This window comes from Columba livia, chromosome 6, assembly GCF_036013475.1.
Source record: "Columba livia isolate bColLiv1 breed racing homer chromosome 6, bColLiv1.pat.W.v2, whole genome shotgun sequence".
NCBI lineage: Eukaryota > Metazoa > Chordata > Aves > Columbiformes > Columbidae > Columba > Columba livia.
This window is the reverse complement of record NC_088607.1, coordinates 18610061-18818369: the sequence shown is the minus strand read 5'-3', so window position 1 is coordinate 18818369 and position 208309 is coordinate 18610061. Positions and strand designations below refer to the sequence as shown.

The following is a 208309-nucleotide window of genomic DNA, read 5'->3' as shown; positions in this document are numbered from 1 at the left end:
CTGGTACACCTGAGGAAAACACACCCTGAAAAACTAACTGTGGGAGGGAAAGGGGTTGAGAGGCTTAGGGGAGAATTAAGGTAAATATAGTTGTTCTGCTCTGTTTAAGTAGTTTAGTACACAAATTTTAGGGATTAAACATTCCCATCAGGTCTGGTTCCTTCTAGACACTGTAGGCTACCTTTCTATTGGACCTGTTCTCTCTATTGTCAAAGCAAAGCACTGCAGCCATCATGGAACCACTTGCTGGAGGTGATTGCTTTTTTTTTCTCTCTCAGCTGGCATTTTTTTATAGCTTTTTTTCCCCCCTGGTAAATAGTTTATTTGCCCCAAATGGTACATCTGAGAAATTCAGGTCTGAATTTGAGTTTAACATGGGCTAAAAAAAAAAAAAAAAAAAAAAAAGGAAATTTCCCACTTTAAAAAACATCTATTTTGAAAATTGCTTTAAGAAGGGCTGAAAATGTTTAAGTCAAGGAAAAACATTTCAAAGAGGATCAATTGAATATTTCTGTTTGCACAAAGTAGTTTCTTATTTAATCAAAAAACCTGCAAAGTTAGCATTTAGTATTGAGGTTGGCTGTTATTTTTTGAATGTTTTCATTTTACCTGTGGGCATGATAATCTATTCTTTATATAGGTCCCTACATAATGTCTTTCCTCAGAGAGGAAGTCAAGCTTTCATGGGAAGTGATTTGGCAGGATGAAGTGTCCCATGTTTCCCATGTGGTTAAAAGTTAAATTAACTTTATCTCTTGTCATGTTTTACTGCACACAGCTTTTGGCTTCCTGCTCAAACTGCAAAATGATGTGTATGAACAGCATCAAGGCAGACAAAAAAAAAAAAAAAAGCTAAAAATATGGAGACAGAAAGAGTTATGTTAAATGGTCATTAGGAATGACTTTTCGATTCAGGGACTGAGGCTGGGCAGAAAGGCAGAAGCATTACTTCCCTCTGCCAATGCTCTTGCTGGTTATCCACAGTACCAGGACACTTGCTAACCTCCTTGGCCAAGGTTCCACCAGTCAGCTACTCTTCACTGTGCTGAAGCCCAGCTAATACAAATGGTCAGCAGGGAGATAATTGGAGAAACGCATATATTCCAGAAACAACAGCTCAGATTCCACTTCTAGCCTCATTTAAAAGAGTATAAATCTGAGACTGCCACCACAAATTCAAAAGACTTACTATCACTTCTAACCAGCTGGTTCCACCAGCACCCAAAGCAGCTAAAGGTCCAAACCAATTCAGCTATTGTTGCAGCCTGCACATTGAGAAGTACAGTCTCTGTAAAGGGCCGGGGAAGCTCTTCCACTATTGGAGATATGACCTGATGGCCAGTATTCAGTATCCAAGATATGATGGATCTTCTCAGCAGAGGAGGAAGCTGCCAATTTCAGATGCTTTTTGTCAATGCAACTCAGCAATACAAACCTGCAGGATTATACTGCAGGGCATTTGTTTTGCCAGGGAAATATTTACCCACTTTTCTACACTGCAGAAACACCTGTTAGGCAGATTGGGATGGTGGGGAAGGAGGTTGTGCTAAAATCAGCTCATGGAAAGGATACATCAATTACTCAGATTCAGTTTTCATCCAGTTATCTATTTATAGTTTATATATGCTATTTAATAGTATCTAACTATTTCATCAAATGCTTGTCCTTTCCTCCCCCCATTACTTACTGCAGACTTTGCCTCCCCTCACCAGGTAGGGGTGAGAGAGAGCTTAGCAAGGAATACAAATAAAAATGATGGGTGCTAAGATGGAGTTATGGCATTCTCCTGTGCCCATCCTGCCAGGCTGCCAGTGCAGGCGAGAGAGATTTTTCTTCCTTGCAGGGAGCAGTGGGTCGTTTCTCTCTGAGCTCCCCGGCTGTCGCCGGAATAGCTCCCCAGGAGGAACGCAGCCCTTGGGCGCTCCCGGCTCGCAGCGCTGAGCAGCAGCCCAGCACGGCGCTGCCCTCTGGACCAGCGCACCTGGTGTTCCTCCTAACGCACGCCCGAGCGTGTGCTTTGTGCCCTTTCCCTCCCCGGCTTGGGCTTGCAGACATTCAGCTCCTGATCTGATCCTTGTCGAGTCAAAGCGTCTGTTGAGCACGACCGGAGGAAGGATGCAGAGGCGGAGTGCGGGATCAGCGCTGCTCCCTGAAAGAGGCATATTAATAATACTGATGCGTGGCCAATTAGCAGAAGGAGTCAGGTCCAGCCCTCGTGTCTGCGTGTTAGTGATTTATCGACAGTAATTACCGAGGCACTTAATGCCTAGTTTGGATGAGAATTAATTCGAGGCCGGATAAATAATGCATTAGGGTTTATTTAGCCCCATGTGAAGCTTCGCCCATGAGCCAGAGCTGAAGTGGCTTTTGCGCGGAGCGCGGCGATGCGCGGGGCGGCGGCTGGGGCCGGGACCGGCCGCTAAGGCTGCCGGCAGTGGCGCGCCCAGCCGGGAGCATGCTGAGCCCCAGGATCCGGCAGGCCAGGAGAGGTGAGTGTGCCTTCCCCTGCGGCTCGCGTTGTGCGGAGGGGACCGTCTGCCGGCACGGGGAAAAGTGCCGGCCGTGGCGGAGACCCTCCACCCCTGCCCGCTGGTCCCCCGAGCTGCGGCCGCCCCCCGGCAGAACGAGGCTGCTGCCCCCCTGGCCCAAGCCGGCCCTGGGGAGGGCAGCAGGAGTGAGCGGCGCTTGCGAAGGCTCGGAAAGAATGAAGCAGGGAGGAGACCTGTGCTTGTGTTCACCAACGTCGTCTGCAGTGTCAGGTCAGAGCAGCAGGGATAATTCAAAAACTGTACTCCATTCTGGACTCGATGGAGCATTTGCAACCCTGGGGTGGCTGCTAATGCTGTGCTTCTGATGCCGAAATTCACTATAGCAGCCGGTGACAGTTGTGGCAAGTTTACCTGCAGCACCTTGGAGAGGTGGTTTGCTGTAGCACGGTATCCCTCCAGGGATGGAAGCAGGAAGTGGGGAAATCGTTCAGTATGAGCTGTGGGCAAGACAAAGGAAGGAAGGAAAATCTGCCCTGAGTTTACAACAGCTGCTTGGAGCAGTCGTTCAGACCTGTGAGGTGTAGCATGCAGTGTTTGTAAAGTGATCAGCTAGGGCTGAACACAGCCGGTGTCCCCACTACTGCTCGCCTGGAGGAGATGCTTTGGCAGGGTGTGATCTCCTGCTGCAGCACCAGTTCCTCATCTGACATGGCATTTGTTGAGCATCGTTACCATTTGCAGCCTAATGACAGTCTCAGAGGGCTATCCTCCCGCCCATCAGACATAGGCTAGGTTAATGTCATTTAAGAGCAGAGGCAGTCAGAAAAGTATGTAAAGAATAGTTCTTTCTTCTGCCATGCCCATATTATGTAATAGGAAAGTGTCACTGGTCCTGGCTGCTGTGATTCTGAGGCAGATACTTCCAGCCGAATGTCACTTAGCATCATAAATGCAAAAGCAGTATTACACGCTGAACAGTCTTTAAAATACCAACATCCCATTAAATAGCTGTTAGTATCTTGGAAGAAGCTTCCTGCCATTTGCAGGTGTCAGGATCAGATATGTACAGCCTCACCCACAGTAAAGTCGTAAGTACTTATTTTTTAGTTACACAGTTTTGTAGAAGTTCAGGATGACTTTCACAGGTGCTGTCTCTTTGCCATCTCCCTTTTAAGGGGTGTCTAATCTCCTTCTAGTCTTTAATGATGAGCTATAAGTTAAATGATGTGACCAGAGCAGTACAGGTAGTCTGTGTCAGAGCAAGGAGCATAGGCTCTCACAACTGCATGCCTGCCATTCTTCCACTTTCTTCAATTAATCTGGAAGAGACTAAGTTTTATATCAATATATATTGAAGTCTAGTTATGGGACAGATATTATTCTAATCCCTGTGGGGTACTGATGCTTGGGGAACAAACCATAGTGTACATTTGTGATTCAATTTCTATTTACAGCAGTATATGTCATCCTCTCAAGGTTTAGCTGTGCAGTGGTACATTTATTTCTGAGTGAAATTAGAACTCCTGAAAAGAGCTGGCTCAATGGCTTGAAGTTTCAAACTTCAGAACTTTTCTGTTTTTGCAATGCAGTGCAAAGCATTGGTAACCTCTTACAAAGGTTACCAAGTAGGGCCAAATCCTGCAAGGTTCTTCTATAGCTCTTGTTCACAGGAGCTCTAAACAGGCAGTGCCGAAGATACTAGATGCTTCTTGAAGGTAAGCATCCCACCTTGCGACACTGAGCTGGATGTGAAATGGTAGTTATGCTCCCTGGACTCTCAATTGAGATTGCTAATGAAGATTCACATGGTAAATGGTGGGCAAGCAAACTACTGAGAGGGCTAGAGAATCTCTTGCTGATGGTTAGCATCAACTAAGGCAGAAGATCTGCTGTAAGCTGCTGCATGAGTTTGGGGTGACTTCTCAGGGTAGTGGCTGTTAGCTCTGCCATTAAGGACTTGTTTGTGTAAGGAAGGCAGCATGACTCCTCTGAGCAGACAGAATGAAGAGAAAGGGCAAGGAAAGATACTCCGGGTACAGCCTGTGATTTCACTTGAGTATGATGGGAGGCGGCAATAAAGTGGAAGCTAGGAATGTTCATATATTTGGCATAGAATTCTTGTGGTTGAATTACTCAAACTACCTTGCACATGTGTCCAGCTCTTTGCTTCAGGCTCCATGCATCTGAGTAAATTGGAATGCTTTACCATCTCCTCTTGTATTTCCAAATGTCTACTGAGAATGTACCTTTAAACCTTCACTTGAGATGTCTGATGCTGCCATTTCTATTTTTCTTGTGGATGGTCCTTAAGAAAGCTCCTGGATTTAAAAACATTCAGGCTTTTGATAATGCTTAGTCTGGACTTCAGCCTGACATCTGGGGTGTAGTTCTTAGTATCTCTGAAAGGTATGGTAGAGAACAAAGATAATTTGCCTTAATGGAGGTAACTGTCAAGTATAATGCAATCCTTGCTGTTCCATCAGCAAACTTGTATCTGTAACTCAGAAACATGAATTCAGAGGTACATTATGTTTTTGTAAGACATAAAAAGGTGTAAAATCTCACAAACTGAAAATCTTCATGTGCATAAAGGTGTCTTCTGGAAAATCATTCATCCTGGCTAGGTCTGAATGGATCTTGCATTATTTTTTCATCTACAATGTCTGGTGTACAGCATTTGGCAGAGTACAGGATTCTGAAATAAGTGGCTGCATGGAAAATATATATTTTCACATTCTATGTGATGGAACATAAAAATGCTGCCTTCCAGAGCAGAGGCAAGAGAATTTTCAGCATGGAGAGCTCAGAAAGCAGTTTTCAGACTACATCCTTCAGTCTCAAGGAATATATTTTTGTTTCATTGTTTTTTAATAGATGAAAAAAATGAAAAAAAAAAAATTCTCTTTGGTTTGAAAAGTCTCAAACAGGCTATACCTGTTCAGTTGCATGGAAGCTGGACTGACTACAAGTTTATGCATTTGTTTTTAATAAGTGGTGTGCTGGGATTGCCCTCTATAGCAAGAAAATTAGCCTGCTGTGACTTGGTAGATTTGTTACAGTACTCCTGTCTTCAGTACAGTCTGTCTCAGTTTTATAGGTGTCAAGAAGACACCTTCGCTCCATACTAGAACTTTGTACTAATGGGTGTTTGACATTACAGAATTGTCTGCACTTTTCTGACCTATTATTTCTGTTTGACATCATGCTCAAACATACGATAGAGTATGTGGAAAACTTTCTTCACAGTCATAATAATTAAAATTTTGTTTCTTTCTTTGATTAAAACTTAGAGCCTGGAAAAAGTTACAGGAGACATTTTGGCTACCTGGTTTGCTGCACACAAACTGGTTTTACCTCAGGTATCTTTCAGCGTGGCTGTAGTATAACATAGTTATTTCTCCCTCTCTTTTTTTCTTTCTCTGAAATTTGTCATAATTCAACTTTAATGAAAAGTGGGCTTTAACATACTTAAAACTTTTCTAAGGATAGTGTATAGTAATGCTTCCAGAAGGGACTTTAGAGGGTAAAGCACTATTATAGCCCTCTGGGATTATACACATTCACAATGTAAGCTTCATGTGCTTGCAGTGAGGACAGCTAGGTTTTAATATTCAATGTCTTTGCAATGGTGTCGTTGTATCGTCTTTGATTACAGGAGCATGAATGCCCTATATTTAAACTGCTTACTTATGGCAGTAAGCATATGTCATTGCATCTCTATCAATCTGTCCCAACAATTTTTCAGCTGCTTGGCTAAATCCAACCAGATTTGAAAGTAGAAAAGGAGTGTCAATATATATTTGACTCCTGTAAACTCAAAGAAAATCAGTGGCAGTGATTTCCCTATATCTGTACATATAGGGAAAACTGTCACATAGTACTCAACAGAAAAATGTTCTGAAAGATAACGCCCAACTGAACATCCAAAAGACACATTCTGGCTGTCCTATAAGAGCACACATATATTCAAGCCAGCTAAGGGATGTAGGAATGTATTGGGTCATCAGAGATGTGGAAGGAACTAGGTATTTGAGGAAGATCAAGAGATAGTATTATGCAAGTTTGGGAAATACATAGGAGAACTGTGGTTTGTCTGGTAGAAAAATGTGAGGCAGTAATCAGTGGAAATCCAGGCTTCCTTAATTCTGCAGAGTAAAAGCATATTATCTAATAAAAAAGCAAATGACAGTTGTGAGAATTACAGTAATACACTTTGGAATCTACATGAGCATTTTAGGGCTAGAAGTGACTTTTGAGATAAATCCAGTTCTCACTTACTGTACTTGGTTATGTCATGAAGTACCTCAAAATAAACAAACCAGTATTCCTTTGGGATTAAAGTAGGTGGGAAGATATTTTCAGTTCACGTAATGCTCTCCAGTCACTAATGGGTTTTCAGTTCATAGGACCAGAATAGAACTAGTTCAAATCAGAGCCCCTTGAAATACATATGTAGCATAGCTATTAGTGCCCTGCCATTAACTAGCATTCCTAGTGATATGCACTGTTGTTAATCTAGACACCCCTGAAGTTGCCAAAGTCACAACACATTGTTATTCAGAACCGATAATTTTATGTTAATCCATTACTTAGAAGACAAATAATTCACTAACATAGTATCTCAGAACTTAATTCAAAATGTATTTGCCTTTACAGACGCCACGTTTCACAGGCAACATTTACATTCTGTGGATTAGGGAAATACTCTAGGCCACATATGAAGTCCATGGCAGAGCCAGGACTTGAAATGAGTTTCCCAAAGTTTAGTGTACATAAAAAAAAAAAAAATTGGATTATCCTTCTGTCCTATTCAATAGCTTCTCATTGGCCATTTTCTGTCATCAGAATACACCTGACTCTATAAAAACTCACTAGTTAAGAACAGCTTAGAGATATAAATGTAATGCTGCAACTTTATTTCTCGAGTAAATGGAAGGCATCAGCATAACAGGATGAACCTACTGGCATGAAATTGTGGGAGATGCCTCCAGGAACTCTTTTTTCTACTAGAAACATAGAGTGATTTGGATCATTCATCTAGAGATTTCTTGTCTAAAGGAAATGCCATTATTAATCACTTATTCAAGACAATCTTAATCACAGCACAAGGCTATCAACCAGTCTTGGCTTTCAGGAGTTCTCATCTATCCTGAGTTTGTCAGACTCAGGAATAATCTCTGATTATGATAAATTACATATAAGGAAACATCAATTAGGCGTTTTTAGACCAGTGAAGGTGACCTCTGACTCTGTTAGGAGATGCTGCTTGTTCGGACTCATGTTTGGCCTGGCCAGTTAATAATTCTTCAGTATCACTGATGCATTTCACTTTCCAGGAATTGGACTTAATCTAAAAGGCAACCACACAACCCCAGTAGCCAGCACAGGTAGCAGAACAGCCTGTACAACAGTCAGAGCTGAGAAAAGGCCCAGCAAGGGAACAAAAAACAGTGGTTAAAGGAGATCTCAACAAAAAGAAAAAAAAGAAACAATGTGCAACTCAGTTTGTGAAAAAGGACATGGCAGAGACCATGAATTAGGAATGGTGAAATAAACACATTCGATAGAGATCTAGAGGCAGCTCAACAGTCCTAAGTGCACACAGACTTCTCTGTTTACCAAGGCATCAACCCTCCAGCGTCTGGCTGTTTTCTGGGTCCTCTGCAGTGAGGAGGTAATCCTGCTGTGCCGTGCACTGTGGGAGTTCACTGACATGTTTCTATTTTCTTCTGGCATTAGGGAGAACCAGTGACACCCATCTCCTCAGCTCCTGCCATATTAACTCTGTTAGCAGGAGCCAGCACCATGCTGCTGGAACAAGTCCTGGACCTCAGAGACTGCTCAGTGCAGGAAGCTCCTCAGGCTGTGTTCCCTTCAAAATCATGCTGTGTGAAGCATCATCTCTTCACTAGTCAGTGAAAGGCAGAAAATGTGAACTCTCCCATGTGTCTAATCCCTCTCATCAAACCACAGCTTAGCACCTGCAGCCTCTTAGCTCTGCAGAGGAACACCAAAGCCACGAGAGCCCCACACTGCATCTGTGGTTTGAGGGTCTGATGTTGCACACAGCTATCCCAGAGCACATGGGAAGCCAGCCCCTTGGCACCTCCACTTACCAGACAAATAATAACATCCAGCTTGTTATTCTTAGAACTAAAGAAAACAGCCCTGGAGCTGTGAACTCCTCCAACCTCTTTCTTCAGCCCCCAGAGCCCACCAACATCGCTGGGAGCACACCTGCACCTGGGGCAGCGAACAATCAGTCTAACTCACTGCAGCTGGCATGGTAGAGCCACCATTCACAGGGATCTCACCTGTGGGGAAGAGTCACTACTCCCTTATTTAAATGAGTGATCCTTTAAGGTGGAAGAGTTGATTTTAGTAACTATTTAAAGCATGATGTGCAGGAGTTGAGCTTTAGAAAGGTATGTGGGTAAAAGTCTAGGATCAAGTGCTGGTAACTATGATTTGGTTCATAGCCCACAGTTTGTGAGCGTGTGGAGGAAAGGGTCTGTGAGACCCTGGGGAGAAGGAAGTAGGGGCTTTGCCTGTGGTGTGGCTCTGGGTTTCATCTCTTTTGCTTTGGAGGAATGTGAGATAATGCTGCTGAGTTTAAAATTCTAAGATAATGGTACAGGGGCTGAAGAGGGAGCCATTGGGGCTGGAGTTTCTGCACTGCTGGATTAACTGCCCTGAAGGCAGCAGGAAGAAATGTGCCCAGACTACAGGATAAAGCATGTGGAACAAGTGACCTGGCTGTCCTTTCATACTGTGTGCAGTCTCAGGGAGGTGAATGAAGCATGGAATTACTTGTGCTCCTTGGCACCAGGTCAGTCTCCTGGCACTATGTTGTTTTAGTGTAGGAGTGTGTGGCAGTGAGCTGTGTTATCAGCTGTGTGCTGTGATTACTTTGTTCTGTTGTCCTGGTTCAGTGTTTCTGTGCATATAAAAAAAGGTCAAGGAAGTTATATTTGTGGGATTCTTCCAGAGACGGGTTCCAATTCCCAGTTGTGCTTTTAGGTCTGTCCTGTGAAGAAGAACTGAGGCTGTTCAAAGGTGTAATAATATCATCTCTGTAGAGATGTTCCTTTTTTTCCACGTGGAATTTGTGGTGCGCTGAAGTGCTGTTCTTGAGAACAGTAGCTTTTTGTCCCTGTTTGAAGGCTCACGTGGGAAATCATTCTCCTTAGGAAAAGCCCTGAAAAGTTTGCTTATCAAACATATGCAATCTGAAATTGAAATAATGAGCCATGGCCTCACCTCCTGAGGAAGGGGGAAGGGAAGGGGCCTTGAGAAAGAATAGTAATTCAGGTCGAAGGGTAGCAGGACTGCTGGGAAGAGAACGTGTGGGGAAGGAATTATATATTAAAAAATGAAAAAGCCATAGGGTCTCTAATTACTTGTAAAACACCCACTGAGTGAGGGTGAAACTGGCAGGGTTGTGAAGAGCACAGTGGAAACATTACAAATGCTAACACCTCTCTCCCGAGAGGCCAGCTGCCAGCTACTTTTAGTGCCTGTCTAAATGTATGCCTCTTCATTGCAAAGTTACTACCAGAATTAGGTGTTGTTTTTTTTTTCCTTGCTGGCTTTCCCTTTACCTTCATGTTAGCTAATAGGCAAGCAAAGCAGTATAAATAGCTTAATTTCTTTTCTCTAGCTTTCTCCATTATGGGCAGAGGTAGTTTGAGGCAATGAGAAAGGTACTTGTACCCTGCTGTGGGGAGGGAAGACCCTCAGCTTTTGACCTTAGTAGTTCTGAGAGGACATGGACCTGTGTCCTGGAGACAGGATGCTCCTTCATGAACAACTCTAGTGTCCCAGTCTATCTGGGCTCCTTTCTGGGGATATTGGTGCATCTTCTGCTACAGTGTACAGCTTATGTCTTGTCAGAGTCCTTCAGGCTGCCTCAAACTCTTTGGCTGTAGCTGAAGTGTGTTTTTTAGTAATTCTCTTGTGATTCAGATTTTCTTTCATTTCTCTGCTCTTTCTACTCAAAGGCTGTCTGTGTGGTTGATGTGGGTTTTTTTGTTTGGTTGGTTTTGAGTTTTGTTTTTAAACAGAATGTGTCTTACCTAGGTGTAAATATCTGACTGAAACTTCTGCCTTTCAGGTAAAGGCCAAAAGATATTTTACCCTGTATATATAGCTAGTTTCTAACAGCAGTCATCCTTAGTTTGAGAGTGAAATTGTACTAGATTCTGTTAGATTTCAGATTTATGATTTTGCCTTCAGGAATGCAGTTGTTCTCACAGGAGCTTAATAATATCAAGCAAATATTTGTACTAACAGATCCTTCAGACTGTCAGAATCTTTTCTTGACAAGCCTACTGGCTTTGGTGCATGCAGTCTGGTATCCCAAGCGCTACAGAAAATACAGGTTACTAGACAAACATATGTGAAGCTAATCATCTCCTTGCTTTCCCTTTAGTTGGACAGTAAGGTTACAGAACTGCTTCCAGTGAAATGCATGTATGGTTTCTCTTGGGGAAAAAATTATGGGTCTCAAGACCCCTTTAATTTTCTTCAGCAAAATCTGATGGGTGGCTGTGAAAAATTATTTTCCAGAGCAAAAAATGCTTTCATATTTTAATTTTGTCTAAAATAAAAACAAATCAAAGACAGGAAGTAGAACACAACACATGGTTTTGCTCCATAAAATGTTCTGAATAGACAGGCGTAGCTTTATGGAATAGAATAGAGCATGGCCTGCTCTTTTGATGGTTTTTCTGAATGTGGTGAGTGCCATGCAGGTCACAAAATGTAAGCAGGCATGTGGTTGTGTAGCACCCTTTTGTTTCTGTGGAGATTGTTGCTCTCTTTGGCATGAGGGAGCTAAAAGCCATTGTAAATCTCTTTTAACTGATATCCTTCTAGTTGTTTAAATACATGTTATCACCAATCACTTCAAACATTCTGGCTTTAATTTCTTTGCTTATTATGTTTCAGGATGATAGATTCTCAGATCGTGTTGAGGAAGTGTCTTGGTTTCATTTGTGCTCCCTGGCTGTGGTATCTTAGCAATCAAATCCAAACACAAATACAGATGTGTAATGGACATACAAACAAAATCTAAACCAAGTATTTTATTTCCTACAATTTGGTGAAAGAAAATGCAGTATCTCTTTTGAAGGCATATGACTCTTGTGTTTTCAGTGCATCCATTTTTGAGACAAAGTTTGAATTACATAAAACCACTGAGAATATTGTTTATAGTATGTGAAACCACTTCACTTTGTGGCTAGCACTTTAAACAATGACTATATCAGAAATAATATGTAGTGTCACTATGTCATTAGACTGAAGAAACACTAGAGCAAAGTGCCTTCACTGTAGGACAGTTTGTCAGCTAGAATCAATTATAATGACTATTGATTTAAGCTAACTGCCTATGAAATTTCAAAAGATTGCAACTTTAATTGATATTGAATTACATTGAGTTGATTGATTTCCACATCCTTGATTTAAGTAGGCTTTTACTGATTGCTCAAATCTGTGGTGGTGTTCAGAATTATGAGCAGGAGAAGGAGAGCAGAAGAGATTGCATAATATTACCAGGCAGGATTGAGCTAAGGGAGAGAGGATGGTATGGAAGGGAAGAAGTTGTCTCTTGTGTGCATGCTTAGGGTAGAAAATAGATGTGATGAGAAAACAGGAATGTGCATATTGCTTGGAGACAGAACTGAGTGCAGAGGAACTGTTGTAGAAGTGTATGATGCTCTGTCAATGGGACAAGGAAGAGAAATAGAGAAAAAGTAGCTTTAGGCAGGACTGAGTTGGAAACAGGGATTGCTATCTCTGTAAGGAATGACAGTGTGGCACTATCTGATTTGGTTCATCCACTTCTTAGGATAATCTTTGAGTTTACTATTAAGGAGATGAAAACCAAGTGTGGGACTTCAGATGGGGAGCTTATTTTGCTAGGCCCAGGTGTTTGCACAATGAGTGCTGATTGTCTCTCCACTGCCTTTGCCTGTGTTCCTCCCCCATCTTCATCTAGATATGAGAACTTGATTTGCCAGTGTCACTCACAGTCTAAGGAGCATTTTGAATATCTGCAATTCTGATTTCTTTCCCTCTAATGATTTGTCATCCAAAAAACAGGCTTGGCTCTTTGTTAGTGCCACCTATGGGGAAGCAAGCATGTGGGTCTGCCTGGTCTATTGTAATCTTGCTGTTCTGTAATTGCCTTGTTTCCCTGCTTTTGAGTGGATATGTCCTGCAGTTGAAATTTCAGTACTGCTGTGCTGTGGAAATGAATCCTAAACCTTTTTCCAAGCAGAGCTTGGATCATTTCTACTTTGATTTCTGTTCAGAACATAGGCATTTAGCTGAGTCAATCAATTAATGAAAATGCGAAGAGCAAAACCAAACTATGCAGTATTATTGAACAGGCATCACTAGATCAGAACTCTAGAGCGTGTATTTGCTGAGTTGTTGTGAGTCTGATTTATTGATTTGTTTTCTTCCTTATGCTCTGCTGATTCCATAATTCTGTTAAATAGATGAGCACTGAGAGTATATATCTACCATTAAGAGTCAGAGGCTTGATGTACTAAAGCAGGTATTTTGATTTCAGTAGAATGCCACATCTGGTGCTTTAAAGGCACACTGTGCTCATCCGTGAAAGTCTTCTTCTGACCTCTATACAATTATTGTATTCTGTGAAGCATGCAATATAAACGTCAATGCCATTAATAGCCATAAATAATTCCTCCTTCTAAAAATTTCTATCTGATCCATGCTGTTGACTTACAGATGAGGTTGCTAAGTATCTCCCTAATGAAATTAACTATTACAGTCACAACTAGAAACTCTAAGGAAATGGAAAGCTAAGACAGCATGAAGAATTAACAACCATAGCAATCAACTAAGACATGGTGCTGCTTAAAATAAAAATATGAAGATATACATTCTCTAGCGACCAGTCATGAAAGGCTTAACTTTCACCATAATAAATTATCATTAGGTAGGGCTGTACAAATAACACCAAAGGGTGTGCAAGGGGAAAATATGAAAACATACCTCGGGTTATTCCAAGGCTACATGTTCGATGTCTCTTGTGAAGTCTGTGTCAACATAGAAGTTAAAACAAAGGTAGCTGGTTTACAGTTAAATAAATCTAGTTTCTTTTTAGGAGGAGGGGTGAAGTAGGAGAAGGTTTACATAATATATGCAAGTCAGGAAAACTGGAAACTGCTGGGACTTGCACAATTTATCTGGAGGGTGATGAGGTGCTCCAGTGTGGAGATGACTGAGTTTCTTACTGAAGTATGGATATTGGTGTTATTAGAATAACAGATTTGGTTAATAGCCAAGATGTTGCCTAAGAAACATTGTAGTTCTATTTGGAAAAGCAAATTCTTGGGATATTTGTTCTCATAATGTTGTAACATGAATTTGGAAAGGGATCTGGTTTAGATTACAGTTTGGTCCTTGTTGTAAAATGGCCTGGGACAAGGCAGAGGCGGTTCCTTCAACTAAATCCTTATGGGCATCTGCAATAGAGATTTAAATGCAAAAAGTCTGTTTTCTTACTACATACCTATGAAATAGGATCATCAGTTTCTTGGCAGTGGCTGGGGAGTGGGGGACTAGCAGGAGATGAAGCTGTCCTAGTATTTTTGCAATCATCTGCTAGAGGGCACTGTGTTGCCAGAAAGGGATGTACTAAGGCCTAAGGATCTTAGCTTCATGATGTATTCTGCTAGAATGAAAATGCCTGTCTGTCAGAGCGCAGGCGACCGTGGGTAAACCTGGATACATCAAAGCCTGATTTTAAGTGAATATTTTTCTGAACTGTTTTGAATATGTAAAAACAATCAGGATTGAGGAGTGCTGAGTTACTTTAAGCAAATCTGAAGTTTGCTGGTAAATTTCACTAAAGTAGGACTAATGTTGTATATGAGCTCAGGTTAAGTTCAGCAAGGTATTTTAGCCAAAAAATAAGGGAAGTGTGATTCTGAAAAAGCTATGTAACGGCATTAGCACTTAAAATATTTCAACTTTATTTTTTTTTTAAGTGGAACTAAAAAAATAAAATTATTGCAGCAGAAAATAGTTATAGATTGAAACCTAATTGCTCTTGGTTGAGGCATAAGACAAAATCTGTTATTCACAGTTCTGTTGAGAACAGAGAACTTACCTTAGCTGTTCAGAGAAACGGGGAAAAATAAAAATCCCGTCTGCCTATCAGATTGGGCTTTCACTGAGAAGTCAAAGACTAGCAAAGTCTGCCTATGAAACTGGGAAGTTGTCAGATGCCAGAGCGAGTGCCTACTGGATAGTTACAGGAGAGGTGAGAGGATTTTTAAATCAGTGTGAGAGGTGGGGAGTATACAATACTATACCAGTGGAGATTGCTGTCACTGAACCATTTTGGGAATGGACTATGTGGTACCATGCAGGTATGCCCTCTGCTGATGGAAGTCTTTGCTGTGTAAAAATGCTAGTTTTGTATTTCTTTAAGAAGTTAAACATGATGGCCTGACTGCAAGGTCATTGAGAAGGTCAAAGTAGATTTTATCACAGACACCAATGTGATTTCCCTCACTGGATTAAACTGAGGAAGCTCTCCAAAGATCTGACCTCAGTCCCTTATCTGCCTCTCCTCCTATCAGAGTTTGCTTCATGGAAGAGAAGAAATAGGGTCAAGTTTAATGTTGCTATTGTAACTTTTAAAATTATTTTATTATTTTATTACCCAGCCACTACCTTCACTCTACTTTGCCTTATTTTGCTTTCATTGGCATATGTTGTGAGTTCCACCACTGTATGGTGAGGCACCAGGGGCAGAAACCAGTCAGGTGGTAACACTGAGGTGACATGTTTTAATTACATGAACCCAAAAGATGCAAAGCTGCACAGTACTTTGAGAGCAGAGTGTTGGTCTTTTTTGTGATGAGCCAATTTATATGTAGTGTAGCAGGGATGCCTGAAGAAGCTTGTCTGGTTTTTAGCTGCAGCAGTTTACAGTGTTATTGTAAGACAATAATTTAGATTACTGGTACTGGTCTGTAAACTGTAGCCCTGTTTCAAGTGGGCAATTACAAATTGTGCCTTAAGTTAGCTGAATGTAGAAAACGAGAAGGAACAAGATCATGTTAGCAGTAATGAAGGAAAATGGCATGAAATATTAAATAACTGTTCTTATAAGACATTTCATAAATCAAAAGGAAGTAGAGGTGGAAAAGACCTATGAGGTCATTTAAGCTATCTATTCTAGATGACTGACTTGCTGCCTGCAATGTATAATCATTATCTGCTACTCCAGACAAGCTTTAAATGCCACATGCTTCAGTCCTTTTACTGCAGGCATCTTGGAAGAGAGGAGGAAGGAAAGGGCAATAGACTTCTTTCCTTCTTCTGAAGCCTTTCCTAAGACTTATTCTTTTTCTTCTATTTTGTCTCTCTCTTTTTTTAAAAAATTTCCATTGTGTTTTTCTGCTTCAGTGTCAGAAAGCCCTGAAGACAGGGCTGACTAATCATCCTGGATAGCTACATTATTTGTGCCTATTGTCTTTTCAAATTTTTCTCTAGTTCTGAATCTCTTTCTCTTTTTCTGTGGCAGCTGTTTTCACTGGCTAATCACCCCAGTAATGCTAGTGTGTGGAGTAAGAATATTTTCTTACACTCTCTCCTTCCTCCTCTTCTGTCCCACATCACCCACACTTAAGCATCTTCACTGGGTAAATACCCCTTTAGGAGAGAGCAATATAATTATTTCCATGTAGAGCTGGAAAGCAGTAATGACTTGCCGCAAAGAAAGCTGGCATGAGCAGTGGAGCCTTACAGGAGGTATCCTGAGCCAACAGTGTGCCCAGGTGGCCAAGAAGGCCAACGGTATCCTGTCCTGTATCAAAAATAGCATGGTCAGCAGGACAAGGGAAGTGATCCTTCCCCTGTACTCTGCATTGGTGAGGCCACACCTGGAGTATTGTGTTCAGTTCTGGGCTCCTCAGTTCAGGAAAGACATTGAAGTGCTGGAGCGGGTCCAGAGAAGAGCAACACGACTGGTGAAGGGACTTGAACATAAGACCTATGAGGAGAGGCTGAGGGAGCTGGGGTTGTTTAGTCTAGAGAAGAGGAGGCTTAGAGGTGACCTCATCCCTCTCTATAACTACCTGAAGGGAAGTTATAGCCAGGTGGGGATTGGTCTCTTCTCCCAGGCAGTTAGCAATAGGACCAGGGGGCATGGGCTTAAACTCTACCAGGGGAAATTTAGGCTGGATATTAGAAAGAAATTCTTTACAGAGAGAGTGGTCAGGCATTGGAATGGCCTGCCCAGGGTGGTAGTGGGCTCACCGTCCCTGGAGGTTTTTAAACTGAGATTGGACATGGCACTTAGTGCCATGATCTAGTAAACGGACTAGAGTTGGACCAAGGGTTGGACTCGATGATCTCTGAGGTCTTTTCCAACCCAATCGATTCTGTGATTCTGTCACCTAGGAGGTTGCTAGAGTGAGCAGCACCAAAAGGTTGATGTTTGTCTTGTGTTTGACTGTCATGAACTTGAATGTATATGCTGAAAAACAAGTACCTACTTGAACAGGAAGCATGCATGTAAAGGTCTGTCCATCTTGCTGAAGAAAGCATGGAACAGTTATTTAGCCTCTTTGTGGTTCTTATCCTTATTTCTTTGTAATTGTTTTTTCAGCCCGGTCAAAGAGTTTGGTAATGGGTGAACAGATTGGGCCTCCCTCCAGACCTTCTTCTCCAAATCCTCAAGAACGTGTGTTGAAGTCTGGCTGGCTGAAGAAACAAAGGAGCATCATGAAGAACTGGCAGCAGCGGTGGTTTGTGCTGCGTGGGGACCAGCTTTTCTATTATAAGGATGAAGAGGAAACTAAACCTCAGGTATAGAATCATAGAATGGTTTATATAGGAAGGGACCTTAAAGATCATCTAGTCCCAACCCCCCTGCCATGGGCAGGGACACCTTCCACTAGACCAAGTTGCCCAAAGCCCCATCAAACCTGGCCTTGAACACTTCCAGGGATGGGGCATCCACAGCTTCTCTGGACAGCCTCTTCCAGTGTCTCACCACCCTCTTAGTGAAGAATTTCATCCTTATATCTAACCTAGTCTCAGTTTAAAGCTGTTACTTCTAGTTCGATCACTACACACCCTTGTAAAAAGTCTGCAGCTTTTGTAGGTCCAGTTTAGGTACTGGAAGGCTGCTATAAGGTCTCCTCAGATGTATGACTACTTTGAGAACTGTAGGATGTATTGGTTGTGTCTTCTACATGGGTCACAATCACTGCTTCGACAGCTCACTTCAGTTGCTTTCTATCCTAGCAAAAACCATACCTGCTTAAGGAGGTTCAAAGGCAAGAGGCATTGCAGGCTGACTTAGCTACTCCCCAGGCAAGTAGAAGAGCTTGGAAGGAGGTTGAAAGGTGTTTATTTACTTACTAGGGCATGCTGACCTCCAAATCTTAGTATGGTCATCTGTGAGACTGGAGTTTGACAGAAAGAGCTATGGAGTTCCAGATTGTTGAGGCAGGAGTGAAAAACCTGTCTTAGTCAACTGTGACTCATTATCTCCCAAATAATCCATCGTTAAGCTGAGAGGTGAGCCAGCTGCTTAGGGCTAGTTTGAGCATGGAGGTTTTGCTACAAGCCAGCATGCAGGACTTCAGAATGGGCTGTAATACAGGTTTTAGTGTGTTTTGTATACACCTGGGAGTTATTGCTTTTCTATGCAAATTTTGTGGAGAAAGGACTTATGCAGGACTTTGTGTGTCTGGCAGCAAAAACTGATTTGGCAGACTGGGAAGCAATGTGACCTTCTACAATGGGGAAAAAATCAAACTATCTGGTTTGTCTTTATCAAAACTTACTTTATGGAGTATGAATGAAAGAGAACACGTTTCTTCATGGAAATGACTGGTTAAGTCCCACTGTGCAATATGTATCGGTCAGCATCATACAACTGTCCCAAAGCAGACCATGGAAAGAAAACAGCCAGGAGAAAGGAATAGGATCAGAACATTTGGGAACTAGCAGAGAGAAGAGGTCATCTATTGCTTAGATAATTTTATAACAACCTATATATGATAATTAAATAAATCAAACTACAGTAGGGCTACTTAAAATGGTAAGTTTAGATCACCTGTATCAGTTTGTCCATGGGACAACAAATATGTGAAAGACAGCTTTCCAAAGCACATTCAGTCTTGTGAAAGATTTAGGAGAGTCTAATTACCTATGTGCTGAGTGGTTGTAGGGCAGTTTGCTGGTGATAAAGGATAATAGAGAGTCACCATGCAACATTCTTATGAACACATGACATGTTTAACTTGCAACTTTTTGGAAGTGAATATTTTAAACAGTTTTAAATGAAACAAGCATGACACAAGTTTGTCTCTCTTAAGCCAAGTATTAATTGAGTTTTTTTACTAACTTTTTTTTTCCTCATATACCTTTTGTGAACGTGGTGCTGGTCTAGCACCAATTTCTCACAATTAGGTGTAGTTCTGTAAAACAATTAATGAGAGAACAGTGCTCCTGCACCTAGGGTAAATGGAGAGCTGAGGACATTGCAATTGTTAGTCTGAACTCAGCATGATTTCAGGATGATTTTTCTGCTTTTCTGACCTTTCTATATCTACAGCACTTGGCGGGGGTGCTGTGCTACAGGATGTGATAAAGATTAGAGCTGAGATGAAGAATTTCTTCTTCAAGTTCTTCAATATACTTGTAAAATATTATTTAAACATTTGAGCTCTAAGGGCTTTCCTAGTTGATGGAGTATAGTGTGCAGTATATTTCATGTGCTCATTGTTTTGACCGTCAGGCCTCTAACCAGAGTAATTGAACAGAGAGAACATAATTGAATGAGCCAGACAATGTCCCTGTGTTGCTGCCTCCTGATGAGTCAGTACAGGCATTACAGATTGACAGACAGCCTGTATGATATCATCACCATCCACACACTCATTATGGTCTGTTACTAAACTGTTTGATACAGGTGCATGCTTAACTATTGCACATAAATTGTGTTGCGGAGTGAGAACAGAAATACATTTTCCCTTGTGAGCCTGACACAGGTGTGGTAGATCCACAAGGTTGTTGGCTGCATCTCACTTACCTAATCAGGAATTTGATCCATCATTATGGAGAGCCTGCCTGTGAAAGAGAGACTTGAGCCTGAGGATGTATCTATTGTTGCTCAGGGCTCTGCAAACAACAGCTGGACTTAACACTGCTATGACAAGCACCTTATTTTCCCATACAATGCATGGCAAGAGCTGGGCACTTCTAAACTGTATTGGTGAATGTGATGAGGAAGAAGCTACCTCAGGTAATCATGAGGAATGCTGGGAAGGTGAAGATGATACAGGACCATGTCCTGACTATTTTTGTGACAGTTGCAAACTAGGATTAACATCTGACTTCAGCTGGAACTGTATGCATCCCATAGGTGAGATCTACTTTTGGAACCTGTAGATAGCTATTGCTTGGGCTTCTCTTGAAAGACCAGACAAGGTTACAGGCTTAGGAGGACAGTTGTGACCATGGGAGATATTTCAATTGATTGATATTAATTCCTAATTTCCTTTGGCGCTCTAAAGATACTCAAGTTTCTTTTAAATCTTTCTGCTTTAAATATTAAGTATGGCCTGCAAGCTCGTGTGCAAAACCAAAATCAATAGCTTTACTGAAATTCCTGTTGATTTTCTGCCTATTTTATTATTTATATATACTGTGGAAAAAGGTCATGTTCTTATTGTTTATCTGACAATGTCACCTGAGATTTACGCCATAATGTTTCCAGAGAGAAACCTTAAACATCTTTTTGTTTATGGATGTTGCATTTTCTGTTTTTATGAAACCCCGTGCTTCCTGGTCCTTAGAGTGAATTGTAGATGTTCTTCTCTGAAAACAATACTGAAAAGATGGAGCTGTAATCTAATGACAGGAGAATGGCATAGGCTTACTGGAGTGAAGAGGGAGGTATTCTGTGGCGTTAATGGATTGAGTACTGTAACAGGTGTGTATGTTTGTGTGCCAGATGACATAGTTGCAGTGACAGAGTTCACTCCATCAGACTGACTTCTGTGCTAGAAATCAGAAGGTAAACAGCTCTTGCTTTTCTTGAGTATTTGGGGAAAAGGAAGGGAAGGAAAGGCAAGGAGGAAGGGAGTACTGACCTGCAAAGAGCTTTTGATGCTCCTACTGACTCTGTCAATATATATGTGGGTTTTTAAAGTAGCTTTGGGTTTGTTTCTATTCCCAGGATAGGAGGTAGCATGTGCCCCCCCTCCACTTCTAGCAGAACAGAAGCCACTCTGCATCTAATTCATTAACCTTTCAATATTGACTTGTATGATAAAAGGCTTTAGTGCATCTGCAGTGAGCTTAAATTTTGCACTCTAGAAAGCAGTAATATTTTCTACAATGTGTTCTGGCCACTGGACTCTAAGAGTGTTGTTGTGTATTATATTTTTCTGTACCATTTTGGGATAATCTGTGATGCATCTGCAATATTGTCATATTGCCTTTCCAGTGTTTCCTGCTACCTTTGGAGTACCTTCAGTGTGTCTTATTTCAGTGAACCTCAAAGTCAAAATATAGTCTTGTCTTTTCCTAGTTAAGCTCTTTGTTTTCATCTAGGTCCAGTTTCAGGCAAGGGAAGCCAATCTGTAGTTGAAACTGCAGCCTCTATCAATCCAGAAACCACAGTCAAACTTGCTAGGTAGAATTATTTGCAAAAACACAGCTGCCCAAAAGTTGCATGCCAAATACTTCTGCATATTGGTGTGTGTACTTCTCACTAGCAGTGTCCTATTGTAGAGAGTTTATCTATGCTGTGGAACTAGTTTTTAAAAGAAGTGGGTTATAGATAGTTTGATACATGTACTCTTTCACAAGCGCTCTTTTCTACAGAAATATTTTGCCTATCTATACCCAGGGAACAAATGACTTGCAGTAAAATAAAAACTGTATGTGTGTGAACTTCATTCTAAACTCTTGCAAAACCACACCACTGAAGGGTGGAAATGTTGTCACATAGACTAGTCTACAATCTCTAGTTCTAAGCCTAAATTGGAATGGATTTACATAAAACTAGGTTGTAGTATTGGGTTAGCTTGGGCTATTTGATCCTTAGAATTCGTGCCAGAGAATTCATTGTTATAAAGCTGCTGTCGAAATTTTGTTCCATGTTCAGCTAAAATCAAGGTGCTCATGTAGTCCATAATCTTTGGCTGGGGATGCAGAAACACATAGCTGAGAGCAGATTTGAGCCCCACTATTCCCTCACTTCCGTCTTGTATGCATTTGTAACAGCTACTGAAGTGCTATATTAAAGGTAATGGTATGAGACCTAGGATGATCAGTGTTCTGGCATCAGCTTTGTTTGTTGAGGGACTCAGTCATGAAAAGGAAGCTTACCATTCATGTTTCCTATGTCACAGATTTTTTTCTTTACCAAATCCTGGCTCTACAGATGCTGGCAAAGGGCAGAACTTCTCAATGGGTCATGTTAGCGAGGACCACAGTAACACCCTTAAGGTATGAACGCTTGTCCTCTTGAGATTCTCCCTCAAAGTACCAAGGCCCTGAAAGGGTGCAAGGTGATACTATCATCAAAAATTGGATTTGAACATCCAGCTTACTTAGAAGGTCTGTAACCTATTGTCTGTCCATGAGTTGTTCAGCCACCTCAGGCTCCCAAAGCCTGAGGGAGGGAGGAATAACTTTGTCATGAATTGAGGTTTATTTCTGGGGCATGCTTTGGCATATATCAAGTTAGACCTTGGGGGATTCAAACTGATTTAATCCAGCATTAATCCACTTCCCAAGCAAGATTGCTAATGCAGTCTGAGTGGCTGCTGGACAAGGACACATCAATCTGTTTACATTTAGGAATTTATTTCTACCAGTGACAGCAACTGCAGTAACTGTCAGAATTGATACACTCTTCCTACTAACATGAATTGTTTTGTTTTTTTCCTACTGTTTCATCTCTGTTTAGAGTTCTCTGTTGTGTGCCAGGCAGATTAGACAGTTGTGAGCAAGGTACTCTGTTACCCTCTGGAGAAGAATGTTGTCCTCTAAAAGGACTAGTTATATAAGACGGAAGAGCTAAGAGCAACTTGCTGATGTGTGTGGAGAGAAATGCACAAAAACCTCATCTGAATATCTTGGCTAAATAAACATCTATGTCCTGAAAGTATTTTCTAGAGATGGGCCTAGGTTGCAGGCTTTTTTTGTTTTTCGTAGGTAGAGTGAGCCTTCCTCAATTTTTCTTCTTGAAAAAGAGTAGGGGAATAAGAGAACTAGAAGAAAGACACTGTGGCTGCAGCAAGTCCTGCATTCCTCCTGCTGTCTCCTGTCTGTGGTTGATTTCCTGTTTGTTTTTTAAATGAGCTCTGCTACATAGTGATCTTCTACTCCATTTTATCAAAACTGGTTAAAATAAGAAATGAGTCACTTCCATGAGAGCTTTCTATAGAATGTATGAAATCAATCATGTTCTGAAAAGGGCCAAAAAGAAGGTAGATTTTGACTAGGAAATGCTTTGGTCTAGAATGTTAGTTCAACCAGTTTATGCAGACCTAATCTCTTCTAGAGTAAACATTACTTTCAGCTGTCAAAGGTGTGTCTCATTGAAGGAGACAGGTGACACCACACCATATGGTGCATCAAGCATGCAGGAAGTCCATTTGCTTAACTTTATTGCAGGAGAAGGGTGACCTGAGGCAAGCAAGGAACTGCAGTGTGAGATTTTTGGGTTAACCCTTTGAACTCATCACTGATCTCAGTTTCCTGCAGAAAGATGGGTTTTCTGAAACTTTTTAGTTTGGCACTGTTCTGTGAACTGCTCCTGCTCTTCGCTGTAAATACACTCTGAATCTCATGGTCTGTATATATGGCTGTATGTCTTAACTATTCTATGGTATGAACCAGCAAAGTCTGGCATATATGTCATTGGGTTTTGTCTCAGGTACATGTAACCTGGATATATCTATTTGCCAAGGTTACTAATTCAGGGTGAGAAAAACCCTCCACACAAAAGTGTGGTGTGTTTTTCTGAAGCAACACAGGGATTGATTCAAAGTCCTGAGTTCTGCTTGGTTATAAATGTGAGGTTTTAGGTGATTGTTTCAAATGGGGATTTATGCTTGCTTTTTACTGTTCAGTAAGGAAGGCTTAACTTTTGTGTTTGCTTACAGGCACTAGCCATTTTGCAACTGGCTAGTTTTGCTAAGAGGGGACTGTACCTTAAAGGGAGAATGCTACTGCCTCTCTAACATCTTTTATTTCCACAAAATGTATATTGGTCCTCAAAGGAAAGCAGCTGCTAATGTTTAAGACCATTACATCTTCTGACAGAAAACAACTATTGCCAGCTTTCAAATGATAGCTGAAACTCTGAAAGTCTGATCAGCTGGAATCAACTGATATTGTATTTGCACTTATTGCTGTGTGTATGTTTCTACCTTGTGTCAATAAAATAATGACCTGAAACTGTAAATTTACATCTGAGAATGCATAAACACCAAATTTAAGCTAAACCAAATAAAGGACTGTAAGTCCCTTTTCACAGTTTGGGTTTTTTGGGGGTGGTGGTTGATTTTGTTTGTGGGTATGTTTTGGGATTTTGTTTGTTTTTGTGATGCATATGCAATTTTGTCATGTTGCCTGGTTTTGTGGTGTTTTCCTTTGTTCTGGTTTTGGCTTTTTAATTTTTTTTTTAGCTGACTTTGATTTTTTTGGGGGGTCCTTTCTTGTGGCAATCCCTTCTGATTTCAATTGTACAACTTAGATTTTTTTTTTTCTTCTGTTTGTGCTGCCATTTTCACCATTTCCATAAAGCTGTTCCATATACTCCTAGAAGTGGGAAGTGTTGGAATTTGTGTGTAGCATTACAACTTCAGGTTCTATTCTTCATGAAGCTTTTTTAAAAGACAAAACAAAGAATCATGACCCTCTCACCTATTCATGTGCCCTTGCCTATGTGCTTCAAACTCAGGTTGACATAGGAGCTACTTCTTTTTCTCCCCTCACTTCAGGGAACTTGATTCCTATGGTAAGGCAAGCAGATACTTGCATTTAACACTTTTGTTCATTTTACTTCTTGAATATGATGTCCCTCAGAGCGTGCTATGAAACTACTTTAAAAATTGTGCATTTAGTATGATGAAGAGATGGGGAGGAAGTAGGGATCTCAGTATATCAAATTAAAACATTTTTGTTTCAGAGAAGTACCTGGTAGAAACCAGACTGAGAAATACAATCTTCCTGCTCAAGCCAAAATTTGAGATTGCTCCTTGTCAAAACATCCTAAGCTTTGGGTACAAGCAGAATTTAAGGTCCTGTCTTTGAAAATCATGCTATGTTCACTTAATTGCTGTTTGATCCTTGTTCCTGGCTGATGTAATATTCTATGATACTGCCTCTACTTTGTGTGAATCTTGTGAGTTGCAGAGGAAGCTGACAAAGATTGTAACCAGGATGTGTTGTGATTACTGATGTTGTTATGCTCCAAGGTGTCTTGGATTTGACTGTTGTTATATTGGTTGAAGAGAATGTAATGCTGCATGTTTACTAGAGATATACGTGAAAACAGCGACTGAAACAACTTCTTAATTTTCAAAAAGGTTTGAACCCAACTTCCATTTCAGGGCAGTTCTGGGCAAGAATAGGAACTGCTGATCATACTCTTCATGGTTTAACAATTCCCAGTTCTTACTGCCTTTTGTCTGTCTTACTGCATGTATGTCCTAAAGAATTTTTGCTGGAAACTCTTTAAAATGTCAAAGATTAAAGTAAAAAAAAAAAAAAAAAATGAAGAAACAATGAGACCCAAATAGCATGTGTGTTCTTGTTCAACCCATGTTACTGGACAAGAGTTTCCTGTGATCCCTTTTTCAGCTTTTCCATAGATTACAATTTTGTTTGCTTTGAAGACACTATGCCAACAACTATGCAGAATTCCCAAACTGAAATACATTGTGTTAATTATGCTTGGGCTCGAGGTGAAAATTAATCAGAATTCTGAGAGCATTTGAACTTGAGAACTGAAGGGGCCCAGATTTCTTGCTAGGGAAACTATAGTTGTATTAAAAGACAGTCCTATTGTCTTGCAAACTTGAATCAGCTTCTGTCCTCCAGTATGTCCCTGAGAACTTCTGTATACTGAGAAAACAGGCTGTTTTCTTCAGTAGCAAAAATAGGAATTTAAAAATAGAACTTCAGCCACCTTATGGTTTGCAGACTGCAATCAGAAACTAAAAGGTGAAGGAAGAGTAGATGTAAAGCTACATGAAAATTTGCAGGGAACAATCAGTTATGGAAACCAAGGAGAATAACCTACGCATGCTCTGAATATTGCTATTCCAGAGGAAAGATCATTTGACCAGAAGTGTGCAGCATGAGAGAAAGTACAGGTGAGGCAGCTGCTTGACCAACTGAATATTTTCTTGCTCAGAAGGGTGGGTTTGGAAAGGAGGAAGGTTTAGTTGAAGGGTTGGAATTAAATTGCCTATGTCTGTTATGTTTCTCTTCTTTTCCTTTACCTTCTTTGTGGCCTTTCCCTTTTCAAACTGATGTTTGTGTCCCTTACAGGGTTTGATATTCCTACAAGGCAATCAGGTGAATGAGCTGCCACCTAATCCTGATGAACCAGGGAAACATCTCTTTGAGATTGTCCCAGGTAGGCCATTGTTTCCTTGTACTTTCAGTGTAACATCACCTTATTTCAACCAGTTGTCGTTAATGATAATTGAACTGTATTTTCTTGTAAGCATTCTGATACACCAGCTAGATTACCTAGAGAGGCTGGGAAATGGGACTTGACAGACTACTCAGTATTCTTTATTTTGGATATAACTGCTGCTGTGGTACCTCATGAAAATAGTAGTTGAGATGCATTGTGCTCCTTGAATTTTTTTTTTTTTTTTTTTTTTTTTTTTTTTCCTGTTTGGATAGGGATCCTTGCCTGGAGTGTTGTGTTGTCTCCCAAACTGACGTGATTTTCTGGTTGTTATAAGAGGAGCCAACAGAGCTGAAACTGGCAGCACTGAACTTATGGAAAAGGTGTATGGAGTATCTGAATACAATTTCTTTAACAGATACTAGTACCCATGTAATTCAGGGCAGGGGGTAATTTGAAAATGCTTCACTTTTGGATAGAAAGTTTGAGAATAGGTGAGCTGCCATGGAAGAGAGGTTGAAATTTATTTAGGTTAACGATCTGTCAGCATAGTCCTATTGTAAAACTTTTGAAATCAGTTTAGTTTCCTGTGGACCAACTTGGTATCTCCAGGGTATATTTGGAATTAAGTTCCCTGTTGTAGCATAGGAGCAATTATATTTAATTCGGTTCTGGTTGGAGTTGGGAGATGACTGTCCCTGTGCATAGATTTGAATATAGTATATTTTGGAGGTAGTTTCAGGTGGCAGGATCTACAGAGGAGAAAACTGTTGCACCACTAACCATGTTAGATCACAGGAGTGAGAAAGATGAACTAAGCTACTCCTTCCACAGTTATCTTCCAATTCCTGGAAACAAGGAGAGAGACAAATGTGACCCTGGTAAAAATCGTGTGAGTGCACTCACTTGGTCATGCTTTACCTCATGGCCAGCTTTTCCTGAAAGACAACCTGTCCAGGCTTCTTAGTATTGTCTGTTTCCCGAAGTGTTGATACTGTTGATAGGGTAGATAGCAGCTTAATGTAATTGCTGGTTTTTTTGTTTTGTTTTGTTTTGTGTTTTTTTTCTTCTTTAATGGAATGGACAACACAGGGAACACTTGTCCATGTAGTTGAATGTTACTGTTGTGGAGGAAGGTGTGCTTTTGCCTGTGTCTTTGGAGTCTTTTTCTTGCTTTTTAATCAGGCTGCCTTAAAATGCCTGTGTTGCACACCCCTCTTGACACTGTATCAGGCAATTCAAGACCAGACAGTGCTGCAAGGTTTTCAATTACACCAGCAGGCAGGGTTTTGTTATAACTCGAGCAGAGAAATCTGTTTGACATGCAGGAAGCTACTTGGGTAGAGGAGGTTTTGTTTATTTTCCCTTCCTTGTCACTGCATACTGCCAGTTAATGCCTTCTTTTTCTTATACTGCACCATGCCCTCATAGGCGAGGCCTCACAAACAGCAGGACATTGGGCTCAGTGTTGCTTCCATGGAAGTGGCATTTGCTGTCTGAATGTGACATGTCTTACCGTTGTAGAACTGCAGACCTGAGATGTGAAAGCACTTGGGTTGTTGTGATTGTGAATGATCCCGTGTGTTCTGGCAATGATCTGAAGTAATTAACTGGTGCGCAAGATGGGCTCAGTTGAATTTCCTCTAGATCTGAGAATGCCTACTGTTTTCAGATGTGAAAATAGTCATCCTGTATTTCTTACCCAAGAAAGGTTATATTACTGTAGGCTGCAAAAGAATTGTCCTAACCTGTAGATGGCTGTTGCTTCATCGGAGTTGGTAAAGCAGTGCCATATGGATACTTGAAAAAGGCTATCCGGAGGGGTGTAAAAAGGTGATGCTGCTCACAGCATAGTTGCAAATCCCAGGACATCTGTGTTTAGCTTGTGATTTTGATGCTGCTCTTCTCTGTGTTCCCTGGAAAAATGATTCAGCCTTATTGCCTCACTGTCCTGCCTGCAAAATTGAAATGTCTTCCCTACCTTGTGGAGCAAAATGCATTCACATTTGTAGCAAGCTTAGTTGCTACGTGAATAGCAAGTATTGAAAATTTCTATAAATAGCCAGTCAATACAGAATGTGACTCGGCACAGACGTCACTGGAGAATGTGGCCTGAAGAGTTCCCCATTCTGTTCACAGTACATTGATTCTGTGCTGGTTTTGGCATAAATGCCTTTTCTTTTTTGCATGTCTTCTGAAATAACTGTGTTATGTGTGGTTGCCAGCCTGCAGAACACCCACATAGCAAGCAGCTCTTAAATGGATGCCAGATAGGAAGGGGAGCACGAAATCACCCAGATCATTGTTTTCTATCACTTCCCGTCTTTGCTTGTGTTGGATGTATAGCCATGATCATATCTCTGCCTAATTGTGCCTCACTTCTCCCACTGTAAACTAGGACTATATAGTTTCTATGGGGATGAGGGGACTTTTTAGTCATCTAAACTAAGTTGGGAATCTTGTGAATACAAGTACATATTCCATAGCTGTAACTGTAGATACAGGATTTTACTGTGCTTGTAAGCAGCAGAGCTTTAAGTAATAAAATTAAGAACAGAGTGTAGCATTTCTAAAACGTTCCCCTAGTGTCCTGTTTCCAGCTAACCTGGCAAAGAGGCTGAGATCTCCCAGCAAGGAAATGTCCAAAGCTTTCTAAAGTCTGTGGTACCAGGTCGCTCCAAAAACCTGTTTTGTGATCAATAGCTAAGGCTTTTGGAATCCTCACTGCTGGAACTGTTGCTGGGATCTTCCCACCTTTCCTCTCTTGCAGTCTGTGTAAAGCTTGGCTGTGGGAGCTGCTTCCACAGTGCAGGAACTAGAGTCCTGTGTTGTAACAGAGCATGTATTGATTTTCTGCTGAGTAACAAAAACTAATGATGGGCATTGTGTATTATTCATGTTTCATCAAGTTCATTTCTAAGCTGTACAGTGCAGCTGGGAGAAGGGTTAACTAGGGACATGAGACTGCAGAACAGTTGTATTTTTAACCCGGTGTTAGATCTGGTGACAGGACTTCATGAAACACCTCCTTTGGCAGAGATGTTCTCTATTCTCTTTTCTGTGGAATCTCTGTAAATTTTTGGACCTTTTTTAATCCATTAATGCTTTCCTACCTTATAGCTACTGAAGTTTAGAGTGGAATAGCAGGGTAAACTGTGGGCTCAAGTTACTCTCATGTTCCAGTGCATGTTAGCAGGTGAGGGGGAAGTTTTTATAAAATTATCAGGGTGACATGAGGTCAGGTGCAAAGCTTTAATGGTTTAGGGCAATCATCACATAGCAGCTAGTGTTTCTGGGTGGAAATAACCACTGTATGTTGCTTGGGAGAGGAGTACAAATCTGGTAACAGAAACAGCAGCTGATTACTAGGGACAATAAAGAAACCATGGGTTAGCCTGGGGTGACAGTGTGTTTTAGACTGATGTAATGCAGTGTATAAGAAGCACAGGGATTGATCTCTAAGAAGGTCTTAAGGAATATTGATGGATTAAATGCTCCTGAGGTCTCACCTTGTAGGAAGCTTTTGCTTTTAATGCCCTGTGGAAAATAATCTGCCTGGTTTTATTCTGTGGTCTTTGCAGCACTATGAGATGCTCGTTTTGCTGCAGAGTCAGAGATAATTCTCAGATATAGTATGACTTACAGAGTCAAGGAAGGGAGTGGTTAAAAGGATCAGAAGTTAGGAGATGAAAAGTGTTGTCTTGATAGGTATGGCAAGGTTTATTATCAACTCATTGGAGAATAGCTTTTCTTTGTGGAAAACTTCATGACTTATAAGAAGATATTTCCATTGTGCTTCAGAATGGGGTTCAATTGATCTATTGATGGTGAGTAGGAGCAGGAAGGTAGAAATATTAGCAATTATTTTTTTTTGTGGATTGCCTGATGCCTCTTCCTTTCCTCCAATGCAAAAGACCCAAATTTCTGTTCCACTGGGTTTAGACCAGGAACCTGAATCTGCCATCTGCATAGTGGGCAAGTATCCTCATTGACTACTGGTTTTTATTCTTTTGGTTTTTCTCAGAAGGATGTTTTTGCCTCTGAAGAAAATGTGCCCTTTCATATTTCAACAAACGGGTATGTTATGGTTAAAAGCAGCCTTACTGAAAAATTCCAGAACAAACCTCATGGTGCACATCCTGGTGTCTCCTTATCACTGATGATAGCTGGTTCCTGTTTCTTGCCACAATGCTTTCTGCTAAGGTCAACAGCAGCAGCTCTTAGCTGGGTCTTTCTGTACAAACAAGAATGTCATTTTCTGGTAAGTTTGCTTTGACTTCACTAGAAACTACTGCTGAAGGGGTTGATCTTGTTTCTCACTTTGCTCTTGGCTTCTTCCCCAATATATCATCACATCTCTCACTTCAACTCTTATGACTGAAAAAGCAGTTTCCAAAACGGTTGGACTTCAGGTTGATCCATTTAAGCTTGATGAAAACTGCACCCTTCAGGTTGCTTTTTGTGTTCCAGCTGAGCTGAGTAACTTCATCAGCCCTTTCCTTAGAGAGGCAGTTCAGTCCTCTTCAGAACTGAGTCTCAGGCTTTTTTGTGCACTTGACCAAAGATAACTGCCTGCACTTGATTCATGTGTAGAAGGTTACTATCAAACCTTCAGAAGTCAGACCTCTGTGGCATGCTCTTTAATTATAAAGACTGAACTTGCTATAGTCAGACTGAATGCAGGTCTCTTTTGTAGAGGCAATAGTGACTCCTTTAAAATTGGGCTAGCGGTTGTATTCTGCCAGAAGGCAGGCTGAGGTGGAGTAAAATGGCTCATCCAGGAACTTTAGTGCAGGGTTTATGTAGACGGTATTTAACCACCTTGTTTGTGCTGTATAACAAGTAGAACAGAACTAGAAGGTGGGAGCCCTGACTCTTACAGGCACAGTAATTGTTGACTCCTTGTTCTGTAGGGAGTCTGTCATAGGTGCTGGCAGTGTTGTACAGAAGAGCAGTTGGAGTGGCAGCTTGTTGGTCTTGTCCCAGTAGGATGAATGGTGCCTACAAAGCAACTGCTCTGTGGTTTGCTTCTGTGTCACAGGTGATCAACACCAACCAAGTTATTTTTTGTGGCCTTTTTATCATGGTTCCCGTTGAGATGATGTGTAATTAAAATACCTGGAATGGAAATTAGAAATTCAGATGTTAAAAACCATTCAATGTTTTCTATTATTCAATGCAAATTGCAGTTCTGACTAACAGCAGGAAACCGAGTTTGCTGGTAATTAAATTTTCTCCCGAAGTTCACAGCTGATAACCAATGGTGCATATCTGGACACGTGATGTTGATATTTAAAGGTTTTATTTAGATATCTGTGTTTTGTCACTCAGCGTATTGACTAGGGAAATCCTTGTAAATAAAGGAGTTCTGGGGCCTACTTGAAAGAATGAGGCAATGTAGCCTCAGTGGTGAGCTGCGGAAGCACTTAAGTGAGAGCTGTGGACATCAGAGTGTCAATAACATTGTGTTGACCTGCAGGAGAAGATTAATGGTCTTGGTTTTGCAGTGGATACCACTGTCTCATCTGTGTTTAACACTTCTAGATGTCTGGAGTACAGTTGAAGGCATGTAAATATTTGTATGTCACTAAAAGTAGTAACTGTCTTTTGGAACTTCAGATAGACTTTCCATTTGTTAAGGAGAGAAACCTAAAATGTTTTATCTGAATTGCCTTTTCAAAGGGGTGCTCAGAATGATAAAAATGCGTGCCACCTTTGCAGTCTGAGAGTCTGGAAACTGCTCCCTGTTGTTACATTATCACTTCAGTTAAAGACCTTCAAGTTAATAAAGTCTTAGCACTAAGATAGTGACAGGTACATCTATTTTACTTTTGCCATCTGCAGAGTCTCTTTTTACATGCAAATGAGTGCAGCCTGAGTCACCTTGGAAATGTGTATTCCTGCACTAAAAATTGATGCATTCTTCATGTGCTGCGTGCTCTGTCGGCTCGTGAGCACTAGATGGTGCTGATTCTTTCCACCTTGGGCTTGGACACTTGCTGTCAGCTACGGCATGTGTCTCCAATCACTTGAGTTTCAAGTTCATCCCTTAAGAGGAAATTAACCTCTCTTTGTTGTTCGTTGGTGTCTTCTCAGAGGTAAATCAACAAGCAAGAGCTCTATTGCCCAGCCTGTGGAGCTAATACTGTGTTCTATAGACAGAATATACCATGAGCATCTTTGAATCCTCAAGATACAAGGAACTGAATGCTTTCAGCTCTTATCACTTCTGCCAAAATCAACAGTCTTTAAAAACATTGAATTTCAAGTTGTTTGCCCATTAAATCTTAAGATGAAAACAAGACTTGTTTATTGTGGAAGAGCAAAGCATGTTCTGTATAGACATGAACAATAATGTTTGTGTGAGAAAGCCACTCCAACCTAGACCTCTACCTTTTCAGGTTAACACACTGACCCCCAGGGATTACTGGCTATTCTGTGGTACCTGTCTGACTGTTTCTCCCCTTCCCTTATTCTGAGCCTGGTAAATTTATTTTCCAAAATATATATCTTCAGGTTTTTCCAGTTTCAATGAATTTGCATTTGCCTCTTCCGTCTGGGTGTGGGAGTGAGAGAGTTTTGATCACATCTCTGACTTGCTATTTAGGGATATGCCAGGGTCACTCCTTTCCAAATTCTACTGAAATTCTTTTATCTAACTGAAAAAAAAAAAAAAATTGTGGCCTGTCCAGACCTTTACAACTTCATTTAGCATAAACAGACGTACCCATCAGATGCCAGTATTTCTAGGCTTGTTATACAAATGGATTTGATTTGAGTTGAACAACTATTATTTGAGTAAGTTAATGGAGGCTCTGCTTTCCCCCATGCAGAAATTAGACACTAACTGCAAGCAAGGTATCTCTGCTTACTGGTCTCCTGATCGGTAGTTTCCTTGAATACTTGATTGTACCATGTCAACAAATACTTCTGAAAAGAGAATGTGAAAAAAGGGACTGAACTTTGCACTCAAATCACATAACCTTACTGATTTCAACAGTATTGTGTTCGGTCCAGTGGTGTATCCTTACAATTTGACCAGTACACCATTGCCTAATTAAGGTAATGACTCATTGCTGGTCAAGGTCATCTGACTACATCCAAACTTTTGTACAGAAACATTATTGGGCTTCTCTTTCTCCCTGAGGGCTATGAGGCTCTGCGATACATTCTTATGTTTTGGCTCATCTTATGTTATCTACTAAGAACATCTTGAAGGGCATCAGGAGGCACCTTCAAACTGTAAATTGCTTTTTGCCTCTTTTTTTTTTTTTTTTTTCCTCCCTAGCATATCCAATGCCCAAGGCTTATGTTTGCATTTGGCAAAGTTCCTACTTCATGAAATAAACAAGACACTGCCTTTGTTTCATTAGGAGTGTTTGATCTTCTCTGAGTTATACTGTCTACATCTCTCAGTGCTCTGCAGCCCTGGGCAATCAAACGTAGGCCTGGAATTGGGCTGTGACAACATATGTGTTCTGCTATTTTGGAATTTGCATCTCCAGGAGAAGATCTGCAGTTGATCTCTGAACAGTAGCATCTAGTTGTGTTTAATGCATGCATTGGCTTTCAGTAATAATGCTGGTTTTTTTACAACTTCAATTGCAACAGCATGAGACCTGTAAGGAAAGAAGCATGAGGCTTAAGGAGTCTGAACAGCTTTTTCTGCTAGTGCAGATTGTTAAGACACAATCTCTGACTGTTTCTGAGCAGTTTTCCTTAACAGGGTGCTTCAAAAAGATGGACCAAGTTTTAAATCACTATATTTTTGAAACTGGGTCTGTCTTTCAAAAGACCCTGTATTCCTCAAAGTCAAATATATCTGCATGGCATTTTGTGTAGGCTGCCCTTTGGGTATGGAAACATGACTTTGTAAGATGATGGCTTGTTGTTGCTGGAATGTAAAGACATCAGTTGATCCCATCAGGTTGGCTTTTTAGTGCAAATTAGGTAAGATTTTGAACTCTTCCTCCTGAGATGTTCCAAAGTGAGCTCTGCTATTGATTATTCTGCCTTAAGTATATTCTGCCTTAAATATATGTTAAGCCCTAAAGCACGTGTGGTTGGTAGAGGTTTGCTTTTGTGTGTGTTTCTCTGTGCAAGAACAGCTTTGTTCCTTAAAGATATGCTTATCAAACTGTCAACATGATCAGTTATATAGTACCTTCCCTTTATTTCTTGCTAATTTGTCAAAAATTGTGTCTTCAGTGCTGTCTTGCAGCTTGTGTGCTCTGGTACTGCTGTTGCAGGTTAAGATTTGTTGAGCCCCAGAAGCAACTGTGTTCCCACTTGCAGTAAGGATGGCTGGATTCTCCAAGATTTTGTGCAATCTCTGGGATGTCTGAGGCTAAAAATGTAGTCTAGTTTAGTAGGTTAGCATGATGAAGTAAAATAAAATTATACACGGGTTATATAGCAATGCAGTTCATAGCACACAGCAAATTCTATCATAGTAAAAAAAAGTATTAGAAGTCAATGTAAGCATGAAGAAAGAAAACATCAAGCTGAAAGGAAGTATACTGCTTAATCACCTGCTCCACATTTGTTTTACCAGCTCAATAGTCATACTGAGGTGAGCTGATCTCTAAGATGTGTGTGATTGAGCCATTTATTTGAAGTTCACCTGATCTGCCTTGTGTGATTCAGTGTGTTAATTCTTGTCCTTAGCTGGTCTTGGACAGTCATGTTTAACTACAAATGATATTATACTTCAGGTGAATTGCAGGATCGTATTGGTTGTGTGAGCTGGAAATGCAGTCAGGTTTGCTCACTCTTTTCCTTTACTGTTCCCAGGGACTATTTTCCTCTTTATTTTCTGTACTTCAGCTTTTTTAAAGATCAGCATGTCTGCTGAGTGCATTTTATTTACCTCTGACTCTAGTAGAAGTAAACTGCTGAATTTTGGATGAGTGGATAGATGATGATGGTTCTTTGTTTGTTGAGGTGATTAATTTTTTTTAATACTCTGTGGATCCTGAACCTTGCAGTGGATATCTGTATCTGCTTGCAGAGTTCATGCTTTATAATAGCAAGAATAAAGAAAACATCTTTGTTTCTAAATGTAGAGTTCTGTGAGTAGGGAACAGTAACTGAAATTTGTGTATACCTGCTATGCTCCTCCTGCTGTCTGTTACAGAACTGCTGTAACATCTGCAGCATTTAATGACTTGTCAATTTATTCTGAATTCCTACCTGCTTTGAGATGCTGTGGATTTGATTTCTGTGGTGTGTGTAGCAGTTGCAGACTATGCAGAATATAGAGAAATACACACATACTCTGAAACTGTGTCAGTCACATTGCATTCACTGAAAAGAGCAAGAAGCAGAATTGGTTTCTAAACGAATGCAGGATGGCACATAAGTGAAAGAAACTTAAATATTTACTCCCCAGACTGCTCTAGAAGGGAATTCTGACACAATTTTAAAAACCTCTTAACTAAAGGGCAGGCAGGGGGAACCATAATCCAAAACCACATTATATATTGAGGCAACAGTGCTGATGCCATTGAGGTACCTGTTAGTGCTGGTAGCTTAACTGTTCAGTATAATATGCTGACTTGAAAATACCAGCTGGAAGTCATTCAAGGGAGCAGAGGTAAGAAAAATAAAACACTTTTCACATAGCCTACACAAGTGTGTGTGGGAAGAGACAGCAAAGTTGATAATCTGCTGCTCCAGCATCCAAAAGGAATGATAATTGGGAAACTGCTATCTGGGATGTTTATGAAACCATGTCTTTGAATGATGTACTAATGCCAGTTCGAAGGAGCAGCTGGCACACTGTCAAACAGCTGTGAGTGTTCCCAGGCAAAACCCACTCTGTGTTTGTCTGAAATGCTTTAGGGGGGATAACTAGCATGCTATCAGTGAGAACCAGCTTGCGCTGGGCTTTCTGAATGAATTTCACTGTGAGGAGGGAGGAGGAAATATGGCAAAGATGTATTGCCTAGGGCACAGCACTTATAAATTTATACTCTGTTAAATAAGCTGTCATGCTATAAAGCAACAGCAATTTCATGTTACATTGTAAAAATTTTCATTAGCCTTCTTATGCTGCTTTAAGTATTTTCAAAGTACTGATTATATGTGATGAGTGGGGGAGGAAGGCTACAATGAAGTGACATATATGCTGCTTTTTAATGATTTTTCACATTCTTATAGTACACACGTGCCTGTACTTACATTGACCCCTAGGTAGGGTCCTATCAACTCAGTTGCTCACGAAATATATGCCTGACTGTGAACTTGTACATGAGATTCTCTTGTGTTATGCAAGAACTTAGACAAGGTAATCACACAAGTCCCTCTTGGGCTTGATGATTATGAATAAACTTTTTTTAAAAATGCAAGTTATTACAGGGAAACAAATTGGTCTGACACATACATTGTTGAAAGTGAAGGACTATTGCTACATGAAAAATGGTAAAATATGATGTGAGCGGAACAGTTGAGTTTCCCTGGTGTACAGCCAAAAGAAGTACTGACACCAATCACATAAAAAATGAAGCGCAAGCAATTTTATTACTTCAGAGTGTCCCTGTACAGTGGCAAACTAAAGAATTAATTTTTTGTGTTTTAAAATTAATATATTATAAGAATATCAATTTTTTCTATCAGTTCCTGTTACTCCAAGAAATTTATTAAGCAAATGATGGGTGTGGAATCTTCAGCATGTCCAGAGTGTGGCATTTTTTTTGTGATACAGACCCTTCTAACAGATAAGTTTCTGTAGATGTTTGGTTAGTGCATTTACATGCAATTTAAGACACTGGGAGCAGTTCTTCCTCCTTGATAGCTTTATGCTCTGTAGAAAATTTAGTTGCACTTAATTTGAGTTACTTGAACACAGCCTGTTAAAATTTTTTTGGCTTAAAGGGGGAGTATGATGACAGTTTTGACTGAGACCCACTATTGTTTAATTTTTCTGTTAATTTTCTTTTTCTGGAAATAGTTTTAATTCCCTGTGCTAGTTACTTAGGTATAGCTTCCCTATAAGGAATGCATGGCTCTGCCTAGATAAAGCCTCTGTTAGGCAGAGAATGTTATACCATTTTAAATTTTACATTGCACTGCATTAACAGACCTGAGCTATGCCAGTAAAGAACTCAAGTTCTGTGTTTATATTAAAAATAATAGGAATGATATTGGTTTTATTATTTTAGCAGTCTGTTTCTAAATAGGTGTAAAATACCAGATCTTGAGACATACACCTTATGACTACAAGCACCTGGAAACACTGTATTCTGCACTAACGTCTTCCATCTGAGAAGATTTTAGGAGGAGCTCAACATAGTGAGCACTGAGAACACATACTGTAGTGTGGCTGATCTGTGGTGAATTTAGTGATGTTACAAAAACTTTATTCTCATAAGTTTAATATAAGCTTCACAGTGTATCTACAGGATCTTTCACAGGGGCTCTGCTCAAGGCACTGTTGTACAAAAGCAGTGAGGCAGCTGGGACTGTGTTCTGTTTAGTGTAGAACACTCTGATAAGCTTAATATTCCTAATTTTCTTCAAGCACTCTAACTGAAATGGATGTGATTTCTTCCATTAGGAAGACAAAGTTCAGGTCATTCATAATTATAGTACTGTTCCTGTTAACAGACTCTGTGTTTACTTTCTCCAAGTTTGTCTTCTATCTTGGCTCTGGCAGGTGCACAGCCCAGTGCATACAAATTCTTTTGAAGTCTGGCTTTGAACCTCAGCCAGTGGAGACAGATTATTTGTAACTGCAGGATTACACCACATATTCTACATCATAAACCATTGCTCATCTAGTTGAAGTCCAGTTAAGATGTTGATATTCATGCCTCCATGTGGTACCAAAGATGCCATACATCATGCTGAACTCAGGAAGCATTGTTGTCAGTTTTGGGGTTTGCTTTTGATCACCAGCTGTCTGACACTCTTTAAAACCTGGGGGAGGGGGCAGGAGGAATTTGAGATAATAAAGAGCTATGAAATCAAAAGCATACAGTGTTAAAAGAGAGTGTATGTGAGGCCTCGAGGAAAGACTGTTATTGTCAACTGTGTAGTCTTTGCATTGAAGGACAACTGTACAAACTGTGTTGCTTTCCTGGCTTTGGAGTAGTGGATTTTACTAGGAGGATTTATGAGCACACTGGCAGCTGCTGACTTGAGATATGAAGAGCCTTGCCTACATTACGAATGCTATACTGGTATAATTATGCCAAAAGAAAGCCTGTACTGGCATACTGGTGTAATGTGGAGAAAGATTACTTAACACAAATGTAAGCGTCTGCAAAGATTAGCAGCATTCTAGCTATGCCGGTGTGAGAATCCTCCACTCTACAGAGGCCATAAAGGCTTTGAGACCATGTGGTTTATATAAGAATCAGAGAATCAAACTGATGCCTTCTGGGAGGGTTCAGCAGAAGATCTTTTCCAGACTAAATTTCCTGTGGTCCATTTTGAGTGGACAGACCAGGTTTCAGCACAACCTATTTCTGTTCCTATGTCCTTATAGGTCTTGAACAAGGATCATTGCTGTCACGTGTTGCTGACACTGCAGAACATTAAAGGACATATTCTACCTTTAGTTAGCTCTGGCGCAAACGCATCACAGCAGCAAATAGAGAAAGTTGCTATAAATATTGTGCCTGTGATCATGTTTTGTAAGAGAAATATTCCCTCCTGAGCCTCTGTTCTGAAACTGGTAGGGGTCTGTGGAAGGTTTCATAAATATGGCTGCAGATCTCTAGGGTCGCCATCTTGCTGAAAGGAATACATGAGGACTGGGGAGGAGCAGTGAGAGGGAATTTAGTGTCTTCCCCAGCAGTGCTTTAAGGTCACAGCTGTTTCCTCTTGAAAAGCACAGTTCTGCCTTCAGCTGTGCTGCTAACAATGTCACAGGGCTCTGCTTTGGCCTCAGTAACTTTGAAAATATGATTAAGCTACACACAAGGAGTTGTTTCTTAGCCACCTCTGCCAAGACATCTCAGGCTGTAGGACTCTATGTATTTTCTATCAATCTCAGACCTTCTTGCTATTATCTTAAGATCTTGCAATCAGTCAAGAGTTGTGTCTCTCCATGAGGCAAAGCAAGTTCTCCTTCTAGAAGCAATGGTTCTTTGAAGTTAGTAAGTGTGAAATCTTGTATACGTTGATAGTAGGTTGTTGGCTCTGTGTACACTGGGATTTGTAGAAAAGGGCTATTGTTTCTACAACCATTTAAAGTGCTGTTGGGGAGCAGGGTGCTTTCAGATATTTGCAATAAAACTGTGCTTCTTATCAATCTATGTGCTTAGTTGATCTTCTCCTTCAGGCTGTAAGTTGGTGTGAACTGTGTAAGAGCAGCTATGAATGCATGGCCACCAATGAGAAACTGTGTGCCACGAGGTAAGAGTTGCTGATGTCGGCCAGTGTGCTCACCTGCTGCTGAAAGAGGTGAAAGCTCAGCTGTAAGAGCTGTCCTTTAGTCATGGTACACATTGCCTTTCTAACAACAAAAATGGAACAGTAAGGACATCAGCTTTGCCAGGACCAGGTGCAAGAGACTCATTATAAATGGTCCTTGCCCATGGGTAAGGCTAACTACTGTTGATTTGGTGGTTTATTGGGTTTTTTTGTTTGTTTGTTTGGGCTTTTTTAATGCTTTCTTGGGACTTCAATGACAGAACCCCAAGAGCTTGCTAATGCCTCCAAAACAAAGACCTGGGCATTTATTCTCTAGCACAGTGTGGCTAAAGGTATATTGTCACTTGCAACCAGTCTTTCTTTTTGTGGATGCTTGCACCTAGCTCTGTTTTGAGCTTTTTACATTCAGCAGATGGTCCACCAGAATTTGTGGGACTTCTTTTTCATTTCAAGAAGTACCTTAGGTTGCAGAGTCACTATTGGAATAGTAGGAATAAAGAAGGTTGACAGGTGGGAATATCTTTTAAAAGATGGTCACTGCTATGGAAAAAAAAAGAGCAAATTATTGTCAGATGACTGTCAGATGATATGACTTCAGATGCTGAAATCCTCTTGGAATTACGTTGATTGGAGAGAAAAGAGGAGGGAATAGACCTAGTCAAATCAGAATAACTTTTCATAAATTCAGTATCTTGTGACTCTTTCTGGTCTATAAACTGTTTAATAGGACAAAGTCATATGTTCTGAAATATTGTACTTGAACAAACATACGTGAATTTTGATCTTTGTTTTAAAATGCCTTTTTTTTTTATTTTTTTTTGAGCCCAAAAAACCTTTCTTAACAGAACTCTGTCCTATTATAAGCCTAGCCTGGCTAATGGGAATTTGTTGTTATATCACTTGGGAAAAGGCAATATACAAATACAAAATGTGTACATCCATATAGTACCTACCTCTCATACAGTTGTCATAAAATCATAGAACAGTTTAAGATGTCAGGGACCTTTAAAGGTCCTGCAATGAGCAGGGCCATCTTCAACTACATCAGGTTGCTCAGAACCCTGTCAAGCCTGACCTTGAATGCTTCCAGGGATGGGGTATGGGGTATCTACCACCTCTCTGGCCAATCTGTTCTGGTGTTCCACCACCTTCATTGTGTAAAAAAAAAAAAAAAAAAAAAAAAAAAAAAAAAAAAAAAAAAAAAAATTCTTCCTTGTATCTAGCCTAAATCTACCCTCTTCTACTTTAAAACAATTATATCTTGTCCTGTCACAAGAGATTCTACAGAAAACTTTGTCCTCACTTTCTTATAAGCCACCTCTAATTATTGAAAGGCTACAATAAGGTCTCTGCAGAATCTTTTCTTCTGCAGGCTGAATAACCCCTAGTTGAGGTATCTACATACAACTCATTTTCTTCTGTACCAATGTCTTCCATGAAGAATAGACAAACAATAAATTGTTCCTGTAAACTGTGAAGATCTAATTCTTCTCTCAGCAGGTTATTTTTCAGAGTTTTATTAGCCTGGAGAACTGGAGTTTGCAAAAACATTTCCTTCATAGTTTGATTAAAGACATTACAAGTGCATATTTGGAAGCTGGGCTCTTGGAAGCAAAGGATGATGGGGACAGACGCTTGGAAAGGAAGGGTGGTTTAGACTTCTCTGATCTTATAGGAAAGAAGCCTTGGGTGAGGTAGCGTGTGATGTTAGACCGAGCAAGATTTCTGGGCTATTATTTATTACTAGTTTTAAGCTCTTATAAGAGATGAAGTTGGTTTTTAAGGGAGCTACAGCATTTTTGAGGCATATGAGCTAAGACTGACTGTAATGTATTCTTCTACCTGTGTTATTACGTTGCCAAAATAAACTCTTTATTCCTGAGATCCAATGGCTACTAGGAATTCTGTGGAGAGTCGCAGGGTGTTCCCAGTGTGGGTCTGACAAGTCCCTTCTACTTGACCTTCACCATCTATTTTGGTAATCAAGTAAGGGAATAATACAGGCTGAATTTGACTTCTCACAAAAAGCAAACTTCCCATTTTAGAAAGCCTCTAACTTTTGAAAAGGAAGTCTATAGTTTACCAGCTCCTTGACTTGTAGATCTTTGAACAATATGGGGAAGTTCATAGTATACATAACTTTGCAGATCAGACAAATCAAGCTTTTATTGGCTAAACTTGAACATTTTAGCACCTCTCCTGGATTTTTAACATATCTATAAGTTAAATTGTCAGCCCTTTGCAAGTGCATCTGATTTCTGCTGGCTGGCTCAGATCCATTCTGTATGAAGCATGGTCATCTGTTTTCATATTAGTGATTCAAGACATTGCCAACATTTGTGTTCTTCAGATGAGTTTGTGTGTTTTAGGGGGAGATGAGGGGGTAGAAAATAACAACTTTGTAGTCCTTGCCCTGTGCCTAAAAGTTTGAAAAGCAACATGTGCCCAGCTCTAGAATTGCATCTCTGACACATTTGGGAATTTGGGGAAGAGGAGGAAGAAAAAAAAAGTCACAACTATCTCCTAGTAAAGGAGTGAAAAAGAAATATCTTCAGCCATCAGTGAGCTGTCACATCTGGAATGAATTGTTGAAACAGAACAGCATATTCCTTTACTTAGGTGTTTTTTTTGTTTGTTTGTTGTTTTGTTTTGGTTTTGTGGGTGTTTTGTTTTTTTTTTTTTTTTGGGGGTGGGGAATGCAATGCAATAAAAACTGAAATCTTCTGGTTTCCAGATCTTCAACCAAATCTTTAAATAGGAAAGACTGTTATTTGCATAGGTGTTCAGCAGCCAGATTTCCTTTTCAGTGGCAGCCAATATACTATCGTATTTCTTGGGAAGTGGGAGGGACTGTAAACTTTATTTCAAGAATTTCAGATGGTGAAGCTAAAAGCTAGGACTGGAGAAAACACATGCGTAGTACAGGGTGTTTCAAAAAGATAGACATGCTGCCTCAAAGTTAGGTTGCACAGGACCCCAAGGCTTGGCCCTACACTCTTGGCCCGCAAGGTCCCCAGACATTACACCCTATGACTTTTTTGGGGGGTTACATCAAAGACCGTGTTTTTGTGCCACCATTAGCACATTGTGCTGCTATCATGAAATATGCTAATTCGTGTCCTCCTTTTTGAAGCATCCTGTATATTGGTTATTCAGAAAAACTTGAGGCACTTGGTCTACACTAGTTCATTTCACAGGGACCTGTTAAGTACTTGATTTTTGAAACATCAGCCTAATTGCTTAGTACTTGAAATCAAGATTTAGACATTGAATTCTGGGCTCCTTAAACCTTAGTCTAAAGTTGGTATGTGCAGTTTAAGGAAATGACATGCATGGTTAGCCATAGATCTGAAAGGTCAAATTGCTAAGAACTACAGATATTCCACTTTGAACAGCTCCTGCTGTACAGAATGAGTTATGTATTCTAACAAAAATGAGTCTCAAATGAATCTGCAGATTAAATGGGTTTTGTTGCTGTAAAAGTGCAAGCATATCCACTATATTGTAAGAATAGGCTAATACCTACCTGAAAATTTATAAGCACCTTTTATATCATATGAATATATATATAAATTATGAGTTAGTTTGACCCAAACAAGTTTGGTTATTTCTGATATTGGCTTGTGTTGAGCCTTCAAACCCATTAGTAGCACAGTTTCTTTCTGTAGCAGAGAACTAGCATGTTAGAGTCTAGGATGAAGGTTTCTAGAGTTGCCCTTATATTTAGGCAAAACATCTGGGTGGTAGTTCAGCACTCTTACCTTCATCAGCTGACTTCTGCATTCTGGAGACAAATTAATGAGGTTTAGCCATTGAAGAATCTTAAATTTTGCATGGGATGACAGACGTGGCTTCTGCACCTCCCAAACATTGCCCAGCTGTCTCAAAATGGATTGCTTTTTTTTTCCCCACTCCCTCCTTCCTCCATCTTGCCAAAGGTGTCTGGTTTCTATGGATGCACTCTGCTAGCTGCTCCTGCCTGGCAGTATTTGGACTGGCAGTGTGTTTGACAACAGCCACCTGTTGGTTTAAGTATTAAGAAACAAAATGTGTACCCTCTAAAGCTAAAATGACAGATGATCTGCAAAGTGCACTGAAGGTATATACAGCATGTATGTCCTGATTTATGATGTTTATATGGATTTTTCAGATCATGAAAATGATTGTGACTATAATGTTTTAGTTTACTAGATATTACATGTCTGTACTTAATCCTACACAACTAGTTAATGAATTATTCCTATATTCCCATTTTCACTTGTTTGGTGGAATTATCAATGAATAACTCTTTAGCTACAGAGAGAGAACTTTTTTCCCTGGAGCTTTATGTTTCCTGAGTATATTACAAAGTCTTTCACTCTCAAAACTCCTACACAAACATATATCGAAGTCACCAATACAGTGAAGATTTTATATTGAATGAATCATCCAATTGCTTTTAAATGAACCAGTATTGAAGAACTGCTTTGTTTTGGATGAAACTTATATTTTTCTGTGAAATTGAAAGCCTGTATGGTTCATGCCTATGCAAATTTTGGATGGTTTTCTGAAAACTGACAATTTTGGCTTGTGTTATTGCTGAACTTCATTGTAATTATTATTGCCATCCGGGGGGGGGGGGGGGGGGGGGGGAAGTGAGGACAAGGCTAAGTGCTCTTTAATTTAATTTTATTTAGTGATGCTCCCAGGTAAGGTCATATTATGTCCATGTGGTAAGGACATCAGAGGCTCTACCTGCCTCTTGCAATGAATGCATCTGAAAATTCTCTTAAATACACCGTGGTTCTTTCATTAAATGAATTTCAGCTGTTTTCATTTGGGACCATTTAATTTATTCGTGAAACAATCAAAAAGGAAGACAAACTTTTTGTCAGTTTTCTGAATATTTTGTGAAAATAGAGTTTAGAAATGTAACATTTTGGTAATAGAACTGTAAAAATTCGTTACATGCTTTACTGGGGCTGTCAGCTTGATTGTATAAGAAAGAAGCATGGGTGTTTAACCCTACAGCAGCCTCTATCAATGTGAGGTGATGTATGTAGCAGTCCTAAGACTTTTTTAAATGCTCAAATTCCAGCAACCTTTAGGTAATGTGGGGGTTTACTCTGCAGTGTAGCATCTAGTAACAATCCTCACGGAGCTGATATGGCTGCTGGGTAGAACAGCTGGAGAGCGGAGTGCTCTCTTCTCACATTTTATCTACCACTGATCTGACAGCATCATTAGTAAACACTTTGTGAGAGTTTTCCAGAACTTGGATATCTGATCCCTGCCAGGGGGCTCTCTGGAGTTTGCTTTGTATGAAATGCAGAAGTGTTGCCAGGAGAGTGTCCAGCTACTCAAGCAGGTGGTTTATGTGTCTCTTCTCTGAGATCACGTCACCCTCTAGCCAAGAAGTAACAGAAGTATCTACTGTTTTACAAGGGGAAGGTAGCACTTTGCACCAGAGATGGATTTTTAAGCAGCTATCAACTATTGGCATTGTCTGACCTGTTTAGAGGCTCAACAAAACAACTGAGAAGAGTTGTACACCTCTCTCCAAAATCAACAAGTTCATACCTGCAAACCCAGCAAGACTATGTTGAGTTTCCTCTATCATGTTTGGTGGTTTTTCTGCCCTGTCCATTTTCCATCCTATGTGGGGACTTTTTTTTTTTTAATTTTATTTTGAGCTAACTGATGAATGCTCACAATCCAGGATGGCTCAAGTTTACAGTAAAAGCTGAATACTCTGTAGGAGAACCTCTTTGTAGCGTGTTATCATAGGCTTATTTTTTATATTGAAACTCCTAGTAGACATCTATCCTTTATTTGGTGTCTGTGTGGAAGTCCAGTCTGAAGAACTGGTTTGATCTCAAGTGGCTGGGATACAAATGGGAGGAAGAGCTGTCCATTCTCATCAGGCTGTTTCTGGTATTTGAACTATATTTAAACATATAGCTTCTTGTTACCATTCTCACCCAAAAAACTTCTCTTTGTGTATCTGTCTCCTCTCCTATCTACACTCTTTGTTTTACGCATTGCACACTGCTTGTCAAAAAGCATTTTCTTCTGTAGTGCCCAACCTGAAAAAGAATTTATGATTGTCTCTCGCTTGCAACATCTATACTCATAACACTTAATCCAAGTTCTGCAGAGGTACCCAGTTTGCCTGTGAGTTGCTATATAAAACAAAGCTATGCAACTATGTTGCAAAGCTTAGGCTGCTGCAGCTTCTGGGCAGTGAGTCTTCAGTAAGCAGTGTCCCTGCTGGTTTAAGTGTTGTGTAGTCTAGAAAGCAAACACTGAATGATCACGGAACCAGCAAACATCTGTTCCAGGGATGTTTTTCTTTCCTCATCCCAAAACAAAACTCTTATCTTGCCTTTGGTGCTAGTGATTTAGTTAGGTTAATACAATTAAAAGTAGGTGATTAGCAATATTCAGAAGACTTTTTTAGAGGGGTTCTGACCTTTGCAAGAATGCAAAGTCCCTGTAATTCTCAGTACTCCCAGAGATAGACGGTTGAGTGTTTACTCTTGTGGGGGTAGAGCATATGCTATGACCCTGTTCTGTGCTTACATAATTTTGCAAGAGGTGAAATGGCCTTTCTAGTATCTTTTTATGCACACTGAAGGTTTACACTTGGTGTCTGCTGCCCTCCGGCCATCTGAGCGCAAGCATCTGCCACTTGCATGCAACAGCCTCTGGCAGCTCTCACCCCTTCAAAGGGGGTGAGTATAATTAATAAGCCTGTGTAGTTTAACGGGCAAAGAGAGCCGTGAAGCGCTGAGGTCTGCCCCAAGGCCGGCTAGAACTACGGGCGACAAAGGCGGGGAGCCCCGGGGCACCGACCTGCCCTTGCCCCCCAGCGTAGCCTGTCGGAAGCCCGGGCCCCGCTGCCCGGGGTGCTGGAGGCGGCCCCGGCTGGCGGGGAGCGGGCTGGCCAGGCTGCGAGGGACGCTGGCACCTACCATGGGGCTATGCTGCTGCAGAGGCTGCGGTGAGGAGCCTAGAGGTAATGAACTGCCCCCTCAAAAGGTGACGGAGAAACTGAGGCGGCGGCCCCTCTCCTTCCCCTCTCGCCTCCACCCCCGCGGCGCGGCTCTGTCCCGCTGGAGCCGGGGCGAGCGGCTGCCGGAGGTGCCCGCTCGCAGCCCCGGGTGAGCGCGGCTCGGGAACCGCTAGTCCGGCGGCTTCTGCAGCCTGTGCATCGGCGGCGGAGGTCGGAACTGCCTCCTGCTAGAACAGGACAAAGTGGAATGGGAAACGAGGCCATTTTCCCTGGTGTTCGGTGTGTAATCCTTCGGTTGGTGCTATCGCTTTTTTTGTGGTTCATTTAAAAACCAGAAACAAGCCCTAAAAACTATCTCTGGATGTGATCTTATGCTAGAACACAAGTTGTTTTTTTCTTTTTCTCCACTAACAAGTGAAGATGGTGGGAGGGGGGAGTGGTTGTTTCTTTTATTTTTCAGAAAGGCTGCTAATGTTGCAGTAGGATTAGCTGACAGTCTTTTTTCATCTGTTTTATGTCCTAACGGACTTTGAATACTTTCAAGCTTCCAGGAGTCTAGAAGAGGCTGGTATAGGAGGCAGAGAGACAGTGTCTCTGACCCAGGTAAGGTTACTGTAACTCTCCTGTTTCCATGTGGATTGTCACTTACTGCCAAGGTGGCTGTGCACGGATTTACTCATTGGGACCAGCCCCCGACATCCTGCTACCTTTGGTGAAAGTTTGTAGTTTGGGTTCAGGAGCTCTAAGGACAGGTAATGTGTAAGCAGCGTTAGCAGTGTTTGCGTGGAATAGCACTGAGGGAACAGTGGGGCAGCTGTTTTTCACTGTACCTACTATCACAGAGAAACAGGTAGGAAGCGACCTCCAGGGAGCACCAATCCCAAAGAGAAGTGTAGGTTTTCTTGCTAGGAAGTGATTTCCTTTTAAGAATAGTGTTAAAAAACACTAACCTGCTTCAAGTTTGTAAAATGGATTCTTAAACGTTTTGACTTTTTGACAGCTGAAAATTATTTTCTTTCAGTCATCAAAAATCATCTGAGTTGGCATCCTGAGAACACAGGGAAAATAAATTATTTCTTGTGCAAAACTTCGGAAAAAGCAAAGTCAGCCCTTCTAATCACTGCACTGGAAGTAGCAAGTTAGCACAAATATTTTGGTTTTGAGACAAAGGCAAAATAAACACACTGGTGGAAATCCGATGAATATTAGTCTGCTGTCTTCATCACAATTGTATCAGGGTAAAGCTTATCAATATAAGTACGTTTCAAGAAGTTGAAGAATGCAATGTAAAAATAAAGTTAAATGAAAAGCACACTGATCTGACATAGTATTATACCAGTTATGTTAGAAAGAAGGATAAACACTTAAATTAATTTTCCCTTTCAGGAGGGATGTCAGGAGTAGCAAAGGTCAGGTAAAAGTGTATCTAGTATTTCAGTCTCTTCTTGAGTTGATTATGGCCAGATTCTCAGACTGACACTATATGAAGGTGTCTTATTTTTCCTTCCACAGACTGGCTTGGGAAAACAAACAAACAAACAAACTTTGAGCAAAATACCCCTGAACTTTGGATTGGATTTTTTTTTTTTTCCCCTATTTGCTTTTGTTTTTAATCCATTGATGAAGGGGGGTTTATAATGGGGATTATAAAAAATTATTTTTCCTAGTTCCTGGCATAAATCCAGTCACCTCATTCACTTGAGTGAAATTGTGTTTATCTTCTTTGAGAGAACTTCTACAAACAGTGGATATTTCAGGTAGCATGTTGCATTCAGGCTTGAGATAACAAAGTATGATTGTACCAGCTTTGCGCATTTGGGTAAACTGGCCAGTGTTGTTGAAGCGACACCCTTCTCTGAGAATTCATATGGTTGAGATGGATGTTTGTTAAACTATACTTTGTACGTGGAGCCATGTGGCCATTAAATATCCTGAAATCTGAGTATGTAACAGTAACAAACATTTTAAGGACTTCTTTCAACGGTAGCACATTAAAGGTCCCGCCACGATTTTTGTTTCTTTTTTGAAAGTACATTTTAAAGTCAGTTCTGTGTAATGATAGAAATCTTTCTTCTGGTTGACCCTCAACTCATGTAAAAGACTGAAGTTTGTTTCATGAAGAACATGTGCCTCCATCTAGATGAAACTTAATGAATTTCAAGTTTAATACAGCTTTTCTGTTGGTACTAATATTATAATATTAAGGAGACAAAAAGTCTGTGCCCTGTCTTGCTGGTCAGTTACTGAGGGTGAAGGCCTGAAGTGCCAAGCCGTGATTTGTATTCTTAACTGGGACCAAACTTGGCTTTGTATGATCTTGCTGAAACTCATTGTTCTTGTTGGTGTTTGACATAGGCCCCTTTTTATAGCAGTAAGTTTATTTTCTAGTGCTTTTCAGATACTTCTAGATTTATAAAATATGCAGAGAAGCCACTGATTGGAATTTTCTGTGCTGCTTTTGCACTGTTTCATTTCTGTGGCCTTCAGGGAACTTTCTTTGCTCATTTTGCTCTTGTGGCATGACTTCGCTAAAGTCTTTGTACATGTCTTTAGAGAATGGTTTAAGCTACTGTTGCACTGGCCTTGTGCCCATGAGCTTCAACTGCTCCTGCTCTGCTGTGAAAATAATTTTGGCAGATGTGGGATGAGAGGTGTGGCTGAGGACCAAGGCACTGATAACAATATGTTTTGGGTAATTGCATTTGTCTTATCAGCTTTTTGTCTTGATAGGCTTTTGGCACATCAGGCACAGATAGGCTAACTGATGAGTAGATTCTGATTTCTTAGAACTGGCAGGCTGAAGTGTTAGTCTCCCTGAATGCAGCTGGTTATCTGCAGCTAGCAGAGACAAGCTTAGCAAGGGTGGGAGTTTAGGAATATTTACTTTTGTTCAAGGCTAGAATGGAGTTGGAGTGTTGTCATCCCCACCTACTTCTGTCCCTATAGTGGAATTATCCTGCTGGCTAGAAAGTATCAGAATCCTAGGCAGGAATACTGAATTGTCCCTTGATCCTCTCTTCTAGAGTCAGTGACTTTCTGTGTGTTGAAATCAGAAGGTAGGAGGAGGACACAGTTGCTGGTAGGAATTGGAATGGAACTAGAAATAAAGTCCTTCCACTTCACTCACTAGTACTATCAGCTTCTATTAGCCTGGACCAGACTGGAACCTGAAGCTGGTGGGAAAGTGTTTTTCATGTGCTACCACTGATGATGCATTCCTGTTTCCTGAGCTTGCTTGTTTCAGTGTGATTGCCTTTCTTTTCTTGGATTTTCTTACACAGGCAGCTGTTTCAAATCAGGTGATCCTAAAAAATGTTGCACTATAGAGTTGCAAACATTTCTGGTTATTTTCCAGTGATGCAATGTGATCATGATTGTAAGTGAATACTACCTTTACTTTCTTTACCCTTATCATCAATTGAGCTGCTCAATTTAGCTGTCCTAGGAAGACTCGCATTGTGTTCACTGTGGTTAAAAGCAACTCAAATACTGGTAGATTTCAAATTAGGGCAAACATTAAAGACGAAGGACTCAGGTTTTCAGCCAGACAATATTTGCCCTTTCAATCTTGTCTGATGCCAGCTGCTAAGGCATGCTTTCTGTTATGATTTTGTACTTAAAAATTGTGTAGGGTTTGTTAGACAGTGAACACTGGGAAAATGGGGTTTATCTGAGATACAAAAGCTAGCTATGTTTTTTTGGTGATGGTTGTGCTTTTTGTAAAAGGAAAAGAAAGGGAAGTCTTGAAAAAGTCAGTTGCATCTGTTGGATGACCTTAGTACCTTCCACTGTAAGAACAAAAATGCTAAGACTTTAGGAGAAGACCATACTTCAGAAGTCTATAATTTATAATGTGTATAAAATTTATCTTCTAGTCTGTGATATTGAAACACTTTAGAAAGGTGTTCTTAGTGTTCATGATACCACCTCAGAGTGAAGCAATTAATTTTCTTGCTTAGAAAAAAAAAAAAGATTAAATTACTTCTTCTAGCTACTTATTTTTCTGGATTATTTTTCAGCCTCCATAGTAACTATAAAGATATGTTCTAACAGAAGACCAGCATGGGTTCTCAGTAGGAATATTGAGAAGGTTTTGACCATGTTGAGAGCCACTTGGTTCTCCCATGGACAGTTTTCTCGGCTGTGCAGTCATGTGAAGCACACCGTAGCACAATTACAGTATTTTAAAGTTATGAAGTCCCCAGATGAAAAAGTATGTGTACAAACTTGTGCAATTATGATTTTGCACACTTTCCTTCTTATGAGAAACAGTTCTTTACTGTGTGGAATGGGGCATAAGAACTGTGAGAAGAGCCTGTGTTGGGGGGAATGTACAAAGTTAGTATATTAACCCAGTCCTCACTTCAGTGAGTCAATAACCATAGCAGCAAAAAGGACTTGGGAGTCTTATGAGAATTCTGCATCCATTTTGAACACCTAAGATGTAAAAAAAGAGGTAAAGGAGGAATTCACATTCTATTCCAGAATGTGGGAAAAAGTGAATTGGGATCTCTGTGAGCAGAGCAGAGAATGTGACCTGCTTGGGTCTCCATCTGGTGTTCCCCGGTGTGACTGACCCAAATGTGCTTCCTCTTCCTTTTTCTATGTATCAATAGCTAATAAGGATAACATTTGAAGGGTATGTATTGGGGTGAGGGGAAGACTTTTTTTTGGTTATTTTTGCTGAAATACAAAAAGTAACTAGAAACTTGAAAAGCTGCAAGATTTGATTTAAGAAAAAATATTATCATGAAATTATCTGGTCAATTATTACTCATCTAGAAATTTTTTCAATGACTGCTTCTGTCAGTAGGAGCAAACACTAACTTTTAATAATGCAGCTAATCAATGGAAAAGTACTGTTAACCTTTATGGTCCTTACTACTTATGCTCCAAAGAGCAAAAAGATAGCTGGTAGTGCTTCAAAGGTTTTATCATATCATTGGCCTTTTGTCTGATTCACAGTCTTATTTTTTGACTGATCATGGAAGATATTGGCTGATTGCAAAGCAGAACTAGTTGCAATTCTTTTGTTGAAACAGTTCCTTAAAAAGACTTTTAAATCAACAGTTGTATAATATTTCTGCAGCTTTCAATTGCTCTAATTTTGAAACGTAAGTTTCTATTAAAAAAAAAAAGTTTATTTCTTCCCATAAAATTAATACTTTGCACCTAAAAGGGCTGAGTACTTTTTGTTGTCATTGTTACCTAAAGAAGTAAATTTCGCTTTGTGCAATATTGGACCTTGTCTTCCACAAATGAGCACATGGTGTTTTAACTGGAATGGGCTACAACCTTGTAAGACAAGAAATGTGGGGCCAAAAGCAGAAATGGGGCTGCTGAGATTCAGCTGAAGCAGTGGATCACTGCTTTTATGTAGAAGGTAGCTGTACAGAAGCTTTTAATGTATAACAACCACCTCAGCTGAGAAGCTTAAGCAATTCTTCCCTTTGTGGACAGCCTCCATGCCCCTTCAATGAACTGCCTTTTGTAGGTTAAACTGCCTGCTGTGTTTAATCTGTGCATAACTGAAGATTTGATAACATCTGCTGCATATACAACCTCTGGCTTGTATTTACTGTCAACAGAGTCTTGTTACTTGTTGATCTGATTTCAGGCTCTCATAGTGAGAAAGCTCATAAAGGCAGTATGGACCCCTGCAGTGACATTTCTGCTGCTCTGTTATCACATTGCTTCTAACAGGAAAGCTTCCTAAGCTGCATGAAATGGGATATGGTCTCTCTTCTCCAACCTGTTTTATATTCTCTGTTCTTTTTTTTCTCCTAAATACAGTGTCCATCTATATCTAAAAGCCTGTCATCCTAGCACAGGTACAACTTGCACTAATGGTTTTGGGGACTTGATGAAGTGTGCAAACTAGCTATTTTTTAATTAAATATGCAGCAGGAAAGGCTTCTTGAAGCCAACATTGCTAATTCTTTTCTTTTCCAAGGGGTTAATTTAATAAAAATGCTGACTTAAAAAAAAAGCCACAAAAAGTTCTTATAGAGGACTGTACCTAGTGAATACTTTCTGACCTACTCTAGCTTTCATCTCGAATATCTCTTACAGAGGTCTCCTTGAGTGGCTTTGTAAGAGAGTTAAATTCTTATGTATTTATACCTTGTAGATATTTTTGCAGTGCCAACAAGCAACAGCAGAGGCCAGAGCCCAAGTGAAAGGTAGTGGTTGATGTTTGTTGGTGTGAAATATGGAGCCATAATAATTGTTTCAAGAGGTCATCTTGTACATCTCCAATGTTCAGACCAAATTACATGCATGTAGACCATCTCAGAGAGCAGGATCTTAAACTTCTAATGAAAGATTTCACAGCACAAATAAGATTTCTATTCAGCTTTTTCAGGCAGAAGTACTAGCAGAAACTGTTTCCTAAAGCCTATATGAATCTCTTGTTAAGGTTTATTTCTCAGTAACGTACCACGAGACTATCAGAAATCCCCACTTCCGTCACTTTAGACTAAAAACAACAAACCGTGAGATTTATTCCAAATCTGTCACTCTTACCTGATCCTCTGAGGTATGTCTGTCCATGCCTTTGGTGTCCAAACCTGGCTTGCCATGCTGGTTCTGTTAATCAGTTTCAGAATGAGTTACCTTTCTGCAACAGTTACATTATTTGGTTTGTGGTTCACCTTACTGAAAAGTTAGACAGGGCAAGCTTTATTTTGTTTTTCCCCATTGTCTTCATTTTATGATGCAAGGAAGGAAAATGACTTGGCATATACTACCCACCAAATACTTGGGACAATGATAAAATGAATTCTTGTTTCCTGAAAAAAAGTACTGAGAATAATTTGTTTGTTTACACTATTTCATTCCTGTATTCTTTTAAAAGCCGGTTTGAGACAGCCTGATATGACAGTGTGGTATAATTTTCAGTGACTCAAAAATACATGCTTTAATAGGAGATATGGAATTAATGATTTAATCTGTGTAGAAACAATTTACTTCAGATTAGAGACAGTTAACTTTTTTAAAAGAAAAATTCAAAATCAGTAACTAGTCTAAAGATTTTTTAAAAAACTTAGTTATTTCCTTTATGTTTGAAGATTCAATGATTAAGTATCCTGTCTTAATCTCACTTAACACAAAGCACTTAATTTAAAAACTTCTGAAATTGAATATTTAGTTCCATCATTTGTAATTTTGTCCTGGATCTGAAGAAGTCAGTGAAACAGAAAAGTTGAGAAAATATTTGTCATGCAGCATCTGTGTTTTGGGTTTGGTGTGTAGTTGTGGGATTTTTAAAATTATTTTTACTTTTTTTTTTTTTTTTAATTAGAAGAAAGATCCACCAGACTGTACTCTTGAGGCCTAAAATGACATTTTAAACAATGGTGAGATGCTTATGTTATGTTGTCTGGTAAGCACAGCAATTCCTCTATCTTTCCTGCCACAGTAGTACATGGTACCCTGCACACTCTCTTATAAATAACTGAGCAATTAGAGATCAAAGCAGGTTAAATATTTTATGTCCATTCTCTTCTCCAGTCTATACATCCAATTTGGTCTGGAGTATTTATGTTGCTGTGTTAATAAGTAATGGTATTCTTGAAAGCCACCTATTGCTGATTTAGGTGATGCAGACCTTGTTCAGTTCATATAGACGAAGCAAATGAGGTGTCTGAGCTGTGGTGGGGGTGGTTTCGTTTGTTTGATTGTTTTTGCTTTTTTAATTGCTATGTGATGTGGAGAAGAACCTTCTGCAGCAGTATGTGAAAACTGAGCAAAGAGGTGTTATTTGGAGAAGCATGGTCAAAAGCTGGCATAGCAGGCTTTCTCTTTTTTTCTTTTTTCTTGTTTTCTTTTATTTTTTTTTTCTTCTCCAAATAACAATTTCATAACAAAAAATGAAACCATAATCTGTGTGACAGGCGGAATTCTCAGACTGAAATGACAGCAATGGAACCTGTGGTTGGGTACCTGAACCTGTTCATGGAGCAGCTGTAGGCTTTGCTGAGCAAAGTTCAGCACCGCTGGGACCCCTTGTCGCCTTCTGGGGAGGGTGATCTTTCTTCCCCAAACAAGTAAGCCATGAATGACTTTGGAAGCAGGGGGGATCTTGCCTGTGCACGTCAAAATGTTGCTGAGGGTATGTTGGTGATATCTCACCTGCTGCTTCTATCAAGACATCCTGGGAAGTGGTTGTAGTCGCTGACTCCTGCAGGTATCGGTCAATAGAGGGGAGTGTACGGAACAGCCGTGTTGGTGTTGCAGCCTGTGAATGACACTCTTGTTGAAACTTCTTGGACATGTTTGCTGACTTGAAGGTGTTAATGCTTGTTTCATATTTTCAGAACAGCTGTGTTTGTTGTTATCAGTTGGTTTTACTGTAATTAATATTTGATACATCGTTCAAATGTTAACACTGGTTGCCTTGCATCTGTTGTAAGGGATCACATTGCTGTCAGCAGCTGCTGGTCTTTCAGATCAGTTATGACAGTGTTTAGGGACGTAACTAATTTAACAAAACAAAAACAAATCCTCTGTTTGAATGCTTATTGGAATAATAAATATAGCTGTTTTGTTGATTTTTGTTTATTCTCAGGAAGTATAGTGTTAGCAGTATTAACAAGTGTAAATCTAGCAATCAAGCAGGCTACAACATTTTTAAGGAATAATATCTAAGGTTTTGGGCATCTTGTTTTGAGTTTTAGAAAGCTGTTTCATGGTATATTCTAAGTGTTTATATGGCAGTTCATTCTGTATAAGAAAGAATGTTGCTTTAAAATGGGGACACAGCCACTACCATCAAATCATTTCTATAAGAAAGGCTTTTCCAGCATTTGAATAGAATAGGACTTAAGTCAGTGCTTTTTTCCTTCTTTAATGTTTGGGTTATCCAAGAAGTTGGAATGAAATGCAAATAAATGCAGTGAGATTCTAGAGATTTTTGGGTCTGTGACATCAGTGAATCAGCATTTTGAAACAAGAAGGTAGTCCATGTTCCTACACATCTGTTTTAAAACATAAAACTATTAAAGGGAGCACAAGATGAGAATGGGAGAACAATAGGAGGTTCTATAAGTCTAATAATTATTTTGCCTTTTTTAAAGTATCATGGAAAGAAAATTCAGGAACTGTTCTGATCGTTGGGGTACTTTGTAGTAGTACATAGGCTCTTCGTTTTACTACTTTAAAACAATAAAAAAGGTAACTGTTACTAGTGGCTTTGATTTCAGCAATTGCCTCAGTCCACTTTAACCTTTGGACTCCCTTAGATTTTTCTTGACTTCTGTATTCTAGTCTTTATCCACAGCATCTCAATGGCAAGTACATAGCTAAGTTTTGTAGCTCTGATGTAATTAGTGTGCTTCTCGAAGGAATAAGTCATTAAACTTGTTTTTAATCAAGAAGAGGATGTGCCTTATAAAACATCACCCCAGCTGTGTACTGTGTGGATGACCCCGTGGCTGCATTTTCTGTTCTACAGTTGGTGGATGCCACAGGAGAAAATGGACTGGAGTTTGCCATAGCTTGACCCCACAGACAGGACTGTCCTCTTGCTTTTACAGGAATTTCTTGTCTTGAAAAGCTGGTAGTGAAGAGAGAGGGTTCACAGTGTGCTCTCCTGGGCAGAGGCTTTGACAATAACTGTGATTTGAGTAAGCTTTTGGGAGGACCAGGTCCTGTAAGAGCAAAGCTGATGAATTTCAGTACTGCTTTGGGAGCCGTTGGGCTTGCAGGAGAGGGTCTCTGCCCTCCTACAGCCTTTGCAGCAAAAATGTTCTCTCTAAACTTTCAAAGTGTTATCATCTCTGGGTAGAGATGGATATTCAGTCATGCTATGTTGGCAGGTTTAATGAACTGAGCAAGTGAATCTGGCAGGGAGTTGAGAAACAAAGGAGATAAAATATTTGAACACTTCCTTTTAAACTAACTCAGTTCTAACAAATCTATTAAAAGGCCATTACACTTCTGCTGGGAATTCTAATGTATGTGTCAGCTCATTAATAACCTATGATACTGAACTAGCAACTGATGCCCATGCGGTGTATGCCCTGTATAAGATACAACCATTGCTTCCTGGTAATTTCAGATATGGCTTCTCTAGCGATGTGTCCTTGTAGTAGGACTAACTGAATTGGCCATTACCAACCAAGTGGATTGAGCTGTGCTACTGGTATCATGAAGACAAGAGAAAAAAACATACCTGTATGGAGGATTATTTTTTTTCCCATAACCTTGTTTAATGGTTTGTTGTTGGATGAGCAGCACTCTTCTCCAGTTTGACTGGCTACAGTGGTATCCTAGCAGTACCTATAATGGGATAGCCTTGTTTCCCAGCACCTTTTGTTTATCAAAGTATAAATCAGAAGTGCAGTTGGTAGGGGAAGTCATTAAGTTATTTCCGTAGGCTGTAAAGTCTTTTTACTTAGCATCCTATTTTTATGAGGTTGCTGGGATATTCAATGACTCCTTATTGAACTGCTGCCATTGGAATAAAAAATTAAGAAAACCAGGTATCATCATGGCCTTTTCACCTTTATTCTTGCCATTGAGATGCTGTGGATAAAGACTATATTATAGAGATAAAGAGAATATAAGGGAGTCCAAAGGTTAGAGCACTGGTTTAGGAGACCTAAATTTAGTACCCTGACCTCAGTCATCATTCTGACCCCAAGACAGTTGCTTAGTTCTGTAAGGCCTTAGCTATCTTTCACAGATAAAGAACTAATAATGCCTGGAATTGAGATTGAACACTAGGGTTTGTGATATGCTCCGATACTGTCATAATGGGAACCATATTATTGTGATAAGTCTATGAGACTGTATGTTGTATGAGTAAATGCGTTATGGCTTGGCAGTTAAATAACACGTGAAGAAATATAATAACATACCAGTAACTGCTCATTTTAGAATAACTTGCTGCAAAGTATTGTGGTTATAAATATAATCTTGCCATTTTTTTCACCATCTTCAACCATTTATAATTCTTTTAAAATTCACTGTAGAGATTAACGCTTTCTATGTTTATGACTTATTAAAGGGAAATTTGTACTAAATATTTAAAGGTTTTGAAAAAAGTCTGTCTAAACACTTGGTAGCAGCATAAGAATAAAACTTGCGTTGTTACCAATATTCTTGTGAACTTTTTTGAATATCTGATTATGACAATAAATTATTCCTTGTTTTAGAGAATTTTCTTTAACGTTTCTGATTAAGCATTGGTAAGATTTGATAATTATGACTTGTGAAAAAGGTTTATAAAGTTAGCCCTTCCCTGACTCCTGCCTCTCCTTCCCCATGTGCCAACATAATGATTCTATTTATTCACTTTCGGGAAGACATCCTCTACGTATGCTTAAATGTAGCAAGCACTGAGAACATGGGTAAAAAAAGCCAGGTTCAGGGATCTGCTCATACAAAATGTACTGAAGTTTCATTCTTAGATGTTAAACATTTGAAAATGAGTTGGTTATAGCTGACTATCCACCAAGTCCTTAGAGAGTATTCCAATGAGTTTGAGACAATGGTATAAATGTAGGTAACTGGAAATTGAACAAAAATTATGAGGGGCTACAAACCTGCTTCTAAGTTATAGAAAAAGGATTTGAAAAATAAAATAAGTATGTTTTTACTCATTGTTTTGAGTGATCCACAAAAATTCAAGACTTAAGAGAGTAGTTTTAATTACATTAATTGGGTGTGTTGTTTAAGTACCCATGTTCACGTGCTTTAAAAACAAACTCCTGAAGTACTTTCCTTAAATGCAGTGAAAGTGGACAACAGCAAGGCTGTTTTCTGCTCTGAAATGTTCTACATCTCACATCCTAGAGCGTTACATGTTCAAGAAGCTGTGTCTGTGATAATCCCCATTCCTTTTGCTGATTCTCTGCATTCAGCGTATGCAACTGGCAGCCAACAACCAGCACCCTGCCTGTGTAACTGGTGAAAACCCTGATGCCACACTGCCAAATTCAGGTCTATTTTGCTTGGTATTGTGCCCTCACAGTTTCTAACTGTATTTTTTTTTTAGGGTGGGGTTATTTAAATCTTACCATTGGACTCTCTAATGCTTGTCCCCTGACTTTCAGGACAGTGGTCCTTTTCTGAATGCTGAACCTTATATCTGTCAGTGGTACTGTCAGCACCGACCGCACTTGCTTCTTGCTTTTGGGATGAAGCCTTCCTTGTCTTGTGGCAGCTGCTGTCCCATGTAGCCCAGACTGCCCCAGTGGCACTCAGCAAGGTACTCCAGGGCTCCAGTAGGAACTAAGTAGGGAGAAGAGTTATGTCCAGTTTGCTTCCCCTCACAGTCTGCTGCCTAAGGTTCTTTCACCTAGAGCTGCTCTGGGTACTCAGGGAGGTGTTAGGATGAGAGATGGGAAGGCCTGGTTGAACCTTCCACTTTACCACTGTCTCCTTGTGCTCTGTGAAGACTGATTTCTTTCTCATATGGAGGGTGGCATCTTCCTTGAAGTTAAACAACTTAAGCACATATAGAAAGGTGGAATCAGGGGCTTCTTTCCCATTGCCCAAAGCATATAGGCCTTTTGTGTCTAGTGCTTGAAGTAAAGCTTTGAAAAATCAGTGTTTTGCCTTCCCGTGTGGGAAAATTTGTGTGTGCCTTGTTGATTAGCCCACTGGGTCAGACAGCCCTCTGGAGCAAAGAGGTGGACTGAAGGGCGGTGGGAGGGAGGGTTTTGGCTCCATCAATCCCTTTCTGTCTGCAGCTCTCAGGAATGCTGAGAAATCATATGCGGCATTGTTCCCCTGGCATATTCTCATGTTCTTTGTCCAGCCTGGCTGTAAGCAATTCAAGTGACAGGCATCCAGCTCTCCCTTGGGAGGGAAAAAATAGTTCAGCCATCACTGTAGGGAAGACAATGAGATTCCAAGGAAATGCGGGGAATCTGCTTGAAAACAGCACCAATGTGAAAGGACTCTTAAATGTTACACTCAGGGGTTTACTAGTCTGAGCTAGAGACAGACTTGGGCAGTTTTATGCTTACTGACAGTGGCACTGAATTAGAGCCTTACTATATGTTTCTATTTTATGTTGTAATTTGCTTCCATTTTTATTCCGGTCTTTGCATGTGCATGGTGGAGAGACTTCAGTATAGGAGAAACACACAAGGGAAGTGGCACTTGAATTCTTCTCTTGAAGCAAGGGGACTAGGCTACTTGAGAATCTTCTTAGGCAGCTGTTCAGGGGGCTTGAAAGGCTCCCTGAGCACACTGCTGGTGAGATGCTTTGTGAATTACTGTTTTTAAGCATCCTGGTTCCATGCTTATTAACAATAGATGTGTGTTGCTAGATCACCTGGCAGTATATATGTGATCCTGATTCATAGGGCCGATTAATCAGTGTTTATATCAGATTAGGTAGAGCACATAGTAGGGTTTTATGCAGACACTTTATGCCTTTTATTGCCTGTGGGAGCAGACTGTGCCTGATCCAACATAAAATCTCCAAGAGAAGTTTACCATCTGCACTGTGCAGATGGGGTGTTTTTTGATATAATGGAAAATACCTTGAGTTGTTTGGTGTCACCCACTCCAGCCTCCCACAACACTGTATCTTCTTGACTACATAGTACTGAGCCACCCATATGAATTCCTGGTTATCTTAATTAATCAGGTCATTCCTCTCACAGCATCCCAATAATTTATCCATACTGAGTTGCTCAGCCTGTCAAAGACCCAAGCCAGTGGCAAACTCGGCTAGTCCAGGGAAGGCTTAAAAATTGTTCTCTTTTGTTTCCTAAAGCTGTAGGTGAGCAGTTGGTAGTGCAGAGTTAAGCAATGAACATTTGAATTGAGGAATACAAGTAAACCTTTGGAATCTTGTGGTTTCTGCTGAACAAAAGTGAAGTGTACTTTAAGGACTCTTTGGCTGATTTATGCACCTCTCATCTCTTGCTCTTGACACACCTTTCTGAATAATCTAAAACAGGAAGAATATTGTACTTGAAGAAATCTCTGCAGCAGTAGCTGTTTTCTGACAATGACTAAAACAAAGCATGATCAAGGCCTGTTTTCACTGACAGTTCAGTTTCCCTGGACAGAACCCTTGCTGAGCCATTAATTATCAAATTATCTAAGTCTGTTGTTTTCTTTTTCTGAGAATGCAGCAGTTGCTAGACTGGATCTGACCCAAGGTCTGGTATTCTGTCTCTGACAATGGCTACCACCAGATGTCTCTGAAGTGACCGGGCTCTGCAGCAGCAGGTGGGAGCTCATCTACCCCTACACTAGGTTTTATCGTGTCTTTAACAGCTAGAGATAACTTAAGCTCTGGAAAATATGTTTAAATACTTTTGCCAAATGTCTGTTGTTACAATGAAAAGATCATTCTGGGTTGTCTTGATAGCGCTAGGAATGTAGAATACCGTTGAATCATACATTTGGTGAAGAATTCTTTAGTATTTATTTTTAATTTTCCTTTTAGTTTGCTGCCTCAAAAGATCTGTTGCCATTATGTGTGGCATTAAGGCAACACTGCTCCTGTTCTCTGAACTGTCAGTTCTTCCGTTGAGCCTTCCTAGCTCCTCAGGGAAGTTGACTTTTTTTTCTTTTGAAAGAACAGTTTTCTTTACAGAAGCCAGCTCTGTTGCAGTAATAGTGAAAGTGATGCTTGCTGTCTGCTACTCTTGGAGGCTGCTCTGCTAAACAGTGTTAACCTGTTGTTGCCTAGATGCACCCTGGCCACTGCCTTGCTCAATTTCTGTAAATGTATTGTCTGTATTTTACAGAAAGGAAAACTGAAGCAGAGACCAAGAATGTATTTTGGTCAACTGGGTTTTAAGCCAGGGAGTGTTGTATCTCGGGTCAACTAATGTTCAGAAAAAAGTCTGGTTTTGAGACATTCATCTGCTAGTCCAGCTAAATACAAAGTATTGGATGATTTGAGAATGAAGAGGTCTAAGAATGGAGCAGCATCACTAACTCTGAGCACCACCCAAATGTTATTTCCTAGTGTAGTTCAGATTCAGGTCCCAACAGGACTAATTTTGTTACAAATTGTAACTAGGGTGATGACCCTACAACTGCTAGTGAATATCCTGGCACAGGCAGCTAGGACAGTAACTTGGATTTCCAGAGTTTTCCAGATTGCTTGCAGAGTCCTCTTGCAGCAGCTGTAAACCTGCAGTTTTTGAGTGTTGCATTGATTCAGAGCAACATGAAGGTAGAAATTAAATGGTGCTGCACATTACTATAGTATTCAGGAATAATTCAGCTGGACTACAGGTCTAATCTTTTCCTATTTGACAGGTGAGGTTGCTGAGACACTGAGCGATTAAGGGACTGACCTTCAGAAATGCAATTCAGAACACCCACTGAAGTCAGTGGGGAAAAAAAGGTTATGGCAGCTCTGAAAAGCAAGATGTAAATGACGCACTCAAAGTTGTGTGATGTGCCCTTGCCAGACTGTGGGAGAAAACTTGGGATTCCTGTCTCCCAGCATAGATCAACATTCAGTAGTCTGTTCAGAAAAATATGTGCTTAAATGCAATGCTTAACATTATGCTTTGCTGGGTGACAGTGCAGGTTTTTTTCTGTCTGTTCACTTGTGGAAGGAATTCAGAGACCCCAGAGGAGACAGGAATCAATGAAGACTTATGTAGACTAATCTAAACAAGTCTCCTTACTGTCTTCGAGAATCGAATGGTGCAGAGACTGTTCATTCACAGGGTGAATGTGTGGGTAAGTTTTGATTAAATTAAATGTACTGAGACAATTCTCCTTAAATAGGAGCAGTGTTCCAGGAGTCTTGGTGTCCTTTTGTCTTGAAACACTGGGAAAGTTTTGCATTGAAGTTAAAACCTCCTGAAATAATATACCTTTGTCTGGATTTGAATTTCCTTCATACTGTGCATAAAAATAATTTGTGGATTAAGGTGTAACATGGCTCTGAGAAGTAGGTAGGTGGCTGTCTCTGAAGCTAGTGCCACTAAAATGAGGTCAATAAAGCATTTAATTATAGCTGAAGAACAGATCCAGAGGCTTGTAGTACAGCAGTTTTTACTCCACCTCTTTCCTTTTAGCTTCTTTCATTGTAATTGCTTCAGTCTCAGTTTGGAACCGAGCAGAAACAGTGTACAGGGCATGAAATGATCTGTGCATGTGGCTTCTTGACAAAACCTCTGCTGTTGTTAGTTTTCTAGTGAAGCCATAGAACATTGGGATGTCATATTCATCACCCCAGGAGGTAGAGTTTACTGTCCAAACCTCTGTCATTTAGTGTCACAATGGATGAGATCTATCCTCCATTAAAGCCATCATTAAGGCAGCAGTTGCCAGTTATTACTGCTTGGTTCCCAGTAAGATAGTGTGGTTTGATGATGGGTTGGGGGGGCATGCCAATCTCAGCAGCCAGTGTGTGTTCTGCAGAGAAAGGTTTGATATTTTAGTGGTGAGTTCCTAAAAGATACACCCTTTCAGTTCTGGTGTGGCTAGTGTTCAATACTGATCCTATAGTGAATGCTCTTCATGTGAATAAATGTCATGGGCATCATCAAAGTCAGGCATATGCGGCCTGGTAATCTAGATCAAAAATAATCATAGAAAGAAAAATCTCCCTTAATGTGTGATTTGGTGTCAGGGGCAAGGGGAGGGATGATTTTATTGTATAGGTTTCTCCTGAGGGGAAGTCAATCAGTTTTGACGTCCTCATCTGGTGTCAGGATGTTGTGTCCAGTCAGATCTCTAAGACTAATAGTCCCAGTAGTTTTCTGTTCTGGCAGACCTGTCATTCTGTTCCAAAACCTAATTGCTAGTTGAAATCAATAGGAGCTAGATAATAGCTTTCGACTGAAGCATCCATCAAGGTCTACTCCTCCGGGAGTTTCATAATTACTACCACATGAGTGGACCTGATGTTTTTTGAGGTGTGTGCAGAGATAGTCCTGATTACTGTACAGAATTCAGCAGACATGAGAACTTTCAGAAGTAGCTAAATAATGCATTAAAATGTTTTTGCTTTGTGTGCATTTCAATACTTTCTGAATCACTAGAAGAAGATAAGCCTCAGAAAATGCAAAGGAGAATATCTTCAGAAAAAGCAGGGGATGCAACTTCTGTTTGTGGATCTAGAAAAGGTTGTTTATACAGGTTTGAACTGGAATGGAATTTTAATCTATGCAAATGAACTGGAAGGCCCGATACACACAGTATTTGAGGTCCAGCTTAGAATGCATTACGGGGGGGCATGCAATTTCATATCATAACTTTACCCATTGCAACCCTCAAATATAACCATATTTATGAAACTCCCCTGAGATACTCATAGCTATTTAGTCTAAACTGAGCATTAGACATTAACACCACATCATCAGCAGCGTCAGGTTTGTCTTTGCAAGGCAAATACTTTGGTTTATTTTGTGTGGCATGTAAAAAATGGCTTGGAATGAGTTCATACCCTAAATAAGCCATGCAAATGGATTGTCCTCTCACTACTACTGGCATTTCTCTATCTACTGCAATATATGGATGGCAACTTCAAAGCAGCCATTCTGTTTCTATGGGTGGATATGCCTGCTTAATATTAGAGAGCATCTCTATTTTTATCCTTTGGTTTGTCCAAAACAAAGGAAAAAGCTTGCTCATGTAATCTCTGCAAGCACAAACAGAGGATGTGTAAAAGAATATGCGAAGTCTATGATGCTCTCCTCTTATGGAGGCGGGTCTTCTCTGCAGGATGGTGTAGCAAGAAAGATTTTGTGTTTGGGAGGGTGGAATCCAAATCTTGCCTCTCCGGTCCTTGCTCATGGCAGAAGGTCAGATCTGATTATCTTTCGAGCAAAGAAATCTTCATTGCCTTGCATGGATTTGGAAGAATAGTTAAAAAAAGTGCTGGAAACTGGCAGCTGCTCAAGGGACCTGTGTCTTCTGCTGCTTTGTCACTTCTGTTCTCCCCTTTGCATTTTTTCTCAAGTGCACATTTGAATGCAACTTTCTACTTCTTTATTCTGAATGCATAATTCAAGCTCTTTTGTCAAAACTTTTAGCATCTCAGTTTTCTTATCTTTACATTATGAGCTCTCTTAAAAATAAGAGGAAAGTGAGATGAATGAATATAACCTCTCCTCGGTACTATTCTGTTTTAGTCATCACAAAAACCATTACCTTTTCAGGTGAACCTTTTGTTCTGCTCTTAGTATTAGACAGAGCTAATAGGTATGATAACTTATGGATGTACCTCTATCTGGTCAAAATGGAAAGCAAAATGTGTTAGATGAAGAATATGCAATGGTCTGTTAATGTATCTCCCTTAGAAACTGAGATTTCTAGATAAGGGTTGGTAACTCTTGAAGATTCTCTGAGTAGATGTTCTGACCATAACTTCAGTGTTTTCACTTAGTCGTTGATGTGTATTGCAAGAGCTGCCTCTGTTCTTGCCTGTTGCTTTGAGGCAAAGACCTTAACTTTGGTTTTATAGTAATTGATCAGTTTTATGAAGGTGCAGAGGCACTACCTCAATACAGATGAAAGTAAACATATCCATCTTTTCAGATTCATCTAAACATGCAAGAGGCTTTCCTAAAAAGCAGACACTGCTTTTGAATGGGGTCACTATCCTTAGTGCTAATCTGTATGATTCTCCTTTGTCTGAAAGTCACGATTAAGTAGGGAGCCTGTTTGGATTCTTTGACAAGGGATAACCTGGTGGGTTGGTTGTTTGGTGTGTGGGTTTTTTGTTGTTTTGGTTTGGGTTTTCATTGTTGTTGGGGTTTTTTGTTTGTTTGGGGTTTTTCGGTGTGTTTGTTTTGTTGTTGTTGTTATTGTTGTTTGGTTTTTTTTTGTTCATTTGTGGGTTTTTGTGGTTGTTGTTTTTTGTTTGTTTGTTTTATCCTTTTAATGCTTTTTCTCCAGGGAAGCCAAGGTCAATAACCACGATGCTTCTCTAGAATTGCTGCTTATTGAAATAAGGCACTGTTTAAGGACAGTATGTAAATTCTGTCATGAAAGTGTTCCCCTAGTTGAAGGGGCAGCACAAGTTGTTTTGCACACAAAGCATCCTCAGCCCTTGACAACACTGACAGTGTTGTAAAGGACTTTCAGGGCAAAATAAAACTGGTGCTGTGAGGTTGTACTTGGTGTTGTATGTCAGCCTGCTCACAGTGTGTTAATTTAGATATATTTTCTGATCTTTCATTAAGGAAGAGGTGTGCTCCCTTCAGCTGTCAACTGCTAATCCACTTTGACTTCACAGCTGGATTTGTGGAGGGGGTTGAAAAAAAACCAGCAAATTCTCGGTTCCTAAAAAACTCTGGCCACCTAAAATGCATGGACTGCTCTCACTTTATAGTTTCTCTAACTTCTTAATCAGTCATTGCATCTGGGTAATTTAAGATGCCATGTGAGTGATGTCATTTTATTGACATTTTATTTACTGACCAAATTGTGTATATGCAAATAGCTGTTGTCATCATTAATTGGACAGAACTGGTAGTGCTTCATGATCAGAGGGATAAGACTACTGAATTCTGGCAGTGTCGTTTGTTTCGTTTTTTTCCTTTAGCGTCCCTGGTAAGGAAATGAAATTTTGGTGTTGAAACCCCAGTTCTTAGCTTGTTATTTTCTTGAAAAAGTTAAAACAATTGGATCCTATCATAGTGTTATGATTAAGATGTGTTGAATAGAATTTATTTAAAGTCTTAGTTGTTGAACTACAAGTTGAAGCTCTGTAGCCATTCTAAGAAGCAGACTTTCTTAGCAATACTTGTCAATGGATGTGCATCCTTCTCCTGCTGTGTAGTTGTTTGTGGGTTTGAAAGTAGACAGGACCAGCAGAGCGTGCACCATTTGAAAAGGTTGACTTTCCAGGTTTGCTGCAAATCCAGTGAGCCTTCACCAAAAGGACTTTATGAGAAAGTTAATGTAGCATTACTTAAGGGCCCTAGTCATTGCTTCAGCCCCATTATGCTTAATAGATGCCAAGGAAACATGCAGTTATAAAGTAAGAGATGACTGTGTAAATAAAAATAGAAAAAAAAAAAAAATTAAATGCTGGAGAAAAATGGACGAATACTTCTGCAGGCTCTAGAATACTTTATAAACTCTGCTTAGAAGCTAAGGATTTTAGCTCAAGTTAAGCTAAAAAGAAGTCTTGAAGAAAAGACATGTGGGAAAAGATAAGTATGTCGCATATAGCACTGAATTCTTCACCTCATTATCCAAAACAGACTACAAGCTCTTGATCAAAATGGTTAACCTAATCAGAGAATATAAAAATTATGCTAAAGGCTAGATCTAGTAAATCCAGAGTGACAACTTTTAGGAAGTCCTTATTGACAATGAAAGAAGGGATCTGCCCTGGTTCCCTCCTGCACTGGTCTAAAATCTTCCTAGGTTCCAACTGTTATTTCAGACAAACTGGCCACCTCTTAGTTTATACATATATTAGACAGGACATATGCGAATGTTTCTTGCACACTACGTTGGAAGTCAGCAGTTGCATCAGTACAGGTCATACTAGCATTGTGCTGGGCTTGTTTTCTGCATCCTTAAGGACAGTTCTTACCTTTCTGTAGGACCTAGGTCTTCCTAGATATCTCACGTGACTGCCTGAGCTCGCAATTTCTCACCTTAAAGTAGAGTAGCATCAAAGTGTTTGATTTGCACATGATTCTCATGCTGTTTGGTTGTACTGAATATTTCCTACACACTGTGTAAGAATATGAGGTCTACTACTGTAATGACAGTCTAGTATTATGAGGACACCTCTAGATTAAGAATGTGACTATTTAGTGCTGAAATATTAAAAAAGGGAAGGAAAGCATGGAGTAGTTATGCCTGTGGTACTCTATTTTTGTCTGCTTTATTTAATTATTTCAGTGAACCTTCATGGTTAAATCAAAATTCTGTACCCAGCTAATGGTCCTTATTGGGTTATTTACATTGGATTGCTTGCTTTCACCTTGATACTCATCTGAAAAACATTTTAAGAAAATTGAATGTTATAGCTTTTTAGAAGAAATAGTTCACACTTGCATGAAGCCTGTGGACAGTAGAAAAAAATGAAATTAGAAATAACATATTATTAGTTTGTTCTTGAGCATAAAAATGTGATATACACTAAGACTAGACTGTATGTGGGATCTAGGGGATAAATTTTATTGTCAGTCTTTTGACCTGCCTCAACCATCTGTTGTTTAAAGCTGCAGTCATTTAAAGATACGTGCAGTGCTATCCTTATTTCCTAATCCCAGTTCTCAAGGATGTGTTGCATTATCTTGAATAATTAATGTGTCTAATTGAGGGGACCTGATATTAGATATATAGATAATACAAACTAGTGTTGGAAATAAGGCAGGTGTAACATAACCTTTGAGAGGACATACTAAATTTTCTTTTGAAATGTGTGTCATGAAAGACCATTATTACAGTTGTTGGCATGCCATGTTTCTTAAAATTCCATTCTCTGAGACTTCGTGGATGCTGAGGCTGGATTCAGTTCATGGATCCTCATTTTCAATTGCTTGGCAACAATTTGAGAAGAAACTTTTTCTCAGTGAGGGTGACAGAGCACTGGAACAGGCTGCCCAGGGAGGTTGTGGAGTCTCCTTCCCTGGAGACATTCAAAACCCACCTGGACAAGTTCCTGTGTGACCTCATCTAGGCGTTCCTGCTCCAGCAGGGGGATTGGACTAGAAGATCTTCTGAGGTCCCTTCCAATCCCAAACATACTGTGTGATACTGTGAAGAATGAGCAGGACTGATGGTTGTACTTTGGTCTGTTCTCTGTAGCTGTGTGCAGAGAATGGCCTTTGATCCCTCTGCTTCCCACCATCCTAACGTGTTTACTCAGCTGCTGCTCTTTTTTTCCGTATAGGTAAATCTCACTCCTGCTAAAGAGACAAAAGCTTAAAGAGGTGAGCTTTACATGATAGTGAGTACTGTTTACAATACAGTCATGATGGGGCAAACATGAGTAACAAAGGAAGTCAGTTTTAAACCATAGCTATAGAGAAAGGAGGTGATGTGGTATGATCTCAGATTTCTGGTATCAACACTTCAGCTGATGCAAGTGTTACTATTGCAAATGAAAAGAAGTAGCAGAGAGCCTCTGGTCTGTTCCATAGTAACTTGTTTGTTTTCTCCCTTTCTGTGCTGACTCAGCAATTTGTGTCTTCTCATGCAGGAAGTTGTTTATTTAATGTATTGAAAGTTTTGCTTTTTTTTTTAAAGGAAAAAGTGAGTCTCTTTTGCCACAAGAGGGAGAGCATGAGAAACACCAGAGAGAGGAAACTGCACCGTGACAGTTCTGCTTATGTCTTCATCTTAGTTCCCACAATAGGACAGGGAGATTTTTGTAGCTGAACTCCTCCTATAATTATGCCCATACTTAGTGGAAAGCACAGATTCTAGAAAGCATCAAAGTCTAGCTAAACTAGCCTAACAGTATTGTCTAGTGGTTTTTGCATCAATTGTGATTATATCTCAACCTGAAATGTACTTCAGTAAGATTTTTGTGTATCAAGCTTGCAGACAGATTTATTCAGCAAGTCAGTCGTAGTGCTGGAGACGAGGCTTGGAGCCTAGGGAAGAAATAACATCAATTGTTAGAATCCATCATTGCTTGTGTCTGGTTTGCACTCTTACTAAACCCATTTAACTAAATGGATATTGATTTTTAGTTAATTCACTCTCCAACCAAGTAATGCTGATATATTTTTAATGTACTCTGACTTTAGTTATGCTGGAGGGCTACATCTATTTAACTGCATTGGTTTTTATGTCAATTTAGTTGAATCTGTGTAAAAGTGAGTATTGACAAGCTCTAAGTGTTTCATAATGGGATTTTGCATTGTAAGCTCATTCTCCTATCAGTTCAGGTTTTATCCCATCTTCAGCTTTTCACTTGTTCTTCAGTAATAATGTTATCTAGGTTTATTTTTTTATTTTATAAAATCCACAACAAGAGTGATTTGGATATTAACACTACAAGAATCAGCACTTCCAAATCAAGAAATAGCTAGCCTAAAGCTGCCTCTTGTTTTGCTTTATTCTTGCTGTAGATGTGCTGTTATAATTGACATCTCAATCAGTTGTCTCATAGCATTCTTTTTATCTTTTTACTTTGATAGTAAGTTTAACAGAGATACTTTCCAGTCCCCTAGTTTCGTCATTAACTTGCAGAGTCCATAAAAGGCATCTGCAAAAGTTAATTACACACGCTGCTCATCTTGTCAGAGGTGGGTGGAATGTAAAGCAGCACGTAGTAGTTCTGCTGGGAATGTGTATATTTGTGTGCGGCAGGATCACTTTGTGGTTAGCGGATGGTGCATGACACAGAAGAGAGCAATAAGAGTTCCTACTCCTCGATCTATTGATACCTGTTGTGTGGCTGGGAACACACTGGTCCCTTTGCCTGTGATTCCCTGCCTGCCTGTTCTCTAGTCTGTCATGATGATAAACTCTGCAGGGCATGAACCATCTCTTGTTGTAGTCTAAAAAAGCCATGCACATCCTCAATAGCTACCACTCCCTCCTTAGACTATTTTTAGTTGTTGTTTATTTCAACCAGTTGTTTTATATCATGCAGACAGCGGAGACTGCCAGCTGCATGTTTAGACAGAACCTAGCACTTTGCAGCCCAGATGTAGTGAACATCTCTAGTCACTACTGTGGCTCTATTTCCACCACAGCTCTATATTTTATAGTATGACACAGTGAAGCTCTGATATGGCCAAAATTTTAGCTGTGGCACCTGTGTCACCTATTTCAGCGTTATTGTTTTCAGCCATACCTCAGTGCATCTCAGGCACTGAGTTGATAAACATAATTGAGAGGCAAAGTTTGAGGTATAATCTGAGAGGGCCAACTGCACAGTAGTAGTCGTATGTAAATGAACAAGTTGAATTCAGTTGTTTCCTGAAAACTGAGGGAGAAAACTCCACTGTCTTTGGCCAAAGTAAAATCTTCACAGTTTAGGCAGGCATATTGATTCAGGACATTTCATGCTGTATTTACAGCTTTTTAAAACTTTCAGAACAGCCTGAGGTTTCAAAAAGATTAATCTGGGGATGCCAAACAAACACCACACAGGCCAGAACATTCCCCTCCCACCCTGCTTGTTGGTGGTTCTTTAGATGTGGGCAGGAAATGGGTCAAGGACTGGAGGGATTATTCTGGTAGTCCTGTCCTTGCTGTGCTCCATATATTTTTCCCAGAGGCTCCATAGATTTCTGCCAGAGTGTGAACAGGGTAAATCTTTCAGGTGAACAAAATTCTAACAACTCCTACACTTGCAATAAGGACACACCTGGTGATGTGTTGGAAAGTGCAGGAAACAGCTGGATTTGACTCTATATGTGCACATCCCATCACAAGGTGTCACCTGTCCCTGTTGTGTGACACCTACTTGTCATCTCTAATGATATGATGTGGGGTTACAGTGTTTAAGGGCCTCTATGGGAGGTGATTTGTCCCATACCAGGTGAATGCTTTAGCACCACTGAGTTACTGTGTTTGTGGTTTGGTTATACGTCAGCCAGAGGGACACTATGAACCTCAGGTAGTTTCCATGCTAAACTGCTGGGCAGAATAGACCACTGTGACTCCTGGCTGCTGCCCTTGCCTCTCCAAGAGCTCATCACATGCTCAGCAACTCTAGGGCCACAAACTGAACTTCACAGTAGAGTTACTTTTGTGAGGTAAGTGGCATGGGAAAAAAGAAAATGGTATCATGACCTCAAGATGGTTGGGATGCAGCCTATGCTTCACAAGCTGAAGTCTGCAATATTCATCTGTTCAAATTATGAACCTCTACTCCAAATAGACTTCTTTTTTTTTTTTTTTCTTTTTTCTTTTCTATTTTTTCTTTTTTTTCTTTTATTTTTCTTTATTTTTCTTTTTTTTTTTCTTCTTCTTTTTTTTTTTTTTTTTTTTTCTTAATGTGGAAACAGCTGCCCATTTTCATGTGAGCTTATCGGAAAATCCAGTATTTGTCCAGTTAGAAATAATTCTGAAACTGTTCAGATAGCTGTGCCCATTCAAAGGGCAGCCCAGCAGCTGAGGCAGTAGAAGAGATTGTGCCAAAGACCATGAAGAATTCCAGCTGTGAGTAAATGTGAGCGAGCAGCCTCTGGGTACCCAAGCACTGCCCCTTCCCAGCTATCATTTCTTTCACAGCTGTGGGAATGCTTAAAAATTATGGATGACTAAGGAGGAGGGGAACAAAGATCATAGTGACTTTCAAATCTTTGGCTGAAAGCCAGATACGTTGCTGTCTGAAGAGATTCAGCATTTCAGCTGCAGCCGTGAGAGAGAGATTCAGAAATGGCTGGATTTATTTTTGAAGTGTACTTAATTCCAACTTTCTTTTTTGGAATGCAGAGCTTTTGTTGGCATGCTGAGGCCCAGCCTGCCCTTTCTCACTCTCTCAGCCCTGACCTGGTCTGTCTTATTCATTCCTCTCAGCTGTTATTAATAGAGATCATTTAGTTTATTTTTCTTTTTTTTTTTTTCTTTCCGCTATTCCCCCTCCACTTCCAGTGCTTGAGGAACTTGAGACAGCAGAGATGGAAGCAAGGAAGCTGGGGTGTATAGAGGGGTTAGGTTGCTGTTTCCAGGAGATGTTTACTTGCCAGGTTCTAACCTCATTGCTGCCACCACACCATTGGGGAGCTTTTAGGGACTTGCTTGCAACAGCTGTGGTTAGTGTATGAGATAACTTAGGCTGTACTTCTGTATTGACTAGATGTGTTCGGACAATGTAACTGCTGTTCTTTTCAGTGCAGGTATCCCTTTGGGTGTTGGAATCGGGAACAGGGCATATCCAAGGCATGTGAAGTGCCAGTACTAGGATTTCCCTCTGTGCATCTAGAGAACGTCTAGGTTTAGCTTGTAATCAAAAAGAACATTATCATCAGAGTTGGATTAAGGGAAAGAATTGTAAGGACTGAAATTACTCAGCAGACTGCTGCAATTTCAGAGAATTGTGTTAAAAGAATACGGAGGAAATTTTAACTTTACTTTTAAATGTTATTTTCCATATCTCTTTGAATGGGTGAGGATTTTGAGTGATTTTTTTTTTTATTTTTATTTTTATTTTTTACCTGGAAGGGACAAATTTCAGATTAATGGACAGGCTTTTTTGTTGACCTGGAATTGGCTATGGGATCGGAGAGGACTATTCTGATGAAAAATACAAAACTGTTAATTTTTTAGTATATCCTAGATCTGCTATTGTGACCCTGTCTATCTGCAAAACTCTGAAAAGCCCTGTCTTTAGTACTCAGACGAATGACATCTATGGATGTGGTTGCCTACATCATTCAGAGCAGTTGTATTGTTATCCTTAGACTGATGCTGGTGAGGCTCTATAAATAGCATTAAAAGTCTAGCCCAAGGAGGAGGGAAAGGCCTGAGACCCATGGTGTGGACTATTTGTGACTTGTGTGTTCATGCTTCCTGCTGAAAGGCATCTTGACACCCTGAATTGCAAGGTCCTAAAGCAGACCATACAGCTTAGCAGAGGCAGCCTTGTTGCTTCTTGGCTGTCCACAGTTTCTTGTGCTGCACTGCTCAAGTTGAGAGAGAAACTTTGCTGATTTAGGACTGCCATACCTATGGGAATGGAAAGTTTAGTTACGTTTGCAAGCTACCCTGGAAAGTGTCTGAGCACTAAAGAAACATTAGGATAAAAGAAGGTATTAACTTCTCAACAAATATGAACATTCATCCACCTATGTTTTAAATAGTTTCTAAGAAGATCCTGAGACTTCCTGCTATTTGTAACTTAATGAGGATTTTAGTTTTAGCGCTATCTGGGCAGAAACTTTAGCTTCCTCATTAGCTTCTGTGATGGTAATATCCTGTGGGCCACTGTTCATCCAGATAGTAGGGAGTATGTGTTTGCCACTTTATAAACGTGGTATAAACGTGATAACGTGATAACTCGAGTCTCTTGGAAGGACCACTGCTTCCTGGTTCCATGGAATACTGTGTTCAACACAGCTCTTAAAACTGAAATAGATTTCTATATAGAGTTAAAAATAGACATCTGTATTTTATTGAATGTAAGAGTATTTGACTGAGATTAGACATAATGGTAGCCAAATAAATTGGGTGGCAGACACTATTACAGGAAATTTTGAGCGACAGAGAAGTTAAAAAACCCTGATTAACTACACCAGTACTTAATTATTATATTTACATTGTGTTCTTTACTGTACAAGGACATTGGGAAACTGGAAGTCCATTCACGAGCAATCAGATGTGTAGATGGAATAAGGCTGCTAGAATACCAGACCAGAGTAGATTTAATCTTAAACCAGCAGTGAGAAGGCAAGTCAGTCTTTTTAACTGTGACTCAAGAGACAATCTTGCTTTTACTAGGAAAAAAACATATTTGTTTGTTATACCACATCAATTTGTTAATATTATAGGAACTGAGCCTTTGAGGTTCATTTTTGTCATAAACACGCAAGTGGTGCATATATGTTGTTATAAATGGTTTTAATACAGTTGATTAGGAAGTATGTGTGCCTCACTGCTAATAACACCAACCCAACTGGGGAGGTTACAGAGATAAGCAACTGTAGTGGCTTCTAGCAAGGGTTCCCTGCAGGCAGGGAGCAGATGGGAGGTGAGGGAGGCATTTGAAAATGGGAAAAGGAAGCATGGAGTTGGGAGAGAAGATGGATTCCACACTGAATATTGTTCTGTTCTGTTGTTTTCTCACACAAGCCCAAAGTGCCACCCCAGCTTATGGTGAGAGAGATCTTGCAGGAACTAAAGGTTCTCATGAACAGGCCAGCCAGCCCCGTCTCCTTACAGCTTTTATACCACTTAGTTTAATTTTGTTTCTTATTTTTTTCTTTTATTTTTTTTTTCCTTTGACTTGCTGTTAGCAGCATGGCCCTGTGATATTTTCACATCCTTTCTAATAAGTTCTGCATCATCTGTTTTTCTGTTTGTTTTGTTTTTTTTCTGCTTACTTTCTTGTCTTGAAGCCACAGAGTACTGTGTGGAAAACACTTCAGAGAGACAAGATACACTCTTCAGAATAAGTGTCAACCAGAATTGTTCCTATTGTATATTCTCCATAGTTTGAGGTTTGCATAATGTTCTCTGAGTTAATTCTGAATAGTGTTGTAGATGTGAATGCTGAGGTTCAGTTATCAGATTCAATTTCAGAAGGTGCCATCTTAAAATGGATGAATTTACAGGAAATCTCAGAGAAATGTGAAATGGCATTAAGAAATGTGTGCTAGTACAGGACAGTAAGGTTTATTAGAACTCTGTCTGACTAAATAGCAACTCAGCACACTCTAAAGCAGTTGTTTATTTAAAAAAAAAATAAATCACCACCACACACCTATATGGTATATGTGCAGAAGAAGGAAGAATTGGTTCTGAGTCATGTATGTAGTTGTGATAGCCTTGCCCAACTGTTTATGTTAGCCTGTGTATAGGCTGTATACTAACAGAACAACCAGTAACAATTTTACTGTAACCCTGCTTTTTCATAGATAGATCTCCATCCCTAGTAACCTAGTAATTCAGTTGAAAACTAAAACCGTGACAGAAACCTGCTTTTCACAAAAATTAGGCTTTTAACAGTTCTAGTAAAAACAGTTCATTCAAACGAGGGTGGCAGGGAGAGTCCCGGCCATGAGGCTGGGAAGGTGTTCAGCTGGGCATGCAGCAGGTAACTGTATGACAACATGTAATTTCACAGCCCCATGTTATGCGTTGGAAGAGGATCGATGATGCAAGGTCTCTTATTTTGCAGCCCAAACCGTGCTTTCTTGGCTGCTTTTATCGCATAGAAATTCCTTCATAATTAGCCGTTCCCTGTCATCTCTCATTGTTGCCAGGATTCATTTTTCCATAACGTACACATTGTTTTCACATAATGCATTGATTTTAATCTCCTGTTGTTATTTCTGTCTTTGTAACCTATCTAGGATTCTTCGTTCTACTTCTGTTCCTGCAGTTTGCAACACTTTTACTATCTTCATATGCTCTCACACTTTTCTACTCACAGATCTTTATGAAGATATTATCTGAACACTAAATAAAACATTACAAGATGTGTACTCTAGGGAGAAAGAAATGTCGGATGTCTCTGAATAGAGTAGATGTTAATACAAAGAAATGTAGATACAAGACCTGAAGCATAGCTGAGACTAGAGTCTCATACTGTGTGTATTTTGATGAGAGATTTAACATGTACTCAAGAGCTGACAGTCTGAGGCTGCTTCAAGAATTTAACATGATTTTAGAGCTGTTAGTACCAAATATGTAGTCAAGTAGTGCAAAGCACTTTCTAAATTCATTCTGATGTTTCAAATTTATGAAAAAAAAAAAGACACTCCCCTCTCCCCTTCCACCCCCAGCTGTACACCAGCAAGATTTATTACGAGTAAGATATGTTCTGCTTGTATCATTTCAGTTTTATGTTGTATTCTGTATCTCTTCTTCTGTAGCTGTCATAAAGCTGATGTAAACTCTATTGTGTGCTTTCGCTAACTTGACAGAAATGCGATTGTGTCCATGCCTGATCTAGCTCAGTCATGCCTTACTAAGTGATTCGGTAGCTTAGAGCCAGCATTAATTGTTGTGGAATCTCTGCCATATTAGGCAAGACAGAAGCGAGAAGTTGTTATCTTCACTATTTTACATACGGGGAGCTACAGCAAAGGGAACCAAACTATGTTCCAGTTTGGACCAGAACTGGCCTTCTCTCTCTGAGCTTCCTACTCTGCTGCTGGCAATTGCATAACCCTTCTCAAGCTCAGTACCTTGCATGTCATCATAATGCTGTTTTGAGAAGCCCTTCTGAGTTTTGAGACCTTCTGGTAGTGTTTGTGTTCGGGACAACTTGAGTTACTGCACTAAGGAATTCAGGAGCGTGGGATATCATACTGTAATGCTGGTGATTTGTGGAGAGACTACATTTTATTCCCTAGGGACAAATGAGTAAAGCGAAGTAATGCAAACTCAGAGTAGTCATATCTATGGGCCTGTGCACAGCAGAAAAATGATGGTGATGCTGACAGTCCTTATCAATGAGGCCAGTGGTGTGAAATGTTTAACTGGTGGGTGTTGATGGATCAAAGCCATTCAGAGCACAGAGTGTGCATCTTGTGGTCTACTGGGAAGGGAGCTATCAGAGCCCCCGTAACAGTCAGCTGCAGGGCTTTTTCTGAACAATGAGAAACTCTTAAGGCTTAATCTAGATACCACTGAAAAAAAGTAAACAGTTGATTTTTCTTGTTGTTTGCATGTTTTCTATTTATGTATATATATTTTAAATTACTATTACTTGCCTACATTTTTTTTTCTAGGAAAATAATGATCTCGGGGGAGGAAATCTAGGGAAAGGTAGTGGTTTAGTCTTCTTGGGGAAAATCAGACAGAGAAGTTCAAATTAGTTTTCAGCAAAGCAACAACATAACATTCATTTTGGGTCATCCCAAGACAGTTTGACTTCCAAACAAAATGCTTTTAGTTTGTTATTTCCACTTATTGCTTTTGCCTAAGCTTTTCTTTTGCTGTAGCTTAGCTTTTAGATGTGAAACATATTTACTAGGAAAAACACTGAAATACTTTATGCAAAATGTAATCTTTTGAGAGGTTTAAATTTAGGCCAAACCCACTTGCACTGAATTAAAAAAAAAATCTAATCTTGAAACACAGATTCCATTTCTTCTGGGTCTCTTCTGTTGTGGAGATGCTTCTGTGGGTAGCCATGTAGTTAAATTAATCTAGTTGCACCTGTCTGAACCTGAATGTATGTTACGTACACCTTTCTGGTCAAGGGTGAACACAGATGTGCTCTCTGGTCAAGGTAGCTGCCTTACCTCACTGCACTGGGAGTGTCAGCTATCAGTTACCTGTCTTCATGTGAGGTTTTTGTTCAGTGTGAACTGCAGGATGCATTCTGGTAGCAGATTTGCAGCTTTGTTAGTCTAAGCTGAAGGTGTACTAGAATGATGCTTCAGTCTGTCTGCTGATATCCCTCTAGCATCACTGGAAAACCTGTTAGTATAAATCTAGCCCTGGAGCTCAGTTAACAAGTCTCAAGTTCTGAGCTGTGGTTGTGCACAGGAAAGAAATGGGGCCAAATCCTCAGCTGAGGATAAATTAGGCTTTGCCGAAATACTTACAACTGATTGACTCACTACCATGACTGCATTTCTTTTTCTCCTGCTGCACCTTGAAATACAGGCAACTTTTATTTGAATGAATAGGCCTGTATTCTATTTGGGACAGTTACTGTTGTAAGTGCCAGTTCTGAAGAGGTGTTTAGCTGCTGTCAGCTCTGGTAGAGAGAAAGGGAAACAGAAAGTTAAATGTTGAGTCGCTGCTCTGAGAAGGCATCATCCAAACAGAAGGGATCCTGGCCAGAAGAGGCATAAGAGGGTGCAGGTCACAGACAAGGAGCTATGTAGCCCTTAAAGGCTGCATGTCCTTGGTTTAGGAATCTTATGGAAACTTGCACTGTTTCTGTTTCGTCACACTTTTACAAGAAAGAGAAGTTCTCTCTCAGTCTGTGCCCAGTGGAGGGATGTGAAAACAGAAATACTAAAGTATATGTAGTATCTTCATACTTAACCTGATTGTAGCCTAAAATTCAGATTCTGTTCAAAACCAGTGAATTGCCAAGGCAGATGTAGTGTGCTTGAATCAGCTTAACAAGATGATCAGAACTCTGTTTACCAGTGTGGCTTGCTTGGAGCAGTGCTCCCAACACCCAGGGAAACAGGAAGAAATTGTAATTAAAGGCAGCTTTAAATTTCAGTATGTGTCTGATTTGCATTTTACCATTTTGTTCCTCTTTCCCCTTGCCCCTGTAAAAGCCTGGGAGGTTTGCATCGCTGTGTTGCATTATGCACGCTTGAGGGACTGTGGAGTGGCAATTGTGTAATGAGGATGAAAATCAGAGCTTACTCTGGAGATGAAAAAAAACAAAAACAAACACTTTTCCCTTAACTGGAGCCTGGGGGCTTTTATCCTATTGATTGCACACGTGGGGCAAGGTTGTGACTCTCGGTTACTAACAGTGCTGGAGGATGCAGTGAGAGGCTGCACAGGGCTGGAGGCAATTCTTGGGGGATTGTACCCAGTGGCTCTGGAGCTGCAGGATAAGGATATCCACAGAAGCTGTGCTGCTAGCTTATATTGTACATGCAGTCTTTTTGTTTAGCTCCCATCTCTCTGTCCTTGTCTTCACTTTAATTATCCTGTTTGGGATGTATAGTACAGGTGTCTGTAAATAAACTTTTTTGCTAATAGGAGTAGGAGCAAAATTGCACCTATTTCCTGTGCTGAGTATGTAAGCAAAGGCTCCTTCCCTACTCTCATAACACTTGCAGGTTTACAGTGATTTATTCTGTTCCATTTTACTTAATGTGTCACTCAGTCACAATTTGAACTCAGTTCCAGCAGTAAAAATGTGTTACTGAATCAGTTTTTTGTATCCATGTCTTTTAACTAAGCACTGTAGGCTTACCACTTTGTCCTGTTCTGCCATGTTAGTGCTGTAGATATATTTCTGTCCTCATTTTGATTCAGGTACCTACATAATTTCATTTAGTTAATTCCCAAAGTGAGTTAAGAAAAATGCAATAAGGCTGTGGGGTTTCCCATTCAGAAATATGCAGGCCTGAATTCATATGCTGTACCTCATTATGTATGTGTTTTCTCTTAAAAGCCCTAATTCTGAGTACTATGATTATGTAAAACCTGCAGCTTTCATTAATAAAAAGCAAGTCTCTTACTCTTTATGGATATAAAATGAAGCTACCAAATAGGATCTGTAAAGGCTCAGAAACCAGAAGATAACTATAATGAAAAATTCCCATTGGTTGGAAACCAGACTCATGATTTTGGTGGGCTGACCTGAAATTTGTGAATGTTGGGAGATACAACGATTCAGAAGCCAGATTTTGTGCCGGCTGGTTGACAAACAAGGCACTGTTACTGCAGAAACACGTCACTTAAAAATTAATTAAGATAAAAATGCCTTCTGGAAGCTATCAGTGAACTTAGTGCTATGTTGTAATCTTCTGTATCAAGTGATTTTTTTCAACACATCACCTCCTTCAGGTTTGGGAGTTCAGAAAGCCCTGTAAAGCAGAAAAAACAAATACAGAAATCTACTAGGGAAATAGCTTCTCTTCCCCTCCAACCCTGTGCCCTGTTGAACTAGAAAAGTAGGGCAAATTCTGTAGCCTTTTTGCAGGGAAAGTCCCATCAACTTCAGTAGGAGATTTGGCTCAGGGAGAAGTATGGGAGCCAAGCCAAAGCTTGCATTCTGTTTTTTAGGAAGTTCATATCACATATTCACAGACTAATGCCACAGACTTTTGCAATAGTAGCCAGTGGAACGGTGAAATGCCTCTAACTCAGTGGACTTTTGGTATTTAACTCCTGCAAATGCCAGTCTTTATGTTTTGACAATCTTTTCTTCATTAGAACATGATTGCTTGAACATAACATCAGGAATACAGCCAGTAGTGCTCAAATATACCCATACCATAAGCATAAATTAAACCCCATTCTTGCTATGGGACAGATAAACATGAAGGGTCTTAGTGTTCTGCAGATGAATCATACTTAGCTCATCAGTGAGTGCCTTGATTTAATGAAGCCATAGTATGTTAATTTTAACACTGCAAAAAAAGCTGTAAAGTTACAGGCAGCCATGCTAACTAGCTACAAGCATTTAAAAGCCTGGGCACGAGCTCCTACTTGGCGATTCTGGTCATAATTAATGATGACAAGTATGTTGGGAAAATAATTATTTTGCATGCTTTTAAAGACAATTACTTACTCGAGGCAAGTGAGGGGGTGGGATTTATGTGGCTGTAATAAGCATATGTAGATGGCATCTTCCCAGAAGCGTATTGTAGCCACAGGATCTTTTTAATTGACCTGAGATTCCTTTGTTCTGCAGATACAATTTATGTTTGTGGTCACAGACTAAAATGACCCTACTTGTTTTGGGGTAGGCTGAGTTCTAAACTGCTGAAAGGAAAAAAGGCTGTTTTTATCACCCCAGTCAACAACAGATAGGAATCTCTCCTGGTCACTTTGTGGGGGTGGGAGAAATCTTTTTAAGTGAGTACCCTTAGTGCATGTTCTTTCTATCTGATAAACTAGAAGTTGATGGTATGGCAGTAGGCTCAGGTGTGAGTTACTGCAATTATCTGGTACCCCTCTCATGTCAGGGCTCACATAGCACAGCAGCTGTTGCCAGATATGTGGCCATGTCATCCTCTGATGGCCACCTGCCTGCTTATTTACCACGTTAGGCTGCAAACCCTTGGTCCCCTTCCAGCTCAGACCTGGTCATGGAGTCAGGGAGGGAGCACCTGCTCCTCTATCGCCTGCCTCTCCAGAGCATCATCTTGCTGGGTGGTGGAGGGCAACTGCTCCACATCCGCTCCTTGTCCTTCCCCACCAGTCACTGTCATCCCCTGTATTCAAGGCCTGGCTATGACAGCCATGCAGTCTTACCACACAGGCTATGATGAGGTGCTTTAACAAAACGGTAGAGTCTCACTGCCTTTCTATCTGAGTTTTCATGCTAACTTTGCTCAGGTGGGAAATAACATCAGAAAGTCCCCTAAGGCTTTAATTCAGTGGAAAATTCCAACATGTGGCCACAACTAATGGCCTGTAATAGAAAGCAGCAGTTTTCATATCTGCTGTCAGTCACTCCACTCTTCCTCCAAGGTGGTGAATTCCTTTTGGGCCACAGGAGACAGAAGGGGAACCAAAAGCCTATATGCTGACCACTTTACGTACATTCAGGAAAATTTCCCTCTTATTCCCATTTGTAATCTCATGATGAAGTCACAGAAGTGCACAGAAGTTGTGATCTGTTTCCCCAGTTCTCATCTGCAAGATGGGGAAGATGATACTGACTTTCTCAGTAAAGCATTTTGAAACCTGATACTGAAACTTGTTACAGAAAATACAGTATTTTTAAGAGTCATAGGTGCTTTTCTCTGCGCTAGCTGCCCTGCTGATAATGGCAAAGATCGTGCTCTGTGCACTCCATAGTCCATTTCTGTGAACTAGGACCTGAAGCTGTGGGAAGGAGGAGGATCAAAAGAGGAGAGACCCAATAACTACGTATTAATGTATTTTTGGAGTGATGACACGTAACAGAAAAAATATTTAGCTTTCTTGCAGTCCCAGTTGTATCTAGTTCTTTCTAAAAGCATTACTAAAGGAAGCAGATTGGAAGCTGGGTGAATTATGACATTTAATGGTATGGGTCCAATTCAGTCTGTTCTTGGAATCTGCAGATTTCTGTCAGGATCAAAGTTTTCACTTGATCTATTCAGAGAGCTGATAAGGAAAACTATATGCATGAGCAACAGAAAAATAATAGAAGATAAAGAATAAATAGATTCCCCATCACTAAGTTAAAAGGTCATGGGGTTCCCCAAAGCAGGTTGTGGCAGTATGAGGTGGGGAGAGGAAGAAAAAGACGCAGCTCTGGATGAGAGACACAAGTGTTTGTTTGCAGAAGTTCAAAGTTCTCCCTGGAAGTTGCAAGTCTAACAGGAGGGCAACCTCTGCTTTTAGCTCCAAGGGCAGATTGAGTTGGAAATGAGGCAGAATGTACAGGTACCAGAGTTAAAAGCAGTAGGGTTTTGTGCAAGGTCATTAAAGGGCCAGATTCTTAGGCATCTGGGAAGAATTAATGCATTAATCTAAATTTGACCCTGTGTTAAACTGGTAGAGGGGGGAATTCCCTTGTGGTGCTGTGGGTTTTACTGAGTATGCATTTTCTTCTTTTTTTTTTTTTCTTTTATTTTTAATTTACTGAGAGAAGAAAGGGGAGACTTAATTAAGAAGAAGCTTCAGGCTTGTGTGTCACTGTATGGGGGGCATGCCTGCTGGCAAAGAGGAAGCTGAAGGATAAAGAGGATGTTCCAAAGACTGCTTGGGCATGACGTCTTTTCCCATGTACCACACAGTGACAGCAAGAGGAAGTGCCTTGAGGTTCAGGGATGAACTCAGAGAGTTTCTCCTTCAAAATAAGCAGATTCTAGTATAAATCTTTGTTTGGAGTCTTCAGGAAGGAATTAGCAGTGATGGAAAGCACACATACGCACACCCACTCCACCCTCAAACATTTCCAGATATCCATGGGAAGATTTGTGAGGCCATAAATTGTGTTAGAAATGGGAGAAAAAGTCTTGAGCCATCAAAGACAACTGGAGATTAGGATCAGGTACTGTTTCCAGTTTTAATATGATGTAGATGGCTTTACTAGTTCAGTTCCTTCCACACCCACACGAACTGAAGTCCCCCAATATTTGAGGGAGATATGTGTTCTAGTCTGATCCTGGATGGAAGAGATGTAGTAGGTACATGCACATTAATGGGTGCAAGATTCTTCCCGCTTCTGAACAGGTGGTATTGGACCATCTCCAAGGGCAGGATAGTAATTAATTTGTGCCACTCCACACCTTCCAAGATAATGTAAATTCCCCAAGTCCAACTGACAGCAGTGGTTCACAGGTGGCAATTGCCTATGTCACTGACTCATGGGGACTCTTCTCTCACCTCTTTCCTTTCTGCTGTTCCTCTCTGCACCACGCATGCTTAAGCACCCTTTTGCTCAAATACGTTAATGTAATCAAGTTAACCTAAGCTTAGCCTGAAGTTTGTTATGGAATAACTGTTTATGTGTCTGAAAGTTTGTCAGCTGATTTCTGAACTGTCTAATGAAATAGCAGAGGCTTTTTTGATATGGTGGTACAGATACATCACACCATTTGAGCACTGCAGGTTTTATGAGTACTAAAGTATGGTGAAGTTTTTCAGATGGTATGCTGAATGGATTTTCCTTGAGCATGGAACTTGGCTCTCCTAAAAAAAAAAAAAAAATAAAATAAAATATTAATAATAATCTGTATATAGACAACAAATAGTTCAAGAAAAGGCCCTGCTATTAGTGCTCTACTTTGTGGGGTGCACAGTTTATACAGTCTTCATTATACAATCGTATATTCTTTATAAGAGTAGTACTAGTTTCATTCAGTTTGCCTATTTTGCTAGTCTAGAAAACTGACTTCAAATCCAGCCAGTCAATAGTTTATTGGTTATAGGTAATAAATGTTCTCCCTTTCAGGTAACTGCTTAGTTGCTTTTCAGTTGGCAGTATCCCAAAGGCTGGAAGCAGTAAAAGCAAGAGTTGAAGCACCCATGGAAGTGTAGATCTTTTTCTTTTACATGTTTTCCAGGACAAGTCCATGAGCTTTTAAAGGAGTAAGTTCCATCTTCTAGTCATTGCACATAGGAAGACTTGAGGCATAGAGACACCGATGTGCTCAAGACTGCATAGGTAAATTTCTGGCTTTACCCTTTATATTCCAAGGAGTGAGGGTAGAAGTGTTGCCTGCCCAAGCAATATGCTGCGGCTGAGTGAATTAAGAGTTAGATCACTAGGAGGAAGCAGACATGGATAAATGTCATTGCCATTAAATGTACTGTCCCGACTTTATGGAATTAGAAAGGAAATAAAGTCATTACTAAACTGCCTTAAGTTCTCCAGAGAGGCAGCAGAAAAAACAAGAATAAGACTGAATTTCCAGATTTGATCATCTTGGCTGGATAGCAGCTAGAGATTTTCAGGTGACCTTTCGTCCTAAATGCAGCATGGCAGAGTGAGGGAAAATAAACAGCCATAATCATGGAGGGTAAAACAGTGGGTTAAGCACTTGTTCTCTTAGTACTCACTGCCCAAGAACCTCAAAGATTTTACAAGTATAAGCATGGCCATATTGTCACTCCATTTGAAAGACAGGGAAACTGAGGCATAGAGCAGTAGTGAGGTAACTGTCTAGAATCAAAACCTCCTGATGATTTCTTTAACTGCTTAGCAAGGCTTCATTTTTTTTCCAGAAGTGCCTAAGAAGAAAATGAGGGATAAACCAGTGACATGACATGAGAAGTTTATAGTGATACATTTTTCACTTTAGACAAGAACTGGTTAATAGAATCAGGTTTTTTTACATTATCCAGGCCTGATGTGTTGTTTTTTCTTTCATTTTCAACATATTGCTGGTTGCTTTAGCAGCTGACTAATGCAGAAGTTCTGCTTGAAAAAAAATGCTTCCTTCTTATATGATACTGTACATATTGTCATGGAAATCGTCCTCATTTCCCCCGAGCACACTTTAAATAACTCGAACAGCAGTGCTAATGAGCAGAAAGATATCTGCAATCCCCACCGTGCAACTTGACATACTTTATCCCACTCCGAATTCCCTTTGCTCGTCATTGAACATTTTAAATATCTGGTATAATAATTTGCTTTCTCTCTTTGGTCCAGTCATTTTGCTCTTAGCACTTGGTAATAAAAGGTCAGCTTTGGCTGAAACCTTAGTGTTGCAGCCATGCCGTTTTTCACTGCTAAATATCTTAAGAAAAGCAAGTGCCTCCGGAAGGGTAAGTCATGATATTTTTGGTGTGTTTAGTGTTGTCTGTTTTGCTTTAAATCACAGTGAAGGATTTATTTTGCATTAACAAGCAGCGGGAATGGATCTATTCATGCTGCCGGTCGGTTAGCACAGGGGGTTTTATTGTGCTGTGTGCATTTTTCATTCAAGATAGAGTGTATGTTATTATCTTGTATTTTACATTCAGTAAAGCAGTCTAAGCAAGAGAATATTTAACCCTTTAAACATGGACCATATGTTTTTCACAGAGATGGAATCCCTAATGCAGAACAAAACAGCAAGAGAATGTCTGTGTATATTTGTTTTTCCAGATAAGTTGAAGTAGGCAGCTGAATAATGCTGTAGTATTTTTGTTTCTGTTGTCCAAAAGGAGCAATTTTTAAAAAATCTCCCCTGAAATAACTTAAATAATACCAAGAAAAGGAAAAGCATTTTTTCTCTTAGCATCTTTTCTATGTAGGGCTGCCTCAGTGCATGATTCTACATAGATTTTCAGCTTAGTGTAGTAAGGTTTGCTTTGAGAATGGCTGTGTGGGCTTTTTCAGGTAGACATAAAACTCTCAGAGAGAGCAGTTTGCCTCTAGCATGATAAGAATTGACAAGATAATAAACTCTGAATAGAGAAACACCTTGCTTGTGTTTTTCTTATTTCATCGCATCAGTCTTTATTGTGACATTTGTAATCTTGTCAGTGGTCCAGATCTGGGTTTTGCATAAAGGTAAACAGCAGTGATTTCTTGTACTTGGGACATGCATCAGGTCCAGGGGATCTGGGGAATCTGACTTGCTTACCTGGCTAAGCATTTTTACACATATGCATTTATTTATTATATGCATTTCCCCAATTCTTTGTTTGAATACAATAGTTTCTAGGGCATACCTAGGAGGTGGAATTGTATAGGTTTTCATAACAGGCTTAAAGTTGAAGAAAAGGTTTTAAAGAAATGCACATTTGTCATCTTTAACCTACCTTTGTGTTTTCTACTGGGTTCGTATATTAAAAGGGGATTGCACAAAAGAACTAGAAACTGGGGTGTAAGAATTGAGTTAAGCTGACCTGTAGCCACTGGTACTATTGTTTTGTTATTTTGTTGAGTAAAATGTGTATGCATGTACACAAATTTACACAGTCAGTAATTCCTGAGGATAGAACCATGTCAGCATAGTTTTCGTAAGGAAGAAGGATAAAATCTTATAAATGAATTCTTAATATGCTTTTGCCAAGTTATTTTTTATAGTTTTGCTGCATGTGTTTACCTTACAAGGGGGCATAGGATAATTTTTGCTCCCTCTTTTTGTTTGTCTGCTGGGGGCACTCAGTTGACTTGTGCTTCTTTCCCTTGTAACACATGCCTTAGTAGGAATGTCTCTCTAGACAGATGTTGAGTAAAGGTGCCTCCCTTACCAGCGTCTGTGGCAGGCATTGCAGGAAGGGGCTGATGGTACAATCAGAAAAGGTAAGGCTATTATGGCAAGTGCACCTGAAGATAAATTTGCCCAGCCCTGCAAGAGCAGAGTGTGTGCTGAATGCCTGCCTGTTTGCTGTGAGATGTCCCCTGCCCCTTTGTGGTAAAAATCTGTGATTTATTAGATGCACACCAGTGGTTTTAGTCTTAGAGCCCAGCTTTAGACATCCAACACAATTCAACGTGACTCTCTGAAGGTTACAGTTTGAAGCTGGGGAGCAGTCACCCATTGCTCAATCCTTTTTCTAGCCAGCTGATCCTTGTCACTGCCTTGTTATGATTTGGTGTTCCTACCCACAGGGGCAGACGCTCTGCTGGTGTGAGAGAGGGCTAAGCCTTCAGAAGCAGCAGGCAGGGATAGGAGCTGTCACTCTAGGACTAGATTCAGTGGTGCTGTATTTGCTGGCAGCCACCACTGGTGACACAGTGCAGTGGCTGTGATTTGCCTAGCCCTAGAGCTCAGCCTTGTGATAAAGTCTTGACTGCATAGGAAGGTCATGAGGAACGGAGAGCAGTAGCTCGGTGCACAGCTTATGCAAACAAGACAGGCCCATGAAGTGACCATTTTAAAACCCAAATCAACATGGGCATAATCTAGGCCTTTATGAAATGACTGAGGGAAGCTCAGCCAGCAGCAGTCATATTCTTAGTAAGTCACAACCAGTGTGAAAATTTTCTGCGAACTGAACACCTCAAATAGCTTTTCCCTAGAAACATCTTGGTGCACCAGAGAGGGTAGCAGGTGTTGCCTCTCTGAGCTTGCTTCTGCCAAAACCTATCTGATGTGTGAAATCCATCTAACTGTCCAGAATACCTCTTGGTCCAGGCATGCTGTCAGGATAGGGATCCTCCTTCCTTCTGATGCCTGTTCTGCTCTGTCCTAACCTTTATCCTCTTGCTTCCAGGACAGTCTGAGAAGGCAAGTGCCAAAGCATGAAGGGAGAAACTATCTGTCTCTGTGGGAAATTCTGAGGTAGCTGGGTATCTCTGTGAGCTGTTTAACATCAGTCTATCACTAATCTTGCTTTGAAGAGACTGGACTCCTGCCATTTTTTGAGCCATCTTCCATCCAGTTACTTGACGCAATCCCTTCTAGCTCTTGTCTAGAAAGCACTTCATTTGCTGTGGCCTGAGTAAGGAGGTCCTTCCCAGTAAGTAAATGTGGTCGTTAAAAGGCATTGAATGATTACAGAGTGCCCTAGGCATAGCATCAAAAGCTCAGTTGCATCAAAGCTATAGTAGCCACAGGCTCCAATGCGTCTGTCCTTGCTGTTCTCTGTGTCTCTGAACAGGGAAGAAGCAAGCCAGCAAGAGCAGTGAGGTTTGTGTATGAGTTCTTTCCCACAGGTTTAGATGGCCTAGGGACAGGAGCTGGGCTGTGGACAAGTTCATATTGGTCACATGGGAGAGAAAAGTCCCAGATAAACATTCCCGATTCTGTCTTAAGAGAAAACTTGCCCAGATTAATATAGGAATTGGCTAAAAGATCTGGGAACTGGGACCTGATTCTCCAAAGTCTTTTTAGCCTGAAATCCCAGGCAGTGCAGGGTTTTGCCTCCTAGATCTTTCAACAATGTACCAAGTTGTAGCTGAAGCCTGTTTCTCCCCAAGCGAGCTTTATTCTCACCATGCTCCATTTTCTCTTCTTACTAGCATTCCATGCCAGGCTACACTGTGTTTTTGATTAAATCTCTATTTATTTTTGTGAGGGTTGAGAGAGCTTCCAGACACTCTTGAAATGAAAAGAGCCAAGCCAGAAGTACCATGTTCTGTCTTTCTGTACATCCTCTGCTTTGCAGACAGTTGTGCCTTGTAGACTGTTGTGCCTATGGAGTTTCCTGCAGGTTTCATTCACCCTCTTGTAAAACTTACAGTAATGACAGATTCTGGAAAGGTACAAGTAAGGGCTCCTTTATTTCTCCTATTACCAGTTTTAAGCACGAGCAAACCCCACTCAGTTACATCCTCCTACATATAGCATCAAAACAATGAAAAACATTTGTAAGCCTCTGCAGCCTATTGTTAAAACTCACTGTTCTCTCATATGCCCTCCTACAATAAAACTTTTGGTTTTCCTTGGCCATTCACTGAGCACTGGCTCAACACTACTCAAAACTGGGCTATAAAATGTCATACAGTCAGAATTGTCTCCGATCTGGCAAGTCACCATTGATTTTTTTTTTTCACCTGCTCCTTGATTTCTAGTGGAGGAAAAATAAAGTTTTGGCTCCAGCAAAGCCTTTTACTCTTTAATACAAAAAAAAAAAAAAATTATAATGAATGTGTTTTTGCCAAGTGGTCCTTACTTTGCTGCAGCTGTAGATTTACAGGACTTCAAAGCTGGATGATTAAGGCACAGTTTTAGTTTGTAGCCAGGCAAGCCAAACAATCTCAACTTCAAAGGAGGGGGGTGTTCTTTAATGTTGTGGGCTTGCTCTTTGTGTTCAGCAAACAGAGCTGCAGGGGAAAATGCCATGTGCAGCAGACAAGTGATGTGGCTGCCCCTCCTGGGAGGGAGTCTGCTCGCTGCTGCCTGAGAAGAACATCCCACACCCAGAAACCTCAGGATATCTGATGTCTGCAATTAGGTCATTTTTGCATGAGTTCAAGCTATGAGACTTTCAGTGTCTGCTTGTAGTATGCTCAGAGCTCCTGTCTGTGTGGACCCCCAAGGGTGGCCATGACAAAGGCAGGATTTGGGCCTGAGCTCTGTTGCCTCTTCTGTTGCTTTCTGTCTGTTCCTGGTTGTTTTCCTCATTTGATGTGCTTGCAGGGTGGGTGGTTTTGTATGTGTTAGCAAACTTGAGAAAGGCTATCTCAGTAAAAGGAAGCATTCAATCCATGCAACACTGTGGTTTGAGGGGAGTAAGGGCCAGGACTGGAGATTAGGATGCTCTGCATCTATGACAGTCATGTTGAAAATGAGCCATCATGGTTTTGCTCTTATGTTAATACATTGTCTAGTCAACAACACATCACCAGTTCAATCCAGCAGGGCTGGTGAGGAGGGAAGGAGGGCTGGATAGTTCCATCATTAGATGGACCTAAGAATTGCGGTGGTGTGTGGCTTTACTTCCAACTGTGGAGCTCAGACAGCATGACCCTTCGTGTTTTATTAAACTCCTTATTCACACATTTGGGGGATTCCCCAGTGCAGAATATAGAACAAAGACCTCAGGCTGAGGCAGAAAAGGGGGCTGGATAACTATGTTACCTCTTGAGCCAGTGAGATTGTTATTTTCTGGGATTGTTTCCTCGGCTAGAAATCAGTCTTTAAAACCCTTGTAAATAAATTAATTCTGTAGCTTTGGGATGCAGCAAGGTACAAACATGTTGTGAGTTATCTGGGATCAAAGCAAGGCATTTGGGTAGATGATGCTTCTGCAGGCAGGCTGGATCCTGGCTGCACACTCTGTTGCTTTGAGTGGTCAGAGACTGCAGGAAAGTGTATGCTGGACTCCATGGACCTGGAGATATGAAATGAGCTGGTAGGACACCACAAAGACGCGTCTGTCATTCAGCAAATGACTTCAAGAGCCATGTGGCAAACATCCCCCATCAGTATTAAAATCTGAGTGGAATTGGAGTTTTATCCAAGCAGTATCTAGGCTTTTGCGGGATCCTGGCCACTCTCTCCACAGGGACCTGGAATTCAGCAGCCAGAGAGGCCAGTGCTGCCAAGAAGCATAGTGCTGGAGAGGCAGAGTTGGCCAACACGCTGCTGTGCCTCTCAATGAGCCATGTGTGTGCTGCTGGGAGCGTGGTGACTTCAGCTCTCCAGTTAAAGCTCTCCAAATAGAGGAGGTGCCAGGCAACAACTGGGGCTACCAAGCGAAGGAGCAGCTTTTTGAGACACAATACACTTCTAATTTCTAACATGGCTTTCCCATTTCAAGAGCACTGCTTTGGTGAGAAAGTAGCCTGCTTTCTCTCCTGTGTTGGGGAACCAACCTTCATGCTGTTCAGCCTGTTCTCATTCTTTGCTTTTTGCTTTCTAGGGCCAGCACTGCCTTTGCAGTTGCATATGACCGAATTTCCAAACAGTATTTCTTGCTTTATGAGAATCAATGTTTGATTAATCCAGGGTGCCTGGCTGTGGTTGTTCTGTTTTTCATTCCTGACTCTGCTAGTCACTACCTAATATCATACTGGAAATCATTTAGTGTTTCTGTATCTCAGCTTTCCACTGGAATGTAAGCATTTCTCACTGTGGAATTTTAAGGCTCTTTGTGGTGTGTTTTGTTTTTTTTTTTTTTTTTGGTTGTGTTTCTGTTTGTTTGGTTCTATTTATTTATTTATTTATTTTAAATACAGAGGAGGCGTTTCCCCACTGGTGCACAATATAACCTTGGAAGGTAATTTTAGCTTCTCTGTGCCTGTTCCCCTGCAACAGTGTTCAGTTCTATCACAAGCCTGTGTCAGGAATGGAACATCTTTTTGATTTCTTTTAATTTATTTGTTAATAGCTAAAGCATCAACTGAAATCACTTCCACTTGCAAGTACTTGTTGTAAGATTGTTTTGCAGTTGCTGTGGTGTGACTATTCCTTATCTGAAAAAGGCAGGCTGAGCTGTGCTAGACAATTTTAATTGGACAGAGAAGTAACAGAACTGGACTGGTTGAAGTCGATCTTCTTAGGATAAGGTGTCTTAGTATAAGGTGTATGGTATGAAGAATTCTTTTTACTGTCTGCTTTATTCTGGGAATCAACCTTCACTCATATTTAGTCTCTGACACATACAGGACTAGACTACCTGCAAACAGGAGCATTTAAGGCTTAGAGATGTTTGACAGTACATTTTCATATATGCCCACTCCTTACAGTCATTTTTATGTAATGTTTCCCATGCTTAGGTACCCAAATCACCTAATGTATATTAAACAAGGCAAGAGAATTGTTAAATCTCCTCTTTGGAAGGCTGGAAGAGCTATGTCTGTTTGGCAAGTGTTTGCAGATTTGCTTCAGAACTACAGATGGAGGTCTCTCTTTAAGAGAGGTAACTGGCAGAGATCAGACTTCCAGGGCAATAGTTTACTGCTGTTCTTGCTTTCACACTGTGGATCATTTAGATTGAAAAAAATGGTGAAGGGCAATCTTCTGTGTCTTTAATGGGCAGTAAACAGGGCAGTAAAACTGGCTGCAGTCACAAGCCATGCAAGGCTATAGCTCTGTTATTTTTTTCCCTCAATTTAGATTTGTATGCCCTTTTAGAGACTTTCAAGCTCATCTGATTGCTCTCAATAAAAAATAGGAAAGGAAGGAGAAGGAAGTTCTTGCCATGTTCCTCCGATTTCCTCTGTTACCTGATTGGGGCTCAGAAAAATCATAAAGCCATCAGTCCTTTTTTTTTTTATTATTTTATTTTTTTAAATTTTTTCACTCCGGTCTTGCAGACCATTAACACAAATGGTTCTTCCATTTCCATACCTTGTCCTCCGCAGCTCCCTGTGTACCACAACTCACTGCAGATACATAATTCATTATCTGGAAAGCTGCTGTTTTAATGTAAAATTAAACAGGCAGAAGCTCAGCAGGTGTCCCCAAGGTAAGGAAAGCAGCATGCTGCTGGCAGCAGCTGCTGGCTTCAGGCTTATCAAGATTTCTTCGTTTTGAAACAGAAGCTGGAAGGCTTTTTAATATACCATGTCATTGGCTGAGCAGATCCTGGTTTCTGGCCCTTATCCTGCCTTTGAATTTTATAGCACATGTTGCCTGCGATGGCTGCACACAGTTCTGCACCCTCAACAAAAGGCATAGAGTGAGGAGAGGAAGTGGGATCACAAGGCAGATACATATGCCCTATTTTCTGCTCTTATTTTTCATAGTGGTCCAGCTGTGCTAAATGTATCTGTGGAGCAGCGCCACTGATGTTGGTATTGTCAGCTTTCTGCTTCTGTAGGCATAAAAATACCCAAATATGTTGCTTAGAGAGAGCATTCAAAGCAATAAGAACTATATACTGACAGTCTCACCCAAGTGCTAGTTCTCAGTGGCCTAAATCTGTGTAATTAGATCTAATTTTTATAGGTAATGCCACTTTGGCAAAAGCACCTAAACTGGCATCCTGGCATTTCTGCCTGAGCAGTATACCACAAAATGCATGGAGCAAGGAATTTTGTTCCGTAGGATAAGAACTTCATCTTCTATATTTGAACATCATAAAATACGTTGGTGGATGGGTTTCCCTAGAATATGTGGGTCCTTAAACTGGCATGTATTAACTGCACGAGATAAATCTGCTCCATGCCTTTACCTGGTACTTCTTTCTAAGCTTAGGGAAAGTGGAGACTTTTCATAAGGCAAAGTTTCCTGCTCTAAAGATAATTGTAGTTTAGTTACAGAGTTTGGTTAGCAAGTGTGAACATTGACACTGCAAATACAGTCTCACATCAGGAGAAAGTTGCAGTATCACATAGGGCTGCTGTACATACATGTGTGAGACTTCAGGAATTTTGGGGCACATTTATGTGAGTTGTAGTATCTCCTGAGCATGTTTTCTTTCTGTGCTCCTTTGTGGAAATTCTTTAAGTTTGCCTTGTTATAATAGTAAAGAGACCCTATCTTGCTATGACTTCAATCTAGCTTTGGTAAGCAGCCTTTGCTTGAAACATGACTAAGACCTAGGATCTAGTAGGATGGGCAGTTCAAGGATTTCTGCAGGAAGAAGGCTACTTTTACTGGAGTTTGCCCCCATCCATGAGTACTGAGATGTACAGACAGGAGAGGTTGTACCAGGTCAGAAGCAGGTTGCTGTTGTCTGGAGGAGCTGCACAGCAGCATGTTGATTGTTTTGGTGCTGCTGAGCACTCCATGCTGTGGGAGTGGGAGCTTGCAAAGCAGTGTTTGAGGCAGTTCTGCTGTGTGTGATAAAAATTGTGAATGGTCCCAAACTATAAGTGTGCTTCTACAAGCAGTCATCCTGAACTGTGCTGTGTCTCTAATGATATGCACCTGAGTTTTACCGCCCACCTCTACAATGTGAAGGTGACTATCTTAGCTTGTCAGAAGAGACACTACCTATGTGCAGGCCTTTGGCCTGTTGTGGTGGCCAAGCATCAAGATGGGATGCAATGGAAGGGTACATCTGTAGTATTTCAGTGTGCTATAGTGCCAGCCAATGCTGCAGACAGGACTTCCAGTGGGAAATCTATTTAGCCTCAGAGAAAAGCATTCTGTGGAACACTCCTTTGAATTTCACCTTCAGCTGAAGACATCTCTCAGGATGAGCTGTTGTTTACTTAACAGTCTATTTTCACTTATTGTTTAAATTCTATCTAAATCAGCATGTCTTTGAAAAGTGAGGTTACATCTGCTAATGATTAACTACTTCAAAGGAACTTTTATGGACTTTCTGATAATTCTGTTAACTGGGAGGAATTTGTCCATTGCCAATGGGTGGAGAGAATTATAAGTGATTTTTCTAAGCATTGTTCTGCAAGTGGTTCACAGACAGTTGTCCTAAAGCATAAAGAATTGAGGCACCCTCTTTTTGCATCAACACAACATTGATTCTGTTAGTCCATTCACAGTTGTGTTCTGAGCAGCTGCTGTGCTGAGCTGCAGTGACTGGCATGAACTTCCCTTTTTGCCAAAGAGCATAGTTGCCACAGTGAAGAGTGCTATGTGTTACAGTCATATTCAGATGTTTCATTGGTTACCCAATACATAGCCAGGCACAAGAGACTGCTATAAAACTGCAGTTCTGTGCAAACTATAACAAGACTATAGACTTGGATCAGAATATCCCTTAGCTCTTAAGTTTGGATTTGGATCAGTAGTACTTCCATCTACATTGATCATCATTATTATTGGCAATGCTTTTTTTCCAAATTTGCCGGCATTTTGCCAAAGGCCTACAGCATATATTCTTTTGCATTTCAATCCCCTTTCTGCATTAATGTGACAAATAGCTTTGTTTTCCTAAAAACAAAGTCTGCAACTGTTAGGTCCTTAATGATAGTCCATTTATTTGCTGCTGACAAAACTGTGCTTGTATACCTTCAGTCACTTCACTGAAGAAAATAGTGTTTGTAACTGATTGGCTTGAATTTCTACAGAACTCTGTATTCAGTCTGCTGAGAATTGGAGTCTTTATAGGCTCAGCTAAAAGCTCTGGTGTCTACAGCATAAGCTGTAGCAGCTGATGGCTTCACTGCCATTCTTCTTAGTTCAAAGTTCAGAACATTGGCTAAGATGGGACTCACAAAGTCCTTTAAACATATAGTAAGAATTTCTTTCATTTTATGGTGGAATAGGTGCAGGGGAAAGAAAAATAGTCTCACGAGGGGCAAGGAGGAGCAGAAGATAGACGTAGAGGGACTTATTTAGAAGGCATGAGAACCACTTCATTCCCATCAGTGAGCAGATCTGGGAAATGTGAGCACAACAGCTACAGAAGAATGCAGAAGTTGGATATTATCTCTCCCATATGAAATTATTGAAGAAAAATAGATCAGTCATTGCCATTTTGATGTTCTGGTAAGTAATTTCTTGTCAGGAATTAAAATTTCCTTCAACTCTTGTCTTCAGTGTTAAATATTTAAATAAATTTATGAGAATTAGAAAATTACTTGTGGTTCCATGGTAATGCATAAAAATTATCCAGTCATTTTCATTCAGATATTTCAAAGCATGAATTACCATCATCTTTGGTCAGGAAGGAATTTTCTCCCTTATAATAGTGTGTAAACACAACCACAGTTGGAATACATAATTTGATACATTCCTCAGAAGCGTTGAGCACTTGCTGCTTTGGAGAACCATGTGGGACTGTGTGGCCTGCTTTGCATAGATGGGTCACTATTTTCTGAGTCTTTCATACATACATTTGTACCCTCAAATTCACAGTTGCCTCAATTTAGATGTCTCCTGCAATTTGTCTTTTAGGGGCAGGCACACAACTTCTGCCAGCAAGCTGGCCTGAATTGCCCCCACTTGCCATCACTACTACAGACTTGATTTTTGTTGCAGATTTAAGGTCTTTTGTGAGGGGAAGAAGTGACTTTTCTCTTTTTCTTTTTTCCATTGTACATGTAGAAAGGGACAGAAGTTTTCCTTTTGTCATTCTAAGGCGGACACTTCATGAGGTGAACAGCTCCCTATGAGCTGGTGACAAGTCAGATTTTGAAGGGAAAGGTTTGTTAGCTCTGGAGCTCAAGTTTGTGCAAATGAAAGAAGCCAAACCACAACTATGCCTGAGCTTCCATCACCTTCAGATTATTTTCCAGTAGGAGCTTTCTTTTTCCAGTGAGAAGCTGGTGCAAAGATGGCAGATACCTGTTGCCTGGCAGGCAAAACACTGTCAGTGTCAGCAGAGGCAACACGATACCCTACATTTGTCTGCTTTGTCAGCAAATATTGTCATAAGAGGCAGTGACCGTGTCGTTGTACATTGGGAGCTCCACCTAAGAAGCTGCTGCTGTCTCTGTTATGATCTAGGTTTTGAAGTGAATGTGTTCCGTCTCCACAGTAAACCCCTATCAGGAAACGTTATTGGAGTTGAGCCACAAGGCTTTAATTGAGCAAACTGTCACTTGTTTGACAGTCTAACCCCTGAGGCATCATTTGACATAATTAGAATATTGATACTCTGGAATTCACACTCGGGATGAAACTCACAAGTGGCAGCAGAGGTAAAGTGGTGTCACGTGGCTCCTAGCAATTGCTGATGTAGTAGTTACTCCTCCAGTTAATTATTATTGATGGATTCCTCTTTGGAATAGTTCAGCTGGCATGCTGAACTAGCTGTGACCATGCTGGAGAGATTTCATCTCTTGGTGCTACCTAGTAGAAGATGATACAAACCCCAAAGTAATAACAGTATAGCTTGTTTATAGGGATGCTATATGTAGTTGGAGGCATGTTTCACAGGTTCCTGAAACCTCTCTAGTTAGGGAAGCAGTGTGATAATTGTTAAAGACTGTTCCTTTTATTGAGCAAAGTAATTGTGGGCAGAAGCTAGAGAGGAGGATGTCTGAGCTGTGTTGGTACAAGTAAGATGCTATGTTATCAAAAAAAAAAAAAGTACTAAGCAGTTGCATATTATGCCTGGGCTCATCTCAACCCTAAATATTGGGCTGCTGCAGCAAAAGTCTTCTTCCCACAGTTGTAAACCTACCTTAGCCAAGCTAAACTGGACTTTGTGGCCACAGTGAGCAGCACATCCCAGGCAGCATAGTAGTCTCCTCTCTGAAATTTCAAATCATGGAAAACAAGGAGGCACGAGAACTTTGGAGTACTGTTACAATAAATATGTTTTTAATGCCAGAAGTATAACTTAAAAATGACTGAACCTTTTTTTGCTCTAACTTCTCACAGTTCAATCTAATGCAGATGAAACACACACATGCAAATCAGTCTAACTAGACTTAAACATTACGAAGCAGTGAACACGCATCACAAGTTTTATAAGCAGGGGTTCAAGGTACCATTTGTGTGCAAAGCTACTTGCTTTGCCTTTAAGAGTGCTTGAAATTGTTTTTCTCCCTTCTTCTAATCTTGCATCCTTTTTTCTGTTTGCTGTGGTTTCTGAAGTGTGATATCATTTGCCAGTGTATGACCAACTTGGAACATGGGTTTATTTATTTTCAAGGTTTTGGTCTATTTGAAGTGATTGGTAGCATTAACCAGTTCTTCAGTTTAATTAATTGATTAGTCTAGAGTAATACAGATAACATACATTACAAAGAAAGGCATCTCCAGACAGGAGATTCAAGCCAAATTTATACAATTTTTACATATAAAAGACCAAAGATTAAACCAAATCTTCTTGCCTATAGTTTCAATAATTGTACATTTGATCCTGACAGCTGAGATCGAGCACTACCCTTAGGTTTTAAAGTATATTCTGTAGTCTGTGTACCAGTACAGAGATACCGTAGTGCCTTTATTCACGTCAAGTCTTGTCAGAATTTTTGCATAAGAAACCACAGTTCTGAGGTCTAATCTCTTTGTTGGTGCTTTTTAAAAGCAGTTTAATGGCCTCTGAAACCACAGAAGGCGTGGAAGGAGAGAACAGATCACAGGGCCTTTGGGTTAGTTTATAGATGGCAGTAGCTTTGGAGTGTTTGTCTGCCTTTGCTTTATTCTCAGGGACCAGGTCTAAGATATGAGATCCTAAAAATCATTTATGGACTCATAAAAATCCTCTGCAAGGACCTTAGTTGAGAATTTGATCGTCTTGTAACTATCATTCAACCTGGTGGATCGAAAAGCATTTAAGAAATTCAGGCATTTATATTTGACTGAAAAGTCAATGAAATTTTAGTGTGTATTTGTAAATCCTGCCCTGAGAAAATTTGAACCATGTAAATTTATGAGCTGAATTTCCTCAGTACAATAAAAGGTGTTTAAGATTTCACTTTCCTCATTGGCATAACCAAAAGAAAGCTGAATGTTAGAATCCCCTCAAACTACTTCCAAACTGTGGAAATAAAACACCTTTCACCTACAAAGGTGCGTGTTTCTTTAGGAAAAGTTGCCATTATATTGTCCATTGGAACTGAGACACAATAAATTTATTTCGATTCAAAGCTTGTTTCTTTTATTTGTACTCCATATGAGGGTAAATCCTCAAGCCTCCCATTTTCTTAGTTCTGCAAGCTTTTTAAAGTGTGATCATGAGTTTATTCTCTCAGCTTCCAGATCAGCTTCCAACTTGGATATCCCATATATAGGGAGATGGGTGAGTGTGTATAGATAGATACAAGTACAAAAATCATGGCAACCACATCACTGTTTACTGTACTGCTCAGTTCTTCACAGATCATACCCCTGTATACCCTATCAGTTTTTCTTATCTTTTTCTGTCACTCCTTGACTACTCCAGATATTTCTTGCCTTTTTTTTTTTTTTTTTTTCTGGTCTCAAGTAGCCTAAGTGGAGTATTTCAAGATCCGTTTTGGATGCATAGTAAGTTTTAGCTTCTGTTAAAAGATCATGCAGAAAAGCAGTAGAGCTGTTAGTGGTTGTAGTGAAGGTTAAACTGCATGCTGATGGCAGGTTAACCCAAGATGCAGGAATGACAGACAGTGTTTATTGCTAGCATTCAGGTTCTTGGGAAACTTTGGTTGGGGTGAAAGTGCTCAGGATAGATGCTCAGCATTAACCAGAATCAAAGGCAATGACTGAAGAAATGGAATTAGGTTTCAGGTGACCATTCCAAGCACTCTTAATGACCTTTTGCTTACTACTATTTCTTTTGTCTCTTTTCAAAATCCAAAGATAAAAATTGTTTTGTTTTGTTCTGTTTTCCTGCTGTACAAAGGTCCTTAATCTTGACCAAATTTATCTACCTTATTTTTCACTGTCTTTCATTATCAAGAAGCTCTTAGAACCCTGAATCTGATACCTTTAAAACAATCACAAAGAGCAGGTCAGGGAAGATGAATCATTGTAATTGTTATTTTCGGCTGTGGGTGCTAGTTTCTGTCCATTTGTCAAGATCTTTGTTGCTACTTGTCTGCAATCAAAGGCTTCCTGTCACCACTTGCTTTAGTACTGAGGGCAAACATGTCAGCTGGGCCTTTCGTTACCCACCAGCCACCCCTTTCATAATTCAGCCTTGAACTGCCTCACCATGTGCTGCAGCAGCATGTATGCAGCCAACTTAATTTCACTCTGACTGAAAATACTACTCTACTATCCACACCAAAGCAATACAAACATGTAAATATATACATATACACAAGCATTTGTAATTTCATAAATTTTCAGTAGCGTTGATGTAATGACAATACACAAGCACATCAGTAGCAGAATGATGTAAGAAATGTGCAAAAGGCAAACCAGTTGGGGGATGGAAGAAAGGGAAATGGTCTGAACAAAAAAAAAAAAAAAAAAAGAAGAAGCTGCCAATTTCAGCAAAACCTGACAGCAGCTTTACTTGAGAATGGATAAGTTCCTCTCTTTTACATGCGATGGGGCAAGAACATCTACTACTAGGAAGTCCAATCCTGTTCCCCTTGAACTTCTGTTTCCATACAGAAAAAGGGAATCTAAGGCTTGGCTTCACAAATATTGACCATAAGAAGGTTAAGCTTGTGTAAATAAAGTTCAAAGCAAACAAAAATCTCCAATGTCTCCTCATTGAAAACAGCCGTATAAAGGGAGAGATGCAGCTGAATGTTTGTTACAGTTTATTTGAACAGAAACACAGGATAGGACAGGTAAATATAGCATAATGGCAGCCTTATGCTTTGCACTTTTCAGTGAATGCATACCAGACTAAAGATAATCAAAAAAGGAACAATTTTCAGTAAATAGGGCTTTAAAGTGTGAAGTGTGATTCCTGCTGCTGTTGCAGAACTCCATCTGACCTTCAGCAAGTCACTGAGCCCTAGTCTTTCAGTATTTAATCTTCCCTGTTGTGGGGCATGGGGGAGAGCTGAAAGCAGGACTGTTATTGAGGATTAGGAGGTGGCATGTTACTCTGAGGTGAATGCTATACAGCTGACATCAGCAGCAGATGCCTCCAAGGCCATATGAAATGCAGTTGCACAAACCACATGAGCACATAAGAGCATTTTGCCAGCTTTAACTAGTCTGGACCTGGAAAAATGAGCATTTATGCAATGAAGGTAGTGACCTGGAGCAATGCTGTTCCCTCAAGACAAAGATACCTACCAGGGTATGTAAAGCAACCTGACAAAAGTACCTTGAGACAAGGGTGGCAAAGCACTGAAGTCAGCTGTGACCTGCAGCCCTTTTAATGGTGAACAGTAACAAAACAAGTCCCTTAATCATTCTAGGTTATTACATTTACTGAATGTACTTGTATGGTTGTCATCATCTTTCCTGATCTTGAAGTTGTTCAGTTTCCGTGCACCTGGGAAGGAGGCAGGTAGCGCTGCCAACTTTGTGGATAGGGATGGAATCCAGTGCATCTTGTCCAAATGTGCACTGGAAATCTGCAGTAGAGCAGGTGATTGAATGCAGGATACCCTGGTCATAGCTTAATGCTGAAGCAAAAGTTAAGCCCCTTACTTCTTCTACATCTGTTGAGGTGCTTGCACTCTGTATTTGCAGACAGTTTTATTTTTCCTCTGGTCTGGAAATGAAAGTAGCTTTGAGCAGAAGGATTGGAATGTCTGCCTGTGGCAATCCTGAGCTACACAGATTTGGTCTCTGAGGGCTAGTCTTGTTTGTATGGGAGCTTGATTAAAGATGAGTGAGAAGTTCTGTTCAAGGGAATGAAAAGCTCTTGTCTGTGTTCAAAATTATTAACAGAATGTTCCTCCCTGTAATGGTGCTGAGTAGCCAGAGCTGTTTGATTCATGCAGTAGAAGCAGTGCTTGCACGCTTCAGAGTTACAGTCTAATGGCAACATAGGAAGTGCTGGCACTCTGTTAGTGGCAGAGAAGAGGTTTGAATGTAGCAACTGAATGCACACTTCATATTGTTGTGAGAGACAAAACTAAAATTTTATATCCAAGTGTTTTTAGGTAAGAAGGTTTAAAATTGTTTTCATAAAACAATTTCTAAAGACTAGGATGTTTGAATTGATACAGCATTTGTGTTGCCACCTTGAATCTGAAACCCATAACAAGGTTCTGTTTTGGGTCTGAGCCCAGAAAACAAAGTATTGGTGGATTTCTGGAGAAATTCTGGGCTTCTGAAGAAGATGTGTTTGGCATTGTTTCTTTTTCTTTTTTCCTTTCTTTTTTTTCTTTCAAGAAGATCTAAGTGTTTGAATTTACCTGTTTCTCATCCACGTGTCTACTAAGACTCAAAACCTGGTGAATGCTACAACAATGTAGAGAGAGATGTCAGAACTCTACTCTTTAGGGATTCTACTTGTTGCCTCAAGGATGTAGTAAAAGGAACCAGTCGTGTGTGGAAAAGAACACTGTTAAAATGTTATTTTAAAAAATAGTTATAGGTGGGTTGGCATGCTCTGTCACTGTATATTTATGTCATGCTGACGTATGAGGCTTTCCCTAAGAAGCAATTCGGAAGTGCAGTCCTGTTTCTAATCTAGCCTCCATGCATTGCTTGTACATGTGACTAGTCCCTACTGACTCTCCCACAGGCAGCTTGTAGGGTCACAACCTTGCTCCTATTTAAAGTTTCAGTGAAGAGAGCCAACCACAGGAGAGCCGTATGTATTTTGTGGCAGAGTCTTAGGTCTCGCCTGTACAGGAGTCTTTTTTTTCCTCATCCTGTTTTTGCTTTTTACAGACTCAAATAGAAATATAAATGTTTTTTCCCCCTAAGTGTTTGCATGAAAAACACCCATGAAGATTTAGAAGGCAGCTGGCTAGTCCAAAGTAATGTTTTAAGGGAAGAGGAATTGTAGTCAGGTTCCTTTGGTGTCATGATTCAGTAGGAAGATGCTGTGACACCACTTCTGCTGCAGAAGTCCAGTAAGAAGTCATCTTAATCTTTCTCTTCTTATTATGCTTCATATGGTAATCTTTGTATGAGTTAGTTCAGCTATTCTGACTAAATTTATGGTCTGTAACTAATACTAAGCTAAAATTCTGATCTCTTCTTGTTCTTCATGGTTTGTGTAGGCAAGATCTCAGCCAGGTCCCTTTAAATTTAAGAACAGGATCTTTGTTTTATCTTGAACAAGCTCAGTTGTTTCTGATGTGTGCTGACGGCTACAAAAAGCTTCTTTCTTGCTATCATATCTCCTCTAAGATATTCTGTTTCAAAAGGGCATGGCAATAAGTATGGCAAGTAAGGTACAAGAATTATACCTGGTGACCTCTGCTTTACTATGAGGCTGTGTATGTTGGTAAAAGAATTAGGCTGTGACAGAAGTTTCACAGACTATAATTTCCTGCTCTGACAGTTCTGTATGCAAAGGATGAAGTATTTCTCCTTGCTCCTTGCAGTAGAGTATGGTGGAGCACTGACTTACTCAGATGCTTTCATCCTAGCCTTGAGCTACAGAGCTGTCCCACTTCATGTGTCTTAAGGAATATGAATAATTCAGTAAATTGAAAATGGGAAACCATCCGAGAGGGTGCTATAAAGAAAGAAGCTGGATTTACCTATATGCGGTGAAAAAGCATTGTGGGTTTTGTTTCTTAAGCTGCAAGCCTAGTCTCAGGTCGCTGTTGTCTCTGTACTGAAAGACTGCCTCAGTTTCCCAGTTCAGTGAAGTGCTTCTCAGAGAGCCACGAAATCCTTCCCAAAACATCTCCTTTTACCCCTTTTGCTTTGCAGATCAGTGTATAATCCATGAGTGTTTCTAGGCCAGGAAACAATTAATAGCAAGAAAAAAGACTTCCTTGGCTTGCAAGCAGCTCCCAGCATGTTCCTTTCCCCAGATTAACAAGGATTTAGGAGACGCACATTCTGTGTATGCTAAATCAGTTCTGTAGAAACCACCGCATGCCATCATCTTGCTCTTATCTCTGAATTCCATGGACAGGCAATCTCAGCTGCTCAGCACAGGATGACAGCTTTAGCTTGCCAGTGGGTACTGGAAACTGTGTAAGCGTGGAAATGACAGTGACACAAGGGCTAAGATGTTATCTCTGTAGCAAAGCCAAAGGCAGTTTCCATGGTGATGGAGAAGCTCCAGGCTGCTAGTGCAGCTGCTGTGTTGGACAGGATCAGTAGCCTTTTTATACAGAGGCTGCTCCAGTAAAGTTTTTGTGTGTTTATGTAGCCCTCATTAGATTGCACCCAGCTCTGGAACATAAAATGAGGGGAAGGTTTAAACTGACAGAAGTAGGTGTTGAACTAAAAAGAAAATGGGAAAAGAAGTCTAAAAATGTTGTAAATCTTGGAGTATCCACAGGTGACAGATGTATATCATAGCTTGAGCTCATTTGATATTCTATGCATTTGATATTCTGGTCAGTACTTTCCTGAGATATTGTGTACCAACATTAATAGCTCCTAAAGTTCTTATTTCAAGTGTGAGAGTCAGATTCATATCCTCAAGTCTTAACTCCTGTTCAAAATGTTCTTTCTGAATTGGATCCAAAATCAGAGTGGGTCTCTTCTATATTGAGACTAGAAATTTCCAGGGACTTGGGGAAAGTGGATAATCTTGTAACTTCTGCATCTCTCAGCACTAAAATGTTTTATGATTCACTTGGTCCCCCTTTGGTTAATAATCTCTCAATACCTCAATGCGAGTATGTGGATTCATGTCATACTCTTACTGCGGGGCCTTACAGCTTGTGCTTTCACTTTGTTTATTGCTGGGACAGAGGGTACATCTCCAGATTCCCACACTGGAAACACACATTTTGCAATTCTGCTTTGATCTTCTAACAACCCGTGCTTTGTGGGTGCTGAAGCACATGAGTAGGAATTGTGTGTAAAACTGCTCAATTAAAATAATTATTTGATCATTTTGACCCAGAATTTTGGTGGTTTAAAACATTGGTTGCTCTCTTCTGAACTAGATGCTGAAAGAGATTTGTATTCTGTCTTTCAGGTGGTGCGGGGGACCGGGAAAAGACGCCTGTCAATCATGAGGCTTTCCTGCTCATGGCTAATTCCCAGAATGAAATGGAAGATTGGGTGAAAGCCATCCGACGGGTTATATGGGCTCCATTTGGTGGAGGTATTGCAAATAGCTCACATGCACATAAATTAAAACATTTGCCTCAAGGTAAAACATATTCTTGTGATACTAGGATATGTGTAACACTGTAAAATCACTGAGATGCCTAGATAAGCTCTTGATTGTCTGAAGCGTTTTGCAGGAAAGGGATTGGGTTGATTTTTCTGTTGTTGTTGCCAGGGGATGGAAAGGGAGGGCACATCCAGGCTGTATAGCTGACTCTCAGTTAGAAATGAGAGGTGATGTTATAGATACCACTCGTGTCAGTACTCAGTTTTTTACAGCTAATTATGAACCATTCTGTGGACCTTTCTTATCCTTATGGACATAAACGAATGTGTCCAATTTTCTCGGTTTTCTACCACAAGGGCAGATGCCCATCTATAACCTCCGTACACCCAGAGGCAGAAAAGCTATTTATCTCCTGATGAACGGCCCAGCTGAGAACACAAAGCTTCCACTGGCTCCAGTGGTGGGGGTGTAGCCTGGGGAAGGACAACAGCGTCAGGCTGAGCGAACACCTGTAAGATCATACAGCTGTTGACAATTCCTGCAGTTAAAAAAAACAAGACATCCAGACTCTCAGTGTTGATTTTATACCATAATCTTCAAATTCTCAAGTCAGTAGACTAGATAGGGAGTGTTTTTGTGGTTTAGCATAGAACAAAAGTTCATGAATGTTTTCTGCTAGGTTCATCATTGGTGAAAGCAGCTACTGGTTTGTTACTGAATGCTGTAAGCTTTGAAGTGACTTGTGTGCTACTGATGGACTTCATGCCAATAGTAGTATCATATGCAGATAGTGATATTGACCCCTTTTGAGAGGTACAGATAAAAAAAGTGCCAGATAAGGGTTAAGTAATAAAATTACTTTTGCTGAAATGAAGTTACAAGTTTTTTCTGGATCTAGGGGATAAAAAAACGACCTTGATAAAATTCAGAGAGGCTCAAATACCACAAGGTCACTAAGACCACCCAAAACTTCTTAGTAACGTGTTTTTTTTTTTTTTTTCTTTTAAGTCACTCTTACAATTTTGAGTCTCTGTATAGCAGCATTTGGTTTGTCTGGAGGGGATACAATCTCTACTGATAGTGTTATTTTTTTTTTCTTAGGCTCTTCTTTCACTTAGCAGAAGGGTGTATGTACAAAAGGAAGCTTGTACGTGATTCTGAGAGGCTGTATGCCACGCTGTTGTGCTGTGGGCAGAACAAGCCTTTTTCACTAGTAGAAACTGTTCTACCATTATTTCTGCTCAAACATGAGTATGTGCTTGTTTTGCTTTCCTTCTGAAGTGCAGTCCATAGTGAAGGGTCTTTTAGACTGACTTCAGTGCAGGTCCCTACGGTTCCTCCATCAGAAGTTTCAGGATCTCAGAGACGGTATTTCTGTGGCCATTTGTAGTGGACCTTATAGAGTGTATTTTACATCTTTGCTATGTACATCACATAAATACTGAGGAAAAAGGAGATGTTCGGTTATGGCAAATGGTACATGTTCCAGTAACTGCCTCCTTTTTTAAGGCATGAGGTTGTCAGCACTGCTGGTATCAGTGCAAATCTGGTGTCTTTTTTATTAGTGTTCATGTTTTGTTAGTCTCTTGGAATAGTTCCAGAGCAAGCATCTCTTTTTAAGTATTAAAATAATAAAGAATTAAAAATACTAACATTAAAAAAAACCAAAACAACAACAACAATGACAACAAAACAACAACAACAACCAAAAAAAACAAACCAAAACAAAACAAAACCAACAACAACCAACCAACCAACCAAAACCAAAAAAAATTAGGATGGCGTAAAGGTAGGCATAGATTTCTTTTTTTATTGTTTCTTTATGCAGACAGTATTGTCCTAATTAATCTGCTCTTTTTATGTATCTCTAAAATTCTCTGCAAAGCTATCAGATAATATTTTTGTTTTCCTTTAAATGTAGCAGATACTCTTACATTTGATTGCAGGAACCAGAGCTTTATGAGATATCAAAAAAACACAGAATGAAATCATGAAAATGTGGGAGCAGGGAGCACAGGGGTGAGTACAGCAGTGCAGAGGTGCAATACAGCAGCTGCTGTTTGTTGCTATTTTCATATATTGCAGATTTGTTCTGGTTCCATCAATGTCAGTGTAAGGCTGCTTTGGCTGTTGGTGAGAGCTGTCTTAAGCCCTGTGGAAGAGAAACACTGTCATTTGCAGAGTTGGAAAAAATGACAGTTGTGTATTGATGTTTGTCCTCTATTTGTGTATAAAAGTCCACAAGAACATGGGCACATCCTGGTTGGTCAACCTGCCCTGAGGTCTCTGCCCTATAATACTCAAACACAACTGTCTAAAGCTAGGTCGGTTATGTCTGCTTTATAGTCCAAGCTTCGTGAACAGATTCTTACGCTATGGTTTCATTGCCTCTCTGAGCTGACTGAAGTGCTAGCTGCTGTCAGGAGTGGTCTTTTACCACCATGTGTTCCTACCATGTTTCATTCTACCCATACTAGTGGTTATACAGCTTGTGCAGTAGGAAATTATGTGGCAGAAAAAAAAAAAAGTGGAGAAGATCAGTTTGTAAGTGGGTTGGCTCACTGGCCCTGCTAACCATTGCAGCTACAGGACTAGTAGTTCCATCACAATGAAGACAGTGGAGAGAGATGGTGGAGTGAAGGGAGGGATGATGGGGTGGAGGGTGTGCTTGGTCATTCTGACTGCAACACACACATAAATTGGCTTAAAGATACCATGGAGCTGCATCCGTAATTCTTTGCATTTGACAAAGTATTTATAGGAATGTCAGTAACTAGGAAATATTTAAGATATTCAAACCATTGTTTCCAAATGGTTTTAGCCAGTTTGGTTAAATGATCAGAATAAGAGCAATTTCTCTGAGTGAAATCCTAACTTAGTTCAAATGTGGGAGATTACTAAACATAGCTGTCTCTGTGTTTTAATTGAATAATTTGAACCTTGCTTTGCTACCACCACTAATTTGAGAACCAAGTCTTATATATTGACACTTTTTAATATATGAAGCTAAAGGGACAGGGGGAGGAATTTAAAAGCAGGCTTCATTATGAATATGTAAATATCTAGCCCTGGAGAAGGTTGATATGGTGTAAAAATGAATTATGCCAGGATAAAAGGGGAGGCTTACCCACACTTTAATCTTTTCTCATGTATTGAAGAAACATTAAATAAAAAATGTTGAGGGTATCTTTTTACATGTTGATGCGGGCACAGGAACTGTGTTTAAAGGTGAACAGCAAAGGCATAAATAAAACAGAAAACTTCCCCAAAGCTGCTGAGGATCCCAGATCATTAATAGGAGACACATTCAGGCTTAAAAGCCATACGGAATGTGTGCTTTGAAATACACTTCAAATGTGACCTTAAAATAAAATCCTAGAGTTCCTAAGTCTTTTGAAGAAGAGCTGTCTTGTTTATGGGGAAAATAATTTCTAACAAGTTTCCCTGAGTTTCAGGCTCCTGAATTCTTGAGTCTAGACTGCTTCATTCAGAGCAGATTTTGTAAACTGAGATTTGAGAGTACTCTGTATGTTTTGATTATGACTTTAAGAATATAGTTTGTCACAGTGGCTTGATAAAAGTGAGTTTCAGAGCATATTCTGACAGAGGGTGATTAAAGCTGTTTACTGTGATCCTTCTTACCTCCATGACGAACAAATTTTGCTCTGAGTTTACACCACTAAAAGTTTATCTGGAGAGTCCCTCTGTGCCCTATAGTCATGTTGTTCTGCAGCTGCTCTTTCATATGGAGTGCTTATAGCAGTGTCTTTGTGCTAAATGCAAAGGGTTTGTGGCCATAGGCTTGGGTGAGAGGGAGCTTGCCCGTGTACTCCACAGGTGGATGCATTGAAAATGTTCAGTGTAGCTGGAGGGAGAGGAGGTCATTCCTCACTCTGTACATGTACAGTGGGGCTGTACTTCTAGTCTGAAGAAATACAGCTACTTGAAGGAAATTCCTTTCCATCTGCTCACCTCTCAGTTGGTATGACTTCCTCAGTTTTGTCTTGCGTCAGATGTAAAACATAATGTATCTAGGACTGAATTTTGGGCCACAAGGTACAAAAGCTGAGTATTTTGGTGCCTGAGTTGAAAGCCAAGGGGCATAACTCTCTTACAGCTCAGCACACAACCAGCAGTGCACTGGGACAGAATAGTTCTGTGTTAATCTTGTATTACGTTTGCATTTGTTTTCTTCTGTTTACATATTCTTTCTTGCCATGAGCAGTTCCTTGCTCCTCTGCCAGAAATGCATGTCACAGCCCCTTTCTTTCTCCCTTACTTTATGCTAATTTCTCCTCCTCCTCCTTATCCCAAGCTTTCATCAGTTCCCTGTGATGGAGAGGGGGCGAAGCAGTTGGAAGATATGTCCTTCCGTTAAGCAAATACAGAGAGATTTACCCGGTGACAAAGTAATTGTGCTGCGAGGGCTCCACAAATGGTTTCTCCATTCAGGAGGAAGAGTCGCTTTGTAACTGGTGGGCTCTGAAGAAGTGTCCACTGAGGAAGCCACTCTACTATGATTAATTTCAGTCCTCTTCTCCATATAGATAAACTGTGATGTGTGGCTTCTTTCTTCTGCCAGCAGAACAGTGTAGAGAATGTTTTTGCTAGCAACCAGGGCCCTGTGCAGACCATGTCTTGTACTAGGGGAGACCTGCAAACTAGGGAACAAGTCTCTGGGGTGTAATTCAATACCTGGCTCAATGTCATTATGGGTAATGAAAGAATATGTGATTCTGTAATAGCACTACATAGGCCTAATTAGCAATCCTAGTTTAGATGAGTAAATGTCTTTCAGATAACATCTGTATGAGAGCAAAACATGACTGTTTTGAAGGGTCAGATATCGGTATTAGATACATGTCAACCAAGATGCCAGACTGTTTAGGAGCTAAGATATGATGTTCAGTCCTGGGAGTCTGAGGTTTTATTTCTCTACCTGTAAGATGGGGTTTTCCAGTAAGAGCACCATGAGCATAGAATCATATAGGTGAATTTAAGATGCTAAGATACCACAATAATTAAAAAGATGGAGGTGGCTTCTGTTATCTGCCCAGTGTGAAGACAGAGAGGAGGTTTCTGCTCCTTGTCTTGCTAGGGGGCTTCTCCACAGTGACAGTCTCAAGTAGGATTCCTGGCTGGGCCAAGAGGAGCCGCTTCACTGGGTGGCAGGGTAGGCTTCCCTAGTGCAGGCTCCCACAGGTGTGTGGGGAGTGACACCGGGTGTTTGTTGAGCCTGATACGTGCCATTGTCTCTGCACACAGACAGCTGGTGCCTGATGCAGTTTATCAGTGTTTGCTCTTCAGCATTGTCTCATGTTGGGAGATGGGCCCAACCAAGGAAAGAAGAGAAAGATGATGAGAGTTATGAGTTCAGATATCTGCCCAGGACTAGGGGTTGCCTGAATCATCTGTGAGGAGGTGCTGGTTAGCCTTACTCCAGGCAAAGGTATCACAAGCAGAGGGTACACTTTTGGATATAGAAACTGAGTCATATAGTGGAACTCAAATAAGTTGGGAGTGGATCTTGCTGTTGAAATTGCTTATAACAGAGAAAATTTTAAGGTCTTTTTCAGAGAGCTGATTAAGTTATTTTTTCTAACTTATCTCTGTCAGATACGTCTGGGGCTTCTATTACTGCTTTATTACCAACATATTTTATCATCATGACACAGCCTTAAGGTAGGAAAAAGCTGTTGTCCTCATTTTTTGTAAAGGAGGAATCTGAGGTATTAGGCAATCAGGTAACTTGCCTGAGGTCACAATGACTATCTGTAAAAGAGCCACTCTGAAGGCATCTTTCAGCAAGGCAAATAGAATGATCACAACCCTGGCTCTCAGGAGTGCAGACTTCGGCTTTCTTAGGGATATGCTTGGAAGAATTACATGGGATGTGGTCCTAGAGAGAAGAGGGTTCCAGGAGATCTCATTGATTTTCAATTATTACATGCTCCAAGCTCAAGAACAGTCCTTCCCCATGTGAAGGAAACCAAGCAAGGTTTGCATAGGCACAAGGTGTGCATAGATGAACGAGGAGCTCCCGACAAAGCTCATACCTAAAAAGGATGCAGAGAAGAAGTGGAAACAGGGATGGGTGACCTAAAAGGAATACAGAGAAACTGTCTGAACATGCAGGAATGGACTTAGGAAAGCTAAAGCCCACCTGGAGTTGAATCCAGTGGGGGCCGTGAACGGCAACAAGAAAGGCTTCTTCAGAGATATCAACAACAACATGAAGACCAGAGAAAATACAGGCACAATATTGAAACAGGCAGGAGACCTCATGACAAAAGGCATAAAAAAGGCCGAGGTACTTAATGCATTCTTCATCTCAGACTTTACTGGCAGGATTTGCCTTCATCATTCCCTAGCCCCTGAAGCCTGTGGGAAAGACTGAAGAAAGCAATATTTCTCCTCAGTAGAGGATGATCAGGTTAGGGAACATTTGGTGTACCCAAGTCCATGGGTGGATTCCTGATGGAATGCATTCACAAGTGCTGAGGGAGCTGGGCAGTGTGTGAGGCCATTATTGATAATCTTTGAAAAGACACTGTGATGGGGGGGAGGTCCCTGAAGACTCCTGGGTTCAAAAGGGGCAAGAAGGAGAACCTGGGGAACTACAGGCTGGTCAGCCTCATCTCTGTTACTGGGAAGGTGATTGAGCAAACAAACTCAGAAATAATTTCCAAACATATTAAGGTCAAAAAGCTGACTGGGAGCAGTCAGCATGGATTTATGAAGGGGAAGTCACGCTTAACCAACCCGATAGCCTTCTGTGATAAAACAATGGATGAGGGAACAGCAGTGATTATTGTTTGTCTGGACTTTGGCAAAGCTTTCAGCACTGTCTCGGGTAATATCTTCATTTACAAATTCGTAAGTACAAACTACATAAAAAGCCAGTGAGGTGTATTGAAAACTGGCTGAAAGACTGTATTCAAAGAATTGTGATCAGCAGCCCAAAGTCCATCTGAAAGCCAGTCATTAGTGGTGTATACCCCAGGGGCTGATACGGGGCCAGTATTGTTTAACAGCTTCACTCGTGACCTGGATAATGGGACAGAGTATACCCTCAGCAAGCTTGCAGATGATATTGGGGGGAATGGTTGGTGCATTGTATGGTCATGCCATCATTCAAAGGGGTCTCAACAGGGTGGAGAAGTGAGTGGAGAGGAATTCCATGAAGTTCAACAGTGAGTAATGCAAAGATGTGCACCTGGTGATGAATAAACCTAGGCAACAGTGCATGCTGGGACCTGACTGGCTGGAAAGAAGCTTTGCAGAAAAGCACCTGGGATGCTGTTGGGCAACAAGTTGTACATGAGCCAGCAATGCACCCTTGTGGCAAAGAATGCCAACAGATTCCTGGGCTGCATCAGGAATAACATTGCCAGCAGGTTGAAGGAGGTAAGCCTTCCCCTCAGCACTAGTAAAGACCTCATCTGGAATGCTTTGTCGAGTTCTGGACCCCCCAGGACAAGAATGATGTGGGCTTACTAGGGTGAGTCCAGTGGAAGGCCACTAAGATGGTTAAAGGACTGTGGCAACTGAAATACTAAGAGAAGCTGAGAAGGCTGGGATTGTTTAGCACAGAGAAGAGAAAGTCCAGAGGGGATCTTATCAGTGTGTAAAAATACTTGATGGAAAGGTATGAAACTAGAAGTAAAGCTAAAGCATGTCAAGGGCAAAAGGTGTTCCTTGCTGACTATTGAAGATCCTACTTTTAGAAATGAGATAGCTACTCCACTTTCATATAAAAATCATAACTCTCGTGTGTCTTTAGTTCACTTCTTGCTTACGTTTCACCTTTAAATCTGCTGGCTAATGGCTTGAAGTGACATTCAGTACCAATGCCGAAGCTTATCTGGGCTCTTAGTAGAAACCATGCAGTAGCCTGGTCATTGCAGAGCAGAAATGGATATTTTCAGAGTACTGTGTCAGGGCTTGCCATAGGGGAGAGTCCGCTGTTACTGGTTTAAAAAAACCCAGACAGTACGAGTTCTGCAATGCTGTATCTCCAGCTGTCACTAACCAGCTTAGATACAGTGTCTTCTGAAGAATGATACAGTTTGGCATCAGGTTAATGAATTTGTACTACTTTGCCAGAGTAGACAGTCCTGGGCACCAAAGAGCAGTCCTCCAGAGATGGTGAATGACAGGCAGCTGAGCAAGAATTCTTCTTGGTGCCTCTGCTCAACCAGATAGCAGATAGAGAAAAACTACAAATAGAAATTACTTCTATTACATTTGCAAGTGAGCAGTGTAAAGCTTTTAATGGGATTTGATTGCTGAAATGTCTTTTGGTTGGGAAATGCTGATTTGGGAATGTTTCAATTTGGATACAACTTATGCTAGGAAAGGTTTTACAAGCTCAATGTAGAATTTTTGGTGCAAGCTGTACCCTGAATTGATCTTGTACTGCTGAGGTTGTATAAGCAATCAAGATGTCAAACCTATCCCACTTCAGCCCTTTCCCCCTCCCTCAAAAAAAAAAAAAAAAAAGACTTTGGAAAGGGTCTTGGAAAAGAGGAAATTGCAGGAAGGTCTGATGGATAAAATTACAAATGTAAGGAGGATTTGAACAGTGCACAGTCATGAGGTTTAAACCATGCAGTGCACAATTAAATTATGACACTCTTTGTCACAAGATGTTATGAAAACAAAAATAATAAATAGATTCAAAATAGAATTAGATGGATTTGTAGAAGATAAGTCCACCTGGGCTATCAAATCTGGAGTTCTGGAGGGAGTCATTAGCTTCTTATACCTTTTATTGCTAAGAGCAAACCAACGTTAGATGAAATATGGTGGAACTTGTATTTGCTTTGATAACAGTTTGTTTTCCTCTTCTCTTCAGCTACTAAGTGACATGGATAGGTGATAGTGGCTGCGCATTTGTTATGTTGTTGGTGGCTACTGCCTGCAGCACATAGTCTGGCCAGTACCACCTCCTACACTGGTGATTTCTCAGCAAGACCATTCCTGTAATCATTAGATTCATGCTTGATGTTTGAAAGCTGGCAGTCTCTGAAATACTGATGGTTCACACTGCACGTCCTGGTAGTGTATGATTAATGGGACAAACATGTTCCCGTGGTGTTTCTGAGCTTGCAGGCAAGTATTTTAATTTGTCTGTAATACTCCTTTGATGAATGTTATGAGGATGTGTGCTTACTGAAGGGGTATGGTAGCATGCTCCTTGCAAGTTGCAATTTTAACCATTTAGGAGCTGAGAACAAAGAAATTCACGTTCTCTTCCTATTTCCTTTCTAAAAGTTACCCTTCTACCCCTCACAGTTGCTCCTTTTTTCTTCTTCTCCATTATCACATAATTAGTCTTGCAATTTCCCCTTCCTACCTTCTGAGTCGCAGGTCAGGGAAGGGAACATTCAGCCCTTGGCCACTTCTAGAAATGTTCCTGGCAGGCTAGCAGATTTACTGAAATGTTTTATCCATTTTACAAATTGGAGCTAAATGCCATCTCCTCCCCAGGCACAGCCAGTCAGGTTCAGCTGTTGCTAAAACATAGACCATTACGTTATGCTTCAGTGGTGAAGGTATAAGTTATGCTTTATATATTGACTGAGAATTTTAGTTGGATAGTGGAGGATAAAAGTAAATGTGTGATAACTAGCTAACAGATTTTCGTTGTTGATTGAGATTGAGAAAGCAACAAAGTGAAACCATATATAATTTACCTGGTAGTGAATTTTACAATTGCAGGTTCAGATTGACAGAGCTATTTATGGTGAAGTTTGATCTGGATAAGCACCCATATGTTCAATGTTGATCTTGTCTGCTTGTCAGTGACTGATTGTGCTTAGGTTATCAGCCTCTTGGGCTTGGGATATGGAAAGGCTTGAGGGCATAAGCTTATTCAGTTTTCTGAATGGATAAAAGGAGATGGTCTTCTATATTTTGGTTGTGAATCTATATCACAGGCCCTGCCAGGCTCCAGGATGGCCAGAAATCCAGTTGGCTCATTTCATTCTGAACTAGATTTGAGGATCAGCAACATGTCTCAGATGCTGTGATCCTTGCATTTGAACCCACAGCTGGAATTCTCATCCTCCTCTAGTGATGAAATGCTGGTGACAACAATTACATTAGATCGTAACTATTTTTTGCTTACTAATACCCAGAATTTTTGTAAAACTTTTCTGTGCAGTGAGGACATCAACACTCAGCACACTTGAATGAGAAGATCTGCTGATCAGATGCTTTCTACAGACATAGCTTCAGTCAGGTCTATGGAAGCTATCTGTTACATGTAGACAGGCATGTGCAAGAGTGAGTAAATAAAAAGTTCTGTAAAAGATGTTCTTATGTTGTGGGGAGAAAGAAATTTTCCAGGGCACATTTGCCCAGATCACTGCTTGCTAAAAGGCATTTTGTGTTGCTTGTAATGTTTTGTTCTCTAAATGCTTCTTGCCTTTGTTTAGAGAGAAATAGACTAATAAACAGGGGTTTGGCTCTGGATTCAGAACGCTCTGGTTAAGTGATGTTTAGGCTTGTTTGTCATCTTTTCTCTGTGAGCAAACAGTTACAATCTCAATTTAGAGCATAAACTGGTCAGAATCCAGGGCAGGGTAATTTACAGTGCTGCTCAGTCAGTTCCTTTCCTGACCTATTTTAGAGAGATGGGAAGACACCTCACACAGGTTTGGCAGAATTTATTGTGATAGAAGGATGAACACAGCTATTTGCTAACCTTTTAACCCAGGGCGAACTGGTTTATCAGTCAGTAAGCAGAAGCCTGTTTGTTTTCAAAAGATTTAACTTTACCAGTAAAGGTTGAGACCCCAACCCAGAGCAGAGCAGGGTGTGGGGACATAATTTTGTTCAGAGAAGGATCTATCTAAGTGTTTGAGGGGGATAAAACTGGGAGGGAAGCTTTCTGTACAGGGGACATACTGTTGAACTCTCCCCTGCTGGGTTCAGCCCTGTGACTGATCACCTGTAGCCATTTCACTGCCAGCTTCCAACAGATACAAGGAGATATTCAAGCACACATCTTTGATGGGTTAAAAAATGAGTCTGTACAAGGTTCAGCTTACTTGAAAATCAGAGAGCTTCAGCTCTGATTCTAACTTTGATACTAGGCCCTTTCTGTATAAATAGACCACGAAACTTCCTAGATCTGAGCTCCCTCAGACAGCTCTACTTAAGTATACCAGTATATTAGCTAATACTCTGTGTAAGCAAGTGTCTAAAAATACCTACACCCCATGGGCACTTGTTAGTTCTGTGTGAGCCAACAAGTTTTCTCACAATCAGAGATGAAGAGGAATATTTTCTGAGTTCATGCGGGTTCACCATTCCTGTCTGTTGCAACCAGATTCAAGACTGAATTTGACCTGAGAAAGATGCCAAGCCTGAGACATGCCTGGATTTTCAGAGGTTGTGTGAGCTGTAGTGAACTTCTCAGCCAGTCTCAAGGCTTGTAGTGACATGTAAAAGCAGGATGCTTTCTCCTGTTCTGGTACCTGCAGCAGAATAACTGTGGTACTAGCTCATGAGAGCATCACTAGGACTCTCTCCATACAATGACACCAGGAAGGAAAATGCCTTCAGCTCCCCAGCAGCAAGTTTGCATGAGATTTAATTACTAAATGTTTTTAGAAACCTAAGTTTTTCTTTAGGAAGATAAGAGCTGCTTAGTGGTAAACTTGTCTACAGATAAACAAATTTACACCAATGGGGAAAGAAGGGAGTTTAGTCTCCATTACCCCTTCTCTCCTTGGCACATGTGTATGGGGAGATCTCTAGGTGAACATTCTGATGGCAGTTTATATGCAATGCAGCCAGCTCTCTGGATTTTATTACTATTCTTGCAGTATCAAGTATACTTCTGGAGTCTGCAGCCTCTGCAATCCAGTAATTATGTGTGAATCTTGCATTTCATTTTTGAGAAATGTGGTTGACAGAAAGCAAAATCCAAGTGTGATCTGAAAGTTCAAAACGTAGAAAACAAATTAAATATACATATATAGTGATTTTTATTCTACTTTCATCATATTCTATAGTCTAAGTCATTATTTTTAAAACAATGCTTTGGAATGGATTGGAAATTTTTTCATATAAAGAGATAGGTGATAACAGTGGAGTGTGTAGATATGCAGCACAGTGTTCTCACAGGACACCTATAGCTTTGGAGTTACTATGTGCAGGGAACGCCGAAGCAACTGGCATTCTATGCTTTAGTTGTGATGCTCATGTGAGCAAGCATGTGTTCCTTCCGCTTTTATCTCTCACCATAAAGCTGTGTTTGCTCTTTTTGTGGGGAAGAGTTCACATTGTCTTCATCATCTGTCATACAACTCACTGTATTATAAGTTATCCTGAAGTCTCATCATGCTTTGAGCCTCAGCCACAGAGAGGCTGTGAATTTCACAGGTTAGTTATACTTTGAGTAGAACAATATTCATGTTAAGCAAGTGACTTTGTCTTTCTAAGGATACGTCCTTGTTCTTGTGTTTTGAGATTTGAAAAACAGAAATGGAAAAGTGAATGGAAGAATAAAAGTATGCGTTTGCTATCTCCTGGGCTCCCATCCCAAACATTGAATCTCAGGCTTCATAATGTTATTAGCAGACTTTACACATTTTGAGGCATTATTCCAGAGAATAGTGCCAAAATCCTGATGATGTCTCAGCCATTCAGAAGAGGATTGGCCTGCTCACTAGTTAGCACTGGCAGGGCAGGGTCTCCCTAACCTGCAGCTTTCTGTATTCACCACAAGGAAAGAGAGGATAATAAAAGGCTGAGGAATACCTGGGATCTCATTTGTACCTTTTGTTTAAGGATCTCCATCACTTTCCAAATATTCTTTAGTGGGCCTCAAATACTGTCTAGTGTATTGTCTGGGCTTCTTGTGTCTAGTTATGCAATACTTTGCTATTCGAGGTATACCTTCAGTAGCTAAAAGAATACCTTATTACCTTGCCATTCAAGAACTGGAGATTTCGGTCCTGGTACTGCCTTCGATTGTAGTGTGAGACAGTCATTTCTTCAGGAGCTTTTGATCAAAACAGAGAATGTAGTGACAGAGTTTGATCTCAAGTTTCCTGAGCTGTGGGACAACACTGTCCCAGTGACTGGAATCTTAGAGCTTGATTACTAGGTCAATATCTTCTTTGACATGTGTGCTCAAACTGAGCCACAATGTAGCTAAGTGGTGGGCCGCTAAGTTCGGATCTGAGTTCAGATGACTGTGGTCTATACACAGACCACAGACATCTTTTAATAACAGAAGCAGACGAGCAGCTGCAGACAGGGTTAACTTTTTTCTTTTTTTTCTTTTCTTGCAGAGAGAGCGCTAGTTAGCCAAACTTGATAAAATTCCCCAGAAGCTTGGTGCAAAGGTTTTGGGTGGTGACTGCTGTAGATCTGCAGTCACGAGTGCATTTTGTAAATGGGACGGAGGGCTGACCTCTGTGTAACTGCATGGGACATTGTGTGATAAGCATTTTTCTTAATTACAGGCTTTTGACCATGAGAGCAGGAGCCAAGGTGGTGAATGTTTTCCCGAAAGTAAGTCCTGGGGATTGTTTCACATGTAAGGAGCTTTTAGGTCCTTCCCCTACCAGTTATTCAGCTGAGCTGTTCGTCCTCAGGCAACTTCTCTGTAAAGGCTAAAGCAGAGGCTTTAAACACAAAAAAAAGCTGCACAGGTCAAAGACTGTACCTTTTCCTAAGCTGTGTAAAACTTTCCAACACATCCCAGGGCTGTGGAGATACTCTCAGAGCATGCTAAGGCTAAGGTGGGGGGATGTTCCCCTCCAAAATGAGGTTTCTGCTTCTGGTGCTTTGCAAGCAGATCAGAGACCAGCCCAGGGCACCAGGTTGCCTGCAGGACAGCTCACACTGTCTATCAGGAAGGGATCCAGAGTGTGGCATGCAGACAGCAACAGTTGCTCAGCTTTTCCAGCTATCTAGAATAGATCTGACAAGCAATTAGAGCATGAATATATTACGGAGCCGATGGGGGATGCCTTTGTTAAAACTTGTGACCCATACTTAGCTGCTGTTTATATTGGCGGCAGATTCGAGGGTGGGCAAGACCCTACCTGCCTGTCTTTCTCCTCTCTCCTTCCCCATGCAGAGGGAGCTGAGGAGCTCTGCATCTCATTGGATATTTCAAATGCTTTCTGCACAAGTCATAATTAATGCTGAGTTGTGGAGCTAAGACCAGATGTGCTGCCGAGATTATCTCCCAGGGCAGATCGGCTGCTCTCCGCTCTGTAGCGCTGAGTGAATGGAAAGCTGCCAGTGCTGGGACTCAGAATGTGTCTGATGCCTGAAGTCAGGACTTTCTTTCTCTGCCGCTCCTGCTGTCTGACACTGCCTGGGTTCTGCTTGAAGCTCAGCGCCTGTCATGTAGCGGAGTGCTGCACAAGAACGAGAGGTATGAGATGATTTTCCAGAGTTTAGATTTGTTATGGTTTTATTTTCCTAGAGGAAAAGCAGATATTTGAGCTTAGCATCAGACAGAAGCTAAGAATCTGGAAAAGGGGAGCTGGCTCTACAAAGGGGGAAGGAGTGGGAAGGATCCAATCTATGGCCAAAAATGCTACTTGACGCCAAGGTAGCATTTGAAAATTGTTCTGGGGAGGTGTGTTTCTGTTTGCTTTTACATAGAATATTTAAATGGATGTATGTGGATGAGACCAATTGGCTCCTAGTATATGGAGGCTGCTTTTTGTGGGGAATGGGGTCAGAAGACACCAGGTTCTGCCACAGATTCATTTCTGTGACCTTGGGCAAGTTATTTCATCAATTTTTCTTGATTCCTAATTATCTCTTGCTTCCTTTCTTTTTCTCTGTAGCTGCATACTTTGTCTGTCTGGATTGTTCAGTTCTTAGGGACTATATTTTCCTAGGCATGCATAGCTCCCAACGTGGAACTCCTTTCTTAATTGCTGCTGCAGTAATTCACATAGTGTGTGCTTGGGTGGGCCAGAGGAGGGGAAACAAGAGTTAGAGGTTTGTGTGTGTTTTGTGCTGTGGAAGTATATGGACTTTTGAATGTCTGCCCGTGATTTTTTCTTAGTGCTTTCATGTGTGAGACGGTCAGATAAATGGGAGCCTAAGCATGAATGTGGGAAGGTAAAAGCAGATGCTTACCTGTGCAGGTGAGCACGTACAAAATCTTTACATCTGTAAACTGCCTGTCTGTGAGGCACCACATGCATGCGCGGGTGTATGTACTACTGTATAGTAGCAGCCAGGTGTGTGCCTGATTATCTTCCCACACATCTTTTAACGTGTGTGTACTAAGCTGTACATACAGCTGATGTAGGTGTGTCTGGACTTTTCCCACTTTAAGCACATATGAAGTCCACAGTCCTCTCTGTAAAGAAAATCTATTCAAGAACTGACTTTGTTATCTCTGTCTTTAGTTTATTTTGGTTGAAATCAGAGCTCTGATGAGGAAAAATGAAGCAGGGAGCATATATTTTCCTGCCCACTGCATGTCTGGACAGCATAGCTGAATGTATAGGCTTTGTATGCCTGGAGCTGGTGGGTGAGCTATTCAGGCCAGGACAGAGAGCCTGTCTGTGTCTTAGTCAGTACATCATTCCTGGCTCACTTTTTCCACAAAGAGCCACCTAATAAACAGAAACAGCTTGTTGGAGTAGAGGAAAGACATTCTGTAGTTTTGCTAGCCCATTTTTTTAGTATCTCTTGAATTTTTCTGAGATTAAGGATGTGGTCCTAGGCATGTTGGGTTTTTTTTCAGCCTTGAAACCAAACAGAAGTGCCTAGCTATAGATAAGGGTATGACAAGGAAAGTTAACCCTTGGTTTGCTAGTAGCTTTTGGCTTTATTTCCAGCCTAACTCTGTCTGGGAGTGTGACTGGATGGCACTGGCTCCCTTTCTTCTGCATGAAGAGAAAGACTAATGTCTTCCAGCAGGATCATCAAATGGAGTGAAGCACTGCCAAGTTCAGCCTGAGCTGCTGGCCCCAGTAATTAAAAACAGGCCTGTGCCTTGAGGAGCCAGCAGATGAGGCTGTGTGTGACTGGCTTCATATTAGCTTTTCCTTGCAAGGCAGGGCAGTCCCTGTCCAGCCCAATGATGCGGTCATATCCTGGTAGTTTCAGGAACATTTGACTACATCAGTTTTACAAGCCCTTCTGAGACCTAGCTGAAGTGAGATGAGGTTTACAATGCTAGCAGGACACTGCTTCCTCAGTCTGCTCTCTTTAGCCCTTGGAGACTGATGTAGGTGCATCTGCTATGTCTCTTGCCAGTGTAGCTGTGAGAGCCATAGTGGTAATTTCCCTGAGGGCAGACTTCATCAAGGCCCCCCAGCAGATGCTCAGATGAAAGATTTCCACAAGCCTATAACTGTCAGCAGCTCCAAATTGCCTTTAACAGTCCCTTTCCAGCCCCATTCCAAAGATAGTTCTTAGTTTCTTCCTCCTCTGAACCCTAACACTAATCTCCTTTTCTAAGCCACACAAAAGCTCTGCAGCTATTGCACAGATGAACAATTTCTCCAAAGCCAACTTTTCAGCCCCAGTCTAACTGCAGGTCTCTGCTTTCTCTCACTAAACCCCAACCCTAATGCTCTTATTGCCAAATAACATGGCCTAGGAACATTCTCTCTCCTGAGCAGTGGCTGGGGGGGGTGGTCCTTGTCTATGTCTCAGCAAAAAAAGTAGGGCTAGGATAGAAAGACAGGAAGAAAGAAAGAGAGACAGAGAGAGTGAGAGAGAAAGAAAGAAAGAGCTGCAGTGTAATTTGGGCTGCAAAGGGAAAATTGCAGTTGCCAACAGACTTAGTTTGGGCAAAATACTTTGGCTATACAATGCTTGGTGACCTTTTGTAGCAGTTCTCTGAAAAATTAGGATTCAGGGTTGAGGGAAAGAGAAAATATAGATCTGCAATTGGAGTAGGGCTGGAGTGAGGCTGCCAAACCAAGGTGGGAGGCAGCCAAGAAAGCTGGGCTGGGAGAAGACTTTCCACCCTGGCAGTGGCTTCAGGGTCTTTTCTTCCCCTCAGCAAAAAGCAATCTGTGAGGACTCTGTGATCCTACCTGCACAGACCGTAGGCACACACTGTCACACAACAAGAAACCCTTGCTAGTGCCAGCTTCTTTCACTCATCATATAATAGATCAGCTCATTCTCAATCATGTCAGTCTTGGTCTCATGGCTGTTTTTTCTTGTTACCTACTTGAAATGGTGTGAAGGAAGGTGAGCAGTATTGCAGTAGAAGAATATTACAGTGTCTTTTTTTCCTCCAAAGATTGCTGTTCCCATCCAGAAGGAAAAGGTATTAACAACCTCCATGCCTGAGAGGGGGAAAGACAAGGTCCCCAGCATCTTGTTCCGTAGCAGACACCATAGTAATATTAACAGTGTGCTTGTGAAAGGTCCATTTGCTGTACCTTCTGAATCTCAAAGCAGGTCACCCATCTACCTCTGTTATCTTAGTGTCACATTCCTAACCTCTGTGTGAGTGGTCTCTGTTTGGCTGCAGTCAACTTGTTATCCAGGAGTCACTGACGGGTTGATTTTATCTACAGAAAGATACTGCTGTTGCGACCCAGGTTGACTGAGAAGACAAGGACGGATGTTGCCTGAAATGTCGTAGAGCACATTGCTGACCACAGAGCAGCCAGTGCTAGGGAAAAGCAGACTAGCTTCACACTGAAAGTGGAGATGATGCATGCAGTTCTGTGTGTGCTTGTGTGTATATGTGTCTGACACTGCTTTTGTCCTTGCTCTGAGTTAAGTCTAGAGCACCAGAACATGAGCTTCTGGAAAAACATTATCTCTGTACTCTGTATAGGGAGAATGCAGGGCATTTACCTCTTTCCCAGAGGCTTCTCTAGACAAGCCCTTTAGGAAACAGGGATCTGATTCAACAAGTAGACATTTGAGAAAAGATGGGTGCTATCCTGTAATTGCCCTGACATTTACTATGGCTTAACCTCCCTAAACCTGTATGTCTTGGATCTATAAGAGTGAACACCATGTATTACTTTAAGGAAATAGATGGGTTTGGTGGGAGGAAGCCTAGCTCAAAGATTGGTGATAGGATATGGAGTTTTCTGTCTCTAAGGTGTACAGCCTGGGGTCTGACCCAAGCTTGCTGTAACTAATGCTGAAGGACCTTAGTTTGCATTGGACTGTGGCCCAGAATCAAATATTCAGGTCAGAGGAAGAAGGAGAAATGGTCAGTAGCAGAATAGCATGAAGGAGGTTAGACAGGACACATGTTCCTGCTCAGCCTTTCAGAGCTGAGTGGTCTGCACTGTAGCTTACAACTCTTGTTAGCTGGATCATTCCTGTGTGTATTTACTATGATATGCAATTTTCAGAGTTACTCCCCCACAAGCAGGATCAGTAGAGGGGCTGAAAGATGAATCGGCCATGGAGACTTCACTTTTTCAGCTATGATCTGGATTCGCAAGTTATCTGAGAAAAGACTTCTCTTTCATGGCTGCCTAGCCTCTGAAGGTGTTCTGGAAACCCTTGGACAATGATGACCCCATATACCAAGCAGTTCTGCTGTGCTCCATCATGACAGCATGGATTACATGATGAGATTGCAAAGCAATCTGTTCAAAAGCAGGAAGAGATTCCCTGACCTAGAATGTGACTTCAGAGATGCCCCCCTCACTGAAAATTCAAAGAGATTAGAAATGAAAACAAGTAAAACCTTTACTCTGCAAGGAAACCAGTATTTACAGTGATAAAGATAAGTCGCTCCCATGCTCTAGGGCATGCCCCCCTGCCAGGATAAGGAGGGAATTTCCTTTGAGACTCTTCATGGCACTCTAGCTCTCGTAATATAATGCACTTGTGTAGGCTGGGGTGTATGGAAGGTTTCTGTCTTCTGATGTGCAGGGAAAGGAAATGGGTCTTTAAGTTCCTTCTCCTCTCCACCACACTTTTTAGGGTGCTAGAATGACGGTTTCAGAGCACAACCCAGTGGCTGTTCTTTGAGACTGAACAGTTTCCTAGTGGCAGGTATTGAGCTAAGACCTCTGGGTCTTACAGACTAAGCCCCTTCTGCTGTTGAAAAGATCTGGTGCCAACAGTGGCATTCAGCAACTGGTATTGACCAGGCACTCCAGTTTCCCCAAAGAGAGAGGCGGTGCTTCATACTTTGGTGATATATGTCTACAATAGATGTGACTTAAGAATTACCTAGGCCACTCTGGTTTTAGAGTATCTGATGCTTCTAATATTTTCAAGATGCAGGAAGTACAGTACACACATTTTAGTGGGAAGGGCAATGTATTTTGCATGCATTTTACTCTGTTTTAATTTATATTCAGCAATTTTAATTAAAGGAAAAATAGAAATGCAAAGCTTGCAGGTTGGCAAGGGATTTTCTCAGTAGCCAGTCCTTATGCTGACCACTGTATTCTGTCATGTAAGCAATCCCCTGCTAGCAGGATTACTGCCTGTTGGGCTGGGCAGCTGCAAACTGTTGAAGGGCAACTGTGTGACAGCTAAGAGGTGGGTACAAGCAGAAAGGAATTGTGTCCCATAAATTCAATGTAGCCTTTGTTTTGGTATTCTTGGGATAGAAAATGCAATGGAAGTATAATTTAATATAGCTGGAGATAGCCATTAAACATAATCTTAACCCCACCTTCTTTGTGTATAATGAGATACAAACTGGCTTAGGGCAAAGAATAGTTTGAAGCACTCTTAAGCAGGAAAAAACAAACAATCACTTAGCATATAATTCTTGATTTAAAAAATAATTTTATCTTTCTCAGTCTGTTAGAAACTGGACTTTCACACAGGATCACCCCCTTCATGTGAAAGTTTCCCTCATTGTATGCTCTGAGCAATAGCTCAAGAAGAGTTTAAGCTGACACCCAGATGTGTCTCTTGCTCTCTGTTGGCAGGGATCTTTGGACAGCGGTTGGAGGACACCGTACAGTATGAGAGGAAGTATGGCCAGCGCTTGGCCCCACTGCTGGTGGAACAGTGTGTGGATTTTATTCGGGAGCGAGGTCTTACAGAGGAAGGGCTCTTTCGGATGCCTGGCCAAGCCAACCTTGTCAAAGATCTTCAAGATTCTTTTGACTGTGGAGAGAAGCCCCTTTTTGACAGGTGAGTTGACATCACCAAATTCAGGCTAGTTTATCTATGACATGTGAAATCTGACAGGAATGGCCTTGCAGCAGCTATCCTAGCTTACATGTTCTTTCCACACCATCATTCTCTTAATTCAAAGTGCTGCTGAGGCTTTCTGCTGCATGGTGTTGGGAGCAGAGACCTTCATCCAGCTAAGTGCTTGAGCAGAGGGAGAAATTGTGCCTGTCAGTCTCGATGGGGTTAATCCAGTGTTGATGTAATCACTCCTTGCCTGGTACAAAGGCATGCTACCTGCCTTTTGCTCTACCGACCATGTCAATGTCAGAGAGCAGCAAGGGCCAGCTGGTCCGCAAAACAAGGTGAGCCAGGAACCAAGTGTGGTAACAAGGCTGGTAGAGGCAGCGATAGAGTCCAGCAATCACCAGGCAAGTCCGTAGTGGCGAGGCAGGGCCAAGATCAGGCTTGGTAATCTGTCCATGACTCAGGGTCCAGGTCCAGATCAACAGGGTCTGTAGCCAGGCACAGACATGGCTGTGAGGCAGTGAGAGTTGTAGCTCTGACATGGGATGAATGGTAGGGGCTCAGCTTAATATTGGCTCCCATGGGAACAGTGTGAGCCCTGGCTCAGAGTGCTCCATCCAAGGTCAGCAAGGGAAGGGCAGCAGCTCTCAGCTGTGCTATCTCTATGTTGGCCCTGAGCCCAGGCAGTCAAATCATCAGGAAAGTGCCCTTGCAGCCAAATCCTGTCCATACTCTGTAATTAACATTTCCTTCCCTCTCTCATACCTACATGCTACTCAGAGTGAAGGTTGGCATTGTGCTAACCTAAACAGTGCTTTGAGAAATGAATGAGCTTTGATCCTAACAGAGACCTTGAACTCCAGGGATATTTGGATCAAAGGCTATTGTGCAGATCTGGCTCAATTTCTATCCCAAGTCCAGAAGTTGGAATCAGATCTGGGATCCTGACTTGGAGACCTGGCTCCATTTTTTGCTGGACCTCACTAGTACCACTTTGTCAGGTGATGCAGGCAGCACCTGGTGTATTGCCAGCACATTAACCAAGAGGTCACTTCCCCTGGACGTGCAGCCAGTCTTGACATTGCCAATTGCATCTCTGCCTACTGTTGCAGGATGAACTAGTGTTCTCCTGCATAGGCAGCACAGTGTTTGGTATCATCCTGGGAAGAATATCCTTTGAGTTTATTTGGAACATTCTTCTAATTCTTCCCTCCCTTCAGCTTCCCAGACCACCCATCCTCCTGTCTTTGATTCTTAACCACAGTCAGTATTTGCTCCCTAAATGGAAGTGTCAAATATTTAGAGTTATTTCCATGAAAAAATAAAGTTTGAAATCATCAAATTGTCTCACTTCTTTTCTTACACAAAACCTTTGTTTTGTTTTTTGTTTTTAACTTGAATGTCTGGGTGTTCTGGTTCTGAATTAGAATTTTCTTAATTAATGTGAAAGTGAGCAAAGTTATTTTGGAAAATGCTCACATTCTGAAACAGGAGTGTCTACGGTAGGAATTAATTAGGAATGACAGTTTGATTTTCAGGTTTACCTTACTAACCATACTAACTTCATTATCTCTAAGATAAGCCAAGCCTCCTCCCAGCATTTTTAAAGCAGAAAACACCTTTATTTCCATAGGCGTTTGCACTGACTAAACAGTTCAGTGCTAAGTCTCACTTTTCATAGAGGCAGTAAAGATCTCCATGAAGGAATGCCTGCATTTTGGGTAGCTGATTTGAAATGTGATAACTGAAGGTTTAGTACAGAATTAAAGGAGGCAAGCCTAGTGGTACCTGAGTAGTGTGAGGGTTGAGAGTGCCCCGGTCATTGCCTTCTGCTCTTTCCACCATGTCCACCGTGACTTTGTAGGCTCAGTGCTCTGGTCTTTGATATGTGTAGGCACAGACAGTGAGAAGGGAGAGGCAGTTCCACCCTGGTTGAGAGAAATAAATGCTTCTCCTCCTAATAAGCATAATTTTCTCTATGTGTAACTAAAACTATTTGTGTATGGCCTGTGATATTTAAGCAGTGGCAAATGTTTTCTGCAAGTGTGCAGTCCAGATGCTTGTTTCGAAATCAGACGCAGTGAAAGCAGTGAAAAGGATTTTTTTTTTCCTTTTTTTCCTTCCTGGTTGCAGTCAGTGCTTTTAGATGTCTTTTGCACCTACAGTGATTTTTCAAATGTTAGAGTCTGCATGCCCCAAGGTGGATCAGATCTCTGGGATGACTGATAATTGAAATATTTATTTTTAAAATACTTGCTTTTCCAATTTGTGTTTTAAATGCATGTGGATATTCTTATGAAAGATCAGGTATTGCTGTTTTGGAAGCACCTACAGCAGTCTGCTGCTATTGCACTTCCATGCCACTGAAAGTTTGGCTGGATTTCACATGGCTTTGTGGAAGAAAGAATAACTGCAGCCAGTGCCTTGAAGCTGTAGCCTGGGCTCTGCTTCTGAGTGATAGTCATATCTACTATCCATGCCTGAAACTCCACACCAAGAAAGAGACAAAGAATAGTGGAACTGACCTCATTTGTAAAGCATTTATGATCAACTGAACAAAACCACTATGTGAAACAGCAGTACTCTCAAATATGATGAAGCTGTTTGTAGGAACAGCATTATCAGGATTAGTAGCAAGTGGTAGCTGCTGGCAGCTTTCTATTGTCATTTTTCTTGTTTTGCTTTAGCTGTCTGTTCCAAAAATGCTCAAAAACATATGTGCAGAAGAGGTTCAGCTTTTAGATAGAGATGAGGATTTGAAGCTCTGTTGCCCCATGGTTCTGATGTGTTTTTCTGAGAGTTCTTTAAAGACTATAGGGTCAATGGTGGGTAGTGGGGAGCTGGTGATAGAATCTGTTTAGACTTCCAACAGTCGAAACCTTTGAGAAGGTAATCTGCGGAGATCAATATGGTTGTACAACAGGAGACTTGAAATTAGGAGAGGTATTGCCATACATCAAAAGCTGGATAGGAAATGGAAAGAGAAGAACAGGTGCATCTTCATCATTGGATCTGACACCTCAACCCTAACTTAAAGCAAAGGGGAGAGAAGAGGAAAAAGCAATTCCTGGAGTGTGAGAGAAAGGAAAAGTTGATGAGCCAGCATAACAGATGGGCTTAGAAATGCCAGATACCCCAGCCTGGGAGAGGAGATGTGACCCACAAGCCAGGCAGCCATGTCAACTAGCAATAGCAGGCCTGGAAGAAATACTGTTTCCTCCATTTCTTTCTGAATGATTGATTAGGACACTTGGGAGCCTCGTCCATCAGACTTGGGTGGGTGCTGGCTGGGGAGAGTATCAGCCAGTAGGGATCAGTGAGAGAATGAGAAGTTCTGTTTGATTGCAACGAGGATGCAGAGGTCTATTGTTTGTGCTATGTGATCACTGTGCACTTGCCTGGACTGTATCACTCACATTTCTGATCCACACTGGCTGAAGAACCACTTCCTTAAGTAACATGGACATAACCCTTCCGTTACCTGTACTGCCTGAGATGCATTTATATCTTGATAAAACTGGAGACTTCCCTTGTTCTCAGGTGAACTCTCCTGCCTAATACAAACATGTGGCAGAACAGCTTCCTTCCGTGTGCCTACTTTGTCCCTGTTCCTAAGAGAGACCCTTGATGTGCCCCCAACAAAAGGCATAAATCTTTGGGGTAGCATGTCTTTCTAAATTTCCTTCCCTCTTCTCTATTGCAGCAACACAGATGTTCACACTGTGGCGTCCCTCCTGAAGCTTTACCTTCGAGAGCTGCCAGAGCCTGTCATCCCCTTTGCCAAATATGAAGACTTTCTTTCTTGTGGACAGCTACTCTCAAAAGATGAGGGAGAGGTCAGTGATCCTACTAGTCTACCTCCTTCTACCTCGAAGGTTGTTCCCAAGACTCAATGTAGTACAGCTTTATTCTTATTACTCTTCAGTCCTGATTTAAATCAATGAAGTTCCTGGGAACCTTCCCCTGAATTTTCCTGAAGCCATGAATTGGCCATTGATATCACAGGCTCTCGCTTGAAGCAGGATCTTTTGTGAAGTCAGTCTTGTAGGCTGATGTTTCTTTCTTCTGAACAAAGCTGTTCTGTAGCTTAATCAGCAAGAAATGCAAGGTAGGAGATCTGGGTTCCTTTCCCAGCCTTGCTGTTGACCCATTAGCAAGCTGTATGAAGTCACTCAATTTTTCTGTGTTTTCAGTTTCATATAACAGAACAGCATGTTCTGCTTCCCAAAGTTTTTGGTGGCTGAAACATTGATCAGTGTGATGATCTTTGTATTTCTTGGAGGAAAGACACTACAAAAGGGCAGGCTGTGATATTACCCCCAAATTGTGGAAATAATACTATGAATACTTTGCCAGAAGCTTCTTATGATGATCTTCTTTTTAGTTTCCAGGCGAGGGAAGGGGCTGACAAAAACCTCCAAGTCTGTAGCAATCATGGAAATTTTGATTCACTGCTTGGGAGGAGCAGGATAATTTACAATATGATTGATTGATCTGTTTCATCCATATTGTTCCTCTTGTGGTGATGCCTGAGCTCTTTGCTAACTGTAGAGACACGTTGGATCTGGTTTCATGCAGGTGGAACTATGCCATCTTCTAAAACAGAGGTTTAAGGAAGCTGTAAAGGTTGTTACTAGTGTCAGCTAAAGAAGCAAAGTCCTGAGGCCTTATAAGTCACAGTCCACAGTTCTGTCCCTTTCCTGTGTGTGGCCTCAGGAGTGTGCTCACAGTGGAGACTGTAAAAACTGTTCTTTGCTGAGAACCTGGGTTTCACCTCTAGTTCAGCTGGCAGAATGCTCTGAGGAGATTCAGACCTTTATGATGCCCATAGGAACAGGCTTGTTTGCATACATCAAATGTAGTATATCTGGTAATGTCAGTTTTGTACAGATAAAAGGCAATTTTGCTACTATCTGTACTCACATGACATATCCTCTAGCCTTCTCTAAGAAAGCAAATTTCTGTGCGTGGCACAGCATATTACCACACATGGATATGTGTCTGCATCCTGGACACAGCCACATCAGTGTGTCGGTGCACTAGTGTTGTCTCTCTACTAGCTCCAAAACTTGCTCATTTTCTGCCTTATTGTTAGTCAACTCAGGCATTTCTACACAGTGCTATGTTATAGACTGCACAATGGTTGATTTAACAAGAAACAGCAGCATTTCTAAGACAGTGGGGCTGGTTTCATTTTGGTCATAAGATGTGCAGACGGGGAAGTTTGGGATCCATTAAGCACTGTTTCACAAGAGTAGAGATACTGCCAAGTTGGGCAAACATAATTACATATCACTGCTCAGCTTATTAATTATGTAGTTTGCCTGATTTTGCCTGCACAGGCTGCAGCAGTTTGGGAAGCAACATCTGTGTTGGCTTTGTGGGAGCAGAGCCAAACTCAAATGACTCGTAGTGCAGTATTCTCTTTGGATTAGAAAGGTGACGAGGAGCACTAGATAGCCAAAATTAAAGCTTACAAAATATGGTACTGCTGATAGTACAAAGTTGTCCTGTCAAGCTGCTGTTGTAAACATAAGCTTTTTTGTTTGCTAGGAAAATCTGGACCCTGAACAAGGGCTGTTTACTGTTTCAGAAAGGAAGGTGGAGTACACACACCAAGGGTGGAGAGGTTGTACGTGCACAGTAGCGCATGGAGAAGAATGCAGCACAAAGTCATACCCAGCCTATACAGCCTGAATTGCCTCCCACAAGGAAAAATCCCCCTGCTCAAAAATGTGGTTTCATTGAAACCATAATTTTTTAGCACAAATTGATAAGCAGGGAACTTCAAGATCAAACCTTTTACTTTTAAAAAATATTTTAAAAATGCAATATATTGTTTTAATTTGAAGTAATATTGTATTTTCATTTTTCACTTAGAAGTTTTGAATGAGACTTTTGGACTGAAAAAATAATTTTCTTTACTTTTGTGTACCCATTCAATAAAAACAGAATTACTTAAGGTAAAATAGCCATTCAGATAAAATTGTTGGCACCTCATTCTGCTACGTTGTGACTGTAGATAGGAATTACTGTGATGTTACCTTGGCCTAATCTCCACGTGCAGCAAAAAATACTCTAGCACTGCCTTAAGCTTTCAATTTTTTATTCAGATTGCTCTTCATCTTCATTCTGCACCCAACTAATCTCTGGTATTGGAATGCAATCAGAAATGTAACAAAGACCTTGGGTTCTGCTGAGGCCTCCAGGTATCTCAGCAGAACTGCAGTGTTAGAAAAGATTTAATTCTGAACCCAGCTGGTTGGGAGGAGGAATTGAAAATGAAAAACAGTTTTAGAGTAAGAATGAATGAAAGATCTTCATATCTCTAAAAACTCATTTGGGTCTGAGCTGACTTGACACGGTAATATTTTAGCTTTTGCTGCTGTCTTTACTCTAGAGATGCACACAGTAGTAGTTCAGTGGGCCAATAGCGTGGTGCTGAGTTTTTAAAGAGGGATATGAATATGAGTGAACATCTTAAGTGTTGCTTTTTTTCCAGCCCAACTAGAAGCTCCTAATTGGTGCCGATCTGTTACTGACTTTGCAAAATCCTTGGGTTTGGGACAACTCCTTGGAGAGGATGCATCTGTGGTAAATTAGTCATGCAGAGTTTTCAAGGAGGGAACTGCAAAATATTGTGATGAATGACAGTGCAGTGCCTCTATTGCTTGCTAGTCTGCAGCCATAAGCATGATCAGTGCTATCGGTTAGTAACACAGCAGATTGTATCTTGCATTTTCCTTCCCACTGGTATCACTAGGCTCAGCCTTCCACCATCTCTTGGTCAGGTGGCTGGTGGGTATGAACCTGTGGCAGAGCTGATAAATGCTGCAGCAGGAGAGAAAGGTTTTTTAACCTGGCAGGTGTTTGTACCTTCAGGAATATGAAGATACTCTCTGTGTAATACCACATTTGTGATTCTTTATGACAGAGCATGGGTGATACATTTTTAGAAACTGTTTTTCTTTCAGGTAGCATCTTGTACTTTTGGGTCGTGTTTCTAGCTGTTCACAACTGCCTGCGGTTTCTGTTCCAAAGCCCCATCTTGCACCCAGTGGAGCCATGGTATTGTAATTCAGAGCACTTGAAATACAGTGCCAAATACCATCCTGATTTCTGTATTTGAAATAAATTGGGTTACAGAACAAAATTGAAGAGGGAATTAGGTCTGTTAGCCCACCTATTTCTAGTTCAAATTCCTCACTTGAAAGCTGGATGACCTGAACAGTTTACTTTAAGCTTCACATCAGTAGCAGCTGTCCTTGATTCAAACGTGTTCAGAAGTCTGAAAAAGAGGACTGAAATTTTCAAAAGTGACTGGTCTTTTATGGGTATCTCTATTGTCAACGCTGTTAAACCAGCGTAATTTTTAAGCTAAGGAATCAAAAAGGACTTACTGCTTTTAAGAAGTCTTTTTTAAGGTTCAGGTTTTTATTAGAAGACTTTTCTTTCAGTGCTGGAACATATAATACAAAAGTGTATATGCATGCAGGACATTAAGGATGGAGGCAGGAATACATACTGCTCTCTGGATCTTTCTGACTTGTCTGGACCAGAGGTATCAGGAAGACCTTGTAAAAGGCTGGCCCACAGAATTCCCTCCCTAGCAGTCCTTAATAAATTGAGGAAAGTTTGAAATGAATGTCCAACTGCAGTTTTAAGCTTGGAACCAGCTGCTTCTGGAATTTCTCCATCATTACTTAGCTTCATCATCAGTGAACAACTATCACTCTTCCAAATGTGCCTGGATATCTGTTGTCCCACAAAAGGTTCAGTTGTCTCAAAAAATACACAAATCTCCAGGGCAACTGCAGCATTGACAGGAACGAGCAAATAATGCATGGGTCTGTGGAAGGACAATAGTCTTCTGAGTCAGAGGTTTTCATTAGATGATTTAAGTAGCTTCAGGGTTTTAAGTCACTCATCCAGCGGATGTCTCATCTTACTTCCTCATAAAATATCTGTCTTTACATTAAAGGTATGTCACAGCTCAGAATGACTGCAAATGGAAGTAATTAAAAAGGAGGTAGTTGAATTGGAATGTTGTTTAACTTTTTTAAGGAAAAACTCTCCTCTACTCAGTTGAGCATTACAGTGATGTATTTATACTATATTCAATGCTTCAAAGTCTCAAATAGGCCAGGTGCTGAAAAAGCACATTTTCTGGTACATTTATACCAATGTCAGTGAGCAGACTTTGAAGACTAGCAGGCCTCACTAACTGAAGGTTTCTACATCAACCGTTAAGAGTTGACAGGAAGTTTCCCACTAATTTTTGAGAACTGAATCAAGTTCTGGACATTGCATTTTTGGTAAGGCACAAAACACTGGATAACACATATTTTTAAAGCAAAGCTTCCTTGTGTTATCTGTTCATGGTTTTGACTCTGGAAAGAGGTCTGGGTGGTACTGAAAGTCATGTCTGCTTTGCATCATTTATATTAATAGCTCTCCTTGGTTTTCTTGTCCCTCAGGGTACCCAGGAACTGGTTAGACAGGTGAAGAATTTGCCCCAAGCCAACTACAACCTTCTCAAATACATATGCAAGTAAGTGAAATTAATTAACACTTGGAAAAGTGACTAAGTTTTGTGAGGCTCAGTCTTACATGCAAATAATTTACTCTGAAGTACGAATATTCAAACTCCACTTGCTTGTAAGTTACTGCTACTATAAAGCATGTGGAGGTGAACATGCAGCCTGCCTGAAGGAAGCTCTTGGTTTATCCAAGAGCACCAGCCAAGCAAACTGCTGTCACCTACACCCTTGGCAGCAGGCATGAATGAAACTAATATATTATTTATTTCAGAAGCACTTAAAGACCAGTAAAGAAAGGCTTTTTTTCCAGGTACTGCACAGTTGGAAGATTTATGACATAAGCTGAGTAGCAGATGTTGCCAGAATAGCCGCTCTGGCCTCAGCTCTGATTTGGAAGTGGGGTCAGGAATGGCTTCCCCTTGGAGTACCAGGGACTCTGCAGCCCTGTCTCCCCTTGTCTCTCTGCTGACTCTCCCAGTTTTTGCAAAGTGAGCTGGAATGTGTTTTGGGAGCTGGAGTGGGCTATTACCCTAGATACAACATAGTGAATTTATGTTGTATTCTAGTCTCTGTTGTTGTTAGTTCCTTTATGACCAGTGGGATTTGCACATCTGGAGCAGGCAGTAGACAAAAACACTGACATATGAATCCCGTGACTTATTCAAGATGTGTCAAGCCCTTCCCAAGTGTATAGATAGACAGCATTTCTGAAATGTGTTTTTTGAATGTTTTAAAAAATTATTTTGCCTCACCATGTGTTTGTATAGCTTTTTGTTTTAATATCTAAGTGTTTGAGAACATGAATGGCTGAGGCAGGGGAATATAATTGTACATGTTTCAAAGTTAAGAACTGAGGAAAGGAAAGGAAAGTAGAATTTGCTTCTAACTTTGTGAAGAAAACTCAGGGTTCTTGGCTCTCAGCAGTGTCCACTACAGGGTGAAGCCACAGAAAAAAAATGGGAGTGCCTAGAAAAGTCATGCTGGAAGTAGAAGTATTCAAAAATTGGCCAAATTGCAAAATCACAAGGAAGCTTTTTCCTTGCCAAAACCTATCCAATCATCCAAAAATTAACAGTAGTTAGGAAATGGAGTACAGAGTAGGACTGCTCACTTTAGAGGCCACTGAGTCCTCTTTCCTGCTGTTGTAGTTTTGCATGTCATTTGGTCCTTTTTACAACTTGGCTAATGATGTACAAGCATGTTTGTTACAGCCTTTATCTTGCTGTAACTTCTATTGGGAGGCTGTTCCCAATAACAAAAACATTAAATGTTAAAAACTTTCTGCTGATTTCAAGCTCATATATATGGATAGCCATGGACAGCCACAGATTTCTTTATGTGCTGCCTTTGGCTTGCATGGTCTTTTTCTTGTGTTGATGTTTGCCCAGCTGGTGCATTCACAAGAAGTATTTGGGCTACCTCTTTACCTGCATTGGGTTAGATTCAAGCAACTAAGCTCTTTCCACAGACTGCTAGTTCTCAGACAAAGAGATGAGTAAAATGTCTTTTTACTTCTGTTATGTCTGTAAGTGAAAACTGGCAGAACTTAATCTGTGTAATTGTAGAATTCCTATAAAAATGTGAAAATCTGTACTTTCATACCCAATAGAAGGCTGGATCCCTGGTAGGATGTTACCTTTGACAAAAAACATCCTCTTCTCTCTTGTTCATACACTAGGAGGGAGCTCGGGTTATTACTGAATATCTAAACTGCACTAGGCCCTAGAAGCATTTCAGGTATCAGGGTTGTATAAACACAGGACAAAACTGTTAATGCTCCAGAATGCCTACAGTCTAAATATGAGAAGTGACTTATTATTCCTCTCCTCCTTTGATTTTTCTGGGGGGGCTTTTCAAGGTTCCTTGATGAAGTTCAGGCTCACTCCAGCATTAACAAGATGAGTGTCCAGAACTTGGCTACAGTATTTGGACCAAATATATTACGACCCAAAATGGAAGATCCAGTGACCATGATGGAAGGTAGGTACTACCTTTGTGACATAAACCTGTGTTTTGGAGATGTAAAAGCAAGTTGAAAGTTATGCACTTGTTGGTAGCTGTATCACTTGACTGCACCATCAGCAGCAAGTCAAGCGATCCCTTTCACCGGCGCCTGTGAGGGGGAGGTACCAATTGGCCTCTATCCTACTCAGCACTGGCCTGGGAGTGTCTTTCTTCTCTACTACATGAAAATGCCTTTGCCCAGTTATAAGTTATGTGAAACTCTTTTTGAACATACAGCTGAAATGAATGATCAAATATTCTTCAGCAGGACTGTGTTTAAGTACCAAACTGCTGTTTAGTATTGGCACATTTGGGTGGTTAGACAGATCTCTGTAAAGGACATCCAGTCTACAATAAAAGAGGGACTGTAGTTATTGCTGTGCCACAGAGCTATAGCTAGGTGTCTTAGAAGTGTTGTCTTCTAAGCATGCTGTGTATGGGTTAGAACCCAAGAGGTAAGTTGAAAATCACCATTAATTTTGGAGGTAAAAATCTGAAGCTTAAAAATTATCTGCCTTCATAGGGCATGATCTCTGGCTGGCTGAGACTTGGGCTAGGAGGCAGCCCTTCTCCCAGGTGGCAATGGACCATAACTACTGTATTGCAAGTTTTAGCAGGGTCTTTGTATCAAATTTTGTGGGATCTTTGCAGGACTACAAAAGGACTTGATGGATTCATCTAGCATTAGGCACAGATGGAGAGGCTGTGCCCAGGATGTGTGAACTCAGCCCTGGCACCACTACCTAGCTGTAGGGGACAGCTGATGTGGTGTTCTGCATGATGAAAATCCTTCACGAAATGCCAGGATGATCACACCTTAGTGGCAGCAGTGCCTTTAGCTCTGCACAAGTGACCTCTGAAAGGCACTGCAGATGTGTGCCCCACTGATGGCAACCCTATAAGGTAACAGGCCAACTTCAGAGCATGACCTGGTATACTGTAGTTGTTCAGGGACTTGAAGTCTGCCACAGAGATGTGGGATGTATTACTAAGGGCAACTTTGAGACCTCCTCGAAGGTGGGAGGAGGTACAAAAATGTGGGGGAGGAGAGAAAGGGAATGCAGAAGCAGATGTAGTTATTCAGCATTACAAAGGTGGGGGTAGCTGAAGTCTCAATGTGTTGTGTGATGTTGTGACTTCCCCTAGTGGCCAGCTGGCCAGTGGTGATAAATCTTTTACAGCCTTGGCCAACAACATGCTTTTTGTTCAGTTCTACAGATGACAAGTTTGGGTTCAGTTCACCTGAGGCACTTCTTTTGCAGTCCAGCTGATGACAGAGGTGCTTGTACTGTGTGTAGATGCTGTGGTTTCATGGTCTCTGCTAATCACCATATGAAAATATGACAGTGATGCCATCTGGAATTCTGTATTACCACAGATCTGGAGCGCAGAAAAATGGTGATCCAGTGACTGGATTTTTAGACTTAATCATTATGTTCATAAGCAACAGCACTGAAAATGTTTTATTTTATTGTTAGTTGAGGATAGAAGATTGGTTAAATAGAAATAATGGAGAAGTGGGAAAATGCTCTTTTTTTTTTTAGCTTTAGGCTAATATGAATCTGAAAAGTCAACTGATAGAGAAAAATACTACTGCCATTCTCAACAAAAATCACTTTAATTGGGTCTCTCTTCAAACTTAGGCCATAAATTTTAAATACAAATATGTGAATTTCGACAGCTAAATTATTAAGAGTGACCTTATCTCCAGAGACACTTATTTCTCTCCTCACGCAGACATAAAATAGAAGTTGTAGGTGAGCTCAGTACATCTGGCTATCAGGCTGAAACTTTATTATTAAATTCAGGCTCTTAAACTCCTGAATATGTTAGTGTTATTTTCTATTTCAGACAATGATTAAAGATAGAATTAATTACATATTTGCTCTTTTAAAGGTTTTCCTCTTTTGTACAGAAATGTTTCGTATTAGGTTTGGTCTCTGTTAGGTCATAATGGTCTACTCCACTACTGGAAAATGATGACAGTTTATTTCTGTGGATTTAAATACTTTCAACTACTTTCTTTACTTGTTGTACACCTTCTACAAGTGCATGTGTCATACAGATGTCATACTTCCTCCAAATTTCTCAATACATTAAGAGTGCAGCAGAAGGCCTGAGCTGCAATTTCTGGTTCTTCAGTAAACACTACCTCTGGGCCCATCAAGGCAATGAAACTGGGTGCAACATAAGTCATGGAAACGTCCTGGTTTTGGAAGCTGGATGGAGAGGTGCTCCATCCCAGCTAATAGGTTAGTGTGTCCAGGATCCAGCGTGCGTCTCTGCACAGTGCAGTGCATGGATGCACATGCCGAGATTGATGATGGCTCTGAAGCCCATGCCTTGTTGTGGTACTGACATAGCCTGTTTTCTGGGTGTACTCCTCCGTTGTCCTTAAAAGGTGTCCTTAGAAGGCCAATTTATTAATCATTGCCACTGATCATTTGTACTCTGCTAGTCAGCTACATTAATGAGCTAGCCTGATATTTACATCCCTCACAGTCCCCATTTCCAGCACTGGGAACAATTCCTGTACAGAAACGCCCAGAGCAGTTGTTTGTACAGACCCAATGCAGTGCACGGTGCCTCACAACGAGACAGGGAGTGTGTGTCTGAGGTCTTCCATGCCTCACCAACTGCTTGCCTTTGTTTTCTTCCCACAGGCACCTCACTAGTTCAGCACCTGATGACAGTGCTGATAAGTGAACAGGGGCGAATCTTTGCTGTTCCTCAGGCAGATGTGCCAGTGAGCCAGCTGGAAATCAGACCTGTGCGTCAGCGCAGTACTGTGGAGTGGATCTCTGAGGAGGATGGGGAGGACAGCAGGTCAGAGAACAGGGTTCCCAGCCCCACTGATTTGCCTTTGAGCAATGCTGTGGCACTAGAGGCCACTCCTGGAACTACATTGAAAAACACTCCTTCAGAGCACAGCAGCAAATTGACTCAGCCTGCCACCAGCCCCAACAAAAGAGTGCAGACACTGCCTCCATGGAAATACTCCTTCCGTCAACAGGGAGCACGGTCTGTGAGTCCAAAGCTTGGCAGCTCATCCTTAGATATCCCCAACCTCTCCTCCGGTGGGAACTGGTTGATGAATGGACTGTACTCTCTCCGAGGCCATCGCCGGACAGCATCTGGAGAACGAGTTAAAGACTCGTGTTCTTCTCAGAGACTCTCTACTTATGACAACGTCCCTTCATCCAGCCTGTCCCTCAGCACACACAGTATGGCCAGCACCACGTGGTCTACATCATCATGTGAAATCTCTGTGGTGGACACGATCAGCAGCTGCCCAGCCTGCCGGGCCAGCGACTCTTCTACCTTAAGCTCTCTCAAAACCGAGTGGGTAACTCAGGGCTCACTGTCTCAGAGTGAGGTCAAGACTGCAGACCTGGAGAACAGCATCGATGGGTTTGAAGCATGCAGCAGCAGCAGCAGCGAACAGAGCAACCCAGCTGCAGCTTCCAGAGACTCTGTCAAATGCTCTAAGGCCTTACAGAGCTTGGTGGTGGAGCTAAAGACAGAACTCAGCAAACAGAGGACTGAGTATGAGAGTAGTATCAAAAGGTAATGTTGTCTGTCAGCATTACCCCTGTTTGAATGTGGGTGTGGGCTGCCAAGTGTGTCAGATTTTTAGACCTGGAATTTGGGTTTGGGAGACAAGAGACTTGGTTATGATCTTTCCTGACTGCTCTCTGAATCCAACTTCTATCTCTCTGCTCTAAGAGAGGATCAAAAAATGGCATTTCTGTCACACAGGGAATTCCAGTATTTTCACATTCTATGTTTTCAGTGGAAATCAGAATTGCACAGCTAATGCCAAAGTCTGCTCTTTGTCAGTGGCCTGGGAGAAACAGCAAAGCAAACATCTGTCTCTGAGGGAGGGACTGAGTCCCAGGGTGGAACTCTGTCAGTCTGTACAGGTGCTGAGATTTGTACCACATTAGTCTGATACTGGGGGTTTTTTGTTACTTTTCCCAACCGAAACATTCTTCAGGAAACTGATTTTGACTGTTCTTCAGGGTTTTTTGTGATGGTGTTAGGACTGCATCTTAGTGACAACTTTTGCAGCAGCCCTTTTGTGTTGAACTTCTAGAAACCTTGCTTTTGATTTTGATGTATTTGGTGGTTCTTTGCTCACTTGGCCAGCTACTCGAAGCAGCAGCAAGGTGGTACTTGCACAGCAGATATGTGAACTGTGCAAGTATTTGCCCACTCTGATGCGACTGCTGGTGTTGTACTTTCAGATTTATGCTCAGAAAAAATCTCCAGTTTTCAGGAGAGGTGTGTATGAGGGCAGGGGCTGTAGGAAGTAGAAAGTATTAATAACTAGGAAGTCATATTTATTCAATTTTGTGAGTTAGTATATTAGGTTTTATGAGTGTAAGTGCTTAATAGAATGACTTTCAGGCCTGTATTCAGGGAAATATGTACATGAAATATTGTTGCTTAAAGGGATTAGATATGGTTTAATATACAACCATACGCAAAATTGTATACCATGTTTTAATTCAGAAGAATCATCATTGGCCTGGGCTCTGCAGCACTGGCACCTGGCACTGAAGAAGGGCTGTAGTCCTATTTCTTACAAATAGTTGAGTTCTCAGCTTCATTTGTGTGTTATTACTGTTATACTACTTCAATTATTACAACTCTGGTAGCATTTACATGCCTCAATCTATCTCCAAACAGTCTCCCAAACATGGTACCAAGAGCACATATGACTGTTTGTAGGGATTGTAGAGAACAGCTTTGGGGTACATGTGCCCCTTTTTTCTCATTTAAGTAATTTCTCAAAAATGTATCTGAACTGTGACCTCTTCCAGTGGGCCAGCTGCTACGATAGGAATTTCAATTGCTACCTTCCTGCTTTATGATCTCCTGTGGCAGTGGCTTACCACCCTCTGCAGCTTTTCTGCCTCTTGCATTGTCCTGCCTTGGTATGTGACGCTGGAAGGAGAATCAGGCCACGTAGCACTTTCAGTTCCCACCCAACATCACAGGGTACGAGAAAGGGAGAAAAGTGTCCCCGCCTTGTTGTTTCAGAAGACCTGATGAGAACACCAGTTGCTAGCTTAGTGTGCTGGAAAAGGTTTGTGAATGAGGATGGTAATTCATTTTTTGGTTTGTGTTTTTTTTTGAGCTGCCCTACCAATGCAGAGTGGAAGGGAGGTGAGGGTACATGCCTTGCATTTAATTCTGCACAGCTGCCCTTGCAAGCCTCATTGCAGGGATAGAGAGTAACAAACCAAAAGTAGACCAGGCTGCAAAATGTGGAAATCTGTATTTGCACATTTTTACCTGCAGCCTTGGGGAAAAGAGATGGCTTTCCACCTGTTATCAGTAAAACTGTTCCAACAGGGACAGCTGTTGACATCGGGGATATCCAGGAAGACCTGTCCTTCATTCCAGCTATTCAGCATTTTCAGCTCCTTACACCTGCCTTTCTCCTTCAGCAGGACAGGGCCAGAGAGCACGTTGGCTGGAGGGAAGGACTAAAAATTGGCCAGGTCTCACAGTATAGAGTAGCCAGGAGGAAAATGCCTGATGAACTAATAGTTTCATAAAACCAGGCAAGATGCAATCACTGCCTTTTTGTATTAAACAGGATGACTCCAGCTGTTCAGGATTACAGCCTGAAGGATCTTGCTGTCAAGTCAATGAATTTCAAGCCAAGTTTTTCAGCTCTGAAAATTTTGCAATGTTTTTAATGTATCTGCAGCAATTTACATGTGCAAAAAATATGTTCCTTTTGCGACTGCATGAAAGCCTGCTCCTGTTGAAAGACAGGCACTAACTAGCAAAGAAAGGGAGGCTGCTAACAGGAAAACTTTGGGCAGCCTCACTAGCTTTACTTTATTGAAGATAATTTAGTCTCCAAATGTTAATAATTAGTTCCTTTATGGTTGTACATGTGCTTGTGTGGTTTGCAGAACTTCATGTGTGTAGCAGGGCACGTTTTAATGAAGGAATATGAGCTTTTTGTTGGCACATACATAAGCGAAGGGAAAGCAGAGTCAGTACCTGCCTGGGGCAGAGGTAAGGAACACTTGCTGATGGAAAAGCTGTTATTTATCATCATCAACTGCCCATTTTCTCTCTCTTAGTCACAGGGAGGCAAGTTTTATGGCCTTCCTGTAACCAGTCTGTTCCAGAGCACTTCTCCCTCGAGGTTAGTATAATTATCAGGCATTCTCTGTTGAGTTTCAGTAATTCACATTTACCACCTGGGACTCTTAAGAAACTGGAACTGTCTTGGAGAGGACTATTATATTGTGTATGTAGAAATGCAGTAAGTAGTGTGACCCTACATAATTCAGAACATGGACAGCTATTCTAGGCTGCTGTAGCTGACCCCCTAAGCTTTGTGGTGGAAAAATTTAATTGGTAGAGCTGTATGATGTAACAAAAAAGTCATAAAGGGGGTGTGTGTGTGTGGAGAAGCACTCTAGCTTCAGCAGAGTTCTCTTGTATTACAGAAGACAGCAACTTGGGTGATAAACATCTGCCTTCACTGAGATGGGCAGTAATTTGCAGAAATAGTACACATTTGTTCACTCATCAGTGCAGCTGTTGGTCTGCTGGACTTGGTGATCAGAAAACCGATGTGTGACTTTTTAATTTGTTGTGGAAGTTGTGACAAGGATAATATTGCCATCCCTAGCTGTGTGTGAAGGAAGAGTTTAAGAGATGCACTGCATTGCCTGCATTAATTGCCTCTTGGTGGTCACAAAATAGAATTCAGGCTGTTCTGGGACTGTCACAATGGTCCCTTTTTTTGTTGTTGTTGTTGTGGAATCTGTAGGGTGTTCTCTAAAATTAACCCTTTCACAGAGAAGCCAGGCACCCCAGCTTCACAGTTAGCTATTATACTGATCAATGAACCTAAGAGGGGTGGGGTTTTGTTTTTTTTTGAGGGGCATAACTTTTCCTAGGAAAAGCATAATGTACCCTTTCTAAATATTCTAGTGATCAGAAATTCCTATCTAGATATACCCTCTCCTCTGTATTAGTACCATTACTCTGTCTTGTGATTGGGAAACATGATGGGGAGGACAGCAAGTGATGTGCCTTCTGTTCTGGTTTCAAATCAAAAAAACCCCATAAGCCTTGTTCTTTGATTTCCTTAGAGAAAAGCTCCAAGTCTTGCATGACAGCTTTGTCCACAGAGAAACTTATGGTTCATTTTTCAGATATTTCCCTCACATGAAATACTGGGTTTTACAACATCTTGTACAGTATGACAAGCTCTTATTCCCCCAGCCCAATGTCACTGTCAAACTTTACCATAAACAGATGGTGCAGAAGGCCTGTGACCTCATTCCTACCCGACCTCCAAGGATGTTCCTCTGTACTGGATATCCATGTAGGGAAACATGGAGGTTAAAAGATTATTTTGGAATCATATATTTGAACTCAGCCTAACTGAGGAGTTAATACATCTCCTCGGACATTTCATTTGTTGTACAAAAGTAAGCACTGCATTGTAAGATTTGAGCATATTTTTTCAAGGGTCCAGCTTTCAAGGAGTTTACGTCAAACGAAAAGGCAATTAGTGCCCTCCTTTAAGATTTTTTCTTAGAATGAAGATATTTTAGCTTTAAGTGGAAAAACTTACATTTATTATAGCTATTGGCAGTATTTATCCAGCCTCTTAAAAAACCTGTTTTTTTCTTCTCTTTCCCCTTTGATTTTAAGAATTGAAGAAACAAGTGCAGACCTGAAGAAACAAGTACTTAGGTTAGAAGAAGAACTGGACCAAGAACGAAAGAAGTACACAATGCTGGAGATAAAGCTGAGGAATTCTGAACGTGCTCGTGAAGATGCTGAGAAGAGAAATAACCTCCTGCAGAAAGAAATGGAAGAATTTTTTTCAACATTAGGATGTTTAACTGTTGGGAGTCGAAGTGCTAAAGTCGCCAAGTAGAACAAGCTGATGTACAGCACAGAAAATTCTATTTCTGGCCAAACCAGTGAAAATGCACATTTTGTTCTGGTATACTCATGCATCATGAGTAATTCTACAGTGATTGTGCTTTCAGTGACACTTGCTTTGTTGTCTTTACATGTGCTGTAGTATTTGAGCCACCTGGGAATGACTGATAAACACAACGCTTGAAAGTTTAGATGTCAGATTGCTCAGAAAGAGTGGGCACCCTTTTTACCCATAAATCAAAAGACAGCATTCTTCATAGCTGTACTGCTCCCATCTTTGGATTTACTGCACCATCCTTTTGCTGGCTCAAGGACAGTAGAGATTCCTGCAAGGTGGGTGGGATGGTCAGAACTGATGGACAGGCTGAGCCTGCAGCTGAGGGCTCTGACACTTGCACTTGGGAAAATGGCAGTTCCAGTATGTCACCACATTCAATGTGGTTTAGCATATGGATTTAATGAGGTATTTTTTTCTCCCCACCCCCTACATAAAGTTTGTTAAAATTTCTCATTGAAGTGGCATTATTTTACAAAGATAGTGTGAAAACAAAGTCTACAAACAAGTTTAAGGTACCAAAATCTTGACAATTAACTAAAATTGTCCCTTATCTACCAAACAGTTCTAGTGTTTCACAAAAATACAACTTATTAAACTGTATGTGATTAATAATCAGATTGGCCACACGAACTCCATGGAACTTTAAATATGCACATTTTGCCTTAGGTACCTGGGGGGTTTGAGCCAAAAATAGAGCAGTATTAGCTGCAAGAAAAAAATCTCATGAGTGAGTTGATATGTACTGATCATACATGAAGGTAGGAAAAAAAGATTTTTATCATCAAAACACATCCAATTGCTGAGGCGTTTTATGTATAATACTTAAATAGCAAAACCTAGGGCAAGAGAAATCAGTGCAATTAGTGGCGGAAAGTGGGGAAGGGTGGAGCTCTATCTTTAACCTTCCCAGGACAATTTACATTTAGCTGCCTTGTAACATTTCTCATGACATCAGCTGATTTTTTAATAGTTAAGTTCACAGGGAGACGAGGGGACAGGAGGAATACAGTAAACGATCCAGCAGCCTATGTTCATTCCTTCTACTAAAGAAATGTCATTAAGAATGAAGCTGTAACTTCCAGTAACTAGCTGCTAGGGCTCACTGCGCCATCAAGGGACTGTGAGAAGTTCTGCCTAACATTTCTAGTGCTCTGAGCCACACAGAGCCTGCACACAGAAAACTGTTTCACCAGATTCAGCTTGAACTCTGCCAGCCAGCCCAGCACTCACAGCACTGTTCACCCTCTCTTGGGTGTATCTCTGATATCTTGGGCAGCCTGAGTCTCATGGGAGAGAGATTTTTAATGGAAAAGTGGCACAACGACATGAACTGGCTAAACTGTAGCTAAGGTTCTTGCTTTATTTATTTTCCAAAAATTACCTGAATCTGTCTTTTCTTAACTAGAAAATACATCTCAGTCTGGAAATAACCTTAGAATGGGCTTTTTTATGTACTAGCTTACACTTTTCAGTATTGATTTTCTCCTCATCATATTACAGATATCCAGATATTTCAACATTTAAACATCTAGAAGTTACCTTGTTTCTACCTCACTGTGATTCTTCTCCTTCCTGTAGAGATGTAAACCATTTAAAGCAAGTGAAAAAAAAAAAAAAAAAAGCACAAAAAAAACCCCAAAACATTTCAACCTATTCTTTCCTAGTTAAGTCAAGTCATGGAAGGTGCTAAAGTAAGCCGTGTGGAGAGGTTAGTCCAGTTATTTCAAATCATTTTCTCTTCTTCCCAGCACACCCAGCCGAGCGGGACCCCGCGCTGCGGCCGCCACGGTCGTTGGGCAGGAGCAGCGCGCCCCCTGCCGGCAGCAGCGTCGCCTCTGCCTTTTTTTCCACGCAACCCCCCCGCTTTGTTTTGTTCCCGTCACAACTGATCCTGCAAGGAACACCATAGCTTGTTTAAAACAGCCGCATTAAGATGCATAATGTTGCAAGTGTTGTAACGATGGTTTTGAGGCAGGAGCAGCACAGCAGGTTAGGTGTGTCAAGCACTATGCCAGTCATCACAAACCAAACCTTACTACTAGAAAAATTACCTGCAATTAAAACATCAGGACTGTTAAAAATAAAGTTTCTACTGTCTGAGGCATTCAATCCAAGCAGTAGTAGCACCCAGGTTATTTTAATATCCTCTTCTATTCCCACCCCCAACATGGATACCTTTCACTATGTCCATCCTGGCAGCCCACATCCCTGAGACTATTTATGTTGCATTATCTCCTGTGTGTATCAAGTGCTCCCTTTTAGTCCTGGCACACTACAACCTCAAGAACCAAGCTGTGCCAACTGGAAGCCTAAAGAACAAATATGCAAGACAAACACTAAACTCGATTATTGGCTAACTCCCAATGAAATCAAATGCAGCTGGAATTCTAGATATTATTTAACTATTTAAGACTAGGTAACCACTACAGATAGCAGAACCGAGAAAGAAACCTGTCTAGCCCAAATCTTCAGCTCCAGGATAGGATCATCTCTCGGCTATGTAGCACTGCATAATCTTACTCTGGCATCCAGTATAAAATTCACAAATGAAAATGTACTCACTCAACTTTTGTACCCATTTGACTGTTGTGCTCCAGAAACAGACACCCATTCTTCTTGCTTATGAGGGATAAATTTCAGGTCCTTTGGGAGGTGATCTACTGCAGTAAATAAAGCCTGCAAGAAGCTGCAAACTACCCAGTTCATCTTAAAGCAAAGCACGGTAGGATGTTAACTCTAAAGGACTGCAATAGGAGGATAATGTTCATTTCCCATCATGGGCAATTATGCAAGAAATGGGAACACACCTGCACTATTGTACACAACCTCATGAAACAATATGCCCTTATTTGAGGAAGATGATACAAGCCTTCCTAGCCTTACCTCCTGCTTCTGTACTCTCTTTCCTGCCACTTCATTTGCCTAGTGAAGAAAGGATTCCTTATTTTACAGACCTTTCACTTATTATAGCTCCCACTTTAAAGTAGCAAGTTTTTTAAAAGCATTTACAAGATACAGGTTTGCCAGTAATTACAAGATATGACATATCTGTAATTAGGTAGATGTATTTTTACCATAGCTTCACATGTACAAGCTTCCCAGTCTGGAACACCCCTTCCAGTATTATGCAGGCAAAAAAAGTGTAAGAATCTTCCAGTGAAAGAAACCCACCACAAGCATATGCTTAAAAAAATACAAAGCCAAACAGCACCATTCCAGAATAAGAAAAAAAACTTCCATAGGTCTCCACGGCATTTCTAATATGAAAAAGGAAGATTAATAATGATAGATTATTGATTTATCGACATTTGCTAGTGAGTTCCATGCAAGCCAGCCACACTATGGAGTGTTTCAGCTCTGGGATGAAGTCACCCACAGACAAAACCACGGCAGAGCTAAGACTGTCTCATGTCTTGCTCTATATTAATAGATTAGTTGGAATCAGCTACACTTTATGCTAACATACGCAAATAAAAGAGCATTTCTGAGCCTCACCACATTTCTAGAAGAGTAGCTCATGAATGGCTGGTCCAGAGAAACAAAGCAGGCTGCATGGTACTGCCCATGGTCAAGTACCTTTCCCTTAAAAAAGTACCCAAAGACACTGTAACACCAACCAGACAAACACAACTCAAGAGCATCCTGAGTCTTCAGTTAAAGAAAAAACCCTGAGAGCCTTCTGGAAATGAAGGCAATGAAGTGCATTACATTAGGATTCAGCCCCACTGCAGAGGTGCCAGTGCAGGCACTGGCCCTAGCACCCATTAGCTCTCCAGGATCAGCTCTTCAGAGGTCAGTTCCCCCAGGCTTTTCCGAAACTCAGTTTTGAGAAAGTTTTTTCCTGAGAGCGCAGGGACTGGGCCCTCTTTTCATACACTAGACCACCATGGCTTACCTCTTTCTGCCACACAGGGTCTCAGCAGCTGTATTTCCAGGAAAGAATGAATTCCACATCCTGTGTCACATCCAAAGTCCACGGGAATGGAGAAATGGAAGAATAATATCACTTTGCTCTAAGCGAGCTCACGCACAAGACAACACTTCAAGTACCATTAAAGCCAGATGAATTCTCCAGAAGGCCTGATGCTAATAAAACTCCAACTGCAGCCTTCTGAAATCCATACAAAATCCATTCCAGCCTAGCAACGAAGAAACACCAAATTCATAGTGGTCAAACTTTTTTCCCCTTTTTTATTTAAAATATCATTATAACCAATTGACATACCAGATAACAATGTATACATTCCAGTGGTGCACATGTAATGACCTATGGCATGAATCATTAAAAAAACCACAATGTTCTCAGTAATGCCCCACCAACAGCTTATTTGGAGGGAATAAAGGAATAACAGGAAAAGGTATCAAATGTGGGGAAGAAAGAAAATTACAGTTTTCCCCAGTATTTTTAATGGTGTATCTTCCCCTTCATATTTCTTGGGACAAAATAAGATTAAGAATATACTTCAAAAGGGGCAGAATGAATGATCACAATAATTAGGAGGTTTTTTCCAACTTTAGTAATAAAAGTTAAACAACTCTCAAAAATAGACTAGATATTGGGCCTACAAAAGTAATTCATCTGTATGCAAAGCTTACCAAGAATTATTCCTTTTGTAAAATGTAAAGGATGAGCTGACATTACTAGTAAGCTATTTTTACCTACAAAACCAGACTACAATAATAAAATCACCAATTTACAGCTAACACAATATTCTAGATGTAGATTACTGTACACAAGCTATATATTACACATGAACATCTTACGTGAAATACTTAAGAAACATACTTACTGATATTGTCTCAACATTGGCCACTAGGTTTATTTTTCTAAAGGAAGTGTATTTTTCTATTCACATTCAGTGTAGTTCCAATAGTAAGGGATAGCTTTACTTACTTAAAAAAACATAGAAAGTTTGTGTGAGGTAGTTCAAGAAAACCTAGCTTAGAATTTTAACTGCAGAAGTAGAAACACAATGTGATCCGATTCATAACATATTTCTGTAATGCAGAGATATCTAAAGAAGAGAAGGATGTGAAAGAGATCACTTCAAATACCACTTTTATCCAGTGCCCTTAACTAAGAATAAATTAAATGAATTGAAAATTTGGAAAGGCAGTAAAGCATTATCACATTTCTCCATTAAAATCTTCTTTCTAATCCTGCTGAAAAATGCAGACAGCTCTCCTTCAACTCCAGTCCTCAAACTAAATACAGAAGAACCAAAACACTGATAGGAAAATAAAATGTAACAGTATTGACAGGCTACTGTCAACAGCAAATAAAAACATACCTAGAAACAGTAATTCACTTCCTTTAGCAACTTTAGCAACAGCAGTAAAGCCAAGTGTGAGATGAACTGTCTTCTCCCCTTTCCCCCATAATCAAGAAACATTTAATGTCTCACACTTTGGATTACTGGCTGTATAGGAACTATACCCATGTTCTAGCTTTTTGACCGTTTTTCTTTATGCAATGTTGAGATGAATGCTGTACACATGAATGCAGGAGGGTTATATTCATGCAAACACCCATCAAGGTGCTTAAGTTTTGCTCTCTAATGAAACAGCCTGTGTTCACAGAAGTAATTTTCCATAAAACAAACCCACATCAGTAACATACCACTTCCTGGGGCACTGAGGCAGCAGAGGGTGCTGTCGGCTCACACACGCCAAATACACTCACCACATCCTCCCCTGTATCCACACCCCAGGGCTGGCAGGGGGCTGACCCAACCACTATCTTTGTGTCTAGCTGGAACTCTTATCCAGAAAGAGACTTACATATAGCATAGCAAGGTTCTTCTAAACTAAAAACCCAAGCTGCACAGCACCTCCATAGGGAAAAGTGCCATGTCTATTCAGCTTAGCAGAACGAATGCACTAGAGGTGACCTGGTCAGTCAGGCTGCTCTAATATTGCTCTGGCAGGCTAGCTTCTCACACACACTAACACACAAAAACTTCGATTCTGACCCCCCTTGTCTTGCATTACCGAAGACTCCACAGAGCAGAGGTGCTGCACTAACACTAACAGTACTAATTCCCAACCCCTACTTCGATTTCAAAATCCTGAAGAACCTACTTCTATGAAAGGGAAGGAGCTATTTTATCCTTGATAACTGTCACAGCTGTGGCCAGAGAAGGTGGAAATTAATCTTGTCTTTATTTTTGTCCAACTTTTAACCTCACCTGACATAAGAAATCAGCGAGCACACTGTAATTCAGTCCCTACCAACTTCCCATGGATTGGAATGGCCCTAGAAGAGGAAAGCTGCATGCACTTTAGTGAAGCCTGTTGTCATGAGAAGATTTTGAAATAACCAACTAAAATAAAGCTTAATAATACTTTAAGAATAAAACTGTACAGTGTATTAGATAGTATATGAGCTAACAGCATAACAATAGACAAAGACAGCTGAACTTTAGCTGCCTATTTGTCTTCTATCTGTGGGAGCATACAATTACCTTTGAAAAAAATTTATATTTCAACTAATAAAAAGGGAACTTGACTAGCATGTTGTTGTGATACCTTGGTTACTGAATCTGACGTTCTTGTCTTTGAAATTTGCCCTCACTTTAATTTGCCCAAAACGCAAGCAACTGAAAACAAACCAACCAACCAAAATAACAACACTGCTATGAAGATGGTACCAAAAGGGAACTCTAGGTTCCCGCTGGCAAAGCTCTGACCTCCCCAAAGTAACCCCTTTAAACACAGCTCACTCCCACTGCAGTATGTTGCAGTGGACAGTCCCACCCATTCATCAACCCTGCCCTAAAAGAAGAAAAGCTCAGTTCTACTTAGAGCTTATGAACTAAGTTACTACTGATAGCATACTGTGGTAAAAGCCTAGAAAATGTTTCACTCAATATTAATTTTAAAAGCATTTTTTCTTTAGGACACTGGAAAGTGCTAACAAAAATTATTTTAAAGTTTCAAAATATTTAATTCACCACTTCAATCCAGAGGGGTCCAAAACATATTGAAATAGTTACCAAATATTTACCAAATTATCTTCTTAATAGCACAGGCATCAGAAGTTGATTTTGCCAGTATTAAACTCATTACTCTGGGTTGACCAGAATATCATTTGATCCTATATGACAATGGAGTACTGTTGTATGACCAAAATTTTTGGCTTAATTCACAGCTTAAACTTTGATAAAAAATTACAAAATAGACTGTTCTGTTGATCTCTGGTTAACTTGAGTAGGTTTTCTATATTCCCGTGCTAGATGAATCCAAACATGCCCTGCCTATTCTGAGGTAACAAACAATTTGGCAGGATCCTGTAAAATAATTGCCTTAACAAATGTGGTTTAGAAAGGCAATATTGAAATATTAGATACAAGTGAGGAAAGCAAAATGACACGCACACAGCACTTACCAGCAGTCTAGCCAGGCCAGGAAAATAACTGTGCAGTTTATCAATTTAGTCATCTCTGACACACTACCATTCCTTGTAACCCTGTATGTTTTTTAAAAAGACATGTTAGATATTGAAAGCATTACTACCACTTCTATTTTTCTGAAACTGCAAAGACAAACTTTCCTCTTCCAATTAGAACTCTAAAAAGATACCTATTTAACCCAACAAGCAGAAGTGACCACACTGAAAAGCATTAGACATTTCTGGATGACCTCTGTAGCCAGTTGTATTATTTGCTTATACTCCTGTGCCTGGCAAAACTTCTGTGTTTTTTTTTATGCCCATTTTTGTGAGCATTACTAATTTAAATTCCTCTTCACACACAAAATATGCATCTACACAAGGCAATCAATTATACAGCCTAGCTTCACTAAAAATCTGCATTTTCCAAAGGAATAAATTCTGAATGATTGTTTAACTCATAGATAAACTTAAGTCAGTTATACATAAATCATTCGGCAAATATAAAATGTAAACAGTTAAAATACTTCTGTGAGGAGCAGCACCATTTTACATGACTGTTTAGTAACTGTTGTATACATTTTAATATATCTTTTGTTTATAAAGTGTAATGAAACCTGGAGCTTCAACATCGAAAATTATTGAATATTTATGACTTAAAATGAACCATTATAAAGATTTCTGCTACACTGGTCTCATGGTGAAATGAAAGAGATTAATATTAATTTATACAGCACTACTTCCCCCTCCTTTGGATGGCATATATTGCTCACTTAATGCATTAATTACAGAAATCCTGAGGTTCTCCTACCACTTAATGGTCTTTAGCAATCAGTTACTTCTGGTGGAGAAAGAATAGCTGAAGTTTTGCCCCTATTGCATTCATGTCATTCCCTCTTCTACCCCAAAAGCACTCACCTTCGTAGACAAAACCAGTAAGAAACAAAACTCCCAAGACTCACATGTTATATGAAAGTATAGCTTCAGCATATTCATTTTCCCTGTTGGTAGTCTAGACATCCTGGATGAACTTCATTTTGTGTGTACAAAAACAGGCTACAAGCTAAAAGTAAACAGTTTATTTGCATTGCAATGTATTATTCATGAAGTATCCTCATGTTTTATGGTGATCACAAGATTTGGCATGCCACAAATCTGCAGAAAACATCACATTACTCAGTTAGGCTAGATATTTCTGCAGCTTTGAAGATATGCTTTGCTTTCTTAAGATCATAAAACCACTCAGATGAGGTTACTTTGCAAAGGATTGTTTACTGTTTCTCTAAAAAAATTCACTACTTGTTGCCTCTGCTGAAGTAGTGTAGGCAAGTGACCAAAATAAAAGAGGATTTTATTCACTGCCAGCACCACAGTAGTATGCCCAAAACTACAGGTGGCTGCACTGCATTCTCTCCCCACTCCACCTGGACATGAACATGCGACCAAGCATAAAACTTGAAGGATATCATGAACAAAACATCAGGAATAAATTCTAATTAAAAAATTGAAACCCTATAAAATCTTAAATAATTCATTATATGGTAATGACCACAACATTAATATGTGCTTTGATAAAACAAATCTTACAAATTCAGTAAAAAAAGATCAGCAGCATAATAGTAAAGCAAATATGCAGATTTTAAAACCACAATAAAAATTATCAGGTTTAATATTTTACAGTTAATTACAGCAAAAAAGTGGCTGCTTTAACACAACTTACAGTTTAAAATTACAGCACTTTATGATGAATTCTACCATTATTTTTGAAGAAACACTCAAAAATACCACCAAATTTTAAAGGTGCCCTATTAATGACTAAAAGGACCCCCCTCCCGCCCCCAAAAAGACCAAGTAGTCATCTACAGCAACCCAGAGGTCCAGCTGAGGTTTCTAGACTGCTGTCTGTATCAGAGGCCAATGTTGGATCTGTTGACATTGAAGACACATCATTGACAGATGACGATGAAGATGGATGTTGAGAGCCATTGATCATTGCTGCACCTGTGCTATGAGAAACAAAACAGCAAATCAGTTGCAGATACAGTTGCACGGTTCAGTCCTTGCATTAGTTTGTCTCTTCCTAATTAGCCATTACTTTCCCCTGTTTTGGCAAGTTTGGAGAAATGTGTCTCAGTTCATTGTCCAAGTAAATAAAGACCATAGGTCTTTAACATGGGGCTTAATGAATGGAATGTCAGAACCACAGAACTCACATGGCACGATACCTGTCAAATTACAGTAAATGGCTGAAGGTTAAAAAAAATCACAAACACAGATAATACTGCATAAAGTCAGAGCTACGGTACCCTAACTAAATGCTGAGGTGCAAAGCCAGAATGTATCTATATATCTAGATAAAGAAAGAAGGGGACTGTTTTTTTCCATCAGATAATCTCCATTACTGGGAAGTAACTGTTGCTCAGCCACATCACATACATTCAATCTCAGATACATTGTGATTTTTCAGAGTCTGGAATTCAGTGAACTCTGAGAAGAGTCACTGACAGCTGTCCCTGTCTTGCCATCATTTTTCAACAGTGCAAACAGAATCCTATCAATGGTCAGTCAGTGGTCATATTTCACTCCAAAATTCAGCAACAGTTTCTGAAAGTGCTCCATAATTTCCCTTTCTGTTTAGAGAGAACATTCAAGGGAGAAAACCTAGAAATCCTGTTTGTTTACTTAACAGATGTAAGCAGTGGTTATATCTTTATTTGAAGCTGCACTATCTACAAGTAATACATCTAACCAAATTACAGCAAGAGTACTAGTACATACCAAGATGTTTCTTGAGGACTGAAATGAATGAAGCGTCAGTTATGTGGGGACAATAACAAAGGAATTTAGCAGATTAATAAAAAGAGATGTCAACCTCATACATTCCATTCAAATAAGCAATATCTCAAAGAGAATTCAAGAGGCTATTGGTCATTAAAGAGTCATATTTTTGGGTTAGGTTAGTCTTGGATGTCTTGAACAGTTTTACTCCCTCCTGACCTACAACTCAATGCAGCTCTATACTGTGCTTTTATTGTAACCAACCTAAAGGGGCTGGTTGTCCACGTATAACTCCATTCTTGGTTCTCTCCTCCAGGTCCATGACTTCCTTGTATATCAACTCTGAAAATGCAGAGAAGAGAAGGCAAAAAATGAATTTGCAAACCCAAGACTGGATTGATAATCCATGTCCCATTAAAATGTACATTTAAGTTTCATAGGTTTATTACTGTTCAGAATTAGTTTTGAACCACAGGCTACAGGACAACTGGTAAGTGATATAAAAATGTACAATTCTCTTCTGTTGGAGCTACAATGGCCTGGCACTCTCAAGAACACACTGACATTCCTCTAAGACTCTTTTGTCCAGGCTGCTTGGGCACCTGAGGTTAAACTTAACGACCATTCAGTTTTTATCAATGGCTTCTTTGGTACAAATAAACTTGATTAGCAGTCTTCAAAGGAATAGGTAGGATCAAGTCCAAACAGCATTTCCATCCTCCTGACACAGATTTGCCACTATATTTCCCCAGCAACAACATCGAACGGTCCAGATAACCATGAAATGAAATACAACACTGGCATATAAATTGCTCTCCAAATGAAAGAAGCAACTTTGTCTTCCAGTTACAGAAGTTCCTCATGCTTAAAAAGGTCAGAAGCGCTTGTAACATGAATCATACACTCTTTGTACTGGCCAGGTTTCTAGGCTAATGGCAGCTTATTACCCAGAAAAGACAATGAATCTATAGAAGTAACAACAGAAGGACTAAACATGTTAAATGCAACTCACAAGAAGTAGTATTCTGACAGCCAGTTCTTATCTGTTACTGGCAAACTAATGCAATGTACAAACAGTTTGGAAGAAAAAAGCATTTAGGAATTATAATTCCAAGGGGCTGTGGGAGTCTGAAAAGTAAATTCCATATTGCTTGAAATACCCTCAGCACGTCTGCTTCAAAAGGGAAATAACTTTGCTTGGAAGGAGGATGGTAAGAGAATATCCACAATTCTCCTTATCTCTGCCTTTACAAATAAAACTCAGTTTTCTAATAGAACGTGACTTAAAAGTGTGGTAGTACTAGATTTTACAGACTTGTGTCCATTACCAGCCAACACAATGAAACTGTCAAAAAATTATTTATAAACCATTTTTCCCTCTGGGGATAAAAAGGCTATACAGGCCTAATGGCCCTTCCTAGATTTTTTTCAGTACAAAGCATTAGATTGCTCAGTGCAATAAATTCTTGCTTAAATGCAACACTTATAGCCTGCACAGCTCTCTGGATCTGCACCTTTTCCTAGCACTAGGACCTTTGCAGTAACACCACACCTTTTAAAAGCAATTTCAAAATGAAGCACAAGCTTTACAAGTAACAAAGATGTTTCCCTTTTATTTTATCATTTTATACCTCATATATGACCAGGAAATATAAACACTAAACCAGGGCTGAACACTAAAACTCATGCCCTTCAAGGTATGAGACATGCCAGACTACGATCTGTTCCATACCTCAACCCTGGATATTTTCTCAGGATCCCACAGTTGATAACCAGTGTCTCCTGCACTAGCTGTGACCTCATGATCTCACCCACTACTAACACTCCTTATAGCTGCTTCTTTCAAATCCACTGCTTGATTTAAAAGAGTTCAGTTATTGCTAATATGTTCTTCCCTTGAAGACTAGTGCTTTTACTTCAGACTTGCATTGCTCAACCTCCTGCACCTTTTTGAAGTGTAACACTTTGTCCAGAAGAGTTACCTTCCCTAAAAATCCTGCCTTATCATTTGCAAGAGAGAAATGAGCAGGTCTACAACTGAGTGAACTTAAGTTCATTACAAAGGTTCAGCACCTTCACAGGAAAACTTTTTAGTGTCCTGACAATCAAGAGGTTGTGAAGCACTGATCTATTCCCTTGTCATTGCAAACAGTTTAAGTAAATACTATTAAGTTGCTTGGAAGAACCCTAATAACAGTAATCCTTGGGACTCAGCCTGCTTCCAAAAGCCTTAGTAAACTTAAAATGCCCTTCTTACCTTTCCATTCTTCTATCGTGTGCTCCCTCTCATCTAACTGCTTATCTGGTATCTTTGGTGGAGGCTGAAAAAACAAAGAAACTCACGATATAGCAATCAAAGGCATACAAAACCAGAATGAATGAAAAGCAAAAGTAAGCACTCAGAATATGAACCTAGTTTGAAAATATTTCATTTACTCTGTCGTATATGCTCTCACACTTGGACTTGGCCTATTTTCCAGATGCTGCTACATGTTCTAAACTTATTCTAATTAATAGATTTGTTTACCTTACTGTAATCATTAAAATATAAACTGAGCAGTCTGGTAAAAGAGCTTCTAAGTGCAGCAGTCTCTAGCCCAAGCAGCCCTTTTTACCTGCTTACTGTTAATTACTACATTTTCCCTCTAGCTGTTATAGATCAGCAGAATTCTAGTTGCAACCTTTACATCAGCATCTTCTCCTGTTCTTAGTGGGCCACCACCAACCACCTTTATCTTAAAATATGAGACTTTTTTAATAACATGAAATTGTCCTGAAATTCATTTTTTAAGGAAAAAAGAAAAAATCAATTAATACCTTTGTTCATTACTGTTAATAATTGAAAGCTCAAGATCTTGTACTCAAATTTTGCTGAAATACTTATTTCCTAGTTTAAGAGTACTATCAATCGCTACATATGATGAAGATATTTCTCTTGCCCAGGAGTAAATACCTTAGAATCCTATCAAGGGCAATCAAACCACACTGAAACAACTGAAACTCAACAAATCAGAAAGATATATAAAATTTTTCGGATGCATTACTACATGTCCTGGAAATTGTATGCAATTAAACACAAACACACACAGAGATAAAGCTACCTGCAAGTTTGCACCCATTCTTAATGCTATTTCTAATAAACATGTAAATCAATGTCAATATAAATGATTATGGCTCAGTTAAGCTTCTAGTGAAATGTGAAGATCATGCAATGATCTTCTTTCAAGCAGTGTGATCAAGTATCACAACAAATTTGCTTTAGTACAACACCCTCCTAATCAGAGACTTAAAACAAGAACTTACAGCTTCTGCTTCTGATGGATCATACCAAACATTGATGTATGGGTGCTGCAGGGCTTCATCCACAGAGATTCTTTTAGAAGCATCTATAACCAGCATTTTTGATAGCAAATCCCTTGCCTGACTTGCTGCAAAAGTGAAATTTTCTATTTAGACTAGTGCCATAAATAGTGCACATAATACAGTATGTCAAAGCTCATAAGGACAGAAAAACTGGAGTAACCAAATTCCAGTTTAACATCTATGCAGGTCTCACATAACTTGAGGATTATGAAAGTGGTCTATTTAATGGAGGAAAAAAAAAATGAAGAGAAGAACACAGGTGGGAAAGGAGTTGGACGCGTTTCACCATACATCCTCAGCATACAGTGCCCCTTGCCATGACATCCTTATGTGAAATATAACAGCTGGCAGTGCAGCCTTGTCTGGAACAGCAGTGGGGCAAACACCTACTATGCCTCTCCTACAGTTTATGGGGTAAAAAGTGTCACGTACTGTTAGTTGCAGAAAATATGGTAGGTCTGAGACTCCACTGAGTAGGCAATTTTTAAAACCAGAAACTTATTTCAGTAACTACGGGATATCTATGTAAGATGAATTGAAAAAATTTCTTTTCATCCCTAGAGAAAGATGATCTGCCATGCCTACACAACTCTATTCCACCACCCTACCCCTACTCTTCTCTAAATTGTTTTGGCTTGTGTTACTGAGAGGAATATGTATATCTACTTTTCTTTGAAAAGGTATCTCCAGAATGGGAGTTGTTTTAGAGAAGAAGAGAAACTGGAGGCAAGCATACACCAGCACACTCATGCACTCCCATGATATAACTATTGTAATATTTAAATCCTTAGTGGGATGATTTTATAGTGAAAAAATCCCTCAAGATACACTTCTGTTCAATATATCAGAGTTTTAAAACTTTTAAAATACACAACACACAGAAAACAGACCTTACCTTTAAGCTTATTGTGTTCAGAGTCAGCTGGGAAAAGGACATCTGGAAAGAGTTTTTCAAAACTATATCCAGCATATTTAGGTCTGTTCTCCACGTAAGTTCGGACTGTAGGCTGTAATTTCTTCATAAATTCGGGGCATGGTGTTCCTAGCTGCTCTATAACTTTATTCCATTGATCAATATCTAAGGTTATGCAGCTAAGAAAAAGTGTCTAATTTTCAGCTAGAAATTTATGCTAAAATCACACGAAATAACCACCAGAGAGAAAACACAGAAAATTATTATATAATAAAATATCACACTCATCATTAATTAGGACTACCTTATTAGAGAAAACAGTGAAACAAAGTAAGACTATCACACAGTAGTCAAGGCAACATGAATTTTACTCAACATAATAACTAATTAGTAAAGGATATACTTCTGAGAAACAGTGAAAATTAAAATACTCACAAAATGTATTAAACAAATTTAAATAAAGGCATTGTTTGGGTTCTAGAGAAGAACTCATTTCCTGATTGAACACATATTGACAGTAAGTCAAGCTACTACACTTCACCAAGGCACTCGTGAAAATTACCTTATGTAGGTGGTTTGTCCTTTGTTCTCATTTTAATACATGAGCCCAGTCTTGGACCCTCCCATGTTGCCAGCCTCTCACTAATGACAGGCAATGCTGAGCACCAGTGGGCACACAGAGGATGAAATCTTGGCTCACAGAGGTCAATAACAACTTTGTAACAGACTTGAATATAGAAGTTCGAGTGTTTCAACAACATGTAAGCAATGTCTTAATTGGAAAATTTAGACAAGTTAAAGAGGAGATTGACCAGTTCATGGCAGAATAATTTAAAATGTGTTACTGAATTAAATAAGCAATGTAGGGTCAGGAATTCCTAGTTGCAGATGGTTAGATACTGGGAGAGAACTCAGGTAACATTTTATGTATGCTTATCTCATTCATACATTCTCCACAACTTTTTCTTTTTGGCTACTGTCAAAGACTAGACACTGGGCTACCTAAACCTTCAGCTGGATGTAGCAGGCCCTCTCTTATGTTCTTAATCTTAACAGCAGACCTTTATATAAGATTGTTCAAAGCCCTACAGTGCTTTAGTAGAGGCCTCGAAAAAAATTGCACCGAGAGTAAACTGAAAAGTCATGCTAGAAAACCAGATGCCTAAAGCTAAGCATGGTGCAACTCACACTATGACAAAGCTGTGTGAAAGTAAGGATGCCCCAGATGTCCTCACTGTGCCTCAAAATCTTTACCCCTAAATGGTACTATATCAATTATTAAACAGTTTACCTGCAACAAAAGCAGGAAAGATTTCTGATGTCACCTAAAAAACTGTAGTGGAAATACTAGCAAAGCAAATAAGATGCCAAACTCCAATGAGATTAACTAATTTTTGTGATGTTCCAGAGATTTCAGCTGTATTTGCTTACAGCACACCCTTCGTCTGAAGTATTTTTCACAGAACAACCCATACAGATACCACCAAGCCATTCAGAGAACAGAAAAAGATAAGTGCCAGATATTTCTGAACTGTTTGCAGGATAACTTCTGCATACAAAAATTCAAAACTCAGAGTGCAACTAATGAAGCCAGTTAGGCATTTTTTGTAAGCACTTCCTATAAAATGTAAATAATAATAACTGCTAACATGCTCGGATACTAAACGAGATTGGTAAGTTATTACATAAAAATGATCTCCAAAGCAAAAATCAATGCATGTGAACCAGTAAAACACCACCTAAACAAAATAAACCTGTATTTTATGTGACAACATCCAAAAGCAATGGCTAGACACTATATTAAATTGAAAAAAAATTTAAAAAAAAGGAAAAAAAAATAAAAAGGAAAAAGGAAAACTAAGCCTGTTTGCCCAAGTGGTATTTTTTTCATCTTGTTTAGCATTAATGTCTAAAGACAGTCATACATGCTAGCGCTCTGTTGAGGTTTTGCTTTAAATGGTATAATTTTTGCAGCTTCCTGGAACCAAAACAAAGAACTTACAAGTTGTATTTTGAAAAGGCAGTTTAAAACCAGTATTTTAAAAATTAGAACCACCTTAATCTGGAACTATATTGCTACAGTATCTTTTGACCTTTTACAACTACATCCCAGGCCAAAGGTAAGGATACGATCTGTACCAGGAAATAAAACACCACCTTTGATCATTTCTCCCATGATGCACCCAACTGACCAAATGTCAACTGAAAACAAAATGGAATGATATTAACATAAAAGATAGTTATTAAAATAAAGTAAATAAAAATATCTGGACGCACACACACACATGAAGTGACTATAAAAAGCGTGTGTAATGGAAATGAGTGAAGGTGAACGTATGCTAACTACAGGACCAGCAGAGACTATGTCCTACTGCCAGGTGCAGCCTGAATATAAATGAAGTTCTTAACATTTTTTTAAGTGTATCACAAGAAAAGTCCATGTTCATCTAATAAAAAAAAACTGTACAATATGCATTTTCATGACACAACATCAATAAAAAGATTAATCACTTCCTAACTAATTCAACCTGCTGCAGCAGCACAAGGATACAGTCCCTTCCTGGAAAGAGGATTTTGTGGCAAACCATTTCGCCCATAATGCACCCCACAGACCATAAATCCACTATGTTTGTAGCACAAAAAGAAGGAAAAGCAAAGCAAACGGTCATTTAAAATTAAAAAAGCATAACATGACTGCATCCTATAAAGTGCAGAGACAGCACAGGAAGAAGAGCAGATCTTTATATTAATCAATGAAAACACTTTAAAATACACGGTTTATAAGGATTCGCTTTTAACTGTCTCAAATAAAAGGCAGAAAAACATCCTTTTGTTTAACATAGTGTTAGAGCAAGAGCTAAAGCAGAGAGAGAGAGACACACGTGAATCAAGCAGAGTAAAGCCCTTCACCAAGCTCTGGGGCTTTCAATGCTACCTCTGCCAATAAACTAGACTGGAGCACTGAAGATAACTTAATTTCTTGAACATAATTCCATTGAAGTCGTAACAATAACTTTGAAAGTAGCAAAGTAAATTGACCTCTAAAAAAAGTGTGTAACCAAACAGTTTATACTTTTAGGAGAAGAATTAATTGGTTATTACATTTGCCATCAAGTGTTTCCAAAAAGTCAGATTAGCATGCATCTCTCTCTCCCTTTAAACAAAAAGCAAACACAATCAGTAAAAGATCACTTAGAATTTTAGAGGATCAGTTAATGACAATATTAGTATGCTCCTAAAAGATTTTCAGTTAAAATTATTTAAAAATATTTCTCCAGTTATGCTGAAATAACATCTTATACAAAAGAAAAACTCAAAAGCACTTTTTGTATGAAATACAAATTTTCTACATTAACTTAAAATAATTCACTCAGAACATATACTCCTTACAAATTTACTTTTTGCAGGTATGCCAATTTCTTTTGTTATTGCTTTCAGAGATACTGTTAACTCTGTATGCAAAAATTTTCTTGAAGTCACATTAATGAATTTGTATTATTATGATTACTTTTATGTCAAACATGACACTGGAATTTCAGTTAAACACATAAGAAATGAATTTAAATGAGAACAATTGTCTACTAAAAATTACATCTAAAAGTTCTGAAGGAGCTCAACGATGTCAAGCAAACAATGCTGCTTCCCCATTATTTACAAGTTCCTCTAAAATAGTATCTAAATCATGATAAGAGACCATAGTTGTACATTTTAATAGGTCAAAATTAAGGGCCTGGTTCATTTAAAAAATTGTTGTCTACTCTTCATGATAACTGGTGTCTTTTCTTCAAAAAGTCTTTTCTAGTACTTAAGAAAAGTACATGTTTGTCTCAGAGATCTGATGGTTTGAAGCCAGGTTTTGCATTTGGCTTTTAAATAAAATTCTGAATGTTGACTTTTTCACCTGCAAAACAGTCTGCTGCCATCAGAAACCAAAATATACTCAAATCTACTGTAAATAGTTAGTGTCCAACATGATAAAAACGATGCCCATAATTGCATGGAGAAGTCTGGGAAGAGAATGAACATGAGTCAATGACATATTCATGCCTCAGAAGACCAGTTACTTCAGAGGTGATGACAAACACTGGAAACAATTCCTCTGGTCACTTTACAAAACAACTTGTTATGTTTGGGGTCTTTTGGTTTGCTGCTTTCATTAAACAAACAAAACCTGTCAATTTATAGGTTTCTAACTTTTTTATGAAGCAAGACTAACTAGTACATAGGGAACTGGTCTTGTGAACACTTTCATGAAGATTGAGTAAAATCTTTAAAAGGATTTTTCAAATCTGTAATAAGATCTACTGCTTGTCCTACAGAGTGTATTTTATTCTTGAAAACCTTGTTTGGAATGAACTTATTATTTTCCCCAATTCTAACAGAAAAAATTCTAAGTGAAAAGGAAGTTCAAACCCAGTGTACATACTAGGAAATGTAAAAGTAGTAGTTTCAGAGGGTTTGGGGCTTTCCTTACTTCGCAGTGCTTCCTTCCTTATAATTATGCACATAATCTAAATATGTTAAGGTAGGCATCCACAGTTTTTGTGTCATTCAGTTCTGAATTTCTTGAGTTGGCAAGGCCAACTAATGTAATATAACCAAATGTGCTTTACCCCCTTCAGTATCAAAACCTAAATAAAAATTATCATCGGTTTGTCTGGGTTCTTTGCTAGTTTTTAAACAATTAAAGATTTCATATGTGCATAGTACAGTACCAAAAGAATACTACTCTGCAGTATGTATCTTAATCATCAAAACATATATTACAATCCTCCCACATCATTTCAGCAGGGCACTGAAATGGCATAAAGCTGCCAGATAACCCTGTTCAATTAGACTAAACATTAATGTTAGCCAGTAGTTAGCTGTCAATTTCCAATATTTAACTCTAAATTTAATAAGTTAATTTTAAATTTAACTATGGGTTTAAAGGGCTAAAACAGGGATCAGTGCTAACAGTTGAGGATCCTGGACCGCCCATGGTTGTTATCCTAAGTACATCATTCACACCTGTATCCATGCCAGGGAAGCTCCACAAGGAGGAACTTATCAGGCAGCAAACAAGTAACAGTTTATCTAAATAGACTTTTAATGGCAACAGTACATATGGAAATGTAGACTGTCTCCTGATTCAGCCAACAGATTTCCTTTCACATTCTCCAAAAGTGTCATTCTCAACTGAACGACCATGTATTTGGTTTTGGGAAAGATGTGACAGTTTTTCATAGGAAAGTAAATTTCCATTAATATTCTGCTGCACAACACAATTCACACTTGCTTAAGGAACAGGACTGTCACTAGCATGACAGGGTGATCTAGAACACAACCTATTTAACTCCAGTAATCAGCAACATTTTAGTGGAAAGAAAGTTTCATACTCTTGCAACTCAAAGTTACTTAATATTTAAGAGAAAACGGTAAACTAGGCAAGCCAAGTCAGAAAACTTGTTACTTTCATTTCATCAATTATTTCTGTAAGGCAGCTACATGACTTGGACTACAGCTTTAGGTTCTTGTATCTAGTATCTCTTACCTGACCAGTGTAAAGCCTTGTGAGTGGAAAAAGAAATACAAACTTAAATATATGCTTTCTACAAAACTTTAGCAGTTAAAAAAATAACTAGACTCATTCCACTCAACTTATCTTCTAAATTACAGGACAAATAGCCAGCCGTGGAGCCCATTTGAAGGAATGTATATCCTCCCATGCTCACTAACAATCCAAACAGAAATAAAAACCACAGCCCTGCAAAAAAGATCTATCCTCATTCGAGTTGGCTTCTTTCATTGTCAACACTGTCAGAAGTTTTTATTTTTGGCTTTTATAAATGACAAGAAAAGCAACTCTCTATGCACATAGCAGCTATGGTTTACACACAACCTGGAGTCCCTTGCTGTAATGGTATGCAGTTGCCAGGGAAGTTTGCAGACTCTGTTCAGAATCCTGAAAAGCAGAGCAAGCCCCAGCTGTGTCAGTAGCCTGCTGAGCTGGGTCTCACATCACCAGGAGACAGCAAACCAAGCCTCGAGCATCAGGGCACCTCACAGGCCTTACTGGAGGACTAATCGATAGAGGGTCAGCAAATGGTGACCTCTGCGCACTGTGCCTGCCTGAGGTGGAAACACCAAGAGAGCTGAAGTGACCACAGTGACAGCAGATCAACGAAATGGCAGCAGAATTGGGGCTGCTACAGCAGAATTTCAGGAATGACGTATTACTTTCTTTGGTTTCCTAAAGGCTACAAGGTCCTTCATTCAGAAGATGCAACGTACTTGATTGTGTGTTTCCCTCAAATGCTGCATCCTTTCCTTATTTTCTTGTAGAAGATATTCAGAGAAGAAGGGCCACAGAGCGAGTATAAAGAGGAGGGAAATGTATGCAAGCAGAAAGACAAAGCAAATTTCCTTGAAATTCGTCATGGACCTCAAAGAATCTATGATGCTTCATAACAGTATTCTGCATTCTTGTCTCAAGTATATATGTGAATTTTTCTTCAGCAACATTAATTAAGAATTAAGTGCGACATGTCGGGTTTAATAAAAAGTAATGCCACAGCAGGTAGTTCTAGCCTGTTTGTTCCTCAGTAGCCTTTTAGTTCCCTGCATCCTGAAAAACTATAGTGAATATAGTTATTTAAATATTAACTTTAGGACACAGATTTACTGATGAATTACAATTTACATCCTCATCAGGAATAAAGTCAGATGAAGGTATATCAAGGTACATACCACGTATTAAGAAAAAATATTTCCAGTTCTTCCTGGATGAACTTAATCTACTACTAAGTAAGTTATTTAAATTTTTAAACAAACAAGGCCCTCAATTTCTTCTCCTATTAAATGTAAACATTTCTAATGCGTTGAGTTGAATAAGCAAATTGGTGCATCCAGAATCTGCATTTTGGTCACAAGGCTAATTTATAAAATTTCTACATCTAGAAAAAAACATTAACATGTAAAATGTGGTGTGCCAAACAAAAAATAAAGCTATGCCAAAGAAAGACTATATTTGCTGACCGTTTTCTTTGTATCCCATCCCTAGGATGACCTCTGGTGCTCTGTAGTAACGAGTCACTACATAAGGCGTCATCATAAAACTAGTTCCTGCAGTTCTGGCCAGTCCAAAGTCAAGAATCTTCAAAGTGCAGTCTGACTTTACTACTATATTACTGGGCTTTAAATCCTTTAAAAAGAAACATCATATATGACTGCTAAGACAAGCAGAAAGTACTCTGTGGTTCACATTTTTAAAAGATAATACTGCTAACATCAAATGCCACATATACAACTAGGTTATTGCTATAACTGCAGTTTCTTTCCCCCTTGCATTAATTCACGTGCATTCAGCAGACTATGGAATTAATACCCTTATTGTGCTTGTAGATTTACATAGCAATTAAGGCAGGAAAATACAACCAGAGTTACAAGATACGTTAGCAATGTCTGAAATAAACTGAGGTTAGTGAGAAATGTTAGCTCTGAGGAAAGGTCTAGAAACTGTTCACTAGAACAACAGTTATCACTACAATGCAGAACACAAGCAACATAACAATTGCTGAAATAATTTGATGCAATAATCATCTTGTTACAAGAATTATTCAAATTGTAACATGAATATAAAAAGTAAAAGGTTTCTTCGCTAGTTAAGGCTGCATTACCTCTTTTGAATCAATGCAGATGTTTCCCTGAACAGGAAATAAATTCCCATGCTCACACAGATTTAGTTTCCCATTTAGAATTTGGTTTTATACTCATTTTGGTGACCAAACCCAAAAGGGCACCATTGAAAAACTGCCAGAAATTAACACAATAATTAAATTAGAGTGCAAAACATCCTGATACAGCTTTAGATCATCTTAGAAACTTGGTAACTGTATTCTCTTCCCTTGAACCCTAAAACCACATTGACAACAGTGGCTATACAATATTTACTTATACACTACACAGGCACACTCGGTCATTATCTCAGGAGGATCTTACACACATCTGAATGTCACAGAGCAAATATTACAAAACAGAGTAGCTTCAGAATAACTTTGCTATGATAAAATCATTCACGGCACACAGGTTGACTCAGATAAAGCTTGGATTCTTTCTGCCTACCCTCTGCTAAGATAAATGAGAGAAAAACCTGAGATGTGGTAGAGGACTCCATCATTTGAGCTGCAGGCCTTTGATAAGTAGCCCGATCTTTCACTGTGTTTTAAAGATTTTAAAGTGGTAATCTGCAAGATATACGTAGTTTTCATTAGTAGTTGTGTGGTTTTCAACAAATGCCTCAGAAAGCTAAGAAAGCTGCACTAAAGACAGAGAGGAAACCACAAAAAAGAGCTCCAGAACAACAGAATTTTAATGAGTAATTAAAAGTCTTGCACACTTGCACACTCACATATGCACTTCCAAATCACCCTCACAAAGACTTTGCAGACAACTTCACCTTAAAAGATTCTCAAACACCATAAATAAATTGAAGTATCATAAGGCATTCCAGCTATTTAATATGCATGTTTCATATTCTGCTACTGTCCTGCTTATTATCAGCTTTATTTTTTCACACTTCTATTATTTGGAGGATGTTCACTGATGAAACCCAGGTGCATGGTCATCGTATTAACTCTACTCATCCTCCCCAAAGCTGCAGGATTAGCACTGAAAATGTTACGAGATCTTCCCTTTGCAAGAGAAAAAATCACTACGAGAACAAAAAGCAAAAGCTTACAGAGTACTGTCCATCCTTTATTTCTGAATATCATGTGGTTGTCATGAAGCCTAGGAACATGTTGTAATTTGGCATATAGAGCTGTCCTTCAAAATGATTGAGGCGAGAGTTGACTTACACTGCATTGAAATTACTGCAGAAACAATACTTCTTTTGTTTTAAATAAACAAGGACTCAAAAGCTCCTATAAGAGTGGTTAAGTTTATTAGGCTGTATAAATATATCTAGAACCTATAGCAGATAGTATCATGCTTAACCTTAAAAATGAAAAATGTCAGTGCCCAAAAATCAGAGATTATTCCTGGCTGTCTCCCCATTAACCAGACAGGGAGAGAAAGACATCTCTGACGGGTAATTCATAGCTTCTATGGCCTTTTCTCTTTCTAAAGATTTGTGTGAAGGGCTTCCATAATTAGGAACCTTTGTTAAGTGCTCAAAATCAGACAGAATATGATGTTTCAGAGCCTCCATGCAAGACTAATGAGATATTTTGTGTCCTTCAGCAAGTCAGTGAGGCACAACTTTGCAACGCTGATCATTCATCCTCCTCAGATTGCAAAATGTAAATTAACGTGTACTTCTACACTAGCTGGAAACTCTGTCTCTGCAAAACGTTTTGAACACAGTAATGCTCATTTGCCAATATCTGTTGAAGTTGGTGTAAAGCTACAGTCGCATCTTTACCAAGATCAAATTTTTATCCACTGATATGGCAGCTAAGTATTGCCTCCTACAACTTCTAGGTGAAACCGTTTGAAAGTCTTTATGTTTAATCTCTGCCTTGATCCCTGACTCTAGTTTGCTATAAAAACAAAAAGGAAAATCACTTATTTCTATGGCAGGCAGTATCCAGTGCTACAGGCACACATACAGATTGTTGTAATTTCCATCATTCAGCAAGCTTTGAAAAAGTTACTGAGATGCTGAAATTAATTATCACAGTTGTGTTAGAAGATGAAGAACCTAGTTAAAACATGTGAAACTACCGACACCAAAAAAAGCAAAAGATTTAGAAGACACTGAAGAAGTACACTAGATTCATAGCCAGAATGTTCCCCTGGCAGCCAGAGTAGTGCAGACTATGTTTAAGGAGTAATTAGTTTAAACAAAGTAATTAGTTTTAGACAATAAGGACACTGGAGGTGAAAGCCCAGAAGAGTGGTATAAAGAGTTACAATTGAAGACACATGATCCAGATGAAATATGTTCCTTTTCAAGCATGCCCTCCTTGTCTTCTGAGGTTTTGTTTAGCTTGTCCACAGAGAAAGGATTTTGATACTTTACACCTAGAAGTACAAAGGTGTAACACACACAGTAGGTACGTAATAAATACAGTTTTGCCTGAACATACTTAATCTTCTGACAAAGTCTGAGAAGAAGCTGTCAGCTGAAAATCTACCATGAAGACATGCAAGTGAAATGTATCTGCCCGTGTCTTTCAAAAGCATTCATGCATACATATGTTCCTATTTACATAGCAATTGTAACTTTAGCCTCTTTGGAATAGGTTATTGCTGTACTTCATTTTACTGCACAATATGAAGCATTTCAAAGACCATCCATATTTACAGAGGAAGGAATTCTATCCTCAAATCTGTCTTTATTCCTGCCCAACAACTACCTAAGTAGTTACTTCATTTCTATAAATGTATGAAGGTTTACATGTATCCATGACTTCTTCGGTGTTTTGATGCTCACTTTATGCAAGTACAAACCATCCCTAAAGCAAGTGAAGTTTCAGAAGCTCCCTCCTGCCTGCCCCAAGATCCACAAAAGAGACACTCTTACATTATCTACTCTAGCACGTCCATACGATATGCAGTTTTCCAAAAATAAAAAAGACCTAGGAAAACCCACAACATTAAACTTCCATACCTAAACACTGAAGAGATCAGAAAATGTGAAGCTGTGTACAAACACATGATTTCAATTTGACAGGCAAGAGGACACAAAGGGCTTCATAATATCAGTCATATGCAATATATTAATAATGCCACAACTGTGTTAAGTGAAGTATCCTAGTTTTGCCTAGCATTCCCAGAATAACGGAAGAAGCTCACTGACCTTTCTCAATGCCTACATGCAGATCAAGAAGCACAGGGTGCAATGCCTGGCTGCAGGCCTTGCTTCTGCCTACCCCACCTTGCCAATCTGATGAGTACTAAAGGAAGCTGAGCAAACAGAAGCAGTGTTTGGCCATTCAAACTGTATCGTCTACTCAAACCGTCCAAGTTCCCTTCAGGGAAAAACAGAGTGACTGGGTGGGAGTGTCACATGGCCAGATCCAGCTTGTGGCCATTCAACACCCCGGTCACAATGAAGTGGAGTACTGAACTGGACAAGCATCGTAACACAGAAATTCCTGTGGTGCCATTTGTGACTTACGTTGCTGTGTACATCATCCGTGAGGAAGACTACACAGTAATGACTGAAAGTATCACACGTAAGTTCAATTATATTTCTGCATAATTTCAGAAATGAAAACTTTTAAAGGTCTCTAAAAACTTACAATGAACAATATAGCACTATAGAAATAGAGGCTTACGATTTCCCAAAATAGCAGAGATTATATTTGAAAAGTTATAACTAAACAATCTCAAGCAATATTTACACTACATACAAACATATGAGATGTTCACCTTGAGCATGCAACCTTAAATTAAGAATTTCTTGACTGGATTACAACACACACACTTGCCACTTAAAAAGCATCAGTCAGTTTTGCCTGTGGGCAGTCTGAGCGAATGCTTTGTGACACACAGGTGTATATATGTTCCACTTGCAGGTATTTTTCATCATCTGCCTATCTGAAGACTTCAGGCATCTATTCATTACTCTGCTAGTAAAAGAGCAGAAATAAAATGGGCAGTTCTTTCAAAAGATGGGATTTCAGGTTTGGTTACCAAAATAAAAAATGTGGAGACACTTTCAGATATTCTTTCCTGCCACAACTAATAAAACAGAATGTTTTCTAGAATTAGAAGAGATAATATAACTCACTGTAAAAAGTTTTAATTACTCTGTGCAGATTATTAACAAATCACTCAAACATTCAAAAGGTTCATTCCAGAATTACAGTGGAAAAAGTGTGATTATTTCCTTTCAGTTTTCCTTCTTTGCCTATGGGACAGGCTATGGATCACCATTTGTGCTCCTATTTCTGAATTTTGTCTCTCAAATACTCAAGGCAAAGTCAGGTACAATGCAAAATATACAAACTTATGTCTACTTACCCTATGTATAATTCCAGCTGAATGAAGATGTTTGATACCACACAGCATTTGATAAAGAAGATAGGACATTCGTTCATGATCTAGCTCCATCTGAATCACTTGGCAGAGGTTTGCATCCATGAGCTCCATCACTATGTAGCTTATGAAGCAAAACAAAGAATAATAATCAGATAATACTGTCATTTTATTGTATCCTTTCCCTTGTTCATCTTTCTGCATGAATGCTTCTAAAATGAATTCTCAGCTTTAGTTTAAATCAGACTTACACGTCTTGAAATTCTTCCAGGGATTTTTGTGGTGTGAACACATTCAGTAGGCCGATTATCTGTAGGAAATGGGAAGAGGAAGTATAACAACACTATAGCAATAGCAGAGTCACAAGGTCAACATTTAAAAACCAATACCCAATATTCTGATGTGAGCTTCCCAGTATACACTGAAGCTCAAGATGCTCAGCAGCTCAATCAGGCCTAACATGCTGCAATAGATGCTAATGATTTTAGGAGGAGTATTATTCCTCCCAAATCACATAATCTAGAGACACTCTGTACCTTAAAAAGATGATATTCAAAGCTTAAAACCTAGTACTACCTAAGAGATACCATGTTACCATTGAAAGAGTCGAAACAACAAGTCCACCCAAAGAGAAAAATAGATTTTTGGAGCTGCTTTAGTATATTTCCAAGTTGCTAAGAATGGATGGGATATAAAGAAACAGGTCAAGCTACCACTCATCAAGAGTCAGGCAGGCTTGCAATAGTTTATCATCATACAGATTTTGCTATTAGGTAAAACCTCCTTCACAGAATCCACATATTAACCATCTCTGCTTTAGAAAACACACGAGATTTTCCAAAGTAGCTAAAAGATGGAGTAAGTCTTCTGTGACTCTCCCTGGCCCTAGCAGCCAGAGGGCATTTTATCTTCCTAAAGGGGGATTAAGAGGGGAAGAGAGGAAGACAGCCCACAGCTGTCTCTGAAGGAAGAAAATGGCCAACACCGGCCTTCCATAGCCCAACTCTGATAAATTTATCACTTATTCTCTCCCCATTTCTGTGATCTGGTTCTACTCCACAGCTTCTTAAGCATCAGACAGTTCCTGTCGTCCTAACACAAGATTCCTAATTCATTCATGCCTCATGGTAAAAAAAAAATAAACTATTACTGCCTTTTTCCCTTCTCTTTGTACAGCAGAAATAACAAAAACAAGGATGCACTTACTTCTCACAGTATTCTTAGTTGCCAACTGCCTAAAAATGTAGCAATGTAGCACTGACTCCCTTCCTGAGTATTTAAATATAGGGTAGGTATTAAAATGAGTCAATAACAGCTCTTCTCAAAGAGCCTTCTGTACTTATGGAGACATAGCCATGCAAAGAAGATCTCTATAACCTACAGAGGATGTCATTCTCTGAAATCACTTTTAAGACTTTTACAAAGAAAAACCTTCTAGGCAATTCTATCACATTTAAAGCAAGACACTGCACTTACATTTTTGTGATTAACGCACTTCATAAGAACAAGCTCTCTGTAGGCTCTTTTCGCGTGGGTTTGGTTTTGAAATGGTCGGCTTAACTTCTTGATTGCAACATTTCGTTCGAGGATGGCATCATAAGCTGCACTGTAATTAAAAGTAACATTTTATATGTCAGTGTCAAGGTCCTTTAAGTTGTGGAAGTTGCCACCTTTTTCAGATACCTTCTATCATGTCTGTTTTTCATCTTTAGGGAGTAAAACAGCAAAGTGTTTTTACATGCTGAGTGCTTCAAACTTTTAGAAAAGTTTCTGAGCTTCATAGTACTAACACATAACAATCTCCACAAAAAATGCACATCCCTGCTTCCTAAAATATCATACTAAAGATATTGAGCTCTTGGCATTCATTGGCACTCAAGAACAGATCACCTAAAAAAGGATCCAAAACACTTCAAACATAAAAAGCACATCAGTTTTATGTAAAATCTTCACAGTGAAAGGGAGAAGGAGAGAGATCATACAAAGGTCCCAAGCTTTCACTTATGCAGTTTCTTAATAACCTCAGAACACTGAGAGCATCAGTGTCAAGCTAAAACAAACAAACAAAAAGAAGCTAGGAAAGCCTCAACATCTTAAATGTCACTGACTTTACTTAATAAAGGAAGAAAAACATTTTGTTTGTAGATTAATGCCAAGATTGTCATATGATTCAGTGACACAGGCTGTTTCACTGATAAAGGCTGTTACTGGGGAGAATCACATTTCCATGACAGGGATGTATGCATTTTGTTTCCTGTAAGACAAAACACGACAGTTCATTACTGTGCAGACTCAGGAAATATTTATCAGTTACTAAAAAAGCCTCAGCAGGGAAAAGGATGTTTTCTTCTCTCTTATCAAGAATGGTACTCAAACCTAATGAACAACATCTGCGAGTAAACAGTCAGCATCCACTAAATCCAACTAGCTACTTTTAAAAGTGTGTTGTCTATATAGTATGTAGACTTGAATTATTTTTTTTCTTTTTTTTTTTTTTTTTTTACATCAGCAAAACCTCTAGTGACTATCAAAGGAAAGAAAAAAAGGCAGGGACAACATATACCAGTAACTTTCTTTGGTTTACATTTTCCACTATCCGGAACTTCCCTCACCTACCCCCAAGATAAGGAATATCTCATGAAAGAGTGGCAGAGAAGTGGCCAGGAAAGATTGCCAACATGGGAATTCTGTACCAGTATTTAAACTTCTGCATCCCTAGTACATAATGGTAGCCTTAGAGTCTCAGTATTAGATATGGTTGAGCCTTTAAGCCATCTGCTTCATATTGCTCCAAATCAAGTTGGATCAGGTTTTTTGTTTGTTGATTGCTTCATTCAAAACAAGCAAACAAACAAAACCACAAACACCAACCCAAATCACAAGAATTACACCCTATCTCCTCCAGACATGGGCAAGATTTCACTACATACACACTATGGTCCTCAGGGTAATCAGAGGAGTTTTACTAAAAAGGCTTCAGCTACCACTAGTCGCAATTACAGAATGACACTAGAGTAATTGCATGGTCAAGCTTTTGGACCTCAGCTCAGGGAGCGGCAATAGATTTGGAAAACAGGCAGTAACGTGTGTCTGGGAACCAGAAGGACAATGATAATATCTAAAGCTTTTGCAGGTCTTTCTGTAGCAACTAAACAGACTGGGGTCAAACAACTGTCTATGTCCTCATTATATTAATACACATGCAAATAAATGCAGATGACTTTTACTGCTGCTGCTACTTACAGACCAAACAATGTTAATTCCATAAACTACCATTTCAGAAACAATTCTCTAGAGTACTGGCCTTCAGGTTTTCATTTGCACTAAGCACACTATTTTATTAACTCAGCTAAAACACAAATACAAATCAGAAACACACTCGTACCACGCATTTTTTAAACACTGATCAAGACAGCAATTAGACAGTAAAGAGGTTATAGGGAAAAGTGTTTGAGAAGATTATGGTTTTCTCTATCTTTCCCTTCCTTGATGTTTCTTTTGTATTTTTATGTCCCTGGTTAGGAGCTTAAGTGTTTCAACAAACTTGAAAGTCTCCAAGATCCTGTGCCACCTGTATCCTTCTCCTGAACCTTTAAAAAAGTCTGAAGAAGCTTAAACAAACATTTATCTTTGAGGTAATGTCACTGAACAGGAAATAGTGCCCACAAGCAGCTAGTGGTCACCAGTCTTAAATCAATCAGACACTCTTCAGTCCACACAGCACAACTCAATTATATTGTCAAGTAATATTTTCCTAAACTGCACCAGGTATTTACACACTACAGTGACAACCAGCATCACAAATGCTCACTAACTGGCATCAGGGACTAGTTAGATTTTGAAACTATTATAAGTGAACCAAAGTCCTAACAAACCATTTCGAGAAAAGCATTTACAAGCATCAAATATTATACAGAGTATTTCTGGCTTCTGTTTCACTGTAAGCAGTGTGGTTTAGGATTAGGATTAGTTTCTTTATCCAGGTTTTCCCCCTGCCATTAATTTATGGGACTCAGCACAGCTGGCTGAACTCGTATAGAAGGGCATCGGTTCGGAAGCTGGAAAGGATATAGGTCAAAAATCAACAGCAACAGCCCTTGCTGAGGAAAAACAGCTAACTATTGCTATTGCTGGTTTGCACATAAAAGGTAGTTCTCCATACTCCTACTCAGTAACATACAACAGTCAAAGGACTCAGAAAATTCTATGAAGGGAACATAAAAGCATATTTAAATTTTAAGGAAAACTTACCATACTATCCCTTGTGCTCCTGATCCTATTGGTTTTAAGTTTTGATACCGCTTCAATACAGTGAAAGTAGAGTCTCCAATTTCAACACTGTAGAAATTGTTGTCACGCTTGCTTCTGCTCATGGCGGCAACTCAGTTAGATTGCTTCATTCAGATTTTGCTTCTGGCCTGTAAAGAAACAAAACTTTAAAACCTAAGATTTTACAACTGTATGTAATCTGACAAAGGCAAAATTCTCTATAACACATGGAAGACACTTCCCCAATAAGTCCCATATGCAAATGTATTTATTTTTAACATCTGTAGCAATAAGATGGCGTGTCTGAAATGTTTTATTTTTAGGAATGTTCTTAAGATAGGATTCTAAAAGGGCAAAAATAACAGAAAAGCAGAAGTGAATAGTAGCAAAAATCTTAGGCAGAAGATTAAACAGGCAGGAAGCTACATGTCATCCAGAGAGTGCCGTGAGATGAGTGCTGCCAGCCCTTCACACACACACACGTGCAGCAAGAGAGACAGATTTGGACCAGACACTCTGCAGAGCTTCCTTCCAACCTAAATTGTTGCATGACTCTGTAAATACAACAGTGCGAAAACATCTTCCAGACACTGCAATGATCAAAATATTCCTGGTCACAACTAACAGGAATACCTGTCACTCATGTGGAAATATATAGTCAGTCTAGGACAGAAAAGGGAAACTGGCCTTGTCAGAGATGTCACATAACTAGCTCCTATGAAAAAAAGTAATCATCAGGGAAAACAAGACCAAGAGCAAGAAAAAAGTATGTATATTATGCACACACACAAAAAAAACAAATGAACGACCAAACAAACAAACACACACAACAACAAAAAAAACACCCTTATATTGCAAAAAAAGGAAGGCAACATCTCAATGCACATGTCCACAGGAGAAGAAAATAGAACTGCACAGTGGTTTTAAGTGTATCGTTTCTTGTTTCTTTGATGTTAACTGCGCACTTTTAATTTTCTCTTTACAGGTGTTTTGGGTGTAGCTGCAATACAATTGATACCCAGCAATGCAAACTCCTGCTTGACTAGAAGAAGAAATTTCTTAATTTCTTCAGGAACTACAGCATGCTGTCTTCCTTTGTCACCAACTTAAGGAACATTTTCCCATATTATTACTCAAAGGCCAAAACAAATCCTTAGATTCTGTATGGCATGACGCTATACATTTGTTGAATTTTAAACAAGCTTTGAAAACGCAGACAGTGCAAATGTGGCCACAAATAATAATAACAATCACAAATGTAAAAGTAGAATTTATTTAGGAATCTAGAAACTGACCAGATTCCACTCTCAACTAGCTAGTCTTAACCTGCATAACCTGCACCATTTAAGCTATGTAGGTGCAATAAAAAATACTCTGAAGTTCCAAACAGGACATATTTTTAACTATTCAGTAAATTATAAATTTAAAATGCACAATCTTAATCGGCATTTATCTCAAAAGAAAAGTCTATTAAACAAGCCCTTTCCAAAATACTGTCAAAAAAAGAGTCCCTGTCACAAAGACTTAACTAAATACCAAATGAGCTTGTACCAGTGTATAAGCAGTATTGCTGAAGGCTTCATTCTCCAGCTGACAGGGAAAGCACAACTGGACAAGAACTGTTGCCTTACACAAGAAAAACTGTACACAAAATAGGAATCCAAACTGTAAATGGTAGCTCTATGGGGTGGAGGTGCGCTTAGTGGAAGGAGCCAAAAAGCCTAATTTCTTAGCAATACATGACACCATCCCCAGCTCTTTCTTCACTTTTATCACTGCATCTTCGGACTCTGCCTCTTTCTCAACACTTTTTTTCAGAGATGCACTCACTCAAAGTTTTGGAATAAAGATGCCCAATGAATATGTAATAACAGAAAAACAAACCAACCAACAAAAACAAACACAGAATTAGGAGAGAAAAAATGTGTTGTGGAAGGTATGAAATCAGCCAAATTTTTGAAAATCAGAAAACAAAGAATGAAAACAATAATTTATACAATCTTACATCTGTTCATCATCAGCTGAGAAAAAAAACAAACCAAAACAACAACTATTGAGTTTATCCACTAAAACTGTAATGACATTGAACAATGTAGGATTAGCCAGAACAGCGTAGTAGACAGAGCTCTGCTGTTTGGTATCAATATCAAGATAATGAAAGTTTGTTACTTCACTTGGGATAATTCTTCAGAAACAAGTGCAGGAAGGCCTGCTCCTCTCCATCCAAGGTTTTCAGATGAATGTTGGTACCTTCACTTTTAAAGGTCAATATTTTGAATAGCCAAAAACTAGTGTTTAATTGATTTTTCTTTCAATTTGGTAAACTTCATAGGATCAAAGGCTGAAACAAACCAAGCATAGCTTAAGAAAGGATCTTGAGAGATGATATTCCCTCAGAAAATAATTCCTTGATATTAACAGATTTTATGTGTATAGCATACATGGTATTATTGCAAAGCAAATTTTATTGCCTTAAAGCTTTGTGAGTTGTTACATGTTCAATACTGTAAGATGTGCTTGGCAATATATACTGGGAAACCTGTATTTACTAACCATTTTATAATTAATCATAGTATTTTAGCATAAAGCATCATATAAAATAAATTCTTGCTTATTTTGACCAAGGTAAAAAAAAAATCCATAGGTAATCTTTCTGTAATAAATTTTTCACTCCTTTCTGAATATATTGGCTTTGCAGTCACATAGGTACTGCCTATGACCCATTAATCTAACCCTCTCTGCTCCAAAGAGAAATGAAAAAAAAAACAACAAACTGTACACCAAGTCTAAGCTCACATTCTGAACTATTACAGCAGCTATGCTGGTGCTAAAAAAAAAAAAAAAAGTGAAGTTTGTGACAAGATTTGGTATGAATATTCTCTCACTTCAGGCAGTGACTGTAACATAGCCAGGAGGGTACCAGGAATGTCACACTCCCACGGTCCGTTCCCCTGCACTCTCTGCGCTTCTCCCCCCGCAAGCTCCAGAGATGATGGGGAATCAACCCTCTAGCCCAAGACAGAGAGAAAGCAAAAAGGATACTTTTGCCTGTACATGAGTTTTTGGCTGATAGACAGCTTCAGTCAGGACTACAATACACAGGCGGCACCAGCCCCACCCATCCCACTCATTCGAGGCTGAGTGTCCCTATCTTCAACAATGTGGATTTGCCACTTCCACCCTCTGCTCTGCATGAGGAACAGCAAGCACACCCTTCACAAAGAGCTGCCTCCTCCCTCACTTGCCTTTCCACACCCATGGAGATAACCGGACTTATCTACAGAAGATACATCTAATCAGGCTTTTTCAAGCCTCAGAATAAGTACTAGATGGTTTTGTTCTCCAGGCTTGAAACCAGGCAAAGGGTGGGGTTTTTATTTTCTGTTTTTGTTGTTGTTGTTTTTGGTTTGGTTTTGTTTGTTTGTTTTATTATTTTCGTTTGCGTTTTGTTTTGTTGTTGTTTTGTTTTTGTTTATTGAACTGTCTATATAGCAAAAAGTAGTATCTATAATACTACTTCCAAGAAGTATCTATAATACCTACTTTAACAATAAAAAATAATTTAAAAATTCAAATATTTTAAATCTATTTAAGTAGCTATTTAATTTTTTAAGAGAAACTATACCAACATTTATTCCTACAGCAAAATTTTGTAGATACATTGTGACACAATTCAGAGCATTTTGAGAGCTACAGTTAGAAAACTAAAAAAAAAAAAATCTGCTAGACTCTTTAGTCATAATAATTGTTACACTCCTATCTTAATTGAATACAAATTATAAACTCCTGTCATCAATGGTTTAATTATAATTGGTTACTTAAAAAAGAATGAGCTAAGTGTTTGAGGGACATGATTCAGTGACAGACAGATATAATTAAATGTGCCTCCATCCTGTTGAAAAATTCACCAACTGATGTCAGTCACGACACAACTTAAAATTTAAAAAACCCCAAAGCCAAACAAAAAACCCAATTAGTATAGAATAAAGAAATAAAAGGAAAAAAAAAATCTATAAAGGCGCTATCAGATTATAGTTTAAAAGGCTTTCCCTGCTACTGAACTATTTAAAATGATAAAAACCACACCATACATTGCATCTGAATAATACAGATCAGCCTAAAATGCACTGTATCCTTCTACTGACAGTTGAAAAAACTCAGTCTTCTAATTGCCATTGTACCTATTTAACTCTTTACAAACCAAATTAAAAGAAAGTTTCAGTCAATGCTTCCCTCTTAGTCATGAAACTTGTTAAGTAACTCTTTCGTGTAAGAGATGTTCTTATAATAGGTGTGGATATTCTGTGGGAGATCTGATCTACCTGGGCCATATCTCAAACACCTCACTACTACACCTCACATCACCAGCCTTGCAGACTGTGATGCCCAAATGTCACCCAGACCACTATTTGGGTATATTTCCAAGCCCCAGGAAATTAGTAAAGAGCAAGAGTGGGGAGATGGGTTTTGCAGTGCAAAGATTGCTTTTGCAGGAACTATTTACAGAAGGAAGTGAGAAAGACAAATAGCTCTGCTCTTACATACAGCAAAACCAAACTGCACTTTCAGTAAGACACTATCTCAGGGAAGAGATTGCTTTCTAAATAAAAAGTTTAAGGAATTCCTAAGAAACTTCAAGTCAGGATGTAATGCATAATTAAATGCAATCAAAATACACAAGAAAAACAAATACTCTGATAGACACCACTGGGTTTGTGTATTTCAATATACATCCACATACAGCAGCTCTAGTGCACCAGTTCAAATTTAATGTTGTATCTTTTAAAGGCTAATAAATGTAATGCCTGGTAGAACAAAATGCAGAAAAGAAAAAATAATCTACTTTGCATTAGAATATTCTCATTTACCAGTACTCGGGGTACTGACAGTCAGCACAATCCAAAATAAGTCTTATGAGGAGCAGCTGAGGGAACTGGGGCTGTTTAGCCTGCAGAAAAGGAGGCTGAGAGGAGACATTATCACTGTCTATAACTACATGACAGGAGGTTGTAGCACGAAGGGTGTTGACCTCTTCTCCTGAGTAGCAAGTGATGCGACAAGAGGAAACGGCCTCAAGTTGCACCAGGGGAGGTTTAGATTGGATATTAGGAAAAAATTCTTCATGGAAAGGGTTGTCAGGCATTGGAACAGGCTGCCCAGGGAAGAGGTTGAGTCACCATCCCTGGAGGTGTTTAAAAGACATTTAGACAAGGTTCTTAGAGACATGGTTTAGTGCTAGAGTTAGGTTATGGTTGGACTCAATGATTCTGAGGGTCTTTTCCACCCGAAATGACGCTATAATTCCGAATTTTTTCCTGTCCACTAATTTACTGCTGAGTAGTCTTCTGAAGTCTAGCTTCAAAGATCCACAACACCAAAAGCCTTAGTCTTTAAATATTAAATCAAGTCTAAGTTCAGAAACTGGCAGACTTTCAAGATTCTTACACAATGTATGCCTGCAATGTTTTTCATTAAAACGTGATTAAGCTATATCAGATAAACTCGTCTGCCTGAAATTTGACATTTTGTTCCATTTTCTATGAATTTTGCAGAAGCACATATGGGAAGAAAGGCAGGATGTGGATTCCAGATTTCTATAATTAATGAGGAAACTAATAATACATTTGTCCCATTAACTGTCAACTTGCCAGAAGGCTGTCAACTATCAGCAGGGGATCCCACAGAACATAGCAATTTCCTCTCACACATCAACTCTTGTGCTCTTCCTTGAAAACACCTTGCCTAAGCAAGTTTCAATACACTGCAACCTTTTAGCAGCAGCCCACAATTACTCAACGTAAGGACACTCCAAAACTGAACCCCAAGATAGTATGGTGTGGTTTGGCATATTAACTTACTAATTTTCCAGACTGCCATAAATAGTATTTACCTGAGAAAGCACAACAAAAATGCTGGATATTGAAATAACATTATATCCATACAATAAAAGGCCCTTAGGGAATCCACAAGGCTGTGCATAAGTCTTGGTCCAATTCCACTAAAAGCAACTAGAATTCAATAGAACCGCAAGAGACATAAGATAGTCAACAATTTCCTCTTATCACTTCTTTTACAGAGGTTGATAAAGTTTAAGATGTGAAAGCATGAACATGGACACAACAAACTTGTAGCTCCTCAAGAAGATAAGTAGCATATATCTATGAAAGTAAATATTATGGATAACCTTCAAGAAGTACAGACATTTATAACTATGCTTCAATGACACCCCATTCTCCTACTTCTCCACAAGTGAATAACACTGACAATGAAGACTGACCAAATTTCTTCACCCAGCTTTAAAATAAGCATATTTAAAACAACAGTAAGATTTTAAAACAAAAGAAACCATGTAAAGCAATGTTTACAAATATGCAAATATCTGCCATTTACTTTTGTCTAAAGAAAGGTGTGTACCATAGCATTTTTCGACAAGACTGTTCTATATAAACTTGCTGACTTAAAGATATCTGGATAACAAAATGCTGCATTTTAATACTAATATCACACTTTGTCTCTAACAGAGAAACCATTCACTTTATTAGTCAACATATAGGACAGTGTATGTACAGCGTATGTTAAACATTTTTCTAGTACAGCCTAAATACCTTGGCCAAACAGAGGATTTGGGGATGGAAAGTTGGGGTGGCAAAGAGAGAAGTTAATCCTTTGCTCACACATCTCTTGCTTAAAAAATCCTATTGCAAGTGCATTACAAACCTTAGTAATGGCCAGATGGACTTAGACATTGATAAAACAAAGAACTCCCAATGCAAAATTATATAAACAATACCAATATATTTGGTAAACTTTCCTTTGCAGAATGTGTAATTTGATTTCTTTAGAAGGCAGAGAGAGATGACTTGACTGTCATGCCAGGCCCTGTTTTATTTTACGCTTTTTACCCCTATGATCTATAACCACCAGACAGCGCTATGAAGGGACCTCCAATGTAGCAGATCTTCAGCTCTAAACAGCACAATACCAAACTGCAAATGAACTTCATGTGTTTGAACTAGAGCTAACACCAGCATGATTGTGGGAGGCTCATGGCTACACGGAGCTCAGGGCACAGACAAGGTTATCAGACCTGTACCCACTATGTCACTATGGCTGGATTTGGGGAATGTAGCATTTTGCTTTTAAGATCAATCCAGGCTCATCCACTCCAGGACTCTGAGAAGTGCAGCTGAAACAGCAGGCAATGATGAGGACTTTCCCAGCTCAGACAGGCCCTAACACCCAAGTTAACCACAACAAGTTTATGTATCCACAATTAGAACTTAATTGGAAAACCATGTGCTTTCAACTAGACGTCTGAGTATTTAGCTTTAGTGCATCATTACCATGAAATAATCTTTTCTCGCCTATCACACCTGCTAGCCTTCACGTCAACTAGATACCAAGTCTACGCTTTTTAAATCAGAGATCACTTTAAAGCAAAACATAATTATGCATAACACTACTCCCACACATTCTGAGCATACAGAGGAACAGAAATGGAACAGATTTTGTGGAAGAAGGGATCTCTCAGTCTACACAAGAGCACAAAATATTTTATGACCTCTTCTGCACTTTACCTTCACTAGAGATAGTGACAATTAAAAGGAAAGCTCCAAAGGTTGCATTGCAAACTGACAAAAAGCATACTTTGACAGATGTCTCTTCAGACAAAGAAACAAAATCCAAGAGATAATTTTCCCACTAGGGACATGGAAATAGATTTGCCTAGAATACTGCCAATTTAAAGGGTGGAGAAACATGTGCTCTGTACAGCTAGGTCTCTACAACTGCTCATTAATTGCTGTTTTATACTTTTATTAGACAACATAAAATGAAAATCCAGGATTTATCCCATGCTATAATGCACAATACCTTACTTTCAGTATTCTTTGGTCTCGGAAATTATACATATTTAGTTTGTTTCTACTGCAATGAAGTACAGAAGGGAACAATCATCATTAGTTACGAGATTTGCATGGAATCAGACTTGGTTTTCATGGTTTCTAAAGCAATCTAAGACCAAGCATAAATAGGCTTAGCCTTAGATGAAAATCAGGACACCAAGCTAGTAGCAGTCTTTGGGGCAGGACATGTCTTAGGCACAAGACAAATACCAGCTAAGACAATGATCTACCTACCACTGGAGGCTTCTGGGCAAAAGTGATTCACAGTTAAGGAAGGAGATGACTACAGAGGCTGCTCAGAATTAGGGTGACAAAAAAAAAGAAGACCATGACAGTTAAAGGAAGAAATGGGAAAAGGCAATTTTAAAATAAAAAATTGCATACATTACGATATTAGTTAGTAATAGAACAAACATTATCAATGACACATGCTACATACCAATGATTATACAATAACTCCATTTAGAAAGGGATCTAACAATACCAAAATTAATGTTCTGTAGGAATCTGTGGTTGACCTAGAGAAGGCCAGAAGTATTTCAAGTATATGCTAGATTGCTACTGAAAGGAAAACAAATGTACAGTGTACATAAATCTCTCGCATTAATTAATTTTATTTAATATCTTTGTGAAAATACAGTTCACACACAGCTGATTTGTATTCATCATGTCTTTGTGAACACTTGTCTAATTTTCAGCTGTCACCTTTAAAGGCTTCTGGACATCTGCTAAATGGATATTGCAAATAGAACCCAGTTTTCAGATACTCAATAAAACAAATGCTTCAAAGGCTCAAATTTAGGAAATGAAAGAACAAAAGCATTCTGTTTCTTAAAGGTAACTTTGTAACTCATTCAGTTATTCACAAAGGTAATCACGGTTTCAACAATGTTTTCTTTTTCCATACTGCCCTTGGAACTAGAAGTTACATTTAACAGTCCTTCCAGCTCTGTTAAATGCTAATGCAGATAAGGAATTTGGAAAAAGTAGTTAACATTAGCTGGGTGAACACTGCAGCAAGATATTACTAGACCATTATAAATATTAACAGAAAATTCAAAGCAAATGTCTTGATTTCCAAGAACCTGTTGACTATTTAACAATAAATAGATGGCTTTCTCCACTAAATATTATAATTTCAGAAAAGACGACATGTTTGGTATAGAAAGATAAATATGGCTTTAAAGCAAAATCTTTTTTGAGTATGCAACAGCAAAATGAAATTTCAGAGAATATAATATGGGCTGTTTGTACCAACAAATTACCTCAGTGGTTCATCAGACATCATTGCCAGATTGATAAATCTCTTGGGAAGATTTAGAGCCCTCTCCTTTAAACTAACTCTGTTCTCAGTACATTTTACAGGAAACGACTATGCAGAGTCCTAAATTAACAATGCATGAAATCCATTAATACTAATGCAATCTTTCCAGTGATTTAATGTTTACAGGTTCATATAGTGGCTCTAACCTCATGCTCCAGCCGGATCACATGATTAATTTCCTAGCCACCTAGAAAACTAGATTTAGTTTTCTTCATATATTTTCATCACCTCATTTGAAGATTAAGACAGTAACTGTAATCTGAGAAGTCTACTAAGAAGGGGAAGACATGCAGGGAAATAAACCATCCCCTTCTCCACTCCAGCAGCCTTTTCTTGGACAATGGTCACCTTATTACAGTTTCCATAAAAAGATTGCCTAATTGAATACAATTGCAATTAATTGACTTTCCAAAAATCAGTTGGAATCTCAGCATTAAGGAACTGTCTACCATTTAACCAGCACAAGCTCGCACAACAGCACCCACACTCCATACTGAATTCCAATGCAAACCTGCACAGTGACCCCTCTCCCATCTATAGAAAAGTAAAATGAAGAAATTTTTAAAATTAAAATGAACATGTGCTTTAGTATTAAATACAAAACAATCTGTGTATGGGACAGTTGGGAGCACAAGAGGCTTCAAACACAGAAGGAAGTATGTTTTCCCTTTGATAAAGAAGATCAACAAATTACCTTGCTCGGAAAATAATATTTACATAAAACCAGTTTTGTAAGCTACTCTTAAAATATCTAAAATTCAACTTCTTGTTCTAAATTCTTAACCTGGTAAATAAAAAGTCAACAAAAATCCTTCAGTAAAATCTACAATTCTGCTAAATTCAATACTTGGTGTTGTCTACAAAAGAGGGTTACAAGGACCTGCTATCACTTCTTGAAAGAGGTATTCACAAAACAAGTCCAATAATCTGATTTTAACCTCTACAACTGATGTCTTTTACCAAATCCCGGTTCTGTTTGAAACAGACAAGTAATCCTATACCTCAGATACAGGGAGCTTTCTTAGAACCATCATCTCCAAGTGCAAGTATAAACAAAGTACAAAGGACCTCAAGAATCACAAGGTGCTTTGAGTCTTCACCCAGAGTAGTAGTGACTCAAAAGCAGAAACTCAAATGGAAAAAACTAAGCATTTTCAAGACTGAACATGCTGAAGCACACACAGTCACTCCAGTGTTCACAGAGAACCATTTGCAAATGAGGTATTCTCAGATGCTCTAAACCAGGCTGTCTTCTTGGAACATGTAAATCTCTCCAGTTTTTGGGTTGCTTCTGCTCTCTAGTCCCATACTTCTCTCCACAGACATAACAGTACTCACTATTAATTCCTTATCTCTTTTTCTGCCCCAAAACCACTTCCATCCTATACTCCAGCAAGTCTAGCTTTGGGGCCAATCTCATCCAGGTCCAGCTTCCAGCAGAGTCCTTTGAATCCTCACAAACTCCAGACCTTACACTTTATAGGCAAGAAACTGCATCTCCCCTATAGCTCTTCAAAAATGTCAAGGCAGCCTGGACTACCCTGGAAGAAAGGAATCTTTCTACCTTCCAGTTACACCTGTGGATTACGGAAGAAAATCTGCAGTTTTAAAAATCATAAACAAAGCAAGAGTTTTTTCCAGATCTTGAATCAAAACACAAATACATACTTAAGATTTGCTAAGGATAATAGAAAGACAAAAACAGTAAAAAAGAGGAGCTTGAATTAGTAGAAGATTGTTTGGTTTGCTTTTTTGTTAGTGCTTGTTTGTTTTTTCCCCATCTAAGAAGCACCCAGTGAGGGAAAGGCAGGAGACCAGAATCCGAGCGCACTGAGCATGAATTGATCTTCTAAGGGGATACCAGGGCTATCTCCGGAGTTAATTCTAATCAACTTCTCAGTAATTCAGAGGAGTTCGTCAGCAGAGACCCACACACAGCCCTCTATTTTGTTCTCTTGCAAAAATGGGTGTAATAGTAGAATTTGTGGGCCAGGGAAGGATTCATAGAAACACAACCAGCATTTTTTTTTTTTTTAATTTATTTCTTAAATTACTTTTAGGGAACTTCCTGCCATTTAAATCCTTCCTAGCCCATTTACATATTTTATGAACTATAATGCCCAAGCCAGACATTGTACCGTACACTGAATAAAATAACTCCAGTATGTTTTGAAAGGGAGCAGAACACTTCCATGAAATTTTACACGTACTGAAATTCAGCTTCCACATAAGAGACAGACTAGAAGATGTTAAAAGAAAAATATATATGCAAATAACGATAGCAAATACACTTTTTCATTTTCATCTTAATTAAACTGGTCTGTTCCTTCTCCTAGTCACTTCAGTTAGTGAATGACCTCTACAGTGGGGCCATGAGAGCAGGTAAAGAACCTGATCTCCAGCACCTCTAACACCTGCAAGCTGCCTTGTTTGCTTTGGAGGGAGGGAAGGGGAGGGAGAGGAGAATTACTACTGGCAGCCAGTCAAGGATTTCTCCAGGGAAGAGGAATATACTTATTTCCCAAGCAGAGCTCTCCAGTAGCAGCTGCTGGCAACTGCAGCCCCTTGAGCTGCAACAAGGCAATTCCACCGAGGCAGAGAACAGGTTCTGTGGTGTCACTGAAGCCGGACGCCCGAGGGATTATATTTGCAGGGTTAGTCACAGGCAGGAACTTGAAGCTGGCATGTTCTCTAGCACTGCCCCTGTCAGGCTTATCTGATAAATACCATAGCATCTCAGCCAAAAGTAGATGTTTCCACAAAGCAGTGTGTCATTTTGGGAACCTCATCACAAATGTTTCACAAGCCATGATAAAAAGTGAATAATAAAACCAGGAATGAGCATGAACAGATAATTTTCAACATCATATTTTATGCATCATTGCTTTAATTCCCTGTCTGAAATCCTATGCAAATACTGGGTAACCAGGAATAGCAGTCAGGCACAGGTTGCAGTCATTAATGCCAAAACATTAATAGCTGAACCTGGAACTGGGGAAACCTTCAGCTGGAGAAAGCAAGCAGTGCTCATTGAATTTGGTATTAGGCAACCAAAGTTAAGCTTTTCTCCTTCCATGTTTCAAGTAACTTCAAATGGTCTGATATAATGTCAGAAGTAACTAACAATTTAGAGATTGTTTAACAGTAACTGTTGCTATGACTGGCAGCAACAAAATGTAACTAGCAGAACACTGAGTTACTGGCATTTGTCTAGAAATAGGTAGTGCAAGATCACATCCAAACATGTAGAAAGCCACAAAACCAATTCCTGTTGTTAAAAGCTGCTCCAGATGAACTATTTCCTAGAGCCGCCTGGCCAGCTGGCACGGACGGGCCCACCAGAGCTCCAGCAGCGATTTCACACACCACTCCCCGTGGAGCACGGGAGAGGCAAACGTCAACTTCACATCACATGTTCCTCAGCAGCTCAAAGCAGGCATTCATGCAAACCAGGTATCAAACATCATTATTTTCTAAAGTGGTTTAAGAAAATGCTACTCCTGAACAGGGGTCAGCAGCACCAACTTCAAATGCTGAACCTGCATGCACAACTTTGGAGTACCTTCTATATAAAAATCAATATCAAACCATTACATGCATTTCTGAAGAGAATTCTCATATTGTGAAACACCTCTTACAAAACATCCAAAATAAGATAATTGATATAATTTCTGCTGCACCTAAAACATTTGTTTTGTTTAATAAGAACTGAATTCTTTACCGTCAGATAAACACAACACATACCTCACAGAAGCAGGAATGAAAAATCAAGCAACAAATACAGAGTAAATTATTCACAATTGACAAATTCTACAGTGATTCTCCTTTCAAAACAGACATTTTTCTGCTTTTGAACAATAAAGCTCTTATTGAGAGGATTCTACTTAATCTGCCTTCCTACTCTTGCACCTCAGTTTCTCAACACTCTCAAATATTATCACATGATGCCAGTCTATAAGCTACAGCCCTTCCACTACAAAGCATACTAGCATATAGCAGTCACTCATGAAGAGTTAAGGTATTGTTTGTTAATGGCACAGAGACAATAAAAAAGATCAACACAAAGCACAGGAAAGAAAGATAACACATGGGACTGCATGTTTCTATTTATCTTTTACACACACAGATTAGCCAGAAGAGTCAGATAATTGACCTCACCTCTGGTACTTCAGCGCTACTCAGTTTTATCTCCCCTTTATAACAGTCACTAAAGCAGCTGGTCACAGAAGAAAATTATCCACAGACTGTTGCTCTAGGCCCTGCCTGGAAGTTAGGTAAAACACACATTACAGACACCAGCACTTTGTAACATGAGAAGCTGAAGTAAAACAAAATTAATACTCAGAAAACACAAGAATGGGAAGATAAGTCAAAATATATAGCATGGTCTAAAAATCAGACATTCAGTAGCCTGAAGGCAAGGAAAAAAAGACACGTAAGTGAATGCATATTATCAGCTCCATGAACAGATGTGAAAATTTGTGCTTGCTTATCTACCGTTCCTTCAGCTATCTCCCTCTCCTCTAAGGAAGTGGGGAAGTCAGCCAGTTTGTGGCAGGAGAGATGTAACCTGACATTTCTTCATCATTTGTGAATATCAAACATTTGATGCTACCCAGATTTCCCAGTTTCTGGAACATATTTTTTAAAAAGGTACATAGTCTGATCAGGAAGCAATCTCTAGAGAAAGACAACAACATAAGCATTTAAAACATCCTGAAAACTGTACTAGGAGTTATGAAGTTTAAGATTTACCCAAAAAGTATCTGAGGCTTACAAGTTGATTTTGGTGACAGTCAAATCAGCTCTGGTTATCCAAATCAGTAACATTTAAGCCCGCAGCACACACAACTTCCCAGCACTTCTCCCAGTCAAGTCAGTTCCTCTAACACCAGCAGTTAAGTCAATGTAGCTGCTCTGGAACACCAGTGCGCCCTCTCTGGAAAGTCCTCATCTGCAGCCAATAGCACTTATGTAACATACATACGCCCACCAAATTATAAATCACTTCTGATTTCATTTACAACGACACTCTGCTACTATATGGTATTCTGTAAATTTTCCAGAGTTTTGCATTTTGTGGTAAAGGTATATATGACACAGAGATAAACACAGGAGGTTACGCAGTGAAATTATGTATTTGTAATGGAAAATACTGCAGCATTTCTCTATATTTAAACTCTTTTTTTGTAAGAACTGATTAGACATCATCAGAGATTCTTTACGACAAATGCCTCCTCTTTAAAACAGATTTTAGATACACATGCCAGTAGGATGTAAATGAAGAGGCAGATACTCTGCAGCATGCGATATTAAACAGCCCGTAAACTGGCATTTCTAACACTAAAGATTCTTGCCCTACCTTTCCTCTCAAATGTTTTTTTAATGGACTCCTGAACTGTGACTTTATTTAATCACCAAAAAAAACTTTCATAGGCAGCATTTTTCCAGAACAAGCTTTATCAGAATGAACAGTGCTACATCTACCATAAAAAAAGATAAAAATCATCGCTCTGCAAACATTCTGCTGTGCTACATTTCATAGGAGAGAATCTCTATAGCTTCCTCAGTGTAATGTCACATGAAGCTCCACTACAGATGGCTCCATGATGAATCCTATTATCACTATATATAAAGTAACACTTTGTCAACTGCCTCTTGCAGGTCAGTTTTGCCACAGAAATCATAAACCAGAATGGCTCCATCAAAAGAAAACTTGTGTAACTCTACAGTTTGGCGAAGCAGCTGTCATGACAGCAGATTAAAAGACTATTCTTAGCAAAACTCTCTTTTTCAGAAATAATAGGATAAGGCAAGGATCTTCCAATTCCTTAATCCTTTTTCAAATACAAGATTATACAAAAGGACAGTAGATGGGGAGAAAATCAAGGTAAACATTTTTTAAAAGGCTTAAAATATTCATGTTTATTTCAGGGCATTATTTGTTCACTCCATTTTCTTTTAACAATGTTAAAATCTGAAATCAGTGAAGCAAGACTTCAAAAAGCTGTTCCATTTTAAGTACCCAATTCAATTGTGTCAGAAGCGCTACGTGAATTCATGCTGCTGGACCCAGAAAACAGGTTAAAAATCTCATCCTGCCAAAAGAATAGGACTACTGCATTGACGGGAATGCAATTCCATATTGGTTTATATACCACCCTTTTGTCCATAATCATATGTCATGGCCCATACAACTTACTCAGCTACTCAAAACATCTTAACTGTACCCTAACTTGAAATTCACAAGAAGAGAAAAAATTATTAATCTTGGCACTACACTGTTTCAGCTAACTACTTAAGGGATTGTTACTTCTAACCATATCACAAAAGTCTGCCAGTCCTCTGTCAATCCAAAGACTACTGGCAAAGCAGTAATATAGAACAAATAAGCAGACGATCAGCAAATAAACCAGTAAATATTATCCAGGATGCTTCAATGGGATCTGCACGACATTAGAAGTGAAATCTCATTCCAGGATTACTCTGGGGTAGGAGGAAATGCTTGTTCTTTAACCTCTTCTTGTACAGGAAGATGAAGCATACAGAACCTAAATGTTTCAGCAGAAGAAACAGATCAAAATATTATCTGATTCTTTTAAAGGACACAAGCAATCAAAAGATACCAAATGACCTGAACTACTCATTAAGACAACAGCTACAGAACATTAGAGGAAGCAAGGTGTTGAGTAACAGCTGTGAAAAGTTTTCAGAATGTTTTAAAACTACATTTTAAAATCACAACAATAGTTCTACAAAAAAAATAAATAAATCCTAAAACACTGTAACTTTAAATCTCCAATACAAAAACTTAGCATCCAATTATGAATGTGCTACTTTCACTAATTCACGCATTTATCTGTTAAGTACAAGCAGATTAATGTGCTATGAAATCCAGTCTAAAGTATTTGGCACAAAATACCTCAGTAATAAGAGCTTTAGAATGGAACAATAAACTTCAAAACATATTACAACCTCAGCATTGACAATTCCTTCACAGATACCTCCTGTGATGCAGTACAGTACTTTGCACAACGATTTACTGGGGTTGGCAGGGAAGGCACTACATTCCAACATAAAGGCTTTACTTTCTAGGTAGTTTGTAGGAAACTACACCAATCTACAGGATTCATCTCTAATGGCAATAGTATCTGCTTTGGTGTCCCGTTTCTCTTAGGCTTCACTAGTGCCTGATGCTCTGTCCCAGTAAAAAAAAATCCTAAGACAAAACTTGCCAAACTAGGAAGAGCTTGAGAATTCCCATTCTTTAAATAAGAGGGGAAAAAAAAAGGCACAACTTCAGAAGCACAGTTGTGCACGACATGCTAGTGCTAGCGGCTCTGCACACTATGAGTCGTGATAAGAAAATTTCTGAAGAAAAGTAGGAAAAATTTCAAATAAAATAAATAGATAACAATAAAGTAGCTCTAGTCACACCAAGATTTTCTGATTTCCCCACAATGCCATGCTAATATTAATGAAACCCTCTTATCTTCAACACAAGTATGTTAGAAGCTGAACTGTCTTCTTCCCCATTTTGACATACAAGCAGTACAAGAATCTTGCCACGCTTCAATTTAAAAAAGAGCAAAATAAACACTAGTTGCTGTTCAACGAGGAGCTTTGCATTGGAGCAACCATACAAATGAGAGTCAGTTGCTGCTGGAACACTTCACTACTCATTAAATGAGCCACTGCCATGCACAAGGGCATTCCTGTGACTGTCTCCTGTATACCCACTTTTGGCAGTAAATCAAACAAATGAAGTTGGCCCACATTGTTCTAGTAAAGCTTTTTAGGATATCACGTCACTACTCTTCCTACTCTGAAGGTGACAAGGATGATTCCCATCATCCAAAACATCCACACAAGGAACAATCAGGAATTTATCAAGGTTTATGCTGATCGGCATGTCAACCATAGCATTCACTTTCACTGTTTCCATAGTAAAATCTGCGATTAGGATTACAAGCTAGAAATTATGTTTGTACTTTTCATGCCCGAGATCCTGCAAGTAAGCATCATAACTACTGTTAACCTTGCTGCAACATAATCTTAGGCATTAAAGCTATTACAGAATACATCCAGGGTTTGCAAGGATGTGCTTTTCCCACAGAACTTTATCTTGGAATCACACATGAGCAGCTGTGTTCATGTATTTGACTATGTACAGGTTCAAACCTCACAACAGCATATTTCCTAAGAGAAAAAACAGTCACACTGGGTTGTAACTTTCTGCTCTGTTCACCTCCCTTTCCCTAAGATTTCACATCAGCTTTATTAAATGGACAAATACATAAGAATTAACAGTAACAAATGAGCTACAGGATGCTCTCTTCCTGAGGCAGCACAGGCATTATGGACAACGGCACAGATGAATTTATAGACCTGCCATGGCTCTCTATTTTTTTTTCCCAGACGATTTTAACCCTACCACCTCTTTGCAGTCATGAACTGCTACTGTGATCAATTGGAAATCAGATCAGAGCTGATTCACTCCAGGAAGCCACTCCTCAGAGCTCTCCAGCTACATGTAAGAAACAATCACCCACCCTGCAGAAGATCAAATCCTTCAGCAGCCAACACACTCCTCCGATACAGAAAGCAAGACCTGGACAACCTTCAGCTGGCTACCAGGCTGCTTATTGCAGGCTGTTCCTTTGGAGACCGGTTTTACGTTCATCACAGTGATCATGGGCATGATAGCTACCGTACCCTTTTTTTGTCCTTTATGTTAGCCTGCAAGCACTTCTGGCCTAGTCAGCCGGAAAGTTCAAAGCAGAGCAAAAAAATTACCAGTATTGCCACCAGCAGAGTTGAATGAAGATGCTTATCACATCCCATTACTTTTCCCTCTACAGCTTCAAACAAGGCTGCTCAGAACTGTGTTAATCTACATCACCATGTCTTTGTTTTGCCAGCTTCCTCAAGCTGCTTTGAAAATAAAATAATAATTTAAAAAAATCTATAAACAGTAGAATTGTGATATGGCTTGAAAGCAAGCCCTGGAGACCATCTACCTGCTCACAAGAGTTAGAAATTCAAATTTGTATTTATATCAGGCTGCTCAACCTTTTCCAGTCAGAAGGCTCTAGGCATGGAGATTCCATGGCCTGTCTGGGTTCTTGGTGCAACGCCCACCCACTTCCATGCATCAAGACATTCCCTTCATGTCCTACTGCAATTTTCATTCTCATGTCTTACAAACATTGACTCATCTTTTCACTATTCACCTCTGAGGGGAAGGCAGCTCCATCAACTCTATAACCCCTTGCTTAAAGATGGTTAACCACATTCTCCTTTAGCTTTCTCTTCCTCAGGTTGCAAACTCAGTCCCTCCTCCACCCTCAGGTTCTCCAGCCCCCAACCACCTGAGCAACCCAGTGCTGGACTCCCTCCAGTTCACCTCTCCCCCAGGGTGCACGTATATGTGATCTACTGGGCAGCACTGCAGCTTCACAGCTGCTCCCTGTAGAGAACAGTTACCTCCCTGTACCTGCTGACCAAGCTGTTTCTAATGCAGTCCAGTAAGTAATCAGCCTTGAGGGCCACAGAAGCACACTGCTGACTACTCCTGGTGAGTTTCTCATTCATCAAGAGCCCTAGGTCCTCCTCTGGAAGGGCTGCTGCCCAGTCAGCATCTCCCAGCAGTCAATAGCAGAAGGATCGTTTTATGCACCTACGTGCGTAGGGACACACACACTTCCAGAACCGGGCATTTCCACTGCTTTGAGATCACAGGGAGAAATACGATACCTAATGTTCATTCTTTTTATTGCACAACAGTCAAAACACCAGACTGGAGACATTTCAGTTTTGTTCAGCAGACTAAGATACGAGGTAAACGTTTGAATAGACAAAGACCACAATGAAGAGAACACAGCTTTTAGCCACAATTTGTAGTTAAATAGTAAACATTTGGTTAAGACGTTTTCCTGCATACTTTTAAGATCCACAGTAAAAATAAAACAAAACAAAAAAAAAAAAAAAACAAACCACAAAGAGCTTGGTGTAATGTCAATATAATTAAGTAATGGGGAGTTGTCAGAGTTGTTATTTTTATTTGTCTGTTTGGGGGAGGGAGGATTGGTTTTTGGTTTTCATATTTTTTAATACTCAAAAATCACTAATTACAGTGAAGAGGCTTTCCAGCAGCACTGTAAAATTAATGTTCCCCCTTTCCCTGCCCCGAGCATATATACAATACTTGCTTTGTTTGCAACACAAATGACCATTAAAGTACATTTTCTGCCAGTCACCATTTTAGCATTAGTCTACAATATCCAACTGAGAATGATTAATAAGCATCCCATCTGTTCACATATCTAGCAGCATTTATTCAACAATAAAAGTGACAATATGGGCTACAACTATGAGGCTTATTTTAGTATCAAGCTTACATGCAATCAATTCAATCAGAAAAATGAAACGCACACACACACAAAACCACCACCACACAACCACCACACCAAGGATTAGTTTTTAATTACTTGGAAGAAAAAAGCATCTGAAGTTAAACAGGAATGTGTTGCTTTTAATTATAAGCTTGGTACACCAAAATCACTATCTCTTCAAGCTTAAAAAAAAAGCAGGCCTTAGAAAACATTACAAAAATATTTTACAGAATAAATAATAGACAAGGTAACAGTACTATATAAACATCTGGTTGGGCAGTTCTCCATGCTGCTCTGATTGACCATCAGTAATGGATCTCACAGTTTGATGCAGTCAGTTCCAGTCTCTTGGAGGAGTTTTCACTCAAAGGCTTTGCAGAATCTGTAGCAGAAGCGAACTGCTATTCAGAGTTGGCTGTATGAGCTGTAGTGTTTCTTACACTACCCAGAATGGGAGAGTTTTCCAGCTCACAAAAGGAGGCTAGCTGCCATGTGCTTGGTGTGTTCCTTGAGTGCACACAAAGTTTACACCAAGGAAATCTCAAGTTACATTTTCAAAACATTGAGCAATTCTGGTTGGTTTTGATTTTGTTTTCTGTGACTTATTCTTTGAATTCAGTTATATAACCCTAATTAAAGGTTGCATCCTGTATAGCTACATCTATTGCTACTTACTTTTAAGTCAATGCAATGGCAACATATTCAACCCATCACCAAGTCATCATTAATTTCTCCACATCATTTTTTAATTCTTCTAAGACAACACATTTCTTAGAAATGTCACTGTTCACTAAGGCTACAGTTTTGCCACAGGACAAACATGTACAAATGAACAGTATTAATAAAATTCCACTAAATATTCAGTAAGTACAAACATATTGGGAAACTAATCAGTGACCTACATCTGCAATCCCACATTTTGAATAAGACTTGGGACAGAAAAAGAGTAGGGTAATTCAAGCATTTCTTTCCTTGAGACTTCATGTGTTACTGAGATAAAATAAGATGGGAAAAGCTATAGTAGGGGAAGTTTTGAACACTAGATTAAAAGCTGCCCCTACCAAGCAAAATAACGTAAAAGATAACTGCTACATATTTTGAACTGCCACAAAAGAAATGAGCATTTGCATTTCTACAGGTAAAAAACCAACAGTGTGCCCTGGCAGCCAAGAGGGCCAACCGTGTCCTGGGGTGCATCCAGCACAGCATTGCCAGCTGGGTGAGGGAGGTGACTGTCCCGTTCTGCTCTGCACTGGTGCGGCCTCACCTGGAGCACTGGGTGCAGTTCTGGGCAACATAGGATAAAAAAAGTTATTAAGCTACTAGAGAGTGTACAGAAGAGGGCTATGAAGTTGGTGAAGGGTTTGGAGAGAAAGCTGTATGAGGAGTGGCTCATCACTTGATTTGTTCAGCTTGGAGAAGAAGAGACTAAGAGGAGACCTCATCGCAGTCTATAGCTTCCTCACAAGGAGAGAAGGAGGGGCAGGCACTGAACTTTTCTCTTTAGTGACCAATGACAGAATCCAAGGAAATGTCGGGAAGATGTGCCAGGGGAGGTTTAGGTTGAACATTAGGAAAAGGTTCTTCACCCAGAGGGTGGTGGAACACTGGAACAGGCTCCCCAGGGAGGTGTCACAGCTCCAAGCCTGACAGTGTTCAAGAAGAGACTGGACAACGCTCTCACACACATGGTGTGATCTGTGGGGTTGTCATATGCAGGGAGAGGAGCTGGACTCAATGATCCTTGTAGGTCACTTCCAACTCAGGACATCCTATGATTCTATACAGTACTAAAATAGTTAATATTTCCTTCTTCACAAACATAATAAAGCTAGCAGAAAACACTAGTAGTCATCAGCACTGCAAGGATATACTTTCTGCCTCACCACCCTGCCTCTGTCCAAAAATTTCCACACTATCTCATTTGAAGGCCCCTATTGATAGTACACATATGCCTTGAACCAATTAATACAGGTAGGTGTGGAAGACTATGTCCATCCACACAAAGTTACTGACTCATAACTTCTAGATAAACATTCATCACCAAATGAGTGTTTATCTGCAACTCATGTTGGGCTCCACCATGCATTCAAGAAATCAAAATAACCATCTTGTTCAGAATGGTTTTCAGTAACAGCAGCAGAAGACCAAGACTGCAAACAGATCTTTAAACAAGCACCTCTCAACAAAACAGACGTTTGACCCCTTCCATCACTTTAGCCACCCAACGACCACTACTTGATCTGTGAATACCTTTGTGCATATGCATGACTGACAGCAAGCCCCACCTAACGAACCTCCGTGTCTTCTAACCTTGCAGTAGCAGAGCTGTTTCTTCAGACAGAACTGATCAGGCTGAAAAACAGCCAAAGAGGAAGATATTTTTTTTTCCACAGATGGAGCAGTTAGCTCTTGATCTATTTTACCACACAGCAGCTGGTAAGAAGAGAGACTGCTGAAATAAGGTAACCTCTGAACACAAAACTATTCTGTGACAACAGAATATAAACACTCATAAGTGCTCTGAAAACACAAGGACTTTATCAGGCAAGTGTCTTTCACTGACACTAAAGTCACTGTTAAAACGAATATTTGCAACTAAAAGTGACTTGATGTATTTTCATACAAACATACTTTGTAACAGAACAATCAATGACTTTTTAAATGTAGCTCATCTATGCACCAGAATAGCCAAAAAGAGCCTTTATTAAAGGTGAATTTCTACCTCCATTTAAACAAGAGGATTCTTGAGAGATTTGAGAAGTAGGTGTTCAGATTCTTAAATCAAAGTAAAATTGCTTTTCAGAATCCATGTCCAAAGTGGTGAATCTCACAGCAGGTAAACAACATAAGTAGTCTCAGCTGGATTTTTAAAAAGCTTTAAAAAGCCAAGAGATCTTTCTGTAATATAATTCAAAACCTGCAGTAACAGGCTTCTGCTTAAGGATAAGTTGTGGTTTGTTTGTTTGGGGGCTTTTGTTTGGTTGCTTTTTTAAAGGAAACATTTAAAGCAATAAAATACACTCAGCCTTTACTAAAAACCTAAGATCAAGACCAATTTAGACTGATTTCCGAAGTGATACAGCAATTAACATTATATATCTTAAAAACACATGGGAGAACTATACACACACAGAGTACTTTTTCACAAGGGGGTTAGGTGAAAAATGACGTTTAAGAAATAGCACACCATACTTTTCAGCAGACTATCACGAGGGACATTTGTATTTGTCCAGAATATTGGACCAATCCTCAGAAATGAGGAGCTGAGTATGTGCTTTCCATGCATCTTTTAAACAAACATTCAAACAATTTAGGCAGCTGAGGAAGGATGAAAAAGAAAAAAACAACACATATACAATGAATAAATAACAAAGTAGCAGTTTAACCTCAATTACTATCCCATTAGCTCATGGTTTGAAAAAACAAACAAAACCAAACTAAACATGAAATTAACACTGATTCATTTCAGGTGAGTAGCAAGCAGAAAATCAGTTAATCTCAACACACCTGTTTATTCCCCAATATTTACATAACAATTCACCAATGTAACAACTTTACCTAAATCCTTTGCAAAGGATACTTTCACTCCTATAAAGCCAGTAAAGGTGTTTGTCCCTAAAGAGCAGGGTTAAAAGTCAAAACACAGAAGACACACGCAAACGGCAATTCTATTTCTGTCTAGAACAAGCAGTCCAAAACTACAGAAGTCAGAATCATACTAGATCAACTTGCTAATGTTTCTGACCTAGAAATCTCCATGAAGTATATGGTAGCCCGCAAAATTACTTTGAATGCTTATATGAGCCAATGGTCCAAAAAGCATGGGAATTTCTGCACTGGGAGACACTGTAAAGCTCCTTTTTCAGATCGATGACAAAACAACTTTGCACATCCTCTGCAACCTGGATTAGTCTTGTTCAGAAGATGTTTCTCTCTCCCTTCTCCAACCACAGTTTTGCCCATTTGGCCCTGAAAACTGTCGAGATCTGCCAGGCAGCCTGGAATTTGTTCGGTCTCTGCACCAGCATCACATATTCTGCCAAACTCCATACCTGCACCCTACTACCAAACTAGTCTGATGTTACACATCTTTGAATCAAGAGTGGAAAAAACACAAGATGGCTGCCCCCACAGACTGACACCAAAGCAGGGGACTATGTGAAATTCAACATGTTTTTCTTAACTACTATCAGAACAATTAAAAGTTCCCCTTCATTATATACAAGGAACGCTCAAATAAGCCACGGAACTCACTTCGACAATAACCTTAACTAGGTTTGGCCCAGTTTCTCTTCATATTACAGTTTAAACCATCTCAAGTTATCTAATATGCTGATATACCAGCAAATACATGAAGTTGCATGTTATACACTATTCTGCCCTAGAAGTGCATTTGTTGGCATCTCCAGAAGCAAAACCAGGTTAAGTCTCCACACCTGTAAGTAAAACCCAGCTGCAACGAGTAAGCTTGCTCAATTCCACATGTACATGCCCTAGGGCAAGTAATACTTTCCTTCCCAGAACAAGTGTAACACCCTTTGTGTTTATATTATCAGATAGGCCAAAGCCTATCGGGTTTCTTGATTGTCTGAAAGGCTTCAACAAACCTGTTCTGTACAATATCGAAATTTAAAAACACACTACACACTCAAAACCATTATTGTAACTGAGAGAGAAAAAAACCAACATATAATCAAGTGGTATTTGTAGGTGATTAGCAGTGCTAATGTCAAACTTCACTGACGGGAACCACTTCTGACAGAAAGGTACACAGAAACGGGCTTTGGGAGTAAAACTGGATGCTGTTAATAACACAGAGAAACCAAAGAGCAAAAGAAATTCTTAAAAGATACAGCATATTCCTTTTGCAACAAATACTAGAATTAAAAAGCAAAAGAATCAAAGACACTGTTGGACTCTCCCAAGCCCCTAAATTTGGAACAGTTATACATCCTAAAGCAAAATAAATAAATAAATAAATAAATAAATCCTTTAAGAGGCATTTTTAAGAGGAAGGTCACAGAAGTTGACTCCAGAGGTGGCCCACTCTCTCCGAGGGCTGCACTCCCACCTCCTCGACCGCAGACCCTTCCTTCCTCGAAGGCCGAACAGGCACCCGGGCTGGCGGCTCCTTCTAGCCCGGGTGCCCCCGCTCCCAGGAGGAGGAGCCCTGCGCCGAGCCTCCTGCCCCTCCTGCCACACCAACAAAGAGGCCCCCGCCATTATCCACCGAGACACCTCCAGCCCCCCCAGCCCCGAGCAGATACGGAAGGTCACCGGACCGGAGAGCCCTGCACCGCCGCCCGCCTCCGGGCAAGGGCACGGGCCGCCCCCGGCTCCCTCCCCGCCCGCTGCCCCGCCGAAACGTAAACAAAGCGGCCGGGCCCGGCCCCCGCCCCGCGGCCGCTCGTCCGAGCGCCGTACCGTGCGGCGCCGCGCCATGCCGTGTTGTGCTGTGCCGTACCCCCGCTCACCCTGTTCCACCCACCGCCGACCGCCGCTCCAGCGGAGCCGCGGACCCCCACCGCCGCGCTCACCGCCTCCCGCTGCCGCCGCCTCCTGCCTCGGCCGCTGAGTAATGAGCCGGGGCCGGGCCGCGCACACGCACCGCGCTCCGCCCGCCCGCCGCGGCTGCCGCCCCCTCCGCTCGCCCCGCCCGGGTTCCGCGCTGCCGCTGTCCGCCCCGCTGCCCTCGGCGCTGCGCCCGCGCTGCCCTTCGCCGCAGCCGTGTCTCGGGAAAGGGCCCGGGGCGGCCGCCGCGGCGGATCCCTCCCGGCTCCGAGCTGGTCCTTGCGGAGGCTGCGGGTCCCCGGCTGCCCGCGGGCCCGTGCATCCCTGCTTGGCACCAGCGTCGCTCGGGCTCCTCCGCAGCCTTCCCCTGGAGCAGTTCCTTTCCAAAACGCGCCCCTTAGCCAGGCCTCCCTTCCTGCTGGGGCTTTCATAAAAAAATGGCATTTTTCAGGTCCTTCCCTTCGTGCTTTCCACCAATGCTTTGACACCCAGCCTTCGCACTCTGGCATCGGTTTTTCTCCTGCTCCTAGACATCTTTCATGGCCTTGGGACCTCCAGGCTTCCTGTTTCGTGCCTGGCATAGCAGCATTTTATCTCATTATTGGGTGCCTAGAGTGTTGTAATGTTTTCTTGTTCTGTATCTGTTTTGGCACTGTTTTTCCCCTAAATCTTCAGTGCTTCTTTGTGAGATTTTGAGTTATTCATTAGCATTGCCTTTGGCTCTTGGCACTTGACATGAATACGCTCCCCTTGGTTTTTCAATATTTTGTTTAGTATATAATTGTCTTTTATTTCTCCTCCTCAAATATCCCTTCTTAGAGATAGAAGGAGGCCCCTCAGCACCTTGAAGCCATGTCAATATGGCTGAAGCAAGCCTTTGTGTATTTACACTGCATGGTACAAAAAAGGGCTTATGAGCAGTGTTTAAAAATATGTAAGATCTGCCAGTTAGGCAAAGTGCACTGTAAAGACAGACATTTCATTTTTAGTTAATTGTCAAACATTTGAATGGCTTATGCCACATTGTTGAAGATGCCAAATATTATATTGAGATTGTTGCTAGCAGCAGCTTTTATCCTTTCACATGGCTTTAATAAGCATAGATTTTTACATCATAGAGGTGGTGCTTCGGAATACCAGTTCTGCCCACTGTCTTGGTCTTGAAAGCTTCACTTCCATAAAACTGCCCCTATACTATTCATATGCCCATTTTAGTGAGATCTCTGCACTCTCTCCCCATAAAATTCTCACATAATTTAAGCAAACCCATTTTTGCTCTTTATATTAGAAGTGGTTCTTTTATAGATCCCCACAGACACATATATGATGCTTTCTTTATATCTATACGGAAAAAAAAATAAAACTATTGCTCAGACTCCATCCCCATTCCTCTTTAGATGCCACTAGGCTCTCAGTGTGTTTCTAAGACACACCTCCCACTTCACCTCTGATCATTTCTATGGGACAGTCCAGGAACTGGATTAGCCAGTGTTTAGCTTTGAGGCTTTTTCTTGTTGCAGTATGGTAGATCACAGCCAAACTTTGCATTCTCTTCTATGTTTACACATACAAAGGGCAAAGTTCAGCTGGCAGAGGGGGCAATATGAATCCCCAAAATACACTGCAGGCAAAATTTAATCTGGGTAGGTCATATTCATCTTCACATTAAACTAGCCTGGCTGATTTTGGCTGATGCAGGTCATGGCACCTTCAGATGTTTCTTTCTATCCGTAAACAGACTGCCACACACAACCTCTGGTCTCCTCTGCACAGCAAGAGACAGGAGAGGTGACATAGAGTTCAGTCAGTTCAGCTATTTGCAACAAGTCTTACAGATCACTGATGGTACTACTAAATTTGTGAGGAGAGTTATTGTTCCTGATCATCCCATTTGAAGTAAGACTGCATTGAAATTTGCGAGTGAAAAAGGAAAACAGCCCCTTTAAAGTATAAAATGGTGTTTTGCTCCAGATCCTGATTTGTCACATTTCTTTTCCAGGGCAAAATCAAATTCTCATTAAGGTTTTTATAGTTCACAAAGTTGACACTTTTAAACAGAGATTAATTTCTAAGTGACTTTTAAAAACTAGTCCTCACAACCTTGTACGCTATCAGCATCTGTTTTCATCTCGCATATAGAGCTGATAAGCAACAGAAATAATGATGCAGAAATTACACAAAAGATCAGATTGGTGTGTTGCAGAGCATGATGAAGGAGCATTATATATTTTAATATGGGCTGAAAAAAATATGTAAAGATTTTATGAAGGAAATCTTTGTGAAAGGAAGATAAGAAATTTGTACCTTACCAGTATAATGGTTTAAAAAATAAAGATAGAATGATTGGTAGGCTGTGAAGTTCCTGTACACTAAGCGGAATTTACAAGACTTACAAGTAAGGACAAAGGTTTACTTGATTGTTATTATCAATTTTTCAAAACCAAAACCCTGTATAAAATAACAAAACTTTGAGAGTGTCACTGAGCATCACCATAGCATTGTTTTTGAAACTGCTTTGCAGAAGTATTTTCTCACAAGCATAAAGGCTTTATTAATGTATTGCATATGCCTGGGTGGAAAGTGTTTCCTTGATTGTCTTGACTGTTATCCAAGAAAATACAAAAGTCCTGATATCTCTGAAAGTAAACAGATATTTTGCAGTGAACCTAACAAAACCAGCATTTTTCTCTGGACCTCTTAATAGATAGAACAAGAGTGAGAGTATGGATGCTTTACAACAGAACATATAGGTAAGCATACAGGAGATTCTTATTTGTTCAATAGAGGATCGGTAGCAGAAGCAAAAATGTTTTGCAGAACAATATATAAAGAGAAAAGACTTCACAAGGAATTGTGGCTACCAGGCAGGGAACAAGTGTTTGCAGCAAGGGCTCTCTGATGTGGCCCTGCTGAGGCTATGGAATGACACAACTTGGCAGGATCTTCAGTGACAGGTTTGGCAATAAAGGTTCGTGGTGGGCCATGAGAAAATCTGAATGCTGATAAGGGTCTATTTGGCAAAATAACGGGAATTGCCCACCTCAGAAGTTGAAGTTTCCTTTCCAAAATAAACATGGAATTTTGTATATAAGGAGAACCTGATACGTGTCTTTATTTAATAACAGAAACTCCAAAATTAAGTTAATGTACAAACAATCTCTGCTTACATTTAACTGTTAACCATTCTTTTACCTACTTAGTTTCTGCGGCCACATAGCGTTAGTCTTGGATTAGGACTGCTGCTTTAAAATAAGCAGTTGTTGAGTGTTTAAGAAATATTTTGATTAAAATGTTCCAGTAAAATCTAAATTGTGTCGAAATACTGCAAGTTCTCTCACTCCTATACATTGGTATACAAGTATGTTTATGAACATCCTATTAAAATGTTTGGATTCGGCAGTCACGATATTACATTAAAAATGTAGATCTGTCATTTTTTATATTTTCATTAAGTTCTTATCAATTATTACACTCTTGGTAGTAAACACGGTTTTAACGTATTAATATTTATAAACTGCAAAGCAAGCAATTCAGGGTGAAATCTTTGGAGTAAAGGCAACAGATCTGCGTATCTGACGCAAATTTGACAAAAATAAAAATGTCAAAAATTAGAAACTGTAACATAACAGGCCCAAAGAAACAGGGATTAGTCATTTTTGCCTAAAAAAAATCCATCGTAAAGAGTGATAATTTATTTTTGCACCACAATGGATTAGCATAATATACCTAGTAACTCAATACACTTCAGCTGAGTGAGACTGTAATGAACACATACAAGGTGGTAACTGCTTAAACCACAATAGCTGTTTTTCAAGTAATTATCTGATCAGGCCTAAAGACGTTTTTAGACAAGCTGAAAATAGGAACAAGATATTAGAGGCATGTGTTGTAACTACAATATATCAACATTTAGACAAAGAACTGTGTGCTGATTTTTAAAAAATATTTTTAATTATATATTTTTAAATATTTGCAAGAATGAACCATCTAACCTTTCTTTATCTAAGCAATCTTCAATAGATTGGATTGCCCAAAATGGAATTTTGACTTCTCAGGCTGAGCCACCTGTGCCAATGTGCAGCCACTTTAATTCTATCACTTCTTTATTTTAGGCATTTATATATCATCATCGCAGAGGCAGCTGGGTACCTTGCAGCAGTGAAAGCTGCCTCTGGAAATTAACAAATCCTCTCCTCACCTAACTAATTATTTCATCAAGAAGAGATCAACAGGAATTTTGGGTACTCAGACAGCCCAGTTTTTCCATGTTAAGATTTGACAATTCACAGCCAGAATCGACATCCACGCCCTCTCATCAAAACAGGTTGATAAATATTGTTTGCCAAGGGAGATATATGTGGAAATAAAACCCAGATTTTGAATCGTTTTAGAAAATTCCAGAAGGAATACAAATGTTTACATAAAATAAACAAACCAGTTTGGTAATAATATATTTTCTTAAACATTTTTTTCCTATTGGTTATGGCACAAAAACTACATTTCACAGAAGAAAGTGAAATGGAAATTTGCTAGAAACTAATTACAATCAAAACCCACATTAGTCAACATAGTACAGCCTAAAAAAGTGTACAGAGAAACATAAACCAAAAATCACCAATTCTAATTGTTGATAAGGATAGTTGATGTTATTTTTTTCATTTTAATAATGAAATAAATAAAAAAGAACTTAATAAAAGAAACATTATAACAACTAGAGTTTTTATTTATTTATGTCTTGAAAAGCAGTATGAAATCAACTTCAAGTAACTAGCTGGAGGGACGTGTATTCCCTCTTTGAATGGAACTAGAAACAATCGCTAGTTGCCAAATGTTGGTTTACACTTGAACTCTGACTATTAGCAAATAGCTATGAAAGGGGGTAAATATTTTACTTTAGTAGCAACCAAAATGAGTTGAGCTCTTGCTGGCATGAGCACGTGTAACAGAAGGCAAGCAGCCACCGTGGGGCACCATGCGACAGGTTATAGATGTGAACATTGCCATTGCGGTAGCGTCATGTTCATGGCTACAGGATACTGAGCTCAGTAAAAATAACGCTTCTTTATGTCTAGTCAAGAAACTATGTAATCTGAAAAATCATTAATAACATTAACCCCTTCTTTGCTGATTCTGCAAATTTCTTTCTCAGCTGCCAAGATTCCATGTACAGCCAATTTATATTAATAACTATATCAAGTAAATAGGCAACAAAGTATGTACAATCATTATGCCTACTTCACCACATGGAAATTGTTTGTGGAGAGAAGTGCACTTTAATAATCAGGGAACAGTGTTTGTGGTATCACATGCCTCATATTTCTACACAATTATATTAACACAGCATAGTTTTGCAAGTATATATCTGATCATGCCTAAAGACGTTTTTAGACAAGCTGAAAATAGGAACAAGATATTCTAGTATAAGGGTGTCACTCTTATACTACTAATCAATTGAAATTTTGCATGGGCAAATTTAGGAATATTTGTGGGGTTTGGCACTATCTGAGGACATTAGACAGTGGGTTCACGGGGCTCGATTGTGCCAATGTATTCTACCTAATCACATCCAAGTTGTGGTTTCTTTACTGAGGAAAGATTGTTAATGAGTGCAGCTTTTCAGCTGTGGGATTTAGTTCAGCAATCTGCCAAACATACTTCTAATTTACATCTGTACCCCACTTGTGCCTTTCTAAATTACGTATTGACATGCCGGATCTTCCTTCCTGCACCCTTTATCAATTAAGACTTTGTATTTGGCATTTCCAGGATTCAGAACAAGGCCATAGGGACCCGTATATCAGCTCTTTCTCCCTTGTCGTTATAAGGTGATCAAAGTAGGAAAAGAAATGCTAGTAGAATCTAGCATTCCATATAATGAGCTCAATACAAAACCTAATACCTTCTGAATGTAGTTTTGAAAATAAACTAAATGTGGGGACTGTGAACTAAATGGCAGGCAGAGGAATATAGACAACTTAGCTTTTTGTCTTTTGACTTGGTATTTTATTATGAACTGACAGAATGAACAGAATAAGGAGGACAAATTCAATAGCAAACAATTTCCCTTGGGTAAAACTGTACCTCTTTGTGCTAGTTTGGTGTTTGCACAAATCTCTGCGTTGTGGAACGCTACCCTGTGAACACATATGTGCACTAATTTTAGGATTTTGAAATGAAGATATATTTTGATCACTTCAGTTATTGTAGGGAAAAAAATATTTTCACTCTATAAGTGTTAATCTGATATACACAAGTATATCTGAATTCATGCAGGTTGCATTGTGGTGGCCAAGAGCAAATCAAATATAAAATCTCTTTTCTAATTTTTTTTTCCCTTATAACCAGCGTCCATGCCATTCCTGAGTAAAATGGCCATTTTTAGTGAAAATATGCATGGAGCGTACACGTGGAATTCCATCACCACATTCCAGAAACCTTTAAAGAAATTTCACTCTTTCTTTTTAGAGTGATTGCATTACAGTCTGAGAATATTTGGCATTAAAAATTGTCAGTTTGTACTTTATATTATTAATTACTTGCTTTACACATGCTCTTCTTGTACCCTAGGAAGATGTGTTGGAGGATGTATCACAGGAATACTGCCTCTCATTGAATTACTTATGGGATCAGCAGAGCTGCAATCAGGTGTCACAAACATGAGCCACTTGTCTGGTCGTGTTTTATTGCCTCACATCACATCTCAAAAGCAACGTAAGAAGCAAATGCAAATTAAACAGACTGTATTAAAAGTGATATTTTAATGGAGTCTCATCCATTCATAGAACTTTCTGAAGATTTAGAAACTCCCAGTGGTTTAATCCAGACTTTGCCAGCTGTTGTTCTTAGGGAAAACTAGTTATTGTCACCAGTGGCAGGTAAGAGTTATGCTGCCTTCCTGCCCCCTTCAAACACAAACTAAAAAACAAACCCTAAAACACCTCCATTCTCAGTTTAGTGTGTTTTTTGTCTGTTTTTAATTAACTTAGGAGCTTTTTCTTAAAGAGAAGCAGGCAGTTCAGATATGTTTGTTTAGCTATTAATTTGAAATGAATTTCCTTATATAGATCCTTTCTTTACATCTTGCTTACATATTGACCACTTCTCTTTTTTTTTCAAAACCGAGGTCAGGGCTACACAAATCAGACCTGATCCCCATGAAGATACTGCTGTGAAATACCCCTGACAGCAAAGAGCAGAACACAAGCATAGACTCACAACCCTATATTACTTTGCTAAGCTAAATATAGATGACTGGACCAATTCCAATCTGCTTAGAAACCATTATGGAAATAAAACCTTAATTTATATATATACTGGGCATAGGGATGATGCATGGAAGTTGACTATCAGAGGTAGTGTTTAGGTCCTGGTATAGGACTTGAGCAGATCTAAACAAAAAAGCAGATTCCCTATTTTTTTTTTCTGAAAGCTCATGTGATCTCCATTTAGCTCTGACAGATCAAGCAGTTTATGGGACTCTGAACTAAAACCAGTTTAAACTTAACAGAAGTGCTGTGAGTCTTCTCTGTTTAACAGAAACCCCATGCCTGACCTATGGTTATAGTTTCGACAGCCTGTTTGTACCACCATCAGCTAAGAAGTAAATAATAATCCTCACCTTTATGTAAACTTTAAGAGCTTCCCACACTTCAGCTTCTGTGGGATGAAAAGGCATTAATGTCAGAGAATAATTGGATTCTAACCCTTGCCAGTTCTCAGAAAGCTGGACAGAATATAAGAGAGATACTAAGCCTCCATCCAGCAGTTCCTTCACTGGGATAAATAGGCTCTCATCTTGTTAACCTTCTTTCATGGCGATCTAGTTATATAAACTTTGCCACAATTACATACATGTCATCTGTACACAGCAAGGATTCAATAGGTGAATAGAACAAATGTAACTGAAGGTCTTATGATCTGTTTTCAGTTTATGAGTCTGAAATAATACTTTGGTTCAGACCAATATGATGGGAGTAATTTTCTAAAATGGCTTTTTTCTTTAACTATTTAAAATAGTGAAAGAACTATGGGTGAGAATCTAATTTCACCAAGCTGAAACCATTGCTTACATCAACAGAACTACCACAGATTTGCAGTGAGCCCATGTTTTAATAAGAAAGTTGATTGAGTCTTTCTTAAAGCAATTGAGTGTAAAATATTTAGGGACTTTGATTAGTTATTTGAATCAACATTTCTACCTTATTTAAGGAGAGCATAGTCACACAACACATTATTTCTAGCAAAGTGATTCAACAAGCCACACGCCCTATTAACTCCACAAACAGCATTCCACACATATCTACTTAAATCAAATCTGGTGGCTACAAATGTACCACTATAAATAACTTCGTATCTCCTCCTCAGTCATTACTCCGGGAAGGAACAGCCACAAACTCTCGTGTTGCTTTTCTCCCACTAGTATGACTGTATTGGACAATCAGGCTGAATACACCCTGAGTTTCATCAATGCTCAGACTTTCATTTTACTATCAACAGCCTTTTGCTGATCTGTTGGTATCTGGATCCATGAAACCAAAAAACTAAGAACAGTATCAGGCCCAGTGATCACAGGAAAAGGGTGAACAAGTAGCCTTTATTGCATAGTTGGTAAGATTTATCAGTAAATGTTGGTTTCTGATTCTAAAATGTTCTGTTTGAGACATCTCAGATGTGAGACTTCACCTACTTTTATTCCTGCCTGCATTCCTGGCAGAATACTCTTCAGATCAGATTTATGACTTCTGGACCAAGACTAAATCTAGAAAAAAGTAGATTTATTTTGCTGCTATAAAGAACAAGGACCAGTGAAAGAATAAAAAGGATGGGTTATGTGCCCAGTGTGAAAATTCAGCAAAATGGCTGTTTTCAGTAATGTTTTGGATAAGTTAATATTGCATTTGTCAGTGCCTGAAGAGATGATGAAAGCTTGAATAAGTCTTGTTTAAAAGTAGATAAAGAAGACCATAGCTTGTAAATTTTATTCAAAAGCACATACCAAGACCCGTATACAGTGGAAGGGTTGACCTAGGAAGACTAAACTGAATGTTAAACCCAGGGTATGGGCTAGGGTTAACAGTGGCATCATTCACAGTGACTAAGAAAGGAAAAAGGAGTGAGAAATACGGAAATAAGAGGGCTTTTTTTTTGGGCACTTGAATGGCTAGTTGCATGAAGTTAGACAAAGAGAGGAAATCCAAGGTTTTCACTTGGACATGAAGAGGGAAATCTATAGTGGAGACATGTGTGAGGCATTGGCATAAAGACTGTAGCTGAAATTACATTTGCAAGTCACATTGCTCAGGGACAAATTATAGGGAGAAAGTGTAAATAAATGCAGCTTTGTGGAATGATTATACAAAGCTGGAGGGAGAAGGTGAAGAATCCTCCAGCTGCTCCCCAGAAGAGCACTTACAGAGGACAAGAATCAGGAGTGGAGGCAGCTGAAGTAAAAGTTCGAGGAAAGAAAAAACATGAAGACAACACGGCTGAGTGTCAGCTGACAAATCATGCAGATTGGGGATCTAGGGTAATGACCATTTCAGATTCTGATGGTAAAATAAACTGGACTTGTGTCTACCATAGACATAGACAGTAAAAGAGACAGTTGACTGATATATTTTCTTGTATCTTTTTGGCCTTTTGTATGTCATCATATTTTCTGCTGTGTCATCCAATTTCTGAGGGTCTTCTTTAAAAAGAAAACACTGTCTGCTCTGTCTGAATATTAATATTATCATAAAAGTGGGTATTTGCCATTGCAATACATAACCTACATTTTGATACTTTCGTTGTTATTTTGGTTTGTTTGTTTTGTTTGAGTATTTTTTTTGTTGGTTGTTGTGTTTTTCTTTGTTTTGTTTTAACACTTGGAAATAGTCGAATTAATTCAGAGTCTGGAAGGCAGAGGGACTTCT

The 208309-nt window shown here is 39.9% G+C and overlaps 2 protein-coding genes across 25 annotated transcripts; one reads left to right on the top strand and one right to left on the bottom strand.

Annotated features, from left to right (window-relative positions):
- The first annotated feature begins 1899 nt into the window (after positions 1 to 1899).
- ARHGAP22 (Rho GTPase activating protein 22) lies at positions 1900 to 143032 on the top strand. 12 transcript variants are annotated; one of them, XM_065067358.1, is made up of 10 exons: positions 1900 to 2489; positions 17146 to 17345; positions 26067 to 26154; positions 103808 to 103984; positions 123829 to 124036; positions 127746 to 127878; positions 132520 to 132594; positions 134427 to 134562; positions 137250 to 138153; positions 142285 to 143032. In XM_065067358.1, exons 1-10 carry the CDS (start codon positions 2456 to 2458, stop codon positions 142511 to 142513), a joined length of 2184 nt encoding a protein of 727 aa, XP_064923430.1. In that variant the 5' UTR covers positions 1900 to 2455; the 3' UTR covers positions 142514 to 143032. The 12 variants fall into 12 exon arrangements, with proteins under 12 accessions (XP_064923430.1, XP_064923428.1, XP_064923429.1 ...); XM_065067356.1 differs by lacking the exon at positions 1900 to 2489 and adding an exon at positions 8939 to 9318; XM_065067357.1 differs by lacking the exon at positions 1900 to 2489 and adding an exon at positions 8940 to 9318 and having other exon boundaries at positions 103808 to 103936.
- A 3712-nt stretch (positions 143033 to 146744) lies between these two features.
- Positions 146745 to 198573, bottom strand: MAPK8 (mitogen-activated protein kinase 8). Of its 13 annotated transcripts, none has more exons than XM_065067372.1 (12): positions 198422 to 198573; positions 173242 to 173408; positions 170467 to 170596; positions 169242 to 169300; positions 168976 to 169114; positions 164041 to 164206; positions 159575 to 159646; positions 157006 to 157188; positions 156051 to 156175; positions 155005 to 155068; positions 153012 to 153089; positions 146745 to 151975 (listed from the first exon to the last, which is right to left on the bottom strand). In XM_065067372.1, the coding sequence occupies exons 2-12, from the start codon at positions 173361 to 173363 to the stop codon at positions 151959 to 151961; spliced, it is 1155 nt and encodes a 384-aa protein (XP_064923444.1). In that variant the 5' UTR covers positions 173364 to 173408; positions 198422 to 198573; the 3' UTR covers positions 146745 to 151958. The 13 variants fall into 13 exon arrangements, with proteins under 13 accessions (XP_064923444.1, XP_064923438.1, XP_064923443.1 ...); XM_065067366.1 differs by having other exon boundaries at positions 146745 to 151970; XM_065067371.1 differs by lacking the exon at positions 159575 to 159646 and adding an exon at positions 159154 to 159225.
- Positions 198574 to 208309: the final 9736 nt, after the last annotated feature.

What these genes read in the sequence shown, in the direction of transcription:
- ARHGAP22 (XM_065067356.1), top strand. Translation starts at nt 9,201, where the DNA reads ATGTGCCCAGACTACAGGATAAAGCATGTGGAACAAGTGACCTGGCTG. An exon ending in GAGAAGCCCCTTTTTGACAG is followed by an intron (nt 124,037 to 127,745) that starts GTGAGTTGACAT and finishes TCTCTATTGCAG; the next exon opens with CAACACAGATGTTCACACTG. An exon ending in TTCTCAAATACATATGCAAG is followed by an intron (nt 132,595 to 134,426) that starts TAAGTGAAATTA and finishes TGATTTTTCTGG; the next exon opens with GGGGGCTTTTCAAGGTTCCT.
- MAPK8 (XM_065067366.1), bottom strand. Translation starts at nt 173,363, where the DNA reads ATGAGCAGAAGCAAGCGTGACAACAATTTCTACAGTGTTGAAATTGGA. An exon ending in TGAACACAATAAGCTTAAAG is followed by an intron (nt 156,176 to 157,005) that starts GTAAGGTCTGTT and finishes TCACTTTTGCAG; the next exon opens with CAAGTCAGGCAAGGGATTTG. An exon ending in TGGACAACCAGCCCCTTTAG is followed by an intron (nt 151,971 to 153,011) that starts GTTGGTTACAAT and finishes CTCATAGCACAG; the next exon opens with GTGCAGCAATGATCAATGGC.